Raw genomic sequence first — 279,248 nt, 5'->3', positions numbered from 1 at the left:
GACCACCACCCCGGTCTGCCATCCCAGAGGCACTGTCCCCGACCGCCACGCGATGTTGCACAGGCGTGTCAACCAAGACAGCCCCACAACATCCAGAGACTTGAGGTACTCAGGGCGGATCTCATCCACCCCCGGTGCCTTGCCACAGAGGAGTTTCTTGACCACCTCTGTGACTTCAGCCCGGGTGATGGACGAGTCCACCTCTGAGCCCTCATCCTCTGCTTCCTCAATGGAAGACGTGACGGCGGGATTGAGGAGATCCTCGAAGTACTCCGCCCGACGACATCCCCAGTTGAGGTCAACAGCTGCCCACCTCTACTGTAAACAGCGTTGGTAGGGCACTGTTTCCCTCTCCTGAGGCGCCGGACGGTTTGCCAGAATCTCTTCGAGGCTAGCCGATAGTCCTTCTCCATGGCCTCACCGAACTCCTCCCAGGCCCGAGTTTTTGCCTCCACAACCACCCGGGCTGCAGTCCGCTTGGCCTGTCGGTACCCGTCAGCCGCCTCAGGAGTCCCACAAGCCAACCAGGCCTGATAGGACTCCTTCTTCAGCTTGACGGCATCCCTTACTTCCGGTGTCCACCACCGGGTTCGGGGATTGCCGCCTCGACAAGAAGGTCGGGTACTCTACACTGCCATTAGGGCCGTAGGCACAAACAACAGTGAGAGACCTATCCCCGACCCATAGGCGCAGGGAATCAACCCTCTCGTTCACCGGAGTAAACTCCAACACATGGCGGCAGAGCTGGGGAGCTATAAGCAAACCCACACCAGCCCGCCGCCTCTCACCATGGGCAACTCCAGAGTGGTGAAGAGTCCATCCTCTCTCGAGGAGTGTGGTTCCAGAGCCCAAGCCGTGCGTAGAGGTGATCCCGACTACCTCTAGGGTTTGAGTACCCGAGTGACCCTAGGAGCTATGTTGTCTGGGGATATATGCCCCTGGTAGGGTCTCCCAAGGCAAACAGGTCCTAGGCGACGGGTCAGACTAAGAGCGGTTCAAAACACCCCTTAATGATGAATATTTTCTTGAGTTCCGTGACGTCGCCCGGTATGGCGCAGCCGGGGCCCCACCCTGGAGCCAGGCCCGGGGTTGGGGCTCGTACGTGAGCGCCTTTCCCCATGGGGCCCGGCTGGGCTCAGCCCGAACGAGCGACGTGGGGCCGCCTTCCTGTGGGCTCACCACCCACAGGAGGGACCATAAGGGGTCGGTGCAGAGAGGATCGGGCAGCAGTCGAAGGCGGGGGCCTAGACGACCCGATCCCTGGACACGGAAACTAGCTCTAGGGACGTGAAACGTCACCTCGCTGGCGGGGAAGGAGCCTGAGATCGTGAATGAGGTAGATTGATATCAGTTTATCTATATGAATTGGTCATATAGCTATCTTTATGGATGCATAGAGATAGATACATAACTTATTCCTAAAGTAGTGATAGATTTCCTTTTATCAGAATAAGTAATCTATCTATCTCTATGGATTCATATAGATAGACAGGTGACATATTTAGATTGAAATCTATGTATATCCATGAAGTGATCATCTAACTATTTCTGTGGATGCTTAGAGTTAATAATATTTTGTTTATTTATATATTTTCATGTGACAACACTGAAGAAATGACACTTTGCTTCAATGTAAAGTAGTGAGTGTAAAGCTTGTATAACAGTGTAAATTTGCTGTCCCCTCAAAATAACTCAACACATAGCCATTAACGTCTAAACCGCTGGCAACAAAAGCAGGTTTACCCACTTACAAAGCATGTAGAAGTCTGTAATTTTTATCATAGGTACTCTTCAACTGTGACTGAAAGAATCGAAAACAAAAATCCAGAAAATCACATTGTATGATTTTTAAGTTATTAATTTGCATTTTATTGCATGACAAAAGTATTTGATACATCAGAAAAGCAGTATATTTGGTACAGAAACCTTTGTATACAATTACAGAGATCATACGTTTCCTGTAGTGATTGACCATGTTTGCACACACTGCAGCAGGGATTTTGGCCCACTCCTCCATACAGATCTTCTCCAGATCCTTCAGGTTTCGGGGTTGTCGCTGGGCAATACGGACTTTCAGCTCCCTCCAAAGATTTTCTATTGGGTTCAGGTCTGGAGACTGGCGAGGCCACTCCAGGACCTTGAGATGCTTCTTTTACGAAGCCACTCTTAGTTGCCCTGGCTGTGTGTTTCAGGTCGTTGTCATGCTGGAAGACCCAGCCACAACCCATCTTCAATGCCCTTACTGAGGGAATCTCGCGATACATGGCCCCATCCATCCTCCCCTCAATAAGGTGCAGTCGTCCTGTCCCATTTGCCGAAAAGCATCCCCAAAGAATGATGTTTCCACCTCCATGCTTCACGGTTGGGATGGTGTTCTTGGGGTTACTCATCCTTCTTCTCCACGGTGAGTGGAGTTTAGACCAAAAAGCTCTATTTTTGTCTCATCAGACCACATGACCTTCTCCCATTCCTCCTCTGGATCATCCAGATGGTCATTGGCAAACTTCAGACGGGCCTGGACATGCGCTGGCTTGAGCAGGGGGACCTTGCGTGCGCTGCAGGATTTTAATCCATGATGGCGTAGTGTGTTACTAATGGTTTTCTTTAAGACTGTGGTCCCAGCGCTCTTCAGGTCATTGACCAGGTAGTTCTGGGCTGATCCCTCACCTTCCTCATGATCACTGATGCCCCACGAGGTGAGATCTTGCTTGGAGCCCCAGACCGAGGGAGATTGACCGTCATCTTGAACTTCTTCCATTTTCTAATAATTGCGCCAACAGTTGTTGCCTTCTCACCAAGCTGCTTGCCTATTGTCCTGTAGCCCATCCCAGCCTTGTGCAGGTCTACAGTTTTATCCCTGATGTCCTTACACAGCTGTCTGGTCTTGGCCATTGTGGAGAGGTTGGAGTCTGTTTGATTGAGTGTGTGGACAGGTGTCTGGCGATTCACATGATTTTGCCCACAAAGAAACTATGTTGGATACATTTGTTTAGTAAAGAAATTAAAAAGTAGTTTTGTCTTAATTGTTGAAACTACTTCATTAGTTTAAACAATCTAGGTCCACATTATACACAGAAAACAGAACATAGTAAAGGTTTCACAAACTTCCACTCACCTCTGTATGGACCTTATTCACCGCGCCTCCATCTTGAAATCCAAAACGAGGCTGGGGGGTACACTCTAACCGGAAGTTCATTGACAGAGCGCAGCAGCGGGCGTCTATCATCATGGCGATACCTTTGTGGACATCAAATCTTTCATGTCTTCCCAACATAACAGTGGACTATGTCGAAAAATGGGCCAATAAGGACTGCATGATTCCCCGGGCTGTTTTGCTTAAAGGATACAGCAACTGGATCGAGGGATATGTGCACGACGTGGAAGGTAATGCACGGACGATCACAGCTTTTTTTCTGAAATCAGCATTAGTTAACGTTACTGTTGAAGTTAGCTTGTTAGCTAGATAAAACAACAGGACGTGACAACATTACAAGCTGATGCAAAGCATTGTTAAGATATATTAACCACACCAGCCTGACTGTTATTTTGAGTGTTAACAATACATTATTTTGCCGACAGTCAAGACGAGCGAGACAGTCAGTGTGAGAGCGAAGTCATTTCGCTCAATTCGAAAAAACGAGGCACCTTACAACATTCAGGTATCATGACTGTGGATAAACTGCTCGGTTTGCGGAGTGGTGCCACTGTTAGAACAAATACGCTTGCTGTTTATCCACTGTTTATACGTAGTTGTGTGCTTAACATGGTCTAGATTAGCAATGGTTATTATCATAAACAGGCACAGATCACGTCTTGTTTATATTTTGCTGTAAGACGCTACCCACGGCAGGAAGTTAGCTGACCAGGCTAGTAAAAAGAGCAACTACTTGCTTAACGTTACCCCCGAATCAGCCCTTCGCTTGTTATAACTTAAAAAGGACCGGTTCGTGGCTAATTAAGTCATGTCTATTTAGCCAGAAAGTTTAGCTAGCTATCTCTATGACAGTTAACGTAAATATGGCTAACGTTAGCATCGTAAACTAATGTTAAAATCTTACCTTGAAATGGCGACCGGGATCTCTTCTTATATTATGAATCCATTCACGGCAAAATACAGGATCTTTTGGGAAACGATGGAATGTTTGACTTGTATAGGATTTCTTTCTCTTTGAAGATGTACATTTGGGAACACAACAATGCGGCGGCATTGTAGGTAAAGTTATGACAGATTGGCAGGCCAACGTTACTTCCGTACCCCGCAGCCTCGTTTTGGTTTAAAAGAAGTGACGTGGGTGAATAAGGCGAATAGACTAACAGATCCACTTTACTGAATTAGTCTGTATGGTAATCTGTATCACTGTATTCTATTGTACTGTACACTAAGTTAATACTGCAATGTGCTATACAGTGGTGTCCAAACTTGTGAGACAAATGTTGTTGGATCATACATACTTTTCAACATTATTTATTTTACTGTGTCCCTTGTTACAATGTAGATTGTTCGACTGTGACAAGCAACCCTAACATCAATCAATCACATTCATTTTATAGTTATTTTTCCATTCTCACACAGCATTTCATCAGATTATCCAGTGCGTGGTACAGCAAGCATTTAATTGTTTTTGCCTTTCACAATTACTTATAAATGCAAGGAGGGATTTTCCACTCTGACAAAGGCAACAAAAAAGCACATAAATACACGGAACCCTGCAATTGATAAGCGTGTTGCTCTCTCATACACTCTTGACACCTGGTGCACCTGTCTCAGTATATTAATATTTGGAGCAAACAAGCATGGTCTGTTACCCAAGTGTAGTTTTAATGATTGTGATGATAATGTTCTTATTAATAAGAAATATATCTGACAGTATTTACAATATTCATTCATATTAACACTGTAAATATTGAGAAGCTATTTTAAAACAACACATTTGTGATGTAAATTCAGATGATAATAATAATACATTTTATTATTAAATAAAAATGTTTTGTTGTAATATGGCTAGGGTTGGTTTGTCATCATGTAAAACTGGGTAACCTAACAGTTTGAAAACTGTTGCATTAAAGGACACATTAATCTTGAAATTATTTCACAGCCCCCCCACCCCATAAGGTAGGCTTGGCAAATATTTTTTATCCAGATACCTCAGAAAATGAAACAAAGCCAGACAGCTGTGTACACATCGGCGTCCTCTCCACAATGTCATAGTGATTGAGAAAGAATGGTCAGAGATTTCCTGTTAGACATTTATTTGTCAGTTCACCAACATGAAAGGCATTCTGGATAAAGCTATAGCCACAGTTTTCCTGTCCATCACTAATCCCAGGAGTTCACGGGAAAGTGTTTTAGACCCACTAACACTAATATCAGAAGAACACATAAGACAATTGAGGAGGAAAACTAGAACACAGGACATTTATGTCAGTCTTGTAATCAAACTTCAGTCCAGCCTGACCACACTATTATCTTCCATAAAGTAAAAAGCACCTCACCATGTTTTAGGCATACATGACAAATGTGACTAGCATATCTCTTCCCTTCTCACATGTCGAACCCAACTAGCAAATAGAGAGAATGTGCGACAGGCAGAATAATGGGGGAAATAAGGAGCCCTTTGAGGACAGTGAAAGTAAATACGGTGTATAAAGAACTAAGCATCAATGACAGCATGCAGTCTTTTGTAATAGTTGTCTATGAGGCCCTGAATTCTTGCAGGTGGTATAGCTGTCCATTCGTGTTGGCAAAACGCCTCCAGGTCATGCAAAGTCTTGGGTCATCTTACATGAACCGCACGTTTGTGATCTCCCCAAAGTGGCTCAATGATATTAAGGTCAGGAGACTGTGATGGCCACTCTAGAACCATCACCTTTTTCTGCTGTAGCCCCCCCCACCCAAAAACATCAGTGAGCCACTAACATGCTTCACAGTGGGGATGGTATTCTGTTCACTACAAGCCTTGTTGACACCTCTCCAAACATAGTGCTTATGATTGAGAACATAAAGCTTTATTTTGGTCTCGTCACTCCAAATTACAGTTTGCCAGAAGCTGTGAGGCGTGTCAAGGTGTTATTGTAACCAGGGTTTTTTGTGGCTTTGGCGCAGTAAAGGCTTCTTTCTGGCAACTCGACTGTGCAGCTCATTTTTGTTCAAGTATCGTCGTATTGTGCTCCTTGAAACAACCACATTGTCTTTTTCAAGAGCAGCCTGTATTTCTCCTGACCTGTGAGTTACCTGTGGGTTTTTCTTTGTATCCTGAACAATTACTCTGGCAGTTTTGGCTGAAATCTTTCTTGGTCTACCTGACCTTGGCTTGGTATCAAGAGATCCCCAAAATGTCCACTTTTTAAAAAGTGATTGAACAGTACTGACTGGCATTTGCAAGGCTTTGGATATCTTTTTATATCCCTTTTCATCTTTATAAAGTTCCATTACTGTGTTACACAGGTCTTTTGACATTTATTTTCTGCTCCCAATGGCTCAGTATCTAGTCTGCTCAGTGCATCCACGTGAGAACTAACAAACCCATTGACAATTTATACACCGACACTAATTGCAATTTAAAAAGACACAGGTGTGGGAAATTCACCTTAATTGCCATTTTCACCTGTGTGTGTCACCTTGTGTGTCTGTAACAAGGCCAAACTTTCAAGGGTATGTAAACTTTTGATCAGGGCCATTTGGGCTATTTCTGTTATCATTATGATTTATAAGGATCCAAACAACTATGTGATAATAAATTGCTTCTTATGATCACTATCCTTGTTTAATTTGTACGTATTGTTTAAGCTTTACATACCAAATATTGTCATTGATGTGATGTGATGGCAACAGCTTTCCACCAAAGACGCTGTGTCACATGTGACGTCCTGACAACACTATTGGATTATTGTCTGCATGGTTGTTTATCAAATCCACATCACACTGTTAGTCCTCTTGCTTCATATGCGACTTATGTTTGCTGGCTCTTTTTTTTATGGGGTGCAAAGTTCTCCTTATACGACTGGTGGAGAAAAGACATTTGCTGCTGATGCTGAAAGAAATTCAAGAGAAAACAGTTTAGAAAAGCTTAGGCTTACCCAATTTACTGTTGACATGACAAATTAATGCCTCACTTTTTTAATAGCTGGTCATAATCACACACACATACACACACCTGGGTGAATGACAGGTCAGTTCGGTAGCAAATTATAAAACTTAGTGACTTGCTCGCTTTCATGTAGACAGTGTAAACATAGCAATAGCTGGTCATAATCTCCCACATACACACACATACACACGCACACCAAGGAGATCTATCCATCTCCATGGATTCATAGTGATAGATAGATGACAAATTCTGAATGTCTACCTAGGAATTGGTAATAATGTATCTGTTTTTCATCTATCTATCTCTATAGATTCGTAAAGATAGATAGAAAGATGACATATTCCTATACAAATTGAATTGGATTTGCATCAAAATTGGATATATGAATCCATAGAAATAAATGACCAATTAATAGAGGAAGATAGAATTCTATCAGAATAATACCAATAGTAAACAATCTATCTTTATGAATTGATAATATATCTCTATGGATTCATAAAGATAGATTACTTCTTCAAATACAAATTATGTATCTCTATGAATTGGTCATCTCTATAGATGTACAGAGATAGATCAATTACTAATTCCCAATTCCTTGAGGTACAGAGGTTGCTATCCAAATAAGTAATCAATCAATTTTAATTAACTTGTCATCTTTCTATCCCTGTGAACTGGTCAAATTAATTCATAGAGAAATATAGATAGACATCTATGTAACTGTATGTTATAGTCATTTATGTATGTGTGTGAGTCCATAGAGATATGTTATCAATTTAAGTGAGAAAGATAGACTTTTATCAGAATCTCTATGAAGTAATCTCTATGAATTCATAAAGGTAGATCAATGACTTATACCAATATTTAAAAACAATAGTAGATGGTCTCTATGAATTGATCATTATCTATCTCTATAAATTCATAGAGCTAGATAGATGACCAAGTAATGATGAATGATTTTTATGAGAATAAGTCATATGTCAATTTATGGAATACATAGAGTTTGATTGATGACTAATTCCAATCGTAATCAATCAATCTCTGTGAATTGATCATCCATCCATTTCTCTACAAAAAAAATAAGTCTTCTATCCACCTCTATGAATTCATAGAGCTAGACAGATGGCCAATTCATAGGGAGATATACACTCACCTAAAGGATTATTAGGAACACCTGTTCAATTTCTCATTAATGCAATTATCTAATCAACCAATCACATGGCCGTTGCTTCAATGCATTTAGGGGTGTGGTCCTGGTCAAGACAATCTCCTGAACTCCAAACTGAATGTCAGAATGGGAAAGAAAGGTGATTTAAGCAATTTTGATCGTGGCATGGTTGTTGGTGCCAGACGGGCCGGTCTGAGTATTTCACAATCTGCTCAGTTACTGGGATTTTCACGCACAACCATTTTTAGGGTTTACAAAGAATGGTGTGGAAAGGGAAAAACATCCAGTATGCGGCAGTCCTGTGGGCGAAAAGGCTTTGTTGATGCTAGAGGTCAGAGAAGAATGGGCCGACTGATTGAAGCTGATAGAAGAGCAACTTTGACTCAAATAACCACTCGTTACAACCGAGGTATGCAGCCAAGCATTTGTGAAGCCACAACACGCACAAACCTTGAGGCGGATGGGCTACAACAGCAGAAGACCCCGCCGGGTACCACTCATCTCCACTACAAATAGGAAAAAGAGGCTACAATTTGCACGAGCTCACCAAAATTGGACAGTTGAAGACTGGAAGAATGTTGCCTGGTCTGATGAGTCTCGATTTCTGATGAGACATTCAGATGGTAGAGTCAGAATTTGGCGTAAACAGAATGAGAACATGGATCCATCATGCCTTGTTACCATTGTGCAGGCTGGTGGTGGTGGTGTAATGGTGTGGGAGATGTTTTCTTGGCACACTTTAGGCCCCTTAGTGCCAATTGGGCATCGTTTAAATGCCATGGCCTACCTGAGCATTGTTTCTGACCATATCTATCCCTTTATGACCACCATGTACCCATCCTCTGATGGCTACTTCCAGCAGGATAATGCACCATGTCACAAAGCTTGAATCATTTCAAATTGGTTTCTTGAACATGACAATGATTGTACTGAAATGGCCCCCACAGTCACAAGATCTCAACCCAATAGAGCATCTTTGGGATGTGGTGGAGGTGGTGGAGCTTCGTGCCCTGGATGTGCATCCCACAAATCTCCATCAACTGCAAGATGCTATCCGATCAATATGGGCCAGCATTTCTAAAGAATGCTTTCAGCACCTTGTTGAATCAATGCCACGTAGATTTAAGGCAGTTCTGAAGGCGAAAGGGGGTCAAACACAGTATTAGAATGGTGTTCCTAATAATCCTTTAGGTGAGTGTACATGTTAATGCTTTCAGATAGTAATGTGTATGTCCCCAACAGTGTAGCAATATCAAATGGTCTCATGTGAACAATTTATCTGGATTTATTATTAGGATTTCCTAATAGTTCCTGCATTTGACCAATACGTTTATCTGACAGTTCAACAAGACTTATTTTCCGAAAGCATTTAAGACATTTTCAAACATGATTTTCTTTTTTGTATAAACATTATGACTCTGGTTGAAGGATTAGATCTTGGTTTGCCACATGCATAGATTTTTAGTTTGCCACATGCATAAAACTCTCCATGTTGTATGAGAAGCCAGAGACATTCGTTAAATCAGTACATTTTGTATTGGTAAAGCATCCCAGATCAGCAGATGTAATGTTGCTTTTGCCCTGATTCATTTTAATTGTTAAGCCCCTGTTTATAGGAGTTTTGTTTGGCTCCACATTTCCTGGGAGGCTCCAGTCAAAGAAAATTCCTCCACTCCCAACAACCCATAAACACCAGCACCTGAAGTTGACTAAAAGTCATTAGACATTTGATTAGAACCAGGTACAATGGTCAGATTTCTTTGTTCTGGCAAGGCATCCAAATAGTTAGTTGGAAGTATAGGTGACGTCTAATTGCCCTAATAGTGGATATACGAATTTCTTGTATCATTTAATTTATGATTTCTTTGACCATCCTTGATAGGTGAGCAAGGGTGTTTGGCTTAAGTGTAGCTCAGTGAAACAAGAAGTCATGCATGTCCACTTAAGGCTTATTAAATTATATTACATTTAGTTCACACAAATTCCTAAGGGTGCATATAATCTTGACACGTTCTTGAGAAAAATATTTCTTCATTAAGAATAAGTTGTTTCTTTGACCAATTTTATCTCAATCAAATGTGAGATTTTCCTTTGGAGTTGATAAACAACTTTACGATTCTTACATTTTCCCCAGTGGAAAACTATAATTGTGGAGGTCACAATGTCATGTTATATTTTGGTCTGCTGCTCTGAGAGCAGCTGTGGGCTGCAGCAGGTCACTACAGTGGAATCTCTCTGGCAATACAACCACCTGTGGTTCACCCTTCAGGTTGAAAATGTGTGATGCCACTCTCTTGGAAGCCAGGTGCAGCTATTTCAGCTTGGATCCCTTCCCTTAATAAATAGCAAACGATCAAAGAAACAATCCAGCATGAATGGACCTTCTAAAGTACCACGCCTTGCTGTGGGCAAATCAAGCAGCTCGGGTATGAGAGCTCCAATAAAGATTGATGTCATTAGTTGTAGAAGTGCCACTCATTGGGGTGACCCCCTACCTAACAATAATAATTAGGTCACACATAAAAAAAAATCTAAAATCATAATATTATGTTTAGATATAACATTTTACTGTAAGGCCCATTTATAATATACATCCACAAAATAACACAAATCTGTAGGACAGTCCAAGCATAATTGTTTTAGGCAGCATGAAGGATTAAGAGATTACATATATTTGAATACTAAATTACTAAACGCAAGACATGTTGGGTATAATTCCTCCAGATATCTCCACCCTTAAATATTAGCAAATTTCATGCAAATGAATGACAAAGATTCACGGCAATACAATATGCCCATGCAGGCATGTATACAAAAATAAATACACAAATATCTTGCTAATTTCAATGTCCTTTTGTCCAAGGGTTCCTGAGCTTCATACTTAACATGTTTTCCATTTGACGGTTAACTGACTCTAACATTCAATTGTGTTGGAAAGACAGCTCTGGTGTCCGATTGAGATCAAATTTCAAGTATTTAAATTACAGGAAAGTATGCATTATTATATTATAAAACATCTATAATATATCTGCAGTAATATTGGAATGTGTTTCACACTATTTATTTACCATAAATTAATTTGGGTACACACAAATGCAAAATAGGTTTTTACTCGTCAAATGGAAAAACTGCACTCATTCTCCCCTGATGTCAATTTAATCACCTCTCCTCAAATAAACTGCAGCATTGGAAATACAAAATCCCTCATTGGCTGACATTCAGTTTACCAAATTTCTGTTCAAGAGAGAAAACACGCTCTGAAAATTAGCCCCTTTTTGTTTTTATAGCTTTTGTAAGTTTGTCAACCAAAAGTGAAAATGAGTATAGTGAGCGCACTATAAGAGGATTGTTGGTTCAAATGCAAACTGTAATTGCTGTAGTTCAGCAACTTCCACAAGGTAAATAATAGATACCTCCTTCAAGTTAGCATTGAGCATTGAGTGAGGTTTTAATAACAAGGCCTAATACAATAGTAAGATTCAAATAATAAGCATAATTTCTGGACACATTTTTTGAAAAAGGCAAAACAGAATAAATATTGTATATATCAATGTATACTTTTTTACTCCTTAAATCAGGTAGCAATAGAAATGGATTTAGTCAAACTTTATTAAATATGTTGATTAATATTTTGATCCCAATTTATGTTAACTAAGTGAACACCATAAAAACAAATGGCAAAGTTTGTTTAAATACGTATTTCAAAAATATGTAACAGAAGTTCTGTCCATCTTTACTCCCCCCATCAGGAGTTGGGAGGACACTCATACAGGAAAGTCAAGGGGCAGTTCTGCATGAGAGAGTTGTAGACATTGTCAAAGCGACCGATCTGCTCCTCTGTGAAGGTATTTCTCCAGTCACCAATTTTACCTGCAAACAAAACAAGACATTACAATGGTTAGCTTCTTTACACACCAATATATTAGAGCAGGGGAGGCCTTTGAAACCCTCTTTTTGACCGTGATTGACACATGAAACTCAGTATGGTGCGAGGTAAACTCCTGTTCATTAGAACCTCACCTTTCCTCATGAAGTGACCTTTGCTGTGGTCCATGATCTCATTTGGGATCAGAGTGTAGTTCACCATTGTGTTGTCTCTCATGCTGCTGAAGCTACAGTGCCTGACGGACCGGGTTAAATCTTTTTCCACCAGGGGACACTCCAGGAAAGAGCTGATCCTCTCCATACAGCCTTGCAAGTCCTGAGGGAAGTCAATGCTCCAACAAATATGGACACTGGACAGAGAGGGTTGTTTTTACAAAAGGCTAATTTGATCATCTACAAGTATTTGATACACTGCCGATATTGCAGGTTTTCCCACTTACAAAGTATGTAGAAGTCTGTCATTTTTATAATGGGTACTCCTCAACTGTGAATGACGGAATGTAAAACATATATCCAGAAAATCAAATTGTATGATAAGTGGGAGATTTTTAAGTGGGAGAAGGTCAATAAAATGCAAATCAATTATTTAAAAATCATACAATGTAATTTTCTGGATTTTTGTTTTAGATTCCGTCTCTCACAGTTGAAGTGTACCTATGACTAAAATTACAGACCTCTACATGCTTTGTAATTAGGAAAACCTGCTAAATCGGCAGTGTATCAAATACTTGTTCTCCCCACTGTGTGTCTATCTAAATTTGTGGTTAACTAAGAAACCAAACACTTAGTATGCTTGATAAAGTGAATATCTACAATGCAAGCAATATTTCTTTCAGTAATATTTTGTGTTTTTAGGGTTAACACTGCCTTGCTCTGAGACAAAATGAAAGATTTGTCACCTTATCAGCTCAAGGATTAAATCAAGGAAATATTAGCCCAGCCTGCCAGCCTCACTCTGATCACCCTGTGCATCTGTTCTGAAGAATCAGGCATAATTTCACTTAAAATACCATCTCACACAAGTGGAAATCTAATGTTTGAGTCACATTTTCATGTTTCTGATTTAGGTCTGAAGGCTATACTATTCCTGCTATTAACACTTTGTCTTAAAATCATGAGACTAACACAACTGTGGTGATACAGATGTTGTTTTATGATGTCCTTATAAGGAAATGTCTTCCATAATGTCAGGGGTAAAACAAACTGCTATGACGAAGGACCTCATGGACTTCAGCTTTACTATAAAGAAATGGAATGGTATAATTGTTGATGTTTTAATGACAACAATAAAAGCAATAACAGATCTTTACTCTTACCAGCCATATCTCTTCATAAGAGATATAGAAGAAATTGACTCTTGCTTGACTGGTCCAGCCTTTCACATGATCAAACCAAGACCCATAATTCACTGCAAAAATGTAAAGTATGAGATATGACTGTCAATAAGAGGAACTGTTAAAGATACCCATCATTGCAGTCAACTCACCTTTACCCTCCAGAAATTGATCCAGAAACTCATCAAATGAGTTGGGCTCTGGGAGAAAATTGGCCATTTTATGGAAGTAGTAATATGACACAGCTACATCTTTGGGGTTTCTTGTGACATAGATGACCTAAGAGATGGGGTTTGAGAAAGTCTCAGAGCTTTCATATAATTAATGTAATATATATATATATATATATATATATATATATATATATATATATATATATATATATATATATATATATATATATATATATATATATATATCACGACAGGTGTGAGAAAAATAGGTGCTGTTAAATATTAAAGAGGAAGTTCACCCATATTTACATGTTGTACATTTCCCCCTTTCTCTACTTATATTTGTTTTGTATTTTGTTGGATTAAATAGAAAATTGGTTGTTACTGGCAACTGACTACAATGCAATACATAGTTTGCACAACGTAATTCACAGAACATCTAAATCTCTTTCTGGATGTCTCTGCAAGGTCCAAGTTGTATCTTTTTGCTGTTGGTTAACAACATCATTCAACCCAAAATGTTTGTTTAGAGGTAAATATATAAAATGTATGCGCAGACATCCAGAACAATGTTGTGGTGTCATATGAATGGATTTCAAATGTTTCAGAGGGTTTATAATATGATTATTTTTGCAATACAACGTAACATAGAAAATATCTGGGTTTAGAAAAAATGTCTGGGTTTTGAAAAAATAATCTCTTATCCTTAACAATCTCATCATGTAGCCTAGGGTAGCCTACTGGCACTGTATTTGGGCACAGTTGTCATGAGACCAGGTTCCCAAGACAGCCCACATCCTACCTTAGCCTTGGAGTCCTGGAGGGCATTGGCCAGGAGGTGGTAGGGCAGGTGAGTGGTGATGACTCTGTGGCCTTGAGAAGCACCCAGCACCTCTGGACTGTAATACTGTTCCAGCCAGGGGGCTCGGGTCCAGTTGGGAACAGTTTTGGAAAGATGTGGGTCTCCACCGTTTTTCACAAAAGTGACAATCTCTTGCATCCACGTAGTCCCTGTATCCAATGATCGGAGTGGTTAAGATGGCGGGGAGAAGAGAAGAGCAAGAGAGCTGTGCACCTAATACTGTGTCAGGCGTGAGCCAGGCATTGTGAACACAATTATTCAATGACAAGTGAAATAGATAACAGAAGCATTCTCATCAAGAAACAGAAACAATGATGTTAATGCATTGGCAGTCTGCTTCTACTGCAAAGTGTGTGAAGATGAATAGGTATTTATCCCGTTGCTAATGTTGCTGCCTGTGTAACGTGTTGTGACATGGAGTAGAGGTGTGACAGAAATGTCTTTCCCTGTCCTGTTCTCACCTGATTTGGGGTAGGTGGCGATGACAGTGTCCGTGTCCTGGAATGGGAAGTGAATGGCGTAGTTCAGGGAGTCCTGGGTGTGCAAGTGTCCAGGGAATGAGATGTTGTGGAAGGTCTCCATCACATCCAGCCTGGCCATGTCTGTCTGTATGAGAAGAGAAGTGTGAGGACATTTGACTTGCTGCTCAGCTTAAGTAACTATCAGAAACAGGAACTATAAAAAGGACCCATGGGAATTAATTAAGTGGGTGTAGCTGTATAATCTTTTTAGAAGCAGCTAATATAATAACAATGCTTCATCTTTTAATAGAATTAGTAGCCATGTATTACTTGGATGTTTTCCTCATGCATAAATTATATAAATTATATTATCAATAATGCTTTGTTAGAATTGTATTCTGTGTATCAGAACCTTCTTAACTGCTATCTGAAATCCAGAGTAATAAACAAATGGACTGTTAGACTAGGCCATGATTGTTGCAAAGTGAAATTAACAGTAATGCCAGAATAGGGAGAAGACCATGGTCATTATGTAATCAGCCACATCCCAGAAATCTGCCAGTCACTAACACAGAATCAAAAAAGACCGGGCAACATATGATAAAGCTAATGGGAATACAAAACTGGGTTTTAAAAGTAAAAACTCTGATTGTGTGCAGACTTTCTAGTTTCTGTACTGTACAGGGAACACAAATCAAAGGGAATGGCGTTGATGAGACAATGAGATATTTTCATGACAGTTCTAAACTGTAGGAACACCTGTTTTTACAGTGACATTTGGAAAGAACCTTAGCTTCCCAGTAGGAGCCAAAAACACATCAAGGAACAGGTAAGTGGACATGAACCATGGCAAATCTGAACATGAAAAATTACTGAACAAACTGTCTTTCTGAAAGTAGAGTTTTACTGCAACTCTGTGACTGTATAAATGGGGTCCTTGAATAAATCAACTAATTAATCATTTATTCAGTCATTTTCAGCAGCATTCAACATGCACCCTAACTCTTGAATGTACTAAAATCGGATTTACCATTTATGATAACATTTCAGACATGAATGAACAAATGATTGTATTGGACTAGCAATTATTTTGTAAAAACTAACAGTTTTAGATCAGGGTGTTTTGAAGGAATAATCAGATCTACAAAAGAGATGTTGTCTAGATGCATTACATAATATCTGTCTGACTGGAGACAATGGCTGCCCCACAGAAACCAATTTTTTTTTAAATGTTGATCAATTTCCTTCCTGTATACTTCCATGTAGCATTTATTAGGCAATTGAGCTTGTCAATGTAACAGCAAAATAAGAACATTTTGTTGGGTGTCTTGCCAAAAATGAGATCAAGGTCTATAATTGTATAATTTCTTACTGTATTAGGCATATGGAAATAATATATGTATTACTTTGATATGCCGCAGTTAATCTTGTAAAAGTAAAACGAGAGCTTACATTAAAAACTTTAATACTGTTGCAAAATAGTTTGTATTTCAACGTAGAAACAAAAATTACATCACCTCTAAAATCATTTGATGGAATTGACTTTTAACGGATGCTAAATTGCTTAAGTAGTTCCCTTCCGGAGTAATTGCAAGGCGATACTCACAGAAAACTCTGAAATAGTTTTTTTTTTCCAAGACCTTAATCCATGGGATAAGTTTCACGTGTCCCTTTAAACGCCAGCTATGTGATGGGCCTTTTTAGTAATAGATTTGTCCAGTTGAGGGTTGTTTATGTATGTTGGGGGGAGTGGGGGGGTGGTGGGGTAATAGATTTGACCAGTTGATAGTTGTGTGCAGGGCCAGCCCAAGCCTTTTGGGGGCCCAAAACAAAATTTTATTTGGGGGCCCCCTCTTCCGTATTGGTCCGGGGCCACTAGCGGACTGGGGTCCCTTATAGGTCTGGAGCCCTAAGCGACCGCCTATGTTGCTTATGCCTAAGGCTGGCCCTGGTTGTGTGTGTATGTGGGAAAGGATTATGGATTTGCCTAGTTCAGCGATGTGTGTGTACGAGCATTGTGTGTGAACAACATAATACAGCCCCATTAATTTCAACTAATCAATTATCACTATAGCTTCAAGACCTAGTTGGCTGTTGACTAGGGTGACCAGACATCCCGTTTTTCCCGAGACAGTTCTGTATTTCAGTCCATTTTCAGGTGTTCCAACTTATTTTAGAAAAACAAGAAACCAGGCAAGCCTAGTTCAGCTGGCCCCCAATAGAAAATGTTGCCACCTTCAGATTCCAAACTGGGTCGCCTGCGTGCAAGGCTGTGTCGTTAACCACTACACCACTAAGCTGTACAGTAGTTCATCTTCAGTCTCGCTAGTGTTGTGGAAAATGTTTCCCCTTTTTCCCGCCAACATTTTCAAACAACACAGGAGTTGTGAATTCAATAGTAGACTTTATTAAGGTAATAAAGCCGTGCTGATCTGCGGAGCAACCAACCCATGTTGGTCTGGAGAACAACCGACTGACAAACTTCAGAAACACTTTTATACAGTATGGTTATACAATGATATTAGCTCCTCCCATTATGCAAATTTCTGGATGGATCCTTCTCTAGTCTTCCACCAACCCTCTGGGATCCACCCCCCAAACCACTGTTGGAAATATTGGTGGCATGATGGTGATGTGATTGCTCTCATTCTCCCAAGATTTTGCCAAGAGAGTCAAGGACAAGCTACAGGACCTTCTGTCCTCAATATGAGATAACAACAACCACTCAATGCACTGACCATGGGAACAATAGTTGAGCCAGAGCACAGTTCATCACTCTCTCTTAACAATTAAACTGTTTGGGAAAATAAACGAGCCCTGGTTAAATGTTTTATCAATTAACACTCTATTAATATACAAGTGATCACATGAGACGTTCTGTCTACTCTTCATCAGGTTAATGTGAAATAACATTTTATCAAAACATCCCTACACATCCCCCCTCTGGGACTTCTAAGTCCCACAATCTAGACCTGGAAACAATAGGTGAGGAGGAGAACTCAGTTCCTATAAGAGAGTTGAATTCAACCCATCCATCCATCTTCTTCCGCTTATCCGGGGCCGGGTCGCGGGGGCAGCAGTCTAAGCAGAGATGCCCAGACTTCCCTCTCCCCAGACACTTCCTCCAGCTCTTCCGGGGGGACACCGAGGCGTTTCCAGGCCAGCCGGGAGACATAGTCCCTCCAGCGTGTCCTAGGTCTTCCCTGGGGTCTCCTCCCGGTGGGACGGGACCGGAACACCTTCCCAGGAAGGCGTTCCGGAGGCATCCGAAACAGATGCCCAAGCCACCTCAGCTGACCCCTCTCGATGTGGAGGAGCAGCGGCTCTACTCTGAGCTCCTCCCGGGTGACCGAGCTTCTCACCCAATCTCTAAGGGATCGCCCGGCCACCCTGCGGAGAAAGCTCATTTCGGCCGCCTGTATCCGGGATCTTGTCCTTTCGGTCATGACCCAAAGCTCATGACCATAGGTGAGAGTAGGAACGTAGATTGACTGGTAAATCGAGAGCTTCGCCTTGCGCCTCAGCTCTTTCTTCACCACGACAGACAGATACATCGACTGCATTACTGCAGAAGCTGCACCGATCCGTCTGTCGATCTCCCGTTCCATCCTTCCCTCACTCGTGAACAAGACCCCTAGATACTTAAACTCCTCCACTTGAGGCAGGCACTCTACACCAACCTGAAGTGGGCAAGCCACCCTTTTCCGACTGAGGACCATGGCCTCGGATTTGGAGGTACTGATTTTCATCCCCACCGCTTCACACTCGGCTGCAAACCGTCCCAGTGCATGCTGAAGGTCCTGGTTAGAAGGGGCCAACACGACAACATCATCTGCAAAGAGCAGAGACGAAATTGTGTGGTCCCCAAACCTGACACCCTCCGGCCCCTGGCTGCGCCTAGAAATTCTGTCCATAAAAATTACGAACAGAACCGGTGACAAAGGGCAGCCCTGCCGGAGTCCAACATGCACTGGGAACAAGTCTGACTTACTGCCGGCAATGCGGACCAAGCTCCTGTTTCGGTTGTACAGGGACCTGACAGCCCTTAGCAAAGGACCCAGGACCCCATATTCCCGAAGCACCCTCCACAAGATGCCGCGAGGGACACAGTCGAATGCCTTCTCCAAATCCACAAAACACATGTGGATTGGTTGGGCAAACTCCCATGAACCCTCCAACACCCCGTAGAGGGTATAAAGCTGGTCCAGTGTTCCATGGCCCGGACGAAAATCACACTGTTCCTCCTGAATCCGAGGTTCTACTATCGGCCGTATTCTCCTCTCCAGAACCCTGGCATAGACTTTCCCGGGGAGGCTGAGAAGTGTGATCCCCCTTTGGTGAATTCAACCCAATTACCTAAAACAATCTCCTCTGTCAACCACCGCTCCAGAGGCTGGTAGACAAACCTCTCCCTCTCTGTTTGGCTGGGAGGAAGTAAAAGACTTCCAACCTGACCAATTCAGTTTGTGTAAGCATGTGCAGATTTCTTTCAGAGCCTTGCAAAATATGCTGTTTCAAACGATTACATATGAATGGAATTTAAACTGATTATACAAAGAGTATAAATTCCATAAAATAAATAATACATAATTTGACTACCAGCCACCTAGGAACTTGAAACCGTCTTTACAATGGAGAACAATCCTTCTCAGCACAGAAATCAGCCCCCCATTTGACACAAAGCACAATTATAGGGTCTTGGGTAATGATGATGTCACCATGAAACATTTGTTCATCTATCTTTCTAGGATATTAGGTTTCCTTCAATACCTAAACCTATACCCCCAAAAAGGGCAAGTGTAACAACTAACACAACAACAAAAGAGTTCTTGCACAGCACAAAGTTAAAACCTTGACTGGAGAGTTTACATCAACTTCCATCAACATCAACTGAATTTAAAGGTGTGTTAAAAAACAATTTTAAACCCCAATCTTATGTCTGTCTCTTAATGTCCTAAATTGGGAATTACCATTTTACCAGTGTTCCATAAACATAGCACTCACTTTTTTCTCTCCTTTTAGGGTGAAACTCAAATCACTGTTCTTGTAGACATATAGAACAAATAACACAAATAAGCAAGCATGGCGTTAGTTTGCAACATGTATATAACATGACGAACACATGACCTACAAATACACAAACAATACATGTAACACTGGCCAGTTGATTCTAATTTGACAGGACTTTGTCGTGTTTCATAATTTAGATTAGCAAGATTTTCCTACAATTTCGTGTAGACAGAATACTCCAGTTGGAATGGGAAAACAATTGCCATTTTAATATTGCAATATACACTTACCTAAAGGATTATTAGGAACACCATACTAATACTGTGTTTGACCCCCTTTCGCCTTCAGAACTGCCTTAATTATTCGTGGCATTGATTCAACAAGGTGCTGAAAGCATTCTTTAGAAATGTGGGCCCATATTGATAGGATAGCATCTTGCAGTTGATGGAGATTTGTGGGATGCACATCCAGGGCATGAAGCTCCCGTTCCACCACATCCCAAAGATGCTCTATTGGGTTGAGATCTTGTGACTGTGGGGGGCCATTTCAGTACAGTGAACTCATTGTCATGTTCAAGAAACCAATTTGAAATGATTCAAGCTTTGTGACATGGTGCATTATCCTGCTGGAAGTAGCCATCAGAGGATGGGTACATGGTGGTCATAAAGGGATAGACATGGTCAGAAACAATGCTCAGGTAGGCCATGGCATTTAAACAATGCCCAATTGGCACTAAGGGGCCTAAAGTGTGCCAAGAAAACATCCCCCACACCATTACACCACCACCACCAGCCTGCACAGTGGTAACAAGGCATGATGGATCCATGTTCTCATTCTGTTTACGCCAAATTCTGACTCTACCATCTGAATGTCTCAACAGAAATCGAGACTCATCAGACCAGGCAACATTCTTCCAGTCTTCAACTGTCCAATTTTAGAGAGCTCGTGCAAATTGTAGCCTCTTTTTCCTATTTGTAGTGGAGATGAGTGGTACCCGGTGGGGTCTTCTGCTGTTGTAGCCCATCCGCCTCAAGGTTGTGCGTGTTGTGGCTTCACAAATGCTTGGCTGCATACCTCTGTTGTAACGAGTGGTTATTTCAGTCAAAGTTGCTCTTCTATCAGCTTGAATCAGTCGGCCCATTCTCCTCTGACCTCTAGCATCAACAAAGCCTTTTCGCCCACAGGACTGCCGCATACTGGATGTTTTTCCCTTTTCACACCATTCTTTGTAAACCCTAGAAATGGTTGTGCGTGAAAATCCCAGTAACTGAGCAGATTGTGAAATACTCAGACCGGCCCGTCTGGCACCAACAACCATGCCACGCTCAAAATTGCTTAAATCACCTTTCTTTCCCATTCTGACATTCAGTTTGGAGTTCAGGAGATTGTCTTGACCAGGACCACACCCCTAAATGCATTGAAGCAACTGCCATGTGATTGGTTGATAAGATAATTGCATAAATGAGAAATTGAACAGGTGTTCCTAATAATCCTTTAGGTGAGTGTAGAACCAGATTTTGCTCTATTTTGATTTATTTTAGTATTGGGAATCTGCTTCCCAGAATCTCAATTGGTGTGTCAGTCATCTTTTGCACCTCTCTCCTAGAGTGTCTCTGTGTTCTGGATTGGAATGCCTAGCGTTACTCCCTACTTTCTGGGAAGGCAGCCAAAAGCCGTCTTATCTATTTGACTCCTCTCACTATCCTTTGCCTGAACTCAAACTTAACCAACAGACCACCTATACAATATTTTCAAACAATTTAATGAAACCACTTTGATGAAAACTATGTTTACACAAATAATTTCCAAAAACTTGACCAGATCCTTTGTCCACTGTTGAATACTTTCTCAAGGCACATCTCCCACAACATCTTGGTCTATCTGGCTATTTTCTTCATTTACCCTTCTGTCCACACGGCTCTTTTCTAACACTCAGGCAAATATCACCATTCAAATACCTGAAATTGATTTATGTCAATGTCAGTTAGAACCAAGTTCTTTCCCCTGTAATCTGTATCTGTCCCATGAGAGTCCCTTCGAAATCTGAACGATTAGATCATGTTCTGCATTGTAGTCTTGGATTTTGTTATTATTTCCCTATATAACAAAACACTTTCGTCTTTCCTTCCTCACTTTTGTTTGAAAGTGGTAATTGAAATCTCACCGTTTACCCTATTTGATCTTCTAATATACAGAGAACCTTAATTTCTCTGTCTCTGGTAGCCCTACAGGCTCTGTTTCCCTTCTCATTTACTCATATCTATACACGCTATGTACATCCCTTCCAAAGAGTCTCCTTTCACACACTTTCTTACACACATACAGGAATTCTCTTCCCTCACACACATTCTCTTTCGCACAAACATTCATTCTCACAGTCTACTTGTATCCACCTCCTTCCAAATCCACAGGACATTACCATACAGGTCTTCTTATTCTCTTTAACCCTTATAGAGCCAACCTCCTCCCGTCACCCTTTGCGGGAAGATGTTATCTTATAAGTCGTCACAAACTTCAGTAGGTCCAGCTCTCTTTGAAAAAGCATTACCATAGAGATCAACACACTTAACCCCATCCATGGGGCACAAACGTCAGGCACCTCACAGCCCTTTTATCACACACTCTTTTGGGCACCTTACAGACCTTTTATTTCACACACAGACATCACACCCCTTAGCTCACACGTTCAGACACCTCACAGCCTGATTCACTCACTTGGGGAATATTCCAACAACAACTGTCCACACTCACTCTGCTTTCATCGGCAGACCAACTTCTCTCTTCTTTATTTGACATCTATTCATACACTCACATATAGTCTGTTGACCCTGTCTCTTCCTGGTCTGCAGGTAGGCGTCATCAATACAGAACTGTCCAACAGCATCCAAACCCTCAGCAGCTCTCTCTATTACGCTGGGTTGGTATCCACGGCGCCCTGCAATCCCTGTCCTTTGTGGCCTTCCTTCTATCAAGGTGGATTGGGGGACTTCCTGCCGAAAGCAGACCCTTCTGGGCGACCAAACCTAAGGCGGTATTCGACAGGCCTCCTTAGTTGCAACTCCCTAACTTATTTACAAATTTGGACGGACGAATCAGACGCCAACTTACGTGACTGTTTCCTCACCACAGACTGGGAAATGTTCCGAGATGCCTATGGAGGCGATATCAACGAATACACAGAGTTGTGACTGTATTTATTAGCAAATGTATCAACGACATTGTACCACGTAAAACTACTAAACCATTTCCCAATCAAAAACCGTGGGTCAACAGTGGTATCCGTGCCATGCTTAAGGCACGGACTGCAGCATTCAACTCCGGCAGCATGGACAATAATAAAAAATCCCGGTATGACCTCAGGAAGGCAATAAAAACTGCAAAAGGTGTTAAGAATTTTACGTGTATCAGAGTTTCTGAAGAAGGACGAGGCTCTGGTCCAAATTGAAATTTAGCATAAAGATTTATTAATAAGAATTGATAAGTCAAAATACATGAAATACACTGCAGCGGTCAAATATTTGCTCAACCCTCGAGCTTCCACAAAATATTTGCGCCGAATAAAGATCGAACATTGGTTTTAATACTCCCGCCACAGGGGCGGGCACTTCACTCTCGTGAGTAAAACCCATCTTTGTTGGACGAATCTCTTGGTTTACGCCATCCAATGAGGAAGGACGTGCTCTCACTCTCGGTCATTGATCAACAGGTTATTTGCATACAGGTGTGAAATCTTAACCAGGTTACAGTAATTTACATTCTATTGTCCTAACCTAGACTAGAACATCAGGGGGCTGGAGACAGAAGGTCTCTTTGTGCTGTATAGGAGGCAGTTTCATTTGTATGTTAATTGTGGGGTTTTAATCCTGTCTCTCTATCTGAGCTAGGTGTAAAGTCTGAGTGACTGTGGCTGAGTGTAATGTAAACTTTTTATGGTTATTGTATTCAATCATATTTCCCTAACCTGGCTGCAGCATACAATTTCATAAAACAAAAACATAAGAATACATGGTTATTAAATCAGCATTATTTAAACTACATTTATCTCAACAATCCCCCCCGTATTTTCACACCATTTATGGTGTGAAAATAACTATAAATGTCACTGAGAATAAGATCATTACCTAAACAGAAATATGACAAATGTAAATATCAATTATTGTAGACCAGTTGTAAAAAATACTTCATGGTAGATTGCTGGAAAGGAATGTAAACAAGTTGTAAAGAATAGAGTACACCATTATTTATACAAGAGATTCAGTTTCTTCGCCGACCTCGTTATCTGACTCCTCATCTTGCATCCAAGGTGCTAATGGTTGAATCTTTTAACTTGTTCACCGCATGGCCAACTAAGTACTCAGTCTCTCTCTGGACTCCAATTAGATCATCCCAAATGTACTGCTCCTCCAAATGTCAGATAGTCAGTTGTGAACCATTTCTTTGTAGACCGGTGTAACAGGACATAAAAATCTGATGTAAATTCCAAGGTGTTGTCCTTCATAGCTCCAATGCAGCTGTTGTTGTCTTCATTCCAGCTGCTTTATCAGCCAGGCCAGGAGAATCTGTGTTCTCATTTGTGAATGTCAAGATGACCAGTTTTAGCCAAAGGCTCCATAGCTGCAGGCTTTGAACTCCGAAGCCCTCCTGTAGAGTGTGTTGTCGATCTGCAGGTTCCTCTCTCAGCTACTTGGACAGCAGATGAGATGTTACCTGGTATGGATCCAACCAGCGTAGCATGATGTTGTGGAATTGGTCTTTCCGCGCCCCTGTAAACGTTGTCCCGAACAGGCGCTTTCCTTCGCCCCCATCTGCTCGGTTGGATGCTGCCTTCTCCATCTCACGGCAGAATCGTCAGGACTAGGATTGGTCCAGCTCACAGGAACCCGGGACCTCTCTGTAGATGTGCAGCGCCTCAGTGTAGACTCTGCTTGCAGCTGTAGACCAGTCTGTGTGTATGTGAGTGTGTGTTTGTGTGTCCATCTTATCTCTGCCCACCTGCCTCTTGTCCTTTAAGCCAAGCTCAGTTTCTGTGGGCTCCAACCAGTCGAATTGTTTTCAAATGTCCAGTACCTGAAGTGTGAATCATCCTTGAGAAGATTAGTTGTAACTGCACAGTACACCATCACAAATAGGTCCAGTACATTAGCTTGTAACCCAGTTCCATCAAACACTCAAAACCGTATTCCCAATGTCTTTCTTCTTCCTTTAACTAAATAGATTAGACCAGTTGTAACCAGTAACAGTATTGTTTAAACATTAACATTTCTGGTGCTTCTGTTCTGCTAGTGTAGCAAAACAACAATTCCACTATTTTCTATAGTTGGTTTACCAACCAACAAATAACAACAGTACTTAATTTCTCATTTCCTGTCACTGTTTCAATTACTCATCAGCTAAGATAGTTTGTTTACATTGAAGTATCACTCTCAAAGAGTAGTTCATGGACAATTCTCAGTTCACCTATATAATTTACATCTGATTGTGTTGAATCAGAACTACAATCGAATTCACCATTGTTTCACTTAAAAAATAAAATAATGAAGAGGTATTGAATATGTAAATAAACCTGGAATTAGAATAGCCAATTTGATGTCCCCATTGAGTCTGTTTCTCTCCTTAATAGCTCAAACAAGACCTATTTCGAACAGCCCCCCCCCCCCCCCCCCATTTCACTGGTTTTGTGTCAGTGAGTTGGGCACACCATGGGGTCTGTACCTCTCTTTAAGCAGAATTACTTTCTCAGTATAAACATGTAATGAATAACCAAATGTGCTCCCTGCACCTTTTTACCCACTTATTCCCTAGTGGATGAGATTAAAAGGATTACTTTTAATCAAATATCAAATACCTGAACAATCCCATCAAATTAGTTATTTTTGCTAAACCATTTCAAAATGGTAAGATGTATTCTACTCAACCATGACAATGGTAGATTCTGTATAAAACAAACTCTTCAGAAAAACGAATTAGACAAACTGTGAACGGACGTTAAGGGATTTAGATTTTTTTTCAGCAACCAATTTTCTGCTATAAAACAAAAAACAAAATTCTTCATGTAACTCTCTAAATACCTATTTAAGTCCCTTTTCACTCTAAGTTCAACTCTTTTTCATTATAGACAATTATTTCATATCTTCCCCCCTTTGCTTTTACAATCCAAGTGAAAGCAACAATCATTCAGTAAAAATGTTCTAATCGAAAATATAACAAAAACAAATGAAAATGACAAAAACTTGTAAATCAGAAAATAAAACAAATATGCCACACGTTCGCTCGTGTGAAGGAACCCAGAAAACCTATAGGCCAAATTAGCATATACACATTTTGCATTTCCACAGGCAACAGCCAAACGAATTTGAGACTAAACAAACATCATGACTCAATTTACCTCCTAACGTCTAGGGCATTTTCTCAACTCCAGATGTATGTCTAAGTTTTTCAAATTAGTGGCGGACAGCCAAAATTGCTACTTTCATGTATATGTCATGCAAAGACATCAAATTTGTACTAGCAATTAACAATGTTGGATGACTTAAGGTCTCCACCCTTATTACAATTTGATTCGAAATCATAAATGTCAACATTAAAGCTACTGAGAGGAAAATGTATTTAGCTTCCACTTATTGTTTGATTATCCCAAAACGGAATATGCTTGTGTTGGTGAAATTACCATAGATGAGACCAGACTGAACACTTGAATGTAACCCTTAGTAATAGGCGATTTTGATTTAACCCCCCTTCCTGAAGCTCTGGGCTCCACACATTTATTATTGTCATTAAAAAGGCCAACTGTTTGTTTATGGTCCTCAGTCTATACTATCAATTTAGCCTACAATGTTCGTTAACTGATGATTTTGAGTTAGTGTCCAACCCATCTTGTATTTTTGCAGATTGTAAAAATGTGCTAATCATTATCTACACGACAATTAAACATTGGGGTGGAAATTAAGAAAACTCGTAATAATGGTAATGTAGACAGAAACCAGATGCATGACATCACTAAAATCAAGGTACAATAAGTAATCCAAAGGAAACTCAATGTAGGCCTTAAACCCCTCCACATCTATACCCCATTTGTGCATTTGTCAATTTACCATTTTAGAATTTACTCCATTAACGAGTATCAGGCATTGGTTTGAAAACACCAGTATTATCCCAGATATAATTGTTAATAAAAACAAAGTGAAACTATATTAATTAACCAAACTCAATTCAGCATTTAAAATACATTTACTTTTGATTGTGGGGAGTAAACTCGCTTTAGGTTTATTACCCTTTTAAGATTTATGACTATATTGGATTCAAATTCAGTCCTCTAGGGACACAGCGTGTCTCCTTAATGTTCAAGTTTATCACCATGTGGATAAACTTCATTCTACCACTTATTCAATATATGAGAGTGAAAATAATACGTTAACCATGAGACTATTTGACCAGATTAGAAAATCATTGTACCAAATTCTAATTCATCACTAGGTTTCAGACATACCAACTTGTGCTAGCGAATAGCTCAGCACGCAACAGTCAGGTACCACGTGGTAGGCCTTGTTTAAGGCAGACCTACTTTTCCTTGAGACCCCCCTTGGGGCCTTACGGTTTTATACATTATCATCAACGCCTATATAACATTCAAATGTTTCTTGAACTACATGTAATATTTAATTAAATAAGCTTGGCTATTACCGAGGAAGGTGATCAGGTTTCCTTGATAAGTTCCAGCTTCATGTTGAGGTAGATAAAGTTTAACTATATACAGGAGCATTCAACTTCTCCATCTCGCAGTCCAACTGCCTAAAATCCTGTACTAATCGCAACGCAATAGGCTAGCTGCAAGGGAATGGTTGTCAGGACATGGAACAAAACGACATCATAATTTGATGTCGTCATAATTTGCTAAAGCATATGAAAATTGTACTTTCCCAAAGCTTCCATCAGTCACCACTTTCTACATACCGTAGCCTACGCCTTCCAAACAACTTAATATTGTGCTTTCTGCAACTTTCATACGTTACCACGTCCATCTGCCTCCAAACAGCCTGCCAGGCCGGCGCATCCGTCACCGAAAACTCTGATAAAACTCAAAAGAACACTTGTTCACATGTCCAAACAACTAAACACTTACTTTGTCGCCAAAGACGTACCACAACGCATTCCCAACATCAAACACATCAAACATATTTAAACAATTTCATACTCCAAGTACATTCCAACACTAGTGTTGAAACTGGTTATGGCTGAAGTTACTATTTTTTCCTATATTCCTCGAAACTCTAGGAGCCTCAATTTGTTCCCTCTTTTGTGCCGGTGCCTATTGGTTGAAGGTGTGGTGGGGTGGGAACACCTGAAGTTGGATTCTCTGGGTCCCATCATTGCTCCTCCCTCTCCATCCTTCTGAGTGTGATGGTCCCCTACTGTACGATGATTCTCTTCCTCTTTGTGAGCCATAAGGCATGGGTGCTGGTGGACCCGCGGAAGGACAATCTCTGACCCAGTGTGTGAGCTCTCCACAGTTGTGGCAACCTCTGTGTCCTCTTGGTCTCCTCCTATTCCGTCCTCTCTTTGGAGGATTAAGTGGAAGCAGTGGTGGTCTTTGGTACTGCATGGGGTATTGGTGTGGTGTACCTGGTTCTGGTCCCATCAGCGATGTTGGCCCTGTGAGTGGAGGCGTGGCTCCCACTGGGGGATTCTTCAATGCTGCAGCGACAGCCTTTTGAACTGCATCGCTCAGCATTTGCTGTGCATTTTGAGTCACCACCATGACATCTGACAGCATCTCACTCAGTTTTTGGGTTGCCACAGTAATTTCATCAAATTCAAGGATCCCTCCTTTTACCTGCATGACCAGGTCCTGTACTTGCGGACAGAGGGAGTTAGGTGCCCTGTAAGGAGGGGGTGCCATGGGCTTTGAATGTAACTTGAGGATTCTTAATTCTTCGTTGGAGATGTCTGAGTCTGAATCTCTCTCTTTGCTAACCCCAATGAGTCTACCTGGTTTTGGTTCTGTGGTGGGCTCAATTCTTTTGAAAATCTTATTCTTCCAGTCTTCTGTTATTTTGTTTAGGAACAACTCTAGGGGCTGTTTGTCTACCCTTGTGCTAACCTAGACTGTGATCAGTAGGTGTTTTTGAAACTAAAGATAATAAAAATCTATGAGACCCGAAAGTTCTTAGAATAACAAATACAATTTGAAACAAAAATGTAAAATGAATCTATTGTGAGTTTTATTATGATTTCTCTTTTCTTATTAGAAGTTTGCTAAATAAAATGTAATAAATGAAACTAGGGAGTTCTAAAAAATTACAAATAAATTCTAAACAGAAGCAGAAGAAATTAACCTATTGTGGAAATCTAGAAAAGAAATTTAAAACAAAACGTAAAATTGATCTAACTTGGATATTTAAACATGAATCTATGTTGAGATAAAAATTTGCTTAAAGAAATGAATGAAACTAGAACATTTATGTAAATAAGGAAAGGAAGCTAAAGGCCATGTACTAATTCAAGGAGGATTCTAATTTTATGCAAATCTTAGTTTGGTGCCCGATTTCACCTCTTTCTGTTACTTTTCCAGGTCTGATGTTCTAATGTTCACACTAATGGGGATCAGGGGATTCTGTCTGTAAATCCCAAGGGAGATTTATTAAATGTTTGCTCCTTTAACTACTAGTTGTTTTAACATTAGAGTATTGCCTATTTGGATTGTAGAATTTATTTTAGTTTGTTTGGATTGAGTAAATTAAGACAATTACACCATATTTCCAGTGTTACTTTTTGTTCATAAGAGGAAACAACTTCCTCACACAGGTCTAGACGCAGTCTGCTGCTCCAGTCCAATCACGATACACAATTAGTTTACACACAGTTCCCCACCCCCTTTGCCACAGAGTAAAACTCAAAGATCTGTTTGTTTTCTTACACTTAATATCGAGCCAGGCTTCTACCATTTTCAGGCGGACACTTATACTTTGAATGTGTTACTTCAAACAGACCTTTCTGATAAGTTTTTTCAGTTTAAAAATCCTCCCCACATTCCCCAGTCACTACAGAATTGGTGCTAATGGACGCTTTCTACTGTTTAAAACCACACTGCTTGAGCTCGCTCGCTCCCAATTCAACAACCCAATCTTATGCAATTCGTTATTTACAGTTTATCACAAAACACACACTGCGCGAGTCGCTGCCACGGACTCAAATTATCAACACCATTCTATTTCAAAATATTTACAGTAGGCCTCTGTACATTTCCTAAGTGTATCTTCACACAATTCGACTATACCTATGTTCAAATTGATTCCTATTTCTGGCTATTAAGTACGAGCGAAAAAACTGAAAGCCCTTCCAATGGCGCATCTACGTCCGTCGTCACGCCAACGTCAGCGTTACCAAGTCCTTACTTCCACAGCTGCAACAAGTAGATTACCTACAACAATTTTTCAGCTCGCTTTCAAAAAAGTCTTAATGTTTTATCTTTGTGCCTAACAGAGACTATTACTCTGTTGCCGCCCCGCTGTCTTTTTTATTTAAAATTGGACAGAGTCTAAACTCGGCCGACTCACCGGACCTTTAACGTTTACTGAAATTTTTCCAGGCGTCCCAATGCCTCCTTTTCTAGATCAGGTTTCCAAATGTATACATGTTCAACAGAGTAGCCCACCCAAAATCAAGAATCCACACAGGTTTACCCTGGTCGCATCACATGAAATTAGGGTCTATGTATGTTGGACACGGCCTATCCTTCCACGGTCTCATACATCCAAAACCTAAGCATGTACCCCGGCCGTTCTCTCGGATTTCTAATGCGCGCTTACCAGGCTCCCTTCCTCTGGCTTTTTAACTCTTTCTGTCTTTTTAAGCTTTACCCAGACAATCACAAACAATCACACACAATTCACAGACATTGCTTTTGACTTATCATTTTCAACAAAGTTTTCAATTGGATATTACTTTTATCAATAACTTTTACAGATTTGAATAGACTTACGAGTTGATGGCCGTTGACTCTTACATCTAATATTTCTACATAATCCTACGCCAAATTCGATTAAACAGGAATGGCTTACCTTTTTTAGATGGGCCCATGCAAGAGTCAAGCAGCGGCATCAACCTTTCAGTCCTCTAGAATCTACTCGTTCCTCCGTCCTCCTATCAGAAATCACGTCGGGGTCACCAATTGTTAAGAGTTTTACGTGTATCAGAGTTTCTGAAGAAGGACGAGGCTCTGGTCCAAATTGAAATTTAGCATAAAGATTTATTAATAAGAATTGATAAGTCAAAATACATGAAATACACTGCAGCGGTCAAATATTTGCTCAACCCTCGAGCTTCCACAAAATATTCGCGCCGAATAAAGATCGAACATTGGTTTTAATACTCCCGCCACAGGGGCGGTCACTTCACTCTCGTGAGTAAAACCCATCCTTGTTGGACGAATCTCTTGGTTTTCGCCATCCAATGAGGAAGGACGTGCTCTCACTCTCGGTCATTGATCAACAGGTTATTTGCATACAGGTGTGAAATCTTAACCAGGTTACAGTAATTTACATTCTATTGTCCTAACCTAGACTAGAACATCAGGGGGCTGGAGACAGAAGGTCTCTTTGTGCTGTATAGGAGGCAGTTTCATTTGTATGTTAATTGTGGGGTTTTAATCCTGTCTCTCTATCTGAGCCAGGTGTAAAGTCTGAGTGACTGTGGCTGAGTGTAATGTAAACTTTTTATGGTTATTGTATTCAATCATATTTCCCTAACCTGGCTGCAGCATACAATTTAATAAAACAAAAACATAAGAATACATGGTTATTAAATCAGCATTATTTAAACTACATTTATCTCAACAAAGGCCAATACAGAGTCTACCAGGGCTCCAATACCAGGAACATGTGGAGTGGTCTGAGAACCATCACTGACTATAAAGCCAATACATGTAGTGTGGGGGAAGTGCTGGCTTCTCTCCCAGAGGAACTGAACTCTTTCAATCCTCGCTTTGAGAACATCATCCCTGGCATGGACACTCAAATGGACCAGGACGACTGCCTTTTACAAATGACCAGGTCAGACGTCTGTAAAGCCCTAAAAAGGATTAACACCTGCAAGGCTCCTGGACAAGACAACATCTCAGGCCTTGTTCTCAAGGTCTGTGCTGACCAACTAGCTGATGTCTTTACTGATAACTTCAACCTATTGCTACGTCAGTCAGTGGTCCCCACCTGCTTCAAAAAGTCCATCATTGTTCCTGTGCCTAAAAAGCAAGAAGTCCTCTGCATGAATGACTACCGCCCTGTAGCACTCACACCAATCATCATGAATGACTACCGCCCTGTAGCACTCACACCAATCATCATGAATGATTACCGCCCTGTAGCACTCACACCAATCATCATGAATGACTACCGCCCTGTAGCACTCACACCAATCATCATGAATGACTACCGCCCTGTAGCACTCACACCAATCATCATGAATGACTACCGCCCTGTAGCACTCACACCAATCATCATGAATGACTACCACCCTGTAGCACTCACACCAATCATCATGAATGACTACCACCCTGTAGCACTCACACCAATCATCATGAATGACTACCGCCCTGTAGCACTCACACCGATCATCATGAATGACTACCACCCTGTAGCACTCACACCAATCATCATGAATGACTACCGCCCTGTAGCACTCACACCAATCATCATGAATGACTACCGCCCTGTAGCACTCACACCAATCATCATGAAGTGCTTTGAGAGGCTAGTTAAAACTCACATTACAGACTCCATGCCTGCAACACTTGACCCACTGCAGTTTGCCTATAGACATAACAGATCTACAGAGGATGCCATTGCTCTGACCCTCCACTCCGCACTCTCTCATCTGGAGAAGAGGAACACATGTGAGAATGCTGTTCATTGACTACAGCTCAGCATTCAACACCATTGTGCCCCACAAACTAGCGGTGAAGCACAGGGATCTGGGTCTCAACTCCTTTATGTGCAGATGGATTCTGAACTTCCTGACAGGCAGACCCCAGGTGGTGCGTATCAGCAACACCACTTCCTCACCTCACTGACTCTCAGTACTGGCTCCCCCCATGGCTGTGTGCTGAGGCCGCTCCTGTACTCTCTCCACCTACGACTGCCTGGCAACCCACGTCTCCAACACCATTGTTAAGTTTGCTGACGACACCACCATCATAGGCCTGATCTCTGACAACGACGAGTCAGCCTATAGAGATGAGGTAAGGTCACTGACTTCGTGACCACGCCTCCATACACATCAATGGGATCTGCTGTAGACAGAGTTCACAACATTCGGTTCCTTGGTGTTAACATCAGTGATGACTTAACCTGGTCTCATCACTCTAACATCTCAGTTCTTCTTCCTATGCCGATTAAGGAGATTTGGCATGGATTCCAGGATACTCTCCAAATTCTATAGATGCACTATTGAGATTATCCTGACTGGCTGTGTCACCGCCTGGTATGGCAGCTGCACCACCCTCGACCGTAAAGCACTTCAGAGGGTGATTAAAACAGCAGAGGGCATCACAAGGTCTGACCTGCCATCCATGCAGGATCTCTACACAGAGAGGTGTAGGAGGAGGAGCAAACAAATCATTACAGATTCCAGCCACCCATGCCACAGACTGTTTACCAAGCTGCCGTCAGGAAAAAGATACAGGAGTATTCCGTCCAAAACTAACAGGGTACGGGACCGTTTCTTTCCTCAGGCCGTAAGGCTGCTCAATTCAGGAACCCCTCCTCCCTTCTGTCCATAGTCCCATGCACACCTGTCACTTTATATCATCTGCCAATCATATCATGCACACCTGTCACATTATATCATCTGCCAATCATATCATGCACACCTGTCACTTTATATCATCTGCCAATCATATCATGCACACCTGTCACTTTATATCATCTGCCAATCATATCATGCACACCTGTCACTTTATATCATCTGCCAATCATATCATGCACACCTGTCACTTTATATCATCTGCCAATCATATCATGCACACCTGTCACTTTTACATTGCACTACGGTTGTACAGTTGAATCGTAATTATTACTGATGCATGTTTTTTGTATAGTGTTATTAGTATTGATGCATGTATTTTTGTATAGTGTTATTATTTCAACTGCACTGTCGGGAGTAAGAAAACCAAGCATTTCATTGCCATAACTTATTGCAAATGACAAATAAACCTTTTGAACTTGAAATAAACAAATAAGTTCTTATGCCATGAAATGAAATAGCTTTGGCAGACTCGCTAGCTCAATTCTTATGACTATTCCAGGAAGTTAGAAGATACCAGTAAAGCATATTACTGGCTAATACGCTGTTAAAACAGCCAGTGGCAAACGACATACATAGTAAGAAACGTTAGTCAGTTTAACCCTAACCACAGCTCTATTATTCTAGACAGTTCATCTATCATTTTTACTCTTAATAACGTTTTTGCTTAAAGCCAGCGAATGATAGGAAACATTAACATTTTACAATTTAGTAAATGTCAGTTCTTACACAAACCTTTATGTATGGGTGACATTAAGGTCCTCACAAAGGTTAAAAGATTTTCTATTAATAGAGCAGTTTTTGGTGAGCTGGCTGTTGGGTACATATGTAATATAATATGCATTTATCAATATTAACTAGAGAATTGTGCTTACATGACTAATCTTTGATTAAATTATGAATAATGATTGTGAAAATTATCAGTCTTCAAGAACGCTTTATTATTTATAGCAATAATTTATTTATTTCCTGGCATGAGGCTGCTGCCAGGATAGCAAGGATACGTGATTCCGGTCGCCCAACAACACCTATTCAGCATCACAGGTGGTTGTCGTGCTGCTCGCGCAAGCACGGAGCTGAAGGCAGCAAACTGCACTTACATTTGTGCTCATAAGTTTGCATACCCTGGCAGAAATTGTGAAATTTTGGCATTGATTTAGAAAATATGACTGATCATGCAAAATACTGCCTTTAATTTAAGGATAGTGATCTTATGAAGCCATTTATTATCACAGTTTTTTGGCTCCTTTTTAAATCATAATGATAACAGAAATCACCCAAATGGCCCTGATCAAAAGATTACATTCCCCACCTGTGGCTTTTTATATTGCACTTAGTGTCTGTGTATAAATATTAAATGAGTTTGTTAGCTTTCATGTGGATGCACTGAGCAGGCCAGATACTGAGCCATGGGGAGCAGAAAATAACTGTCAAAAGACCTGCCTAACAAGTGAATGGAACTTTATTAAGATGGGAAAGGATATGTCAAAAGCCTTGCAAATCCCAGTCAGTACTCCTCAATCACTTATTAAGAAGTGGAACATTTGGAGATCTCTTGATACCAAGCCAAAGTCAGGTAGACCAAGAAATATTACAGCCAAAACTGCCAGAAAATTTGTTCGGGATACTAAGAAAAACCCACAAGTAACCTCAGGAGAAATACAGGCTGCTCTGGAAAAAGACGGTGTGGTTGTTTCAAGGAGCACAATATGACGATACTTGAACAAAAATGAGCTGCATGGTCGAGTTGCCTGAAAGAAGACTTTACTTTACTGCATCAATGCCACATAAAAGCCTGGTTACAATATGCCCGGCAACATCTTGACATGCCTCACAGCTTCTGGCACACTAATTTGGATTGACCACACCGAAATAGAGCTTTATGGTCACAACCAGGGCCTATAGTGAACAGAATACCATCCCCACTGTGAAGCATGGTGGTGGCTCACTGATGTTTTGGGGGTGTGTGAGCTCAATCAATCAATCAAATGTATTTATAAAGCAGTTGTCACAAAGTGCCTTTACAGAGACACCCGGCCTTAAACGCCAAGGAGCAAACAACAGTAGAGCTCAGGGAATGCACAGGGAATCTTGAGAACATTAATGGCAAGATTAATGCAATATGTTTTCAGAAAATACTGGCAGACAATTTGGATTCTTCTGCACGAAAGCTGCACATGAGAGGCTCTTGGACATTCCAGCACGTAAACACAATTTAAACAATAAAATGTGGTAAAGTGAAGGGGCCTAAATACTTTCTGTACTGTACATATTAACCAATATGCTAAACTTCATATGCTCAACTTTACAACCAAAGAAATGATGACAGGGGAACTGAGGAGGGGCAATGAACTCAATTTACTTTTGAGCCTGAATGACAAACCCTGTGAGGTCTGAGGAGGAGCCAGGGTGGAACACAGCAAACTGTGAAACCTGGAGAATCAGAAAGCAAAGACCAAGGCACTGCAAGCAGAGAAATTAAGCAAAAACTGTGGACTTAATGACAGATTAAGAGAGAAAAGCATATTGGCTGTGGTGAAAAAGTCTGTTGAAGGTTCAGTACAGGCTAGGTCAGGTTCTTTGTTTGAGTTTAGTGATAGTGAGAGATGCAGTCTAGAGGGATTTCATGCTGGATTGAGACTTTATTGGCACTGTCTTGTGCTTTCACACTCTCTGTGGCACAGGATGACCACATGACCAACGCACTAACGCTGATGTCGCAGACACCACTGATTGATGGGTAATTAATTACATTTTCTCCCTTTATGACTGTACCATGGGTGATTTTAATGTAATGTAAACCAAAAATCACATTTGTTGTATATTGTATGGGGTTAATGACTTAAACTACCAATCAAATGTACCGTGCATACTGCAGTGAACTTCCACATACACACCATTTTTTATCCAAGAAGCAGTTTTGAGACATTTCGTACTATGTATTCATAATGCATGGGTGCGTGTTAACAGCACTGACTGCCCTGTATGAATGTCATACTGTGATCTCTTTGACCTCTGCCCCACAGCCATAATGACCTGCCTTGGCAGATAAGGATGAAGTTCAACAACCAGCTGAATAAGGTGGATCTGTACACACTCCAAAATACACATACCAATATTCAGAAGATCAGGGAGGGACGACTGGCAGCACAGGTACACGTACACACACACACGCATAAAAGAACAAGGATATGCCAAAGGCATATTGGAGAATGCGGTACCTGGATCTACTTTAATAGATGATAAAAACAATGATAAACAAATATAATGTTTATTGTACCCGTGCAGTTTTGGGCAGCATACGTGCCATGTGAGACTCAGTACAAAGATGCCGTCAGACAGACTCTGGAGCAGATTGATGTCATCCACAGAATGTGCAAGAAATACCCTGAGGCCTTCATGTTTGCTACCAGCAAGAAAGGTTATACCGTCATTCACAAAGAAGGTTTAATAAAAGACTTAGACATCAAATCTGTTTACAAGGATGAGACCCCTACAGAAAATCTCACTGAAACACAATAGACATCAAATCTGTTTACAAGGATGAGACCCATACAGAAAACCTCACTGAAACACAATAGACATCAAATCTGTAATGTCTTCCGAACTCTATCATGTCATTTCACCACAGATATCATGGATGCATTTGACCAGAACAAAACTGCCAGTCTGATCGGGGTGGAAGGAGGACACTCTTTGGACAGCAGCCTGGGTACCCTGCGCACCATGTACCAGCTGGGAGTCCGGTACCTCACACTCACCCACAGCTGCAACACACCCTGGTGAGTAGGCTAGGCTCTGCGACGACAGGGAAAGACACTGGTGTGGGGACTGGGGGAGGAGCCAAGTATTCAGGGTTCGAAATGAGGAGGTGCTGGGGAGTCCGATAAGTCTATAGGGACCCCCCATAATATTTATTTTTTTAAGTTAGGGGGGTCCCAAAAAATGTATTTAAACCCTCATTAAAATCATCAATTATGACTGTGAAAATGATTGGTCTTCAAGGACGCTTTATAATCTGCATCGATTGTGTATTCATTCACTGGTCTGAGGCTGTGGTCGGAGTAGCTTGGCTGGATAAGTGAGTCCGGTTGCCCAGAAATTCCTATTGAGCATCACAGGTGGTTGTCTTGCTCCTCGCGCACGCACAGAGCTGAAGTCAGCAAACCGCAAATACAATTACCTTGACTGAAATCAACTACAGTAATTGAATGAAAATACTGTATATAAGAGAAGTGCTTGATGTTGATCTCTCTATAATTGCTTATAGTACAATATAAGCTGATCCTCTATCAAACATTGCATTTATTAGATACCCAACAATTTGTTTAGATGAGTAATTTTGCCATTGTTACTTGCTAGCTAGCTGGGCGACATTGAAGCCAAATTAGTTGCTACTAGCTGACCGAACTAGTTGTTCGTAGCTTGCTTTACCAACCTGTTGCCCAGTCAGTGATGACCAGTAATAACCAGGACGTACTGCAGGGTTGTGACTTGATTGACGTTAATATCGTTTGAGCATTAATGTGTATGTACATGAGACTCAGAACTTTAAAATAATTTTTCAGAACCTAGAATCGTGCATCATGGACATAGCAGGCTTATTCTGAAACAAGTAAAATAACAGCCACTGGCTGTTTTAACATTTATTAGCCAGTAATATTCATACTAGTATCTACTAACTTACTACTTGGAATAGTCATAAGAATTGAGCAATTGCTAGCGAGACGACGCACTGCCAAAGCAATTTCATTTCAAGGCATAACAACATTCTTTTTTTTTTTCATTTGTGAATGACATTGATATAATAACTATCAATATTTGGGACGATAACTGACATTTGCATCAAGTGAAAAGATGAGATAATCGTGGAAACCCCTCCTCTTTTACTGCCCACAGGGTTATGATCTATATTACCCAACAAAGCATGCACGGATGCGTACTTCAAAAATGCAGCAGAAATAGTTGCAATATAATCATAAACAGTTTTTAGTTTTACTATGATGTAGCTACGGAAGGTTGTAGCCAGCAAAGTTTTGAGCTATCCTGAACAAATCCTAATGTGTGATTTGTTTTTGACCATGGCAAGGCTTGAGCACCAGTCCCCTGCAGGGCAGTCCATAACTGTTTCTCAATGTAAAGGATCCTTCCTTAGTAGGACTAGTAGTGATTTATAAAATAATTGCCGATGACGGCAACCAAGCTAACAACTGTTAGCTAATTTGACAGGTCCGGTTCGGTTCAGTTAGCTAGCCTACCGTTAGCTCGTGAGGTATCTAGCTAATTATCAATAGCAATTTGTACTGGCATTTAAACGTTAAACTTTATTTTTATGTACTACCGTTTTAACAAAGGTACGGTAACGTTAAACACTAAACTAAAGATACTTACATTTAAAAGCATATTGCACCGTCACATTTTTTTTTTTTTTTTACGAGCTGGCAAAGCCGTGCGGATAGGATTGTGGGTAATATAGGAGCGCGAAGGATACACATATGCATCCTTTGCCGTCTATGGGAAATTCTCCGAACGAAGGACTCAGTCCTTGGTGGGATTCGACATTGGAACGGTCCTTTGACGAACGTCGATGACGTAGAATCCTCCAAATTCTGGCTTCGAAGGATCCTTCCTTGACATTGAGAAACATGTCTCCAACCACTATTTAACAAGGGATACTCACTCAGTGAGAGACATTCGCTCTTCTTGGCCGGCTCCGCTTATGCGGTCCGGCAAAAAGGCTACATTCTGCTATGGTAACATAGCTGATGAGGAAATTGTAGACATATTGGCTTAGTTAACAATAATTATTCTCAGATTTCATCATGAAAATTGAATTAATGTAATTTAGCTTAATGTTTTAACATTAATTAGTAGGGGTGTAACGATGCATCTACTACATCGATGTATCGATTTATATTCCTATGATCCAACTACATCGACCTGTGCTCAGCAAGTTGGTCTTCCGGACGACATATATCGATCTAATATAGTTTTAAAAAGTAATCAATCGATTGTATCGATACTAGGAAATAACCCATTGGATTTAAGCACGTCAGACTTTATATTAATGTTTTTTCTTAGCACTTTTAAACGTTACTTGATAGACGTTACTCGATTCAGTCTGCCTATCCGTGACGTCATCTCCCCGCGCCAGCAGCAGCGCAAAGACAACAAAATATAGCATGGCAGACATAGACATAATTATGTCTATGATGGCAGATGGCAGAGGAGAAGCCGACGAGCGAGAAATTATCAAGCCACCTTTGCGGTCCAGTGTGTGGAAAGTGTTGGTTGCACTACATTCTTGATATTAATACTGTATTTGTATTATTTCTATGTTGATAAACATCAGCAAAAGTAGGAGGTAAACCTACTGTTAATTCAACCTGAAGAAATGTTGGTTGCATTTTATTTTTGATATTAATATAGTAGTATTTTTATGTTGAAAAACAAAAGCAGAAGTAGCAGGTAAACCTACTGTTGAAATGTTGGTTGCACTTACTGTACTTATTGAAAATGTATTGAAAATGAGAGCAGAACATTTTAACTTCCTGTTAATTCAACCTAAAGTGTTGGTTGCACTTTATTCAAATAAAATGTGAATGCATTTGCTATTAATTGTTGTTTACTTGTTTGTTTATATCCATAATTAATTGATACCTGATTCCCTTACAAGAAACAACAGGAATCTAGGAAAATTCACCTGCACTGTCCAGTATCCAGGTTTTTATTTCAGTCACACTAGTTGAATTTTTGGCTAAAAAGTTACTGAATCGATTTCAAGTCACTGAATCGTTTCGGATCGTATTGTTCTAAATGAACCAATATCGGCCTTGAATCGTATCGACAACCACGAATCGTGATACGAATCAAATCGTTGTTAAAATGAATCGTTAAACCCCTATTAATTAGTTAATGAAACAATATTTTGCATCATAGAGTACAGTCAAAAAGACCAGCTCAGCCCAGTTTAGCACAAGCCAAGTACAAGCCAAGAACAGCCCATCTCAACTCAGCAAGGCGAAGTACATACTATCTTAGCTCAAACTGGTATTAATAAATAATAACTAATGTTTTTCTTTTTCTTACTGAGAACTAGCTGAGCCAAACGGAAAAAACAATTTGCCTGACCAACTAATAGGATGAGTGTGAAGATCTTAGGGACTTCCACCAAGAAGAGCGTCTCTTACTGAGTGTGTGACTGACTGATTTCGTATCTCCTCGCAGGTGAAGCGATGTACGCGTTATGAATTCTTCTGTATAGACAAATACCTTGCAGGTTAAAATATTAGTATCTATATTGTAGTTAGCCTGAAATAAAACAGTTTACGGTTATATTGCGACTGTTTCTGGCATGGAAACGTTCATCTTCAGTCTCACTAGCAATTGCTAAATTCTTATGATTATTCCTAGGAAGTTAGTAGATACTAGTAAGCCTATTACTGTCTAATAAGCTGTTAAAACGGCCAGTGGCAAAAGCCATACAGTTCATATACACTACCATGGAGGTAAACTTAATAAGAAACGTTAGTCGGTTTAACACAATCCTCAATGGAGTCTAGCGAATGTGGAAAAGTGTAATGCCGTGGTGTAGTGGTTAAAGACAGTGCCTCATGTGGAAGACCTAAGTTCCAATCTATTGAAAGCAAAGACATTTATTTATTATTTCTGGTAGATTCCACGACTCCCTCATCTTTTCACTTGATGAAAAAGTTACTTATCGTTATCGTTACTTATAGTTATTGTATAAATATCATTCACAAATGAAAGAAAAAGCATGTTTTTTTGCCATGAAAGGAATAAAATACATTCTTATGCCATGAAATCAAATAGCATTGGCAGACTTACTAGCAATTGCTCAATTCTTGTGACTATTCCAGTAAGTTAGTAGATACCGGTAAAGCTTATTACTGGCTACTCACAATAGCATGTGTTAACATTCAATTAAATTGAATGGCTAGAATTCCTTTGTTATATGTTGTTGGATTAAGGAATACTGGACAGATACAATCTGACTTGTTTTCAGCCGCTTGCTAGCAACATTTTAAAATTGGCGTTTTTCATATGTAACAGGTCAGTAGGGCTCTACAATTTTAAACAGTCTTCAGAATCTTTCATGATGAAATTTAAGGGAACCCCCCAAGAGTCATAGGTAATTTCAAACCTTGCACGTATTATCATCAAAAGTGAGGTGGTTGATAATATCTTCAAATTGAAGCACAGCTTTAGAAATAGCTTAATTATTCCGCTGCTCTATGTAGGGATAAAACCATAAATTCATAAATCATGTTTAACTTTATTCAATAAATGGTCCTCTCAACTCATAGAACTAAGATAGAATGGACAAATTCAACACTTTATTCTGTAGGTTCTATGGCAGGGAAACTAGGGGATTTCTGCTTCCATGTTTTCAGAGTTTTACATTCTTGAAGAGACGCTTAAACAGATGTGTTGGTTATCACACCCATGACCTTGATTAGACCCCAGGGTCTGACAAACTCCCCTCAGCTTCCAGTCACTCATCACGTCCCCATCTCCCGGAGAGTTCACTGCATATGCATGTTTTCTTCTCCTTCAGGGCAGATAATTGGCTGGTAGATACGGTTGATGAGCCATCGCAGCACAATGGACTGTCTGAGTTTGGCAAGGTTGGTCTATCACACTATTCAGCCTTTGGACTGTACGAGATTTTATTGTGTTACAACATTAAATTAAAAGGATTTTATTTTTGTTACTTATCAAAGACTATGTATTGACTAAGTCAAAAATGTCAAAATGAAAATGTCTTTGGCATCAAGTTGGGTGGGAACCTATGGTGGAACCACATCTCAATTGGATTGAGGTCCAAGCTTTGACTGGGTCACTCCAAGTCATTGAAAATATTGTTTTGAAGCCACTCCAGTGAGGCTTTAGCTGTATGTTTGGGGTCATTGTCCTGCTGGATGATTAATATTCACCCAAGGCCCATATCTCTTGCAGAATTCTGCAGGTTTTCTTCTAGGATTTCTCTGTACTTGGCTGCATCCATTTTGCCCTTCCTCTTGACAAGATTTCCATGGAGAAAGCTTAAAAATTTGTAGTATAGTGTGTCCATAAATCCTAAAATATATTACATTTATTTGCATGAAACTCTGACGCATTGACATGAAAAGGACTTTCCGTAGGCACTGTACTATCTCCAAACTCTATCATTAGCTTGGATTGGCTGATTTAATCACATAGCCTGTGTAACCCCAGTATGGTAATACAGTTGGACGATGATCATCTTGTACAGCCCTGGCAGCGACAATGCGTATGTTTTTTCACTTGACAGCAACTAATCTCAGAAATGAACCGCATTGGGATGTTGATTGACCTGGCCCATGTGTCAGAGAGAGTAATGAACCAGGTTCTGGACCTTTCTAAAGCCCCCATCATCTTCAGCCACTCCTCTGCCTATGCTGTGTGCCCACATAAGAGGAACGTGCCAGATGATGTCCTGAGGAAGGTGGTGAGTGAGGGGAGAGGGGATGAGGGGCTTGTAATTTCAGAAGGTGAGTTCCTCTGAGTAAGAAATCAAAATTGTGATATCCCTAAAAACAGGACAGTACAAAACAACAAGAGCCATAGAAACATTTTAACCACCAGTAAGGGCCCACAACTACAGAAAAACCTGTATAATGTTTCTGTTTCGCACCAGAAAATCTCAATTACAGAACATAAAAGCCCAACTCACTACACATATTTGGTTCTATTATTTCCAACAAATCATATTACAGATGTTATTTGTTGGGACATGTTGTAATTTGGGTGAACTATCCCTCTAGTGAACTTTGTGTTACCTGTATGTTGTTATCTACAACATAGTGCCATTCTGTTTTTCTGTTTGGTTTATATTAGATTATATTCACATTTCCTTACAGTGGGGCAAAAAAGTATTTAGTCAGCCTCCAATTGTGCAAGTTCTCCCACTTAAAACGATGAGAGAGGCTGTAATTTTCATCATAGGTACACTTCAACAATGAGAGACAAAATGAGAAAAAAAATCCAGAAAATCACATTGTAGGTTTTTTTAATGAATTTATTGGTAAATTCCTTGTTAAATAAGTATTTGGTCACCTACAAACAAGCAAGATTTCTGGCTCTCACAGACCTGTAACTTCTTCTTTAAGAGGCTCCTCTGTCCTCCACTCTTTACCTGTATTAATGGCACCTGTTTGAACTTGTTATCAGTATAAAAGACACCTGTCCACAACCTCAAACAGTCACACTCCAAACTCCACTATGGCCAAGACCGAATACCAGAAACAAAATTGTAGACCTGCACCAGGCTGGGAAGACTGAATCTGCAATAGGTAAGCAGCTTGGTGAGAAGAAATCAACTGTGGGAGCAATTATAAGAAAATGGAAGACATACAAGACCATTGATAATCTCCCTTGATCCGGGGCTCCACGCAAGATCTCACCCTGTGGGGTCAAAATGATCACAAGAACGGTGAGCAAAAATCCCAGAACCACACGGGGGGACCTAGTGAATGACCTGCAAAGAGCTGGGACCAAAGTAACAAAGGCTACCATCAGTAACACACTATGCCGCCAGGGACTCAAATCCTGTAGTGCCAGACGTGTCCCCCTGCTTAAGCCAGTACATGTCCAGGCCCGTATGAGATTTGCTAGAGAGCATTTGGAAGGTCCAGAAGAGGATTGGGAGAATGTCATATGGTCAGATGAAACCAAAATATAACTTTTTGTTAAAAACTCAACTCGTCGTGTTTGGAGGAGAAAGAATGCTGAGTTGCATCCATAGAACACCATACCTACTGTGAAGCATGGGGGTGGAAACATCATGCTTTGGGGCTGTTTTTTTGCAAAGGGACCAGGACGACTGATCCGTGTAAAAGAAAGAATGAATGGGGCCATGTATCATGAGATTTTGAGTGAAAACCTCCTTCCATCAGCAAGGGCATTGAAGATGAAATGTGGCTGGGTCTTTCAGCATAACAATGATCCCAAACACACCGCCCGGGCAACGAAGGAGTGGCTTCGTAAGAAGCATTTCAAGGTCCTGGAGTGGCCTAGCCAGTCACCAGATCTCACCCCCATAGAAAATCTTTGGAGGGAGTTGAAAGTCCTTGTTGCCCAGTGACAGCAGGGATGGAAATTAGCACCCGCCACCAGCCAAATGCGGGTGATTATGTGTTGTGGCGGGTAAACTCGCTTCACCTACCGGCCACCGTGGCGGGTAAATAAAAATAGCATACTGTTTCACCCGGACACTTTTACGGAAGAGGATTAGTGCCAAGCAATAATAAGAAAAATAAAACCATCTCGACATTAAAGTCACTATAATGCGAGATTAAACTCGTTACATTTTTAGAAAAAAGTCGAAATACAATCTTGAGAATAAACTCATTCAATATCAAGAATAAAGTTTAATAATCCGTTTTATGGTATCCTGGGAAACCATGAAACCTCGATGAATCGCGCGTAGGTGAAGCCAGCGATAACCTTGCATTTGTCCACTGGTTGTCAATTCATGTTGGACAAAAGCGAGACGCAAATTGTACAGATTTTTTCTTCTAAAAAGACCTAGCCGCTTGCAAATTCTCTTTTAAATTCGTATGCTAATTATAATTCTGTCATAATTAGCTAATAGTTTATAGTATTTCTTTGTTACTGAAAGAAAGTCTATAATATAGCTTGACTAATTGATCCAACTCTGCCATGTCCTCTATCAGTAGACTATGCAATGCACACTGATCGAATGCGTTATTCTCAAGATTGTATTTCGACTTTTTTCTCGAAATATAACCAGTTTTTTCTCCAAACACAACAACTTTATTCTCGATATTTAATGAGTTTATTCTCAAGATTGTATTTCGACTTTTTTTCTCGAAATGTAACGAGTTTAATCTCGCATTATAATGACTTTATTGTCAAGATGTTTTTTTTATTTTTTATTATTGCTTGGCACTAATCCTCTTCCGTACACTAATCGCAGGCGTTAAGAGGACCGCTGAGAAAACATCTCAGCCAGTGGACAAAGAGGCGAAAGTCAAAAAAGTTTTTTTAAAGAACGATGGAGAAAAGCAGACAATGGGGAGTCCCATGATTGGTTAGTTTACGACGAGACAAATCTGATAATGTACTGCTCTGTATGTCGTCAACACGCTTCACATTGTTGGTTAAAAACAAGAAAGTGGCTGGTAAAAACATTGAGTGGCTGGTAGATTTTGAAATCCACCAGCCACAGTGGCCGGTGGACAACATTTTTTATTTCCATCCCTGAGTGACAGCCCCAAAACATCACTGTTCTAGAGGAGATCTGCATGGAGGAATGGGCCAAAATACCAGCAGCAGTGTGTGAAAACCTTGTGAAGACGTACAGAAAACATTTGACCTCTGTCATTGCCAACAAAGGATATATAACAAAGTATTGAGATGAACTTTTGTTATTGACCAAATACTTATTTTCCACCATAATTTACCAATAAATTCATAAAAATCCTACAATGTGAAAAAATCTAATTTTGTCTCTCATAGTTGAAGTGTACCTATGATGAAAATTACAGGCCTCTCTCATCTTTTTAAGTGGGAGCACAATTGGTGGCTGACTAAATACTTTTTTGCCCCACTGTATATATCAGGGACTGTTTTTGTATGCTAATGCGACATCTACAACCCTAAGCACAACAGCCTCTGTATTTAACATGGGATTGGATTGTGTAATACTATAAATGAAATCTGTGCACAATCCTGCACAGTCTTATTTTCCTGGTTTTTGATAATGAATTATATTTTAATTGTTATATAGGAAATATTTTGGTGAAATATGTAGAAAGGGGCATCATTTTACATTTTCTAGTTTAAATTGACAGAGGCAATGGGAAAACAGAGGGAGAGTATTTGAGGAAAGAGCAGTGGGACGGGAAGCATGAGCTCAGACCACTAACACCCCGAGGCAACATTATTATTGACAGTTTGTGTTCCAATGTAGTTTATATACAGTGTGTATGTTCTGAGAAGGCAATTACATTTAGTAAATGTATTTAGTGTTTTGCAAAATTACACAGACTTCTGTGTCTTTAGAACAATGTTTTAAAAATCTGAAATTTGATTTAATACTTGCAATCTGAAAGAATGCCGTCACAGGGTAACTAGCTAGATAATGAATAGTGAGTTGCTGGTAATGAAAGTTATCAAACATTGACACAGGTCTGTTTCCTCTTTTCTCACCAGCGAGACAAAAATGGCATTGTCATGGTTAACTTTTACAATGAGCATGTCACATGCAGCCAAATAGCCAACCTGTCACAAGTGGCAGGTGAGTAAACGAAATGCCTTATGGTCATAATTCCATCATTTGATTTTACTCTCCAGTACCTTATCACACAAAAGGTTTTTACTAAAAAAAATCTTATCACACAGTGCTCTTTGTTTCTTATTAGAAATTACATTTCATTTTCTGTCTAGATCACTTTGACCACATCAAGCGGGTGGCTGGATACCATATCATTGGTTTTGGTGGTGATTATGATGGAGTAAACAGGTGTGTGAATCGTCTGAGGGGTTGTTCACCTACCTACAATAAAAACACTAGTGAACATGAGCAGAGTACATTATATTCAAACGTGTGTCTTTTAGCCATTGAAAAAAACCAAAAGTTTCAAAAGCAACAACAACAAAAAAAATGCACTACAAGCAAAGGGGGCAGTCTAGTCAAAATGAAGGGTGGTTGATAATAAAATTTTATTGGAGTTTTTGTTTTCAAATTGTAACAGTGGCAGTAGTGGAGGAACCAGGCACAGGCGAATACACTCGATGTAGTCGTGTTTAATAGAAAACAAACACTGAGCACACAAATCAAACTTAAGGAAAATAAAGTCGACAAAAAGACACAAATGTACTTCCATATGATCCTCTCCTGAGCCTGCTGGGGAGTTGCCACAGTTAAAGAAGTACATATTGGATATTAGGAGAAAGGATTGCTGAGTTTAATAGAATAGCATAATGATGGCTTTAGTTGAACACTGATGTGTTTTTAAACTCCTCTGTAATGGTGTTGTCTGTCAGGGTCCCTGAGGGTCTGGAGGACGTGTCTAAGTACCCGGCCCTGGTGGCAGAGCTGCTGAAGAGAGGATGGACAAGTGTAGAGGTGAAGGCTGCTCTGGGGGAAAACCTTCTCAGAGTGTTTGGAGAAGTTGAGAAAGTGAGTCCAACAGTAACAGTTCCCCAAAGACCTCTACAGAACCAACAAATAATATCACCATTTACAGAACTAAACTATACCCCTACAGTTTAGTATCATTTACAGAATACAGTGATTAAGAGTGAGAGAAATTGAAATTGATAAATTGAGAGATGGAAAGAGAGACAGAGATCAGGGACGTCTTCACTACACTACTTGGTCCTGTGCCTTCAATCACGTGTGACACTAAACTCCTCCCTTCCAGGTGCGAGACAGTATGACTGGAATCCCTCCAGATGACCTGCCCATTCCTTATGAAGAGGTGAAGAACGACTGCAGAACCGGCTATGGCTACCTGGTGGCAAACAGTGCTGCGTCAGGGTGGTCGTTCAGTTCCCTGATCACGGCACTAATATTTACTCTGAACTGCCTGTCTGTATAAGCCCTATCTGAAGCATGATGGGTATGATAGATTTCCATGTTGTATTTGGCAGAATGGCTGCCAAGGGCATAGTAACACAATCCTTAAAAATTAAGGGTAAATGTGTCCCTCAAATAATCAGGAACATTTGTAATCAGGAAAACATTTTGCACAAGATTTACATTTTTTACATTTAATAAAAACAATGTTACCATGTTTTGTCTTGCACTTTTGATGTTTCACAATACAGATTTTTTTGTTTCATTGCAATACCAAGTTAAAGTCAACTGTAAACAGACTGAGCCTAATTCTGAGTTTTGTAGTCTAAGATGTAGTTTTGAACAATGAGCATCCCCCAAATGATTTTAGAATGTTTCTGATGTGATTTTATTACACCTAGAAAACCACTATGCTTTATCTACCAATTGTTTATACAGAGCTAGATTCAAAAGAACATTTATGTAACATTACCCAGTGAGTACAAAGAACATGCTGTGTCCATAAACATCAAAGTATTGGATAGGCCTAACGACAACACTGTGTTTCATTAAACCAACCATCTGGCTCAAACACTGAGAATGCTGTGTAAACGTATATTGTGCGTAATGTTTAACAGGCATTGTCACTTTGTGTAATGTCACCAGTGTTTGGACTAACTCTTAGTACCTGTATTTGTATCAAAGTCTTAAATAACATACAATTCTCCCATTTGTTATACCAAATAGAGAGCCCACTCAGTTGAAAAATGTCACTGTTTGATTTTGTATGATCAACATATTGATATGAGAACAGCACCATCCAGTGGTAAGACAGCGGTAAGACATGAAGCATGGAGCAGAACACTTGTGATAGCTGCTCGGCTCTCAAAAAAACAGTAGTACTTCAGAGTTAGAGATGAAAATGCTACTTCATATATTGTTTTCTTTCTTTTAGGGGGAGGTGGGATTCATTTTGTTAGGTAAATCAGGTTTTAAATGAGGTGAAAAAGAGTCAATGTCCAGAAAACCGCTTCATTGAACAGTTCATAGTTAATGGTAGAGAGTTGGATGAAACGCTACACAAAATGAGGCAACGTGACATTTGAACGGCTATAAAGCCTCTCGAGTCATGACATTATCACATTTGAACATTCTAATATCTTTATCTTGGAACTTTGTTCAGGGTAAAAATCAATATGTGATAACATCTCATGTTCTTAAAGCCGGTCCAAGAAGTGGACAGGTTGGAACGACCTTTGGTTGCTTAGGTCATACCTTGGAGCTTTTAATGATCAGTGACGGAAAATTCATTGACTGCTCCTTTTCCCAAAATCAAACAATGGGCTACAGTCCATCCCAGTTTTACATAACTATCTTATATCTGGGAGTCCTTCCCCTGAGCCAGTGGTTAATCAAGTTAATATTAACAGCTTTCTTCTGCCTTTTTATTTGAGAAAACGTCAGTTAACCCTATGACCTGTACTCTGCAACCCAGAAACTGACCAGTGGTCAAGAAGATTCACATCTGGGAACTAGGAAATGTAAGACTTCCTAACACGCTAAACGAAGCATGTGATTAACAACCACCAATTGCAATTCTGACAATTCAGATATGTCAGTTTCCCAGTTCGAACAAGCATGTGAAACCAGCCAAATGGCATTAGTAGGCCACCTCCTCTGTACTCTCCACTGTTGATGTCCAGTACAGCTAACTTAACATTTATTTTGGGATCAACCCATGTAAACAATTTGCCTGATAACGCAACTGGACCCTTCTTGTTGCAGGCGCATTTTCGTCCACATTCCTTGTCACATCCCTGATTACCTCCTACTTTTTTCAGAATTAGGGGAGAAAAAAGACAGGACTGGAGTCTGGAGTTGAACAAATTCAATTGAGAAAAGACCTCTATCTCTGCAGTCTCAGACACATGACACCATTAATGAAAAGCACGAGTCACCAGTTAAGTGGACAGGCAACTGAAGCCATATTGGTTATTAAAACCAACACACCACACATCACAACTTAAAGAGAGGATGTTATTAGTCCCATCATAGAAACAGCTGTTTTCCGTCGGTACAAAAGAGACTGACGGTCGCTAACAAAGTCTTTCTGTGGATGCGGTGCAATAACACATGCATAGCCTAAAAAAAATTATTGGCACCCATGATAACATGGAAAAAAGCTTAATTGCTCATTTTATATTATACTATACTGATATACTGTAAAGGTTTAGTGAAAGAGAGGTCATAGTTTGTCTCAAAATAATTGGCACCAAGAAAGGTCTTTAATAATGCAATTGGAATCCTATATTTGGTCCCATGTTCATAAATGCAATGCTCTAGCTTTTATCTAGCTTGTGACTTTATACACCAATTGGATGCATTTGACATTTGCATTTCAGAATTCCCATAAATTAATTGTAAATAATATAAGCATAATTTTTGAGTAACTTTATTATAAATAAGATAATATTTGCAAACATTGCTAAAATAAAGTAGATAACCAATAATGCTCCATGATTCATAATTAATGAGGAATGACTACTTTCGAGCATGTCAAAACACCATAACAGCAAGAGAATATGGGAGCACGTATTTATAATTTCATAAAAAAAGATTGCATTTTAAACATAACGTCCTTTTCTAAGCAACACAATTAGTATAAAACAATATAACCTCCAAAAAAAATGTCCTCTTATTTTAGACAACGTTTCTTTATTAGTCTTAATCAAGGGGGCCAATAATTTAAGGTAACTGTATAGGCACTTGGCACAACAACTAAAACGTCAGTAAACCCTCATCGAACTCTGATGATCTCTACCACAATTACAGGAGACCCAGGGTTCAGAGACCGGCGTCCGTGTCCCAGTTCCTCAGTCTGGGTTGAGGGAACCAGCACAGATAGGCCGGAGATACTGCCAGTGGAAGTGATGACAGGCAAAGTCTCTCGGGGTTAGGAGGATGGCCAGAGGTACTAGGACAAGTCCCCATCCAGAGCCTCTTCCTTCAGGATGCTGAGGGCGCTCCCGTCAGAAGGCAACAACGGCAAGTGGGCGGGCACAGCGACCTTATAGGGGGAAGAGTCTTTGCTGAGCATCTTCCTGGTGGCTGAGGCCAGGCGTGAGTAGTTCTCAGGGTCATAGTCTGAGGCTCTGTGTCGAGTGCAGAGCAGTGGCAGGTCATCCCCACGAGACAGGAAGAGAGGGGGCCGTCGCTGGTTCTCGCCGTCCTTCAGGGAGTCTGGCAACGGCTTGCGCTTGCTCTCCGGCAGCAGCATGATGGACAGAACTGAGAGGACCGCAAAGGAGGCGAAGACGACATGGTGGAGGAAGTAACCACCGTTGTTCTGGAGCTCCATCAGAGACGAAGCAGCCATGCCCACACACCCAGCAGCCAGAACCAGACCCAGACAGCCACCACTGACACAGGGAAGAGAGACAGGGTCAGACAACCACCACTGACACAGGGAAGAGAGACAGGGTCAGACAACCACCACTGACACCGGGAAGAGAGACAGGGTCAGACAGCCACCACTGACACCGGGAAGAGAGACAGGGTCAGACAGCCACCACTGACACCGGGAAGAGAGACAGGGTCAGACAGCCACCACTGACACCGGGAAGAGAGACAGGGTCAGACAGCCACCACTGACACCGGGAAGAGAGACAGGGTCAGACAGCCACCACTGACACCGGGAAGAGAGACAGGGACAGACAGCCACCACTGACACCGGGAAGAGAGACAGGGACAGACAGCCACCACTGACACAGGGAAGAGAGACAGGGACAGACAGCCACCACTGACACAGGGAAGAGAGACAGGGACAGACAGCCACCACTGACACAGGGAAGAGAGACAGGGACAGACAGCCACCACTGACACAGGGAAGAGAGACAGGGACAGACAGCCACCACTGACACAGGGAAGAGAGACAGGGACAGACAGCCACCACTGACACAGGGAAGAGAGACAGGGACAGACAGCCACCACTGACACCGGGAAGAGAGACAGGGACAGACAGCCACCACTGACACAGGGAAGAGAGACAGGGACAGACAGCCACCACTGACACAGGGAAGAGAGACAGGGACAGACAGCCACCACTGACACAGGGAAGAGAGACAGGGACAGACAGCCACCACTGACACAGGGAAGAGAGACAGGGACAGACAGCCACCACTGACACAGGGAAGAGAGACAGGGACAGACAGCCACCACTGACACAGGGAAGAGAGACAGGGACAGACAGCCACCACTGACACAGGGAAGAGAGACAGGGACAGACAGCCACCACTGACACAGGGAAGAGAGACAGGGACAGACAGCCACCACTGACACAGGGAAGAGAGACAGGGACAGACAGCCACCACTGACACAGGGAAGAGAGACAGGGACAGACAGCCACCACTGACACAGGGAAGAGAGACAGGGACAGACAGCCACCACTGACACAGGGAAGAGAGACAGGGACAGACAGCCACCACTGACACAGGGAAGAGAGACAGGGACAGACAGCCACCACTGACACAGGGAAGAGAGACAGGGACAGACAGCCACCACTGACACAGGGAAGAGAGACAGGGACAGACAGCCACCACTGACACAGGGAAGAGAGACAGGGACAGACAGCCACCACTGACACAGGGAAGAGAGACAGGGACAGACAGCCACCACTGACACAGGGAAGAGAGACAGGGACAGACAGCCACCACTGACACAGGGAAGAGAGACAGGGACAGACAGCCACCACTGACACAGGGAAGAGAGACAGGGACAGACAGCCACCACTGACACAGGGAAGAGAGACAGGGACAGACAGCCACCACTGACACAGGGAAGAGAGACAGGGACAGACAGCCACCACTGACACAGGGAAGAGAGACAGGGACAGACAGCCACCACTGACACAGGGAAGAGAGACAGGGACAGACAGCCACCACTGACACAGGGAAGAGAGACAGGGACAGACAGCCACCACTGACACAGGGAAGAGAGACAGGGACAGACAGCCACCACTGACACAGGGAAGAGAGACAGGGACAGACAACCACCACTGACACAGGGAAGAGAGACAGAGACAGACAACCACCACTAACAACCTCCCATTAACAATCAATAGAAAGAATGAACGTCTAAGTTTGCATAAAATTATATATCGCGACGAGAAAAAGCCAGCAGTCAAATGAGGTCCGTACAGCTAATAAGATCATAATAAAGTAAGCACAAGGCAAATCACACAACAGTATTGCGAAAAAAAGAATTGCAATTTTACATTAAATTGTTATATTGGCACAGCACTACTGAAAAAGAGGGAGAAAGAGGGACCACTGACACAAGACGAGACAGGGACAGAAAACCACCACTGACACAGAGGGAGAGACAGGGACAGACAACCACCACTGACACAGAGGGAGAGACCAGTGGCCTACTACTTACCGGACTACAGTGGGCATGACCTCACTGGAGAAAAACACAGTGAGCATGGCCAGGGCCTGGGAGAAGAGGAGTCCCAGGACAGACAGCACCAACACCAGTCCTCCGTGCAGATCTAAAAACAGTTACACATCCCTCCAATGACTGACTGCCCCGGCCAAACTACATCTAAATTCACCTGAATATATCAAATGACCAACCTGAATAAGAAATGATATCATAAATGTAGGGGACTGTATTACAATTAGTTACTGTTCTCATCATTCCATGACTCATTTAAGAAGAGGGTCACTTATGATCTGGCCGGTATAGTGGTACAGTGACCTACACTGTATCCGTCAAGTATAGCAGTACAGTGACCTACACTGTATCCGTCCAGTAAAGCGGTACAGTGACCCACACTGTATATCTGTCCGGTAAAGCAGTACAGTGACCTACACTGTATCCGTCCAGTAAAGCGGTACAGTGACCCACACTGTATATCTGTCCGGTAAAGCAGTACAGTGACCTACACTGTATCTGTCCAGTATAGCAGTATAGTGACCTACACTGTATCTGTCCAGTAAAGCAGTACAGTGACCTACACTGGGTGAGAGCCAACAGCAGCAGGGAGGAAAGGCCGGTGATAATGGCAGACAGCAGCAGGATACCACGGCGACCAAAGCGGTTGACAGACAGGCAGATAAAGATGCACGCCAAGGCTCCAGTCAGCACGCGCAGGAAGTAGCTGAAGTAGAAGTTGCGGGAATATCGGTGAAGGTTCCTGGTGAAACAGTACTGAATCCCTGTTCCTATGAACCTGGCGCGGGACAGAAGTTAGAAGTTAGGTCCTAAATATGAAACACGCCCTCTACAAACACTACTAAAAGAGGCTGGGGTAAATAAATGGTAAGATTAGCATCGCATTGTTAGGTAAAGGTGTCATACATGAGGTCATTTGCTAGATTTCCCAAGTCAATGATTCCCTACTATTCTATAGCCTCTACAAACAGTATGTGGCACTGCTGTTTATCAACCAGGTAAGACTATTACCTCCTGAGTAAAACTCAGAATGAAAATACATACATTTGACAGGTTACAGTATAACTCACAAAGTAAAGCTAAGAATGAGGCAGTTCCTCCAGATCACACGGGTAGAACGCAACTCCAGGACCGAATGATAGTGAGGCTGTGTGTCATCTGGGTACGCCATGTCTATCTCTACAGAAAACAAAATGGATGCAAAAAGGGAAAGAGACAGAGGAGGAAGGGAGAGATAGATGGGGGGGGGGAGGTGGATGGAAAGAGAGAAGAGGCGAGGAAGGAGATATATGAGCCTACATTCACTGCCAAAGCCACCTGACCTAAACACTTAATTTGGTGCTAAAATAACCCACATTCCATGGGGCATCTCTCTCCTCAGAACCAACAATTAAATCAAATTAAATGCAACCATTCAGAGGGTCTAAAGGGGCCAGGATGCAGACTAACGTAATTCCGCTCAGTGATTAAGTACACTATGGTTGAATTAAAATTTTCAGCACCGAAATGTGTCTTGTGGCTTCCACAGGAGTTCTCATGTGCTGGGTGCTCACACTAATTTAAAATGAACTCCAAAGGGTCTCCAAGCAGCACTGAGGTCTAAGCTGCATCATTGATGCCAGGTGTTTGAATCATTATTGTGGCACACTGACTGGGCCTATGGGTTAGTCATAGGATGGCAGAATTTGGCTCAGCGCTGCACAGAGTGAAGGGCGGATGTCAGACAGGGATGCCTTTGACTCCCTGTGGGAGGTCAAGAGTCTGTGAGTTCAACTGGGGTTGTTGGCCGGTGAATGCGTTCTCCTCTAGACTGTGCACCAGCAAATACTTCCTGGTTGAGAGGGCTGTGAAATGAGGATCGGCTTGGTTTGAAATGCTTTGGAGGAAACAGGACTTGTTGTCGTTCAAGGCCATAATTGCAAATTGGACATCGCGAAACTGGGAAGTGAGAAAATTGAGATAAAATAATTGGTGAAAAAAATAAGAGGGCTACAGAAATATTAAGAAATACAATCCAGGATCTTAGGCATCTAAAATACATGAATTAGAGGGAATAAGAGAACCACAAACATGTCACAAAAGCCATGTCTACGTCAAAAAACTATAAAAAAAATATATATAGTTAATTAGCAGTGTTTGAGTAGAATGTGAAAATAAGTAAAGACAATTTAACCACTTTCTGAGGGTAATCACATTATATGCATAGTGTTTCTTTTCACTGCAGACAGTGATCAAAGTTATTTTTTGTAAATGAAGAAAAGATGGGTGGCCAGTTATGTTGGTTACATAATACATAGTGTTGCTGTGCTGAATGTACACAAGACAAACAAAAAAACTTGCTAATATTCAGAGAAACAGGATAACCTGGACCCTTAGATGTAGGCATTACACATAAAACCTTGATAGTTGTTCAATTTCTGTTTGTGGAGAGGGGGTGGCTGATGTTATTAACAATCAGGATAAACATCATGAAGAGCAAGGAAAGGAAGTCTCTCTGTGGAAAAGGGAACTCTAGGCCAAACTCCACCCTTCTCCAGAGGTAACGTGCTTATTGTGGGCAAGGAGCAAATGTTTTCATGATTTGCTTTACGCCCTAGCCAATGTACAATTGTATCTGAGAAATCCAGTAGAAATCTGTCAACTAAACACTGTTTCAAAATCACTGTTCCAGTTTATCCAGCATCTTCACCTATCTATGTCCAAATAATCATCAATGAGGAAAACTGGAAACCAGCAACTATTGCTTTCCGTAAATCCCTTTCTCTGTTGGGCTTGAATGGTTTTCCATGTTAAATCCCACCATGGAAAACAACCCACAACACACCCCAAGCTGCACTGACATTATTTATTGACTTAGACCTGCTAAATGTAAGATAGGAAAGTAAGGTATGTAAGTGTGTTGATACCTGAGAGCAGGTTCTCAGCAGGGTAGATGTCCTCACTGAGGCACACTCCATTCCTTATGGAGAAGCTCTGGAGACACCGCTTTGCCTGGTGGATCTGACCTGTGGCCAGGAGCCAGCGGGGAGACTCAGGGAACACTGACACACAGCTGGGGGGGCGAAATACACCACAAGGACATAAAACACACATTCCTTTCCACGTCGCGCTCTCTCCCACGCTCACTCGCCGTACTTTTGGTCCTTCCACAAGAATAGATTAAAAAAAAGTCCGAAATATAAAACATATCACTGTATGCAACAATGAATAAATACAGAAACCCTTAACACATACTGTATACTGTGCACACTAAATCGTTCTGATGACAGACTCACCACCAGTAGGAGAGCAGAGTGAGAAGTGGCAGAGTGGCCACCGCTTGCAGAACGGGCCAGTCACGACACAGCACCGCCAGCCCTGGCAACAGCAGCTCCGCAGCGACAGCGAAGAAGCCACTGACCATGGCAACCATGAGACGATGGGGAGGATCACACAGCTCCAGTCCTGGAAAACACACCGGGGGACAAGAAGACAAGGGTGGAGAGGAATGAGTGAAGGACTACATGAACGCCTCAACAGAAACCAGTAGCTTTTGACCAATCATAAAACTATTTGTGACCGTAGGTGGAACTGAATGAAGGCGAGCCTTAACTTAAACTCCAGCGCCCTAGTTCTCAACCTGCTATTTCAAAAAAAAACTCACAGAAAACAAGGGGGAAAATAACACATTTCCTTCCACTAAAATGTCCTGTCCTGCCATTGTTCCCACATTCCCCTTCAAATAAATATCTGGCAGGAGATCACATAAGCATTCCACCAGAATCAGCCCTAAACAAAGAATCAGCCCGATACACAAAGAATCAGCCTGATGAAAAAGTACAAGACTTCACCATTGACTTTAGAGGAATGTAAGACGCGCATGTGTGGGGGTGTAATAGGCCAACTGCAGATCATGGCTGTACCTAGCACCATAACAACCATTCACAGCTGTACCTAGCACCATAACAACCATTCACGGCTGTACCTAGCACCATAACAACCATTCACGGCTGTACCTAGCACCATAACAACCATTCACGGCTGTACCTAGCACCATAACAACCATTCACGGCTGTACCTAGCACCATTACAACCATTCACGGCTGTACCTAGCACCATTACAACCATTCACGGCTGTACCTAGCACCATTACAACCATTCACGGCTGTACCTAGCACCATTCCCACCACATACGAGTCATAAAGCAGAGCACTCAGCAAACTCAACCATACACAAACACAGGAAGTTCCACCAATCACGCACTGACGCATCTAGCACAGAAGAATCAGAGAATAACCAGCATTTCCTTAGAACCGGCTTGTTTAGAGGAGCACCCACGCTAGCAACAGACAGAGCTGTCCATAACATTCAATTCTAGCCTTCAAATCTGGTGACCATCATCATGGCACTAACAGAATCATGTCTAAAACAGAAATCTAAATATATAATGCACTGTTTTACAGATTGTCAATTGCGAAGACCTTTTCAATTAAATTGGAGTCCAGTTTATATATATCAATATAACCTAATTACGTATTTTTTTATTGCAACCCAATGTAAACACTATTTTTGCACAAAACAGTTGGCTCCTTGCAAAATGTAAAAGGAAACGTCTCTGTCCATATTCAAGCATAAAAGGCACCTTCAAGGTGCTATTTGCGAGAAGAGCAGTTCAAAAATGACAATAAACAAGCAAGACATTTTACCCAGAAGTGTTTAAGTTCTGTCCTGCTTGTTAACCGTTATGACATTTTTTCTTTCAGAGTGCTCAAGCAATAGAGAAAAACTGCAACCGTTGAACATTATTTGAAGTCATCTTAGATGGGTCACAGTGGCCGGGAGTTTCAGCATGCCATCCTTGGCACGTGCAAATTGTTTCAGTACTGCCTGGGACGGACGTGTAGACAACGGACAGGGTTGCTTTGTCTCATCTCACGCTGGCAACTTCATGTGGTTTGGGCGCTTGTGAGCTAATTCATGATTGTTGGCAGAGGAATGCAGCTTATGTCCAGGTTAAGCCAGCACAATGGCCTGCACAAATGAGCATCGGAAGACATGGCTAAACCTCCCCGCTATGTCGCCTTACCGCAATCAAGAACGGGGCATCATGAAATTGGGTGGGGAGATAAATTAGGGTAAAAAAAAATTACATCTGATTAATAATAATAATACTACAAATAATTCCCATTGCATATGGGCAAACATGTTTGGAACGTTTCATTAAAACCTAAGGGGTAATAAAGAGATATTCATTTGGAAAGGTCCTCAGACTCAGACCAGACCAGCTTTCGGAGAAAGAGGCGAGGGTGTAAAAGAGGGATTCAGTGAATGAGTAATTGACAGTTTGGCTAGTAGGTGGGAAATCCACGCCCTTTAAACCCTGACATGACACCAGTGCAACAATATGCCACCTGGGCGTCAGACAAGAGTTAGAATATATCACCATCCACCTATCCTTTAACTCCTCTACCAACACTGAGCCAGAACGAATGTTGGCAACAAAGAGGAACCCTAAACTGATTCATTCAGAGACAAGTAGTTAATGTGGGATTATGTGGCATAAGATTGGATTTACTAACCCCCATTGAATTAATACGGAGTTATGGAAGTTTGCTGCCAGTCAAAGCCACGTGTCCCTCAAACAGTGTGTCCACACAGAGTTAAGGAAATCATTTTGCGTGGTTGCTTTTGATACACAGGCTCCAATGGGCACAATCAGATTCAATAATCTATCCAGTCTTTTTAGCCATGCTTCCAAAAACCACCCATGGAGATGGATTTTTTTTATTAACCAGAATGATTTTAAATGGATTGCCAGCTACCAGCAGCAGTTTTAATGGTGAAATAATTATATACATGCATTTCTTATACAACAAAGCTAAGAGCGTTCATTCCAGTACTCAAAGTTATAATCTTACCGATAGGACACAGCGCCCGTTACCCACAGAACACCAAGGGCCTGAAGGCAGAGCTAAGCTAGAAATAAAACAAGAAATCCGACGAACCATGTCAATTAAAACTGTCTTCATACTTTTTCCATCTAAACAATAGTCATAGCCTTGGATGTCACCCAGAGCATGATCTCACCCATGCTGCCACAGTGGAAAATGAATTGGTTGATAACCAAGTAAAATACCTTTTGAAAATAGGGGACCTTTGAGTCTCCTAGGCAGACAAACCTTCCTTCATCTTCAGCCATGACAAAGACAAAAAGTAACCATGTGACAACCATTTAACCATGTAAGACAAAGGATATTTTACATTAAACATTTGGGATAAATACAGTTCCATTTAAATTACCTGTTTGGTACTTTAGTACAATTTTTGATATGGGAGCTCTAGCCCGTACAAATAAACTTGAAGGTAACTGTATGCAGTTTACTCTTGTATCCAACCCAGGGAATATATGGTCACATTGAACAGACAAAGTTATCCAGGAAGCGTATTCATTTAAATAATAACAAGCTAGATGGTAAAACATCACCAGTAACCTTAGAAAAACAGTGTGTGCAGTTGGTCTATGAAGTGACAGTAGGTGTAGTAAAGATTTCAATACAAAAGTATTTTAAATGTTAAACTACAGAAATTGCTTAATTAGCTGCATTATTGAGTGGCAAACAGAGCTGACTTAAGACAATGTAAACTACAAACATGATCAAATATTGGCAAAATATGACATATGGACTTGATCGCATCCTCAACAAATTTCGGGAATACAGATATACTGAGAGGTATAATGAATAGTTATCAGCCTAAAAAACGAGGCAAAGAGAGGCAGATGATCAGGGGCGACAATGGGCAGCACTGCCAAGAACATTTCAAGACCGGAAGTAGAGGAGTCATTCTTTGCTGTAGGATTGGCACAGAGCACCTTCATCATAGAAATGAACCTGTTGACCAAACCCATAGACTCAAGGACAGATGACAGACCAGGCCAAATGTCTTTACAGCATCTAATGAGAGTACTGCAGCAGAAGTAATAGTTGTAGCTGCATTCATACCACAGAGCAGCCATTTTACAAAAGCTAACCAACCCCTAAAAAGCCAGTCTGATTCCATTGAACAAGGCCACACCTTATGAGCCTGGATATTACCAGCAAGCACCTTTGCATAGATCTTAACAGTATTATTGTACCCGACTAATCACACGAGCCAAATGCGGTTGCCCCAACCACACTAACATAGTGAGCACCATTGTAGAATAAAGGACAGAAAGGCATTTGATTGGTTTGACATGTTGTAAGTCATCTCTCATACAAAACGGGTTCCCACACCTATTTGGCTGCTCCTACTAGGGATGTCGTGATATACCGGTACTGACGAGAACCGTGATATTTAAAAAGTGAAATACTGATATCCTGTTAATAATACACATATGATGATATCATATTCACCAGGCAAAACTCAATTTGTATTTAAAAAAAAAAGTTATTCATGTCACTTATAGATAAACAATGCATGTGCTTGAACGAGGAGACTGGACCTGTGCACTGGCGTTGAAATCAACTCGTCAGCCCCACTAGAACCCTGGGAGAGATCCGCAAAGACGTGCTGTTTTTGTAACCTATTAACATTGAAAAAAGGATGTTATATTTTTCCCAAAACTCCTCTCGGTTTTTCCATAGCTTATTCATGGACAAACGATGCACGGGCTAAACCTACAAGTATGGACCTATACACTAGCGTTTGAATTAACGCCTTTTCATAGCCTATTCACTAGAATCATTGTTTTGTATTTTTCCCAAAACACCTCTCTGTGTTAGGCCTTGTGTATGTTTTGTTTAGCAGTTCACCTGGTTGCCTTTTCACTGTCCATTAAGTGTAATTCTTCTTTTGTACGCTTACGGTTACAGACTCTCTCCACCTACATACACTGGTATTTTGAGTGTAATTCATTTGCCAAAAAAGAGGAAAAAAATACAACCTTTAAACAAAGTTGAAGATGAATTTGACTGATGGCATCTTTTTACTTCAAATTTTCTATAGATACCGCAATAATATCGTTACCGTGAATTCATTTGGTCACGATAATGGTGTAGTGAAAACCTGATATCGTGACAGCCCTAGTTCCTACCTCTGACTTTTCCAAGCTCCACGTTTAGGGCCGCCTGGTATCCAAGTGGCTAATTCAAGCGGTTCTACCCGGCATCCAAACAAACGTACATGTTCCACATGACCATTTAACAAATGATTACATTTAGGGGAAGGAATGTGGTTCCAGCACACAGACATAAACTGAGTGGACAGAGGAACAATAGGACGGAACAGGCCCATTAAGTTTGTCGTCGGGAGGTCTTAGTAGCATACGTCAGTGGTACTTACTGGCGAGGTAAGAGGAAAGGAAGACCCCCGCCAACATGGCGCCCTGAGACAGGCGCAGCAGCAGAAATACTACAGAACTGTTGGACAGACACACAGCTACACCCAACAGGCCCGACAGAGAGACGGACAGCAGAAAGCCCTGTCGACGACCCAACCTGAATCCAGACAGAACAGAATACAGTTAGAGGTATGTCTACAAATGTACACACGCACACTACCGTCAATAACAGACGCAAGGACGCAATTGAAGTTCACAAAATTGTAGTTTATGATACAGCAAGAAATCTGACTGAAACCTCATTAACACACATGAGAAATGCAGAGAGGGGATTTACCAGTCACACAATGTGCCCAGGAGGACATATCCCACAATCCACCCAGTCATGAAGCAGATGTGTTGCAGAGGAATCTTCCAGTAGTCCCTACACACCAGGTTCCACTGTGGAGCACAGACAGAGATGATGCCACATAGTCAGGAATGGAGTTGGAGAGCCAACGGTCAATGGAGCCACTGACTTACTGACAGAATGGGTGGGCTCTTCCTTCATCCAGGATTGTATTTTGAGGGTAGCCCACTCTGGGGATAGGACGGGTAAACTTTTTTTTTTTCCAGCAGTGCTCATAAACATATTTCAGACAATTTGAAACATTCAACAATGAAGCACTGCTAATTGACAACACAGTGGGAACAGGTCAGTGAACCTCACACAAAAACACTCAAAATCCTAAAATAAAGCCTTGTATGAATGAGGAAGTAATCAGCTGTGTGACAGATATCAACCCATTTGCTTGAATAAGAGTGACTGGAGATAGACTGATCCCTATACAGCCATGCACTATTTGACTTGCAACACTTTCCACTTTCACTTGACCCTGCTCTAATGAGATCGTATTGCCTTCTCTATCTCCTTATTTAATTTGCTGTCTCCCTGCACTCCATCATCTCCTGCTCTGTCCCTATTATACCAGCCATTTAATGCAGGCCAGGAAAACCAACATTTCTGCTCTAGGATGTCTAGGTCCCAGTGGGGGCACAAAATAAATGACCTTTGACATCATGGAAAATGAAGGTTAGGAGTAGTGGGAGAGGGGAGGTGGTGTTTCAGGGATTCGGGAAGAGCGGGGGCCTGGTTGCTTCCTGTAGCTAGAATAAGAGAAAAAGAGAGAAAATACTCAACATCTGCCTGCCTTGTGGAATTCCAGCAGTCTAGAATGCTCCCTCAGGCACACGCCATAGTCAGTGTTTACTTTAAGTCTGGGCATTTAAGTTGCTGCTCCTATTTTTGTTTGCCAATATACTTCTCCACTATTTGCAAGAGGGATAGGCCTGCAGTTTGTTACTGTAAGTGGCTTGTGATATTTATCCAGGTGTATTAAGTCAACATGTAGTTATCTTTTCTCATGAAGCAAAACGGTGTGTACAGCATGTAAAGAGCCATGTTGGTTTGAACTAACAGACTCATGTGATCTGAAATACCAACAACAGACTTTAGCAATGAGGTAATAGGCCATGCAGTGTCATCTATTGATGCCCCGCTCTTGACTTAGCAAGACCTACTAAAACAACGGAACAAAAAGTCTCAAACCCCCGAAATTTAGCAAACGTGTATGGAAAGTGCTGCTCCTATCAAGAGGTGCTGTTAAAGTGTTTACTTCAAATAATGTCAATGTACGCTTTTAGATACAAAAGTCAATTATGTCAATAATCTTTCCTCCACGAGACTCTTTGGAGGAAATTACATTAAAATCTAACAAATCATGGGTTTAGTTTTATAGTGAGGGATCACTAATTGTCGTTCCTTTCCTAATCTAATATCCCTTGAATTCCTTCCGTCGCATACTATGGGGTTTGTGTATTATTTTTTTCTTTTTAAAGATGGTCACCTGAAAAAGTATTTACTGTTAAGCAACCCACTAACATTGGTTATTGATTGGGTTGCGTAACGATAATTGAACAGAGACAACGCAGTATCTATTTACGGTAAACCTACTCTAAAAACACCAACATCCCAAACCTTAAATCACACTAATGCTTACTTCCCTTTTGATTAGTCACAACAAACAACTCAATAGCCAACGACTGATGGTTAAAATAATAAAAATACATCAACAACTAATCTAAACAACTATTTACCTCTGTAACGTAGTTGCTCTGAAGAGCCGCTGCTTGGGCGTATTCCCATCCTCTCGTGCACAGTACCTTCTCTTTTGGAACATTGTCTGTAAAGTTTGAAACGTTTCTGGGATACTTATACAGTTCACAGTGACTCAGTCCAGATCCATTCATCCACGGTATGGAGAAGTTGAGAAAACCCTGTCTGGAATAGTTACTGAAAAGAAAGGATGAAGGTAAAAGCTTCGGATCGGGTTTACAGTGGTACGTCTCGGGAATCAGGGTGTAAAAAACATCGCAAAAAAGATTCAGCATGACTGCAAAGTTCGGAAACCAGCTAAATATTGCAACAATTCGGTTATATCGTCCATACCCACCAATTTTGTTATAAATATTTGTTTCAAAATCCATTGTTACAGACTGTACTATGACAGATGTTTGGCACCAGCGAGACGCAGACATTCACACACGCGGTAGGTGATAGCGCAACAAACACTGTCAAATGGTCTTGTCACTCGATGTCACTTCCTAATCGACATTTCATTGGTGGGTTGCTACGAGACGTTCTCCAAGGTGGGCATCACCTGATAGTACTTCTAACATGTGCCTATTTCAGATCTTTACATTTATTAACTCCATTCAGACCCTCTTAATGAGGGGCGGCTTATGGATCAGTGTCATCAGCGTCTTGTGAGAAACGTTAAAGAAACGCTTCTGGGTCACGAAAATTAGGACATTTTCAAAATAAAAAAGCCAACGTATTACTTCAAAACTGACAAATTGAGTTTATTAATTGTTAAATAAAATGAAACTCTCAAAACATTGACAGCAGTTCAAATGTGATCATATTTAAGAGTAATTTAAATAAAAATGGGTATTAAAACACGTTCCAAGGGCAAAATTCAGACAATGCCAGTGACTACATATGGAATACATATCACCTCGTACCTCATAAACTATTGAATATTCCACAGCGAAAGCGATGTAGGAAATCTTCAGGAGAGTGTGTAGAGTAAGACAAACCTGTCTAATCATGGGGAATGGTGTGCTAAATCTAGCAACACAATATTTTCCACACCCTCTTTAGGCCCCTGCGCAAAACACAATAATAGACAGTACATGTACATATCCCTATACAGAAAAAAACTATTCTATACGCTGCAGTGAATGTATTGTAGGAAATGTTCAGGAGAGTGGATAGAGTAATTATATGCAAAAAAATCAAGGGGCACTGTGTATTTGCAATTGTTGCTCTAATGAGATCGTATTGCCTTCTCCATCTCCTTATTTAATTTGCAGTCTCCCTGCACTCCATCATCTCCTGCTCTGTCCCTATTATACCAGCCATTTAATGCAGGCCAGGAAAACCAACATTTCTGCTCTAGGATGTCTAGGTGTCTAGGATGTCTAGTGGGGGCACAAAATAAATGACCTTTGACATCATGGAAAATGAAGGTTAGGAGTAGTGGGAGAGGGGAGGTGGTGTTTCAGGGATTCAGGAAGAGTGGGAGCCTGGTTTCTTCCTGTTGCTAGAATGAGAGAAATGTTCAGGAGAGTGGATAGAGTAATTATACGCAAAGAAATCAAGGGGCACTGTGTATTTGCAATTTTGCTGGTATTCTACACCACCCATACCATTGGCCACAATGTAACTCAATGGATATGAATTACATATTGACTCATACAGAAAAAAACGTATTGTATTGTAGGAAATGCACTTTTTGTATAAGGCAATATGTATACATTGTGGCCAATGGTATGGGCGGAGTAAAATGCCAGCAACAATTGGAAATACACAGTGCCCCTTGATTTTTATGCATATCCTATCCACTCTCCTGAACATTTCCTACAATACATTTAAACAATATACACTAAGCAAAGTGGCTAAATAGATTCATTTAATATTATTAAAAGTCAAAATCCGAAAATCGAAATCTTGACGCTAATGGCTTATGATCAGGGCTCTGGAAGGCTACACCGGAAGTTTATTCATTTATATTGGAACGCAGCGGCTAGCGTTGCACATTGCGTTTCAGTTTGTATGCGGAATCCGCTTGGTAGACGTGGTTACAACGGGTGAAATGTACATTTCTGTTTCACACAAGCTTCGTCACGCAATTAAAAGTTTAGCTAACAGTAATTGCAGAATGAGCAATTGCCTGACGTTGGACAGAATAGTAAATTACATTGAATCGCGTAAAGGAGAAACATGTTTCTCGTCAACAAAGGCATAATCTCTTTGGTCTTACCATCCAAGGGTTCGAATTAGTTCCTCGCTATCAACAAAAAAGTTGGTTTAGGCCAATCATTCCCCCCCAAACGCCACAAAAAAGGTTTCAAGGATTATTTGTCAAATGCACCGAACAACACGGCGACATCCTGCACAATGAAATTATTGTGACATGGCACCCGTCACCTACGTAGTGAGAATTAAGAAAAAATATATATAAGCAGAAATATAGCCAAACAAAAAATAAAGCAATCATAACCCTGTACACTATAGCAACATTTTACAAAGAGTACTGTAAACTAGCAGCAATCTGGGTAGAAGTATTGAACATTATAGATATGGCAAGTATGGAAATAATATACATAACGTAAACTAGCAGGAATTTGGTAAAATTATAAAATATTACAGATGCATATGAGTGTAAAAAACTTGTGAATGGTGGCATTGCACTACAACTACATAGTGAGAATTAGGAAGAATAATATATATACAGCAGAATTATAGCAAAAGAAATAAACCAATAATATACATAACACTGATCACTAGCAGCTGTTTAAAAGAGTACAGTAAACTAGCAGCAATATTGGTAGTATTGTTGAATAATATAGATATGGCAAGTATGGCAACTATATACATAATGTAAACTAGCAGCAATTTTTTGAAAGACTAGGATGGGGAGTATGAACGGCATGGTAGAAGTATTGAATATAGATACATGAGTGTAATATGCTTACATGAATGCTACATGCAAAGGAATATTCTAATGGCCATTAAATGTACCTGAAAGGACATCAAAGCATCTGGAATGTTCGTGTGTGATCATTATGATCATGGATCAGAGCTGGTAGTTGAGGAGCCTGAGGGAAGATAACTGTTTTTGAGTCTGGAAGTGTGTGCCCCGATGCTCCGGTAGCGTCTACCAGACGGCAGCAGTGTGAACAGACCATAGCCTGGGTGGCTGTGATCTTTGATGATGTTCCGTGCTTTCCTCAGGCATCGTGTATGGTAGATGCCTTCCACGGAGAGAAGATGGCAGCCGATGACGCACTGCCATCTCCCTACTTTAAAGAGTAGTTGTCCAAAGCGAGGAATAAACCCCTGGATGGCGATTCGATGTAATTGAGTTTATATCAGTCAGTAGAACATTCAGCTAAACGATCGATAATATTTAGCTAAACACATATTAGTTGCGGGACTAACATGACACCCAGATGATGAATGCAATGAAGTTTCTGTTTTGTTGCTGTAGGTGTGTACACGAAGCACGTCATTAAATAAGCCTACAATGACGAGTAGTCATTACTACCTGGCCATTTTCCAAGTGTTAGTCCTCCTGCCCCTATAGCGGGTGATAGCCAGTGTTTCCACTAAAAATCTATTTCTCCTTAAACAGTTTTCCATTGGCTTCACTTGAACACTGGTGTCAGAGGCCCTAAATTGTTAGAAAGCACTACATTGACAACTGTTGATGTAAAAACGGTTTTATAAAATATGATTGATGGAATGGATCTACATGTGTTAAACATGTATACCAACCTTTATTCATTAACTTCCATTAGATACATGAAAATCAACTACCTATTTGGATAGTGTGCTGTGCATGATAATGCATAAGAACAAATAAAAAAGTCACAGGAAATATTTCAAAATTTTATTTACGAACATAATCTCTGAGGAACAACAGCAGTTCTCGCTCTCTGTACATGCAACTGTAGAAAATAACAATTTTGAATTTTTACTTATCAGTTTAGTCATTTTTCATTTTTAGTTTCTCGCTTTCATTTTTGCAGGAAAATCAACACAGCTAGAGGTGAAAGTACTGGATCTTTAACAGCACTGACAACAGCATCAACAAACCCTCCCCCCATAGCTGCTCCAACAATATGTACACAATTCAACTACATTGTACAAATAAAAAAAGTTACATCGTTACATCACCTGCAGCAAGTGGTTCTCGTTGCTGTTAGAACCCCACATTCTACGCAAGTTTAGACTAGTACAAAGAGGAGGGTGCAAAACGTCCTGGGATTTATTTACAGCTATGTACAATGTCTCTAACGCATTACAGGAGGGAAATTTACACAGCGGAGACCTTTCACTGAAACATACCACAGGTGTCAGAAAGATAATAAATAGGTTATTTCTCACCATTTAAAGAGTAGTTGTCCATGCTTTATTAGTCATTTTCCATTCTAAAGAAACAGCTACTGTCCGGTTCAATAAATGAGGAAACAAAAATAAAAGGCTTGAAATCATGATCCTATTATGTAAAATAGCAGTACGTATGCCGACTTATATTGTTAAAATAGTAGAGGTAACTTGTTGCCAACTGAGGAGATGTCACAGCGTAATGTTGAGCATAGCCACTGTGGGATGGGAGTAGGAGATGAGATGGGTGTTAGTTAAAATGTCCTCCTTAAAATGATTCTTTATTAATGTGTTTTAGGGAAAGGATTTTGACACGTAAAAGCGACACTGTTGTGTCTGGAGAAAAAGCGTGTGAAAAAGGCTAATTTGAATGGTTCAAACCATTGCTCGGTGCAGAATGTTTGCTGCAGCCTTAGAATGCCAGGTTTGGATTTAACAATAACTAGCCATCACAATTTCAAGCCTTTGTGGTTCAATAAATGATCAGAAATAGAAATAAAAAAGGCAGGCTCAAACCGTTAAGGTTAGAGACACATCCTAAACACACTTGATGCCTTGTAAACAATAGTGAGGGTGCCTGGGACAGTAATGGTGCTGTATACATTCTGCTTATAAGCAAAAGTGATTGACATGCCACTGGTGTTTTTATGCTTCATACAGAAAAAAGACCCAAGACAAAATCCAACATAACATACACTGATCTAAAACACACAAGGATTCGGTTTACACCCCTTCAACAGCTAAAAACAAACAATTAAAACATTTGAGGGCTTCAATCAAACTGTTGACATGTACATGACCCTGACTACTTGTGCTATGAAATGTCTGGGTATACTGCTTCAACTGACTCACGACCAGATCTCTCCCTTTCAAGCAACAACCACTCCACGTGACTAGACATCATTCACAGCTAGAATGAGAGTTTGTACATAATGTCAAATTATTACAATATTGCCGTTTAGGAGCAGATCAGAATGACATCCTGTGGGTTAGGTCAAAACTGTTTTTAAAATCAGGACCCACAAAAGAATAAGGACACTATGCAAGTCACTGCTGTTCAGTTCTTCAATTTGATAAAAAAAGCAAAGATCCTAATCATTTGAGAGTTTGTGTACTATGTTCTGTCAGTTTTTTGGTTCATTAAATTGAGGAGTTTAAAGTCTAATAACGTTCTTTACTCTTAGCATGGCAAATAACTGTGCACAGTAATGAGGAAAACCTACAGAATATGGGAAATCAAACAAAACACTAAAACCCCCAACAAATAATTACACCTACACTTGGTACACTTGAGAAGCTGAAGTCAAACAAAATGTGCATGTTTAATACCCCTGCCCAAAAAAATAAGCCTGACTCAAATGATGTAACCGCTTTTAGGGTGATTGGCAATCAAGGGATTGGTCACAAAATGGATTTCTCAAGAATGGGGGAAAGGGGGGGGGTAAATGTGATTTAAAAAGCAAATAAAAAATAATTAAGGGCATACTAGATAAATCAAGTTCTTACAAATCAATGAATAGCAATGTTACAGAGGGCTACGATTCTTACTTTGGCGCCACCCTTCGAGTTTCCAAAAAGCAGCACATCGTGCATCATAGAGAATTTGGAAGATATTACTCTCCTTAATTAAAGCAAGAACACGTTTTTAAAACCAGTACGGAATGTGGCCTGTCTTTACAAAATAAATGAAGATTTGAAACATTTATTTAATCTATTCATTGAAGTTGGTATACAGAAGAGATTCATGTTATCCTGTGTCCAGTAGAACCAGTGAGCTGTACATGATCCCTATGACAGTGACTTTCAAACTGGGAAGTAAAAGGAGTTCAAATAACAAGCTTGCTTTTATATCCCCTAATGTAGTTCTCAAACATCATGACTAACATTATTCATAAATACTCACAGATACAATCAATTACAATTAACGGGTGGAAGAAAAAACAAAAAAACAAAAAGGAAATCACACAATTATCCTAAATGAACGGGATGGTTTCCATGTTAGTGGCATTTCTTTCTTGATCAATCCAGATGTACCCTTGTTTGACTTGCCCAAAACGGAGTAAATTAAACTATTCACTGTAAAAAGGCATTTTCTTGGTTTTGATTTTTTTCAGATATAATTGTAATAAAGCAATGAATAATATATCTATTCTATTCCTTAAATAATTCAATAACCATTCTGCTACATCTGAGGACTATGGTTGTGGCCCTAAGTTGGGGCTCTGTTCAATACGGTGGGGTTTTCTACTACCTACAGTATGTATATTGTGGCGATTCCAACCCAGGTAAACTCATTTTGACCAAAGCTGGACAAAATCTATAGATGGGGACATTACAACGGTGCACTGGAGTCCTTAAATACTGACAACGTGTACACATTTTGGCCCATGGGTATGAGGGGGAAAGTGCTGCCCGAAAGTGAACTGTACATACAAAGATACTTTTTATTCATTTATTTTTTTTTACACTGAACAGAGTGATGTTACAGTACATAAGTTATTTACAACTGTGCAGTAATGTGTGGCAAAATAAATTATCTAGAAGGCAGCGAGAATACATTGGTTAACGAATATAAAAACTGTACATCATTTACGGAATACATTTTTTTTTCAGTTTTTTTTTTTCCCATTAAACTAATATTGGCTCTGTAGTGTTTCAAGTCACTTCTTTAGAAACAATGAAATGCCCAAGTAAAGAAATAGACAAAAAGAACAATATTCTCCTCGAAATAACCATCTGTTAAGTCTTGAATCTTTGAATCACAACATTCTTGTGTTATTCTTTTGTCCTGTGTTTTTCCTTTTGCAGTCAAATTTGCAGGCGAACAGTTGTGTGTATTCCACCTAGCTTGGCAGAGTGTCAGAGGCTGGTTCTTCCTTCAGCACCAGCCAGGGATGCTCCGGTTCATCCCCGCTGCTCTCTCAAGCCTCTGGCCCAGGTCCTTCGGTACTGACCCGCTGACACACTTGGCTGTACTCTGCTCCGGGGCAGACTGCTGGTTCTACCGGGTAGGTGGTGTTGACAGAAGGGACTGAGGCTCTCTGACTGACTGTGGCCTTATGGTCCCGACCAGAGAGACAGTGTCCACCCGGCCCTCCTGTCCTTTTAAACAGGGAGAGGCTGGAGGTCCCGCAGATGCCCCATAATGCACCACTACAACGCTTGTGGCCGCCTGTCTGGCTCTGCGCTGCTTTCTCCTCAAGGCTCACCTGGAGCTGTCTCTACTGTGGTAACTCATTCCCATAGATCAGGAGTGAACCAGAATGGTGGGAGGGCTCCTCTCCAGGGTTCCTTTGTTGTTTTATTTTACGGGGACCAAAAAATTCAGAAAAATATCTCTATATCTCCTCCCCTATTTTCTGTCCCAACATCAACCAAAGACAGGTGGTGTGGGAGTTTCAAAGCAAAGCCCCTTTGCTTTTCAGATTCTGAACAACAAAAGCATAAAAACTTGAGGGATGAAAGTGCAAGTTGTGTTTTTCCCCAGTAAAAAGATGCTTCCTCCTCTCATGGAAGGGAATCATTAGCAAGTTTTTTGTCTTTTACTTTTTCTATATAATATATAGGTTTTAGTCCTCAAACAAAGGAACATCCTCTTCAAACCGGCTAGCCCTTACCATACGTTCTGTTTGAAAGTGATGACATTTGACCTCTAACTCTTTGAATGAGTGCATGTTTCTGTCACGCGGGCAACAGCACAAAGTCATCATTGACATCAACCATTGGCACGTAGAAGGAGGGGACCTCGTTGACGCACAGAGATTTGTGTACAGCAGGATCCAGCTCCTGCACCTTCAGTTGCCACTCCATTCTCTGCACTGCATTCAGGGCCGCTGCCTCATGCTGCTGCCGCATTAACAGACATGTCTGATGGGAAAAGACAAGGTCAGTAAGAAAATAAATACATCTTTCAATAAGACACCAAACAAATGAGCCACACTTTAAATGTGTCACAGAAGTTGAAGTCATGTTGTCACCTTCATGCGGTCATATTTGTCATCCACATCCTGGATCCAGGAAATGAACTGCCGAGCATTGAAGCGATCTCTCACAGACTTGTTCTCATCACCCTGGTTTAAAGATGGTAATAGTTAAAGCATGCCGTAGATTTCAGTTAAGATTATATATAAAAAAATATAAGGAGAATTTGGAAGAGTTGACTAAACAAATCCCATGTCAAAGCTCCTGTTAGTAACTTTTTGCCCACCTTTTTTGCCACCCACAGACGCACCTGACTCTCGGTTGGCATGTTGTACACCTCAGAGTCCAATAACATCGTGCAGGCACTGAATGGAACAGCCTGATTGGCTATCGTCCTTGCCGCTCTGCAATGGACCCGCAGTACTTCTTGCTCACATGACACAATAAGCTTTTCCTAGAAGGAAAGATATATGAAGTCAATTCAATGAGATTGAGAGGGGTGACAGACTGAACTTTGAACTTTACTCCAGAATGTGAAATTTCACAGTACTCATTGAACAAAACAATGTGTTTTTTAACATCCACATAAAATATTTTCTTACTTACACATAAGAACCTTAGCATTTCTTAAGGCGAATACTAAATGCATTTCCATTACATAGTAGCTTGGAACATTCTTTAGAGGGCATTCAAAGTATCTCAGAAATGAGATTGATATGGACGGACTGTTAGATAGAAAGTAGATAGAGAGCCTCTGCACTTACCCGTTCAATGCTGTGCTGCAGTCTAAGCTTCCCTCTCACTGCTTCCTGCTGTCTGAACAGTTCCTTCAGGGGCTCCGACAATGATGGAGGTGGAGCAATCTGAAAAACCAGGGCGATGATGTTTGAAGTTATGAAACTAATCGCATCAGTTCAAAACACTTTCCATGTTATTGTAGTTTTAGGTGTCAACGTACAGGTCCTTAATGTTTATTGTACAGCAACAGCATCAATTAATCAACGGATGTGTAAACTTTAGGAGGGGAAGAACTCACCACTGGGATGTGCAGCTTGCTGAGAGGCTTTCCATCTAGCAGGTAGGAGCCTGTGTAGGTCACATACTCAGCATAGCATTGAGGGGCCTGTGGTGTTATGTAGCACAATATCTTCCTCTTCTCCTCAATCTTTTTCCTTATTTGCAAGTACTCGAAGTAGGGGTTGGAGCGGTCGCTGTGGTATGGTTCGATGTCGTCCAGCTTGATGGCGTTGACAATGACCGCCAGTGTCTGTTGGATCATCTCCCTGGTCTGCTGCATGGCCGTGTTGACTAGCTGAACCTGCACCTGTTGTTGCCCTGATTTGGGGAACTTCCTCTTGCGTGGATGCTGGGTCTGAGAGTCCTCTTCATCCACAGGCCGTCCTTTAGTTTTGCTGACCGCTACCGGCGGCGGAGGCAGGTGAGCTGGGGTGATGGCCGGTGAGGTGATCGTGGTGACATGCTCCTTTTCTTTCTCAAGAACAACAACAGGGACAAAGGTAGGGGCGTGGACCGTGGTGGTGGTTGTGGTTACGGCTACGCCTGTGGTGACCGGAGTAGGAGCAGGCGAGTGCATCGCACAGACAGGAGGTGTGGCGGTGGCTGTACTCTCCGCTACTATTCTACCACTTTGCTTCTTTATGGTGGTGGGAATGGCGGTGTTCTCCTGTTTCGCCAGCATCTGGGCCCTGTTTCTGGTCATTCTCTGTGGTATCTCCTCCACCTTCTTGGGAAGGTCAGTTGGCAATGTTGTCAGGGTGACTGTGAGCTTAGACGTTGTCTCAAGAGCCTCCGACACGTGGACTGTGCCAGATATTGTAACAGCAACTGGCAGAGGGACTGAAGGGAGTGGACTGCAAGTTGGCCCAGCAAAGGGATCCGATATCTGGACACTTTGTTCCGGTTTAACAGTTGTTAAGGAGTCCAGACATGGAGTGATTGCAACGGAAAAAGACTCTGTTAGTGACACCTGCCTGTGATGCTGAGTACTGCCTGTATCAGCTGAGAACATCATGTTTCCATCACTTTCATCAGTATCCTCATATGTGGCTCTGTTTTCAAAGACCTGTGGTTTTACAAAGTTAATTTCAGGGACATTCTGAGGTTCTGGCTCAAACTCCGGCTGGACAGTGTGTTTTGGTGAGGGCACAACCAAATCCTGCAAAGAATCATTGTGTGGCAGGACCACCGGAGGACATAGGGGCTTGGTCAGGATAGGCAGATCAACCTCCATAAGCTCTTCGTCCTCTATTGTTTCCATAGCAGGAGGTCTTAATTGTGGTGGATGCTTATGGCCATTTGGCTCTGTATCTCTGACATCTGGCACTGTCATTTCCTTGTCTGGAATGGAGGTCGGGAGGGAGAGTGAAGGGAGGTCGGGTATGGAGAAAGGGCCAAGATCCAGTTCGTCTACTGTAGCTGTGAAAGGGTCTGCCCAGGGCACCACTGGCTCATGGCTTACTGTTGGAGGCATATGGCTCTCAGCCGTAAAGCCATGGGAGTCCTGTCGGTTGTCTTGAACAGCACAAGGAGGCTCTGAGTCCATCTGGTGGTTATCCTCCAAGTTTGGCTTGCAGTCTGTGAAGAATGATTCTAATCTTGCGGAGGATGAGGTGGTTGTCAAGTAGTTTGTTTCCAATTCCATGGGTGTCATCTCAGGTCTTGCTGGAGAAATTGGAATGTCCTGCACAGCCTCTTTCTGCTCATCATAATCAGTGTCAGGTTCATATGGCCTGTAAGCGGCATATGGAGGGGTTACTGATGGATGGCCAGGTATGGCAGTAATGTGCTGCAAATCACTGTCTGAATGAGAGAAGGGGCTGGTTATCTTGGAGACAGCTGCCTCTATTTCCCCATAGGTCCTTTGAGGAGATTTCAATAGCATCTCTGAGTTCCAGCTTATGGTATGATCACTGGAGTTTTCCACCAGATTGGGGGGAGGATGTGGGGGAGTCAGCTGATGCACATCTGCAACACTCCTGTCTGGAGATTCAACCCAGCTCTTCCTCAAAGGCTCTTCGATCCTTGGAGAGAATGAGCAGACATCCCTTGTCGGCTCAGTCTCCTCAGCAACGTGAGTATCAAGATCTATTGGCTCCTCAACATCGCCGCCGTCGTCGTCATCGTCATCCTCCTCCTCCTCCTCTTCTTCTTCCTCCTCCTCCTCTTCCTCCTCTTCGTCGTCATCATCTTCCTCATCGTCATCGTCCTCCTCCTCCTCATCATCTTCCTCAACAACAGGAGGCAGATACTCACTGCCACTGACTGGGTCAGAGGGAACAAGACTTGGCTCACTTTGATGAGACTCAGAAAGGTCATCAATATCCAGGGGTGGAAGAGCTGCGGGTGCAGGGGTTGGAGGAGCAGCAATGTCCAGACACGGCTCCTGTGGGTCAGGTCTGTGGACGGGCGTTGAGGGCTTCATCAGGAAGTTATCGAACACACTCTCTGGAAGGTGTTCACTGGTCTCTGTGCCAGCCATAGCTGTGGTTGCGCCATCTGGTGCAGTATGGGCCGGTTCAAGCCTGGGAGACATCATTCTAATAGGTGAGAAGTAAGGAGGAGACAGGCAGTCAAGTCTCTCCACTGATCCAGCCTTGTCTTCTGGAGGCTGAGAGGCTGCCAAGTCAAACTCAGAAGCTTCTGGCAAACTTTGGTGTCGTACAGATTTGCCAGCTTCAGCTTTGAACTCATCTTCCAGGGGTCTTCGAACATCAGATGCAGATGATCGGCTGACAAGGGGCAGCTGGAGATTCTTAGCTGGAGTTAAACAAGTACCCTCTTGGAAGGTGTGTGATGAGTTGGAGTACCTGTCAAAGAAGGATGGTGAGCAGGCATTCATAGACATGGTCATGGCGGAAGAGTTCTGACAATCTAACCCATCAAACATTATATCAGGGTAATCCTCTGCACTGCAGGATGGAGTCCGTGGCGTCTGCATGACTTCTTCATAGCTGGGACAAGAGATGACAGATGTGGGGGTGGGAACACCTGTTGGCCTATTCTGATCCGGCCTTGGTGAGGCAGGGAGGTTCTCTTTCATCTGATGGCCTGCAAGCCAATCTTTAGAATTTGGAGTGTCAATGGGTTGTGACTTCCTTTCCGGAGACATAATTTGGGCTGGGAGACCAACATCTTTGAGCTTCTTCTCTTTCAATGCAGATTCTAAACTATTAGATTTTTTAGATGATAGGTCATTGCGATTTTTCTTCATATCTTCAGTGGACTTGGTTTTATCCCTAAGTTTAGGATCTCCAGATCTGTGTCTTAGTTTCTCCATCTGCTTCATCCTCTCCTTATGTTTCTTGTGACGTTCTTCAATCTCTTGGTCTTTTAAACCTAACATTTGACCAAAGCTAGTTAGTCTGAGATCTCCATCAACCAGAAGCTTTGCACGTGGACGATTGTCTTTTCGAATTGTGTCTTTAGTTTGAATTACTTTTTCATTTTCTTCTTTACCCTTGGACTTAACATGGTCTGTCCTATTGTCTTTGTCCAAAATGTCTCGGTTTCTTTCTTTTTTCATATCAAATTTGGGACTATCCTCTTTTGATCTGTCTTTCAAATTTGTCATTTGAGGACTCTCTTTCAATCCAGACTTGATATCTTCCTTGGAGTGTTTTAGTGTTCCAAAGCCATCTGTGTACTTGGGTTTTTCCTCTTTTACTTTATGTTTCTCTTTTTTCTTTTTGTCCTTAATCTTATCACTGATTACTGTACTCACTTTGTCTTTGTCAGCTTTTTTAGACATCTCCTTCTCAAATTCCAATGTCTTATCAAAATCATCTTCGTCACCCTTAGACCCGAATGGAAATGTGTAAGGGTCAGCTTCTAATGGCATGGGCTCCTTCTCGAAGGGCAGACTTTCTCTGCGTCCATAGGACTCTCTAATTTCCTCAGTCTTATCTCGTTTGTCCCCCTTCTCCTTCTTCACTTTCTCCTTCTCCTTGTCATGACTCTTTTTGGAAGATGATGAAGATGAATGCCGATGCCGCTCTTTCTCTCTAAACTTGTCTTGTGGGTTAGATATGGAGAGCGAGTCTCGTCTCTCCTCAGTAATGTCTGGCAGGCTGATGTTGGAGGAATCATAGCTGCTAAGCACAGGCTCATGACCCCGATCAGTGAAGCTGTCTGAGGATAACTCACTGTTCTTGTCATTGGAGTCATCCTTGTATTCATTCATGGCCTCTTCTTCCAGCTTCTCTAAGAGGGATTTTTCATTTTCCCCACTCCCTTTTGAAAGCTTTCTGTCCTTAACATGTTCTTTATCTTTATATTTAGCCTTGGCCTTTTCATCACTAGGTTCTCTCTTGTCCAACAGCTTCTGCTTGTTTTTCTTCTCTTGGTTTGAGTCCACAGACATTCGGTCTTTCCGTTCCTTGTGTTTCAGATCCACAGAATCCTTCTCTCTCTTATCTTTGTTGTGTTTCTCTAAGGAGCCCTTCCTCTCTTTCCCCATATCAAATGTGGTTTTGTCTTTCTTCTTGTGGTCTTTTTCTTTCTGTTTCTCTATTGTGTGTTTGGCTTCAGCAGGGTATTTCCTGGGTTTTTCTGTCAGAAAGTGATCAAGCTCATCCATGTCAGGTGTTGAGTCTTTCCGGTGAGAATCTGACAACCCAAGGGAATCACTTAACTTGGCCACACCCCCGTTATAGTTGTCTTCTTCATCCTCACTTTCATCTGTGAATATGTCTGCAATCTTGTACCATGTTTTCTCAGGTTTGACCTTGTCCGGTTTTCGCTCCTCTTTCTTTACCTCAAAGACATCTTTATCCCTGTCAGCATGTTTGTCCTGTGAAGCCTTTTCTTTCTTGTCCTTAGTTTGTTCTGAAGAAAGTTTCCTTTCTTTTTCTTTGCTGTGTGTGTCTTTATGTTTGTCTTTAGCCCCCTCCTTCTTGTCTTTAGTGCCTCTATCTGTGTCTTTTTCCTTCAAAGTTTTCTCAGCTGAGATCTTCTCAGTCTTCTCCTTATCCTGTTCTATGGACCGGTCTTTAGGCTTTTCCTTGTGTTTTTCAGTTTTGGTCTTCTCTCTCTTTTCCACAACATCTACCTTCCTATCTTTCTCTTTTCCAGAGTGGTTCCTCTCTCTAATTTCAGATGGTTTGCTGACAGTTTCAATTTCTTTGAAGAAGGCTTCACTCCCATAATCTTCTCTTATGGACTCCTGTTTGATTTTCAAGTCCTTTCTTTCTTTAGTGAACTCGTAGGAATCTTTCCTGTCTCTACCACTGTCTGTGGAGTCCTTCTCTTTCTTCTCTTTAAGATTATCTGCAGACTCCTTTCGCTTCTTCTCCTTTTCTACAGAGTGGCTGGAGTTCAATTTCTGTTTTTCAATCAAATCCTTTTTCTTGTCACAGATTTTCTCTGTAGTATCTTTTTCTTTCTTCTTGGAGGTAGGTTCTTTCTCTGATCGTTTGTCATTATAATCTAATTTCTTGTCTTTGACTTTGTTTTCCCTCCTCCGGTCTCTGCTCTCTATCTTTTCTGTCTCAACAATTAACTTTACAGTATTGTTTGCTTTATATTCTTTGTACTCCTTCACAGGAGGAGCATCCCAGCTGTCATCTCCATAGAGGTCAGAGTCAGAAGAAAGGTCCGAAGCCCATCGGTCATGGTGGTCATCTGAGGCACTAAGCTTTGTGTCTTCCAGGTTTAAAAAACGGTTATTAACATCATAGCCATCATAATCAGGCTCATCCTTCTGAACCTTTTCTTTCTTCGATTTTTCCTTATCCTCCCTGGTATTTTTCTCTTTATCAACCTTAATATGTTTTTCTTCTTTTTGCTCACTGCCCTTCCTATCTGGTTTAGACTTGTCCTTAGTCTTTTTCTTCTTCTCCTCTTTATGAGTCTTCTGTTGTTTCTCCTCCTTGGGCTTTTCCTTTTCCTTGAGGCTCCTTTCTTTTTCCATTTTCAAGGGCTTCTCCCTATCCTCCTTATTAGGTTTCTCTTTAGTGGACTCTTTTGTTTTCTTGGACTTCTCCTCCTTAGCCGTTCTTTGCACTTCTTTTGCAGAAGACCAGTCTCTGTCCTCAGATTTGGCCTTTGATAACCTGTCATCCTTTTTCGAATGCTCTTTTTCATGTTTCGACAGCTTGACCTTGCTTTCACTAAGGGACTCCGTGTCAACAATGAGTGACTTTTGCCTTGAATCATCAAAATCAAATGAGAAGCTTTTGACAAATTTCTCATTCATGTCTTGATTGAGCACTAAACTGGGAGCCTTTTCTTTCTCTTTCTCTTTGTTTTTGTGCTTGTGTTTTACTTTATGCTTTTTCAAAACCTTGCCATCTTTATCCGTTTTGGAGACCGTACTGTCTGTATTAGAGTTCTTGTGAAAGTCAGAGTTCTTTTTGTCTAGTGCATTGGTATGCACATTGTTTTTCTTCCTGTTATCCTGTACCTTCTTTTTCACTTGTTTTACCGACTCAACACTTGAATCAGCAGAAGAGTAGTCTGACTCACTAGAAAGCCTTGTTCTAACAGAGTCAGAAAGGGAACTAACATCTGACCATACAGGTGATGAAACGGTCTTCCAGCCGTCTGTCCTCCACTGTTTTGGATTATGCTCCAACAGTGAGGATGTAAGTTTCTGAGAACTCATGCTCCCATGAGACGAGGAGGAAGAGGATGCAGAGTGAGTACTGAATGCAGAGGATTCTTTTAAGCTCATGGTTGAGTCCTTTATACAGTTCGAGCTCTTCATAGAGCCTTTATCATCCTCGCTACCAATGTCCCCACAATCAGAGTCTGAAGTGCAGAATTTGTCATTGACTTTTCCAAATCTGACCTCCTTGCTGACATTATTTTTTGTCTCCTTCTTCCTCTTCTTCTTAACTTTAGTTTTCTCTTTCTGCTGCTTAGAGCTCAGAGTAGCAGATTCCCGGGTCTTGGTTGGTTGCGCCGGTTGCCGTGGTGTGGGCGTAGGTGTGAAACACAACGTTCTATCATCCTCATCTGAACTATTGCTGTCAGAGAGAATCCGACGAACAGTCTTCTTTGGTGTGAGCGAGTTGCTTTTGGAATAGGTTTTGACCACCTCCCCTTTCGGTGTTGGAATTAATCCACTAGCCTTAGTGGCACTGGGAGGATCCTTGCGGAACTCCTTCTTGAGCAAGTGCTTGTCGTCCACCGGAGGGACGCGCTCTTCCTCATCATCCTCGTCAAACTCATATTCGTCCTTGACGGGTGTGGTTGTTGTGGATAGGGGCTGATCAAGCCCCTTCTTCCCTTTCAGCTTCAAGCCCTTCTCAAACTCTGAGTCTGTGTTATTGCCATCAACAGAACTGGACGGGGCAAACGAGGGGGCATCTTCTTCCTCCGAGGATTCTGGGGGAAATAAAAGAGGACACAAAGTTAAATAACAGCATAAAGGTCTCAACCAGAAACTGACGGAAAAGCACACACAGTAAAACGTAACACACAGCAGGGTGGAGGTGTTTATAAATCCTACATCATTATTATAATACACACCTGATGAGCTCTCCTCACTAGAGGTATAAGTGCCTTTTCCTAGCAAAAGATTGAGCATCGTGGGGGAGTTTGCAACCTTCAACGCTGTTTCACCCCTTCTGTTGCTTTGTCGAGGGTCCCCTCCATACCGTAAAAGCAACTTGACCACCTAAAAAAAAACATCAAAATATTAGCACAGAAGAAGCAGACATTTGAACATTTTATTTTAACCCAGGTGTAGATCAAATATGTCAATTACTATCAAAACAAGCATTTTATGACAGCATAACAAGCAATTACATTCTCCAGGAGATCACTGGAAATTGAAAATACAATTTGAAAACTTTTATAATGTATTACCAGTCATTTCAAATGTATATTTTTGAGTATTTGATGCGTTTCTTTCCCTCAAAAGTATTCTAACTTATTTGAATGCATCAGCAAATAGTTGTGATTATAATAGCATTCATTTGAAATAAATGTTTGCTTACATGACGCTATGTTATTCGGTGCTTTTGACAAATAAAATACTTTGATGTCATCTTTCACTTTATTAACACTGGTATTTCATTAAAGCGAGGTCATGGAAGATAATCTTTTTAAATAAAATGTAAGATCGTATTGAACAAGGATCATTGAACAATACATGTCCAATGTTTAAAGGTTGCTCCACAGTTGCAGAGGACATTGGGAAATGCAGAAATTCAGCAGTAAATCAGCATTGGTATGTGTGACTGTCGGCTATTTCAGAACTTCAGAGGAACAATAATAGTTGCAAAATATGGGGTAATGAAGTTATCAATGTTCAACTTTGCAGGATTTGAAGGCTCACTGTATAGGAAATCCTGTGAAGGGCTTCTTCTGCTTAAAAGAATGTCAACTGTTCATTGGATTTCCTTTGGAACCCTTTCCATTGCACCTGGCAGAGCAAGTTGGGAGATGTTTAGCACAAGCACAGCTAGGTGACAGCCAGTGTCAATCTTTTCTTTATCCCTATTCAGAACTGAGCAAATCCTTTACATTTAAGATGTCTACCTTCTGACAGTGGTTGGTTGCAGTAGACTGACCCCTTTAAGGAGATCCTGTGAGGGAAATAACTTTGGAATTGGCTCTTTTCGGGTTATTTTCAGATAAGGTAAGATATAGTGAGCTGTAGCAAAGAAGATGAGGGTGTTTGAAACATTTGGTAAAAATATACTTAAAAGGCTTTCAAACAGTGTTCCAGAGAAATGACTAAATGCTCTTAACTTTCATGTTTGGTTATTACAAATGACTATTAAAACAGCAAAATATTTTTGTACTGGGCGGTGTATTTGATAAATACTCAAAAACAAAGCAACACGGATTTTCTAGCAGATCCTTAAATCCAAGTGTTTTTCACCCCAGGTCTGATGACGTCAGTGCTGACCACAGCCAATACCCGTCGACTGGAGCACAGACACTGATGATACCTTGAAGTGGCCGTTGTTGGATGCGTCGTGTAGAGGTGTGTCATCATCCAGGCCCTTGGTGTTGACCTCTGCACCGGCTGCCAGCAGCTGCTTGGCCACATCGTAGTAGCCTCGGTTACATGCCTCATGCAATGCAGTCCAGCCTGTCAAGCAGAAACATAAGACAACATTTTTGTTAAAAAGAAAATCACACTCATCAAATGTAAGTTGGAAAAATAATTTCAACACTTCATTCTGAATGTTTAAGATTGCGTTATTACATTATACATGTAATAAGGATGCAGTAAGGACATGTATAACACAGAAGTGTGATAATATCACAGCTGGAGGTGCTGGAGGATGAGGAAAAGCAGAATATGACCGTTGGACTGCAGTGGTGGTGACTCTCACCTGCAAAGTCTTTTACATTCACATCAGCTCCCTCACTGATGAGCTCCTTGATGCGGCGCGCTTCTCCACGGATGGCCGCGCGGTGCAGCCGGGTCTCGCCCCTCTCGTTTCTCTTGTTTACTTTGTCTTTGGTTTTAGATGCAGAGTTTGGCGTTCCCTTCTGACCCAGACTTGACTGTGACTGATGCTTTGGTGTTGTGTCTAAAAAAACAGGAGCACAGCTCATTTTTAATGTGTGTACACTGGCAGGATTTAATTCCATAGTAAAAACTTGACAAATGGGCACAGGGCTCTATGTTACTGGTCCATTATGTAACAGTGCATGGAACTGAAAAACAACAATCCGTTACCACTCCATTGCCTGTAGGTGGCAATCTTGGTCAAGGCTACAGTAGGAGAACTCAGTGACACCCAATTTCTTGAGCTCATTTTATCACATTCAGTGGATTATAAACCAAAGCCTTGCTTAATCACATTTACATTATTGAGTTTGCAGAGACTTTTCCAGAATGCTATTTGAAACTATGTTCTTCCCTTAAGGCACATACTCAGGTACAGCTGTTTTTCACATTAGTAACACACCAAATAACCCAGAACAACAACAGGACACATGACCCACATCAGAGGCACACCATAAAGACCAGTGATACCACTAAAATGGATAGACAGCCTACTAAAGCTTGGATTTCCTAAATATTTAACTCCATGTATTTGTCCAACAAAGCTAACAGCAGAGAGCAGATCTAAGATCTGAAATAAACAAAAACCCGGGATATTCTGTGTTTTGACATAGGACTAAGACAGCAGTATCACTCCCTTAGAGACCACAGCCCTGCGGGAAATTATTCTGTTCCCAAAACACAACCAATCTACAAACACCCAGAAGACAACAACGGTGGATTAAGACAACCAAGGTCTATTTCATTGCAGTAATAGGGATTGATGAGGGTTATCGTGTATAACTGAATCCTAAATCAGGTGGTGTGGTCTGGTCTTTAATGAAGCATGGCACAACAGTGCGGCTGGGACGATAGGCGCCCCGGAACCCCCTCCACCACAACACCCGCTGAACCCGCAGCAGACGTGGCATCCATGACAAACACGCACCTGGACTGTTGACTGACTCTTCAGCCGTCATCTGCATGAGGAGAGCCACCTGCTGCCGCTCGGAGAGGGGGTAACCGGCTCGGATCCCTGGCATGCCCACCCCAAATGCCAGGCCTGACTTCCTGGTGTTAGTGGGCTCCTTTTTAATGCGCTTCCGCTCCGGACCTTGCTTTTCTGTGAGGAGAGAGGAATGGACAATGTGAGGCCTATGGCTGAGCACAAACAAACAAAAACCCAAGCAGACAACTTTCCTTAAGCTATCATGGCTTTCACTTAAGCAGCCAATTTAGATGGGTCTCATTTCTGACCACATCAACAGGCGCTGATAACAACGTATCTATGGCAGCGGGTCAGATAAGTACATTTGGTCCGGCCCAACCCCACCCCAGGGTGAAACCCATATGCAGTCTAACCCCCATCCATCTTCTGAGGTGGCTGATAGCGGTGGGCCTACTGTGACATTACCCAGCTGCCCCAGAGGCAGGGAGGGGTCAACTGTTGGCGGTCTGAAATCTCTCTATGGGTGGGGGTTGACTTGGCAAAGTGACAGGGGTAACAAAATGGCCGGTGTTCATTTCACTGTGACGGAACACGGCCAAGGTCACCACACTGACGACTCGCTGCTGGACAAGTGCAGCTGCCACTTGAAGGCATGCCCGTCAATTATTTTCAGCGTCCGTGGGAGTTAACATCTCCCCGGCACAATGTCAGTCCTGATTTATATTTGAGACACATTCTGAGAATACTTTACATTTGCAACTGCTGGATGATTTCGGAGCTATGCTCCGTGTCAATGTGAGAACCTGACCGATGTATTACTGGTGACAAGGTTGTTCCAAACTTTATTAACAAAAAGCAATGGCCTTTAGTGGGCATGGAGGGGACACATCAACACCCATTGTCTAATCTAAGAGGAACATCTCCAAGCCTGCTCGCTGTAGCTTTCAACAGTTGATAGCTAAAGGCCACAAACATCATTAATAGGAGTAGGAAACATGGCAGCACATGCTTCCGGTCGCGAAACCCTTTCCAGGGATAATTTTCCAGTCAGAGCTGATGAGCTTTCACTAACATCTGTGAATACTTAGGCCTAATGTCCCCCAACCCTTGATACACTCACATTCTCAAAGGCATTTGCCATTCAGACACATTCCTTTTATTCAGACTTAAACAGCATGAACCACAGAAGCAGTCTAAACATGTTTTCAGGCACTGCATGGTGAGAGGACTGAGGAAAAAAAAACGCTAGAGTTGCTTTTCCAAACCTTTACAGCGGGCCCCAGTCAGTAATGAGCCTGCTTCAGTACTTGAAAAGGGCTGCTATCAAACTACATACAAGCCTCTAATTACAAAGACCTTTTCTACTAAAGCTGAATAGGCAGGGCTCCAGACCAACATTCTCCCCTGGTGGCACTGGTGCCACTAAGATTTTCAGTTGGTGGCACAAGCCCATGACTATGCTCACTTTGATTTTGTTTTGCAGAATAGAGCAATAAAAAATAAATAAATAAAAAGAACTAGAAATGTGTGCACACTGCACAGATATTTGATACAGTCACGACAGAATTGTCTTCAGCCTTGCCAAACTCTGGGGGGGCTCTATATAAAAAAGAAATGGTGCACGCTACCTCGGACGGTGACGTCTCAAGCCATCGATATCTGCAAGTTTACACGACAAAATAACCTAGCGTCTTAGATATATCTCCGAAAATTAAGCATAAACAAGCCCTAAAGGTGAATGTTAGTCACCATGTATTCATCTAAATGTGAATGTTATGTCACAAAAGACATAGGTTATACTAACCTATTACCCAATGAGCCCAATATCTCTAACCTATTATAATTAGTCCTATATCTCAAAGCCATTTCAAAAATCTGTTTGGTAATGAGCTCAACAGTGAAAGTCCAGGAAATAAAAAGCATATCTACATGACGCTAACAATTTATTTTTAACTGTGACAACAGGATGTTTTCTTACTCCACAAATGGATAATCTGTCCTACAAACAGAATGCTTGTTTTATTCAGGAACAGAAATGTCTGTGGGGAAAGGAAAGACAGCAGCTTTGCTGAACACACAGTTGCAGACCCACAACAAAGAAGTTAGGCCTAATGGGCCAGGCACACACTAAATACAGGAACACCTTGACCCTTCGAATCAGAACTTCACCCTCTAAAAGAATAGGCCCTTTTTATTGAGGTGCCAGGCAAAATGTGCAGATCACACCGACAACTATACAGAAAGGGGACTCCTACTGTCAAGACAAATGGTCTCAAAATGGGACTAGGTTTTCAGTCAGGTGCCCTGTTGTGAAAACAAAACTGTCAATGGTGACAATTTCCTAGTCTAGACTTTTGAATTGAGTAGGCTAAAAAACACAAGTGTGGGATCCATCTCATTTACACAAGGTGGGCTACTTTAAAGGTGATAATCGTACTTAAGCGACGTAGGCTACTTTAAATGTGTGTGACCCATCTAATTCAAATGGTCTATGCTACTTAAAATGCGTGACCCATCTATTTTGGGTCACTGGAAGACTGAAAAGTATCAGGAAACGGCAGTGTAAGAGTTGGTCGACGCCCTGCATGGGATTACATGGATGGAATCAACACGCAGGCATCTGACCAAAGCAGGTTAACCCATGGATTTACTTGTGCCATTACATAGTTCCAAAAAACATTAGAGACAAAGAAACACTGACAGATGAAGGCATATATAAACAAGGTTGAGCTCTTTATCAATGACACAGAAGACAATGACACAGAATGAGGTCCTTCTTTAGAGGGCCAAGTCAGAGTTGTTTAAAAACTGCTGTATGGCTAGTGGAAAAGAGCTCATCACTCTTGGCTTTCAACCCTTCAAAGGCCAGCTTAGATGGAGACTTGATGGCAAAGTTGGAAGCACACCAAGCTACTTCACTGTTCCCCAGAATGCTGACCTAAGCCGAGGCGGAGCATGACAACAGTTTTTTGTCTCAACAATAGGCCATATCACGCTTCCCCGGTGGGGACAGGCAGAACCGCTCTAACCAGAAGAACCAGGCACATCTAGTATGTTTCTGGTGGCCCCAAATTCAGTAGGTAAACAAAGACAAGCTAATCTTCCCATCAACCCACATGACAGTGAGTCGTTGAGGCTCTAAGAGTGACACCTCTGATATATACAGAGCTGTTATGGGGGTTAGATTCTCTATACAGTGGGAGAGTTGTGTTGTGTTCTGATATATCTAGACCTGAGAACTATTGCTTGCTTCATTACAATGCAGGACTGACCTACCATGTGTTAAATTAATGTGATGGGAAACAAACCAAAACATCCAAGCCAAAAGGTTTTGCATGACGTCATTTGACAATATAACAGTATGAATGTTTTGCTAATTGGCTGTACCTGCACCAAAAAACTAACATAAACCTTAGTAGCTTTCAATAAAGTTCATAGGGAGATGAGTTCTATGTCTAAGTAGCCTCAGGGATTCCTTCTCCCTATGCAGTAGTCATATGGTAATCTATAGTTAGTCAAATACTGTCTGAAATACCTCAGTTACTTCTGCATACATTTCAAAGCATGTATGTCAATTTACTGCGTAACAGATATGTTTCTGATTACTTTAAAAAAGCCAACTTGATTTTATAACTTCAGGAAAAAAAGGAACAGAAAGAAAGCAAAAATGATGTCCTTAAGAATCAAGTAAAGACTCACAATTTCCTTTTGGGTAACAGAAACCAAACTGTGCCTCAGTGTGGGCAATGACAAGTACACGTTTTACACCAGTGGAGTCTTGATGAGGTTACTAGGGGTTAAACTAAGGTTCCTATTGTATTTTTATGAGCACGCTGAACATAAAACGCAATGAACTAGACTAATTTAAAATGTATCATTTAAAGAATCAAAAAAAGGTATTTGTTTTGGGCTATAAAGAACCTGGGTCGGATGTTTGGACCATTAAAAGGCAACATTCACTGGCAATACATAATGATATCAATACATGACGTAGAGGCAGATACAGTAATGTAATAAAATTGGATTGCGAGGTCCATGGCAATTCCCAGCTCCTTAATATTACACAGAGCAGAGCTATTCAAATCTTACCCTACGAGGTCTGGAGGATGCTGGTTTATGTTCTACCTCATCCTTAATTGATGCCTCAGGTCTAAGTAAGTCTCTGATTAGACAGTTGCATGAAAAGTGGAACTGGCTTCAAGGTCCAGGGTTGAATACCCCTGACAGAGTCAACACCACATTGTCAATTAGTAAAAACCATTGCCTGCTATTGGGAGTCTGAAACTGATAGTGAAACATTAACGTGATTAACACCTCCACCTTACGATCCATGATTAACACCTCACATACGAGCCAGACACATTCAAGGTCCTGTATGAGGTTCAGCCTCAGGGAAATGTAGCCTGGGACAACGAGGCATATCCCTCTCCAGAAGGAGATGGGGAGAGAAGACAGCACTCCGTTCTTATGCAGCCCAGTCTGACACAACCAGCCAGCAAACAGGAAATGAAGGAAGAGACAGGAAGTGGCCACAGGATGTTGTGTCACTGCTTTGTCTTTTTGCTTGGCTACGATGACAGGAGCAGAAGAAAGTGGCAATCCAGAACTAGTCTTTAGTGGTGAGCGAGTGAGACAGAAAGACAAACACAGAGAGAGATCTAGTTATTAAAGGGCTCTCTAACATTGTGGTGGCCTACTAAAGAGCTGTCGCTTACTGCTTGACCTGCTTATCTTCATGTACAGAGTAGACTGGGCTTTCCTGATGTAGACTACAGCAAATACAAGGTCAAATACGGTCTGGAGAAACACAAAGGAACCTTTTCAAAAGGTTGGGACAGACAGTGTGAATGCTAGCCTACCTAATGAACTCAGCATAGGCAGGCGGTAGTGGTGAAGCCCCCGAAACAACTGAACTCTCAGCAAACGTGATATCAAGTCAAATCACAACAGTGAATCATTCGTGGATCACCCAGTGGATGAAATATTACAAAAACATTCCTCCCTCTAGGGATTTGAATAATAGTAGTTTGCAGGAGGCAGGGATGATCTGGGCTGTGGTGGAAAAGGCCTAAAGCAGCACAGACTCCCCCTCTCTCCTTCTCCCTGCTAAAAGCAGCACTAAGCCTGCTGATAGCACAGGCATCCTGTATTCCTGTCTTAGCATGGAAATGATAGTGTGTGAGCCAGCCTGCCTGTTCTAGCATAGCGTGGGCACCCGTAGATCTGTGCTCATCGTCTCTAATGTGCCACCCACTCCTTGTGGCTCGCTCCGAAACAACAGTCCGCAGAGCTACATCCAGATCAGCGTCCGCAGAGCTACATCCAGATCAGCGTCCGCAGAGCTACATCCAGATCAGCGTCCGCAGCGCTACATCCAGATCAGCGTCCGCAGCGCTACATCCAGATCAGCGTCCGCAGAGCTACATCCAGATCAGCGTCCGCAGAGCTACATCCAGATCAGCGTCCGCAGAGCTACATCCAGATCAGCGTCCGCAGAGCTACATCCAGATCAGCGTCCGCAGAGCTACATCCAGATCAGCGTCCGCAGAGCTACATCCAGATCAGCGTCCGCAGAGCTACATCCAGATCAGCGTCCGCAGAGCTACATCCAGATCAGCGTCCGCAGAGCTACATCCAGATCAGCGTCCGCAGAGCTACATCCAGATCAGCGTCCGCAGAGCTACATCCAGATCAGCGTCCGCAGAGCTACATCCAGATCAGCGTCCGCAGAGCTACATCCAGATCAGCGTCCGCAGAGCTACATCCAGATCAGCGTCCGCAGAGCTACATCCAGATCAGCGTCCGCAGAGCTACATCCAGATCAGCGTCCGCAGAGCTACATCCAGATCAGCGTCCGCAGAGCTACATCCAGATCAGCGTCCGCAGAGCTACATCCTGATCAGCGTCCGCAGAGCTACATCCAGATCAGCGTCCGCAGAGCTACATCCAGAATTGTTCTAATAGCTTTATCTCTATTTTTTTCACAAAAAAATGGAAGCAACTGTATTCATGCACACGTGTTTCCGCTGACCCTTTCTAGCAGGACACAACATGCTCTGTGCAGGCACTCTGTCCCTCTTGGCAGCTGTAGTAGCGCTGTCGGCCTCTATTCTGGTGCTTCAACGCCCACTGTGTGCAGCTTGAGCAACATGTTTTTTTTTAGATTCAACCATAAACACATTCCCAAGTGTTTCTTTAGATAACAGCAAAACAATAGTAGCCTACAGAAGTAGCTAGCTAGTTATGCTAACACTAGATGACCAAACGCTCCTCGTTTCAACTAAAATGTCCTACAGATTTCCATTATAACAGCTCAGTTCCATTCAGCTACAGTTTAGGTTGTAGTTCACAGGTAAAAAAACTACCTAATTCTAGTGGTAGCAGCTGTTGGAAAACATGGATATATTGGCAAAAGCAGTACATGAACTAGCCAAAGACCTGTGACCTAACACTACAGGAAAGGCTTCAATGCTTTTTGTATTCATGTTCCACAGTGAACAGTCATTTATTTAGACATTCAGTAACATAATATTGTTTAAATATTCAACGTCATGCCAACGGGGAGCAAACAGGGCTGTTGTATAATGTTATCAAGCCGAAAAATACAGAAACGTTATAGGCCTACTGCTTTATATCTATGGGCCAAACTCAATATACTGTACAGCACATTTTGTTTCCGTCCCTTTCAATCAAAGCACTGCCTTACGTAAAATAAATTCAGGGCCAAAAGTAAGCAAATTAAACACTTTGTGATTAACTACAGAAAATCCTGCAACTAATCCCGATTCATTATTTTTAATAGCCTAGTTTGAGAGCACTAATACATACCTATCACAGTTCTAACAGCAAAGGGTTTGGAGAGTTTTACGACACAGCCCACATGCAGAACACAGCAATTCCCTAGTTACAAAATGTTTGAACCATGTATTTCACAGGAAGATGCACTAAAGGACCTAGGCCTCATGTTATAGGAGTTTCCTGTGCCCTGTACTGTCAGCTTGCACCAAACATAGCCATGTGAAGGGCACTCCTTACCCATCTTATAAAGCTGAACACCATTTTCCAAAAAGCAAATATTATGCTACAAATCAACCGTCTCCTTTAGCTGCCCCAAGCTAGAGCTTCTAAACACTACATTTGACAAAGACTATGGTAATGTGTGTTACGGACGCCATGTGAAACCACAGTGAGTACAGTCCAACGCCCACATAGCACAGCCTGAGTCTGAACTCTATCAGCACACAAGCACGAGGAGCAGGAAGCACAGGGCTGTAATCTCCCAGCAGCCCCGTGGAAACAAAAGAGGGTTAAGTCCCTTTACAGAGCAACTAAGGAGCTATACCCCAAGACAGAGGCAGAGAGGGAAAACAGCTACAAAGTCATTAAAGAGGATTCTGTTTCATCAGCCTCTCCCTCTCTGTGTCGTTTTGTTCCACTCTGTGCTGACGACGACGAGGATGACCACAGGGTGGAGGAATGTGAAGCTCTCCTTCAGGAGGTCAGATCAAGACACTGTACTCACTGTACTGCTTACATAACTGGTCCAGCCCAGCCGGCACTTTCCTCCATATCCTCAGTGAGGTTCAATACTCCACTCCTTCAGGCAGTTACTTGCCATCCATCCAATCTGGGCTCCAGCCCCACTTCTGGCCTGTTTAGCAGGCAGCATGAAGGAAGCCACGGTCCATCCACACCAAGGCAGAACTTCTCCCCCAGCAGCCTGCTAACAGGTTCCAGGATCTCTACCATCAGTGTCCAAGCACAAAAAAAAGCACACAACCAGTGACTCAGCGATGACTGTGGACATGTTCGAATCCCGATGTGGCTACTAAAGCTGCAATGAAAACACTTTCTACATATCTTAACAAACGAGAACTCCAAGCTTGAAAGCAATGTTGCAAAAAAGCCAGCCGACATCACAAGAACAAAAACAACAACACCACCACCACGGCTCTGCATTTCTGAAAGAAAAAAAGACCTGAAGTTGGCGGCAGTATTTCAAACCTACCTGATAACCCTGCACACAGATGTGGCTTACATGTCGGCACGCTATTACAGACCGTCATCAACAAATCATCTCAACATCCTCAAAGCTCAAGCTAAACAAGCTGGAACAGTAGTACCCTTTACTCTCACTTATTAAAGAAAACACCAGTGATTGACGGCATGACCTCAGTCCATTTTAGGCCCACGTGTTGGACAAATCCTCACTTAATCTATCCAGGTTCTGTGTGGCCTTCTCTTCAACGATGGACGCCAGTTGAACCCTGTTAAATCACAGCTAACTGAAAGAAACAGCCTGCAGGAGCTCCTTATTCAGACCTTTCAGCACAAACACCTTCACCAATCAGGCAACAACACTTCCTGGCTGAGGAAGTGCTGTAACAGCCCGTCCCCTGCCAGTCACTTACCTGAGTCTGAATCTTTCTGGTCTCCATTGGCTCCAACCGTGAAGGGAAGCTTCCTCTTGGGCGCCTTCTCTTTCATCTCTTTGACACCATCGCTGCGGTCCAATTTCGGAGTCTTGTTTGACAATACTTTATCTTTATCCTGGAAAATATAAAAACAAAACATTAACAATATATTCCATAGCTATACCTGCAGAGAGAATCATACAATATTAACGGAGATACAGTATTTCAGTAATACAACAGAAAACAGAAAAGTCCAATATGGGAGGACACTGGTAAAATGTACTCTAGGAGTGCCAAGCATCAATCTTATGTTAAAACCCCCCTCAGCTGCATAAGGGACACCCTGACAGAGACCCAGTCCAACCCAGGACAGGACACATAGGGACACAAGCAGAGACAGACGGGCTGCAGCTGTATATCCCATAGCCTTCGCCTGCAGCTTCTGTCGGCCCAAAGACTTCCAGCGATTAGGGGCTTTGCAGAGCGTGACTTTTCCATGGAATTTCCTCTTGGCTCTGCGGCCGCAGAGAGGCGGCCAGTCCCAGATGGGGAGAGTGAGAGAAAGGATGGGGGAGAGTGAGAGAAAGGACGGGGGAGAGCTGCAACACTGCCGAGGTCTGTGGTTCATGGTAACTGGAACCCACCAGAGGCCCCCCCCTTGCCCCACCAGAGGCCCCCCCCAACCCGAGGCCCCCTGTGCCCCCCCCGTCCCCCAGACGTCACCCCCCGTCCCCCATCGGCCTGCTCCGGCACCATGGGCTCCCGCCGCCTGACATTCTGTCTACACAACACAGCATGGCACTGCCTCTCCCTGGGCCTGCCTGGTCCACAAGACCACTATTAAAGGGCCATGCATCAGAATCAGCTCATCACTGGGCCGATATGCCCGGGTTTCACACAGACACCCACTAACTTAGCTCTTGGGAGCAGGGAGAGCTGGCAAACAATTCATAAGGTAGGGTCAGAGTAAACAGTGCTTCAAAGACAAGAAAAATCGCATATTTGTCTCTTTTGTCTTTGGTAGATTGCTTATACAGTATATTAAAATACCATGCCTGTAAACTAACTCTGGATGGTTTTAGTTTGCAGTCGCAGTTAAAAAAAACTCAGTGAACCCAGATTTTAATGACTGTTACAATGAAGAAAAAAAAGCATTTGTGATTATAAAACCAGAAATAAATAAATAAAAGCTTATGTAATATGCTGGTTCTGTAACCACTAGATTTAAGAGGGCCAGAGCAGCTGAGTGGTTGGCTGGGTGCTGTCGCTGGTTAGGAAGGCTAATTAAAGAGCTTTTTGTGTAGGTGGCTGTTTAAATTCACATATCTGGGATGAAGGACGTGATCAGGCCATATAGAAGAAGTTCAAAGTAGCAGCAGAATTTCCTTTCTCAGGCTAGTTTCCACTGCTGTAGACTGCAAAGCCCCGCCCCCTGCCCTCCCACAGTACAGAGACTATGATGTCACCCTTACAGTACACAGTAGACACACAGCAACCACTTCCTGCCGCTCAGAGCTTGGCACTAACTCTGTACACCAGAGAGAGAGAATGCATACATGTAGGAGGAATTCCCAAACACAGTACACGCAGCAAGTGTACAGAAAGCTCTCTCACACACGCACACACAGGTTTTGCACAACAACACATACCAACCAAGCCAGACAGAGGCGTTAGCACAAGGCAGAGCTAGCATTGCTGTGACATATGGAGAACAGAGACCTGAATTAAAAGACAGCTGTGAGCCACAGCTTCAGAGATTGCTTCATGAGAGACCGTGTTTACTGGTCTCCTAGCAATGCTCTCCCTCCCTGCGCCTGCACTCTGCCTCTCCCTCTCTCCTCAACTCCCTCCCTCCCTCTGCCTCTCCCTCTCTCCTCAACTCCCTCCCTCCCTGCGCCTGCACTCTGCCTCTCCCTCTCCCCTCAACTCCCTCCCTCCCTCTGCCTCTCCCTCTCCTCTCAACTCCCTCCCTCCCTCTGCCTCTCCCTCTCCTCTCAACTCCCTCCCTCCCTCTGCCTGCACTCTGCCTCTCCCTCTCCCCTCAACTCCCTCCCTCCCTCCCTCCCCCTCTCTCCTCAACTCCCTCCCTCCCCCCCTCTGCCTGCACTCTGCCTCTCCCTCTCCTCTCAACTCCCTCCCTCCCTCTGCCTGCACTCTGCCTCTCCCTCTCCCCTCAACTCCCTCCCTCCCTCCCTCCCTCTGCCTCTCCCTCTCTCCTCAACTCCCTCCCTCCCTGTGCCTGCACTCTGCCTCTCCCTCTCCCCTCAACTCCCTCCCTGTGCCTGCACTCCTCCTTTCCCGCTCTCCTCAACTCCCTCCCTGTGCCTGCACTCCTCCTTTCCCGCTCTCCTCAACTCCCTCCGTGCCTGCACTCCTCCTTTCCCGCTCTCCTCAACTCCCTCCCTGTGCCTGCACTCCTCCTTTCCCTAACTCCCTCCCTCCCTGTGCCTGCACTCCTCCTTTCCCTCTCTCCTCAACTCCCTCCCTGTGCCTGCACTCCTCCTCTCCCTCTCTCCTTAACTCCCTCCCTCCCAGAGTCTGATGCAATCCTGTGCGGAAGGCTGTACACACCAAACACGCACCACTCTGCGGCGAGGCTGCTGACCCAGCGATGAGCATGACCTCATCATCCTATGTCTGAGCGGACTGTTGCCAGCATGGATAGACACACGTACACAAAAACACGCAGGGTGGCTTCGGATGCAGCTTAACGGTAAATCTCCCCCCACTACCTGACAAAAAACACGACTGGAACCTCTCCCTAGTCCCCAGTCAGAAAAACATGTGGAGCAACAACACCACCGGATATTGCATCAGTTATTGTTATCTTTGTTCACATAGATTAATCTACTGCTCTGTCAATCCACATGAGACAATTACATTATTTTCAGGGGTCTAATATAGAATCTAGGGACCTATCAAAAAGTTTATTCTGGAGACCCATGGCTAGTTTCTCCTTGACCTAAAGGGGTGCTTCATTTGCGAGGCCCCCAAGGCCATCACCAGGGCATTAAGGATGTAGTGACTAAGAATGTAAAATTCAGACATGGCCCACACCAATTCTCCTCTCATTTTCCTACCCTCTTCAGCTGGGTGTGTGTATATAATATAACTCAATAGAAAGCACCATCACCTGACTATAAAACAGAGCCTCAAAGTAACAATTAGTTCTACCAGTATAGAGCAATGTGGCTCTTACCAGCCAAAATAACTTTGACAAATAAAATAAATAGAAGAATAAAATGCATATTCCCAGGAAGAAGCAATTTCACATGTTGCAAAAATCCCTTCAACTTATGTGACTCTTAACTAAAATGTCAGCTGCCACTTCAAGGACAAATATGTTACCATGGTAACAGAGTCAAAGAGCTTGCCTCTGTTAGAGAATGTATCTGTCACTCGCTAGCTTGAATCCAACTAGTCTTTGCTAGCAGTTGCATTTTAAACACTAACAGTGAAATACCAGAAAGCTTTTAAACAAAACAATGTCAAAAACTGAGGATTGATACAGGATATTCTCTGCACAGGGCTTCTAAAAATGTATATTCAACCCCCACGAATTGTAGTCAATAGACATTATACACATGCTTTTGTTGACAAGAAACAGGCTTTTGCCAACCCTTAATGAGATTCGATGTTAGTGGAAGACAGATTAATTCTTTGGCCGATTAATCTGTGCCAAAAGGACATTTTAGAAACAATAGCTATCGGCAGAACTTGGCTCCGATATTGGCCGATCAGTTGCGACTTACATCACCGTGCGATGAGCCGGAGGCTCCATACATGAAGTCAAGTTAATGTCCCTGTGTATAGAACCTGAGATCTGTTATATTTAAATGAAAGTTAACTTAATACAGCATTATTTGTTTTTATGAGCATGATAAGGTTATTGGTTATAGACTGACATTATTAATGCATTAGACTGAAGATAACTGCTACTCTGCTGAAAGCATGTGCTCTGTGTTTTGAACCATGATTGTTAGAATTTGGCTAGAGGTAAGTGCCAGCCTAGCACAACTACAGCCCAGTGGCCATATCTGATCATTTGGGGGCCACTTTTGCTGAAAATGTGTGTTTGTGATGAACTCCTCACAGTAATCTAAACAAATGTTAAAGACCCCATAGAATGGCACACTTGATTTCATGAGACATGAGCGCTAGCACTCAGTGTGCTGGAGAGGGGCTACCATAAATGTGCAACAGACTTAAAATTTTAAATGTAGACAAAATCAGAGATATTTTACTCAGAAAGCAATTCCCCACCCCATGAAGACTTCAAAGTATTATTCTGGTGATAGGGTTAGAAAACGTGGGCTAAACCTTGCGGTCATGGGTTGAACGTTGGATCGCTGATTGTACAGCAAGGCTGGCAAGTGGCATTCAAGTGGTATCGGTTTTCAGTTTTCTTCCCACAAAAGTTCAAATATATAATGCAACACGGTCAACACCTTCCCTTTTCACGATACAAGACAGGGAGGAAAAGAAACCATTTAATTTTAACTTTACTTACCAATGTAGCGTTCATTCTTCCAAATACTCCAGCCATATAACTATCCATTCATGAAATTAAAACGCACACTTTAGGGTCCTCCTTACCCCGGGAATATGCAAGAACATTAATGGTTTGTAAGAATTGCATTACAATATAAGGGGACGCGCAACAGAAGTAATCCTTCCTGGCCATTGATAAATCAAAGAACAGCGTCGCTCATTGTAGAACATAATTCTTTCCAACAATGTAATCCACCAAATCACACTTCAGGATGTTCTTCAGGATGTATTCACAGCTCAGAGTTTATGTTAGCCGACATATGCTGTCTTTTTGCCGGTATCACATCATGTAGTTGTCCGGCAGCTGAAAATATCAATGGCCCAAATGTTCGATGGGAAATACAGCAAATAAATACATTAATAGCATATTAAATAGCCAAATATTGTGTGACCTATACAATCTGTTGCCAAGAAAACAGCGAACCTCCACTATTTCAGTAAGAATTAACTGAGTTTGTTCATGTGACTAAGCGTGGCATGAAATTCAAAAGCTGCACACTCCAGCAGCAAGGCCAGCATACATGTTTAATATGCAATGGGACAACATATGTATATCCATATATTTTAATGTGCATTATCTAATTAGGAAATTCAGTTTGTGTTTTTTTTGTCGATCAGCTGATCCGAAAAATAAGCAACTGAAATGTGTTTTCTATTAAATAATAATGTTGTGAAATTAGGCTACATTATGGTGCATTGCAAAACAATCCTAAACTAGGTTTAAACATACTGAAATTTAGAAGCCAATGAGTTTCAGTAAATCATCTGCGCCTCTAACTTCAGGCAGAGCTGTCAAACGCTCTTCTGCAACCACGGCTTAGACATCCTATGGAAACTGACATCATTTGCATGGTATTTGTTGAGACGTTTCTAACAATGGTTTCAAAATCCCTTATTCAGATTGGAAACATGATTTTGTAATCCAAATATTGTGCAAAAAGAAAGTTGTCTAAAATAATTGCAAACTGACTCAAATTATTGTAATGTAATAATTCTGACAGCCCTAGTTGTAGCCTATATGCACATTTCACCAGAATTGTCAGGAGATAATTCGGTTGACTAATTTATATAAAATATATTTGTTGGATCATAGCGTTTGAGTTCTACAGCTGTTTAGAGACCACTGCACCTTTTTCTTTCCTTTCCAAATAAGTAGAAAATGAATGTTTTCAGTGAAGAAAAGAAGGGTTAAAATTAAGGGACCACTGCAAATTGAATGCTTCTGTTCCTAACTCAAAACTTTCCTTGGTGTCTTAAATTAACAACCATATTAACAGTGAAGAGGCCAACATAAACTATGATATAGCTCCAACCCACAGTGTTATTTTGCATATTAGAATCAGTTTGATGTTCAGTTCCAGATTTGTTTATTTAGGTATTTACTTTTACTTAGATGTTCCATTCAACAGGTATCCTGTTTCTGATAAAGTCAAAGATAATTAAATTTCCAACAGTGTGGGGGTGGTATCAGCTGATTAAACGGCTATCTGCTTTTTTCTGCTCCAAATTATTGTTATTATATCAGCCTTTAAAAATCCACTATTGATTGACCTCTAGTCGATGTACAGTTGTGCTCAAAAGTTTGTATAACTTGGTAGAAATTGTGAAATTTGGCATTGATTTTGAAAATAGGACTGATCATATGAAGCCATTTAACATCACAGTTGTTCGGTTCCTTTTAAAATCATAATGTTAACAGAAATCACCCAAATGGGCTCTGATCAAAAGATTAAATACCCTTGAATGTTTGGTCTTTTTAATGACACACAGTTACACACAAAAACACTAATTGCAATTAGTGCTTGTGTATAAACAGTCAATTTGTTAGCTCTTACATGGATGCACTGAGCAGGCTGGATACTGAGCCATGGGGAGCAGAAAAGAACTGTCAAAAGACATGCATAACAAGGTAATGGAACTTTATAAAGATGGAAAAGGATATAAAAACATATCCGAAGCCCGGAAATGCCAGTCAGTACTGTTAAATCACTTATGAAGAAGTGGAACATTTGGGGATCTCTTGATACCAAGCCAAGGTCAGGTAGACCAAGAAAGATTTCAGCCAAAACTGCCAGAGTAATTGTTTGGGATACAAAGAAAAACCCACAGGTAAACTCAGGAGAAATACAGGAGAAATCATAGACAACTATTACAAAAGACTGCACACAGTCATTGATGCTAAAGGGGGCAATACACAGTATTAAGAACTAAGGGTATGCAGACTTTTGAACAGGGGTCAGTTCATTTTTTTACTTTTATTTTTCCTTGTTGCCATGTTTTGTTTTATGATTGCGCTATTCTGTTATGACCTGCAGTTGAATGTGAATCGCATAAGAAATAAAATACACGTTTCCCCTGCTCACTCATGTTTTCTTTAGAAAGGGGACATATGTTACCAATTCTCCAAGGATATGCAAACTTTTTAGCGCTGGTGTATTCAAGATTTGTCAGCCTTCCTAACGTTTCGCAGATAAAGGTTTGTTACAGAAAACCTGTAGTTGCGGTCGAAGCGAAGTAAAAGCCCTGTGTATTTGACCAACTGGCAGTCGGAAGAAGGCACAAACAACTTTAACTGAAAGGAAGAACATTAGCCATCTCACGTTCTTAATCAGACTCACTCAGAATACGATGTGTTTGAAGAACACAAATTGGTAAATATGTGGCAAGACCAATCACACACAAGGATCCTCTGACAAAAAAGAGAATTAAAGCTACCAAGCCTGAATCTCAGTACTTAGGGTCAAATAAGGATTTCTTTGACTTATCCATTTGGACAAGGGCAATCTACCTTCCGCTTGCCAGACTATTTTTGTTACATGTCCCGGACAAGTGTTAATGTCAAGCCCGAGGACCTATAAACTACAGAACCTAGGGACCTATTAAACAATCGAATCATAGGACCTATCCAACTACAGAATATAGTGACCCATACAACTGTAGAATCAAGGGACTTATATACTATTGGACCTATCCAACAACAGAATCTGGGGACCTATCCAACAACAGAATCTGGGGACCTATCCAACAACAGAATCTGGGGACCTATCCAACAACAGAATCTGGGGACCTATCCAACAACAGAATCTGGGGACCTATCCAACAACAGAATCTGGGGACCTATCCAACAATAAAATGTAGGGGCCTATACACCTACAAAATCTAGATCTCTATCAACACCGAATTTGGGTACCAACACCTATGAGGTAGTGCATCATGTTTGGTCTGTTTGACGGTCAGGGTAAATGTAGGTCTATATCCCGGCCTCACCTGCCTGCCCAGCACCTTAACATTGCATGATGCATGATCTAAATTCACAGAGCAAGAAGACTGACTACTTCAACGGACATGAATGAAGAGCATTATGGGAGGGGTAGGTGATGCATTCAACACAGTACATACACCAATGAGCCATAACATTATGACCACCTGCCGAATATTGTGTAGGTCCTCCTTTTGCCGCCAAAAGAGCCCGGACTTCACTAGACCTCTGAAGGTGTGCTGTGGTATCTGGCACCAAGACATTAGCAGCAGATCCTTCAAGTCCTGCATGTTGGGAGGTGGGACCTCCATGGATCAGACCTGTTTGTCCAGCACATCCCACAGATGCTCGATTGGATTGAGATCTGGAGAATTTGGAGGCCAAGTCAACACCCTGTACTCGTTGTGCTCCTCAAACCATTCCTGAACCATTTATGCTTTTGCGGCAGGGTGCATTATCCTGCTGAAAGACATCAATGCCATCAGCGAAGTCCCGCTGCCATGAGAGGGTGCAAATGGGCTGCAACAATGCTTAGGTAGATGGTGTCAAAGTAACATCCACATGAATGGCAGGACCCAAGGTTTCCCAGCAGAACATTGCACAAAGTATCACACTGCCTCTGCCAGCTTGCCGGATCGTCACTTGTCCTTCCTTGGACCACTATTGATAAGTACTGAACACTGCAGACCGGAAACAACCCTCAAGGGCTGTAGTTTTGGAGATGCTCTGACCCAGTCATCTACCCATCCCAATTTGGCCCTTGTCAAAGTCGCTGAAATCCTTATGCATTTTTCCTGCTTCTAAGATAGAAACTTTGAGGGCAGAATGTTCATTTGCTGCCTAATATATCCAACCCACTGATCGGTGTATATCTGTTTCAGAGAGCTTACAGGTGGGGAAAAAATACATTTCAAATTAAAAGGTTTTGTATGATCCATTTAACTATATTTTAAGGGTTTTGTCAAAACCCTGTTTCTATCATCATATACTTTTCCATCTATAGCCAACCTCAATGTCAGCCATGAGAAATAATCTTGACAAAGCAACAATTGGCTCCTAGCCAACCCCTATCGAGCTTCTTAATATGTTTAGAATGACTGTTAGTGTTTAATAAGGGCATGACCTACAGATGCAAAATTCAGAAGCTGTAGCGGACAAGGGGCGTGTATCTATGTGTCTTCATCCAAGTGTCTGTTGGGTTAGTCAGTGTAGCGTGTGTGTGCGCATGTTCCTTACCTTCTTCCCACTCTGCTTCTCCACCATGTCAGTGTTAAGAGGGAAGTCTTCCAGTTGGGGGGTTTTAGAACCCCCACCCTTGGGCATCGTTCAGCTATCGCCACGCCAAACCTCATTCACGCTTCTATTGCATCGTCATCAACCGTCTGCCAAGAGAGAAAGATGGGGGATGGGAGTTAGCACCTGGACAATCAACTTCACATAAATTCAAGCTCGGCCCCACAACTGTCCCATTAGAAGTTTACCAAGTAACCCATTTTCAACAATTCCATGTCCACTGCAGTTTCAATGGGGGATAATCCCTGAGCTCTAGGCCCGCTCTGCCTTGAAAGAGGAGGGCATCAAACATACCCTGCCAATTCCAAAGAGTGACAGAGACAGTGATCAACGCTGTGGAGTTAGGGTTAGCACATGCAGCTGATCAAACACATTCCTGACTGGTACATCTTGATGCGTTGAGATCAGTAACATGAATCCACCCAGTGTATAACAACTTTGGGAAAACTATTTTGGCCTGTATTGCACAATGCAAGCAGCATGCACAGGTCTTTGCTGTGTAACCAGTGGAGAGAAACGTTGGGACTCCCGGCCAAACCTGAGCTACCCCTTGAGAAATATGGCAGCCCGGGGCGCCAGCGTGAGGCCCGGCCCGGGGCGCCAGCGTGAGGCCCGGCCCGGGGCGCCAGCGTGAGGCCCGGCCCGGGGCGCCAGCGTGAGGCCCGGCTCGGGGCGCCAGCGTGAGGCCCGGCCCGGGGCGCCAGCGTGAGGCCCGGCCCGGGGCACTAGGAGGTAGCAGTATGCTAGTCTGTGAGGCCTTGTTGATCCCAAATGTTCTAGCATGAAACCCAGCACAGGAAGGGTGTAGCAGCTAGCCAAGACTTGAAGACTCTGCGGTGTATTTAGTGAGCTTAGTGTGGCCTCTTCCACCCAGCCCCCTCTCCTGCTCACTGTGCATGCAGCCATGATACTAGATTAGGCCTATTCTCTTTCGTATTTACTGCCCTCTCCCTTCATGTGGAGAGGTAGCTTCAGAGCGACCATGAATAAATGATATTGAAAGAGTTTCTAAATTTTTTCTCTTCCATAATGCATTTTTCTGTACAGCGTGTGCAGAAAGCTGGAGCCTCTCTCTCTTTCCCTATCCTTCTCCAGTACCCGGGAAGGCTGCCTGGCACTCCGCTCTGCCCTGGCGCCACAGCCCTCCCTCAGCAGCTCTCTTATTCAAAGACGGATATTTATATCCCAGCGTCAGCGACACACACCGTCAGAGAGGAATACTGCTCCCCTCTCTTCCTGGCATATGGAAAGTGAGACACAGCAAACCGCTGCTCTGCCACCCCTCACCCGGGCCCCCCAACACCTCCCACACTCCAACCTCACAGCACCGTGGCAGAGGTCAGCCTCTCACAGAGATAAACTTTCTACCACATATACGTACCTCAGACTATGTCAACGCAAACTGTAGAACAATAAGCACCAGACTATTTTGAGATACTCTACAACTCCAAACCCCTGGTATAAACCTTCTGACTATAACCAGCCTTTGAGATCAGTGAAATTAAATTGTTTCATGTTATATTAAGATTTTTTTCCTCAAATAATTTGACCAAGCACACATTTCCTTCTTCTGTAGGCTGACATACATTGGTGACTTTGTGCAATGAAGGGTTAGAACAAGCCTTCATAATTCTTTCACATGATCTACAGTGTATCCAATAACTGACTTGGTAGAACATTGAATTTATTGAAGCTCTCCACACTTTTTCTTTTATATCTATTACAAAATATAGTTACCTAGAGAAGCACCGACAATTTTCTTTGAGGCAGATAACAATACAGATAGTTCATCTGGATTTGCAGATCACAGGCTGATAATCTCTTGTAATTATTTCTTGAGTATGTCATTTGCTTATTGTTTTGTGACAAAATAGGCTTATATGCTTAAATATTTTTTTATATTGTTGAAACAGTGTGGATCGATATGGCATTACCTTCAAGTATTATAATAGGATGGTGTGCATGTATGCAGTTATTGGTGAGAATAATGCAATATAAAGAACTAAGAAAACATACATTGGTTAAGAACTTGTTCCAAAGGCCAAAGAATTTATAAAAAACTTAATATATTGACAAACGGCTATTGACAAATAGGGAGAGTTTTGTATTTTGGAATTTATTAAGTGAATTGAAATGTTCAAACAAAGCCTATATTTATTACTGTATATGTTATTGGCAAATTACTCCATAAATATGATTTGGTTTTCAATAAAGCCTGTTATTATAAGAACATGTTCTAATTGATCTTATGAGAGTCTGAGCTAACATTAGAAAATTATTTCATAGAACCAACAGCATTTTAATTAGTCTGACACTGTAGGCTGTGAGTGTCTGGCAAAATTCCCAAATGTCATGTAAATTAAAATGCTGCCAGTCAAATTGTCTGGCGCCACGTTTTTGTAAAGAAACCCTGATTCTAACTACCACAAATATGTTGAACCAAATAGTGAATAATCCATTTGGCACGGTGCTGTGCTAGTCCTGCACGGTGCTGTGCTAGTCCTGCACAGTGCTGCATGGCTGTTCAAATACAACAAGTCATTATGTTTGACATTGTGTGTTGTTCCCATCAAAGATAACCATAGTTTATAGGTATGTTCCCATGGCCCACCCTTTATTATTAGCTTTGTTAGATCTATGCATCCATAGTAAACAAAAACTGTTGTGCACTCATTCTGCAGCTGAAATTAGAACTCATGAGGAAAATAATGATGGTAAACATCCCTATTAAGCCCACGTACCATATAAGCCCACTTGCCACTTAAAAAAAAGTATCTTGCTGTGTGATGTTTCTTCCAATGAGGCTGATTGTTACATACAGTGGGGAGTACAAGTATTTGATACACTGCCGATTTTCCTAATTACAAAGCATGTAGAGGTCTGTCATTTTTATCATAGGTACACTTCAACTGTGAGAGACGGAATCTAAAACAACAATCCAGAAAATCACATTGTATGATTTTTAAATAATTAATTTGCATTTTATTGCATGACATGAGTATATGATCACCTACCAACCAGTAAGAATTCCGGCTCTCACAGACCTGTTAGTTTTTCTTTAAGAAGCCCTCCTGTTCTCCACTCATTACCTGTATTAACCGCACCTGTTTAAACTCGTTACCTGTATAAAAGACACCTGTCCACACACTCAAACAAACAGACTCCAACCTCTCCACAATGGCCAAGACCAGAGAGCTGTGTAAAGACATCAGGGATAAAATTGTATACCTCCACAAGGCTGGGATGGGCTACAGGACAATAGACAAGCAGCTTGGTGAGAAGGCAACAACTGTTGGCGCAATAATTCGAAAATTGAAGAAGTTCAAGATGACGGTCAATCTCCCTCTGCCTGGGGCTCCATGCAAGATCACCTTGTGGGGCATCAATGATCATGAGAAAGGTGAGGGATCAGCCCAGAACTACACGGTAGGACCTGGTCAATGACCTGAAGAGAGCTGGGACCACAGTCTCAAAGAAAACCATTAGTAACACACTACGCCGTCATGTATTAAAATCCTGCAGCGCATGCAAGCTCCCCCTGCTCAAGCCAGCGCATGTCCATGCCCATCTGAAGTTTGCCAATGACCATCTGGATGATCCAGAGGAGGAATGGGAGAAGGTCATGTGGTCTGATGAGACAAAAATAGAGCTTTTTGGTCTAAACTCCACTCACCGTGTTTGGAGGAAGAAGAAGGATGATTAACCCCAAGAACACCATCCCAACTGTGAAGCATGGAGGTGGAAACATCATTCTTTGGGGATGCTTTTCTGCATAGGGGACAGGACGACTGCACCGTATTGAGGGGAGGATGGATGGGGCCATGTATCGCGAGATCTTGGCCAACAACCTCCTTCCCTCAGTAAGAGCATTGAAGATGGGTCGTGGCTGGGTCTTCCAGCATGACAACGACCTGAAACACACAGCCAGGGCAACTAAGGAGTGGCTCCGTAAGAAGCATCTCAAGGTCCTGGAGTGGCCTAGCCAGTCTCCAGACCTGAACCCAATAGAAAATCTTTGGAGGGAGCTGACAGTCTGTAGTGCCCAGCGACAGCCCTGAAACCTGAAGGCTCTGGAGAAGGTCTGTATGGAGGAGTGGGCCAATATCCCTGCTGCAGTGTGTGCAAACCTGGACAAGAACTACAGGAAACGTATGATCTCTGTAACTGCAAACAAAGGTTTCTGTACTAAATATTTAATTCTGCTTTTCTGATGTATCAGATACTTATGTCATGCAATAAAATGCAAATTAATTACTTAAAAATCATACAATGTGATTTTCTTGATTTTTGTTTTAGATTCCGTCACTCACAGTTGAAGAGTACCTATGATAGAAATTACAGACTTCCACATGGTTTCTAAGTGGGAAAACCTGCAAAATCAGCAGTGTATTAAGTACGTGTTCTCCCCAATGTAAATGACATTATTCCTAAGCTGATCAGATCTGTCAATATTGAATTCTAAAAGCAGGTGTGACATGTGCCTGCTGACTCCAGAAGAACTTACAAAAGAAATGTTGGTGATTTCGGTACCCGAAAACACCTTAAATTCTGATAACAATTTCGGTACCCTCAGAAGATACATTCTTGCATATTCCTACTCCTATCTTCTGAGGGTACCGAAATTGTTATCAGAATTTAAGGTGTTTAGTGTTTTGAATATGACATATGTTACAATATTATTTTAATTATAAATATTGTTTCTTTTGAAACCAAAATGAGTTTTACCATCCTAGCAAAAATCTTAATCTTTACTGTACATTGTGTAATTAGTTGAGAAGAAAATACTGTAACAACGGTCAATGGAAACCAAAAGTTTTAACCGATTGAGGGTGGGATTCAAACTCACCCCAAAAAATGAAGTAAACAATTGAAATCACAGGCTGTTCCAACTTGCGTGAATTACATCACGGCAACTCAATGTGACTCAGTAGTGTGTACGGACCCCACATGCCGTTATGCACTCCTGACAAAGTCTGGGCATGCTCCTGATCGGAGGATGCACTGTGTCCTGGGGGATCTCCACCCAGACCTGGTTTAGGGCATCACTAAGCTCCTGGACAGTCTGTGGTGCTACTTGGTGGTGTCAGATGCACCAAATCCCAGAGGTTCTCAATTAGATTCAGGTCTGGGGAACATGAGGGCCAGTCAATGGCATCAATGCCTTCATAATCTAGGAACTGCCAGGCCATATGAACCCGGTGCATTGTCCGGCACCAGGAGGAACCCAGGGCCCATTGCACCATCATAAGGTCTGACAATGGGTCTGAGGATTTCATCCCAGTACCTAACAGCAGTCAGGGTACCATTGGTTAGCACATGGAGGTCAGGGTGACTCTCCAAGGGTATGACTCCCCAGACCATCACTGACCCACCGCCAAACCACATGCTGGATAATGTTGCAGGCAGCAACGGTCACCACGGCGTCTCCAGACTCTTTCACGTCTGTCATTTTCTCACAGTGAACCTGCTCATTCTGGTGTTCTCTGGCAAATGCCAATCGAGCTGGAGGATGTCGGGCCCTCATGGAGTCTGTTTCTAACAGTTCGGTCAGAAACATGTACACCAGTAGTTCACTAGAGGTCATTTTGTAGGTCTCTGGCTGTGCTCCTCCTGTCCCTCCTCACACAAAGGAGCAGATACCGATCCTGCTGCTGGGTTGTTGCCCTTCTACGGCCTTCATATGGTCTGTTGTGTCCACTTGAGCAGCTAAGGCACACTACTATGTCCTCCCTAATACAATAGCAACCAAAAAACAAGCAATAAATCTATTCTTTACAAATCTATCTATATCTCTATAGCCCAAACAAACATGAATCTGTTTTGCAACTGTGTTCGTTGAACCACAGAATTGAAATCATCTCCAATCCCCTATTATAGGCATATCAAACAGCAATTTTTAAAAACGTCTTGTACCGAGTAATCATTTGACAAAGTCATGAATGTTTATAATGATTATTAGTATTATTAGAGACATTTATATTTCCAGTTGTTGGTTAGGGGTGTAAATAAAAAATTTGACCACATATGATTGGCCACCTTACTATTTAGTTTGTTTAATTACATTATAATTTATTTTTTATTGTATTACAAATTTCAGATCTTAGTCTTCTCTGAAGTATGTACTAGAAAGTTGTCGCTAGCTTCCTTGCCTTCTGGCAAAGAAAAAAGACTGATCACTTTGATATCACATGATGTCTGGTCTGTCGTGCAAGTCAAATTTCACGAATTGCAAAATATCACGAATTGCCACAATTTCCATACATTACATTTTAAAGAGCAACATTTTTTTTTTTTACCTCCATACATTTCTATAAGAAATTGCGGTGGGCTAGCTGTAACAATATATTGATTAGCAAAACATACCGTTGCTTTCCAGTGCATTTAAATTTAGAACTTCTCAGAGTACTTCTCAGAGTAAAACTAGAAATGTCCGATAATGCAGATAGTAGGGAGACGTTAGCTACTATTTACAGAAGAGAGCTAGCATCAGAGGAGCGAGTTACGTTCAAAGCAACAAACTCAACTGACCATTCTGCCAAATGAACACAATTCTATAAAATGTCTATACAATTTGTAAGAACTTTAGATGCGATGGAAGAAATCACAGAAAATATATTGCTGACAGACTGATTTATTTAGGGGGGGCTAATTAATATTTTAATTAGCCCCCCCTATGAAAATAGCTATGGAGAGCTAAGAGAACAGATTTGAACATAGTTTGTTTTATTATATATATTTATCTCATTTGGAAAACCCAAGGGCTTAAAGAGTACATTAGGTACCCATTAAGCCCATGCCAGACAATAAACATGTAACATAAATGAATTATACATGTATAAATGAATTATTGACACTTCAAATGAGAGATAAGACTTTCATGTTAACTAAAATGTTTGCATTTAAATTGGGGTAGTCAATATATTACATGGCCTAATAGGGAAGTTGATGGGCCTAATAGGGAAGTTTACCCAAATCAAAGGAACCATCATTCTGCAAATATAAGGGCAGTTCTTAGGCACCACAGACTGCCTGGATCCTGCCCTACTGGCAATATACCACAAACCCTGAAGGTGCCTTACTGCTTTTATGAACCGTTAGTCAACAAAATTAGAAGTGCTGAAAAATACAAACGTAAAGTGTTATACTCATGGTATATGGTTTCATGCACCCCTTTCAGCCAAACAGTATTTCAGAGGATGAGACAAAATTAATATTACTCTGGATGATCTATTATCTATATCTATATATCAACACAAGGGCCTGCTATTGTAGGTTACAGAACTATCCATTTGATGTGCTTCTTGACGTCATTGTGTTATTAAGTTGTCTTCAAGGATTCTGGGGTGGTTTTGGCACAAGGGCTAAATAACTGTATTAGGTTATTGAGCTGTCAGTTTCTCTATAGGAGGGTTTGGCAGAGATATTTAAATGTGTTCTCTGTTCTTGCCTTTTATCTATTAGTGAGGAGAACACAGAGGGAAGCAGGACCCTGAGAGAAAACAATTTCATCCATTCCAAAAAACAGAGGCCCCAATTTCTCTGCCTTCCAACCCAATCAAAAGCGGCCCAGTATCTGCAATCATGGTGTGTGTGTGTGTGTGTGTATCAGAGAAACCAGCAGCTTAAATGCATCCCATATGAGTGGAAATCTGCACTTTCAGTTACAGCAGAAAGCATATGAAGTCTTATTCTAATGCAGGCTCCTGCAACTTCCATTCCGAAAACAACTCACCCTGGCCACTACAAAAGGGGCAGTTACATATTTTTTTTTTTTAAATGAAACATTGGAATATTCATTTGTCAGTGAAACGTGGCACAGTTTTGTCACGTGTCAGGATTACCTACGTGAGTAAGGAAATGAGCTCACCGACTGCTTCACTCGTGCTTTGTTTTGTCTGCAAGGTTAGGTAAACAGAACACAACGTCATCACACCACTGTTTACAGTGGAACAGCTAGATGATCTGCTACCATGGAACATTACCTACAACTCTTAAGTGTGCTAAGTGGACTAGTGGCATTTTCAGGCAAATTGACATACGGTCCTTTTCCTTCCATATCTATCCAAAATCTATCCATTAACAATCCATTTTCAACAGCAACATGGCTACCATGTTTACGATCATCATAAATTCTCGCATGTTTTTGTGATAGCCCTACCAGGGCACATCACCTGACACCAGTTACTGGTCAAGGTGCAAAGGGCTCTAGCCATTAGGTAAAGCAAAAAAACAAAACAAAAAAGGAGGCGTGCTAGTTAGATGATCATTCTCATCTGTGATTGGTGCTTGGAGAGGGTGGGCGGGTTCAGACACAGGTTAGAGCGGTTCCTCTCGGGATGAAGCCTACAATCCCCAGCAGAACCAGGGTCTTGTAGGTTCATCGCAGAGGCCTGGTAGAAGACTGAAGAATGTGGTATTTTATGGGCTCCCAACGGGGAGCTTGTTTTCACAAGACTGAACACTTCAGCTTAGCTGGAAGGTAGAGCCTTCACCTCAGTCTCAGACCTCTACTCTGTACTGTGGCAGGAGGTCCCAGTTATAGAAAATGTGCATCTTCTTTGAAGTCTAAAATCCTGCGGTGAAAACATTCTACGATAATGACATAACATTACGGCGAACAGGTGATTATGCTGCCGCACAGAAACAAAGCACTGTTTCATTGAGACACCACTGTGTGTGGTTCCCAAGTATCTCCAGGAGGTTCCAGAGGGTGAACAGGTGCTGCAGTTAAGGTCTACCTGTGCACTGAATAGGCCAGGAATCACGAGCCGGACAGTCCCTAATCACATGCAGCCGCCTCCGGAAGCCTTGTTCCTGAAGGTGAAGTATTGGGGAGACAAAACTACAGTAATTCCATTGGGACAATAAAACAAACAAGCTCTTAAAATTATAGCAAGCCTTAGTAAACAGACCCAGTCCTCTGGGAGCTGATGTACAGCGTGGTGAGTTTAGTTTTTCCATTGCGTGGGCCAAACCTCTCCATATGCTTAACTGTACCACATGACCAGCTAACACACATGTATATACACACACATAAAAACATATCTACTACCCAGCCATGCGCTGCAGGGAATGTTGATGAACCCTTAACGCCAACTCTCCAGTGACTGGAAGATCAACCAGTCAACATTGTGTGTGGCATGCCCAGACCTGCAGGGCTGTGGACCATCCAAGAGGGTAGAGACCAGGGCAGAGACCCTGAGGAGCGCATTGCCAGACTGGATAACGGCTCAGTAACGAGCACAAATACACAAAAACACATGACTGAATTTTGGTGTGTAAAAACAGAAAGGTTGAAATGTATACACTGCTGCATGTAGTTTGTTTGCACGTGTGTACATTTGGACGTGCATTTGCGTCTCTTGAAGAACGGAAATACCCAGCAGGGTCAAGCAAGGATATGCAACAGAAAATTAACTGATATTGGTACATTACCACAATTGGTTCAAGTTATTACATTATTCAGAATAAACATTGTCATTCACTGGATAATGCACTAACCACTGGCTACCTTAAGTAATTACTTCAAGATTTGATTACATTTTCTGGGCAAGCTAGTTCATGTACACGTTTAATAGGTGAAACATTAATAAGGAAATACATCTACCAGTGCTACTGTATTCACAGTCCTTACATAAACACTGGGCTTTGACCATGTTTGGATGACATCGATCTGTCTGGTCTGTACTACCACGTGACAGTGTGAAACAACTGGATGCACAAAGGAAAATAATCGGTGGTATCAGAAGAATGGGAAACGCTGGTAGGAATAAGAAATGTGTTGGGTGAGTGAGAAGAGGGAGGGGGTGCAGGGGCTACTGTCAGCTCAAAGACACATCCCCTCTGCGTCACATCACTACTCCCCCCCTCTCCATCGAGCCACTCCCTCTGCGGTCAGACAGAGGCCAACACTTCAGCTCACTGCGGGATGTTGTAGGGGCACGCGCACCCAGCGAGGGAGGGAGAGCGCTGATGGGGGGGGGGGGGGGGGTCTGTGACAGTACACGGGCAGGCCCCGCCCTCCACGCCACTCATAACTCAGGCCTGTCGGTGTGTCCAAACCACAGACCGCGCTTCCCGCTACAGCAGCCGATGCCTTTGGAACGGAGCGTAAAGCGGCTGGGCCCGGAGCCTCCTGCCTGCTAATGCGGCACACACGGAGACTGTGCACTCGTCCATTAACGTGTCAGAGATCCACTGTGTTCTTCTGGCACGCTTCTCCGCTAACATGCAAAACAACCGCACAGACCATGGCATTCAATTCCCGGTTTTGACCGTACCGTTCTGGTCAGGGTGGGATCTCCAGCAGATACCGACTCGGCGGTGGTCTCGATCATGGTGGTGGTCTCGATCAGAGGAGTGGGAGTGGTGCCTAATGAGCGGAGAGCAGGAACACCGAGGTCTGGCTGTGTGTACCCTACCGGTGGCCGTTCGCAGCCTATTTACATTTCATATAAGAGACGGGCGCAGCGGCCAGCCTGGTTCAGTGGGTAAACAGAGCCTGCCTGGCCCACTCTAGTATCCAGGCAACTGGGACCCAGATTGGCGCTGCAGCCCCCAACCAGAGCACATTCATTTGATTATAGGCCTTTGTGGGAACGGGAAAAGCAGAGGGCATGGATTAGGGCTGTGAGCGGGCCGAGCTCTCATCTCACCTGGCGGGACAAGACAGGAGCTCTATTCAGCCCAGACCGGGTCACCGGTCAATCCAACAGTCTGGGCTCAGAGCAGCACTGGGACATGGGGAGGAAACGAATCACGTCATCAGGTATTCTGAGCACGACAGCTCCCCCCTAAAACTCCCTCTGTAAGGTGGAGAGAGACAGAGCACACGGTCCAGAGCAGCTCAGAGGTGCTACTGAAATGCATCTTTGGTAAATCACGCCGTCTCTCTCCGCCAGTGACCTTGGAGAATTGAGGCGGGGCCATATATTCTGCCATGCGTCTAGGAAAGCGAGAGAGGCCGGGGGAAAAATGGCTCCTCTTTTCATTCGCCAGCCCCGGTATCATAAAGCTTCATCTGTTCACCTCGGACTCAGTCATCACGGCACCGCCGCCCCAAGGCCCTCCGCACACCCCAACCTCCCCTCTCCTATATCCAAAGCTCAGCATCTGATCCAACCATCTCCTGGCCAAACAGAAATGAGAGAATTCACAGGCAGAGCGCCTGACACTGCCATAACAATAATAATACACACTAGGCCTGTTGCCTAGCAACACTGGGACGAGGCACATGTACCCAACGAGCTGACAGAACGTGTGTGTGTGTGAGAGAGAGCGAGAAGGGGGAGGGATGGAGTGGAAGCCAACATAGCTCCAGTAATAACGCTAATGTGTGCCCCTGAATACTAAGCCTAGTCAGCCACAAGGATCCATTTCTGCCCTTAACTTCACCTTCTGGAAGAGAATGGCTATTTTGCCTACAGTCTAATGAGAGGTGAGGATATTCTTCATTAAATATCTAACCAGACAACCCAGGCAGCCACAACAAACCAGTCCAGGGTTCTTTTGGTGCTCTAGTTCTCCAGGCTTGAGATGCTCGTCGTGTAGTCATGTAGCCTCAAGTCCTGGCTGGCCCCTGAAAAAACTAGTGTCAACGCGGACGGAGAGCCATTTGACAGAGGAACAACTGGGCAGTTTCCACTAGGAAACCATGCTAGCCAGCTAACAGACTCCCTACAACCAAGCAACGTCATCTCATATTTGTTTTGAATCAGTCGAAGGAGAGAGACGGCCATTTGAGTTGCTTGTACCTAGCTGCATCCCTAACGACAGTGGTTCTCAAACTATTTGGGTTTATGTTATAGAACATTAATCAGGGAAAACCTGACAATCAGGGACCATCTTGAGAAAAAAGTCTTAGTATCCTTGAAAAGCGCTGTATCAAAATAATGCATTCATATTATTATAAGACAATCTCCATATCAATCCACCTCCAAAATGTTAACCAAATAGCTGCACCACAAACTCTGCTCACCTTCCTGCATCTCGATGTACTATACTGATACTGTAAATGTGTACAACTGTAAACCCATGTATGATATATATCTACCAGTCACATCCAATTATCTTACACAGCACCCACTGTGGAATGCTATGTCAACTTTGACTAGATGTTGTGTATTTAGTGTAAATCTGGGAGGAAGTACAAATGCACTTTGAGAATAAAGTTTGTTTGTTTTACACATGATTGGACAGTGACGTAGCCTGAATAACAGAAGAAATTAAAACCCAGCGGTTATTTGGAGGCTACAACATTTTGGGTCAGTTTTAACTGAGGATGTTGTAGTGGCAGAAACAGGGCAGAACACACATTTCATCTGGACAAAAACAAGTTGAGTTTTAACCACCCACATAGCTACATTTATGATTTAATCTTTGGGCTGCCATTTCATAGCCTGGGTTGGTAAAAATAACAAATTAGACAACTTATCATGCAAGTACTGTACCACACAATTTGATAGCTAGCACATGATTGAAATTAGCCAGAGTTCCACTTCTGGGCAGGCACTCCGACCATTTGACAGTGGACAAGTTGGTTCTGCAGTGCCGGCCTGTCTGCCTCCTTAAGCCAATGTTTACAATGAAGATGAAAAAAGAAGCCAACGTACCGAACGTTGCGTGTCTTGTATGGGGTTGATAGGCCGCCTAAACAGACCGCCTGTTTGGAAAACACTTCTGTTTACAATATCCTAGGTTACGGTTACCAGGTGAAACAGTCACGTTTGTTGTACAACATGTGGTCCTGTAATCCCTGCAGGGTTTGGGTACAGGAACCGTGGAGGAAGGTGGAGCAGCTAGGTTAGAAATCCATATAAATACAGAGAAGCATCAGGATCTAGTCTCAACCACCAAAAAGCAGAGAAAAGATGGATCTCCAGCCAGTTGAGGAAGGGAGGCTTACAGTGCATGGTTGAATTAACCAAGTCTTGGGCCCTGGGAAGGAACATTTAAATTCCAACCTCTTAGCAACTGAGATCATTTATTTTCATTTATATGACTTGTTTATTTTCTTAAGATCTGGCCATGGCCATCTGGCAGTTTTTCGAAAGATTTTACACCAGTACGAGAAGGACGGCATTAGGGGTAATGCGTACACCCCACATTATGTTATGAAGCGTTATGGCCTTAATAAAATGGAGGCAACTTGTTCAACAGAAGTAGGGATCGGTACCCCCGATTTCCCCTGATTAATGACTCCTTATCGAGAATTACGGTGGAGAGGCACTTCAGGTAATTAAGAGCTCAACCAGGAAGGAAGGGGGTCCCCGATTGGCATGAGAGGAACTGGGGTGGCTGAGGAAGGATCGAGGAGACAGACGGATTAAAGCGGCCACAATAAGAAGACCCAGGATGCTGTTCTGACGGTTTCTAAGCGAGCCACGGTCCATGCTCCTCTGCCGTCACGGAAGATGGCGAGGATGCAGGTTTAGACAGGGCTTCAGCTGAAGGCAGCAAATCCAGCCCAATCCTACCTCGACGTGGTGGAGTAGGATCGAGGGTGCAGTCAATTACTCCACCCCTCCCTCCTTATGGAAAGTTAAGGCCCCGGCCTCACCAGCAGTGGGATAGGCCCCGAACGGTTAGTGGATGTCCACCTGCTGGCGAACACCGAGCCATTTAAAGAAGGCTGTCTCAGAATGCATATGTCCCAAGTGACCAGCAGAGCGTGTAACAGCCGTCTAATCACAGGTGCATTTCCATTGGGCCTGTCAGCAGCTGGGATGGCGCGACTAACGCTACACCGGTCAGGGAGACAATGCCACGCTAAACAACAAAGTCTAGCTCACTCCTGTGGCGGCATAGCTCTAATGTGTGTTATATCTTCATTTCCTTGGGCCCGGTTTAGTCTCATTACAGTTCGGCAACAGGGGAGCATCAGACCAACGCACTAAATGTGCTTCTCAACGACAGAAATACATCAGACATTAACCTCCATCGAATCAGAATAAATCCCAACCGTGATAAACAAGGTTAGGCCATCTCTCCTCCTGTCCCTGTGAGTGCACACGGCAGCGGGGGTAATCTAAATTGTTCCTCCAAGCTCGACGGCCAATCCAGTAGAATAGATAGACTGAAGGTGTTGGGATTACCCTGATCAGCTTCTCATAAACCCTCTTTCACACATACACACGTACGCACTTTGGCTCCTGCACACTGTAACACGCCTCTGCATTTTACTCATCTCCTACACACAGTGTCCAGTAGCCAAAATGCGTGTTTGTGTGTAACACGCAACCACCCCGCGGTCAACTCCAGCCCTGGACACAGACTGCAGATCAGGGGTCTGGGCCCTGGACACAGACTGCAGATCAGGGGGCCGGGCCCTGGACACAGACTGCAGATCAGGGGGCCGGGCCCTGGACACAGACTGCAGATCAGGGGGCCGGGCCCTGGACACAGACTGCAGATCAGGGGGCCGGGCCCTGGACACAGACTGCAGATCAGGGGGCCGGGCCCTGGACACAGACTGCAGATCAGGGGGCCGGGCCCTGGACACAGACTGCAGATCAGGGGGCCGGGCCCTGGACACAGACTGCAGATCAGGGGGCCGGGCCCTGGACACAGACTGCAGATCAGCAGTCTAACCGGTGTTGTCACCTGGCAGACCGGGAACCGCCACAGCATCCTGACCTCCACGCAGCCGAGGACCAGACACTAAAACCCACCCTCATTCAGAGCCTAGGCCACATTAATAACACACAAGCCGTCCGTGCTCTGACCACATGGATCAGGGGCACAGTAACCATCCGCTTCCACATCAGCGGCGGGGCCCCTCCAGGAAACGGCGAGAGTGGCGCTCACACACAGGCCGATAACAATTGGAGTAAGAGCGGTGGCTGCTGCCAAGCTGAATCACATCAGGGCGGGTCTACTGCCGGGGGCGGGGGGGCGGGGGACAGCCCAACGACCCCCTCACAACGGCCCTCCTTTCAATTCAACACCCCTGAACTGAAACGCAGACACGCTGCCGGGGGGCCGACGTGTTCACACGTTTCCTATGATATCACCCTCTGAGATGAAATGCTCGCTATCAGGACACTGGGGCGCTACGGGCAACATTTGAAAGGACACACGCCTCTGAACCCATGAACATTCAGCTCAGGTGTCTCCCGTTTAAAGAGCTGAATCAAATGAAAGGACAGAGGAGCCGGGAATATCTAGCACGATGGCTCTTCACAAACAGCGTTCAGCGTGAATGTTACTGCCTACCATTTAGTGTGGGTATGTGCGCGTGACTGCGGGTGAAGTGTGTGTGTGTGTGTGTTCATAAGAGAGTTAAATGTGAGACGCTGGGGCTGCATTAATTAAGGATTATGGGAAGAGGTAAAAATAAGCATGGCACGGAGCGGGATAATGAACAAAGTGCCAGGAAGGAACAGAGGGAGATGGGATGTGACCTTTACCAACATGAAAATGAAAACAACATCAAAACATGCAGCTATCGATATCTTGAGACGCTGCCTTCCGAGGTAGGGTGCGCAACAATTAATATAGAGCCCCCCCGGAGTTCTGCAAGTGTGAAGACAACTCTTTCAGAACACCATCTTGTTTCGGTTCACACATATTGCTTGGTTTTCCTGCGATTGACAGACAATTCAGCTTGGTTGATCTCGAACATGAGGGTGGAAACTCAAATGCTATTACGATTATGCAAACAGAACTAAGTTTACCTAGCGTTAGTTTCTCCATCGTGCAATGTTTACAAGCCGTAAGTGATGGGGGTGGCAGGTTTGCCACAGAACCCATGGCTGGAGACGTTCCTCAGAGCGCTCACACAGGCAGTTGTCCCAAACACCCGATGAAACCCTCAACGGACCAATGCGGCAGTCAGAGGACTGTCCTTAGAGCACCCATTCAACATGGAACCTCAGGGTGAACAACACACGAATAAGATCACACACAATCCACACATCTCTGGTTCCATGAAAAGCCTGAGGAGACCTTGCTCTGTGAAAAGTTGAAGGGGACAGTTGGATCTGTAAAAAGTCCAACCGGGTGTTGCTCTGTGAAAAGCTGAAGGAGAGAGTAGCTCTGTATGAAGTCAAAGGGGAGAGTTACTCAGTGGGAAGCTGAAGGGGAACCAAACAGAATGTTAATTTGTCTTGCTGCAGCAGTAGCAGTGGCAGGAGAGGCTGCTCCTTCAGATCCCAAATGAATTATATATCAATGGGCAAGATGAAAGGCCTCTTATAGCACAGCAGTCAGTGATGGGGCGGGGCCTGGAGGGATCCAAACTGCCAGCTAGGAGGTGGCTGCCTAAAGACGGTACCGCCAGGGATCAACTGTGTGTGTGTGTGTGTGTGTGTCGGGACGGAGGGAACCAGTCGGCTGGAAATCACTGGAAGCTTGGCCAAGGTGAACGTCACACTCTAACAAGCTCAGAAGTTATTTCCCGATGCCCACGCCCCCCCCCCCCCGAGGCACACTGTATAACTTTGGAACATGTTCTCCACCTAGCACGCTCCCTCCCACTGGCAATTAGAGCCACAGATGACCTGGGGCAGGCTCTTTACTTCTGAACACATTCACCTCCAACGTAGAGTCACTCCCTGCTCCTTCCCTATCCTGTCTGGAATGTTTTCCTCTTGTACATCCATTCTTACTGCTACAATTTGGAATCAACATTGGCACCCACCAAGCCTTCATGTCCCTCCCGGCCGACAGAGTGACAGTGTCCTCAGCCGGCCAGCCCTGAACCACACAATGGAACAATCAATAGCCTCATTAGACAAAGTAGACCAGAACCAATTAGTGGTTGGGCCAAGTGCCGTCTAAGAACCCTTCCAATCAATCAATGACACTGGTCAACATACTTTGTTTCCAATGGTTAGGCGATGTGCACGACAGGTCAGAAAGGATGAGAGGGGATGAGCGTAAAGGCAATGGCGTCCATCTGTCCTCCATCACCATCTTGCAGAACCCATAGAGAGCCTGCAGTACTATCCAGGACACGACTATCCAGGTCAAGAGCATACCGCCATACTCAGAGCCAAATCACATCAGGGGAGGGGGAAACGTCGCCAAGCCCCCCCGCCCCACCCACCAACCAACACGCCCATCAAACACGCCCTCACACAGGCCATCCTTTCAATTACACACCCCGGAACTGATACAAACACACTGTCGGAGGCCGACACCTTTTCCAAAGCAATTGGCTCAGAGAATCAGGAGGCTGCAGAAGAGTTGGCCCGACCAGCCACAACCACTGTTCAACTGAGCAGAGACCATCAATCACCCACTAAGTCACACTGGCACACCTGCCTGCACACCTCTTCTCGATACAGAGGTATATATTATGATGCTGCCACTGACCACTGGCTGCTAGCGCTGTTATTGTTTGGTTACCATCACTTCTGTAGCATTGTTTGGCAAGAATCTCTGAAACTGTTGTCAAATAAAGTTCCCCAAATGAATCATGCTTCCCAAAACATTATGGTGTCAATAACAGTACAAGATCTAACAATGCTATTCCAAACATTGGTCGCAGGCTTGAGCCGTGTTCCCTCGTCATTTTAACAGTCCCCTTTGAGGTTCCTCTCTGAACCACTGTGACAGCAGACTACAGTGTGAGCCAGACACTCTCCCAGGCCAGGCCGCATCGAGCGCTAACGGAGGGCTGTCACTCGCGTCGAGGGGAGGGGGCAAGCTGGTGTGTTGCCCGTCCACGAGTGGCTACCCGTGTTATCTGTGTGAGTGGAGTAGACATGTTCACCACCGACAGGCGGGGGAGGGGGGTCACAGACAGAAGGTGTGTCCTGTTTCAATAATAAATATGTTGATGCCTTAGCTTCTCTGGCACGACAGAGGGAGGAGGGGAGGACGGGACAGAACGAGAGCGAGAACTGAAGTGTACAGAATGTGTTTAGTGAAATGCCGTACCACTACACTGCTTCGGCAATATCCACAAATTGTATTTCATGCCAATAAAGAAATATGAATTTGAGAAGGAAAGGGGAAGGAATAGGCCTAGTAGCAATAAGCTCACAACATGATTTCATAAGGCTGATTGAAAGACAGATAAAGAGCAGCGTTCCTCCCCCCTCACGGACCAGACCATGCAGCAGCAGCCACTCTGAATTCCGAGCACAGAGCCTCACGCTGCACTGCATTCTGGGAAGCCCTCTCTATTAGCCAAGCTAGGTCGACGTACACACACAGGCCTTGTTCAGGAGAGCAGATGGAATTGGGAGGAGGCGGGGTGGAGGAAGAAAGGAAGTCCCGCTCCCTCACAGTCAAGATGACCTCTTACTTTTAGAACAGCCGCTAGGCTCGGAGAGACAGCTAGCTAGCAGAGAGCCGTGCAAGCGCAACACAACGCCGGAGTGGAGGCACACAGGCACAACGCCCATTCTATGCCTGGCCATGGACATGATGGGAGGGCAGCCTGGCCGTGTCAGTCCCTGGGGCAGCACTGAACCAGACTAGCACCATTTGCCCTGGTGCTCCCTCCCTCAAAGTGATTGCAGGGCAGAACAGAGTATGAGTCCCTTTACACTCCAACAACTGCCGGGAAAACAATTCAAACAACATTAAGAAAATATGTAAAGACTATTTTCGATAGAGAAACACTTGGGGCTTCATGAGGTAAAACTTTGGACAGACCACTGACTAGGAAAGCTGTTCATCTGGTAACTAACTTCCCCTGAATTCTGTTCATGGACCTGGAAGGACATACGTCAACGCTCCAACTCCAATACACCATACAGGAAGTAACTGGCGAAAATGTGCCCCACATAAGATCGAAAGGTGAAGTGCAATCATTTACATTTCCACAATAAGTCCCGTTGGTTTACATAATTATTTTTCCGCAGTGTAAAAATGCTCTACGTCATAAACCCCTCTGGCACAGCATTCCTAGTGAAGATCAGTAAACACGGACAGTAATGACTGCAGTTAGAGGGCTCCAGCCTGGGCTCCAAGGGCTTTTTAAGAGGCCCTGAGCAGCCTTACTGATTTTAATATATGTCTTTAATGCAAGTGTTTACATAAAGCAAACCCGTTCACCACTTTAACCCAGGCTCCTTGCATCATTTGCGACTCCAGCAGAATTTACTGAGTGGAGTAACACTCTCAGGGCACCCATCCATACCCAGTGACAGTCTGTCTGGCTGTGGTATTATAGAAATGAGGGGGAAGACTGGCTTAATGGTAGTAATATACCAATGAGAAAACCATCAGTTTCATCAGAGCAATTTGCATGAAGTAAGAAGTTTACATCTGCACTGAATGGTTCTCTATGGGGGTGGTTGGCTGGGCTAAAATGGCCCCAGCCTGCTCAAGCCACCGGAACATGGCTGTGGGGGAGGTCCCAGCCAAATACTGGGTCTTTGGGACGCTCTCGCCCCAGCTACGGGCCAAGTACTGTGTAAAACAAAAGATCTGAGTCACAAGACAGCCCCGGCGGTGCCGGTCAGCTGAACACGACACTCCATCCACAACGTGACCACATGTGGGGCCAGTGTCAACAATGACTAACGAATCCTGACCAATGTTTGCACTTTGACAAGCAGACACGAAATCAAAAGTCCCCTCGCGTTCAGGGCCGGGTAGTGCCCTTCCCATCCGAGGCTTGGTTGGCAGCATTTGGAAAAGCACTTGTACACTAAAGCGCCCATAGCAGGGCCGTATATAAATCTTGGTCCAGGCCCCAAGCAGGACAAAGAGACCTGGCTGTTGAGCGTCGGCCTTCTTCAGGCATAAGCAGGCAGGGAGCAGCACTGTTTGGCCCCTATTGGGTTTCAGCCTCTGAGTGAACGGACTGGCCTCTGTCACAATAGACACTCTGTACTGGAGCCTCATTGTGGGAGTGGGGAGGCCGTGACCCGTCGGGGGAGGGGCGGGGGGTGTAAAAGTGGGACGAAATGGGCAGGTTTGACTGAAACCGTTGTGGCTCACTAGTCAAACTATGTCTCCCCTCCGTAACGTTACAGAACACAAAGTAATGACCTGTCCAGCAGAAACTAAAGTGGCACTCGAGTGACATGACGTGAAAGCGCAGAGTCAATCGTTCGCATTGTCTGTGGGGAGTACACAGCATGCAAGCCCACTGGTTAAACAGACCACCAGAGTAAAGCACGGCCGAGCTTTTAAACCACCCCAACCTCAACTCTGAAGCCAAAACAGCAGACTGACTTATCACAAGTTGGGTCTACGGAAGGGAAAGACGTGAGACCACACACTGGTATGGCCCAGCGAGGCGTTGAGTGAGAGGATAGATCTGTATGGGTTCCAGCCCTGCTCTCCGCTGAGTGGAAACCCCAGTCCTTTACAGAGATGCAGGCCTGAGGGGATCCTTCTTGCCTTTCTCACCAGCATCAACACTCCATCTGCGCTGAAGCAGCGAGACACCTCCACACACCAGACGCACGCAATTAAGACAGTCAAAGCTACAACTTCACCCTCTGGAAATTGACGGCAGTCACAATGCAGGGACCATGGCTAAACGACAGAGAAATGTCCGTCAACAGACAGGAGGGACGTCCCTCGCCGGTTCAGCCTGTTTCTCTAAGAACTGGTAACTATCTCTGAACCGCCCAGTCCGGCTTCACGTTATGTCAGACAGCCTCCCATGGCAGGCCTCGGCACGGTGCTCTCCCTTTCCCCCGCCACGCTCCCTCGCTCTCCCAGCCTGGAATTTCCTGTTGACGGCCCACTGCAAATGCTCCACTCGCTCCCCTGGAAAAATCAGACAAGCTGTAAAACATTTTCTCTCCACTGGCAGGAAGGCAATCAGCGAAGGGAGGATACGGGAGACTGGGGGGAAAAAGAAGAGACGAGAGAAAAAGCGCCGTAGAGCGTTCGGGCGCCCCGTCGCACCAGCCGTGAGCCCTAATTACCCGGGCAGGGGCGGGGCCCGGTAAGGCTGTAATGACACACCACTGCTCAGAGATACCGACACCTCCAGGGAGCACAATGGAGATGATGCCCCCCCCACCGGCCTGGGCAGCCTGCAGCATGTGACCGGGCAGGCTGACATGTGGAGTATAGAGTGAGCTGTTGATATAATATGCCTCAATCAGATAAGCCGGGCCACGGAGACAGAGGAAGGGAACAGCAGGTATGCCGGCCCGGGGTAGGGCGGCCTTGCGTGCAACAGACTGGAGGCCTTATGGGGGGTAGGACTGAGTGCCGTTTCGGCCGGGTAGAATGAAGGGCCCCTGGTCTTACCAGTTTAACAGCAGGGGAGTGGGGTCCTCGCCTGCCTGGGCGTCCGGATGACAAGGGGCACATTGAGACTGGGGAGAAGGGAGAGATGACACAAGCGTAAGAAGCTGCACACTGCATTCGTTGACCCTGCCCTCCAGAATGCTACCATGTCCCCCCACCCCCAGACCCACGCTGTCGCTTTAGCCCCCGCAGCGCCGTGACCCGGTACGCCGTTGATCCCAAATGGGCAAGGCCGACAATGAACGATCGTCTGACCCGGCTAGGTGATGTCACAGGGGGAGGTTTCCGTGAGGGGGGGGGACGGACTGCGGAGGATGGCGTAGCGTCTCCCGTCCCTCGGCGCGCACCCCTGTGGAGAAGTGACTCATGGGAGTTGCTCCTTCAATTCGGAGGGGGGCTTCCCACGGACGAGAAGGGAGATGTACAGAGGGCCGGACTAAAGGATGGGCTGCTGTAAGTAGGCCAGGCCCATGGAGCCCTTCATCAGGCTCCTAAATGCATGTGACAGGCATCTGCCCTTGGCCTCTGCATGCACACACATCACCCCCAAAACCACACAACTGTGAGGACCCCCCCTCCCCCTTGGTGGTGTAAAACACACGATTGCATAACAGCATGTGGGGAGCTGGTGGCCCCTGTGCAGGATTGGGGGTGGGGGGGGGGGGGGTCCGCTGAGCAGAAGGCAACATTCATATGCAGATATCGGGCCATGAGTTGAAAAAAGGAGAAGAATTGCCTTCCCACACTGGAACCAATTCCTTCCTGCACAGGGAATAGGAAGAGAAAAACAGAAATCGGAAAAAAAAGAATAATATGAAAACAAAGAGATTACACACCTTCTTTCCAGCAGCCAGTGTTACCTTCCAGAGGGCTGACTTTATAAGCCATACGAGACAAAAAGCAGGAAGGACTTAATATGGATTTGAAACCCATCTGCAGTCAGGCCTCAGCAGCCAACAGGTAGAAAAGATTTGGGGATGTAGCACGGAGGGTCAAGTCCTGCTCCACATAATGGCCCTATTTTGTCAGCAACATGGCAACTTAAAGAGCAGAGAACCACCCCTGTGGGCTAACAACTTGGTTGGTATGGTCAGCACTAAGACAAATACCTCTCTGCTATATTTCCAACAAATGGCTTTTGTCTTTTTCTGGTTGAAGTCACGGTGCATCCCCAGGCGGGTCAGTCAGAACGGGCCTAGACACATGCACCCTGGAACGCCATGTCATACAGTTGTGGACATAGAGTGAATATTAGTCCCATTACACTTTCAATAGGTTAAGAATAACAACATTGACTTGAAAAGCAGGACCAAATTTATTTTGCAAACCTAATTTAGAAAGGCGACAGTCAACATTGGCGAAATGAAGATTCCACAGCATTTCATTTGAATGCACAGACTTGGATAAGATAACTGCCATAAAATACTCCCTGCCATCAATGAGCTTGTTATCTTTCTATGGTAAAATAAACCCACAGAAAAATCTTATTCTTAAGTGTTTGAGGGCTGCGCTTCAACTGCTGTTTTCTACATTTGCTACAGGATTTCCATGTGATTTCCATCTGTGGTCTTTACCAGCCACAAAACAGCCCAGCGTTTAATCCTGACTCCGTCTGGGCAGCTTTTTAATGTGTTTGGTGTTGTTGTCCTGCATCCATACCATCAATCTTCAACACATTCACAGGATTTGGAAATCGGGTTAAACATCGCACATCAAAAAAACGTCTGCCGATCCGGATGTCCAGTCCCAGCGGAACAAAGGCAAGCCCACAGCATTATCACACCTACCCATAACTCAATGTAGACAGGGTGCTTCTGGACCAAAGAAGCAAGCCAGACAGCTTTTCTCAATCTCCCTCTTAAACAAGGCAAAATCCTGGTGGACAGGTTGTGTTGACCAACAAAAATTTATTAGAGCACTTTGGCAACGATGATCAGTGCCTGTGAGTTGCCTTGAGTACTTACCATGAAATGCTAATCTGGGGTTTTATACTCCAATGTTCAACCCAACGCCGAATAGAGGATGTATTTTTTGGATGGCGTGGGATTATTGCAAAACAAAGACCCAAAAGCTCACAGAAATGGTTACAATGAGATGCTAGAACGTTCATCAGCAGCCCGTGAATATTCCAGATCTGAAGCAGAACCCTATTCTAAGAGCAGAACACAGCAGTTGGTTGAGGGTAGCCCTCACACACTGAAGAATTAGAGCGGTTTGCTACTGGTAAGTAAGCTAATTTGACAGCAGAAAGTTGCAGCAAGCTCAGTGATGGATACAAGAAGCGTTTGTCCACAGCAGTTACATTTCCCAAGGGCTGTGAAACAGAGTAATCGCACTGGGGTGCCTTTCATTTTGTCCATGCAGGGTCAAGTTTCTAAATGAAATGTATTTAAAAATATAATTGGTACTGCAACGCAGATAATCTAACAAGAAATAATCAATTCATGATTTTCGCTGTGAAGTGCAAATGTGTCTTCATATTTGGCCACAAAAGTGCCAGGTTAACTGCCAATAGTCAACCAATTTCACTATAATTTTCTCACATCAAACATGGGGGATTTAAGTGTTAAATGTTCCTGCAAGTAAATAAGAATGAAATGTGTCTAAGAGGGCTGTGAAAAACCATTAGCGCAAACTAGTCTCATTAGAAAAGGAGGGGAATACAAACTGGGAGGTTTCCTGTGTTGTGAGAGCTAGGCTACTACCTAGGCACGTTTCTCCCTCAAGAATGAAACAGCTGAGCTGCCTTCAATAACAAAACTAAAGCCGGAGCTGCAGAACCACTCAGCTTAGATCTCGCCAAACATGGATTCACTGTACCGTACCCTACTGCACAACCACTGACCAGGTATAGGCAGCCCAAATACCGCCAGGACTGCTAGGACAAACACAAACTCTGTGTCCAAAAATAGGCCAGACACTCCCTCACTTCACCAGAGTGCGCGAGTAAACAAAGCCAGCCACCACAGTTTCACACTCTGATTCTTGGAGATCTAGCCGGCATTAAATTGGCAGTGAGTTTAAGCACATCACTGTCGTTATACTAAAAAACAATCTATTCTGCTGCCGAGCGAATTCAAGCCATCAACCATGTTACACCCAGTGCAGCAGATTCCTACATCTCCTAAACAGGAAATGTGCTTTCTGGCTGGCTGCTAAAGGATTCCAGCCATTAGATTTGAGTGGAGGCTGAGGGCTGTATAGAGGAGGCCTGTGTCTGAACATGACAAGTCCTCCCTGCTTCCCCTTCCTTGGTCTAGATCTAGCGCGCGCACACAGGACAGGTGAACCTGAAACCAGCTGCACTCTGGGATTAATTCAACATGGAACCGCTCCTGGACAAACTGGGTCAAACAAAACAAAAAAACAGTGCCTGCATCACTGCATGGTTTGCAAAAACGAGAGCACTAAATTATGACGAATAACTCACAATTCCCAGATATTGCTTCATGTCAACACAAATCATAAAAACAACAGAAAATCCAAGACATTGTAACATAAAAGCAGAGAAAAGGGTATTAAAATTATTAAATTGTGCCCAACCCTGACAAACCAGATTTTTTCCTCCTCTCACTTTCTATTGCCTCCTGAATTTGAGAATCAGTGGAGTGTAAAAGATCTGTGGGCATGTGAACCGTAGAAAAATGAGTCATGGTGACCTACATAAGCAGTGTGTGGAAGAGTGTGTTGTGCTTCCGCATATCAAAGTATTTACTTGGCTCCATTCTGCATGCACCTTCTCTTAGGGAGGGGTGAAGGAGAAAAACAGACAGAGAGAGGCAGCAACAGAAAGAGAAAGACAGAGAGATAAATAGAAATACAGAGATAGAGAGAGTGAGTGAGTGGGAGAGGGGTTCTAAAGAAAGAGACATAACAGGAGGTTGAGATAGTGGGAGCAATAGCACTGCAACAATAACAAGGTTTAAAGGACGGAGATGACATTTGGGGCAGAAGGTATGGAGTGATTCTCTGTTCTTTCTCTCATAAAACAGAGGCCAGAATGTTGTTGAGAGGAAGATGGAGAGGTCATCGTAGTTAGTCATACTTCTTGGGGCGACCGGAAGGCATCACTGCCTAAATCCATTTCCCTATCCCGCACCCAGACACAACACGATCTGTTCAAAAGGCGGAGAGATACAGGAGCCAAAACACATCCCACAATGCACCTGTGGCATGTCAACATTCACAGAAACACTCCAGGTAGGTCTGCCACTCAGTTCAGTTCAACTGCAAGTGCAAGAAAAAACAACATGAACCTCACACACAGATTTTTTTTCCCCTCTCCTCACAGAAACTGCAAAAGGTAACTGAAAGGCTTCCCTGGAAACATTCCCCATTTTCCACTGACTTAAAAGAGGGGGAAAAACCCAGCATTAAATAAAAGTAGATTCTCCTGGTCACTGCATGGGCTCCATAGTCTCTGATCTATAGGTCCTCGACTGGGATCAACCTCTGCCGGTATAGGCCTGTCCACCAGCCTCTTGTGCAGATGAGGGCAACAGCATTCCAGTTTTAATCAATAGGCTCTGCAGAAGTATTTAGTTGTCTTTGAAGGACGGCTCTGGGTCTGGTTTCCTAATCACCTCCCCATCCCCCGGTCTTTCCAATACAATGGAGCTGTTTTCACACACTGCATGAGGCCCACACTGGGTAACACAGCCTCTTAAAGAAACCTGCCGGGCATATTTGACCTCAAAATCCTTGTCCACATCACATTCTGATGTCGGGCCGTGAAAACAGCTTCCAAACGTCTTCTGAACATCAAAAGCTAGTTATTCTTACAGTGACTTATTTGGGAGAGCCCCTGTTATTATTTTTATAACTATGACGCATCGACATGAATGGTGCGGCCAGCTAAATGTAGAATATAAACAAAACTGAAGAGATTGACGGAACATACAACTCAAGAGTTTAGGACGATTGTGGGGTTTGTAGCAAAGTAAATGCCAGTCAGAGAGGACAAGCACAGATTGAGTAGCGTCTCTAAGCAGAGAGTTTCCCAACAACAAGTGAACCGGGGTTACACAATTCACCTCCGACAGCCAAGAAATGCGGTTCAACTAAACAGACTGGCCTCTGATTTCTTTTAACAGTTAGCGTTACAACATATCACAATCCTGTTCCTGAAAGGGAAATGACAAAGGAAATTTGGTACTTGCTAGTCCCATGTTTCAAAAGATCCCATATATTTTTACAAGTACACACAAAACATGTCTCAACATGTTGAGCACAGTTCTTTTATTACTACATTTCGTATTATTGCGTATTTACCCTCTGCCGAGACAATCAATCCACCCAACCAAATCTTTGAAAATGTTGCATGTTGCATTAAAAGTATATATATATTTTTTTGTTATAGTTCATGCAAATTCACATCCCATAGACTCAAAGCAATGCCACTTCAGTTATGTCATCTTCCCAACATGTTTGTTTGAGGTTCGATAACACTTTATTACAGAAAAGGGCCCACAAGCCACTTGTTGTGGACAAGCTGAGGAAGTCTCCATTAACTATCAGGTGAAAAGGCAGTTAAGAACCCTAGCTGCACCCTCATACACAATCTAGCAAATCAGTAAGAAAACTAGGTAGGGCATTGCATCAACAGTCAATCCAGTAGGGTCTAGAAACCAGTGAGTGTCAGTTGGCCAATAGCACAACTGTCACATTGTACATGACCAAAGTTGCTCATTTTACAACATTGGCCCAGCGTCTTTACACACCCTCAACCGAGCTCGCATGCCACAATGATTCCCCCCGCCCACTTGGCTTCCCTTCATTGAAACCAATAGGGCATCTCCGCCATGGCATGCACGTGACAACCCGCCGTTGGCCTGTTCAGGAAAAGAGGAAGGGAAAAAAGAGATCTGCCCTTGGCTCAAACACAAACAGAAAAGTCTGAGACCGGGAAAAGCATTCAACCCAATGAGTGACCTGCACACAGCAAACATTGGCAATATTTTCTACCAGTGGAGGTCTGCTTTACAGCGGGGGAAAAAAATAGTACAGCCATTAGCCAATCCCAACAACGGTTGAGATGTTACCGTCTGACATTTGAGAAGCAAACATTCTTAGCAGCCCTGCATTGGACATTGTATAGTCCTTCAAAGGTGTCATATAGGACAATATCTATACAAAGACAGGAATCGACAACAACACAGAGTGAGATCATGTGAAGCTGGACAAACAAAAGCTTTAATAATAAATGAAACACTGGGCGTTACGACGGTAAAGGGTCAGCGAATAGAACCCAATGGTGAAGGAGGAACTGCTACAGGCAGACACGCTAGCTGGGGAGGGTGACTCTATACAGGCAGACACGCTAGCTGGGGAGGGTGACTCTATACAGGCAGACACGCTAGCTGGGGAGGGTGACTCTATACAGGCAGACACGCTAGCTGGGGAGGGTGACTCTATACAGGCAGACACGCTAGCTGGGGAGGGTGACTCTATACAGGCAGACACGCTAGCTGGGGAGGGTGACTCTATACTGGCAGACACGCTAGCTGGGGAGGGTGACTCTATACTGGCAGACACGCTAGCTGGGGAGGGTGACTCTATACTGGCAGACACGCTAGCTGGGGAGGGTGACTCTATACTGGCAGACACGCTAGCTGGGGAGGGTGACTCTATACTGGCAGACACGCTAGCTGGGGAGGGTGACTCTATACAGGCAGACACGCTAGCTGGGGAGGGTGACTCTATACAGGCAGACACGCTAGCTGGGGAGGGTGACTCTATACAGGCAGACACGCTAGCTGGGGAGGGTGGCTCTATACAGGCAGACACGCTAGCTGGGGAGGGTGGCTCTATACAGGCAGACACGCTAGCTGGGGAGGGTGACTCTATACAGACCGACACGCTAGCTGGGGAGGGTGACTCTATACAGACCGACACGCTAGCTGGGGAGGGTGACTCTATACAGACCGACACGCTAGCTGGGGAGGGTGACTCTATTCAGGGCCGGCAGACTCCTGATTGTTCAGCATTTCCCGACAGAGGTGATTAAAAGAAGTGGAAGTGGTTTAATGGCGCAACAAAAACAGGGCATTGATCAACAAGGATGGGAGGTCTAAATAAACCCAGCAGGAGGTGCTCTGATCCACACTCCAATATCGACAGGCCTACCAACTGGGCACTTAGAAGACATGTATTGTTAATCCCTAGCACCCGAACCCTGGCCATGCTTAGTGTTGTGTGGGACAGTGCCCGGCCACTCAACTCGTCCTGAGTGAGGGTCCTTTGAAGTGAGGCAGAAGGGTCAGGCAGAGGGGTGGCTCCATGGAGGGCCGGGGTGTACCATGGTGGGTCAGCTGTGCTCCGAGTGGCTGGGACCTGCTGCGTTACCGCGGAAGCCGGTGGGCCTAATTGTTGTAACATGAGGGATCACGAGGCTTTGGCCAGAAAGCAAAGCCAGCACCAAAACGCCAACTCCACTGACAAATGACCACAGACGTGCACACGCCACCACTCGACAGCAGACCTGTGGGATGGAGCCTGTACTAATCCCTGTGAAGCCAAATACAACCAGCCCTGGTCAGCCGAGGAAGAGGAGCCGCAACATGATCAGTGTAGGAAGACACTAACGGTTCAGACCCCGTCATAAACAGGGATCCGCCATCTTGGGTGGATGTCGAGGTTACCCCGTTGAGCACCTTTTGGGTGTTAAATCGGAGCTAAGGCAGCTCATGTCCTCATCCCTGTCGGAACGGGGCGAGTTTAGGAGCCCATGGAGGCCCAGGCCTGAGACCCAGGATGTCTGCTTTTAATCACAGCCCTCTTTTAAACAAACAACCTCTGACATACTCTCCTCTGAGACACTCTCCTCTCCGCCCTATCCCCTGGATAACCTTTGTGCCAACCAGGCCACTAAACTAACATTTTCATTGGTATCACTGGGGGTCCACATTTAAAAAGGTCAGAGGGACCATTTTAAATTATGGAGCAGCATAAAATGTTTAAAATTGAAATACAGGATGCAAGATACTTCGGGAGCACATGTTGTGCCTTAGGAAGTAACACGATACAAAGATATAAAAGGGTAAAATGTAATGAAACAAGTCACTTAAATGACAGTTTTTTGTGGAATATTAGACTTCCACATTGTGTAAAAGTAGTTTTTTCCTATCAAGACGCATTACAATGAAAACGGTACGGTCTCTTTAAAAAATGCCAGGTTATGTGGTTACGACAGGCCAGAGATTCGTCATTCATTCACTGCTGTGATTATTGATTTCCTGAAGAAGCTATCCCTTTTCCTTTCTTTCTGGGCACCCACCTATTAGGATTAGGGAAAGTAACCTACCACATTGTTAGGTACTACCCAAAGCAGTGAGATGACTCAACAGTTTCAAATGGTAAACATCAAGTAGTTTTAGAACATTCATTAACGAGGTCACAGCAATCCACTACAGAAAGATAACAGTCACAGCGCTAATATGGGTCAGATCTTTGGACCTGGTTGGGCCGGAAATAAGACAATAAGCTGTAGTAATTGTGCAATCATGACGCTAATGAATCTGCACAAGATTGTCTCTCTACAACACTACAGAATCATGTAACGGCCATGGCTCATTGTCCCTACTACTATTATCTAGCAGGCGTGGAGGCAGAAGGACGGTATTACATGGTGGTACTGTACTGACTAGCCCTAGAACAAGGTAAGCCATCATAATAAGAGCTTGTCTGGACAGTATGGACAAGGTAAGCTTTCATTATAAGAGCTTGTATGGACAGTATGGACAAGGTAAGCTTTCATAATAAGAGCTTGTATGGACTACGGCTCTTTGAATCCTAATTCAGAGGTTGTCTATCGTCTGCCCTCCATTTTACTATGGGCCAAAACCTCAGGCATCAAAACGAGCTGAAAGCAGGGGATAGAGGAGAAGAGGTGTGAAGGAGACAGAGGAAAGGAAGGGGAAAGAGAGGAGTCGTGGAGGAGACAGAAGAGAGGCTGACACAAGGGGCCCTGACAGCTTACACCCAGGCCAAGTGCACGCTGGGAGGAGCATGTTGACTGGATGGCAGCAGGAAGCTGCATTGAGGTGTGACCCCTGGAGGACGGGAAGGGGAGGGGGGCACTAAAAGGAGCATGTGAATTATTGATGACTGAGACAGCAGGCCCGGCCACAGCGCTAATGCACAGAGAGCCTCTTCATGAAGCAGCCTGGATACTATTACCCATTACATCACCCAGGCCCATCCCCGCCTGCTGCCAGACTCCCCCATGCCCAGCACACCTTCCCTGGAATGGATTATTCATCAGGCTCCAGGATCTCACAGACAAACAACCGCATACACAGAGATCAAACAAACCCCCGACCGGTCAGTAAGTAGGAACGAGAAGGGCCCTTATATCCAGCGAGTGTGAGGTACGTACTGACGGTTCTGAGAGGGGTTCAGTAACAGAAACCTCAGTTGGGTTGACACGAGGGCGGCCACGTTGTTTCCAAACCACCTCACTGACTGCGGCCTGTGCAGGGCAGCAGGCATTCAGGCCAAACCATTCCACACCAGGATTAGGTAGCAGGAGGACTAAACCATTTCCTCCCCACCCCATTCCACAAGTGACTCCTGTAAGCACGGTGAGGCCTGCAGGAAACGCTGGGAACAAAACGGGGGAAGGTAAGAGGAGGCCTGGAGGAGAACAGGACTGGAGGAACGAAGAGACAAGAGGAGAACGGGGGAGAGGTGAGGAGACCGGTTACACTGAGGTTTTAAGACCGGCGGACAACGGTGGCCATGTTACAGTGCTGGATTTCCTTGTGCATTTATTGAGGCAGGGTGAGAGTCTAGGCTTCAACAGTATATCGGTCATCTGTTTCTGAGGACGCCGAGACAGCAGAAGCGTCCTCCCTAGGCAGCACCCGGGAGAACGTCAAATCAGAGCTAACTAAACAATCGGTCCCTAAGGTTGTCCGTAATGTGGACACATGTTACGCTCCTCCATACAGAACTGAACTTAACCACAGCAGAGACCTTCAAGTTGTTTCGGTGTGTTTACCCAGCGGACCTCCCACCCTCCTTACGCACACAAACTACAAACAGATCCAGCGCTCGCTTGGCCCCATCAAAGAGAGAAGGCAAAACCTGCTGGACTCCTGCTCTGTGGCTCTCCCACAGCTAAGAGTAGGTGACATGGTCTCGGGTTGGAGAAGGCCAGGGAGACAACAGGAAATGCAGAGGAGGAGTTGGGGACTGCCTACAGCCGCACAGCCGAGAAAGAGAAACAGTGACTGGAAGACAGAGGCGGCATAAGACATATCTTCACTGGTTCAAACCGCAAGGCCACACATTCTATGAGCTTCTCAACACAGGAATACAGTTTCTTAGTATGAAAAGCAAACCAGTCAACATACTTGGTTGGTGTGTGTGCGTGCGGCCGGCCAGCAACAGACTGTTTTGGTTAGAGTAGTGTGCCTCTCTGCTACCACTGCCTCCAGATTTTCATTGTTGCCTGTGGAGCCTGCACCGCCAGCCCTGGGTCGCCCCTCCCCCTACACCCCCCTCCCCCGCCTGCCTAGTGCCTGTCGGCTTCCCTCCCCTCCCCCTCACTGCGGCAGCGCAGATGGTAGCTCTGTGACCTCTCTGTTCCTGCCTCCTTGTTTTGATCCTGCAGTCCTGATTGTTCAGGCTAATCCCACACTACCCCGGTCCTTGGCTGAGCGCCAGCACTGTTATTAAGCACACAAAGACTTTCATTCCAGCTACCGTCATCGCTGCCTCTCTTGCTCTCTGGTTGTGCGTGCTGCTGCTGACACCCTGGCCGGCCTCGACATCCACGGCTCTGCCTGGACGTGTCCCTGACCTGGGTCCACGCGCCTCTCGCTCCAACTCCTCCTAGAACGGAGACCTGCTTCTATACCCCCTTCCGTCTTTCCTCACTCCTCCAAGAACGGAGGCCCGCCTCTCCTCTACTAGCACTGAGAACCTTGCGCACCTCACAGTTGAATGCTGCTGTTTATTTACTAGCATGGGCGATGTGTTTACATTGCTACAACAAGTGAAAAATCTAAACCAACAACACAAGACAAAATCTCACTGCACTGAGACCTGCCTTTCATACACCCTACCTCGGCATGTCATGCTTTTACCTCCCTGCTCTTAATTACACAGCCAAGTAAGAAAGGTCATTTTATATATAGGTTTTAGCCTGGATGAGAGGAACATTCATTACGTGAAGTCAAAGGGCCGAGGCTTGTAACAGCCTCCTCAACCAGGCTAGAAAATGAAAGAAATCCAAACCTGAGCATGTAAGAGCAGCATGTTGCCAAGCAACCGACAAGCCACACTGCAGATGTCCATGTGAGGGGCAGGGACGGCGTTGTCAACCCCTTAGCTGTACACACCCAAGTACACTGACAATATCGGGGTTGTTTTCCTGCACTTCAAAGTGCAACAGGAAAAGGGATCCCTGCAAAACCAGGTGACATGAAGCACAATGCAGCTGGCCAACTGGGGTGACGTATTCACCTCAGATAGAGACACTGAATAACCAACACAACGTTCACTCTGAAGAGCCTTCCACAGCCCCTCTCTTAATAGAGCCTTTTAATTCAGCTCACACCATGAGACAAAACAAGAGCGGAGCAGCCCATCGACATTCGGGACACATCTGTCTAAAGCACCAGAGTGTCCACCCAGGAGTCTGAACCAGGCAGGCCCTGACAGGTGTTGGGTCATGGCCGTACAGCCGCAGCTTTGTTTGAGCCCAACAGCAGTGGTGTTAGACGGTTTCTAGGTGAGCCCAGTCGGGTAAAGGGGTCTTAAGCGTGAGGTGCTCAGCAGCAGGAAGTGATCAGACAGACAGCAGGAAATGAGATGCAGAGACAGACGCATCGTAAAGAGGAGGATTTACACGTTTACAATCGCACCATATTTTCAATGACAATAGGCCCAGTGCAGACTACACAACTGTCCCCCAACAGCTGCCACTTACTGGGACAAACTTTGTAGACCTAAATCCCACCCCATTCTAAGCAACTAGGTTTGACGATACCAGCAGCTCAAAATTGACTGTCCTTTCAAAATCCTCTGGTATGTACAATATTGTGTTCGTTAGCTTGGTAAATAAATAAACATGACACTGGATGACCAAAACAGAGATGTTTGAAACCAACTTTAAGGCTGCTTTCCTGAAGAGGCGAAATGTGGTCTGTGTTTTGTTTCCTGGCAACTAACTAGTATAGCGGTACAAGTGTTGTCCCGGCCCTTAAAACAACGTTCTTCACCAATGAACAGGGACACAAATGAGTCATGGCAGTCACATTAACATTCTGAACAGCAGGGATAAGGTCCAAGATGGAATCTCTTAGAGAGATAGCCAGCCTACTGTACTTTACAATCCATCAGGTGTAATCAATATGAAGAGGGCTCTTTGTGCTGCCGCATTGTAATAAAGGCCCAGGCATTGCTATGAAGGCAGCTATGCTGATACAAACCTGGGCCCCACAGCCACTCACTCATATCAGTGACACTAACAAAGCCCTGCGAGTCACATCATAGGAGTGGATTGGAGGGTTCGGCCATATCTGCACTTTCAACATCATCATGCCCATCCCAGAATGCACGCGGGCTTGGTTTATAGTCCACACTACAGTGTCGAAGGATCGCGACATGGGTCATAGAAACTGAGCAGAAATAACCCCAAACCACGAATGCTGACATAATGGGGGTGGAGTTCCCCATGGCTATGTGTACCGTAGCTATCGGGGACTGCCCTGGTCGGAGTGAGCAGAAGACCGGTCAAGGGAGTGGAACAGGAGTAGAGATTGGACTATGTCAAAAATGACACTAACGCCCCGCCTGCTTAGTAATTCAGACACTTAGAAGACTAGCCAGTTAATCCAAATGAATCATGAGCTCCAGGATGCACCCAACGAATGTGACCAGGCTCAGCTGTTCATGGAAACTATGCTAGCTCCATAGTAAAAAAAAACAAAAAAAACACAACATGACAGATGATACGGAAAACTACTGGCGCCACCCTCCCTACTTTGACATGTTGACAGCAGGTATTTCCCTAAAAAGAACTTACAAACAGTGAAATGCTTCCAAAAAATTCTAAATATCCCTGGATAAAGCGAAGCGTAGACTAGGGAACAGTCCAGTCCTGTTTTCACCAGGGCACAGGGAGGACTAATGTTACAAAAGATGTTCCCTGGTCAGTGTAAAAACAGGCCTGTTGCTGAGGAGCTGGGCATCAGACAGCAGGGTTTGGACCCTAATGAGAGAGCCAAGACTCCGGGGCTGTGGTCGCTATAACTAATGGAAATGAAAAGAGCTGTATGTCATAGACCTATAAGAAGAAAATGTGATGAGGTCATGTTAGCCTAGTAATGTATGAAAGTTCATCATGAGTTCACAACCACCAATACCCTCATGACAATAGAGGAGGTGGTTCAGCACGGCTTGGCTAGTGTGTGTGTGTGGAGGTAGAAGATCAAGCCAGGCCATGAGGGCGAGGGAACCATCACAGGGGCTGCTGGGTAACCCGCTGCTCTCAATCGAGTGACTCTGGGGCACTAAAGCCCAGTCAGGGGAGGGGGCGGAGCCGGCCAACACCTGCTCCAGCAACAGCTGCCTTCTACACGTGACACTCCCAGGCCCAGAGGGCCACTCCTCACCAACCAGTCAGCCTGCCAGTGTTGTGTCCCTACTGGCCCTAACAGGCATACGGGACCGAGTGTAGCTGCCCTACAGGGCGCCAGCCTGGGATTTCACTTCGGAACGCCCACACAGAGGGGCCTCAACAAAGACAGAGAGGAGATGTGACCCCAGACAGAGAGACACTGTGCCCCTCTAGCCAAACCGTGTGAGAGCGAGGGCACCTGCGCCGACCGGCCACGTCCTTGACCTTGAGGGTGCGGCGGGAGTTTCACTGGTTGCGTCACTCTTTGAGCAAACAAGAACAGAGCTGGCGGCACTGCTGGGCTTCATACAGACGTGTGGATGACATCGTACACAACACAGCCCTCACCCACGACTCCCCTGAATAGCTCCATCGCACTTCCTGTGATCAAAGGGAGCATGACAAGGCAGCTCCATGTTCAGTTCGGCAGAACAGAGTTATGAAGGCGTATACCGTGAGGTAATATAGTTGAAGAAAAGCCCACTAATTATTTTAACGAAAGCGAACAGCCCTCCAAACCAGGTTGTGAGCAGACTAGCCAGGTTGCATTTATTCATCGGACACACAGGCCCGGTTGTCTGCCTGTCCGTCCATCACTGGGAGCTGACCGTTAAACTGAGCAGCGCTCCGCCTCTCCTCTGGCCCATGACATCACTCCTCCAAAGCTGCTCTATATTTAGCCGCTCACCCCCTGCTGTCTCACTACTCCCCGTCAATGCCCAGGCCTGGCTCCCTCCCTCCACTCCCTCTCGCAGGGCTCATCCCTTCCTGTCTGCCAGGGGAGGAGGGGCGGCCTGTAAAAGAGGGGAAAGGGAGAGAGTCTGTGGCTGAGAGTGGAGATAAAAAGCTAGAGGGGGACAGGAATGGGCTGTAAAATCAGAGCGCCTATAAAGAGTGCGGCCACGTTCCCTCTCTGTGAAACCCGCTCAAATGTTCCCTCATTAGGTTTCATCAGAGTGCCTCACTGTCCCTGTCCACCCATCCGCAGGACTTCAAACGAGGCCTGCAGAGCACGGCTCGGCTCACGGCTCTGCTCACGGCTCTGCTCCGCTGCAAGACACGCCTCTGATCTGCAAACGCCAGCCTGGCTGCATAGAGGAGTGGGGCTGCTGGCATAGTGGCTGACAGCACAGGTGTGTTTCAGAAGCAGCCAGGTCACCAGGAGCGACGGCCATCTATTTACAGAGGCTTTGCCGTGAACAGGACATTAAGTTGTGAGATCACAACAACGTATGTTTTTAATGTTACCCCGTCAAACGCTGCTTTGTTGAACGCTGTGTTGTTCCATTAGCAATTGTCTATATTGACAGACTTAAATTCCAACGTCGTATTTCGCTTGTAAAGGGAAAGTATCGTTATTATTGATAATAAATCAATGAATAAAATGCCTTGACTGCGGACCGAAAACCTCTGAACGGGAGGCAGTGCAGGAAATCCGTCATAGTCCATCACTGCGCCACTTCGTGGAAACCACAGTCGAGGTGCTTTGGGCTCTGAGCGGGAGGTAAAACAGACCCCCAAAGTATCTGCCGGAGAGGTGAGTGGTGAGGCTGGCTGAAACATCCCTCTGTGCGCCGTCACCCAGAGGCCTGGGAGGGAGGCAGTTCGGCACGTGTCGGAGATGAAAGGCTTTGGCACCGGGAAACGGCGGCATCGCCCCCTGGACCTCAGCACCCTACAGGCTTACCGCCGCAGGGCTCTGAGGAGCAGCCGGAGAGAACAAGCCAAGACAAACAAGGCCTAGGGACCGACCACCAAGTTACGGTCCAGGAGAAAAGGAAGAGAAGCTGGACATTTCCTCCCCAAACACACAATGTAATCACTCTCAAAGCTGGAAGCTTATTTTAGCCGTGCTCCCACAGAGATGAGAAATAAAACCGACATGGTAAAAGGCTCCCACAAACCAGTGTTTACTGTAAAGAAATTAAAATGGCTATCTCAAAGTACCCCTCAGGCCGAACTGAGAATTTCGCCATCTGAAGAGCATCAGTTTGAGTGGTGCATCTGAATTCCTGGCCCAGCTCACCACCTCATTCACGACCAGACCACAGCTAACGGTAAAATCAGCCATGACTCAAAGAGGTTTACCCCGGAGTGAATGGTTCCTCACATCCACCTCGAACACACTCATGGTCAAGCCCAGCAAAAAGCCAAACAGCTATGGTCAGAGCCGAGGCCTGGAAAACCCCCAACTCCTCCACTAAGGTCTTTAAAAAAGGCAGTCCAAACACAATGCTGTGCCTTGTATTCCCCCCCTCTGGCTCCTCGGCTTACGCCGCCATTAAAACCACGGAGCTCAGACAAACGAGGCCTTGAACGAGCCACTGGAGAGCTAACTCCTCAAGCCCAGCGTCGGGGAAGGACAGCGGTATGGCCTCGCAGGACTTGAACAGAGGAAGGAACATGTTCAGAGGAACACGTTAGCCACGCTGACCCAATCTGCCGTTTCACAGCCGGGGCAGAGCATTCTGCACAGCCACTCTCCTTCTGTGCAATCCCATTTACATGCCCTGTGAGTACGCCAGACGAGGAGAACCTCCAAGAACAGCAGCCCCCTTGCACCTCCTCAAAACACAATCACACACACCGCATGTACGCGGTCCCAGCGCTCTAATTTATTAGTCATCGGGATTGGGGACTCTGGGCTCAGGAACAGGTGGTCTTGCATGCAATTCGGAGCTTAGATTATCAGGCCGAGGATAGAGGGAGAAGATGGGGTTGGGGGAGGAGCCGGTTCTTTAGCTGTTGTGTGTCTGGGTCTCTGCGGGGCAGGTGAACAACAGATCTGCCTCATCTCATTCCCCGTCACGTACGGCACTCACTCCATTACCTCGTGGCAACGCCGCACGGCGCCCACCAGGCAGTTTCCACGGCAACACCCCACAGGGTTAACCCATTGAGGGAACATCGGAAGCGGGGAGGTGGGGAGGCGGAGAGCCGTACGAGCTACTTGCTTGTAGACGCAGAGGTTCTGCAGAGAAACGGAGCGAGCCTGTCCCCTCACGGGCTTGGTAGCCAGATTTTTACAAACAGATACAGGGGATTGGAAGGCAACATGAACCTCCAGCAACAGGGGGCTGTTGGACACAGTGACTGACTGCAAAAAGGAACACAGCAGCCATGATACAGTTCTGTACAATGGCCTGTGCCACCTCCAACCCTGGGAAGATGCTGCTCTTACACAAGAAACATAAGATTAACTTGATGAACCCAACTGGATTACTGGGATTAATCGAACATCAGACCAAGCCTGAACGCAGTACCAACACTATTCTAGTACACATCACCTACACCTATCCCGAACAAAAACAGCATCATGACAGAGACTAAGCCCACACAGTCCCAACCGCACATCACCCCCAGGTATAACCAACAACAACAGACTCATGATTACCCAGTCTGGCCCTGAAGACCTGCTGTACAGCTTGGTACTGACTACAGTCAACAACAATCTAATCAAAATACCAATATAATAATTAGAATAATGATTATTCAATTGACATTAGCGATGACGCCTCAGCCATCAGCACTGATTCTGCAATGGAGAAGATTACTTTTTGACTATTCACGATCAAAACTAAATGGCGGGAATGAACGGGAATGTCTAATCTATTTCAGACAACACAAGCAGAACACCATGAACATGTCAAAGTGACCTCAAAACCTTTACAAAGACATCAGTACAAATTGCAGGGTGACTCGAACCTTCTAGCATGGGGGACGGCTTGCCCTGCAGCAGAGCCCAGGACCCGTAAGCACTCACCACGGGCTCCCCAGGGGCCCATTGCACTGGAAACTGGACCTCAGTGAGGCTTTTCCTGGGCCGGGCCGAGCTCCGAGCACTAAGTCCTGATCCAATGAGTCAGCCACTGTTATGGTGATGATGGTATTGATCAGCTCACTGCATTCCTATTACACTCACCCAGCTAATCGTCTGGGTGCACACAGACAGACACACGATACCAGACATTATCCCAGGAGAACAGACCCATTTGTTTTAATTATGAATCCACTCATAAACATCCGTCCGTCCAGACACTCCAACTCGTCGTTATTATCCTTTGAGAATATGTTATGATGGTATCAAACGTTCCATTGAAGTGCCACTAAACTCAACAGCAAACCTTAGCGTTCACATGATGTTAGTTAAGTATCATCTTAATCACCCACCAAGACACAAACGCAGATGATACGAGCTTGACTGCCTCTGCTGACAGTTCAACCAAGGGCTCTCCTCATACGTGACCCAAGTATCCTTGACTCTGTTTTTTTTGAGAAGCCAAAGAAAGATAGTGCTGCAGGCTCTACAAAAAAAACCAAAAAACACATGTACGGCATGACGCAGTAGGAGATCATTTCATTTAAACATTTGATGAGCAATTAAATGGTAAGCAAAACAAGGTACGTGCTGATCGTGCCCAGAAAATCCCAGACAGCAACAAAAGGGGGGAATATTTGAAGCAACTTATCAAAACAGAAAGGCACGCTTGCAATAATCCTTGTGGTGATTACCGTCCGATATGAGACAGAATTGTAAAATTGGGTTAACGGCCCCTTTAAATATGCCACATATCACTGACCATTGTACAAACGGTATCAATGAGAAGCCCTGTTCCACCAGAACCTCCATCCTCCCAAGCCCTGGCAGTAGAGCTCCAGCCGAGAAAGCGGATTACACAGCACAATGCGCATTATATGCTGAACGTGAATATTGACACCATGTGTGTCTTCTGTTCTGCGAGGGGAAACATAGCTTATGTCTTTTAATCAACTGCTGCTTTTTGCTTGATGAGCAGCGACAGTGCTGCGGTAGTAGGAGACCCAGAACAATCAGGACAGAGAGTACATTAGCCTGGCTGTTTACCTTCATTTATATGGCTCACAGAACCAAAGACGGATTAATATCAAGAACAAAATAAGTGCAAAAGGAAAATCACTGGGCCGGGGACAAAGAGGACAGTGGCACTTTGACAGGATGGGGACGGGAACTGATGGTGGGAGGAGTATGCCTACATACACTAGGAACTTACAGGCAAAACCACCCAGGTGAAATGCTAGAGAGCATGTCCAGGCAGTGAAACAGGAAAACCCCTTCCCCTCAGCCCTTCCAGACCCAGGATTGCCAGTTTGGAACATTAGAGGCCTAATGGCCATTATGGGATGGGATGGATAAGCTCAAAGCCACTGGGTAAGCAGAAAACCCCAGAGGGCTGGAAATCCAAGGAAAGGACACGCAGAACGTTGCCACCGTCCTGTGAACGCAGGCATCCACCACGCTATCTGTCCTTCCTGACCAGAGCGCTGCCACATTAGGCATTCCATCTGGTGGGTGGGGGAGGGATGAGCGGGTGGGCGGAGTCACTCCTAACAACTGCAGTTGGCACAGAGGAACAACGAGGGCTTAGGACGGCATAACACATATGGCCTACATCAGATGTCTTAAGTGCTGTTTCAGCATTAAATATGCAAAGACAAGTAGGTGAAATCATGTGACCTTCGCCCTAAATTATGAGGAAGGCAAAGTAGCCGAAGGAGTGATAGACTGACGATAAATGTAGCCAAGACGCCAGGGTTAGTATTAGACGTCACAAGGCGGATGTCCACTGGAAATGCCACGACACGGGGCTCTCCGTCACGAGCGACTGACCCACTGACACCGCGGCCTGCATAAAGCCAACACAGGCGAGGGCCATTCCTCAAAACAGGCCTGTCAAGAGCAGTCACGGTCAGCTCCAGTTCATTCTGATCTCAAAGCAGCACAGATGACGTTCCTCCGCGTGAGTGGGGGTTCACGGGTGCAAGGCCTCGGCCATTCAGTCCCTCTTCCTTGAACCGTCCATCTGGCCGCAGGATGGAGAAATGCCCCACATTCAGATCCGGTTCCCCCAACACCAGCCCCCATTTCCTCCCTACTGTCGCCTCGCCTCTCCTGTCCAGCAGAATCCCGAGCTCAGACCACATATCCGGCAGAGATGAGTAACCCGACTATAAATCTGGCTGATGCAATCTAATGGAACATTGTATTAGGGCGGGCTCAGTGCTCTGCTCGGTAAATAATGGAGTTCTTGCAGCCAGGAGAGATAATGCACCCACCCAGGGGAGAGAGAGCCTCGCTAACACCATTACAGTGTCCAACAGGCCAAATATCCTGGCTGGCTGGAGGCTGGCTGGGTCGCGACACGTCTGCCCGGCTCGCCCACCTCGGATACAGCTGCTCAGGCTTGGCCCGGAGCTGGGGTGAAGGGCTGACACGTGGAGCCCATGTAGTGCAGACCCTTCACGAAAACGGGTCCAGTCGTGTGAATTTTAGGCCTACTCCCGGAGAGAGTGACAAAGGACGGGGGAAATAATTTGATGAGAACGAAGATCACACTTATGCTCTTATCTTTCAAACAATCTTCACACTGCAGCACTGGGTGATTATGCTGACGTACAGCAATTACACAGGAAATACAGATATACTGGGCTTTCCTTCCCCAGACGGAAAGGAAGAGCACAAGAAAAAAAAAAACACATGGAATGAAAATTATAATTGCATGTATTCTTTTGGTCCAGAATATCAGCTATTCTTATGCTTTGAGTCACTGCCGGGAACTTCCACAACACACAAGGCCAATGAGAAGCAGTAGGACCCAGGGCTCTTAGAGCATTCATGGACCTGAGATCGGCAGAGAGCGGATTGTGAAAGAGAAGCAGAGACCAATGATGAATGAAGGAATATGGCTGGGATCACATGAATTTGTCTGGTTTAGTCCGAGGGCCACGTCTAGGGTAAACGAGTTCAACAGGACTTCAGTTCTTGGCAATCCCACTTCTTAAAAATGTCTGCAACGCGCAAGACCTAGCAGTCCTCATTAGCGTCACTTTATTTTGAGGTTTTGCTTATCCACAATAAAGTAGTATCAAAATAACAAAAACAACTAGAGTCTAAAGCCCCCAATTAATCAGGGGGAATACATGGCAAAGCAATACCAAATCCAGTCCATCTCTTTACAGCGTCTGTCAAAACAACACACAGACAAACATCCTCTCACCCTTCATTGCCTCTTTCAGATGGCAAGTCAAAATTCCAGCCTGTGCAGAGTCCAAACCCACGAGGCGATGACGAGGGCAGTGAACCCTGTCCCAGACAGACACTGAAGGACCCCGCCAGCCACTGAAGCGTGGAAGCAGAAAAGTCAACCGCACCGTAAGCGAAACCCTTCAACCCGGGGCCACTGCATTGCCTTTAGCCCCCTGGGACTTGGAGGGTGGACGCTGGGGAGAGAGAGTGGTTGGTTTAGGTCTTCCGGCGGTGGACTCCATAGTCCGACAGAGCCATAATCCATCAAACCAGGCATAGTCAAAAGCTCCATCCCAACAGCCGTCCCCAGACCAATCCGGCGCAGAGCCAGAGATGCTTTCTGTTCCTAAAACAACAACAGTGCTGAGGAAAACATAAAGCCTGCCCGGCTGTCAGGGCCAGGTCATCAAGTCTTAGCCAGAGGTCACCAGAAAGGACACTTTTGTACAGAGATGCTTGGGGACTAAAATGAGAAAGAAGAACAGAACAATGAAGAGAGACCCAACCCGGCTCCTCGTCGGTGTAACCATGTGAATGCTTAGGGGTGGGGGTCAGGTCAAATAACGAAACCTCCCCCATGTAACGGCGCTCTCTCCCGCCAAACCAAAAGGACAAATCAAGTCTAAAAGCTCAGAGGGTGCCTGTTGAATTCAGGCTGTTTTTATCAGGCGAAGAGGCAGTGGGGCCCAGGGGTGTCAGGGGGGCTTTGTCATGAACCATGAAGACATGGAATGGTCAGATGACCCAATGATTGATCTAACTGTTTGGTTGAAACAGTGTTCACTAATGATGGCTGCAGCATTCTTCCAGAACCACCAAACCCAGCCAGAACAGACAGTGGTATAGGTTGTATGGCAGTGAAACTGACACGGAAAGTTTCTAAAAACTGAACAAAATCCATGACACAACCTTGAATTTCCTAAAATGCAAACGCACACCAAAATGTCTTTCAGGTAGTGGAACGCAACCAATGGACTAACCCACAGGTGCTTCAGTGAAAAAAGATCTAAGGTGAATATGCATGAGAGGAGACCTGCTTCGCACCTTGGAGCCTCCAGGGGCCTCCCATGCAGGGTGCAGGTCATCATAGAGCCTGCCTCCTCTCATCAATTACCCCTGAGTTTGTATCGACCCTCCCAGAGAGGCTTCTATTTAAAGTACCTGGGCCAGGAGTGAGGGAGAGGGAGCCATCCATAAAGTTGGCTTGGCAAGAATTGATTAGCAGTTAACAAGAGACCTGGGATCCCAGGCCTTAGATCTGCATTGGAAGATAGCAGGTGAGCGTGCCATGGGCTTGAGGCCTAGCGTTTGTATGGCAGATATTCTCAGCGGCAGGGTAGTCGGAGCATTACCAAGCCCATGTTTACTGCCCAGCCCGTTGAGACAGACGTAGACTTAGCACTCACGGATGCAGGTCATGTGACCGAGCTGGCGGGCAGCCAGGGTTTATCACAGGGGTGTGGTATGTCTACATCTCCAGAAACCTGGAGCACAGCTACACCAGACCCTTTCTCAGCAGGGGGAGGGAGGAAGGAGGAGAGATGAGAGTGAGAAGTGTTTTCCACCATGGCCACGGCCATATGTCACCCTGACCGGCTCTCATCAGACGCGGATGGTCCGCCATGCTGGATACGGCAAGGTTCGGATGATTGCTGAGGTGGAGAGAGAGAGCATGCTAGAAGCGCCTTTTCATCCTTCAGTCCATGAGAGCCGTGGGAAGGGTTAAGTCCGAGGAGGCCCATCTGTTGCCTCGTCTGTCCTACTGGCCCCGGCTTGGCTCCATCAGAAAGCATGGAGACAATCAGCCTCTCTCGCCGTTCAACAATAACAACAACAACTCGGACTAGAACATCGATCTGCTTCTCTACTGTTCTCAGAGGAGTTGGGAGGGTCATTTGGCTCAAGGCGACTAAGTAATCATGACACGGCAACAGCTTTTGACTACATAAGAGCTATATGGAAAGGACAGAAGGTAAAATACCCTCAATTTAAAAAACATGTACATAACATAATAAAGCCCATGAAAGTTGGAATCTGTAATTGTAATTAAAAGAGAAATGTATAAAACACACATTCACAGAGCTATGAAAGAAAGGCCAGACAAAGATGTCAAAATTATAGTAGATACTAGGTTTCAGACTATTCAACATATATTTACATTATTTACAAAGGTTGGAGTAAAACAACATGTTCTAATGGGTATCAGCAGGACAAACCCAAGGGGCATTTATTAGTTATATTCCTCAAGAACAAACAAGTTCTCATGTAAAAGTCAAAAAATGCCTGTAGGAAGTAAGGATCACAGCTTTAAGAAATAACCACCCTTCAGCTTATATGGACTTCAAGTAGGGGCATAGTAGAAGGGGGAAAAACATCCATCCTCACATACAACAGCAATTACAATTCCAGGCATTAATTCTCCCCAGCATACAAGCCTGGGCCGATTCTGAGCTGCTTCCAGCCGGCCAGCTGGAGTGAATGAAAGCCAGGAGCTGGGAGGGGGCACACATGCAGGGCCCACATGAAATGTCTGCTGCCCGTGGCTGTGAGTCGGCTGATAGATGAACACCTGGATCCGGAGAGGGACAAGAGACGCAGGGTCTACTTAACTGTTTGTAGCTCTGAATAGACCGGGTTTGGGACCCAGCGCAACACAACGGCTGAACAAAGACAAAACTGCCTGCTCATGCCCAGAATTATTGGATGTAGTGAGCCAACTGACATCTAACAGTAGATATAATCTATAGCTAACCTACAAAACAAAAGAAGGCGGCAACATAATGTTAGTAGGTAGTAACAGCACAACACAATGTGCCTCAGGCGTGCACATCCAGCTAGCTAATTGACAGTTAACACCAAACTGTAATAACATGCTCTATTCAAATCCAGAACAAACACCATCAAACCAACTAATGTCAGCAAGCAGCTAGCTAGCAGAAGTAAAATGGTCAAGCCAGAACATTCCGAAAGTGCTTCCCGAAAGCTGTGCTTCCCGAAAGCTGCACTTCACTAGAAACATTGCAGACAAAACTAGCTATAAGCTAGATAAGCTGAGTTACTCTACATCTGCTGACGTGTACATTTTGCTGAGCTTGGTTATGCTTGTTCATTAAGCTTGACATTGTAGACATGCTGCCCAAAAATGTTAAGCATCTTATTCCAAATCAGTTTGTAGTACATTAATCTCATTCCTAGTCTACCGCACAAACCGCATATGAACCTGGAACACCAACCAGTCGAAATTGGCCTTCGGGGAGGGACCTTATCTTCCAATTGGAGTGCTAAGTATTTATCATCTTTTGAATGTAGAGAATGAAAACACTGAGGTGTGGAGTCAAATGGAGCTGCATTTCTGATGATTTGTCATGTAAACAAACTCTTCTATTACATCCAGTATAGCCTAAGCCAGACACTTACATACTACCAGCCAATAGCCTACCAAAGCTTCTTTGAAAATAAATACGTTTGAATGAACTGCCTTATAATACGGCAAGTCAGCAGTAACAAGGAAGGCCCAGCTATGCCGAATTCACGCACAGCTGTCCAAAGTGTCTGACAACACAAGAATCGACACTTAGATTGGGTAATGTGTTGTGGGAGATTATTGGTCGGTAGAGCAAGCCAATTAAATCAATGCCTATTGCCTGAAGAATTTTTCACAGATTCATTGGCAAATGAAAGCAAGATTGGTCAAAGTGTTCCACCAGACCTTCCGCAGGTTGGGGAACAACATAAGCATATCAGCGTGCTTCTCCACAATGCTACTTTTGAACAGCTGTGCAAAGCAGCAGCTGACAAGAATCAGGCATTAAGATTGTTATGGGTTTTCATGAAAGCAGCTGCCTCCTACTGGTTGTTGCCTGCAGACTCCTGTATCAGTTGCTCTTAGCAAAGTAGTCTACAGGCGGCACGGCAACAACTGGCAGGAAGCAGCTGGCTTCATGAAAACCCATGACAATGTTAGCTAACAGCTACTAACTTAGCAACCATGGCTAGATTTGATAACTTTCTGTGGGTTGTGCTCATTATTTGCATCCCTTGTAATGAATAAAAAATGGCAATGACTGGCTGTTGGTTGTTAAACTCAAATCACAGTAGCTAGTTATACAATTATTTAAATAGGATTAACATTTTTGTATAAATATATTTCGGCAAAACTACACATTTCCATCTGAAATAGTCTCCCACCTCAGTCGACAGAGCGTCCTATTTCAAGAAACACTGCACCAACAACAGAGACAATCCTTATGGTAGCTGGTGCTAATGTAGCTGGCCTCGGAGAGGAATTAGGCGAAGGAACCAGACGTCTGAAACAAAATGCTCCAGAGAGACAGACTGGGTGTGCATGGAGACAGACAGACTGACTGCCTGACCCAGGAGCTGGCCGAGTGGCTAATGTTGAGTCAGATACTAGCACTGTAGCTAGTACTGTGTTATCATAAGATGCACTTAGCTTTACCACCGCGTGACAAGAAAAAGGCTCAGTATAAACAGATTTGGCACAACCTAAACAAACATCACCCACAGCAAAAAATAAAAAAGCCCATTGGTCAGCTACTGAGCACTTAAAAATACCATTCAGACAACTGTAAGACATCCCACTCTCACCCTTTATATCCACAACATGATAAACTCACTGATTGGCAAGGGCTCCAATCAGCTGATTTCAGAGTGGGTGGGTGGGTGGGGGCATAATTCCACATTGCCAACTAAGCCAAGTGGCCAAATAACAGGGTGTGCTAGACTCAAGAAGGGGTAACTAGTTTGAGGGAGATGTATCCACCCTTAAGTCAGCCCGTCGCCGAGCAACCCAGGACTGGTTGATCCAACCCTAAACAGCCGCTACACAACCGGCAGCGGTACAGGCCCAATAACCGGCCCAGATCTAAATCAATTTCTTGTTTTCACACTGCATTATCACAGCAAGCAGAGGTGGCCACTTCTGCCAAGCAGGAGGGGGGAACAAGGTCACACCCTCCCAGGAGTGGTATTGGCTTACTACCAGGCCAGGGCTACTTGAAACCAAGATCCCAGGGCTCTGGCTGCTGGAAATGCTGGGAGCAGGATTAGGTTGCCACTGCCTGCCAGTGGACTGGGACGGGCTGCACAGGACCAAGCACATTTCACCAGGCTCTCCTGATAGGTGGGTTGGGTGGGGAACAGGGCATTCACATTACTGGAAGGGGGGGGGAGAGAACACTTCAGTGCAGTGTTTCCTGAAATCAGATTCCATCTGACATAAACAAATCAGAAAACAAAGCCATTATAGCTGCCATTACGGTATGAAACCAGACACTAGGGAACAAGCTACTCCACTCATTCAACCTTTAATAAGCAGCTCCCCAAAATAGGATCGTCTACTAGTGTAGCACTCAGATAGACAAGATTAGGCAGTCCGTGTGTGAGCGAACGCTAAATGCAAGCTCAATACATTCCATTCACCGCCACAAGGGTATAGCTTACCCAGCCAGGCTCAGTGAGGCTCTCAGCAGCCTAACACAGGTCCAATATTAGCGACTCTGCCTAGTGTTGTTGGACAGGCCCACACTCGGGCCCCAGTCGCTGTGTCTATCTGTCTGTGTGGCTGGGACTCAGCTCCCGCTCTCCCACTCAACGCTACATTAGCCTGCTAATCTTCAGCCCCACGCAAACAGCCCTGTCATCATGATCCAGGCAGAAAGAGAGAAGAGAGCGCGAGAGAGAGGGAGGGAGGAGTGAGGCCTGGCATCAGCCAGGGGAAAAACCACAGCGTCACTCTGGGAAGGAGGGGATGGGGAGGACAGGGAAGAAGAGGAGGATTGCAATGGCTTGCAAGGCCTCTCCTATTTCTCCCCCTGCATCACTCTACTGATCTCCTCAGAACCTCATCTCAAGGTACAATAAACGCAACTGAAATGGCAGGAAAAGTACGGATAATCAAGCAAATTGTTAAGCGCATGTATTACAGTTTTTATGGATCTCATTCAATCCATAGATTATGCTCGCCAGCTTTCTCTAATAGTAATTTCCCTTGTGAGAACTCAATTCACATAGACACTGACAGCAAAGTTGGAAACATCTAAAGAGCATAGTGTTGTGGATTGAATAGCATGGCAGCTGCCCCAAGGTGGTGCAGACCAGTTTGGTGACACTGACAAATGAAGTAGTGATAAGTAAGGGAGAACTACTATAGCCACCCTATCTGCACATCAGTAGTCTCATCAAACCGGCCATTCCTGTGCATATAACCAAACCAAATGACAGGGAATCAGCGTGCAGTATTCACCATCAGGCTGCTGAGCTGACACTAATATACCAGTCAGATAACTGTATGAATCCCTCATATTTCACTCTGCAGATGAAACACATTACATTGCAAAGAATCCAATTACAGCTTGCAGATTGAGCTGAAAGGGTGTGTGAGAGGGACTGTGTGAGAAACAATGCTCCATGTCTCCATGGGCCTCAGTGTTGTTTAATCACTCAGCCTGGCCAGAGTTCTGAAGCAGCCAGGAGACGCTGTGGGAGGGCCCCTTTAACTCCCATTAGAACCAACACACTAATTTGTTCCACTGGGTTTCTGTGGTTCAGGCCACCGTTTGATCCTTCGAAGAGACCAAGGGAGGAAGAGGAACTGGAGAGGCCCAGAGAGGGAGACACTGGGGGCCTAGAGGGCACAAAGAGGACTGTTCAGCCGATATTGTACTGGAGACAGAGGCAGAGGGACCGCAAGCAGGCCATGACCAGTCCCTCCGGAGCATTGTAACCTGATTGAAGACAGCCACGTGAGGCCATTATATTCAAGCACAACGCAACCCCGCTGTCACCTATTAGAAGGAGGCACTCTGGGAGACGCTAGTGTTATCCCGTTGTTCCCAACTTGGAGCCAAGGCTCAGCTCTAAAATTAGACTTAAGACCTAAACACAGACCCGGTGAACAGAAAACTCACTGGTGGGAACTTGGCTTTGGAGACGGAGAGGTAAAACATTTAAAAAGACATTTCATCCCATCTACTAAACAGCCAGCCAACTCCTCAGCATCCAGACACTGGAGAAATCTGCCCTTTTAACAGTAAAGAACAGACTTGCACGAGCTATCCATCACAGCCAGCCAGTCAATCAATCCCCTCGCCTCTGCAGTAGTGTTGCTTTGGTATGGTGTGTCTGTGTGTGTTGGACTGGATGGACAAACATTGTCTGTCTGTCATCAGCTCTGAGCCAAACTTCTAAGCAGAGCATGAGAATCAGCCCTGACCTCCTAACAGCACATTCTTTTCAGGCCAGCAGCAAAACATCATTTCATAAAAAAAGAAAGAACTTGCACCACCAAAAAACGTTGTTTCTTTTCACATTTTAAAGATTTGAAAATCCTCTCTTCACATAAAGGACTCAAAGAACCATAATTTCCTCACAGAGGACAATATCTCAATATATCATAATTGCACAGTTTGTGAGCAGCAGCAGAACCATAGTGGTTGTTCTTTATAGCCTGGTCTATTGCATTTGGAACATCATATCGTAATACAGAATCTTAAAAAAAAGTGTGAGAATTTAATACTTATCGTATTGTCACTTTAGTATGGTGATAATATCATATGGGGAGGTTCCTGGCTTCACCCAACAATAGATTCAAGTCCTTCACCTCTCCATTCCACTGCCCCTCCCGCCACCCATTTTGCAGGTGGGTGCCCTGGAGAGAGCTAGCAAATTTTTTCCCCCTTTTTCTTACACCTACATGCACATTTCCAGAGCAGGGGTCACCGTTAGACCCAAACTGCCATGAAAAAACGATTTGGGTTGCCCGGTCCATGCCAATTGCCACAGCAGATGTCTCCGCTGTACAGCTGAAAAGTCAATATAACAGTACCAGGATTGTCTACCTCCAAGTCCTCACAACCTGCGCACTGAGCAGAGACAAATTGCAAAAGGTTTCCACCACGATTAAAAGGCAGCATCTCAGCATGTTTTGTCAAAAGTGCACTTTGTTGTGCAGACAGAGACAGCAAATGTCTAAACTCCATACAGAATTGTGTCCTGTGAGTGGACAGACCCACAGCTGGTTGCTACCAACATCCCTTTCTCGACAGTGGGATGTGACTGAGCCAGTTGCCCCTTCATTCCACAGGGTGGGTTGAACTTCATCCAATCAGCAGTTGTGCTGATTAATGGAACAATGACATCATGTTCTAGGACTGTATTTTAAAGGCTGGTTCCTCCTCTGTGGAACAGACATGGAACAGAATCAGAAAAGAAGAAAAAAACTCAGCAAAGGCACAATATTGCTTCCTACCGATCTAGATCTTCCCATTATGCAGCAAGCCTCCTAATGTCCCACTGTTAACCCTCTGCTTAAATAAGCTATAAAACCACAAGGCATGGGACTATATTACAGAACAATACAACCCCAACAACACAAATGTGCACTGTAAGTGGTTAATGGCACACTAAAACAGGTAACCCCAAACAGAATTACCAATGGACAGGACCAACTATTAGGACAGACAAAGATAAACATCCAACCCTTTTGAACATTCATCAGCACACGCACACGAACAAGCACGTGTACCCCAATTGAAGAAAAACTAGCACAGCAACCTTCCCGCTTTTTCCACCAGTCTGCCTCAAGTTCACATTCCACAGCTGAAGATATGAGCGAAATGCCATTTTGCAGGGTAATGATGCAGATTCTCTACTCCCTGGCCAGCCACAGAGCCATGCCTGTTTGGAGCACACAGACTCTTTCAATAGAGCATTAGCATGTGGTCTGCCAGGAGGGGAGGTAGGCGGGGGGAAAGGAGGGGGGTCTTGGGGAACAAAGCCCCTATAGTTGTCTCAAGCAAGACTATAAGACTTATGTAATATGACTGGCAGGGCCCACGTCCCCGTTCAGAGTGCTGCAGACTAATCCCATTGAGGAACAGGCCCTACTTTGGGGAGGGAGAGAAAAACATGCTGGTAATGAGCATAGGCAAAACGGTGACGGGAGAGCAATCACAGGAGACAGACCCTTTCATCTACACTACTGCCCAACACAGCACAACTCCCAGCTAGCAGATAACACGAAGAATAATATCAGTACTGCCAAGGGCTGAGTGCAGGCTACAGAGAGAGAGGGAAAGAAAAAGATGGAGAGCTGAAGGGAGAGAGCAAGAGACAGAGGGTGTGGCTAAAAGAAACATTTGAGAGAGAGACAGAGAGAGAGAGACATGGACACATGGAGGATAATATATATATATCTTACAGGATTGTTGCAGTGTTTCGTGAAAATAATTTGCAAAAAACACAGTGCCCCCTTGCACATACAAATGTTTACTCTATTGTTGGCGGCTTGCATATTTCACATCGCCATTGTGGTAGACAGGACTTTTGAGAAGTGGGAGAGGTTTACCGCGGTCTATTCAGTGACCTAAACCAGTGTTGCAGCTAAGATTCATTGTGCACTGGTGAGAATTTATGATGTTTGACAATATCACAATTACAATATCACAAAATGGATGCTGCTAACCAGCAGACCACATAAGGATAAATATATTCCACCAGAGCTATATAGCTACTGTTGCAAAGTTAGTAACTGCTAGCTAACACTTATGAAGCCAGCTGCTTCACACAGCTAATGAAAATGAACATTACGACTGATGGTTTTCCAAAAACAGTGTTAATATCAACAACGTTGAGCTTGGTGAAAAAAGCTAGGCAATAGGTTAGTCAACAGATGTAGCTTAGCAGCTAGCTAGGACAGCTTAGCAGCTAGCTAGGACAGCTTAGCAGCTAGCTAGGACAGCTTAGCAGCTAGCTAGGACAGCTTAGCAGCTAGCTAGGGCAACATAGCTGCTAGTGTTAGCATTAACATCAGCCCGGTTGACTGCAATGCCCATAAATTAAGTAATTAATGTATTATAAATTAGCATTCAAATATCCAAACATTTATAGTTGACTTAAATTCCATAGCTTGCTTGCTATTAAAAAGCAAATTATATATATATTGCTATTAATAATGATATTGTCACATAAATCCACAGGAGAATGGGTCAGCCGATACTGACAGCTTTATATACCGTTTGGTGTATTTTTCCAATTATTCAACTACAGCAGCAAGCCTGCTTTGCAAGCATTACAAACATTAAAAGTGAGTGAGTATGGACCGCAACAACTTGATCAACGTCACAGCATTTATAGTTGTTGTTAGCTGTGTTGGCTAACAACAAGAGTCGATTATCAGTTTTTAGCTAATAGGTACGTAGTACGTCTAGGCTTGAACAGAACATGTATTATTTCACAATTTGGTGTAAACCTGGCTAGCTTTGACTGTTAATCTCAGTTCTGCCCGTGTCCAGTGTTAGCGGAGTTGAGATACCCCATCCGAGAATGTTAACAATCATGACAGATGTGCACCATCCCAGTGAAACTCTAATTAGCTGGACCATGCGAGTGTCCTTCGTCAACACTTCAAAGGGTATAAGAGAGTAGAGCGCAACAAATCCTGCCTTCGCATTCATTCTATGTATATATTAGCAGGAGGCTGAACAAAATCCTTACAGTGTCCTTAGCCGAAACGCAGAATGATAATCGGCTTGCTTGCCGCCATGGATACCCACCAAATAAAGGAGGGGGAAAAGGGGCTCCATACATTACACAACAACAAATTGGTAGCGTTCAGGCTTGGTATGAAAGGTATTCTAACATAGAAAAACAGACAGAAATACAGCTGAGGGAAAGAGAAACAGAGAGCGAGAAAAACTGAGATAGAAACAAAGAGATACACAGGCACCTACGTCTGTTTCTGCTAACTGTCTGCAAAGTGGAGGATTTAGAGTGGTTAAAAATAAAATCTGATTCTGATTTACTGTACTGGTGCCCGGAAACCATGTGATTGGCATCACATGAGTAGGGGTGGGGAGGAGAAAAACACACAGACAGAGCAGCATAATGAGCTTTGTGATCAGTTCCCTTGGTTTCCAGTTCCACTGACAGTAAGCAGATATGGTGTGATTTCAAAGGTAAACGTCACCAGCTCCCGTTGCTACAGAGCCTCTGGCTGAAGACAAAGCTGCAGAAGGAGTAGGAGAACGAAGGGAGAAAAGCAAAGGGGACACGTATTGTAGACCCCCGATGCTTACAAAATCTCTGTCGCTATGCTTGGATAGCGTGCTGTGGGGAAAAGCCAGTTGTCTCTTGAGATGCATGGGCTGCCACTGCTTACTGATGAAGAAGCAACCATGGGAGGGAAGGGGAGGAGCTCTTCATTAGAGACATCGAGCTTTATGGGAGCTGTGACCCACTTTCCAAACCCAGTCGCCACTCGCCGCACGGCGATGCATACACACTAACCAACCACAGACACACACAGTACACTCACACAAACGGCTACAGCAGCTAAAACACAGAACCCCTTTAACAAAGGGACAGGAAGGCAGGACCTGCGTACGCACTAAGCCCTGCTCTTAAAGCATGCATTCCAGTTTAGAGTGCAGGGCTTTAAAGCTGCCTGTTGGTACTAGCACTGCTCCTGTCAAGCCTGCATCCCCCCCCCTCTCACAGAAAATAAGACTGCCTCAGCACATGAAGTGAAATTCTAGAAATGAGGTTATAGCCAAAAACACAGACAGCTATGTAGTTTCCAAACTAAACCCACTCTACAACGCCATATGAGTGTCCTCTGAGATTGGCTTGTATACAATCCCAGTCAAAAACAGCCACAACAACAGAGTCCAAGAAGACGGCTTAAAAAACAAACCCCGTTGGGTAAACAAAATAAGGATAAATGATAGCACATGTTTAATCTATCAGTCAGTCATGACAAATCCAGAACCAAGAAACAGAGACGGCTCCAGACGCCAAAGTGAAGAGTATGTTGCAATACATACCGATTCCATGGCTGTCTGCGGATGGGTGAGGTTAAAATCCTGCCAAAACGGCCTGCTGTAGAAATGTCCAAAGAATCCTGCAAAACCAGAAGGAAACAAGAGAATTCATTACCAAGATGCTAGCTGGCAATTTAACATTCATAGGGAGTCATATTTCCTGCTTAGGTTGTGCCCCTGTTGCCCAACGCAGTATGAACGCCGGGAGAGGCCTGTCTGAGCGCAACCTTTCAAGGGTCAAAGCTGCACATCACACCAGTCGCACCTACCCCATCGAGAGCCACTCACAGCTAGTCCCTCCTACCCCCACCCCAGCTCTGTTCCCACTCCCAGGGCAGGTGCTTATCAGGATTTGAGAGAAAGTCAGAGGGGTTTTTCATAGGCTTTCCATTGAACCACATTGGTTACATTCCTCGCTTACGTTTGTCCCATCGCAGTAGTTCAAATAACATTGAGCGATCAGCTGCAAATGGCTAAAATTCTTTGTCTCAAGAGGGATACATACTGTAAATACTAATGATGTAGTGTAAAGGTAGTGACAGCGTGAACAGTTTTTATAATTGTGATTTATGGATTGTGATTTTAGTGTGATAACACATAGCGAAAGGACCAGCTAGTTCTAACCATACTAAACTATCATGGGTCAAGTGCTTGTGCTTCTGCTTCCAGGTTACTGCGATTACCTAGGGGGAAAAGTGTCTGACTTCCTATGTAAATTTGAACACACTAAAATAAGTTTACAAATAACGCATATTAAATTATGATTTCTCTCGTGGCTGCTTTGTGAGCTAGCATCGGCCAACTTTAGCAATGATCCTAGGTAGTAAGCTAGCAAGTAACATTTGTTAGTGGAATAACTAATATTGCTAAAAATGCACACACTGCTGCATCTCACAGCCAGAAAATAGCTATATCTACAGGATATTACAGAATTATTTACAGCTAGTTGTTGGCTCATTACCACATTGCTTTTGAAAATAAATTCCAGAACATTGTTTCCATCAGTAAAGAAAATTTAGAGTAATGGCCACATATACATACCAAAAACGCATTATAAGCTTGAAAAGGTTGTAACTGCACAGCATTTATTATTATAGTAGATCAAAGGTAGGGTTTCCTACTCACTGAAGATACTTGACATGACTGAGCATATGCACATCTAAACAAGAAACCAGGGAAGCCTATTTCAGCTGGACTGCAAAAGAAAGTATTGCCCTCTTGAGATTTGAACCCGGGTCACCCACGTGAAAGGCTGTGCCACTACCCACTACACCACAGACCTCAATGTTCAACCGCTGTTAGTATAGCCTCGTGTCTATGAACAAATCCTCTTTTGCCACTGGCCATTTTGAAAGCTAATTGCCCATTAATGAAAGATATTGATACAGTTAAACTGCCTACCGTTTCTTACGAAATGTACCTCCACCACAAATAGCGTCTATGAACTGTTAGCTTTTGCCACTGGCCGAACAGCTTATTAGCCAGTAATAGGATTTACCAGTATCTACTAACTAACTGGAATAGTCATAGGAATTGAGCAATTGCTAGCGAGTCGGCCAAAGCTATTTCATTTCATGGCATAAGAATGTAGTGTTTTCTTTCATGCCATAACATACTTTTTTCTATCATATGTGAATGACAATGATATCAAGAAGGGTGATAACTAACTTTTTCATCAAGCGAAACGACGAGAGAATAATGGAAATAAAATTATGAAATGTCATTGTTCACAATAGATTTTAATTTGAACCTTCCACATGAGGCACCGTCTTTAACCATAACGCCACGGCATTATGCATTTCACCAGTCGCTAAACAATATTGAGCATTGTGTTAAACTGACTAACGTTTCTTAAGTTTACATATTAACTGCAAAAAAATTACAAATTAAATGATATGTCAAATTATCAGAATATTGATTTATACTACAGTTTTACATGTAATGTGAGCACCATGAACTATGATTGGTCAAAACAGACAAGCCATCGAATATCATTGGCCAAAACGACGACCCCAGTATTCTATCACACAGAGGGGGGAGAAGGAGCAGTATAGACATTTTAATGCGAGAACAAGGAAAATTTGAAGCGGGAAGGGTGATAAAGGCGACAAGCAAATGTTTCAATGTGATACTATGAATTTAAATGGTGAAATTGAGAGTGGACTGGCCCAACGTTAAGACTTAATGGCCCCAGGCCAATGGGCCATCATTAATGTTGAACCCTGATTACCATTACCCTGCCAAAAACTGAGGTACCTAAAGGGGCATGGTCATTACACACCAGGACCAGCTCTTTTGTACTAAACTGGGTGAGACAACAGTCCGCATCACATCACTTCAGCCTATCCGTTAACCCTGTGTTTGCTAACCTATACCTCCAGTCTCAAACCAATGCATAACTGAAGCAACTCACAATGCTTGAGGACAGATGTTCAGGGGGAAAGACCATTACAAAACACTCAGATGTGAATTTATTGTCTACAACATACATACTAGACAGGGCAAGAAGAGTTCATATCTAACGAACAGTAGATGGGATCGCAAGGAGCACAAATTCATTTTGCAAAAAACTTTAAAAAAGTTGATTTTATAGTATAAACATATAATAAACAAAAATACTGGTTATGGTTGTTCACAATGATGAATAGGTATCAAAGCTATTAAGTGAACAATCACTTTAAAAGATTAGAAATATATTTTGGGGGGAGTAAGTAGGACAAGCAAACTACTACTCACAACACTGCGGTTTGTAGTGTCCAGTCACAGAGAAGATAAGTCACCTAACCATAACTTAGTTAGGTAACATGTTAGCGTAGATAAGTTGCCATCTTTGAGTTAGGTACAAGTTTACCATACAAAGCCGTGTTTTATCCTAGATTATCAACAGCTACAGAGTCAGTGTATGCATTGTATCTGCCTGTTTTCACATGTAAAGCTAAGTACAAATCGAAGATGGACAAAAGGACTATTTCTGCTGTTACTAGAACTGTACCACATTCCCTAATCTTTTTGTACATTTCCCTCCAGTGGGAAATTAAAATTAAACATAACATAACTACCAGAATAATTACATGGCTAGCTAACGCGTTAACAAGTAGCTTACTAGGCATACAAGTAGTTGGCTCAGCTACAATTTTTACTTAACAGCACTTTCAAAAATGTTGCACTGCATATTTTTATGATTATTATTACTATACTGTATATGTGCATTGTGGTAGCATGTTAGATAGACTGTGGCTAGTACTCACGTTACAAAGACAATACATGGTACTAAGAAATGATAGGTATTAAGCTAACTAATGCTATGCTTTGATCAGCTATTGTTTTTGTTTAATAAACTTGTGTCCCTAATTAAGAGCAACAATCTTGACTTTTCCTTGCAAATTAGCTTAATTTCTTCTCATCCCTTAAATAAACATTTGCATCGGTTTACAAACACATTAAGTTATGTTGTTGGCATTGTAACAAGCAAAAACCAACTGAGGTTTGGTTCATACTGCTAAGGCTCATTGTTAATGTAGTTACTGGTGCGCTTTCAAAAACCAAACTGACAGTAAAACATGATTTTCTCAACACAAAAGTTGAAACATTAAGTTATTTTGCTACTACATGGATATACAAATAATAATTTAGCTTAAAAGGTAATATCTCAATGGCTCAAGACAATGTATCATTATTTTCCAGAATTGGTCATTGCCATGCCATATAAAGTTTATTTAATACTTTTGTGACCTGTCTGCCAACTGATGCTTCTATCCCAACCAAGTCCCAATTCTCACATGACAATTAAATGGAAAATAGTTTGTCTGAACACAGTGTCCATTTGATTAATACAAATCCATCCGACAGAAAGTAAGAGATGTCAAGCTAGCGCCAAGTAAATAGAATGTCTTGCTAGCAAGCTACCTAACCAAATAGCACCTGTTGATTGATAAAGCCTCTACTTTCCAGGAGATTTCCTTGCTTACAGACAACTGCATAATTAGCTGTTTAATAGTGAAAATGTAGGACAAAAAAAAAGTCTCACTCAAGGCATTACACCTCTTTCCATCCAGGCAACGTTTCTTTAGCCGATTAACCGAATTTGTTTGTTTCATCCAGAAATATCAGCTAGACACATTATCACTTATATATAATAACCACTGCCAACTGAACAGTATAAAAATTTTAAAACACTCCTATTTCATTAGTCTTCGTCGAAAATAGTAGTTTAAACTAAAAATCTTAATCCCAAATGGCTGGAGGCAGCGAACAATGGACCACTCCTTGATTTACAACCTGACATCAATTCAACTACCAAGCAATATTAGTAAATTACATTAAACGTACAATGAACTATCCTTCTGTTCTGCCAACAATGCCTTAATCTAAAGTCACGGTATGTCAAGTGAAAATAACAATTACAAATCCTCAGAAAAACCTGGATTTGTAGCATAACATTAGACTCTGACATCAAATAACTGCCTGTCTCATCTCCTAAGAAGTTAAAATGCCCTCAGTTCCACTGCAATTTTACCTAATCATTTGGGTCAGTAATGTGACTAATAAATATTAAGGGTTTTTAATCACTTGTTATTCATGAATTCTTTTCAATAACTGTTTCTACCTCTAATTACCAGGAACTGCTCAAGGGTTTTGTGGATCCCCTCATCACCATGACCTCAAGGAGGAATTCAGCAAGTGGGGGGACGTCACAACGACCCACTTGTTTATCAACTTAAATGCTGCAGTTTCTAAGAAGACATTTGGATACACGCTCAGCAAAAATATATATATACACACACACACACACACACGGACAGGAATGGCACAATATACCCACAATGTATTGCTGCTGTGAAGGATTAGCAATAAACATTAATTTCTTAACTTCTCAGCAGATACTAACCAGACATGCAGACCTCTGTATGACCATTTTCCACACACACCTTTGCTAATCAAAGCCAATCCAGTTTCAATAGTAAACATTCATCCATTACATTAAATATCTATTCTTAAATTATATGCCTACCTTCATCTTTCAAAAAGTATAGGGAAAAATAAGAGGAATAAGGAAAGAAAGAGGAAGTCAATCCAGACAGAACTATCAATACATCACCCAGTGTACATCTTAGTGCTGCTTGAGCATTCAAAGACAGCTAACACACACACACACACACACACTAAGTTAGCAAAACAAGCCTTTATAACCAGGCCTAAAACATCCATTGTTAGATGATCTGATGTAAGAATAGAGATACAATATGTATATTCTTTTTAAGAACACATAAAAATAAGTTTTACCGGTTCTATTATTTTCATGACATTCCTCAACCTTAACCACTGGTCTCACTGTTTCTCAAACATCCCCACATGGTTATGTACAGTTAAATGTAGAGTTACAAGTGCGGTCTTTGACAAGGGTTTGGAGCATCAGTTTTGATATCTCACTGTGAGGTTCTAGCAATTCCGAGCCCTAGGAGACACCAATAATATAGAATTATGTTCCCATTATAAGGTAAACGTGTTGCTGGAATAGACTTTTTGGCATTAGCAGCATCAGATGCTGTTATTCTCAGACTCAAACCCACAGTCCATTCAGACGATTCTGTACAGAATCCCTCAGCCTCCCCTGGGAGTCTGTTTGCTACACCCCTGTTCCTTCACCACATTCATCCACTCCGAGCCATTACTTTAAACATACATTGACCCCTTTAGCAGTCACATTTAGTTCTAGATACTGTTTATCGTACTCGATGTCTCTAACCACTATGGACGTAAACCTTAAGCAAGACCGCGTCACAATACTCTACAGACGCACTGGGCAGTGTTTCAGTTGCTGCGATACGGCACGAAACAATTCAACACAACACTGTACGATAGGCTACACAAAAACTGCCCCTTGATACTCCTCCACACGTTACAACAAATACTTTTTAGGGAGACAGAACTAGGGGACACTCAGGAAAAGAGCAAATTCCAACAACTTTAAAAAGCGCAGCCGTACTACCATTACTAACTGTTAGGTAGGATTCACAGACAGGTGACGAGGAAACAATTCACGACATGAACGCCTACTACACATTGTTATATTTAAAAATGGACCTGCGATGTGCACCGGACATCTTCAATGGCAATAAAGTAACTGATATGCCAATGAAACAATAAGTGCAAGTATTTCGCTCCTGACAGCTCCCATTCAAGTCAAGCACTGACTATGGATGGTACTGAGGCACAAAAGAAAAATGCATAAACGGGATCAAAATGCCCTACTAATTACATTACTGTTTGCGAGATTCCATGGAGCTACGTATGACTACAGGGTTGAGTTCCACCGTTATTCTTAAAAAACACTGTGCGTTCCAACCCTTCCCATGTGTTCTGTTTGAGTCCCATCCTCATTTCACAAACATGAAACCGCAATACAAATTATTTTATTATTTTTGCATGGATACATGTACAATAAATATGCCTTGGTACACCCCCTACAAACCACATTCCCTGTTGTTCCTAACATCTGGATTGGAGGACTGACTGAAGATTATATCAGGCAAACATAATTTTGAGTTGTATACACATGCTGAAGTCTTGGCTTGCACAGTTTCAACTCTGACTACACTGTTATAGGGTGTGTAGAGGGATTAAATAATTTGTTTGAAAACATGAAAGGAGAGCAAATGTAATTGAACATGTGTTTTAGTTTTATTCATCTTGGGGATTTTCAATGAGGTTCTTAGTGTGAAATAAAAAAAAATATTTGAATTAAAAAATATCTATAAATGTTGTCATTAAATTAACAATAAACTGACCCATTGGAAAATGCAAATGACATCAGCATGACACTTCTGTTTTGGCTTTTGATTAGTCACTCATGTTGACCCTATTAGCTTAAATTGCTATGCTTGGTAACTATGTGAGCACAACAAATCTTACACACTTGGCTTGAAACTTTGAGCCTGCAGGCAACAGTAAGCCAACATAGCACAACCCGAAACCTGGAAAAAACAATCAATTCGAAATTCAGTATATAACCCAATAAACTGTGGAAAATTTAATTCATAATTTCCAAAGCAGTGGTACAAACCTCTTTGGTTGATAGGTGATAGCTTTGCTTTACTGAAAAATGAAATAGTAGTTCTTTGCCGTGTGGCCATTGACTTTACAGTAAAGTCTTGTAATAGCTGGTGACCACCACAGTAGGGATGCAACGGGAGAGTGGGCCCACGGCTCGGGACCGCGGTTTGTTGGTAATGGTCAACGATATGGTTTCTGTATGAATGACGTCATCACGTTAGCAGTGTTTCCACTCGTGTAGCCGACAGGAGGCAAAGAAATGCATGCAGAATGTACTTTGTTTACGGTCTTCTTACCCGTGTCATTGTATTGAATCAAGTAAATATTTTTCAATTGCAGTCGACGAGATGCTGACTAAATAGATCCAGAAAATGGTTGACTAAAATGGTTGACTAATGAGATTAAATTATCTTTGTGACAAATGTCTTATATGACTACCATAATTGGATAGGAGGATTTTGGAAAGGGAGCTTTTAAATCAAATTTATTTATAAAGCCCTTTTTACAACAGCAGTTGTCACAAAGTGCTTTACAGAGACACCCGGCCTTAAACCCCAAGGAGCAAACAACAGTAGTGTTGAATTTCAGTGGCTAGGAAATATTTTTTTTGTTTTGGGCATTAGCAGAATTGGTTGCCTTTCTTGTCCCAAACGCCATTATTGCTGGAAAAGAAATGTCATGCCCAGGTAATTCCAGAATCACCTCAGATTTCTCTCTAATCTGGGGGCAACAAATTGGAAGGGTTCATTAAGGCTATTCCCTCGGTACAAATTACTGGTAGAAAAAAAAGGGCAGACATTTGAAGGCACTTACAATATCACGTACTGTAGACTCAAACAAGACAGAATGCAATGTTTCAACTGGCGAACACAGCATTTGCAACCACAAGTTGAAGAAATACTACAAACATCAAAACATCAAAGTGCATCATCCCAAATTCCCAATCGATACGCACAGGTGGTGTGGTGACTGGGGAAGTGGGTAAAGCCTAACATGTCAACTACAATATCTTAATGTTTTTGAATCTTCTGTTCCCCTTGTTCTTACATTTCCAACTGATATTTGAATATATGTCAATTAAACTACTCAAACAATAACTCACGTGCAGTACGCATTTCAACTGGCTAATTACATTTTGGAAATTTCACATGTATCCATACTATGCACTAGGGCTGCACAATATATCGTTTAAGCATCGACATTGCGATGCACATCCGCAATAGTCACGTTACAGAACGTGCGATTTAGTAAGGTAAACATATATCAGTCTACAATATTTTTTTTCAAATGGAAAACTAGCATTATATCTGTCATAATGACATATAATGACATAATGTAATTTACTCAGATTTATGGATTATTGAATACACAGTTAATTATAATAATAATTCATCACAAATTATATGGAAATATTTCAGCTACAGACAGCAAGTATTTTTCTCAAGTTGTCAAGTATTTTTCTCAAGTTGTCATCCCAGAGATGTCAAACCAGAGAAATGCAAGACAAGTTGAACAGAGCTGTCACAAGTGGAATATTATACAGCAACAACAGACTTGTGGTCCAGTCAGACAACGAAGCCCTACATAAGTCTGACCGTACACTTTGTAAACAGCGACTTTTCAGGTGGAAGTCCTCAATAATAAACTGCATTTTCCTAGAGGATAAAACAAGTGAGAACATCGCAACAGGGATGAGAGAAGCTTTAACTGATTGGGGCCTAGATGAGAGTCGTCTAGTCTGTATAATAACAGACAATGCCACGAACATGGTGAAGGCTGCACCTGAACAAGTGGACCAGATTGCAGTGCTTTGGCCACAAACTGCATCTTGCAGTTGGTAAGTTATGCCCAATTGCACATTCTATTTTACTACTGTTGCTATAGTATAACTGTTACATATTATTACCTAGCAACCTGTTCTGAAATATAAAAATGTTCATGAGTTTCATACATTTTAATTGTAGAGGATGCGAAAGAATTAAGTATACACACTGTCAGGTGGATAGCCAAAGCTCATTCTGAAGACATCCTCTGTTTTTTCATATCGCAGAAAAACTAAATATCGCAATGTCAGTTATTTCCAATATCGTGCAACCCTAGTCTCAATCACTCTGTATTGTGTGCACTTGGACATTTATTACCACTTACTCTCTCTCGGATGCTGAGAACTACAATCAAAGATCACTTCCCCTCCGTGTGACAATGGTCAACAAACCATGCTGGCCGAAGAGAACCAGTCATAGGAACACCACAACATTAGGACAGCGTTTAACTTCAAAATTAATTTAACAGTTAAAAAATATAATTCTTATGTTTCCATTTCTCTATGAGCAAATTGGGCAGAACCTACCAAAAGGAATCACCTAGTCCAGGGGAGGGCAAACTTTGACTCGGGGGCCTCATCAAGGGTGGGCATAAGTTGGCCTAACCCTGGGCTAGCTTAACTCCCATTTCTACCGTGCATGAACCCAGACTATATACTAGCTGTGTAGTCTGTTTTATAAATGTTCAATGAAGATTAAAACTATTCACAGGAGGGGGGGACAAATTATATCATCACAAACTCAGAATAAATGTTATTAAGATTAACATTTTATTGCTGATGACTGGAACATGAAATAAAATATATTATTGGTTTACCAATAATAACTGATAATACAGGCAGAGCCAACATCCTAAACACATTTAATGCTAGTAGTGGTCAATAGTAACAGATATATAAAGTGAGGGAAAAAAATATTTTATCCCCTGCTGATTTTGTACATTTGCCCACTGACAAAGGAATGATCAGTCTATAATTTTAATGGTAGGTTTATTTGAACAGTGAGAGACAGAATAACAAAAGAAAAATCCAGAAAAACAAGTCAAAAATGTTATGAATTGATTTGCATTTTAACGAGTGAAATAAGTATTTGACCCCTCTCAATCAGAAGGATTTCTGGCTCCCAGGTGTATTCTATACAGGTAACGAGCTGAGATTAGGAGCACACTCTTAAAGGGAATTCTCCTAATCTCAGTTTGTTACCTGTATAAAAGACACCTGGGAGCCAGAAGCAATCAATCAGATTCCAAACTCTCCACCATGGCCAAGACCAAAGAGCTGTCCAAGGATGTCAGGGACAAGATTGTAGGCCTACACAAGGCTGGAATAAGCTACAAGACCAGGTGACAACAGTTGGTGCGATTATTCGCAAATGGAAGAAATAAAGGAACTGTCAATCTCCCTCGGTTTGGGGCTCCATGCAAGATCTCACCTCGTGGAGTTGCAGTGATCATGAGAACGGTGAGGAATCAGCCCAGAACTACACGGGAGGATCTTGTCAATGATCTCAGGGCAGCTGGGACCATAGTCAAGAAAACAATCGGTAACACACTACGCTGTGAAGGACTGAAATCCTGCAGCGCCCGCAATGTCCCCCCGCTCAAGAAAGCACATGTACAGGCCCGTCTGAAGTTTGCCAATGAACATCTGAATGATTCAAAGGAGAACTGGGTGAAAGTGTTGTGGTCAGATGAGACCAAAATCATCAACTCAACATGTTTGGAGGAGGAGGAATGCTGCCATCACCACCGTCAAACATGGAGGCCAGGACTGACAAAATCAGCAGGGGATCAAATAATTTCCCCCCTCACTGTTGCATATCATGTGGGGCTGAGAACTAGCTCCCTAAATGCAGCTATCAAAATAACATTAAAATCTAACTAGTGAAGAGATCTGCACAAGCTTAGCCATTTTGCTCCGAACTTCTTCAGGCTCATAGCTAATGTAGCAATCGCTGTGCTAACAGATAATCAGCTAACAAAATATCTGTATTCCACCCAGTTGCTAACTGATATACAATGCAGACAAAACCACAAAACATTTAATAGCAATCATTACTTATATGCAGGTTTAATTAGAACCATGCATCAACATCATCCACCTAAGATAGATAATCATAGTAGTCATTTGTGAGGAAAGCATGCTTTATAAGTACTAAAAAGATCAGTCAATCACAAACATTGATTGAGAACCATTTCACACAGACTTAATGCATGACAGATGGCACCAGAGGCCAGGCCGAGTGCTAGGGGTGCCAGGGGAAGACAGGCCAGATTAAGGCCAGGCCACACTGGGATGGATGGGAGGGGGATGGGAGGGGAGAACAGGGGAAGGTAGGGATGACTGGATGGATGGTTTGATGGACAGCGTGTCTGGGAGGATCAGATTCCTGTGGGTTCTCCCAGCAGGAATCTAGGGATTGTACTAATCCAGAATGGAGAGCAGAGAACTCTCTCGTAATGGGGCTTGAATAGAGGCCTATAATCTTACTGAGAAAATCTCCTGACCACACACACACACACACACACACACACACACACACACTTCAAGCCAGGCAATGCTAAAACACACGAGACAGCATCACTCATGTCAACGACAGATCCGTCGCAGGCAGACCGACCCAGGGTGAGCGCTTGGTGGATATCTTAGGTTATCACACAAGGGTTAAATTCGACATGACTCTTTGGTCAAGTGTCGTATTTAGAATCATTAAGGAGCTTTAAATCCTGCCGGAACAGAAAACCAAAGGATCACATACAACTCCCAGTGTGCTTACGATGCATGTTTCCTTTCACTAACTGATAAAGCCCTTACAGCTGGCAAACCCAGCGCACATAACTCAAGGATTTGCCTGTGGAGGCTCTGTCCCTCTAGATCTGGTAAGATGCTTTCCTACTCTCATAGGGAGTACACAGTGCTGACCTTAAAAGGGAAACTTTGAGCCAGAGGAGCCAGGCTCCAGTGCCTTGCCGGCGCTCAGACAGAGCTGGTTATTTTCCTCTTGAGAAAGGATGCGTCCACCATCATTCATGTTACAGGCAGGGATTAGTGAAGACGGGGCGCGCCACAGGGCAGGGGCCAGGCTCCGCTGACCACATGCCAACATAGAAGAGACGGTTTAAGGTATCAGACAGTGCAAGGTAGCCCACTTCCCAAACGACATGACTCAGCGGGGGGAAAAAAACGCACAGCTCTGAACTCCCAACGAGGTGGCCAGCTCGTGCTTTCAGACCAGGCACAAGCCTCGACGAGGAGAAACTCAGGTCAGCAGGGAATGCAGAGTATTTCTTGCGACAGTGTATGCAGCTTCCTGTAAGTATGTTTACCGTGGCCATGGAGAGGCAGAAGTTGACACATGCCATTGTGCAAATGTTCAGAGTTCCGCTTGCCATTGGTAGCCGGGCAGGATGTGACATTTGTTATATTTAGCAACGTCTCTTGTGAACACGGCACAGACAGTCTACCGGTTTACCAGGCACACAAAGGAGGCATCTGAAGCTGAACCACAGCATGGCCGACCACAGAGAGCCAGCGGAGGCAACAGCCAGTCAGTCCAGTGAGCCCAGGCATGGTACATTCATGACTGGGGAAGTAGTAACAAGTTAAATCAGTCTACAACGTCACGGTCCAGAGGCACAGACTGATGGGAATACGGACAACACCATATATTTGGCCTTTCACATTTAAACCCAGAAATACTTGTTACTTAACACTTAAATGAGGGTTTTAGGGCATGCGAGGAGAACTGTGCTATTTCTGGTTCATTTTAAGAGCCTCTTGGCAGGGCAAGTGAGTAGTGAGTGAGGTCTGTCTGTAGAGGGAGGAACTCTCAAGTCCTGTTTCTGTATTTCGGTTATAATTTGGTTTTGTACTGCAGCTCTGGGACCCTCCAGGGTCCCTCACCAAAGAGGGTGTGTGAGTGTTTGGCCAACGGCAGCCCTCCGGGCACGACGTCTCCACCTTCCACACCAGAGCTGAGATTCCCCATCACAACACCAGCAGCCCCCGCAGGAGGAAACTACCAGACCTAACAATGGAGCTCAGAAGAAAGACCATGCTCATTCTCCAGAGTGACTCCTTTAAGTTAATTCCACGTGTTAATTGACCTGTTTAGCAGGATTCTCCGGCGAGTGCGACCATTCCCTAAAACCAGCCGTGTTTACATGACTTGTGTTGTGGGGGGATTTCAGCACGCTCATTTGTAACGGCTGCATTTACCCTGGCTAATTAGTTTTGACTCAGCACGATGACAGATTGAGAAGGCAGGCGACATGAGCAAAACATTTTTTTTATGCTGATCGTGGCACAAAAATCACTCACAAAAGCTTTGCAAAACTCCCGAGATACTAATCAGCGTGGCTTTCAGGTGAGCCAAACAGAAAGAACAGGCTTAGAGAACAGTCAGCACGCAGGGACATATGGGCTGACAACAAACGGCAGGAAGCAGGCCTGTGAGCACAGGGCTCCCGTTTTAAGTAGAGGCCTAGACACATGGCTAACATCCCGGTCATGTTCCCACACGGGTGGGCATGATATCGCCACGTTGTAGAGCTGGAACATGACAACACCAAAGGAGCTGACATAAACCTGCAAAGGTCAGAGGTGACAGGTCAAGCCTCACCCCATCCTGAAAGAAAACAGCTCAGCAGAAATGAGGCGGTCTGTTGCGTGTTAGGATATTCAAAGTGAACATGCTAACACCACATTTTAGTGTTAAAACAAATCTTTCAACATCAACAGCAGCAAAGCCAAACACTGTACTTTGCTCACGAGGACTGGTGTGCACATGTGTGCATGGGAAGCCAAGTTAAACTTCTGACAAGCCTTCAAAGCCCTGCTATCTGTTTGAGAACGTGGCCAGTGCTGATTTGAACTAGGGTCCCAGTAGACTCAAAAGCAGGGCTTTGAAGCCCAGTGCCAAGGGTTAGGAAGGGTGTGATGGCCAACCCCAGGGCCTCCACTACAGACAATGGCAGCCAGAGGTACTCTGCAGGAACCAGATAGCATCTGTCTGGAAACAAGACTGGGAGGGAACAAAGCAGCCACAGTGAAAACTCAAACCCTCCATCTCACATAGTCTAAATGACAGGCCCAAAAATGGCTCCAATTGACTTGACAAACTTTGTACAAAGACATTTAAATTTTGGGGGGAAATTGCCCAAAACATTGTTAAAACTATAATTTTCATATCATTCACAGTCATTCCTTGCATCCTTTTAATTGAGAGTGTGGTTTATATTTTTCCAGTCTCTCACCCCTCAGCTGTACCTAAATAAAGGGCGGGGCAAAATGCTTTGTTACGGTCTCTTTGGACTGCCGTTCTAATGTGCATATCTCCCCCAACATCAGAGTCCCCACACCGTGTTGCAGCGGTGCAATGTTGTAAACATCGGCTGTGTCAGCAGTCGTCCCCGTATCACAGAGACAAAACAATGCCCCGGCCCATGAGTGAACGCAAATCTGAAGCCCACAGCTCAGCGTAAAGACCGGAACACAGAGTGCCGAGATGCTGACAGCGAGTGAGGGGGAGAGCGGGAGGCCCGGCCCATTCCAGCTCTAGTGATACGGCTGGGAAGAGAGCCGCTCTACAAACACTGTGGTGGTGGCCGTGTGATGTTTCAGCACTGGCTGCCAGTGTGTGTCTGAGGCCGGGCCCGTGGCTTTGTCAACCTGCAGGCCTATGTGGGGCACCAGGCATTGTGGGATTAAGGAGGAGACTGGTGCTCTAATGCTCGCCTGAGGGCACAACCAGCCTTTATCCTGTAACCCCCCCACCACCTTCCGATCCCCAGGGCATCAGATTACAGGAAGCACCACAATTTCCACAATCTGGCCAGCTCCATTTATCTGGGAAATAGGGACGATGAGGCAGACCTCGTTCCCTGCCCCCTTCCCTGTCCCTGGGACACAGAACACCTATCCAGTCCGGTCCAGCTACCCTATCAGAGAACACATCTGACTGATCCGACAGGACTCTGGGACAGGGACACTAGCTGTGACCTTTATGTCTGAATACAGAACATGCATCGCAGAGCAGGCAGAGACCCAGAGGGACAGGAAGAGTCTGCCTGGCTCACCTATAGAGCAGCATGTACACAGACCAGCATTTCAAAAGAAAAAAAGTTCAGAATGCAGGGTAGCAAACTGCTGTTATACAGCACTTTGCAAACCTTTCTGCATGGTAGTGGAGACTTCTTTCAAATGTGTCCAAAAACACAAGTAACACTAAATAGAACACAAGGACAACCCAGACCTAGTCTACTCTTTACCGAACTGTGTTTTAAACCAAGGGTTACATTTGTTTGGTATGGGAAGAATATTACTTTGTGTCAGTGGTGTTAATGCAGGAGAACTGCAAACCCAAACCTAACTGAAAGAATAATGAAACAAAATGGCAAATCAGGTTGAAATTATTTAGCCTAGTTATCTTCAACCTGTCAACAATTTTGTGGACAAAACCCCCCAAAACAGTGCCTGGAAGTTCAAAGCAATTCAAAACATAATAAATAAGAAGTATGGCATTAGTGTGTGAGAATGTAAATTGTGTGTGGGCAACTTGCTATTCTAACTGTCATCATTTTTCATCAGGGTCTCATGAGCGTGAACGGCCATCAAATGACTCACACGGTACAGTGTCTCAGCTTCTGTTTTTCATGACTGCAGAGTGGAACTAGTTGACTGAAAATCAAATCTCTTGAGTTCATTTGCAGGGCACAAGCTCTGGGCTGAGAAACTACATATAGGGCCAGTTTCACTGACACATTAATCCTAATCTAAGACTTGTAAAGAAAATCTTTATCTTAGAAACGAGCCCATGAGGTCCAAAGACACACAACATGTGTCAACTGGGCTGAATAACAACAAATAGCACAGACCAAAAAACAAAAGTGTCAAAATGACTGGAACATGTAGCCTCAACTAGCATTGCTAAAAATAAATAAAGTGACATGGTCACATTGCCAAAAGTCTAACCTCAATCTACAATCTTTGAAGGGACATAACCAATTGCTGTTTAGAGTGGAAATGTAAAAAGATGCACATTTAACTTACCACCTCATCTGATGTGGCTCTGTCCCACTCATAAAGAAGCACAATAACAGCTCTGAACAAAAACAGCTAAATTTGACAGACAGTCCAGCGGCAGAGGGGCATCTTTCAAGTGTCAGGTACCAGCAGGCGCAGCACAATGACTAGAATATCGTACAAATTAGACTCAGGCCTTCCATCTGTTCTCCACCTTGGAGAAGAACCTGACTCAGAGGGAGGGAGAAGTATGTGCTGCGTGCGAGAATTGCAAACCACTCTTCAAAAACATCGACATTATTGATCAGGCCGCTTTCTTTGGGGACCCAACTGAACCCTAATTTCTAGCAACGGTAGAGAGACCGGCAGAGAGACCGGCAGAGAGGTGGACTGAGAACCGAGTGAAGAAGGCCACAATACAGGTCTTTCACACTGGTGGGAGACGACACGCACCAACACACCTTGTTGCACTCAGGTGCACATCCAGGCACGTTTTTTGGATGAAGTCTACGGCTTCCCCCACAGAACACAAAAAAGTGATTATGACGACAGATCTTGACTACGGAATATCTGAGCAAATGGAAAGGATGATTTGTGTAAACTGTACAACTGCAGATGAATGACCACTACACTGTGGCCAAAGTTCTGGCCCAATGCTAAAGTCATCCCAAAGAGGATTTCAAATATATTTGTGATATATTGATCAAAAACACACAAGAACAAAAATGATGTCTGGGCAATACAATCATTTACCCCCCCCCCAAAAAAGTACCTTACAGCATTTTGACCTGGTAACTATAAAGGACTTCGGTGTAGAACTGGGGAGTACCTAGATGTTGATATGTTCGTAGAATTTCCTCTATCCCGGCTACTGGAATGCTAACAGCATTTGCAGAAGTACTAATGAATCTCCATAACCTCCATTACCTAATAATGCAACAAAAAAAATGCATAGAAAAGCAATCCAGCTGGGGGATGTTATATAAGTACAGTTAGCAGCTAGCAACAACTAATTTTGCTCAGGTTTAGCCATTTATAGCAAATGTGAACAAGAGACTTTGTGCAAATGAACGTAGAACAAAGGGTAGTGTAGCCTGCTGAATTTGGACTTCGCAACAATAAAAGACTTGAGGAGAATGATGTGGTGTAGCACTGTCAGGTCTCTGTAGAAGCAAGCAGTTCTATGGCTTTTTTTCTTTTAAAAACACACAATAGTTATTAGTAAAGTATGAGAAAAGAAATATATACATAAGCGGTTTCTGAAGTGTTTCTTATTTTATCCGATCATGCGCAGCAACAACAGGACTAGGCACTAGCCTACAGATAAGTGGAGCGATGAAGGACCTATTTTTAGTACTAACAGAGTCTCTTAAGTGAGACTTACTCCTGCCTACTTACAATGAAAAACTTCCTAGCATGCAACCAAAATGTTAGTTGGCATTTAAAAAGCAAATGCAAGCAGACCTGTCATATTCCTAAACAGTAATTAGTAATTAGATTAATGCATAAAAATACACACAGTACCAGTTAAAGAAGCAATTAACCTAGCTGCAACTATCAAGCTAATCTGTGATGTCTGCTATTGATGCTGTCCTAGTTGAAACCAAGCCAACGACCAGGTTAGTCCTCCTGATTCTGTTTCAGGTCATGCTCAGATCAAAATCGCTTCATGACCAGGTTAGCCCTGTTTACCACCAGCCAACAACTACAGGCCGTATACAAATGATAAGTCTTAACATTACCGACCAATAGCTGAATGACCTAAGTGATAGATGTCCAATCATTAACTAATAGATAAGGGGAAATAATTGATATGGGGTAATACAGTATCTGTATTACCATTCTTGTCATAAAATCCTAGACATTGATGAGACATTTAAACCAACAGTGTACTATGGTTATTGAAATTGCACAAAATAATTGTATATAAACATTAACAAATCAAAATTTCATGAAGTGTACATCAATTGCATGAAAAAATAAATAAAAAAAATTATAAAAATATATATATATATATAAATAAATATAAATAAATATTTTTTCAAGCCATATATTAGTTTTGTTGCCATATTGCCAAGCCTGAGGCAGTTCGAACTACTGTACATATTGATGCTGACATTTGGATAAACGGTTATATCTTCACGAGAAGAGCACTACACAGCACTGACCGGTAGGCAACGTGCAAATACATTCACCAAAAAAAAACACAAAGGGACATCTAAAGAGTCAATCATTTGAAAATCAACCCCACAAACAACAGCACAGTGAATGTCCCAGATCCACAATGTCATATCAAAACGAAGAACTAAAATCAACATTTGGGGGTGGGGTGGGGGTCATCTTCAGTTTGGGACTGAAGAAACTACACTCTGGGAAGATTCTGGGACTATGATTAAAAAAAAGTAGGTCTCAGGTATATAGTCACTGATATCTAACAGGAATCCAAGTCAATAAAATCCCTGAAACAAGCAAGGGATCACATGACAATGCCAATACCCACAAAAAGGGTTGCATTTCAGCCCAGGTCAATCGACAGACTGCTTCTGACATGGTCAGGTACATCTGTCCAACACTATAGCCAAGATAAACTGACAGTAAGAGACCAGGAAGACAGAATGCAGTTGGGGAGAAAACCAATACTACGACAAGAGGTGAGTGACACAACCCAATGGCGAGGAAGCAAAAGATCCTGGTAGATAATAAAAAGAATGACATTAAGGGGCTTCAGCAAATGAAGGAAGAAAGAGAGGAGAGTGGGGGTGAGTCGAGAATCGGCACCAGTCCTGACAGTTACTAGCGCTTGTTTGTTCAGCACAGCCGCGCTGGGCTCACATGCTCTCTCTCCAAACACCCAACGTTCTGCTGTTGTCAAGGTAACCGTTTCTCCCCCGGACTGTGAAACACACATTCCAAGAAATTCTAACACTCACTAGCCCTGATCTGAAACGTGTTTTTACGCACACATAAAATGTGTTGCACAGCTTTTGTAATGGAAGGGCGATGAATGAGGGCGTTTTTCTGAATATGAGCCGGTCGATAGGAAATCAAGACCCATCCGTCGTCTCCTGGTGATCCCGTTATCCTCTGAAACAGGGACAATAATACTGCCATTTCATAATGGCCCCTATTTAAACCGTAAAGACTTTGTAAATGTCAGGCTGGCAGGCAGCAGACATGCACAGGCACACGTCTCAAACCCTACCACGATCGACGACTTGTTTGTGACGAAGAGACAGGATGGGAGGGGCCCATCCCCCCCAGCAGGCTGTCCACACACACACACACACACACACACACACACACACACACACACACACACACACACACACAATGAAAGAGATCAGACAATGGCTTGAAAAATCTAAAACACAGAATGGTTTTACCTATTCACCTACTCAATGCAGTACTAAGTCCAAGCATATCTCATTCATTCTACAGCCCAACGCGGCCATCACCATGGTGACATATGTACAGTGATCTTCCATCTCCTTCTCTCTGCAGAGGCAATTCAGAAGCTGAATGCCAGGTTGTTAAATCGCCTGTACAGGTTTAGCAATGACATTTAACACCAATTATTTTCACATTTTACTATATTGTTTATTGGAGAGCAGCTGCAGACAGAAAGACAAACTAACAAACCGAAGGGGACATTTCTCCTATGGAATAGTATTCAACAGGATGAGTGAATAGCACATTACAATTAAGGGATTTATTCTAATGTCTTTACAGAAAACACTGAGGAATAAAGTGGGCACTAGATTATGATTATTATTATAACATTATTCATCATCTGACATTGAGATGCCAAGAGGTATAAAAGGTCTGGAAAGAGGGATTAGAGTGAAGGAGAAGACAACCGACAGACAGAGAGGCTGACCGACCAAGAAAGTCTTTAAAATGTGCGTAGTTCTCCACCAATCTCAAGCCCCCCTCCTGTTGGAGCTGTGATGGCTGCTGCACTGAAACAGTGAAGTAAACAACATCTGAGTCACAGCAGCAGCAGAGGCAGGGAAAGAGCAGCCCCGTGTCTCTGTCAAGCCGCTCACTGCATAAGCAGCCACATGCACTTAAGATTCTGAGACAAGCGGGGCTGCAGGAGCATTGGCTGGTGCATCGACACGGTCTCCAAATGCAGAGAGGGAGACGGCAGCGGAAAGAGGGGCGAGTTGAAGTGGAATAGAGGGAATGGATGAGGACACTGACCAGAAAAGGATGAGCCCTGATGTTTAAGAGTGACATTTCCATGTGAGAGGAAGGTGATGCAAAAGAAAGCATGAAAAGCGGCACATAACCACAGCCTGACAACACTTCCACGTAGCAGCGCCATAAGACATGCACAACGAGGAAGTATCTACGGCAACAGTCAATCACGGCCCTCACCCATAGAGGAACCGAGTATGACAATTTCCCTGGATAAACGCCAAACTAAAACATGACATATTCCTTGAAGTTGAAAATCGGATGTGCTGCTGGGGGAGCCTACCTAACCATTCCCAGGGCCATTTTGTTTGTCGTTTTCTGTTTCCATGGTAGCGGCGGGCAGACGGGCTTCAATGACGGCAGAGTGAATGTGAAGACGGGAGGGGGGTAGAGACACATGACACATCATCCCCAGATTCCCCACACAGCCACCCTAAATCAATTGGGCATTAGGCCGCCCACAGCCAGACACCCACTCACTCTCTCAACCAGATAAATCCAACTCATCTAAATCGGCCACAGCACCAGCTGACTTCCAGGGCATGGACTTATGACTCGTGCGCAGCAGAAACCAATGGTTGTTATGGTGCTTTAACTACCGTCAAGAATCCTCTGCTCCCTCATCAAGGCAGTATGGGTAGTAGTAATGTGCTCTGAGGCGAGGGGGGGGTTCCATTCCCATAGCTTTGACAGGCACGCTGTCTCTGGCCAGGCGCTCACCGGAACGGGAGCTGACCACCGTGGTGATTGGCTAACTGCGTGTGTCAGATACGGGGGAGAGGAGAAGGGGAGGAGGAGGCGGCATTTCAGAGGATCCCTATCCTCTTTTGGAGCTATTTGTCACTTCCAATCCCCTGCCATCAGCCAGGAGCTGAACTACTCTCCCCCAACCCCCACCCAATTCTCCCCTCTAACAGCCACGGTCACTGTGATTTCTCATTTTCTCCTAATCGGAAACCTGTCTGCCCAGGAAAAGTGGTGCATGAATTAAGGCTGGGCTGAAATGACTGCCGAGGCAACAGAGGGCTGGGTGAAACGAGTGTGTGGCAGTGCGTGTGTTTGTCCGGGCGCGCATGTGACCGTCTGCACGCATGCGTGTCAATGCTGTGACGAGTCTATTAACTATTCCATTTAGAAGCACCACCTTGAAGACGAAGCACTGAAAAGAAACATCACAGATGAAAGCTAAAGACAACCACACAGCTGGGGTGTGTTCCGGTACGCAGGCTGGTTCACTCCGACTAACCACAACTGGAGGTGTTACCGGGCATGCCATCAACTGCACGAGACTCAAAGACGCAGAAGCTGCTAACAAGGCAGCGGTGGTCAGTCTCACTTCCCCACTTGAGCCTGATGGGGCCAGGGGCCTGGTAGCAACACAGATGCATCAACTTCCTGTTTACACAGGCAGGCATGCAGCGATGCACACACACAGACACTACAGGCTGCCTGACATGCGGTCGTTACAGAAAAGCACAAACCTAAGCCCCCACAACAACAGTCCTACTACCGTCCTGGGCTTACACCGTATCATTGGGTTTCAACTTGTTCACACACACAAACGTGTATGTCAAAAGGGCATTCAATCAAATGACAAAGATTCATTTAGATTATTTTCTATGTCAAAAATCCCACGGCATCTAGCAAGCTAACTACTCTGGCCTAGGTAATCCAAGTGCATGCATACATAATCACAATCACCACAACCTATTCTAAACCTGCCGCTGCCAGGAAACACACAAACACAACAGAGTGTCTCAGACAGAAACGGCTAACACACACACAGACGTTCGGGGTAAGAACATGCGTTTGCTGGGTTGCTCCCTGCACATTGTGTGCCGTCAGAGGTAAAGAAGCGCAGGCTGCAGAGGCTTTGATCACAGATGAAGAGGGGTCTCTTCACCTCCTGCCCAACATTTGAGGAACAGCATACCTGGCATTCTCCCACTGAAGGAGAACGGAACTTTTACAACAGTCTTCTTTCGCTCATTAGAGAGCATTTAGTTGGTGCAGAGACGCTTTAGGATACAAGAGACTTGGCCAACCAAGCCTGGCAAAAGACTAAATGAAAAACAGTTGAGAGAAAGAAAAAAAATAGTTTGTACCGCATAGCCCGCATACCAAAACCCGGACGCAAGTGAAACGAGGAAAGCGGTTAGTTCCAACGCCCTTCACTTCTGTTGAACAGAACTTCCTGAGGAACTTGAGCTATGCAGAGTTTCTGTCCAACCATATGAAAGAGCATAACAGCACCTTTAGTAGAGACCTGCTAGTTAGACAATCCTGATCAGAACCGCAGCGTATCTGGGTGCCAGCATGCTGTTGGTATATCTAGCGTGACTTGCCCTGACATGATCACACATGGATGTGCTGGGCTCAGGACAGCAGATGAGCATGACAGACAGTCAAGAAAAAGGGACAGAAGGGCTCCATTCGACCCTGTGAAATGTCTCTGCTTGTGGATGGTTGGCTATCTTAATGTGCTTTCAAGTGTTTCAAAAATAACCGTTACACCCAATTGAATAATTCATTATGTAAAACATTCATAATAGAACAGCAATATCTCCAAATAGATTCCAAAATTGGCCCAGCAACTGGAATGGTTCTCTAAAAAAGCACCAAAAGCTGCCACTTAAATTGAAAACCAGCTATTTCAGACCATAGGATTATGGAAGATTTTCTAATCGCCTGCGGTACATTCCACTGTATGGAATTTCAAACCAAACGGCCATGCTCGGATTTCTAAATGAAATATTACATGGGTGCTGTAATTGTAGGTGACGGGGGGGGGACGACTCCTGAATAAATAGAGTAATCAAATGTTCTGACCTAGATAATCAAGATGAGACATGTTTCTATTATTATCACATTGAGTTTGATGTTCATATGACAAATAATGCCAGTAGACATACATTTTTCAAAATAGGCAAGCAGCTTGGTGAGAAGGCAACAACTGTTGGCGCAATTACTAGAAAATGCAAGATCTCACCTCGTGGGGCATCAATGATCATGAGGTAGGTGAAAGATCAGCCCAGAACTACACGGCAGGACCTGGTCAATGACCTGAAGAGAGCTGCGACCACAGTCTCAAAGAAAACCATTAGTAACAAACTACGCTGTCATGGATTAAAATCCTGCAGCGCACGCAGGGTACCCCTGCTAAAGCCAGTGCATGTCCAGGCCCATCTGAAGTTTGACCAATGACCATCTGGATGATCCAGAGGAGGAATCTGTGGTCTGATGAGACAGAAATAGAGCTTTTTGGTCTAAACTCCATTCGCTGTGTTTGGAGGAAGAAGAAGGATGAGTATAACCCCAAGAAAACCCTCCCAACCGTGAAGCATGGAGGTGGAAACATCATTCTTTGGGGATGCTTTTCTGCAAAGGGGACAGGACGACTGCACCGTATTGAGGGGAGGATGGATGGGGCCATGTATCGCGAGATCTTGGCCAACAACCTCCTTCCCTCAGTAAGAGCATTGAAGATGGGTCGTGGCTGGGTCTTCCAGCATGACAATGACCCGAAAAACAAAGCCAGGGCAACTAAGGAGTGGCTCCGTAAGAAGCATCTCAAGGTCCTGGAGTGGCCTAGCCAGTCTCCAGACCTGAGCCCAATAGAAAATCGTTGGAGGGAGCTGAAAGTCTATTGCCCAGCGACAGCCCTGAAACCTGAAGGATCTGGAGAAGGTCTGTATGGAGAAGTGGGCCAAAATCCCTGCTGCAGTGTGTGCAAACCTGGTCAAGAACTACAGGAAACGTAATTGCAAACAAAGGTTTCTGTACCAAATATTAAGTTCTGCTTTTCTGATATATGAAATACTGACATCATGCAATAAAATGCAAATGATTTCCTTAAAAATCATACAATGTGATTTTCTGGATTTTTGTTTTAGATTCCATCACTCACAGTTGAAGAGTACCTATGATAGAAATTACAGATTTCTACATGCTTTGTAAGTGGGAAAACCTGCAAAATCTGCAGAATATCAAATACTTGTTCTCCCCACTGTATTGGGACACTGTAGCTTGCAGTGTATAGTATATGGAAACATCACAATGGATGGGTTTTAGTAATGCCCACGACCGTTTCAGCTTTTTACAGGTAGTGTAGGGCATGTAGTAAGCTAGCTTTATTGTGCTAATGTTAGATTATGAATTAAATGGCCATTGAGCTAATGCAAAATGGCTAGCTAAAAATTAGACCAAATGGAAGTATGGGATTAGGGAGAGTGAATTAAATTGTTTCTTTGTCATCTGGCTAGCAACTTATCGAGTAGTGATCATCCAGATACAGCAATGGCATTGATCAACAATAGCGCCGCTAGCTTGCTCTCATTATTGGCTGGTGACCGGCAACACACCGAAGGGCATGCCAAAGAAGACAGACACTATAGTCTAGTGATGCAACCTTGGAGTATTTGAACAAGGCCAACACTAGGCTATCTGGGCAATCTGAAAACAAAAACAAACCCCTGGCAAACTGTTCCGACTTAATACAGACAAGCACCACACTGTCCCACCAGTTGGTTTACAGCTAAAGTGAAGGTGTGTTGCACAAGCACACCATTCCTGTTACGTTTAAGAGGTATGAAACACGTCAGGACAAACAGGACCGTTAATTAGCACTGCAGCCAGCACTGTTGACTACAGACTCAAACACTCCTAACAGGTTTGAATGGCAGTTGGCTTTGCTAAAACAGGAATCAGAGTGTATGTGGGTGCAAACTGAAGCATGCTTTGTGATGGGAAGAAACTATCCAAGGCCATCTGAATACCCAGTTAAGGCGCACAAAAGGCCAGTTGGACCAACCTCAACCTGTCCAAACAGCACAGAGCTCAGAGGAAAACACCCAACCGACCCAGGCCCCCACCAGAGAGCGTTGCCGTTCTCAAAGCAGCTAAAAGCTATCCTGGAAAGCTAGCTATATGAACCTAGTAATATGACACAGTGGCCTAATTTGTCTGGAACACAGTTGTCTATCAAACCTTAATGAGTTACAGAAAGTTCCCGTGTGTAGGCTTTGTTTAACATCCAAGATCACAGTGTGACCCCCATTACAACTGGCAAAGAGAAGGACTGCATGCAATGCATAACAGCAACCAGAGTATATGCTAGTGGAAAAAAGCCAGAAAATATGGTTGAAACAATATGAGGACAGAATCATAACAAATGTGCTGCTCACATACATTGGCAACACGCTAAACTTAAAATGCAAACCAACCTCAGTAGCATGTTATTCTAGTGAGACTGACCAATGCCACAAATCAAAGCTTGATAAAAAAGAAAAAAAGAAAAAAAGAGCTGAGTAGCTAAAATGTGTGGTGTTCAAAGGAGGGTGCTTAAAGCCTTTGTGCGATGTATATGTGATGTATATGGCCCCACAAAGTATCACAGCCCTGTGGTGGACCTCCTCTCTTTGGTCTTTGGTTAGGTATGCTTTTCAGTCACGCACTGCCCCGCATCCCCCCCCCCTTCCTGTCGCCGCATTTCAATGTAAATGAGCCGATTGAATGGCTGCAGCTGCCCCATCAAAAGGACATCAGAGCTGAAGGCCTTGGTGATTGAGATTCAGCCGGGTCACGCTCCACCCCCCCAGCTCATCACAAGGACAGGGGAGAGGCCAAGCCAAAACAACCCAAAGGAAATTCAACCTGCTAGTGTCCCAGTTCTGAGGCACAACCCTTCCAGCATTGGTAGCATTAACGCAGAATTCTTCAGAGAACCTTTTTCTGTTTTATTTTTTTTAACACATTTCTAAAGTGTAACTTCTGTAAGTACCTTATCGCAAGATTAAATCAGTGGCCTCACCTATCCATGGGGGGAAAAAAGTTAAAATTTGCCAGTTATTTGGTAAGACCATTTCTTAAATAAATGTTGATTTTTCATGACGATTCCTAACCGTTGATCTCACCGTTAGTCAGTCACCCTGACAACCTTCCCACATGACTACACGCCCAAGAAACATGCAGGAGTGATCACAACTGACCCCTTCTACCCCGGTCACAATTACACGTGCAATAAAAGGTGACTGTTTGTTACTAATTAACATACAAATTGCGGTAAAAACCATTTCAACTACAGAGCTTTGAAAATGCAGATTTGAACTCTGTAGCTGGGATCCGGACAGCAGTTTTCCGATCCCATGCATGCCCTTTGTAGCCTGTGATAGCCGCATTTCAAACACTGGATGAAACCCTGCTTACTAAGAACTTGAACAACCGAGAGAAAGGGCCACAAAAAAAAGACAGAATGAAACATTCAAAAGTGAGGAGGAGCCATTGAAGCAAGGCAGGCAGGGTCTCTCTCTCTCTCTCTCTATTCAGACAGAACCAAGCTGGGCCGCACAGAGGACACGTCAAAGCCGTCCTCTTCCAGTGGCTGACAGACAGAGGCTGAGGAGCTGGGCGCCCAGGCCAGCCAGCTACCTCAGGACATTCCCAGTGCCACGTATGGCCAATACATCACCCAGTGCTCAGCACATCCAATCAAAACACCAACTGTTGTCTACAGCTTTACATCCCCCTCCCTCCGATCCCTCCCAGCTCACAGCTGCCCACATTAGCAGAGCTGCAGCCTCCCCCACACTCTCTGTCAGCCCCGTAACTGCTCTCTCTCCCCCTCTGAGATAGCTACACAAACAACTGATGTTAGTCGTCTCAGGGCTTCTTGTACACAAAGCGCCGGACTTTATGGAGGAAATAGGCTATGCAATAGTACAACGTCATCCATCTGTAAACCAGGAAGCAGAAGACTATCATTGAGCCTCTCTCTTTCGTGAAAAAGGGTTGAAAAAAATTTGTATTAGTATCTGAAAAATATAAAATTGCGCACACTCACTTAAAAGCAAAACCAACATGTTCCACTTCAAGTGTGTCCTTATCAAAAGATCAAAAGCAAAACTGTTAAAAGTGAGGTTTTGAAAATGCAGCACACCAGGAGAGGGGAGAACCTTTTCCTTTGAAGTATAGCAGCGTAAGTGGGAAAAACATCATCAGAAGTGCTGCAGTGGAAGAAGTCGTTGCAACCTGTGCCCAGGAGAGAAGGATTCAGACAGAAGGACCTTCAAAAACCCCAAACGAGGCTCCCTGTCTCTGGGGCAGAGCAGAGAGAATGGGGCACAGCCATTTTGTTCTTTTTCATTTGTGGGTAGGGAGGGGAACAGATTTCAAAAGGGGTTTAAATGGCATTTGACTGTCCAGAGAGATTGTGCTAGCTGAGACAAGGCTATAAAAGATTTACACTGAAAGGAAAAAAAGGGAACACAAGCGAAGCAGGAGTAGATGTCCTTGTTTACAGACCGACCTACACTCACCAATGGGGGAGGGGAGCGCTTGTCAGGAAGAAACCAGAATGTGTGAGGGGTTTAAGTGGTATTCTGTCTGTCCCATACACAGGATGGAGACGTCTTTTTGATTGCAATGAGAAAAAGTAGGTTACCTCAACAACATGCACGCTATTGCTGCCTGTCAGTCGCTGTCCTATTACAATATGCACAGAATGTTGCATCAACAAAATGCAAAAGGCTAATGCCGGCCCCATTCTGTGCACATGGAAGCTACTGGAACACTACTGTCCACTTTAGAAAACTGACAATAGCCTGACACTGTCCTACAGCACTGATGGAGCCAGCTACATGAACGGGTTTCTCATCAGCTCATAACATAACAAAACTTTCCTTCCCACACTCAAACATGTGGCCTGGAACCACAGCAAACAAAAAACGAGAAAGCATTGTGATTCAAGACCCCAGGATTCGAACAGCATAGGTCAACCTCGTGACTCACATTCCCGTGTAAACACAGGCATGGGTAGAAACACGGTTACCTTCGGGTGCAAACAGTTTCAGCCCTGCATGCCACAACAAACGCGGCGACAATGGAGCTACTGCACACTGACCTCAGAGCCAACACGCGGAGGGAGGATGCGGCGGGGCTAACCACAGACGGTCGCCACTGATGTCCTGCTGTTGCCTTTCCGGCACAGAGCGGCAACACAGACACAGGCGACGGTTGCGTGGCGGAGGACCAACAGTACAGTGAATGTGACGTGCAGACGCCTTGCCACTCCAGGCACTCCTCAACAAGACATAATGTGCCAAACAGAGCATGGCAGGCCAATCCAGACTGCAAGACAGGGAGTGTGAAGGACATGCGTTGTTCCCCACTGTGCCTTAAATGTCTGCCCTTCATTACCTGGCAGGGCTGAGGGCGTCACCTTACACACCATTCAGACAGGGGAGGGACCAGGTCAAACCACAGCGTTTCCACAACCCCAAATAGGCTTAAGGAGGGGACAACAGGATCCAGTCTCTGAACATGTGTCATCCGGTGTGCAACTCTCTCTGAGGCAGCTAAAGAGAAGGCACACCGGATGACATAGAATGGCAGCCTGGAACAGGAAATGGTTCTGAGAAGTCCCAGCTCCAAACACAGCCCCTGACCTCACTGACCCAAGCAGGACTCAATTTCCTCTCTCAAGCGAACATACTGCAATAGGACACTGCGGTCAAAAGCTCAATCTAAGCCATAAAGACCATCAAAAACTCACTCTAAATCCCAAAATAATAAGAGGGTATAGCAAAGAGAAACATGGATTATTTTATGGTGTACCAGGCTAAATACTCAGGCTATCTTACTTAATGAAGTCAGTTTATTCCATTTCTCCAGCATAGAGCGCAGAAGACTACTTACTAGGTCAGTCAAACAGTAAAACGGGATCATTTTATTTTAATATCGCAATTGAAAGAACATTTTAGATTTTCTTGAACTTGGCCTGTATTTTTTTTCAATTTAAAATGCAGAGAATTGAATTGTAGTTAGAATACCGCAATTTCTCATTTATTAACCACGGCTTATAGAAAAATTTTGAAAACATTTTCAACCACCGCGTTTAATACATGGGTGCAGCTAATACCCAGGTTTACATTTTTAAAGCCATTACCAGCTGCAAACTTTTTCACAGACAATTGCTTGACGACGTAGAGGTGTCAGAAACTCATGTAGCAAATATTATACACTTGGCATTACAGGGTTTTAAAAACATATCATATTCCTCAACAAATTAATTTTGGTAGCGCACTATGACAGATGTTTAATGTTAATGTACAATGTGTGTATGAGTCAATTCTCCGGACAAATGTGGTTTATATATAAGTTTGATTAATACTGGGATTTGTACACACACAAAGCTATAAAATGTATGGTGCGGTATATACACGGTTCGGATTATAAACCGGGAATTACGATATGAAAATATCAGAAACCCTACCCCAATGTCACAGCCCAACTCCCCTATCGTTCTTTATTTGAAAATCTGTGCACACACACTTAAAACTTCAGGCATACAAAATTAGTATTCTCCCCATTTCTAATGGACAGGTCTACTACAGGGGGGAAATGAACTTGGTCGCCAACATTTTATGAATGAGAGCTCATTCAAGTATGTCAAAAGCGACAGTGCTTTTTTGTTTGTTTGAGTACCTTTACTAATTAGTTACATTCTTTTCTCTATTCGCATTTAGCCTAGGCGCCTAGTGTACAAGATAAAGTACTACACTAGATTTTGTCAACATTACTGAGAAAACAAGGAATAATAAACAACTCTAAGGGCAGGGGGGACAGAAAAAATCTGTTATAGTCACAGACCTAAAAGAAAATCTGTTAGATTACTTCGTAATTTGACAGAACAATATGAGCTCACAAGCTGCAAATTATCTAGCTACTTCTGTACAAATGGCGTCACCCAACGCAGATAAGCCAATGCCAGACATTTACTCTGTAAGAAGCGCAAATTAGAGTTAGATGAAAACCAATGAATTTGAAAAAAACTAACATGAAACTTTGGTACTAACAAGAGCTATGGTTTCAGATACAATATGTAGGCCTACTCAGGGACTCACCATCCAGCATTCTGAACACTGCAGTCCTCGAGTAAGAACAGGGAACTAGCATTAATGTAGCCATAGCCAATGCTAGGCAAGAGTGACAGCTAAGGCATATTCATTGTAGACAATACCACTGAGAACATACAACAGCAAAGCATTAACGTCATTGTTTCTGTATGTATATAAATATTGCCGAAGTCAAATACAATTCTATACAAGCACAATTTCAATTGCCAACTTTGTCAGTCAAGTTTTTCTATGGTCAGTGATATTACGACTGTGGACTCAGCACATCTTCACAAATGAACTAAATATATTGACCTCCATATGATGTACAGTACGTCTTCAATTTGGGCACCAGACGTGTCCATTTAGGGGTATACAAGCAATTACTTTCTCTTATGTAAAGAAACGCCTTGGGAAATGTTTGTTACAACTATTTCTGGTGAATATTCCCTCAAAACTGTAAATGTTAAATGGTCAACTGATTCAAAAAAACAACGTCCCTTCTTGAAACCAGACTAAGGGAAGACATTTTGTAGTTATAGGCCTACATAAAACCACGCAGTTAAAGCATCTTCAGCAAAAACTGCAAACATTATTAAATAACAGAGCATTTCTGTTTATTTTGAGAATGTGCGTGAGACTTCCTAAATATGGTGTTTTAGGAGGAGCAAATATCCGTAACTGCAACATCAAATATTGCTACTAAATGGAAAGTGTTGTTTTGTAATGAACATTAGGAAAACGCACGCCCAATCAGAGCATTCAGTCACTCTTTAAACACCACAATAAAGACAGACGGCGCAAGGTACATAACAGCAGCTGCCACTGAGTCACACGATCTGAGCCCACACTTGCTGTGTTACGCTTACTAAAGTGCCGCTTAAAATGGGTCCAGGCAATCAACAGCACCAAAACAGAAGTGCGATTTAAAAACTTTGAGACAAGTAATATTTACAGAAAGAGGGAAGTAGTTGTAATTTTCTATTAAATAAGAAACTACGAAATTGGGAGTACCAACCACATATTGACCATGGTGGTGGTAGGGGATTACATGCATTGCTGCGTCTGCAGTGAATTTCAATGTGAACGCCCCAACAGGCTGAAGAGTATCTCTGTAAGAAAATACAGCCAGCAGCTCCACTGCAGTGCTTACCACAGCACGGATACTGCACCAAAACCTTACCCACATTCTCTACATAATCCTGGTTGTTTGTTACAAGCACTGCCCATCTTATTTTCATACTCTCTGGCAAAAAAATAGAAACCTCTACTATTGTGATTTGGTTGACTTAATATATTCATACTATTCCACAGCCACTGGAATGATAGAACCTGTCAACCAATGATGGATAAACATAAAGAAAACTACACAAATGTATTACGTTGATATAAACCATAATAATGCCTTCTGTCAATAAATTGTTAATTAAATCCAATGTTTGAACCTAATTTCAATCCTGTATCCATGAGTCGATTATGAACACAAACAAATGGCCAAATCGAGGTAAAAAAAAAAAACTTTAGATGGCACGTAGCTATTTCTCACCACTGCATTACACATCAATAGCACCAAATAATTCACTCCTGCCTCTCTCTGTATCTTTTCCATCCAAGAAATAAGCAGATGACTTCTGTGAAATAACGTCATCACAGTAAATGATACATTACCACCATTATTGAGTCTATGCTGTAATTCCTTTCACCAAAATCGAATTGTCGCCTGGTGGTGTGAAGGCTATTGCATGTGTGGCATTAATGGCATTGTAACTTAAATATATGTGGGAGTGTGCTTCCAGTTTGTTTTGCAAATAAATATCTGGTTATAACCTTAACTTGGTTTGAAGGCAAACATATTACTCGAAAGTTAACTTTACCTAACGCAGGTTACCAAACCATGTAACCAAGAGTCAGTGGGGCATTTTACTAGCTAAACGAGTACGCAGTTAAAGAATGCTTGGGGGGGGGGGGGGGGTAGCCTCTCATAACACAGTTTGACTCGAGCATGAAGCCATGTTATCGAGCTAACGTTAGCTAAACAGCTTTGGCTAAAGGTATAGTTCAGCTAGCATATCCAACGTTAGCTGGTTGCCAAGTAATGTTATTGCGTCTTACCTGGTTTCAGTTCAGCAAAATCTGAGTTACATCGACAAGTTTATCCCTGATATTCCTGTCCGATGCTTGTTTTTCCCATTTGAGGCCCTCCGGCTCAGCAGTCTGCCGTCAGTAGACATCCGAGAAATACTGCAAACATCTGAGTTGGTAATCAGACCACTGGATGCTAACGTTAGCGAGCTAGGCTAGCTCGTCTCCTAGGCTAGTGCTAGCTATCTAACGTTAGCTAATTCCTGTACCCAAACAAGCGACAGAGAAAGCTTAAAATGTTTTCGAACACGTCTCTGCAGACCTAATAGCTATTTTCTCACCATGGCTTGAAATGAAGCGTTATTTACCCACTAAACAAAACTGGAGCCTTGAGAGGTAAACTTAAAGTCGCTAAAAACGATATTTTGTTTCGGCTTAATCTTCTTTAACAACCCCTTGCAAACCGTTTCCAGGCGGCCTTTGACTTCAATGTGGGACTGAAGTAAAGAGAAAGAGGCAAAAATGAAACACTGATTGTGATTGGCTCTACAATGTGGGAGGGCACTAATAGTGCGCCGAAGAAACTGGCGCCATTATGGATCAAGTCAATGTGCTGAAGTCTGCACTGACAAAATAATATGAAGGCGCGAACATGGTTGACCGAGTACTTCAGTTTCCATGATTGGGAACCCATCTCCATTATACAGTTGGGAGAGCAAGCAAAGGAAATGGAGTACGGAGGCTGGGTGCACTTGATTTGCGTCGCCTAGTACGATTGCGTATATTATGTTCTGTCGTATTAGTAGTAGAATTGTTGTTTTTATTCGATTGTACAAACATATAATTGAAGACTCAAATCCCATGATAGGTGTACATATGATGTCAGTAGAACCCAATTACAAATACAAGTGAATAGCACCCGGGCCTTAACTTAATGTCCACATTGCTGTTACAACGTCTCGGTTTATCTGAGTGCAATAGACACACATCCTTTTCCTACATTCGATGAGTACATTATAAATATCATGACATATTTTTTGATGTTGAACATTTCAGTAAGTCAGAACGGTATTGGTTATAGGGTAACGCATATCAATTGCACCCAAGGCAGAGCAGACCGTGTGATCAACATGACATGCACGGAGATGTAAGAAGAACTTTCATTGGTTAAGTTGTAAAGAAAAAATTTTGAATCTGGATTCTCATTGGCTTATTTAATCATTGTTTTTGCCTCTCAATGAAGAGTTTGTGTTTTGGTCAACTAAATTATAAATTGGACACATCGTATTACATGATTTTATGAATTGTATTAGGTCAATAAAACGTATGTTGTTATATTTTACAGTCACAATGTAATGCGCACACACACAAAAAAAACATTATTTTGCTGATAAATGTTATTTTCAAAATAAGAACACAGCGTTTCTCGATGCCATAGCTACCTCTGGTGGCTACCTTAGTAACTACAAAATAGGACTAGCCATATACATGACGCATTTTCATTTAGCACGAACGAAATGCAGATACAGGCAAATCCAATTATGTACCAGCCCACAATGTCAATAGCAAGCTGTTTTTTGTATTTCTTGCACAAATAGCAAATATCTTATTCCTATAAATCATCATAAAATTGTTTGCTGTGAAAGTTCTGCGCAGAGAGAGCGTTCGTGAAGCAACACTGTGACGCCATTGGACAAGGGTTAAAGGCCATTCAGTACTGATTTCCATTATTAACAGTTATTATATATAACACCCAGTTAAATATTTTTAGTAAATGAATGGTGTTTTCTGTCTCAATGTTAACATTTAACTAAATAGAAGAGGAATATGCGATGGTGCTCTTTGATAGAATCGAAGCTCTTGGGGTTAAAGTTCGGGGTTCAGCAAAGATATTCTAACTGCGTCAGGATACGTTACGGTGTAGTCGCTTCTCGTGGTTATTTTCGTCAGTAAATTAAAAGGAATTGGACCCTTTTAATTTACTGACTTTGCAGGAATGATAGCAGTCATTATTTATTAAACCAGAATAATGGGCATATTTACATTTTTGAGCGTATCAGGTTATCTGTGGACGAAGCAGTAAAAACCGAGGACGGTTCAGTGTAGAAGTGTTATGTCTTTATGGGAGTTTACCGTCTTTACATTACTTAACACGTTAACAACAGCTAGCTATCAATAGCCCGGGTTTGATTAAACACAGAGTTAATCACTGCGGTGGCCTATTGTCATTTAATTGCTGAGGGTTGCTAGCTGACTGGCTAGTAATGGAAAACTTTATAGTTTTATTAGCTAGCCACCTCTAACGATAGTTGTCTATACCTGTGCCTACGTTAGCTAACGTTCGCTAGTTAGTCTAGCTGTCAGGAACATGGCTCTGGCAGCTCTGCGATGTTCCAGTTATTATAGAAATTATAAGTCTATCATCTTAACCGTGTCAGGGCGCCATAACTTTACATTTGTCAACAAGCGTCCAAACAACGAAGGTACCAAACGGCATCTATCGACATGTATGAACTGTATACAGGTATCAGGTTCACTTCGTTTATTTTCGACTCAACCACATCATTATTGTTATGATCTCAACCCTGGACTTATTCAGGTTAGTTGCATTTCTGTGTACATCGGTAATTCATGCCATTGCTCTTTATGTAGAGTTAGTTTAGAGGTATTCAACTCTTGCCCTAAGGTTCGAAGCATGTTTGATTTCTGTTAAATACCTGACTTACACCCACTTGGAGTCCCCGGTCAATAAATCAGACCCCGATTGTTGGACAATGGTCAACAAAATGCAGTGGAACTGGCAGTAATGTCTAGAGTTTAATTGGATGTGGTTAGTCTAAAAGTGTTGTTACTACTTACTTTTCCAGCACCTTTTGCATATACCCATGAGTTCCAGATTGACAGCAACGCATAAGCAACTGATCAAGAACAACTTGTTTAAAAACCCAATTGGCCTGTGGAATATTTTAGGTAAGGAGCCATCCCAACCCATGTTATTTTAAGATTTTTCAGTGTCTGATTACACTGACTAGTAACCTTTCATTGCAGCGTCCACTGATTATTTTAGTACATCTCAGTCTAAACAAGATAAAAACAGTGATGGACCTAAGGGCAAAACTCCAGAGGAAAATGAAGGTAAATGAAACAAAGATGAACACATCTGGATTCAAGCATCAGTACTTAATGCCAGCTAACTTGTACCACAATTAAACAGGTGAGTTGTTACCTACTACCCCCCCCTTCCCCTTTTAGAGGATAAGAAGCGTCGTGAGCAGGAGGATCAGCTGTACAGGGACCGTCTGCGCACTCTCGTCATTATCGCCGTCATTATGAGTGTGCTCAACTCCATCAGTACCAGCGGGGGAAACATCTCCTGGAATGACTTTGTCAATGAGATGCTGGCCAAGGGCGAGGTGTCTCGAGTACAGGTGGTCCACGAAAGTGACATAGTGGAGATCTACCTCCACCCTGGAGCAGTCATCTTTGGGAGACCGGTATGTTCCCCGTCCCTGTGATAGTCTGGACACTGATGAAGGCCTCCGTAGACCAGAAGGGTAGACCGCAAAGTAGGATCAAGGAGCCAGACACCTAACTTTAATTCGGTTGAAATAACTGTTTAGTCGATCAAACATTGAAGTTATGTTTTTTAATTAGCCATGAAATCAATTATTCATTCTGGTTAATTATAAATGTTAGTTTGCTGTGGTGTACTCCTCGACGGGTCTGTATTGGAAACTAGCCTAATTTGTTTATTATATATTTTTTTTGAATGTAATGATATAGTCAATAGACCTAGGCATGCATCTGTTTTCGGAATGCTGAAAAGGTTGTTGTATTTCAGGCACTGTGAAAGAAGCTATCCAGGAAAAAATCGGGGGAAAAATCATAGCTGACCCACAGCCTTTTCACCAGACAATCAAGTTGATTAAATTTGGTCATCCCTAACATGTTACGCCCCTAACTGTGCTGTGCTTTTCATCTTTTTCTGAGCACAGATATCTAGATGAGGTTCAGTAATGAATGCCTCTGAACGTCTTCCTATGTCTGCCTGTACAGAGGCTGGCTTTAATGTACCGTATGCAGGTGGCCAACATTGACAAATTTGAGGAAAAGCTGAGGGCTGCAGAGGAGGAGCTGAACATTGACGCCAAGGACCGCATACCGGTCTCCTACAAGCGCTCTAGCTTCTTTGGAAAGTAAGTACCGGACTTCATCCAACAGATCCACCTGTGATGCGATCACGCAACAATGACTAGAGTCCATGCCGTGGCATTGGAATTGGTCCTATGCGTACTACTCTGTGATTCCATGGCATTGGTAGTCTTGCTTCTCTCACTCCTTCACAGTGCACTGTATGCCCTTGGAATGGCTGCCGTTTTGGTGGCAATCCTCTGGTATTTTTTCCGCCTGGCTGGCATGGGAGGACGGGACGGAGGCTTTGGGGCTTTTGTAAGTAGGGTCTGTTTATCCCTTGCTGTTGATCCATCACCCCCCACCTTCCCCTTAAATTCTTACATGTTGTGCTCCACAGAACCAGCTGAAAATGGCCAAGTTCACAATAGTGGATGGCAAGTCGGGGAAGGGTGTGAGTTTCAAAGATGTGGCAGGCATGCATGAGGCCAAGATGGAGGTGAAGGAGTTTGTTGACTATTTGAAGGTAAGGGGACAAATGTCAGCACGATTAGTTGTGAGGATGTTTGCCAATGTTTTTTTTACTGACCAGTATTTTACTGACCCCCTGACATATCTTGGCAGTGCCCAGACAGGTACCTCAACCTTGGGGCTAAAGTCCCAAAAGGTTCCCTGCTGCTGGGTCCCCCTGGTTGCGGAAAGACTCTGCTGGCCAAGGCTGTGGCGACAGAGGCCCAGGTTCCCTTCCTGGCCATGGCTGGCTCTGAGTTTGTGGAAGTCATTGGGGGTAAGAGTTCAACTGCTCCCGATCACATAATTTCAGTAATCAGTTGTATCTCTAAGTCGGCCGAAGCAGAATGCCAGGTGGAGAACACGAGTCAAAGCAGTCGTAGAGGATGTTATGTCTGTGTGTGCAGGCCTCGGTGCTGCCAGGGTCAGGAGTCTGTTCAAAGAGGCCCGTGCCCGAGCCCCCTGCATCGTCTACATAGATGAGATCGATGCTGTGGGAAAGAAACGCTCGAATAACATGTCTGGCTTCTCCAACACCGAGGAGGAGCAGACACTCAACCAGTTACTGGTGGAGATGGATGGTGAGGTGGAGGTCTTGGTCTTAAAATGAGGTGGAGGTCTTTGATTTTAAAATAACATGCGTATCAAATGCCTTATTTGTTTTTTCAATATAATTGTTATTTGCCTTTGTGTACTGTTGACTGTCAATCTGCCAATAGGGATGGGCACTACTGACCATGTAATTGTCCTGGCCTCCACAAACCGGGCGGACATCTTGGACAATGCTCTCATGAGACCCGGCCGACTGGACCGGCACATATTCATAGACCTTCCCACTCTGCAGGTAAAGTACCGTGTCCAGAAAAGGCTAGTCCAGAAGGCGTCCTGTTGATTTAATTGAGCCCCACCTTTTTTTTTGTTGTTCCAGGAGAGGAAAGAGATCTTTGAGCAGCACCTGAAGATCCTGAAGCTCACCCACCCAGCCAGCAGCTACTCCCTGCGTCTGGCAGAACTCACCCCAGGCTTCAGTGGTATGCGCCGGGCTGAACGGACTTGCACCGTCCCTTGTGCACCCACATACAGACTCAACCTTGTTCACGTGTTCTCATATGCTAACTCTCAAAAGAATCTCCCATTTTCCGGAAGCCCCTGAGGTGCTGACGCGACTGTGCTCGACTCACAGGCGCAGACATTGCCAACATCTGTAATGAGGCGGCGCTGCACGCTGCCAGAGAGGGGTACAAGTCCATCGACACCTTCAACTTCGAGTACGCCGTTGAGAGAGTTATCGCAGGTACGAGGCCGTGACCACGTCTGGGACCATCCGCTGTCGTGGCGCGCGCCCTCTGGCGCTGTTGTGGTACAGAGAGAGGGGTTCGGTGCGTATTAAATGTCTACCTTCTGTTTTGTGGGTACAGGGAGTGTGAAGAAGAGTAAGATCCTGTCCAAAGAGGAGCAGAGGATCGTGGCGTTCCATGAGTCAGGCCACGCCCTGGTGGGATGGCTGTTGGAGCATACAGAGGCTCTGATGAAGGCAAGACTGCCCCCCTCTGTAACTGTCTGGACATTAGCGCTCAGTGCAAAAATTATGGATGAATCAACAGGACCAATGGCCGTATATAGTACTGTACTGATATACTGACTGGTTGGATTTAATTGTTTTCTTCTAGGTGTCCATTGCCCCCAGGACCAACGCTGCCCTGGGCTTTGCCCAGATCCTGCCCAGAGACCAGTACCTGTTCTCCAAAGAACAGCTGTTTGAGAGGATGTGTATGGCTTTAGGAGGAAGGGCGTCCGAGGCCATCACCTTCAACAAGGTCACTACAGGTGGGGCTTCGGACCATTAATCACAGCACACATAAACCCACCCTTCACCGTTCAGTCTGAGACGTGTCCGTCCCCGGCGCCAGGTGCCCAGGACGACCTGCGGAAGGTGACTCGCGTGGCCTACTCCATGGTGAAGCAGTTTGGCATGTCCTCCAGCATCGGTCAGGTGTCCTTCCCGGAGGGCGAGGAACAGGGCGCGGTGGGACGCCGGCCCTTCAGCCAGGGCCTCCAGCAGCAGATGGACCATGTGAGCCGGCGCCGGCGCCACTGTCTAGTGGACTCTCCTGTTGTATCATTTCTTGGCTGTCAAGCCGTTCACTGCAGATAATGAATTAGGGCTTGTGATTTGGTTCTTGCAGGAAGCGAAGCTGTTGATAGCGCGTGCCTATAGACAAACAGAGAAATTGCTCCTGGATAACAGAGACAAGCTGATAATGGTAATTGTTTTATTTTACGTTGGCCCGGCCTACATGTGACCTGTACTCCTACACTGGAATGCGTTGTTGGACATTGCGACTTTCACACGTGTCTTTCTGCGTGTGCTTTCAGTTGGCCAACGCTCTGCTGGAGCGGGAGGTGGTGAACTATGAGGACATCGAGGCCCTGCTGGGACCCCCTCCCCACGGGCCCAAAAAGATGATCGCCCCTCAGAGCTGGATCGAGGCAGAGAAAGACAAGCAGGACACGGGGGAGGAAGATGAGCCACGCCCGCCTCCTCGTAGAAAGAACCCTGACGAAGATCTGAACATGCAGCATGTATGACCCGGTTGACAGCACTCTGTTGGAATCAGCACACACACACACATGCAGTCCTCCCCTGCAGGAAGACCAGGGACCTGTTTATCCTGTTAATTCACTAAGGAGTCACTTGATGCTGTATCTATCTATTACTATTAGGACAATGGTTGAAAGTGGTGTCGTCTGAGAACCATAAACACTGGGGTGTTTTAGGAGCTGCGGTTGTCATTCAGGTCCTTAGCGGAAACGTTTGCTTGGCTTTTTTAGTGTGGAGAGCGTTTGAACTGTTGTCTATGAGTAAGTTCCACTTCTAATGACACTTCTGGTCTTGGACACCATTGGGACACAGAAATAAACATTGGATTTGGCAATTGCATACAGTAGCGTAAGTTGTGTATCAAGGAAGATGGTCAGTTGCTACACTGAATATGCAGCTCAATATATTATCCTAAATTAATTTGCGATGTTATGTATTGCTCCAACATTTATGATACTTTGGGGTGTTTAAATAAAGCTATATTTGAACTTGAAGAAGAGTCCACTTCACTGAAACTTTTTAATATATTTATTATGTAAAGGTCAATAAAATGACAATTGTAAATAATTTATACATGTCAATCAAAAAAAAGTCCCATTCAACCCATTGGTTCACACAAAAAGGGGATTGAGCATTTATCATGCCTGTTTTAGAAGTATTGACAAAAAAGAACAAAACAAAGGGAGGACAAAAGGAAAGTATGAAACGTGTGCGTGTATGTGAGGACCACAGAATAGATCTTCATTAAGGAGTATCAGAGGGGGTGGGGAGGTAAACAAAATGTAAAGATTAATGCAAAAACATATGTACAAAATACTTGTAAAAAAAAAAGTTAAATACATGAACAGATATCAGGAAATCAATGTTTTCAATTGTAGTGGTCACATACGTTGTCTAAATACCAGACGGGTCCAGTCCCACAGACATTCATGCTTAGCCCTTTTTGTTCTCACAGTTCCCACAACATGATTAACCTTCATCTACATTCCTCTCACATCTTTGTCCACATCACAAACCAAAAGCTATCAAGAGATATCCTGAGACAACACACCTAAGGCAAGGCCATTGTCATCTTTCTAACAGTGGCTCACTGACCAGAAAACTAAAGCGCCATCACATTAGTATTCCCTGCCATGTTTCCTTCCATCTCCATTCTGCAGACACCACTCAGAACAAGGTGAGCCATTCAAATGCTGCAGAATTCTGTGTGGTTGCCTCATCAAGCCAATGAACTGTCAGGAGAATATCAGATTACCTAGGATGGGCCCCGAAATGACAGCCATGACCTTTACAGTCACAAAGACAGGACGGGTGGAGGAAGAACAATTGCTTGTGTCAAAGAACTTAAAGAATGGAACTAATGTGCTGCAGGAGACAATAGGAAACATGAGAAGGAAGACAAAGCACGGCTCTAAGCTTCTGACAATCACCCTAACGCCCAGCTCATTCTAGACCTAGAGGATGATATCAGGTTCAACCTCTACACAGAATGTAGAGGATATATGGCTGAGAATAGGGAAGTAGGCACAGTTTAGTATGATAGATGGCACTTGAGGATAAAGCTACAGTGTACTGGTCACCGAGCGAGCGGTTTGGGTCCCTAGCGTGGGTCGTACATGTTGGCCAGTTTCTTGAAGCGCGGACCCCAGTCGTTGAGGTAATCGTAGTCCTGGTCCCCATCTGAGCTGGCCGAGGCGATGGAGCTCAGGCTGCCTGCCAGAGAGCCATCCCCCTCGTAGTCATAGATCAGAGCAGTGTCATAGGGAGGCACATTGGGGTCATGGTCTGCTACCTCCAGGCCCTGTGGAGATGGACAAATGGACAAGAAATGTTTTTTCCACTGGGGATTTGGACTGTATAACTTCCAGTTTCAACTGGCAACAACAACAGGCCCTAGGGCCCTGATAGAATCCTCTCTCACATCGTTGATGAAGTCTTCAATGTCTGTGGGGTCCGCTGGGGGTTTCCGTGGGTAGGAAGGGGAGGGCAGGTTGTCTGGGTAGTCTCTCCTGAGTGGTTGGTTTCCCCTGGGGATGCCAGTGACGGGAGGATAGAAAGACGCTGGGAGTGGTCCCACATCCGCTGGGTTCCTTAGTAGGTCAATGTTAAAAGCATTCTAGAGGGAGTAAAAGATGAGAAATATTGAAGTGCTATTCCAGTCCCCTTTGATGTCTTTTAACACCTGATTTACTTAACATGGTCCGAGGAAATCATAACATAGCACATGTTGGGGGATGGGTGTTGACTCTTTTGTTCTCTATAGATGAAGAGGTTGTAGGAACCCGAACACTATAAATGTCAGTTGTGCTGTGTTAGTTTTTAGTCTAGTAAATACTGTGCTACCTTGGGAAAGATTGTGAATCTCCTTATTGCCCAAAATTAGCTAACATAAAAAAATTTTATATCACTATGTTGTGGGAAGAAAATCTTCCATCTATATAGTATATTTTCACCATCATCATCAATAATCCACTGCATTATTAGCTCTTTACAACTCATCTACGACTACCAGTTTCTTTCTTTAAAGGTGTATTTTCCAGCTTTTAATGCTATATTGCAGAAAATGCTCAGAGATTTCTTTCTTAAACAGTAGCAGGTGGTACTCACACCCATCATCAGCACCTGCGGCCATGCAAATACCCCAAATACCCAGCTTACACCAATGGGAGGTAGCATTTAGCAGTCACTTCCCCTCAGTTTGAAATACTTAACTAAATAAACAAACCGTGAGCAATTTTACCAATTTTCACTTCCAGTTTTTTGACACTGTGTCAGTGATAACGTCCTTCTGTTCTGTATCGTCTACATTCCATTAAGTTTTTGACAGCATCTATTGTTCCCAATACAATGGAGAAGGCCAACGACAGCATCACTTCCTGTCAAACCAACTCCTTAAATACCCTACTCTTTCAAGTTTGCAGTGGTGTGAACAAAGGAAAAACTATATACAGCTCCGGAAAAAGATTAAAAGACCACTGCACCTTTTTCTATCCTTTCCAAAAAAGTTGAAAAGGAAAGTTTTGAGTGAGGAACAGAAGCGTTCAATTTGCAGTGGTCTCTTCATTTTAACCCTTCTGTTCCTCACTCAAAACCTTCATTTTTGACTTTTTTTAGAAAAGAAAGAAAAAGTTGCAGTGGTCTCTTAATTTCTTCCGGAGCTGTATATATATATATATATATATATATATATATTATTTAGCCATTAAAGCATACTTTTTTTAATCCCAGACTGTAGGACTATGTGGTGTTTACTGACCTCATCCTCCTCTCCACCACCCTGCTCATCGTAGTTCAGGACGTTGTCACGGATATCATCATCTGACTCCCCCACAAGAAGCCCCTGTCCTTTCTTCATGTGGTGGCGCCTGCAGTTACCCACAGCTACGGCCAGAAGCAGCAACACTGCAAATACCAAGAGACCGATCTCACTGCAGACACACATTAGGGAAAGGGAGTGTGTGTCTGTGTGTGTGTGTGTGTGTGTGTGCGTGTGCGCGCGTGCATGCGCGCGTCCACATAGGCAAGGTTCAGGTGAAGTGTTCTCCAGGTATAACTCACTGAGCAGGAGGGCGATGCTGGCCATCACCACCAGCAAGGCGATGAAGCTGACACCAACTTGGTTGCTGGTTACGGCGGCAGATTCGCTCTTACAATCGCTGTCCTTTCCGCACGAACACACGCTCACATTGACCTGGGCGGACGCTGTGAGACTCGGAGAGCCAGAGTCAGTCACTAACACGGTGACCACGTATTCCCCCGTCTCCAGCTCGACCAGTGGATGCAGCATGGCGTGTGTCTCTGGGGAGAGGAAGTCCAATGGAAAGGATGGAGTTATTCCACTCCTTCATATGCCAGCCTGTTGTGTCATGGTACTTACAGTATGGATCAAGCAGAAACTTGGATTATACAGTATTTACACTGTAATCATTTAGTGGACATTCTGCCCCAGAGCAAAGTACAGCAGTGCATTCATCCAAAGATAGCCTACAACTAAAGGCCTGGTAATGGCAAGAATGTGTATACAATGAATTAGTTATCAGCTATATCAGTGCTACAAGGAAGAAAAACTATTTAAAACGTCTTCTTCGTCCTCTGGTTTTGTGGTGCTTACCGTTAACCTGCATGATGGTCCAGTTGGCAGACACCTCGATGGGCAGGTCAAAGGTGAACGGTTCGGCGTGGGGGGCTAGGTCCTCGTCCACGGCAGTCAGAACCAGACCAGGGGTCCCCCGGCCTGCCTCACTGCACACCGTCCCCATCAGGGGGAACAGCTGAGGGGGGAAGTCATTGGTCTCCCTCAACGAGATCACCAGAGACGCCGTCGTCGAGATTCCCCCAGAGTCTCAGAGAAAAACACACAGTTGTTTACTAGGTCAGTTCCTGTTGGGCCGGACGTCTCCAGGTGTGTAACGCGGTAACTCAGGTAACTCACCGGTGTCTGTGACTCTGATGACTGCGGTGTAAATGTTGTTCTTGACGTGAGGAGAGCGGACACTGAACGATCTCCTGGCCTTGATTTCTCCGGTCTCTGCATCGATGATTAGCCATCCCTCGGGATCTCTAGGTATGTCATACCTGATGGAAATGACAGGAGAACGTTTTATTTCTTTATGGCTACGGAATATAAGCAGGGTTATTTTCCATACGTAATAAATAAGGATGGCAGTTCTGTGGAAGACTAATCTTACCTTAGCTTTGCATTATCAGGGTCATAGGCAATGTTACTGGCCAGCAGGGTGCCAGGGGCCACTGATTCTGGAACCACAATCTCTATGGGGTCTTTATTGAAGCGCGGCGCCTCGTTCTCATTCGCTACGTTCACCACTACTGTGGCGATGCTCATGGGGTCGTTGGGGGCCTTAATGCTGAGGGGGTTCACATTCTCCACCGTCAGGGTCAGAGTATGCTCAGTTTGGGACTCAAAATCCAGAGCCTGCAAAAAAAACTCAGACAGATTAAAAACTGCAGCGCGGAATAACCACCAGACTAACGCTGTCTTGTGGATTAACAACATTTCTGACATGCAGTTAAATGCATTCACATCAGTCACGTCTTTCGAAGATACCAGCTATAGCCAGTGACATGTCACAGGTGTTCAACTGAATGAAGGGCTTTGGCTGGTCAGCATGCAACTCAGTAAGTGTCCACTAGATGGTGTTACAGTGTCATGTCCCGAGGCCTGCTTCCCTTGGACCACCGCGGTGGTCACAGCCTCTAAACATAGCCTCTCTCTGAACTGGATTAACTGATTGTCATTTTTGTCATTCTGATACAGATTTTTGTCATTCTGATACAACCCTCCCACCCTCCCCTCTTGCCAGACGGAAGATATCTTACCTTGATCACTGACAGAATACCCTGGTTGGTCCCAGGGTCAGTGTGGATGTCAAAATTCCCAGAGGAGTCGCCTTTGGTGATAGTGTATTTGGCCTGCCAGTTTCCTGTCCCCGGTTCATCTTTGTCTGTGGCGTTGACCCAACCAATCACAAAGCCTACTTTGTTCTCCACAGCTGACATAATATACTGTTGTCAGGAAACAAACACAAAAATAATGTGTTGGACTAATGGTTTGACATAAACACATGAACATACACTCAATAGTGTGTTAGGTACACCCAATGAACCCACTCTGTCTGAATACTGGCATGGATTCAACGAGGTGTTGGAAACCTTCCACAGGGATGCTGGTCCATGCTACAGTTGGTTCCACCTTATCCCATTGACTGTGCAGGCTACTCAAGTGAACTGACATCATTTTATGAGCAACAATATTCAGACACACTGTGGTATTCAAACGTTGCTCAGCTGGTACATGAGATGTAACCATGCCACATGTCACACATCGTAACACCCCCGGGAGTCTGAAACAGGCTAGAACCAGGCAGGGCTCCTACGCTGACTAAAGTGGAACGGATATGGACAGAGATGTCGTTCTGAGACGCCGTTCTGCACACCACTGATTATTATAACTGTGTCTGTTCGTGGCCCGTCTGTTATCTTCTTGCCATTCTCCTTCAACCTCTCTCATCGACATGCTGTTTTCAACCTGAGGACATCCGATGGCCGGATGTTTTTTTGTTTGTTCCACTAAAACCTGTAAAACCTTGACAAACTTGTGTGGAAAGCCCAGGAGGGGGGCATTGTCGGATACTCCGTGACCATTATGTCTCACACGACTGGCTACTGTGTGTACATGTATTTCTGTGATTTGAGTCGGACTGCTCAGTACACATTGTCTTTATTAGTAGATATAAGTGAATTGATAGAGGGGAGCTTACAGAGCTCGTGAGAGATGGAACAGTTGACCTTTTGCAGACATTGAAACTCACCTGGTCAGGGGAGAATCTAGGTCGATTGTTGTTGATGTCGTTTACATTTATGATTGCATGAGCTTCACTCGTCAAACCCATTCCTGACATGTCAGCAACCAGGACTTTCAATCTAAAACCTTTAACCACCTGTAAAGATCAACCAGACCAAAAGAAGTTCACAGTCATGTTTTGTCAAATACAGAACCCTTTCAGTGCCTGAAAGTTTTCACGGCCCCTTCACTTTCTACACATTTATTTGTGTTATAAACTTAATTTATGATTTGTTGAATTTTGGACAAGTCTGTGAATGTCCTTGAATGGCCCAGCCAAAGCTGGAGTTGAACCCCACTGATTAGTGGGGACCCCTGAAGATCGCACATGTTTTCCATACTGCTTGAAGGGATCTATAAGGCAGAATGGGGATAACCTAAATCCAGGTGTTCAAAACTGGTAGAGGCATACCTAAGACTCCAAGCTGCCAAAGGTTGACTGAATCCTTATTTACATGAGATGTTTCTGTTTTATGTTTAAATAAATTGGCACAACATCTACAAATGTTGTTTTCACTCCATCATAGGTATCGCACCTATATTGAGGCCAATGTGATCAATTATAAATTAATTATATAACACAACAAAATGTGCAGAAAGTGAAGAGGCCTGAATTCTTTCCAACAGCCCTGTGTATTATTTCACAAAATTAGTCTTTCCTTTCAAACATCTTTCAAAACATTGTGAATCTGTTGAACTAGAAAAGGGGTATGGCCTGAGTGGGTCAAAGTGAAAGTAAAAGGAGGCCCCCCTACCTCCCAGTCTATGCCCACATCTCGAGTGTAAATGGCTCCTGTCTCGTTGTTGATGCCAAACATAGTCTTGTTGATGCGAAGAGGCGGGATACTCTCCTGGCCAATGATGGAGTAGCTCAGCATAGCGTTGTCTGTGGTTGGGTCGTCAGCATCAGTCGCAGTCACAGACATCACAGAAGTGCCTGTCAAAACAGTGGCAATCATTCCCTCAGCTCACTAGCTAATTATATGCAGTCATTTAATGTATCAACTGTGTGTAGATCAGCCTTGATCCATGTGCTTTACCGGGTACAGAGAATTCAGCAACAGCCCCGGCAAACTCCTTTTGGGAGAACTTTGGTCTGTTGTCATTTTGATCCAGCACTAGAATCTCAATGGTGGAAGGATTCTCTAGTCTCTCACCACTGGGCGACAGGGCGAAGGCTTTGAGCTGTGGAGAACAGGGCATACTAGACATTGTATTTCCTCTTCTTACATGACTCTCAGCTTACTGACTGGGATGGATTTAGATTCATATGCAGCTGCTCCTTCAGCCTACAAAGCGGCCCTCTAGGGTTACAAATGTGGACGTTCCTCCTAACTGAACTCTGACAGTGTAGGTCATAAACTATCACTGGTAGATATTTGTTAGGAAAACATTCAATGACATGCCATTATGTTCTGTGACATTTCTTGTTACACAAACTAAAGGGAGACATTCAGCTAACCTGCTGTGACAGGGTTTGATTTGCATATGTGAAAGGCAACAGGGCCAATGTCTCTGCTGTGAGTTGTACCGTGAAGCTGCGGTATTTCTCTCTGTCCAGGGGCATCATACTCCGGATCCAGCCAGTCTTGTCGTCGATCTCGAAAAGATTCTTTGGGTCCTGGTCTACGCCTGGTCCCTCCAGCTTGTAGATCACCTCCCCTGTGAAAACCTTGTCTGATTTGATCTGTGTGTGTGTGGAGGGGGGGGGACACACGGTAGGAGAGCTGGGTGAGAATCCCTCTGAACAGAACAGTGGTACCAGATGTAAACTTGGTCCCTGATGGGAACAGAGAGGGTGAGAGACGGGCCGGTCAGTGGACCTGCTGGTCAGACAGGCCCATCTGGGCCTCTTACGGTCCGTTTAAAGGGCTGTCAGTGTGGGAAATAACCACGTTCACCTCAGACTGAGCACAGTGGGTGTCTAGATCTTACATTTTGTAGTAGTGACAGTGTTATCCTAACATTTACATTGTAGTCACTTAGCCAACACTTGTATCAGTCAAAGTACGCAACACTTCCTGAATGTCACTTTAGATACCGGAGGCGCTGAATACCTGAACCAGATTTTCGGGGACCTGCTTGCTGTTCTCAGACACCCTGATTGGAGGGATGATCCAGTCCCTCTTCACCCGGCTCAGACCCCCACTGCTCTTTCGTCGCCATGGGTACAGGACGGTCTGGTTCAGGTCATCCTGGTCCACTTGGCCGCTGCTCCAAACCTGGAAGGAACCAAATGGGATTCATTAAAAAGCAGTTGGTCTGACGGGGTTGGAACAGCCATCCCCTGCGTCCCTACTGGGGAATTCACTGGGATGGGTCCCTGGCTGGGTGAGAGGGGTGGGTCACTGGCTGGGAGAGAGGGGTGGGTCCCTGGCTGGGTAAGAGGGGTTGGAGCCTGGCTGGGTGAGAGGGGTGGGTCCCTGGCTGGGTAAGAGGGGTTGGTGCCTGGCTGGGTGAGAGGGGTGGGTCCCTGGGTTGGTGAGAGGGATGGAAAAGCCTGGGTACAGGTTTCAAATACTAATATACATGTCTCTGTTTCTCGCTTTGATCTATAAACAACTGGCTCCAGGAAACCACGTACACCAGTGTTGATTCTCTTTGTTTATCACGAATGCTCTGCCTTTACCACACACACGCACGCACACACACACACACACACACACGGACATACACACACACACAACCAGCAGCTGTTGCCTGTGGATTTGGTTCCAGTGATTTCCCACCCTCCATATGAGTCCCACTGACAAACAGCCCTTTATGTCCGACTCGGCACCTGACCAGGGTTCTGGGGTCACCTTACAAGTCGGTTATGGGGACAGAATTCCTATCTCTCCCTTTCTCATGCACACACACATACACACACACACACGCACTCACACACACATTCCTTAGGTCAGACACCGCCTGCCACCACTCTTCAGTTGCAAAGCTCAGCCTTTGGTCTGAACAAGATGCTGATATTGGCAGATAAGTCTTGAAGGTGTTATGCTTGCTTGCTAAAAAGCCACAGAAAATATAACATATTTTGTTCATTCTGTAGTAACTCTTAATGACAGTGTAATTGTTGCTAATGCTGTACTGAACAGAATAGGGAACATTCTGAATTTCTCCCTCTCCATAAATATGACACATACTATGTATCATTAGATTTTATATATATATATATATATATATATATATATATATATATATATATATATATATATATATATATTGTGAATAGGAACTTGGTGGTCCTTCCCTGTCTCTTAATAAGGGATGGGACTCTGGCACTTTGGCATGATGCTGTCCAGTCTCAGGAGAATGCCAACCATGATAGGCATGTGGTGGCTGAGTTGTGCAGACTAATCTTAGAGTTGTCCATATTTCTGACCCCGGCTCTGGACCAAAGCCCCGGTGTAGCCTTCCTGTGCTCACACAGAGATGTTTACACTCACATACCAGGCTAGACAGCAAAGCCTTCTCACATACCAGGCTAGATAGCAAAGCCTTCTCACCTTTCACCACTGCTCCGATCACAGCCCAGAGACCAAGTCACAGACCAATGGCCCTGTTCAATCCAAATCTATAACAGGATGACACGGAGTAAATGAACTGTGAATTTCTGATTCATTCTAATTAACATAGTTATGTGTCGAATCGTGTTGTTTTTTGTCATTGTTTTGAGTAACGACAACAACTCAGGAAGAATAAGTAATGTAAACTAGAGAGACACGTAGCTGTTGAGGTCCGCTATCCTGGTCCACAAAAGTTCACCCTCACGTTGTGTTTCAGGAAATCAGGAAGCTACACATCTAAGTCTAATCAAGTGATTTGGAAGAAAGCCTGCTACAAGTCAAACAGTACTACCCTAAATCCAATAAAAACATTGAGTCATTCTCCTGTGGGCTGACACTCATCTGGCTCCAGCGTGTGTGTGGCAAACAAATGCAGTGGGGGTTTCTAATGTCTTAATGTCTTTACCAGTTCAACAGTGACTGGGCTACACCTCGGAGTCACCTTACCAATTAGGACCAGTGACTACTGACAGCTAACGTGAAAGACAACACACCCTGGCCCTTTCTTCTTACTGACATGAACTGTTTTAGGGACCCGTATCCAGATACTTTTACACCTTGACCTCTCACCCCGTGGCCAGAGAAGCAGGACAGTTGCACAGTGCCTAATGGCGGGTCAACTCACCCTCAACCTAGTAAGGGAGTAAACATTTCCTAGTCAAAATGTTTTTTTTCAATATTGACATTTGTATTAATTAATTTATGATCTCTTTCTATGTTTTGGTTGCTACAGGTGCAAACCTCTCATTAGTTAATAAACCATGTAAATATAAATGAAAAAGGAGGTTTCTGCTGGAATGTGTGTTGTTTTGTTTCTGTTTGCTGACATTTTGGGATAAGAGGGATATGTGTTTATTGGTTTCTAAATGTAGTGGTTTTGTAGCCTTTTAAGTGATGATTAGGTGTCCTGTGTATCTGCCGTGAAGACACCTGTCCAGTATATCAGGAATGAATGTGCATTCTAGACTCTAATCAGCAACAGGTATTCAACAGTAATGTGGCATCGTTTATTAGAAACCAATACAAAAAGCATGAAAATGTATGTCCTGGATAGCCATTAACCCAACTGAACAAAGATATTGATTTGATTTTTTTAAATTTGTGGCCTGATTAGTGATGCAGGCGATGGGAGGAGACACAGTGGCAAATATTCAGAGGTTAAAGTCTCTGAACAATCTTCCCAACTGACATACAGATAGAAGTTGTCCTGAATCACAAAACGTTTGATTCTGATGAAGCATTTACAATGAAAAATATCAGAGCAACTACAGCATTAGGAGACCTGACGTGATAATCTGCTGCTGTGATGAAATGCCACACAGACTGTTCAGTCGTGATAATCTGCTGCTGTGATGAAATACCCCACAGACTGTTCAGTTGTGATAATCTGCTGCTGTGATGAAATGCCACACAGACTGTTCAGTCGTGATAATCTGCTGCTGTGATGAAATACCACACAGACTGATCAGTTGTAATAATCTGCTGCTGTGATGAAACACGACACAGAGTGTTCTGTCATTATAATCTGCTGCTGTGATGAAATACCCCACAGACTGTTCAGTTGTGATAATCTGCTGCTGTGATGAAATGCCACACAGACTGTTCAGTCGTGATAATCTGCTGCTGTGATGAAATACCACACAGACTGATCAGTTGTAATAATCTGCTGCTGTGATGAAATACTACACAGATTGTTCAGTCGTTATAATCTGCTGCTGTGATGAAGCACGACAGACTGTTCAGTTGTAATAATCTGCTGCTCTGATGAAACACGACACAGAGTGTTCTGTCATTATAATCTGCTGCTGTGATGAAATACCCCACAGACTGTTCAGTTGTGATAATCTGCTGCTGTGATGAAATACCACACAGACTGTTCAGTTGTGATAATCTGCTGCTGTGATGAAATACCACACAGACTGTTCAGTCGCTGAAGCTTTGGAGCCAGCCGGTCACACTTTTATGGGTACTGGGGTGCCAGCAACAACCCAATGCAACACATTCTGTTGTCTCTAAAAAAAGGCTTTGATTGTGTGCCAAACTTCCCAACAGCATTTAGAGCCTGCATTTAGTGAATGAAACTAAGCCAGTAAGACACACACATATGTCCCCATGGAGAAGATAACCTCTCACTGAAAGCTTGGGAGAGAGGATATTATAATAATAAAATGATTTAAATTCATGCTGTTGAATCAACAATGCTCAATCGCGTGCACGCACTAACACACACACACACACACACTCATTGAGACACCCATTTCAGTTCTCACACTCATTTATAAACTTAAAGATTGACAGCTTGGCCGTGATTTCAGATTTGTATGGTAAATTGGGCTTTTCGTAATCTTCCCCCCATCTTTCTTGACAAGCCCTATAACCCCACTCACCAGCAGTACCAGAGAAAAACATTCCAACCAAGCCATTCACTGGGGCAGCTGCTTCAAACAATTGGTGGGACATGATGGGGGAGCATGATATGCAATCCCCAGAGGGAGAGTTTTATATCTACAGAGTAATAACATGCCTAACGACACAAACCGTGAAAGTGGTAACTCTGTTTGAAAGTGTATCTTTGTTGAGCTGCTGTGTGATAAAACACCTCTAAATTGTTTGAGTCACTCCTTCATTTACCACAGTAAGTATAGTCACTGCAAGAGACAGATAGATATTGAGACAGATATAGAAGGTTTTAAAAAAATATATAGTATGCTCTTGCAAGAGTTCCAAGTCTGTCTACTTTGTTAGGGGTACAAGTGTTGAGTAAATCATAGACATATTCCTCTAAATAAAACAGACTGCCATCTGCTAGCTGAGTGGAGGTATGCCAGACAGTGTCACAGCATGGGAGGTAGGACAGAATGCAGGCAGCATGTCTCCCTGTCCCTCTAGCCATCAGGTGGATGGTTGGACAGGTGTCCCTGGTCTGTTCATGGCTCCTCTCCGTCACTGTTCCAAAGACTCATTCAGTCGCCTGTATTGATCAGCCAACTCATCCCCTCCTTAGCCCCGCCCATTGAACGCTTCAACCTCCTATTTTTGGGACTGCTAGCCTGTATTTCCTGAGAACAGATGTCTGAACTTCATGACTGTTGACCTAATGGGGATGGTGGGAGCTACTTAGGACTCCACTCCCATAGTTTGTGAGTGAAAACAGCGCTCACAAACTATAATTTTATTGAAGACTTAGGGAGGCTAGACCAGGATGCAAGCTACTTCCTCTTCCTCATCCACCCCTACCACCATTACAACTATCACTACCACATTACAACTACCACATTACAACTAATACTATCACTACCCAATTACAACTACCACATTACAACTACAACTATCACTACCCCATTATAACTAGCACATTACAACTACTACTATCACTACCACATTACAACTACCACATTACAACTAATACTATCACTACCACATTATAACTACCACATTACAACTACCACATTACAACTAATACTATCACTACCACATTATAACTACTACTATCACTACCACATTACAACTACCACATTACAACTAATACTATCACTACCCAATTACAACTACCACATTAAAACTAATACTATCACTACCCAATTACAACTACCACATTACAACTACTACTATCACTACCACATTACAACTACCACATTACAACTAATACTATCACTACCACATTATAACTAGCACATTACAACTTCTACTATCACTACCACATTACAACTACCACATTACAACTAATACTATCACTACCAAATTACAACTACCACATTACAACTACTACTATCACTACCACATTATAACTACTACTATCATGTCACATTATAACTAGCACATTACAACTTCTACTATCACTACCACATTACAACTACCACATTACAACTAATACTATCACTACCACATTACAACTACCACATTACAACTAATACTATCACTACCACATTACTACAACCACCACTACTACAACAAATATCACCCCCACAACTTTCACCACCACTACCATCATCACCACCACTATCTCAACCACAACAATTACCACCAGTATGACTATAACCAACACCACCAATATGACTATAACCACCACCACTATGACTATAACCACCACCAGTATGACTATAAACACCACCACTATGACTATAACCACCACCACCAGTATGACTACAACCATCACCAGTATGACTATAACCACCACCACCAGTATGACTGTAACCACCACCACTATGACTATAACCACCACCACCACTATGACTACAACCATCACCAGTATGACTATAACCACCATTATGACTATAAACACGACCACCAGTATGACTATAACCACCATCACCACTATGACTATAACCACCACCAGTATGACTATAATCACCACCACCACTATGACTATAACCACCACCACCAGTATGACTATAACCACCAGTATGACTATAACCACCACCACCACTATGACTATAACCACCACTATGACTATAACCACCACTATGACTATACCCACCACCACCACCAGTATGACAATAACCACCACCACCAGTATGACTATAACCACCAGTATGACTATAACCACCACCACCACTATGACTATAACCACCAGTATGACTATAACCACCACCACCACTATGACTATAACCACCACTATGACTATAACCACCACTATGACTATACCCACCACCACCACCACTATGACTATAACCACCACCACCAGTATGACTATAACCACCACCACCACTATGACTATAACCACCACTATGACTATAAGCACCACTATGACTATAACCACCACTATGACTATACCCACCACCACCACCAGTATGACAATAACCACCACCACCATTGTGACTATAACCACCACTATGAATATAACCACCATTATGACTATAACCACTACTATGACTATAACCACCACCACCACTATGACTATAACCACCAGTATGAATATAACCACCACTATGACTATAACCACCAGTATGACTATAACAGCCATTATGACTATAACCACCACTATGAATATAACCACCATTATGACTATAACCACCACCACCATTATGACTATAACCACCACCACCACCACTATGAATATAACCACCACCACTATGAATATAACCACCATTATGACTGTTACCACCACTATGACTATAACCACCACTATGAATATAACTACCATTATGACTATAACCACCACTATGACTATAACCACCGCCACCACCATGAATATAACCACCAGTATGACTATAACCACCATTATGACTATAACCACCAGTATAACTATAACCACCATTATGACTATAACCACCACCACCACTATGAATATAACCACCACTATGAATATAACCACCACCACTATGAATATAACCACCATTATGACTGTTACCACCACTATGACTATAACCACCACTATGAATATAACTACCATTATGACTATAACCACCACTATGACTATAACCACCACCACCACCATGAATATAACCACCAGTATGACTATAACCACCATTATGACTATAACCACCAGTATAACTATAACCACCATCATGACTATAACCACCACCACCACTATGAATATAACCACCATTATGACTATAACCACCACCACCATTATGAATATAACCACCACCACCATTATGAATATAACCACCATTATGACTATAACCACCACCACCACTATGACTATAACCACAACCACCACTATGACTATAACCACCACCACCACTATGACTATAACCACAACCACCACTATGACTATAACCACCACCACTATGACTATAACCACAACCACCACTCTGACTATAACCACCACCACTATGACTATAACCACAACCACCACTATGACTATAACCACAACCACCACTATGACTATAACCACAACCACCACTATGACTATAACCACCACCACCACTATGACTATAACCACAACCACCACTATGACTATAACCACAACCACCACTATGACTATAACCACAACCACCACTATGACTATAACCACCACCACTATGACTATAACCACAACCACCACTCTGACTATAACCACCACCACTATGACTATAACCACAACCACCACTATGACTATAACCACAACCACCACTATGACTATAACCACCACTACTATGACTATAACCACAACCACCACTATGACTATAACCACCACCACTATGACTATAACCACAACCACCACTATGACTATAACCACCACCACCACCACAACCCGTCTTCATTCCAGGGTCAGCCTTCTATCAGAGTTATGACAACAGCTCAAGGAAAGACCATTACTGTGCCCATTCACACTGCTGTGTCTATGGCTTTTGTTCTGTTCATCTTGTCTGGCACTACTTTTCCCCTCTCATACAATAGAAAATACTCTTTGTGTCACAGAGAAAATGACCACCATGTCCAAACATCATTTGATGTAAAATACATGGTGCTATGAATGAGATGAGATTACAAGGGTCCCATTTCAAAAATTGCCGCTTTTTTGTTCCTTCCCAGGTAAGGTCTTGCCACAGCTTTTGTGAACGAAAATGAAAAATGAACACAGACTTAATGGGGTTTTCTAACAATATGATGGGTCATTAATTGGTCTTTGAGTCAGCTGGTGAAAATGGAGGCAACATTCCAAATTCATCCTTCTTTCATCTTCGACTCCTCTCTCCCCACCTCACGTCGGAGGAAGAGATCCCAGGCCCCCCCGATTTGACACTTCACTCAGAAGTGTTTAGAGACAGAGGACTGTGGATGCGATGATTCTGAAGATGAATAAGGAAAGAGCCATCTCTGATGAAAATGCCCTGGCAGAGTGGCTTCAATGTTGAGTCTGTCCCTACAGTGGTGGGAGGCCCTTCCTGAAACCCAACACCGAGGAAAACAGAACGCCTCCATACAGACTGAACAGGCTTGTGATTCAGACACTGAGCAGCTGTACTGAGTGATTGATTCCAATAAGCATGAACTCAGCACCGGCTGCTGCTTTACGGACGGATTTGTCCCTGATTTCATGGTTTAGGGAGTGTCCAACTCCTCTTTCCGCTGTGGGGATTACAGAGCGGGACAAATGGCATCAAGTACGCATCTGCAAACAGCTGTTGGCCGACATGGCTGTCTCTATGAACAGAACCCACTCATTGTAGGCTCACAGCGTATAACATCTCTCTTTCTTTCCCAGACATATTCTCAGAAACAACCCATCTTCCAATAGGGGTACCGTGGATATAGAAGCTGTCTATGAAACCTCACCACTTTCCACTCACCAGGTCGTAACAACTCCGGCCTTTCAACATGGAACTTAAGCTCGCATAGCTTACACAGAGCTAAAATAGTTTTCTGATCTATGTAGCCAGCGTAAAAAGGATCTTGAGGCATGAAGGATCATGTTCTGTGGTTTCAGGTCCCGTCGGGCCACTCACCAATACAGTACTGAAAGTCAGCGAAGAATGGAAATTCTCTTTTGTACGCATTTGTGCTTAAAGTGAATAGCATTCAGTTGACTTATATTGCGATGGAAGCGAAGCTTGATGCGTCATGACATACCTGTCCCTCTAAATCACTGTAAGACACATGGCCATTGGCCGGGGGGCAAAGTGTGACTAACTGGCATCCTCCGCGGCTGTTCCCATGATTTATTACAACCCTCTTCTACAGCTGATGCCATTTACCGTATGTGAATCTCACACTGGATACAGTGATTAAGACAATTTTGTTCAAATAGTTGCACATCCCTATTTGACGATCGTGGCATTCAATTTGAAATCTCTTGCCATCCAAGCGTTTAAAAATGAATTTAGCCACGTACATCTGCAATATCCATAATTGTTGTAGGTCACTGAACAATAGATGTAAACAGAGGGTCAGATATCTCAGTCTCCAACCTGGGTTCTATTACTTGTATAAACAGCCTTAGCGACAGTGAGTTTTTAAGTTATCCATTTTGTGTCTTATAATGGTGTTGGTGACAAGCCTACTAACAATGGAGCCCACATTTCCATCTGATGTACAAAACTGTTGTGAAATGTTTAGATTAGACAATAGCCATGTTTACATCTTCACTCGATATTTATCATCTTTATTGATAATTAGTTCCTGTTATGTTATACAGACTGACTCATTACTATTCAAACAAACCATATATTTACAAAATGACCAGTTAAATAGTCTCCCCAAAACCTGTGACTGTTAACTCCTGCACATAGGAAATGCAGGGCAAACACACTTTGGAACTCCTTCCACTTGAATCCCATCCAAATAGCTTTAAATGACACAAATATCCAAATAAAACAGACAACAGAAAATATCATTTTTAAATTGAGACTGAAACTAAGATGGCTCCACTCCAGTCCAGTTAAACGAACAGTATTCTTTAAGGATGTGTAGGCCGTGAAGCCTAGAGAGAGAGAGAGGGAGAGAGAGCGCATCGCTCCTACCTGACAAAGGCCAGCCACCAGCACACACAGCACTGCCAACCTCCTCGCTGCCATCTCCTGTGCCAGCGTGTTATCTTCTCAATGGACCTCAACACGTACTGTACAACAATGGTCACAATGGCCCTCGATTTAAACCCGTTTCAGGAGAACCTAATGGTTCTTGGCAGTAGTGGGCAACGAAACCAAATGTCTCAAATCTGAACCCCTGCACCTCTCTCCGTCTCTCCGTCCCTCTCTCTCTCTGGCCACTGACTGCGGGGCTGCTTGAGTGACAGCACATGTGTGCTGGGGTCCATGGGAGGGCTGAAGACTGAAACTCTAACCCTCTTGCTCTCTGAATCTCCAGTTGGGACACACCCCAGCTATGGGCAGGGAAGTATGGAGGGGGTTCACTCTTTAAAAAAAAGAGTGAAAAAGCAAGAGGGTTAGAAAGGAAGAAAGAACAACAAAAAAGGGACAGAGAAGGGAGAGAAAGGAAAGGAATATTGGAGAAGGACATAAACATTTTAAGAATGAATTTTGAAAGGAGAAAGAGAGAGAGGAGTAAAGAAGGAGAGAGAGGAGTAAAGAAGGAGAGAGAGGAATAAAGGAGTGTGGATGAAAGAGGAAAAGCAGCTGGTGGCTGTGCTGTATGAAGAGCCTGTTGTAGGTCAGTCCTCAACAGCAGTTTTCAGTCTGTCATTGCTCAGGCCTGACTGCCTGCCTTTCCCTGGGCCACGCAGCCCACGAAGAGCCTCTATTACTTGTCCCCATCCAACACTGCATTTACCCTCAACACCACCAACAAAGCAGAACACCTACCCAAAAAATATGCCCTCTGACAGAACTCCCTACATTCTGTTACTGAAGCTCCTTCCATTCCAAACAAATCCTCCGCTTCGCTACCTGTCACATAAAGATCTTCAGCTGGAGGTAATTGAATGTCCTAAGAGGGCATACGGAAGCTTTACTGTCCATGCAGTTCTGTTATCTGTTATGTCATACCCTCAGAAATACAGACTAACTCACTTTCATCTCCAGCTGTCGGAATGCCGTGTCAGAGCAGTGAGTGAAAAACTAGATCTACTGCACTCTGTGGATTATTTAATGACACTTCTATGACAGTGATGAATGTTTCAATGCCCTAAATCTCCACCAGGTCAAAAAGAATCTTTGAACAGAGCTTTACTCAGACTGCTGCAGCTGTAATGAGTCTTTGACGAGCAGAGAGGAGGCAGATTGTGTTGTTATGTTTTTGGGGATGTGGTGCTAGATCCCTCCCCATGTCAAGCCTGTTGTTTTATCCTCAGAGAGGGCTCACTGCTGATTGATACGAGCCAGAGTTTAGATGGAAGACTTAAGGGAGATGGGGGGGGGACTGAAAGGGAGACTGGGAGGGAGTAAGGAGGTAGACTGAGGAGGGAGTAGGAGGAGTCTGGCGGAGACTGGATGGAGACTGGGGGGAGACTGGAGGCAAACTGAGGGCGGAGACTGAGGGGAGAGACTGAGAGCCGAATCAGAGGAAGAACAACACCATTCTCCATGCTACTCCCAACACTCATCACCTCTGTCATCTCTAGGGTCAGAGGTCACAATGGCTAGTTAGCTGGTTAACACCATTGCACCATGTTGTCCACCCAGCACCATTCCTGGATGCAAGGTCCAGTCACAGTGTGAATGAAAGCTTGTTTTAATTAATCTGCAATGTGAATCATTACGGAAGAAGTAAGGAGATTTGAAGGAAAAGTGGATCTACTATATATGTGAATGTGTGTTGAAGTTGAAGTATACAGTGGATATCAAACATATACATACCTTTGCTGAAAATGCAGCTTTAAAGGTTGAAATCCATATTATGTATAAAGGTAATTTGCTGTCACCTGAAATTAGTCAAAGTGATTCCAACTGGTCCAAATCAAAATCAGAAAGAGGGATATAAAATATTTCTCAAGACATGACATACACTCACCTAAAGGATTATTAGGAACACCATACTAATACTGTGTTTGACCCCCTTTCACCTTCAGAACTGCCTTAATTCTACGTGGCATTGATTCAACAAGGTGCTGAAAGCATTCTTTAGAAATGTTGGCCCATATTGATAGGATAGCAATCTTGCAGTTGATGGAGATTAGTGGGATGCACATCCAGGGCATGAAGCTCCCGTTCCACCACATCCCAAAGATGCTCTATTGGGTTGAGATCTGGTGACTGTGGGGGCCATTTCAGTACAGTGAACTCATTGTCATGTTCAAGAAACTAATTTGAAATGATTCGAGCTTTGTGACATGGTGCATTATTCTGCTGGAAGTAGCCATCAGAGGATGGGTACATGGTGGTCATAAAGGGATGGACATGGTCAGAAACAATGCTCAGGTAGGCCGTGGCATTTAAACGATGCCCAATTGGCACTAAGGGGCATAAAGTGTGCCAAGAAAACATCCCCCACACCATTACACCACCACCACCAGCCTGCACAGTGGTAACAAGGCATGATGGATCCATGTTCTCATTCTGTTTACGCCAAATTCTGACTCTACCATCTGAATGTCTCAACAGAAATCGAGACTCATCAGACCAGGCAACATTCTTCCAGTCTTCAATTGTCCAATTTTGGTGAGCTTGTGCAAATTGTAGCCTCTTTTTCCTATTTGTAGTGGAGATGAGTGGTACCGGTGGGGTCTTCTGCTGTTGGAGCCCATCCTCCTCAAGGTTGTGCGTGTTGTGGCTTCACAAATGCTTTGCTGCATACCTTGGTTGTAACGAGTGGTTATTTCAGTCAAAGTTGCTCTTCTATCAGCTTCAATCAGTCGGCCCATTCTCCTCTGACCTCCAGCATCAACAAGGCATTTTCGCCCACAGGACTGCCGCATACTGGATGTTTTTCCCTTTTCACACCATTCTTTGTAAACCCTAGAAATGGTTGTGCGTGAAAATCCCAGTAACTGAGCAGATTGTGAAATACTCAGACCGGCCCGTCTGGCACCAACAACCATGCCACGCTCAAAATCTTAAATCACCTTTCTTTCCCATTCTGACATTCAGTTTGGAGTTCAGGAGATTGTCTTGACCAGGACCACACCCCTAAATGCATTGAAGCAACTGCCATGTGATTGGTTGATTAGATAATTGCATTAATGAGAAATTGAACAGGTGTTCCTAATAATCCTTTAGGTGAGTGTATATCATGGAACACTGTAAAGACCATCATTAAAAGTTGGGGGCAAGATGGCACCATCAGGACATTTATTTTAAAAAATATGTCCCTTCACTATTAATGACAGGGCAAGAACAAAGCTCATTAGAGTGATTACCAAGAGGCCAATTGCAACCTTAAACAAGCTTCACGATTATTGTTAGGAACTGGAAACTCCCTGAATATTACAACCTCTGCGCTTATTCTCCATGGATAAAAACATGTATTTCAAAATTAATGTTTGGTGCAATGCCAACAGGGCTCTTCACCCAAGGTACACAGTACCTACTGTCAAGCATGGTGGCGGCAGCATCATCGCATGGGGCTGCTTCTCTTCAGTAGGGACAGGGGCTCTGGTGAGGATAGAGGAGGCAATGAATGATTCCAAATATCAAGTTTTGACACAAACCCTGTTACCCACAACCAGAAAGCTGATGTTAAATATTTTTTTTACTTTTAACACAACAGCAACCTGAAGCACATAGTTGAATCCACCAAAGAATTGCTTTGCAAAAAGAAAAATCGATTAACTGAAATTGCTGAGTCAGTCCCAGGCCCTCAATCCTATAGAAAATATGTGGACCAAAAGAAGGCTGTGCACAGGAGATCTCCTCACATCTTGACTGAACTTGAACCCTTCTGCAAAGAAGCATGGTATAAAACAACACATTCCAGGTGTAATTCAAACAAAAGGTGCTTCCAGTAAATATTACTGAAGGTATGCAGGTGTATGAAACCAAGGTGTTATTCAAGGGAATTCAATTTGTCAAATTTAATATACAGCCTTTAAATAAACAAAAGCTAAATATTTAATGAAGTGGTGTTGACTTTTGCTATCCACTGTATATCAGTATAATTAGAATGACCGTAGGTGTTTGTGTGTGCTGACTAACCCAGTGTGATGAATGGATGTCTGTCCATGAGGGTTTCTGTGTCAGTAGAGGTGCCTGGGCTGACTGAATGTTCGGCACCTGTCTGTCTCTGTCACGTTACGGGAGCAGCTGGCAGGAGCCGTCCCTTTCCCCGTTCCTCTGTTCCTCCGCCCCACATACCCTTAATACCCTTCAGCTCACCCCAACAGGAGCTCCAGACTCCCTGTGTCTTGGCCAGACTAGAGGGGTGGAGAGAGGGCTTGGCATCCATGTCTACTGCCAACTGCTGGCCACCCAGGGTCCCATTTCTTTGTTATTGTTCAAAGTATCCCTTGTTATACAAGACAAGCTGTTATTGTCACAGGTACGCTACACTGATCATTAATAACAAAATGAATTGTAATAATTAAAATAAAAAGAGAAGTCTTCAAACACTGGAGAAGTACAGAATGCAGCCAACAAACTCTACTGAGTGTGCCTCTCCTCTCCCCTTAATCACTCGCTTCTATCTCCTCAGGCACACTCTTCTCTCCACTGGGTCACTCTCCTCTCCCTAGGTCACTCTCCCCTGGGTCACTCCTCTCTACCAGGTCACTCTCCTCTTCCGAGTTAGTCTCCTCTCTACTGGGTCACTCTCCTCTCCCCTGAGTTACTCTCCTCTCCCCTGAGTTACTCTCCTCTCCCCTGAGTTACTCTCGTCTCCCCTGAGTTACTCTCCTCTCCCCTGAGTTACTCTCCTCTCCCCTGAGTTACTCTCGTCTCTCCTGAGTTACACTCCTCTCCCCTATGTTACTCTCCACTCCCCTGAGTTATTATCCTCTTCTTTGAGTTACTCTCCTGTCTTTTAAATGAGAATTGTTATTTGTATTATAAATAATACAATCTTTTCTAGGGAGTGATACATTTTTTGTTAGGACTAATCAAGATGACATTTCAGTGAACGTTTGAAACCTTTTAACATTACCAAAAGAAGTGCAACAACAGGATGATCAAATGTACACGGCATCTCTACTCTACATGCAGTGTCCCATGGTGGTGATAATAGTGAGAGCCGCCAGCCTGAGGTGGTCCGGGGCTCATTCTCCAGTGTCGATGTCATTAAAGACACTGCAGGGGTGACAGGTGGTTGGGACCATTCTGAAGCAGTAATAAGAACTGTAACAAGCATAGCAAGCTGGCTCTCCATCAGACCCAGAGATGATGAGACAGATAGTGTATCATTAGGAAACACTCCGGGTGTTCTCATTATATCAGGGACACCTCAGGCGCTGGAAATAAAAAGGCATTGTGAATGGATACCACACTTACAGGTTTTCTGTCCTGATGGATTTTTATTCCAGAAGACATGCCTTGTCACCACAGAAATGATGCAATGCTGTTCTGAAGGGTTAAAGGGTTATCAATAATGAAGAGAAACCTGGCTGACCTCCAGAGCACAAGATGCTTCATTGACAAAGACGAGTGCAGACGTAACAGATGCCAAAGCAGCTGAAAGCACAAGTCGCCAGGGAGAACTTGTCGAGGTCTCTCATTTCTTCCAAAACCTCACTTCCTCGTCAATCTCTGTTTATACCTTTGCTTCGCATCATTGTAATGTAGCTTATAGTTATAGAGTTACGACAGACCAGTTAGCCATATTTTACCAAACTTCCAGGTGATGAATGTAACCCTTAACAAGTGATATAGAGTAACTTGTTAGGGACAGGAATGTTCAAAGGACCCTTGTGTCTCAACACTGTTAACATTATAGTGTTTCACAAGCTCACACACTAAAATCTGATATGGGAACAATTAACACAAAACCATTTTGAAAAGTTCTACAACGAAGTCCGTTTACCCCAGCCCGTAAACAATGTTCACCTGTCGCAAATATTGCATTCATTTCTGTATATTTAAGGTTTTGGGCGTATATCACCTTTGTAAATTGACTATTAGAAAACACTGCTATTCAATAAAACTCAAATCATTGCAATTCTAACACTTCCAACAAGTTGTCAATGTATAAAAACTACCAAGACTAATTATTCAGCAATCAACCAGGATGTTGGCATAATGAATGGGGCCACAGGTAAGATCACCTGTGTTTAAGACCAATGGACGACAACATCAGAGAGAGGGAGAATGTGAGGAGCTGGTCGAGGGAGACGAGGACCTCTGGTGACGTGTGACACTACATGACCATGTTTTTGTCTATGGTGCGACAATGAGGGAAAGCTGGGCGGAGACCTCAGCCCAACCTGAGCCCTTTCACCGTTGCATCATCTGCCTCCCCTTGTGTTTTCCATGCATGCATTAGCACAGTAAGGAGAGTACAGTACAACTGGATGAACTTGAAATGTGTATTCATAGTACAGTTTTTTCCTGTACTCTCAGCCCAGCTCCCTCATTGCCATTCCGTGTGGAAGAACATGGTCAAGTACAGTGTTACGAATGTCATTTGAGATCATTGTTCGTCTTCCTCTCCTTCAATCACCTTCTCTCATTCTTCCTTTTCCTCTCTCTCTGATGTTGTGGTGCATTGGTCCAAACACAGGTCAGCTTAACTTTGGCCCTTTTTATTCATGTCAACCACCGCGTTGCTGGTTGGGTAATTATAATTGTTAGTGTTTAAACCTAGACAAATGTTAGTAAGGAGTGTTGAATTGTGATGATTTGAGTATAATTGGATGGAAGTGTTTTCTACATGACAGCAAGGGGACAACTAGAGTGAAATTCAGCCATGAACAATAATTAAAGACAATGGGATTTGTCAGTATATAGAGGCAGTCAGAAAATACAGCCCTTTAATATTGGTGAAAACACCCCAGCAGAGGGCAGTAAAAGACTGTCTAACAAATGCATGCTGAGCCGCAGATGCTACTTCACAGGTCCTAAAGAACAAATCAAAAGACTCCTTTATCATTAAAACATACATTTCAGATTCCATTGCTGTTCTTTGATTATCTTGATCTTTTTATTACCTACTCCTTCTTGGAAGCTAGGAACGATGGATGGTGTTTATCAGTAGCGATCTTCATCCCCTGCTAGTAACTTGTACCACCTCAATAAGATAAAAGACCCGGTTTATGTGATAGACCCATTAAGGATGAATTACAAAGCCATCCCATCATTTGAACTTAATAATCCTATTTGACCAAACGCAGATACAATACAGATATGACTATTGGCATCATCCAAAACAAAAAATTGTTAGCATTTTGCCCTTTTCCTAATGTTGTTGAGGTTGAGTACATTGTAACATGTGTCTTTGTTAAGAGATTTGTTTTAGCATCATGGCACCGAATTAGCTTAGATGAGGTGCTTCAAACTTGGTTGGATACCCCTTTAGAAATGTAAAAAACTGTCTGCATTGCACATAAATTATCATTATCAACATCAACATGAATACAACTACTCATTATTATTGTTTCATAATTCTATTATTTAGAACAATATGATAATAAAGACCCAAAAATAAGCAAGTAACAAAGAATATCATATGCCACAGATCTTCACGTTTAAATATATATCGATCATAAGTAGAGCTCGAAGTTTTTAGAGATTAATACTTAAATGAATCTGAAATGAGGCAAAGCTCTCTGAAGTGCCAAATCCAATGTGGGTGTGGTACAGAAAAAAGGTTTCTAGCAGTGAAAATGGATCAAAGCCTGTTTCTTTTTTGATGCATCTCTAGCGTTTTCTTCATTCGATCTATTTCTCTGTCTTTCCTTCTCTCTCACCCCGTATGACATGCGTAGAAAGACGGGGTGCTTTAGGGCTGACTGATGCCTACCCCCAACCCCCAGACAAACCACAACACAATGAGAGTACAGACAGATCACAGAGGGGTGCTTCTATGCTACCGATGGTTAAAGCCTTAATGCCACCTGTCCAACCAGACCAGTCCGTCGATCCCCCTTTCAGTCTCTATGAACAGAAGAACAGCTTAGCAGAGGATGGAGAGGACAGGATGGTTGTTCCATTGTTAAACGATTCACTGGCTATCAAATAAGATCCGTCAGGATCAGGAGGGTCAAACAGCTATGGGAATTAAATACATAAAACTGAACTATTAACAGTGACGTCGGATGAAGCTGTGGGTTCGGTAGAGGGAGCTCTGAATTATTGAGACTCGGTGATGGGTCGAGATAGACAGGGGAGGTAAAGCCAGCTCTAGATTCACTGGCCGGCATTCTTTTTTTGCCAATTAGAGCTAACACATATGACACACTTGACTCCCCTGGTTGAACCGTGGACAGAGATAATGGGTCTGCTCCTGCAGCTCAATCGATGACACCAAGTCCCTGGGTGGACGTCTGCCTCGCTACATAACCAACACACACACACACACACACACACACACACACACACTGTAACTCAGCATCTACCGCCTGTCAGGGAGGCAAATGTCAGCTATCTCTCATACACACACACACACACACACATGGACACACGTGCGCACACACACAGTGTCCCAAACACACGTAGCAGCACACACACGCCACATGCCACACACAACACACACAAACAATCGATTGTATGAAAGACAGACAGCCAGGTAAACAGTCACAAATATATATTCACAGGTAAACACACCAGAAAGGACCGGATCCATTTCGAATGAAGCTCCATTCTACAGCCAGAATACCCCCATCGAGCCGCAGAGGGGGTTCCAGGACTGTCTGAGGCCAACCATGTCATGGGGATAACACACACAATAATTCATATGTAATATATAGTACATCTAGTCTAAGCCCCCTGCTATAATGCAGAAGCTCCTGACTGACTGCGATCAGATACCGCTGAGCTGTTATTACCCAGGAAGTCAATATTTCAACGTATCATGGTAATGGAGTACTATAGAGGAAACATGCTATGCATACTCATAAAGAGGCATTTTTACACCTGATAACTATGTAGACAACGGAGATAAGTGATCCTTTGGGCAGTTTCTCCACAGTAACTCGAGGAAAGGGTTGATTTGGGGCTTGGGATGTGTGTGTGTGGGTGTGTGTGTCTTTGGGTGTTCATGGCAGGGTTGGGGTCAAATTTATGTTCAGTTCTTGAATGTAAATAGAGTCTGATGCAGAAACTATCAAGTTAAAATGGTATCCCCCTGGAAGTGTTTATTTCGACATATACAATAACCATAACACTGCAAAAAATATCTTATCAAGTATATTTATTTATATTTTGTTTTCAGGTCAAAAATCTAACCATCCCTAAAATAAGGTACACTGTTCTTAACAAGCTTAAGCTGTATAAGATAATACCGCTTGATTTTAGAAAATATGCCTTGAATATCAATTAGTTTGTCTTGTTCCATTGACAGATTATTTCACTTATTTCAAGCAAATATCTCCTCAAATATAGTGTTCTTATTTTTTTAATATTTTTTTTCCAGTGTACCATTACGGTTTAACCGCCCAACCCACCAATGAGCTCACTCAAGTTGCAAATTAACTTTAATCATTAATATTTCCCTTTCATGTTTTTTAAAACAGAAAAAAAACTGAAATACATTAGATAAAACACTGAAGATCTAACACTAAAGTGTGGAAGGGAACTAACATTTAATGACAAAGACAAATAAGGTTTGACATCTCTAAAAATCTAATATTTGAAATGGTATGTGTCTTTTTGATTCTATCTGGCATATTCTTAAGATAAAAGATAGTCAAGCGAATTAGTCTTTTATGTTATCAGTGGGTTTTAATTGCCTTCCATTCCATCAAATGTAGCTTTCTATGGTTGTAGTGGTGGCAGTGATGGTGGTAGTACATTTTGTGGTGGTAGTGGTGATGGTAGTGTTAGTGTTGGTGGTTGACATTGTTAGTATATGTGGTGGTTTTAGTAACAATGGTTATGGTGGTGGTAGTGGTGTTGGTGGTGGGGATAGTAGGGGTTGTAGTAGTATTGGTAATAATGGTGGTGGTGATAGTGGTGGTGGTAATAATGGTGGTGGTGATTGTGATGTTAGTGATTGTGATGGTAGTGGTGAGAGTGGTGATTGTGATGGTAGTGGTGATGTTGGTGGTGATGTTAGTGATTGTGTTGGTAGTGGTGAGAGTGGTGATTGTGATGGTAGTGGTGATGTTGGTGGTGATGTTAGTGATTGTGTTGGTAGTGGTGATAGTGATGGTAGTGGTGATGGTGATGATGGCAATTGTGATGGTCATGGTGATGTTGATGATAGTGATGGCAGTGGTGATGCTGTTTGTTATTGTGATGATAGTGGTGATGATGGTGATTGGGATGGTTGTGGTGATGATGATGTGATTGTGATGGTTGTGGTAATGTTGGTGAAAGCAATGGGTGGGGGGATGATGGTGATTTCGATGGCTGTGGTGATATTGGTGATAGTGATGGTAGTGATGATGATGGTGTTTGTAATGGTTGTGGTGACATTGGTGATAGTGATGGTAGTGGTGATGATGGTGTTTGTGATGGTTGTGGTGACGTTGGTGATAGTGATGGTAGTGGTGTTGTTGGTGATAGTGATGGTAGTGGTGATGTTGGTGATAGTGATGGTAGTGATGATGATGGTGGTTGTGACGGTAGTGGTGATGATGGTGGTGAATTTAACGATAGCGGTGGCGAATGGTGAAAATCCCGATGGACCCTAACTCCGGTGAGTGTGCGTGTTTTGTTGCTTGCGTACGCATGATAAAACAGGGAGACAGAGGACAGTTTGGGGGTCAGCGCAGACACCCCTCTCTGGCTGCGGGGCAAGTGGAGGGGGCAGCAAGCGGCTTTTTGGGGTTGACAGTTGCCAGCGAGCGTGAGCCTAATCTCCTCCATCAGCTGTCAGAGTGCGGGATGTCAGGGCCAGGGAGGCTCCACTCTGCCTCTCCCTGCTCTCTCACTCCACCGGCAATGTCATGTTGTCAGCCCACATATGTTCATCTGCACTCGGGCAGACGTGGGGAGACACAGGGACACGGGCAGCTTCCGTCTTTTTCCTGTCGCTCTGAACTCATCTCCTCTACGCTTCGACGCGGCTGCTCGCTCTTGCCTTTAACCCCTACTACTCTCCCTCTCTCATGCCTGCCTGCCTTCCCCTCCCTCTCACCCTCTCCCCCTCTTCATCTGTCTCAACACTTGAGCTCATGCTAGAATAGCTCCTTTCTCCCCATTCAATTTACAATTCAAGGGTTAAACAAAAACAAACCAGCACAAAAAATAAAGTATTTCAACATAACCTTGACGCCAGCTATTCTGAGGTTATTCCCAGGTTTTCTGAGGTTATTCCCAGGTTTTCTGAGGTTATTCCCAGGTTTTCTGAGGCTATTCCCAGGTTTTCGATGTCTGAGCAGACATGAATAAACAGTAGGTCAACTCTGTGTCCTTAATAAAGCCAAGGCCTATATGCCAATGACAGCGGAAGGGCATGTGTCTGGCCTAGTGACCCGCCCCTCTGTAACTCCCACGGGGGGAAAAGGCATGGACTGTCAATCATACAGAACACATGCCAAGTCAGAGTTGTGTGCCGCCCCCCCCCCCCCCCCCCCCTCGGAGGACACCGCACACAAGGCATTGGTGACTCATTACCCACCAGCTCAGGACACACACATGCCCTGGTCCTGTGTGTAACCTGTAGGTGCCCAGCGAGGCGTGGGTTGAAATGAATAACGCCATGCTACATGTGTTGGAACGAAGCGGCGTGGTGTGTTGCCGGGGACCCTGCCGTGGCATTCCTCTGCAAGGGCCTGAGTCACCTTGCAGTTTAGGCAGTTTACATTCACGCAGGGTTTTAGACAGCGTCAGCCAATAAGGTCAACTGTCACACCGCCCAGCCTAGACAGCTCAGTGACATTTTGTAGCAGAGATGGTTTTCTTCCAAAACAGAGGAAGAAGAGGTTTTTGTTTCCGGACTTCGCACCGCCGCGTCAACCTATCCCACATTCATGTGGCAACACGGCCGACAGAGGGTTAACCCGTGTTCTGCTAAGCTTTATAATACAGCTAAAATGCATCTGTGGACGCACGCCCCCGGCTATGAGAGCCCTTGCCCTGGGCCTGAAAACACAGCCTGCTCCCTCCTGCAGACCCACTGCTCCCAGAGATAGCGGTCTCTTTGGTAGGGAGGCTGTCTGAATGCTTTATGTGTGCTATAACAGAGAGTAATCATTGTCAAAGAGCCAAAGATTTGTCAACATGGTGATACCCAAGGCAATTCCAGTATATATGGATATTGGACCATTCTGCGCCTATTTGTGGTTTTCTCTCTCAGCAAAGATGGCACTCCTGTTGATGTCTCCCCCCTCTCTTAAATTGCCCCCGCTGCGGTTTATCCCCCTCCATGCTCTTTGAAGACAATAAAAGAAAAGTGATGTGTCTTGTTCAGCCACTAAATAGATGTCTCGTTTTCCCCCCTGAGGTGGCTGCACATCACTGGCTGCACCATTTATCACTTCCACGCCCTCAAACTTCCAGGAATAAAGATGATAAATACCTTGCCCACTTCTGCCAGTACAGAGGTAAAGGACCGGGATAAAGGGAGAAAAGGAGATAAATTGAGATGGAGAGAGAGCGCGGGAGAAAGACAAGAGACCCTGAAAGTGGAACCAAAATGTCCTTAAAGCACACCTGCCTCCCTAGCGTTCAGCCGCCTTCTCCCTCCTGCGTTTGATTAAATAGCATTTTCTCCTTCCTTATCTATTACTGTTCCTGCATGAGCGAGCTATCTGCAGCCTGACTGACAGACGCCTGGCTGCTTGCTCTGATAAGATTCCACTTTGGTTTAGATAAATAGGAACTTAACTGAACTGAAACAATTTAAACAGTCTAAATGCAGAGAGATTAAAACTGGCCAAACAGTGGCTGAGCACATGGCAGCGTCATGCTGAGGGAGGTTGAATTATTGCCTGAAAGAAACACACACACCGGACACAAACACAAGACACAAACACAAGACACACACTTGTCCGTGTACACAGACACACACACACACACACTCTAAATGAACCAGCGCCGGAAAAGCCCAGCGCTTTGTTGTTGTTGGATCCACTGCCCTTTGAACAGAGCTCACACCCATCCGTCCGCACGTCTGTCCCGTGTCCACCACCCCCACGCCCGAACGCGCAAAGGGAGAGTGGCAGGCAGGACGGACCATGGGACGAGTTTCCGCTTGGACACCCCGCCTCATCCAGCGCTGCCCAGAGGCCTTCCCCGAAAGGCCAGCGGAGAGAGCGACCTACCCTGACTCTAACACTCTGTGGCAGGGGGGACCGAGAGACAGCTGTTCCCTGCCACTGGCATGGCGCTGTGGAGAAGATTCCAGCTTGTGAGTGTGTGTGTTGCTTGGCCTCGTGCTTGAATGGCAGTGTGTTGGAGGGGGGAGGGTGGTAGTAAAAGAAGGAGAAATAAATCAAGTCAAAGCAATTTGTGCCCCGTCCTACTGCAGTGTCATTAGGAGTCCTGTCACGCAGACCCACTGATGGAGCGCGCTGCTTACGCAGGTCGACAGTGGGCCAAAGAGGAATTTTAATTTTCCCTCCAACTCGCTGCCATTCCCCTGCATTAAAGATGTGCGGGCCTTGATGGATGGGGTTGTGGAGACAGTGCGATGTAGAGATATGCATCTGTATATCAAAGATCGGGCTATTGCTATATTTAACGCTTACAAAAAAAAAACAGACACACACACACACATACCCTCCCTTACCGATTGAGGAACGCACAAACACAGAAAGCCCCAGAACCGTAACACAATAGATTGAGATTGTGTGTGTCTATGTGTATGTGTGAGTGGTAATGACCATGGCCATTGCAGCGCAATGCTGCATATTTCTCCCCCAGCTGCCACTTTAATGAGCAGATAAAATGGGCGCCGCTGAATAATTAATACCCAGACCCATTAACGAGGCATTAGAATGCATTTTACCTCATATTGATTTTCTCTTCAAAAGAAAAAAATATATAATAAAAAAAAATGTTTACTCCATCCGTGGTAGCCTACACTTTGGGTCTGGCTGCCCGGACTAGAGAGGACAGGGAGTTGAAATATGGCTGGTTCTGTTTAAATGTCAGCTCTGTAATTACACGTTGAGATCAGCGTGGCGATCTCATGGCCCGCTCCTCTGATTTATGTTCGGGACTAAATGACAACCCCACCGGCTTGGCACGGACACTGAGCTCAACCTTAGCGGAGGAGTAGGCATGACATTATACATTAAGGCACAGCCCATGAGTCATTACCACAGACAGTCAAACAGCCAACTCGCAGTAAGGCCTTTAACACTGTAAAATCCCAACGATATTCTCTGGAAGATGTTACCACTTACCCACAAGCCCCGGGTCCTCTATGTAACCCTTACCGCAGCCCCGTTCAGGCACTTGCCTAAAGACACTTTCCTGTCCCTTAGTGACTGTGTCTAGGGTAAAGAACAGGACTGAGGTCCCTTCGTCACGGTGCCAGAGCATCGGCCATCAGTCAGATCCTACACACAGATACGGAAAATCAATCCATATCTGGATAGATGAGAACGAGACTCCAGATCAATGTACAGATATCGATAGACGCGCACGTGCGTTCAGGGAAGTGCCACCGACACCCCTGTGTGCTCTCACTCCCTCCTTCAAATGCGGACTGAGAATCTAGATGAACTGCTGAATAGAGGAGGAATGCGTGCGAGAGACAGGTCAAAGACGGAGCGATAGATACAGAGTCGAGGATCAGCGCGAACGGGTCAATGATGAATACCCGCCTCCAATTTCTGCAGTCAGCGTTTGGGGCACCTGCTGACTCTGAGATTCGCCAGCCGATTTGGACTGTATCTGTTCATCAGCTAACAACCGTCAACCCAGTGGGCCTCAGATACACCGCGACCAGCTAAGAGATACGGCCACACAGCAGCTTAACCGCCAGATAGAGAAGCTAAATGAATGTTTCTTTCACACACTAAAGGGATCCCAGAGCACAGACGCCTGCTCCGCAGGCCAGTTGGTAAGAGACGCCCATTTGTGAGGAATTCTTAGGGGAAAAGATGAGCGTCTCCGACCAACTCACCTTCCTCGGGAATGGGGACAGGGTCTGGTTCTGGGAGTGACGGGGCGGCCAGGTGTTTTATAGTATTTGTGGCTGTGATCATCCATCAAAGCGATCGATCACGCTCCCAGCAGCTTTTATTAATGATCTTGTCAGCCGCCCAGCTCCTGGGTGCCCGCGCTTGTCCAGAATGATAGATCATTAGCTGGTCTGCCTGCTATTTATTCTCCCATGACCTTGTCTCTCCACATTGTTGAGTGGGCCAAGTTATGAGTGCTGGAACATGATAATTCAATATCGATCCATTTTTGGTACAGAAAAAGTTTGCTGCCCGTATCCTCTGTCTATTACATGATAAAATCTGCAAACAAATTCAGTACTGGGACACAGAGAAGTGTACATACACTAGCAAACACACTCAAACACACTCAAGTTCTCTTATAAAGAGAAGCATTAATGTCTGGAACAGGTAACAAGTACCAACTGGAAGAATGGAAAACAATATAAAACAATTAGAGCATGTAGTTTTCGCTATATATATATTTTTAACTCCCTCTATCTCTAGAATTCACAGAACATTTCCAGAAATGCTGAAGTGTTAAGAGACATTATTCTTAAAATAAAGAATCCTCCTCCTCCACATTCCAATCCGCACGAGTCCCAGGGCCGGTCGGAACTTTGTTTCAGTGGTGAAATAGAGCACATCACTCACTGTCCCTTTAAGAGGGAGCCCAAGTCAGGAGGAGTTTAATGGAAACCAAGCCCTGGGCAGAGCCACAGAGGTAGAACAGAACGCGCTTCAGAATAAACATTAGCATGTAAACAGCAGCACTGCACTGACTGACTGAGCTTGCTTCCACAGTACAGAGCAGACACTGAGGAGGGGGTGACGGGGGAGGTGAGGGGTGTGTGCCCCCTCGCCATGCCCCCTGGCTGGAGAGCGACTGGGGGACAATGTCAGGCCTGTCACCCACCCATCCCTCACGCCGCCGCATTTTATGAGCTCTGTCATATTAATCAATTAGCCACCGGCCTGGTAGCAGGGCGCTGCAATGTTCTTTTGAACACCGCCTTTTGTGGTTGTCAGAAGCACGTACGTGTGCACGTTTGACTGGTTTGCGGGCTGTTTTTTTCTCTTCTTTTACTTCGCCCTCCCTGTACATACCATTTATGGACTGTGTTTTTAATAAATTCCATTCCCTCACTTATTCTTTGTTGTTTTCTGTATCTCACAATGACTTCAAACAGTCCAACCTGTTTACTCTGCAGTAGGAGTGTTCAAAGAGGCGAACCTCTTTCTCTCTGAATCATTTATGACGGATCCCTTTCATGTGCCAAGTAACTGAGAAGACTCAATAAAAAGGGAGAAGTTGGAAAAAAGAAACGTGGAGGAAAAAACACCTTGAGCTCAACAACTGAGTAGAACTACAAAACCTCAGACACAGCGTTCAATTAGCCAGTTATCAATATAAGGCAGCAGGGTTTTCTCTTTGAAAGCCCACACCCTTTCAAATAATATACCGCTCATTTGAATTCAGCGCTAGATTGTAATGGCATTTGGCTTGCTCGAATCTCCTCCCTCTCTTCTGCCTGTGTGTTGGGGAGGTTCTGTCTGTCGGCCTCTGTGTAGCTAGCCACAGCAGTGTTCAAGGCAGACAGGCGGGCGTTGAGGAGACGAAGCGAGCCCAGCGAGACGTAGCAGCAACGGCGGGCAGCTCTTGCCCTTCTCTCTGGCTCCTCTCCCTGGTGGCCCCTCCTGGCTCTGGGGCCCAATAAGCAACCATCTGCAGACAACCTCCACCGGCACGCTCCAGTGGACCCACAGTTAGTGGGGTGGAGGGTGTGTGTGCTTGTATCCGTGTTTTTGGGAGGACGGGAGAAGAGCGGAGGAAGTAGTCCAAGGGCACATGTACCCCCCCCCCCCCGAGTCACCTGACTGTTGAGCCCATCCTGAGTGACTGCCCTCCCGGCTGGGCCCAGAAACCGTGTGGGCGCTGGGAGCACAGAGCCTGCCCGCTAGTGTTCCAGAGGTTCTCCCAGCACATCCATCCTGCCCTGCCAGCACACAGATCGATAGCCCTGCTCTCTTAATCAGGCCTCTGGTGACTGTGGGTAGGAGAGGAGAAAGAGGAGGGGTGGGGGGGGGGCACCTTTCCTTCCACTCTTTAACCATCTTTCTTGTTTTTCTTGCTGTCTCGCTGCTTCGGTCTGTTTACTGGCAACTTGTTTCAATTCTACTTCTGGTCCTCCTTACCTCTGTCCGTCTGCAGCTCCTCTTTCCCTGCATGCTGTACGGTAGCGTCTGTGTTGGCAGGCTGCCAGGTCTCCAGGAGCCAGGCTCCCAGGCCGACGCTGCCAGGCTCCAGCCCTGCCCGCCTGCTGCTTGGCACACACGCTGTAATTGTGCTGATTTATTGATATGGAGCTGCGCCACACCGTAACTAACACAATTTATACATTAGAATTCCCAAAGACGCAGACACAGAGAGGAAGGAATGTTGGGGCTCTGCTACTGTAGCTGTGGTAAAGAGGACAATGGAATGCAGAGAGGGATAGAAAAGGATGCCGTGTTTGGAACACTTTCAGAAAATCTGACTAAACCAAGTGGATATTCATTTAATTCCTCATAATTTATTCAATATGGTTACTCAAGTCCAATTTGGAAATCTCTGGCAGTTTTTGATGCATAATATTTAGTCATTTTCTGGTTTAGAAGTGACTGCTAAATGCTACATCCCATTTGTTTAAGGTGGTAGCATAGCTAGAATGCAGAAATATGTGGTAGTAAGTCGCTTTTTGTATTTAGCGGTGGGCCAGTATGAAAATATATGCAGTCACAACTAGTGTAAGTGTCTATGGATAAGAGCATCTGCTAAATTGCTAAAATCCTAACATTGATCCATCGTCTGTTGTCTTCATCACAATAATGGAAATGTGTGGCTGTTTTAAAATCCTCATTAGTCTCATGGTGACATCCCTGAGCAGTTTCCTTCCTGCCATGAAGTTCAGAAGGACGACTGTATCTTTGATGCGTCTGAGTAGTTTAATTACATTATCCACTGTATTATTTTTAACTTGACCGAGCTCAAAGAGACACTAAATGCCTGATGTGTTGTTGTAGCCATCTGCCAATCCTTGCCCTTTTAATAATAATCTAAGCTTGAAATTCACAAACTTGACAAAGGGATCTTACAGATGTTGGGGTTGTCAATTTAAAATACATTTAACTCCCTAAGACTCCACACATAGTGGGGTCATGTCATTGATATGTGCGGTCAATGTTGAATCCTGAAGTAATATAGACTTGCCTAAATAACTGGAGTGAATACTCACGCAATAACTGTAGTTATATATTTTCTATTAATTAAAATGAAGAATTATGTTTTCACGTTCACATCACAGTATTTTGTGTAGACCATTTAGAAAAAATGCTTTCAATCACACAAATTTTTTTTATAAATCCAAGAGAGAATTAAAATTTCAGAAATCTTAAGGAAACATGGTTCCTACTTTTTGTGAATTCTTCATGATGTTAAATACACTTTTAATTACTGTTAGAGCTATACGCAGGTTCTTTAACATTTGTATACACCTTATAAATTGTATTAGTTGTTCAATTTCATAGTGGAGTAGTAATTTACTTTTCAACCACAAACAAAGGGAATATACAGTGGGGAGAACAAGTATTTGATACACTTCCAATTTTGCTGGTTTTCCTACTTACAAAGCATGTAGAGGTCTGTAATTTTTTATCATAGGTACACTTCAACTGTGAGAGACGGAATCTAAAACAAAAATCCAGAAAATCACATTGTATGAATTTTAAATAATTAATTTGCATTTTATTGCATGACATAAGTATTTGGTCACCTACCAACCAGTAAGAATTGTAGCTCTCACAGACCTGTTAGTTTTTCTTTAAGAAGCCCTCCTGTTCTCCACTCATTACCTGTATTAACTGCACCTGTTTGAACTCGTTACCTGTATAAAAGACACCTATCCACACACACAATCAAACAGACTCCAACCTCTCCACAATGGCCATGACCTGAGAGCTGTGTAAGGACATCAGGGATAAAATTGTGGACCTGCACAAGGCTGGGATGGGCTACACGACAATAGGCAAAAAGCTTGGTGAGAAGGCAACAACTGTTGGCGCAATTATTAGAAAATGGAAGAAGTTCAAGATGACGGTCAATCTCCCTCGGTCTGGGGCTCCATGCAAGATCTCACCTTGTGGGGCATCATTGATCATATGGAAGGTGATGGGTCAGCCCAGAACTACACGGCAGGATCTGGTCAATGACCTGAAGAGAGCTGGGATCACAGTCTCAAAGAAAACCATCAGTAACACACTACGCCGTCATGGATTCAAATCCTGCAGCGTACGCAACGTCCCCCTGCTCAAGCCAGCGCATGTCCAGGCCCGTCTGAAGTTTGCCAATGATGATCTGGAGGATCCAGAGGAGGAATGGGAGAAGGTCATGTGGTCTGATGAGACAAAAATAGAGCTTTTTGGTCTAAACTCCACTTGCTGTGTTTGGAGGAAGAAGAAGGATGAGTACAACCCCAAGAACACCATCCCAACCATGAAGCATGGAGGTGGAAACATCATTCTTTGGGGACGCTTTTCTACAAAGGGGACAGGACGACTGCACCATATTGAGGGGCGGATGGATGGGGTCATGTATCGTGAGATCTTGGCCAACAACCTCCTTCCCTCAGTAAGAGCATTGAAGATGGGTCGTGGCTGGGCCTTCCAGCATGACAATGATCCGAAACACACAGCCAGGGCAACTAAGGAGTGGCTCCGTAAGAAGCATCTCAAGGTCCTGGAGTGGCCTAGCCAGTCTCCTGACCTGAACCCAATAAAAAATCTTTGGAGGGAGCTGAAAGTCCGTATTGTCCAGCGACAGCCTCGAAACCTGAAAGATCTGGAGAAAGTCTGTATGGAGGAGTGGGCCAAAATCCCTGCTGCAGTGTGTGCAAACCTGGTCAAGAACTACAGGAAACGGATGATCTCTGTAATTGCAAACACAGGTTTCTGTACCAAATATTAAGTTCTGCTTTTCTGATGTATCAAATACTTATGTCATGCAATAAAATGCTAATTAATTACTTAAAAATCATAATGTGATTTTCTGGATTTTTGTTTTAGATTTCGTCACTCACAGTTGAAGAGTACCTATGATAAAAATTATGAAAATCTGCAAAATCGGCAGTGTATCAAATACTTGTTCTCCCCACTGTACTGCGGCGAATGGCAAAACCCACAAAGAAAAGATTGCTTGTTAACCTTCCTGCATCAGTCCACGGGTATAAACCTGTATAAACCATTTACCACAACTAAGGAAATAATGAAGTTGCAGTGAGAAAGATGGTTTCAGAGGCAAAAAAGAATCATAGGGGCACAGTTAATAAACTTTGTTTCATCTTGCGGTCACCTAAGTCTCCAAATGTACAACCAGACACCATCTCCATAGAGTATAGGAGCAGGGGGACAGGGAGGATATGTCCCCTCAATGTTAGAACCACGTAAATTGCTCCCCCCCAATAATAACAAAACCAGAAAAGGAACCAGGCAAGCCTAATTCAGCCGGCCCATAATTAAATGTGATATACCTGGTTACCACCAGAATCTAATGTAGATTCTGAAGGTTATTGCCAGCAACGTTTTTATCTATACAGAACAAATCCTAATGCATAATTTGCTTTAACTGTGACGAGATTCGAACGCGGGACCTATTGGTTGCAGGTCCGCGTCTCTAACCACAACACTATTTAACAAGGGGAGGCCAGCCAGCCGGCCAGCCAGAGACATCCACTCTTCTTGACCGGCTCCATTTATTATATACAGTAGGTGAGATTAGACTGTATAACTTCTAAAATGTATGTGTCAGTAAGAGCATGTATATGCAATTAATATCTTTTCTATAAAAAATATCCCATCCTCATGCCTAAATGCTGTTAACACATTCTGATCTAGCTCTGATTTCTATAAAGTACTTTTGCACAAACTCTCACACTATCTTGGCATGCACTGTACAAGCAGTTACCACCAAACAAGATTCTTGTATTGGCCAAACGTAGCGGTCCTTCCCACTGACTTGGGCATTGAGTGACTGACATATCTAATTGTCCTTTCCTTGGCAGCATCTGCTATTTCTCTCTTTTCCATCACCTCAACTTGTCTCTTTCTCTCGCTCCTCCAACACATCACGCTCTCTTTTATTTTCTGTCTCTTCACCTTGTGTTGTGTTAGCACAAAACAGAGCTTTGTTTGGCTGCATCTTTCAATTTCCGTGGTGACAGTCCAGAAAAGAAACACAGTGTTAATCACTGAATTGATGAAAAGAAAAGGATTTCACAAAATATAATTCTACCCTTGTAATTCACTGGAATAGAGTCTACAGTCAAGATTGTATGGATTGAAGCTCAATGCAAATGCAGCCATCACCAATGTCAAATATAGATAGGTTTGTGTAGCTTGGATATTATGTTCCTGTGACCACTCTAATATTAAGAAATGAACCGCCAAGTATGTTTTCAGTGAAGCTATTGGGTTAAATGCATTAGCAAGCCAGACAGCTTAGACGATAATTATATTTTTTGCCAAACTTTGGATATCTAGAGATAAATTATATTTCATTGGTAACACAAAAGTTATTGTTAAACTGTCTCTAGCTGCCTATCATGCTTGTCCTCTTTATCAACAGCATTCGACTAACTTTAAACAACTACACCCGCACTGCAACAACTCTTCGTCACCCCGAACACAGCCAGACAAACATATTTTAATAAACCAAGATCCCTGACTGGCTTCACTTCACAACACACAAGTAGTGTCATTCAAGCAGGTAGTGATCATGATTTTCACATGCTTGTGGGTTGTAGCATGAGAGTTGGGGACATGATTTCAACAGCATGTAGGTCCCTTTGCCTATACAAATATGATAGACAACCAATTATACAAATATGATAGACAATCTATTAAAGCTAATTTAAAATCTTAGCTTAAAGCATGGCTAGTTAATCATATAGCTACCCTATGTGTAGCTGTAGCCTAAGCACAAACATTGTCGCCAATCACGGACACTGACATCGGATACTGTAAGAAACACTAGTCAAATATTTTTTATGCTGTGAATATATAGACTGTAGGTCTCCCCTGATGAATGTTTATAGATAAATATGCGCTAACTATGCATTTGATCCCTTCTTAACTAAATGAGCATCATGTAATGGAAACATGAATGTATTTGCTCGTAATGTTGCAATATTTTCTATAAAGATGGCCAACCATCCACCAGGAGAGCTACTTAGCATGCAGGCCTCCACCCGAGCCCCAATCTAAACGTCAGCAACAGGACAAGACCTTGAGATGTGTAGGTGGGATTCAGGGCTCCATCAAATGCCTGCCCACTATGCAGCCCTACAGATGGAGGGGTTTTACACAGTGCAGTCATTCCACTTGGTAGGGGTGAAGTGGGAAGGCCGTGACACCACGGTCTAATGGACTCGACTGGAAAAGACAGCTCCTGTACCCATTTCATCACGTCAAGCACTAAGTGTACGAAATGTCCCCGTTCTGCTGAAGGGGCCGCTCACGTCCAATGTACCTGAATGAACGCTGTAGTCCCTTCTATATACCTACGGTAGCCGTGGGAGGAGAGGGGCGAGGAGATGGAGAAGTGGAGAGAAACAAGGGAGAGGAGGACTGTGGAGGAGAAAGATGAGGAGGACTGTGGAGGAGAAAGACGAGGAGGATGGTGGAGGAGAAAGACGAGGAGGATGGTGGAGGAGTTTCCAGCTGTGGCACACTTCTCTATGTGGTCTCTTCCCCTCCCCCCTTTATGCTCTCATCACACCTGTTTACCCACAGCTGCAAACACACACACACCTACAAACATACACACACACACACCTACAAACATACACACACACACACACACACACCCACACACACACACACACACACACACACACACACACACACACACACACACACACACACACACACACTTACACACCTACAAACACACACACACAAACGTCACGCCTTACACATAATGGCTGAATATTAATCAAGGCTTTAGGCTGCAATCAATAAACCAAACACGAAAAAACTGCATTTCCATACATCATCCATTTTATTACATTAAAATAAACATAATTGCCAATTCAAGGGCATCCATCTGGATTGTAATTATAAACAATTTAAAAGTGCTCTGTGTTCCCCTCTCCTCTTCTGCAGACAACATCAAGGATCTCTCATTGTTCTTATCCTTACACTGTTTCTTAATGTACTGGTGTGTTTGCATAATTATTCATGTCATGATCCCCAGTCATGCTAATGATCGTGGCGCTCAGTCGTTAAGAAGGCACCACCGCGTTATCCTATTAAATCAGTTCTTTATCATACCAGCCAAACTAAATATATCTCTGGAGTGGTTTAATCATCTGGAAGACTCGGCTCCACTGGGCTTAGTGCCTCCAGGCCAGCCCGTGAAAAATCCAACAGTATTTATACCACTAACGGCTGAGAGGGGTCAATGAAATAGTCATAGGATCCTCAATGAGGTCTCTTCATTGTTCCCCGGACCACTGAGTGGTCAGTCCACGCTCACTAAGAGGGGCCTTTGCTCCTGTCGGAGGGAGGTGACAAGGAGGTGGTGGCCTAAAGGAGAGATGCAGGCATGTCCACTCGGGATTGTTCCGTAACACATTGACTCTGATATTTTAATGAGATTGTGCATTAATGTACGTTTAATTCTAAAAACACCTTTTATAGTAAGTAAATCACACTTGGAAATTCACCACATGTAGCCTTCAATAATATTTCTAGTCCTCTAGGTAGATTTAACATTCTTAACCAAATAATTTAGCCAAATGTTCACAGTCATTGTAAAGCTCAGGATACATTTTATCTTTGTCAAAATCCCTTTGAAAGATTGAATTCATGTGGATTAGTGACGCATTTCCACCTGTCCGTAACTCAAGGTCAATCCAGTCCCGCGAAGTGACGTTGTTCACCAGGCACCGCTTGTTAGCTCTGGAAGAAGTGCCTGAGTAGCTGCTTCTTGTTGACCTTCCCCATCTGGTTCCGGGGCATCTCCTCCACTAGAACCAGGCCAGAGGGGATGGTGTAGGGAGCCATATGCTCTCTGAAACAACACAGGACCGTTCATCTTTACCAAGTTATCAGCAAAGACACACGGGACGAAGACGCATAATACCCCTGCAAACACACATGTACTGGCATGCACCTACAAGCATCACCGGACAGTCCAACCAGGCAGAGCCTCTGGGGGGCGGGGGGGGGGGGGGGGGGGGGGGGGGGGGTCAGTTGGGGTGGTAAGTGAACGTCCTTCATAAGCAATAAAGCGCCTCAGTGCTCCCCTCTGTAAAGTTCCCCAGCCTGCTTCAAGACATTTCCTACTTAGTTCATACAAAACAATATAATCAGTGTGAAATAAAAACAAATAATACCGGCAAAAACAGAAGGCTGGCGCTAATGAAATGTTTTCCATTTTTGAGTGCGCCATTGTGATATTGGGTCTTGAAGCCTGAAGCTGTTTTATTATCTTGTGGTTGTGTTGTGGAGAGAGATAGGAATAATAAATCACGTTGTAGCGTAGCGTTCTTCTGTCCCTGGCAGCAGATGGCTCTCTCTCTCTCTCTCTCTGTGTACATGTGACTGCATGACTGTGTCAGACAACGTATGTGAGTGTGTGTCTCTCTCTCTCTAATGGGGCTTGTTCAAGTCTATGCACTGTACACACCCAACTCTCTGAGGCTCTGTCTGTCGTGTGCGTGTGTAAGCGCGCCCTAGCTACTGAGAAGCACAGTGCCTGACACAGATACAGGCTGACAGCTGAAGCCGGGGCACTGAGGAGTGAGCATCCATCCACTTGTTTATATCCTTGTCCGTCTCTCCTTCACCCTGTCTGGGCCCAGGGCTGGCCCATCCTCAGGCAGAACCCATGGGTGAGGGGGTGGCTCAGTACTGCTAGTCCACCAGTCAGGGGCAGCAGGGCACACGCACACCATCGCGCACACACCATCGCGCACACACCATCGCGCACACACCATCGCGCACACACCATCGCGCACACACCATCGCGCACACACCATCGCGCACACACCATCGCGCACACACCATCGCGCACACACCATCGCGCACACACCATCGCGCACACACCATCGCGCACACACACGCACACACACGCACACACACGCACACACACGCACACGTCAGCCCACAGTACGCACATGCAAGCCCACAGCGCACACACACCAGCCCACAGCAAACACCAGCCCAGAGCCCACAGCACAGACACACACACCAGCCCACAGCGCGCGCGCGCGCACACACACACACACACACACACACACACACACACACACACACACACACACACGAGGAGTTGGGGAGAGGGGGTGGTCATGGAGGTAGAGGTGAGAATTATAACATTTTGAGAGACCCAACAAGAGGGAAATTCAAGGAAGGAGAGAGGAGGGCAGAGTGAGGGAGTGAGACAGGAATAAACACATACTGAGTGAAAGGAAGAGAGAGAGGAGACAGACATGCCCTGAGCCTCTTCACGAAGAGGGACGGGGTGCAAAACAAACCACAGTGACATTTACAAGAAAAGCAAAAAGCCAAGACAGAAACGGCAGCAGCTTTCCTGCCAGACGGAGACTCCATCACAATCCCTCACGTCCTCCCCCTTCCTCTCGGTCTCCTCAGCTCCCTTCATTAGTCCACATCTGCCCTTGGCCCCTTCAGTTAAATGACTGTGGTCACCCTCTCTCCAGCAGTTAGGTTGCTATTGATTTTCAAGGGGCTTCAGCAGCAGTTACTATAAACAAGTGGGGATGAGTCCTTGGGGAGCGAAGTCATGCACTAACCCAATACATGTGGTGGACACTGTTCTACATCCAGGAACACAGGTCCGGTGATCTCCGTGATCCTAAAGGGTAAAGCCACCGGACCCTAAACACAAAATGGCTGCTGGAACGAGGTAACATGGCAAAGCAGAGCTGCTTAAATATATCTGTTCGATTTTGGTATGGCACCTTCGTGTTATGAGTTATGTTGATTTTGTCTTCAAATATGAACTGTAAACATCCTCTGCATTTAGGTTATTTTACCTGGCCCATGTCTTCAGCTCTGACAGGGTCATGCTCCGCCCCCTCCTCAGCTGCACCACTGCAGTCACTTTCTGTCCCCAGGTGGCATCCGGAGCACCAATCACAGCCACATCTAAGAGGGTCAAGGGTCACCACACATGGGCATTATAATAACACCCTGAAATAAGACACATTGAAAGACATTCCAACCTGAGAATAAATGTTGTTTGAATCCAAACAGTTCAAATCTAGGCCAAGCACTACTGTATTGTCCTATATCTTTGCTCCATTTAGAGGGTGTACCAGTCACAAGTTTGGACACACTCATTCAAGGGTATTTCTTTATTTTTAGTATTTTCCAATTTCTGTTTTAGACAGAGAGATAGATAGATACAAAGATAATAGAAAGACATAAAACTATGAAATAGCACATATGTAATCATTTAGAACTTAAACATTTTGTTAAATAAATTAAAATAGATTTCACAATTTTAGGTACTTCAAAGTAGCCACCCTTTGCCTTTATGACAGCTTTGCACACTCCTGGCATTCTCTCAACCAGCATCATGAAGTAGACACCTGAAATGCCTTTTCAACAGTCTTGAAGGAGTACCCACATATGCTGAGCACTTGTTGGCTACTTTTCTTTCACTCTGCGGACCAGCTCATACGAAACCATCTCAACTGGGTTAAAGTGGGGTGATTGTGGAGGCCAGGTCATCTGATGCAACACTCCATCACTCTTGGTCAAATAGCCCTCACACAGCTTGGAGGTGTGTTTTGGGTGCTTGATGGTGGGAACCACACATGCGACGATCATCAGTTATACACTCTGTTTCTCACAAAGACATGGCGGTTGTTATCAAAAACTTGACTCATCAGACCAAAGGACAAAAGTGTCAATTTCCTTATATTTCTTGGCCCAAGCAAGTATCTTCTTTTCATTGGTGTCCTTCAGTAATTTATTTTCAGCTGTTTACCATAAAGACCCGATACACGCTGTCTCCTCTGAACAGTTGATGTTGATATGTGTCTGTTACTTGAACTCTGTGAAGTATTTATTTGGGCTGGAATCACTTGTGCAGTTAAATGCCGATTTCTGAGGCTGGTAACTCTAATGAACTTATCCCCCTCACATAGATAACTCTGGGCCTTCTTTTTCTCGATTGACTGACCTTAATGGCTTAAAGTAATGATGGGCTGCCATTTCTCTTTGCTTCTTTGAGCTGTGCTTGCCTTATATGGACTACCACCCTACAGATGTAATGATGGTATTCTGTAAACCAATCCTACCTCAACACAACCAATGGCTCAGAGGCTTTAAGGACAGAAACTCCACAAATCCAAGTTTTAACGAGACACATCCGTTCATTAAAATGCATTTCAGGTGATTACCTAATGAAAGTTGTTCAGATAAGTGAGTGATGAGAGTGAGAATTTACTAAATTAAATGTATTTCTGATCTGTTTAACATTGTTTTGGTGACTACTTTATTCCATTAGTGTAATTTCATAAATTGTATGTCTTCACTATTATTCTACAATGTGGAAAATAGTAAAACTTAAGAAATAACCTTGAATGTGTAGGTGTGTCCAAACTTCTGCACCTATGATGTCAGGGTGGGCTAGCAAGGGTTAACCCATACTGTCCTATATCCCAGACCCATACAGAGGGTGTACATAGCTATGATGTCAGGATGGGCTAGCAGGGGTTAACCCATACTGTCCTATATCCCAGACCCATACAGAGGGTGTACATACCTATGATGTCAGGGTGGGCAAGCAGGGGTTAACCCATACTGTCCTATATCCCAGACCCATACAGAGGGTGTACATACCTATGATGTCAGGGTGGGCTAGCAGGGGTTAACCCATACTGTCCTATATCCCAGACCCATACAGAGGGTGTACATACCTATGATGTCAGGGTGGGCTAGCAGGGGTTAACCCATACTGTCCTACATCCCAGAACCATACAGAGGGTGTACATACCTATGATGTCAGGATGGGATAGTAGGTGGCGCTCCACCTCCAGAGCGCTGATCTTGTAGCCACCACTCTTTATGATGTCCACAGAGGTGCGGCCCATGATCCAGTACACTCCATCCTTGTAGACAGCTGTGTCCCCTACGGGACACCGTACAAACACACAGAGACCTGGGTCAGCTACGAGAAACACGGCAAGACAAGTCACGGCTAAACAACACCTGCTTGTCCTTGTCTATCAGAGGTACTATATCTTCCATGCGAATATACTACAGAGTTCAACACCGCTCCCTCCGGCCTGTCATACCTGCCAGATTGTAATACAGATTGCCTGTGTGTGTGTGTGTGTGGGTAGAGAAGGTGGAGAGGCTGGTTGGTATAATGAAGCAGACCTGCTCAGAGTGGGGGAGAGACCGCCCTACACAGTAAACACAGCAAGCCCGGTCCAGAGCGGAGCATAGCCACTGAGACTGGGAGCTCCACCAATCAGCATGCAATATCCCGGACACTGCAGGCACGTGGGAGAACACACCCAAGGTGGCAGATGCATTCCCCCCACCTACCTAATAATATGGAGTATTAACCTGCCCTGCCTCTATCTCCCGGGCTGGCGGGGGGTTGTGGGGGGGGGGGGCTGCTCAGCTGGAGTTCCTCTTAATTACCTCCTCAGCCACACCACTGATCAGAAGCACAGCACCATCAACACCAAGACTCTGGTGCGCCGGGCTGTCTCAGTGGCAACACATGAGCCTGAACTAGTAGAATAACGAGGTAAAGAAAAACAGAAAACAAGCACGCCGCACACACCCACGCACACGCACGCACACAGACAGACGCACACAGAACTGTTCTTGTACGCTAGGTTCAGTTTGCCCCCAGTGGAACTTGGCTAGACTAAGCTAATGTCCTTAAAAAAAGATTTTTGTTTAAAATAAAATGACACTCCTGCAACAACATAGCCCACAACAATTCAACAAAATAGTTTGACTTCATCTAACATATATCAAGGGATCTTACATTTAAAGGGATAGGTCACCCAAATAACAAAATATTAAGTTTGCAGGCATTATTTTCAAATGCTAGCATTTTAGCATTTGTGGCACATATCCTATCCAAGTCCAGAGACCTAAGGTATAAAAGCATTTTTTGCACATCATATCAAATTGTACCTGTAATTGATTGTATGCCTCAACAAAAGCCCTTATACAGCTCTGGAAAAAAATTAAAAGACCACTGCACCTTTTTCTTTCCTTTCCAAAAAAGTTGAAAAGGAAAGTTTTGAGTGAGGAACTGAAGCATTCAATTTGCAGTGGTCTCTAAATTTTAACCCTTCTGTTCCTCACTCAGAACCTCCCTTTTCAACTCAGTTGGTACATGATGGGTACCGTTACTTGAACGGGCCTTCGTTGTGCTTTGCAATACATTTAGATGACTGGGGTATAATGCACAAAAAATGCTAATACAGGCCTTCTTACTGCTTACACGGTAAGGACACCAATGTAACATTTTATGATTTGGATGAAGGAGGACTTGATCACTATTTCTGGATGACAAACATTGAATCAAATAATAAAGAGATTATAATAATAAGTTCCAACTCCTACTTGGAGCAGTACTGTTGACCAATCACAGATGAGGGCTGCCGACTTTAGTTAAGACAAACTAGCGTTTCTGAAGGAAAAAGGTTTTACGGTACATGAACAGCTGGATAAACATGCACTCTAAAACTCCCACCTGAGACGGAGCTGACATCCACCTGACACCTCATCACAAAATAACACCTCTCTCGGTGAGAACATCCCTCCTATCAGTCCGACAGGCTCAAGGCTGGGGGGGGGGGCACGGCAGAACACTGAGTGACCGATTGAACTCATACACCTTATGGTGGGACCACAGGGGGGTAGGGGCGTTAGTGTTTGTGGGAGGTCGGTGGGGACCAAAAATAATAAAACAAGGAAAGGTTGACCTTGTGGGGCAATGTCACCAGTGCCCATGAAGAAAAAGACTATGTTCAGGGTTAGGGAAACTAGGACACTAACAGGTGGGATAGTAAAAGGTGTGTGTGTGTAAGGCAGGCAGGCAGGCAGCAGTTGGGCTGGATCAGCCAAGTGTGGGGGCTGGTTATTGAGAGTGAGTGCTCAACTGAGGCTGGAGGTGGGTGGTTATAAGGAGGGGAACTGGGTCATTGTGAGAGAGGGAACCAGGGAGAGGGAGGGTGAAGAGGAGATGGGAGCCCTGCTGGATCAGCGGAGGCAGGGATTGGTAAAGGACCGGGGCGATGGGGTGTACAGGCGGATGTATTGGGAGTGTACTTGGGGTTGGCGTGGGCGTGCGGGTATGTACCGTGGTGTACGTATCAGGCTGGCAGAGGGTGACGGAGGGCAAGCGCAGTAGGTGATGCATCTACAAGGTCACCCCCCCCCCCCCCCCCCCCCACATCACCATCAGTAGAAATCCACAGATCAACAGCGTCACCTTCTGGTCTCCAACCACAGAGTCTTCACCACGATCATCATTACATGAACAGCAACCTCGCCGTCCTATATGCTGTAGATAAAGACTTCAGCCAGCCACACAGCACACATCCAAACCAGTCCAGTCCCCGTCTCTCCTCCTCTCCTCTGATCACTCAGCCACTCCATCATCTCCACCTCCCAAAACACATTCACCCGTCCTCTCGCCTCCACGTCCCTCCATCCATCCTGCCTCTTTCAGTATGGTGTCGTCTCCGTCCCCTCCCTCCTTTCAACGCCGTCTCTCCCTCTCCTCTCCTCTCCTCCACCATCGAGCCCAGAGCCAGACGTCAATAGAGGGGCCCATCTGTTCCCATACATCACGCACTTCATTTCAGTTTATTAGCCGGGATAAATCATAAATATTTCATTATACATCACGGGCGGCTGTCGCGGGGACGGCGCAATTTATCACCGCTGCCCTCTCTCCCGGCTCCGCGCCGGAGCAATAAGCTTTCCAGTCTATTAAACAAGATTGATACAGTGTGTAAATTTAGATATTGGGAATTTCTTCACAGACCACTGCTCTACGCTGATAGGCAGGGCAACGGAGCGGGGGGGGGGGGTTTGGCAGGGGAACTGGATGGGTGTTAACACCAGTAATAGTGTATTTACAGTTTTCCCTTTACTTGCCTTCGGTTTTAGGGGAGAAAAACCCAAAAGCCAGGAATAATTTAGTCACAGGCGTGTAGCCCCGTTCTCATGTAAATACAAAGGAGAATGAGAACATGTTTTACATGACTACAGATAAGCGGCTGGCGGAGGGGGAATATATATGCATAGCTTTTCACTTCACCCCCCTTAACCGCTCCGTGATGGCTGAGGGGAGAGCGGTGTAGTCTGACACGCCAGGCAGATGCATTGCCAGCGCCCAGCGCAGTCCAACGCTCTTCAGCTGACTTTGAGATGGTGGCGATGGCTGGGGCGACCCCTGCGTCTTTGAAGAGCTGGAAAATGCAAGAGACTTCAGTCTGTTTGTAGCGAGGGCCTGCGGGGATCCTGATTGGAGAACACACTGACAGAAGTGGAGAGGGGGAGGCGTTGGGAAGTGTGTTACCAGGGCGCTGAGAAGAACACTCCGTGATCCGGCGTCTCTGTGTCTGTACGGTTGAAGCGGTGGCGGCCAAGGAGAGGGAGAGATATGGACGAGTGGCTTTCTTCATTAAAACGATAAGAAGCCTAATTGCGCTGGGCTTTCATCCCCGTCTTAGGCATTAAAGAAAACGATGGAGGGCAGAGAAGAAAATAAAAGAGCTGTGAAGTGAGGAAAGAATAAAGCAGGATGTACGACAGAGATGGGGTGCAGAGAAAGTTCCGGACTCCGTCCGGCTTGAGGACACAGTGGATCTGCTACTGGGGCTGAGTGTGCAGTGACATGTCGTCCCTGTTCCCTCGGACACCCGCCCCCTCCCCCGGCCCCAAAGACATTCTCAAGTCTCTCTGTACTCTAAGGCGGTCAAGTGGCAGCCAGCCCCACATCAGGGACACGGAGACACTGTGGCCCTGGGCTGCCTCACTGCAAAGGTTCCGCTATGCGAGGTATTGGTGTGAGTGGAGGGAGGGGGGGGGGGGGTCGAGGGGGGGGTTCCGCAAAGGGCAGAGTGAGACAGATCACGAAAGACCAGGATCTACGTCACTCACACTACTGTTAGCTCCAGGCGCCGCTGCTCCAGAGGGCGGAAACATGCCCGGCCAAGTTTAAGGACACCGCGGATATATCCGCCGTCAAGCACGCCACCTCAGACAAGACGCCGCCATCTGACTCGGTATCGTGGCAACGGAGATAGGCTGGCATCCGTGTTATTCTCTGTGACAACATAAAATATCACAGTAAGAGCAGAGAGTCTAATCTGAGCTGGAGACGTGGGGGGTCTGCAACTCTGTTCATCAGCCACCTCTCTTTAAGAACAATAGTCAACACAAAGAGCAGACATGAATATTAATGCCAACATTAAACGCAGGCGGCTAAATGGAACAGTTAATGAGGATGAATAACAGACAACCGCTGACAAAAATCACCAGCTCTGATGTTATTTATCATCCTTAACTTTTGTCACAGCTCCTTTTTGCGTAATTAATATTGTACAAGAAAGCGGTTTCTCACTTGGATGAGTGATCTAATTTGTTTAATACAATGCAATTAAAGGGAGAGAATTGCTTTATGGTAATGTCGCTGATTATGTAGCCGCCGGTTGCCTCTCGTCTTGGTGAGATAGCGAGCAAACTTGACGATTGATAACCTCTCCAGGAGATCTGGCGTGTACTTAAACTACTTGACTACAGCACTGAGCCGGTACAAAGACCTGGCAGAGATCAAGACGGCATCCCAGGACGGTGACGCTAGTAGGCCTCACCGTTAACCAGAAGAACCCCCGGCCCTGTCAATCAATGTCTAGAATGACTTGCACTACAGCAGGTTCCATTCATTTCAGCCTTTAATTACACAGAGTGAAACATGGAAACGCCCTGCGCCGTGTTTCATGAGCCCAAAAGTGAGCATTTTTCTCATTTGCAAATAAAATCCATCCGCCTAACAGGTGTGGCATATCAAGAAGCTGATTGAACACCATGTACCTTGTGCTGAGGACAATAAAAGGCTACTCTGAAATATTCAGTTTTGTCACAAAGTACAATGCCGCCTACTGCCTGCAGGAATGCCAACCAGAACTGTTGCTAGATAATTGAATAGTGATTTCTCTACCATAAGCCTCTCCGAATTTGTATTAGAGAGTTTGGCTTTATATCCAACCTGCCTCAAAAATGCAGAACACATGTAACCATCATTTCTGCAGAAACTGACAGAAAAGGGAAGCTCATCTGACCCTCACCAGATGCTCAAGTCAAACCTACAGATTAGGTCCCAACAAATTTACTTCAGTATAATGATTTCCTTTCATGAATTGCCATTACAGTACCTATTGTTCAACGTGCAGACACAAGTCCAGAAGGATGTGAATTGGAATACCAGTAGGACAGGATGGAGAGCCGCAGGCTGCATACGTGAACACCTTGATGGGAATGTGTCATTGGATGGGATGTGTGGCTTAACGGTAGAGGAAATGGAACAGGTGGAGCCTGGGAGGTAGAGTCGTGACAGGAATGCCACATTGGATGGGCACAGCTCTGTGACCGGAGGTGAAATGTGACACTGGGGAGGGATAGAGAGAGAAGGAGCGGAGGGGAGACACGTGACAGAGGAGAACCCAGCTGGGAGCAATGGAGCAATGCTCAAATCACTTGTGATGGCTGGCTGGGTGTCTTTCAGTCTGTCTGTGCATGCTCGTCCGTCTGTTCCCTGCAGAACAGAAGCACCCCAAGCAACAACCAACAAAAAGAAGAACCACACAACCAAAGAAGGGGTAAACACCACCCCCATCCCAGAACACATCGTGCTTAACCGGCTCTAGGCGTGTCTATGGTAACGTCACGGTAATGAGAAGAGTTCTGCCACGGGTTCTCCTCCCTGACCTGAGCTAGAAGAGGATAGGGCTCAAGCGCTGCAGACGAGGAGCTCAGGTGACTCCCCTCACCCTGGTTAACACCCCCCCCCCTCCAGTGGCCTGCACATCCAGCAGCCAGGCTGCCCAGTTATTTACGAGCACAGCCAAGCTAATGTGCAGTCCCCGAACAGTGCTTACCCGAGCACGGGCAACTTTTAGGATGCCTCCATTATTCATAAGTACGTGCGCGCAGCATTTGGAAAACCGCTAATGCTTTCCCTCCCAGCCGTCTTTATTTATTTATATATTTATTTATTGTTTTTCACTGCATAATCCATTCAGGGTGAAAAAGTGAACTGTCCTTCTAGAGCGCCGGAGACCAGCTGAACCCCTCTCTCTCTCTCCTTCTCTCTCTCTCTGTTCGCTTCTACCTCTCTACCTCTCTCCAGCATTCTGCGTGCAGCAACGCCGTTAATAAAACTAATGGTCTTGTTTACATGGGCCAGTTTCAAGGGCTGGACTGGCGCTACGGTGAAACGTTATTAGTAATAGCCTAACCACACAGGCAGGCCGCCTGCACGAACACCATCCGCACAACACACCCCACCGCAACAGTCAATACTTTATGGAGCGTATCCAAGAAAATCATCCCTCCACAACAGTGGCTATGAGTTTGTGACCACGTCGGACAGTGGCATCATCCCTCCCCATGTCAGCGCGTCTGTGTTCGTGTGTCGGCGCGCTTGAAATGGTCAAGTGATGTTACCCTACTGAAAGTGTGCACAGCCCATTCTCATGGAGGGAAGACTGATGTTATGGGGTGTATGGGGGTTGTATTGGTAAGACTGATGTTATGGGGTGTATGGGGGTTGTATTGGTAAGACTGATGTTATGGGGTGTATGGGGGTTGTATTGGTAAGACTGATGTTATGGGGTGTATGGGGGTTGTATTGGTAAGACTGATGTTATGGGGTGTATGGGGGTTGTATTGGTAAGAGGGATGTTATGGGGTGTATGGGGGTTGTATTGGTAAGACTGATGTTATGGGGTGTATGGGGGGTTGTATTGGTAAGACTGATGTTATGGGGTGTATGGGGGTTGTATTGGTAAGAGGGATGTTATGGGGTGTACAGGGGTTGTATTGGTAAGACTGATGTTATGGGGTGTATGGGGGTTGTATTGGTAAGAGGGATGTTATGGGGTGTATGGGGGTTGTATTGGTAAGAGGGATGTTATGGGGTGTATGGGGGTTGTATTGGTAAGAGGGATGTTATGGGGTGTATGGGGGTTGTATTGGTAAGAGGGATGTTAAGGGGTGTATGGGGGTTGTATTGGTAAGACTGATGTTATGGGGTGTATGGGGGTTGTATTGGTAAGACTGATGTTATGGGGTGTATGGGGGTTGTATTGGTAAGACTGATGTTAAGGGGTGTATGGGGGTTGTATTGGTAAGACTGATGTTAAGGGGTGTATGGGGGTTGTATTGGTAAGACTGATGTTAAGGGGTGTATGGGGGTTGTATTGGTAAGACTGATGTTATGGGGTGTATGGGGGTTGTATTGGTAAGACTGATGTTATGGGGTGTATGGGGGTTGTATTGGTAAGACTGATGTTATGGGGTGTATGGGGGTTGTATTGGTAAGACTGATGTTATGGGGTGTATGGGGGTTGTATTGGTAAGAGGGATGTTATGGGGTGTATGGGGGTTGTATTGGTAAGACTGATGTTATGGGGTGTATGGGGGTTGTATTGGTAAGACTGATGTTATGGGGTGTATGGGGGTTGTATTGGTAAGACTGATGTTATGGGGTGTATGGGGGTTGTATTGGTAAGAGGGATGTTATGGGGTGTATGGTGGTTGTATTGGTAAGAGGGATGTTATGGGGTGTATGGGGGTTGTATTGGTAAGAGGGATGTTATGGGGTGTATGGGGGTTGTATTGGTAAGAGGGATGTTATGGGGTGTATGGGGGGTGTATTGGTAAGAGGGATGTTATGGGGTGTATGGGGGTTGTATTGGTAAGACTGATATTATGGGGTGTATGGGGGTTGTATTGGTAAGATTGATTATTAGATGGTCCAGCCCACTGGAACAACCAGGAGGTATACTTGGAGTCCCCCGTTCAGTTAAGGAGACTGACACCCGCTCTGCCTCTCGCCTCGCTAGGTCATCCAGCCAACACCGATAGCTGAACGGGAGGATGTTGAAAAGCAGGAGGAGATTGGACAAAAGGCGGGCGAGTGAGGCAGTTGACAAAAAGAGAAGTGAGGAAAATCAATGGGAACAAGTGTGGTGTGGAGATGGGCGCAAAGTGAGCACTCAGGAGAGGGTGACAGCTTACCCAATAGAGGTGCCAATCACGCCACAACCCAGACACACATACACAATTAAAGACAGAGGCAGCCAAACAGGGACCATATTGATCCTCCCCATTCTCCGTTCTCCCTCCTTCTCTTCAGCCCCATCATCACTTTCCTCTGTCTCTCTTTTTCACATATTTCACACACACACACACACACAAACACACACACAAACACACAAACTCAAATTGAAGAAAAGGAGGATCGGGTTAAGAGGCGAGATGCTGGGACAACAGTTAGTTCAGGTGAGAGGAAGAGAGGGAGGGAAGGAGGTGTTAGCTGGAGAAGTGTTAGGAGGAGGGCAGGAAGAGGAGCAGGTGTGAGAGTGAAAAGGCTGCAGATGTGAGAGGTGCATCGGGTGGCAGAGGAGAGTGTCCGGCCACGACGCCATGCCTTCACACCTGCAGAGCGCGGCTTCTGGCGCCGTGACAACGGGAGAACCGCTAAACGCAGAACACCAGTGGACAGACTGACACAGCATTAAGGCTGGACGTTTACCCAGGTGCCCTGTGCCCATGTTCAACCTGACGGACCGGAAGTGTTTGTGACGGGCCGCCGTCAGACAGGAGACTCCTAACAGCGTGGTGGGGGGGGGGGGGGCTGCAGTGTATCTGCCTATGGGGCTGTTAGAGGCAGGGTCACTATGGCAGGCAGGATGCTTGAGGGGTGTGTGTGTGTGAGCAGACGGGCGGGTGGGCAGACAGAGCGCTTGGCAAAAGCAATTGCTGGCTTGGGGACTGGCTGGCTGGCTGGTCTGTCTGCTGGGAGCTGATTGCGCTGGCTGTCATTACCCAGCCAGTGGGTCTAATGGAGTGTGACAGCAGCGTGCTGTGCACTGGAACTCTGTCCTTCCTTAAAGCCAATTAAACCTACTACACCCAGCCAGCTAACTCCCCCTCTACCCCTCCACATCCCCATCTCTCCCTCATCCTCACCCCATCCTTCTCTCATTCACCCTGTCTTTCCCTCACTCCATTTCTCTCTCTCTCTCTCTCTCTCTCTCTCTCTCCACCACTCTCTTTACATAGACGCTGTTGTAATTCCCCCCCCCAATTAGGAGGTATGCTGTGCACCTCTCTCTGTTTATCCCAATTCTAGAGCATGGCTCCTTGGGGGAACGTGCTGGGCCAGAGAGGGCCTAGTCTGCCTCTGCACCACTGACAGCTCTGCTCCCCAACATAACCCACAGAGGAGTCACAACCACTTAGAGAGGAGAAATGCCTCCCAGCACCAAAAACACACATTCTCCATTTATCACGAGCCGCTCACCAGAGGGGAGCGAGACGCTGTCTCCCCTAAACGTTTAAATACGGTTCCTGGAGAAGGAGAGGGCGTCTCGGCCATTCATCTGGGGTGTTTGTGGAAGACAGAAGACGTTGACGAGGAAGAGGGTGAACGTTAACCCTGGATGTGACAGATCCGCCAAATACTGACCGGTCAACGATATATCGGTCTTCTCACGGTATCGTAACACCAGCTGGTTTGTTAGGTGATGGTCACCTTGTGGTCGCAGGTAATAGACCATGAAATGTGCGTGGTCCTGACAGAGACGGGTTAAGCACCTGTTTTGAACCACCCTTCTTCGGTGAATGCCTCTCTGGTGGCGTCAGGTTTGTTCCAGTACTCGGCGAAGACCTGGTCTCCTCGCACCAACAGTTCTCCCTCTTTCCCCTCCAGCCCTGGACACACCTGAAGACAGACAGACACGCACAGTGGGATGAGTCAGTCCGACAGGGCTGTGGATAATTTACCCAGAACATGAATGTGCTCATCATGGGGGTCCTCTGCCAATCGTTGGGAGAAACAGTCTCGAAGCACTGATTACCTGGGTTTCTCTACTGTTGCCCTCGGCGATGGTGGTGTGGATGGCATTCGTCATGGCAATGCGAACCTCTACGCCTACAAGAGGGACACCAACTGCACCTGCACAGATGCAAGCTCAAACACTTAATACCTCTCACAACTAATAGCAGCGGTTCTGACCTAAACCATGTTCAAACCCCAAATATTTCCATCAACAAGAAAACAAAAAACGGTGATTTAGTGGCTATACTTGTCCTATGTACACACTCCATGGGAAACAGAGTGATTAGCCCTAACGAGGGCCTCCGGATAAGAATACCGTTGTATATCCCAGACTTCTCTCTCTTTTGTCCCTCTCTGTATTTGTGTCTGTCTTCTGTGTCTCTCTCTCACCTGTCTCTTCGTCTCAACTGAATAGGTGTGTTATATTAACATGAATGGGATGGTTGCCACAATTGCTAAACAATGATGTTTAGGAAGCAATAAGAATAGAGTATCAACAAAAAAGTTAAGTAACAAGGAAAGACATACCAAACAAAGAAAACAAAATAGTCAACAAATCAGAAATGAAACGTACAGGCCAGAATTAGCTACCACACCCCACTTAAAATGACATTCATTACACTTACTGTATACAATGATGAGTGGATGTTTGGAAGAACCTTTACCATATTTTGTATTGTATACATCTATTTTGCATTGTGTACTACTGAGCTTTTTCGTTTCTTTATTTACATTTATACATTCATACTAATCAAGGCCGTAATTACAATATTGGGGGGACACATCCCCGGCAATATTCAAATTTGCTCAAAATGTCCCCCCTAATATATTGATATCTAAATAATATTTATATTATAAATAAACAAAAATGCGCTATGCTACGACAGGCTACACCGCCGTCTAAAAATAATCATTAGCAAATGTAAACATAATCATAACTAAACTTAACAAACAGCTGTAATTATTACTATCGGTTCTAGTTGTACGGTTTAGGGCAGTTCTGCTTGTGGGTTGTCCAAGCGCTGTTGCCGGTAGGTACAATCAATGTCAAGCATTGTACGCTCCCTCTATTTCATTAGGATACTTTCAAATGTTTAAAAAGAGGTGGAAAACTAGAATGTAATAAAAGTGTTACGTAGGCTATCTTCCTGTCAATTGAGTTTTAGCATTAACACATCATTTTTGCCTGAACTGTAATTGTGGAAATAAATAATACTGTAGCGACCTTGGTAGGGCCGCTACTCGCCCCTCCAAATGGGACATCCCTGTTTGGAGCAGTGGGTGCCCGCCTGGGGAGCCGAAGGTCGCGGGTTCGAGACACTGCCCTGCCAGACGCTACATTGGTGTCAGAAGTGGGATTGGCCCAGATGGCCATCGGAGAGGCGTGTCTCTGTGTAGTATACTGGATAGCTGTATTTGCTTATGAGTGTTTGTTTGATTGAAGTGCAAGCAATTTTATTAGTCAGCTTTCATTTACAGTGAGTGTCATCATGAGCAAGAGGAAGGGTGGCAGTGACATTCTTCAGTTTTTTGGGCAGCCTCAGAAAAGAAAAGTAAGCTGAAGGTGAGAAAGTGAGTACCTAGTAAGGAGTACCAGAGTAAGGTGATAGACTAAGTAAACAACAGCACAAGAGGTGAGTCAATGTTTGATATAATAATCATTGCCATTCATATCAGAGATGGTTAGTGATCCATCATGGTAAGAAACACCACTTGTTTTCATGTTCACTCTGGTGCGTTCAGAGTAAAGAGAGGGAGAGAGAGAGAGCATGAAGATGCCAACAGGGCAGGGAGAGCAGGTGACATGGTGAGTGAGAAAAGGAGCAAATATTGAGGACCACCCTGATATCGCCATGTTGGTGTTGTTCCAACAACATCATAATTAATGTTGGCTCAACTGAGGTTAGGTTTAGACACAGGTACCAATGAGGTGAGGTTTACGCACAGGTGCCACTGACGTTAGGTTTAGTCACAGGTATCTCTGAGGTTTGGTTTAGGTCAAAGGGTGGGGGGCAGGGGAATATTCTGTCTTTGGACTGGGGTAACCAACTAACTACAGGTCAGTTGCAATGATGGTCCTGGCGCAACATTAATTATGATGTTGTAGGAACAACAACACGGCAGCATCAGATTGTGTGAATATTTATGGTTAAGAGTTATAAATATTCTAAAAAATGTTGAATGTTTTTCTCGGGGGGATCCCCCAGCCTTTAACATACAGTTTCTTTCTGGGCAAAAGCATGTGAACCTCTAGATCAGCTCAACAAACAATTAAAAAGTTGTGAAATGCTTAGTATTGTGAAAAACATTTGCACATTTGCTCTCGATTTCAATAATTCCCAATTTCATCAAAAAAGTGTTGAAAGTGAAAAACGTAGTTGTAGTACTGTTCATAGGTGTGTTGATTTTTATCACAACTACAGAATGAAGAATGAAGAAGCTAACATGAATGAGAAATTAAGCTAACATGAACAGGTAGTCAACATTCTGTTGTTTGGTGTCAACATTCTGTCCTAGATTTGGAGCCACTAACATCAGTCTGCTTTCATTTTGATGTGCAGCTGACAGAGCAGTAAAGTTACAGTCATGTCAAAAAATTAGGACACCCTATGAAAACATATTTAGACATATGGATATTTATTATCAATTTAAACAATACTGAGAGATTCAAGTAATATAACTAAACAGGTAAAACTGAAGGAAATGCTTTTTAAAACATTCTGTAAAATGTAATAGAATAAACATTTCTGGTAAGGAATAAATTAGGACACCTCCACATTTTGTCCCACTTAAAATGGCTGAAATCACACACAGGTGTATCACGTCAGGTGCACATGATTATAACACTGTTACTCAGCATTTTGAAGGAGACTTGCCCTATTTAAACCTCAGACATTCAGTTTGGTGTGCTTCTGACTGTTCATGTGAGAGTGAACACCATGGTGAGATCGAAAGACCTGTCTGAGGCCTTCAGAAAGAAGATTGTTGCAGCTTATGAGTCTGGTAAGGAATTTAAAAAGATCTCAAGAGTTTTAAATCAGCCATTCCACTGTCCGGAAAATAGTGTACAAGTGGAGGACATTCAAAACAACTGTCAACATGCCCAGGTCTGGCCGTCCAAGCAAGCTCACCCCGAGAGTAGACCGCAAGATGCTAAAATAAGTCTCTAAAACCCCTAAAATGTAATCACGGGACCTACAGCAGGCTCTGGCAACCGTTGATGTGAAAGGGCATGCCTCTACAATCAGAAAGAGTCTGCACAAGTTTAATCTTCATGGGAGGTGTGCAAGGAGGAAACCTTTACGCTCCAAGAGAAACACTAAGGCCAGACTGAAGTTTGCCAGAGAGAACGTAGACAAAGAACAGGACTTCTGGAATAATGTTCTTTGGACAGATGAGTCTAAAATTTTATTATTTGGACACCAGAACAGAGGACATGTTTGGTGCACACTAAATACAGTGTTCCAGGAAAATAAATTCATACCAACTTTGAAGCATGGAGGTGGAAGTGTCATGGTTTGGGGATGCTTTGCTGCAGCAGGACCTGGCCAGCTCACTATCATAGAATCCATCATTAATTCTACAGTGTATCAGAGGGTGCTTCAGCAACAAGTGAGACCATCTGTAAGAAAATTAAAGCTAAAGCGGAACTGGACCCTGCAACATGACAATGACCCTAAACATACCAGTAAATCCACCAAGGACTGACTGAAAACTAAGAAATGGAGAGTCCTGGAATGGCCCAGTCAAAGCCCAGATCTTAATCCCATTGAGATGCTGTGGGGTGACTTGAAACGGGCTGTACATGCAAGAAACCCCTCAAACATCACACAGGTTAAAGCATTCTACATTGATGAGTGGGGAAACTTTCCTCAGACCGATGTCAGAGACTGGTAGAGAGGTAACACTAGGTATTAGGGGGTAACACTAGGTATTAGGGGGTAACACTAGGTATTAGGGGGTAAATCTAGGTATTAGGGGGTAGGGTGTCCTACCTTTTTCCTCAGTTAGAATATGCATTTATGTTGATGTTTTTAGTTTAATGAGTAAAACAATGTTATTTTTTGCTGTTTACCTGCAATTAGATCACTTTCTTTTCCAAAGATGAATAAAACAAGATGAGACATCGATGTGTGAACATTTCTTAATGAATAACTGAATATTTAATGGGGTGTCTGAATTTCTTCACATGACTGTACATTCCTGCAGACTTACATACACTCACCTAAAGGATTATTAGGAACACCATACTAATACTGTGTTTGACCCCCTTTCACCTTCAGAACTGCCTTAATTCTACGTGCCATTGATTCAACAAGGTGCTGAAAGCATTCTTTAGAAATGTTGGCCCATATTGATAGGATAGCATTTTGCAGTTGATGGAGATTTGTGGGATGCACATCCAGGGCACGAAGCTCCCATTCTACCACATCCCAAAGATGCTCTATTGGGTTGAGATCTGGTGACTGTGGGGGCCATTTCAGTACAGTGAACTCATTGTCATGTTCAAGAAACCAATTTGAAATGATTTGAGCTTTGTGACATGGTGCATTATCCTGCTGGAAGTAGCAGAGGATGGGTACATGGTGGTCATAAAGGGATGGACATGGTCAGAAACAATGCTCAGGTAGGCCATGGCATTTAAACGATGCCCAATTGGCACTAAGTGTGCCAAGAAAACATCCCCCACACCATTACACCACCACCACCAGCCTGCACAGTGGTAACAAGGCATGATGGATCCATGTTCTCATTCTGTTTACGCCAAATTCTGACTCCACCATCTGAATGTCTCAACAGAAATCGAGACTCATCAGACCAGGCAACATTCTTCCAGTCTTCAACTGTCCAATTTTGGTGAGCTTGTGCAAATTGTAGCCTCTTTTTCCTATTTGTAGTGGAGATGAGTGGTACCCGGTGGGGTCTTCTGCTGTTGTAGCCCATTCGCCTCAAGGTTGTGCGTGTTGTGGCTTCACAAATGCTTTGCTGCATACCTTGGTTGTAACGAGTGGTTATTTCAGTCAAAGTTGCTCTTCTATCAGCTTGAATCAGTCGACCCATTCTCCTCTGACCTCTAGCATCAACAAGGCAAGGCCCACAGGACTGCCGCATACTGGTTGTTTTTCCCTTTTCACACCGTTCTTTGTAAATCCTAGAAATGGTTGTGCGTGAAAATCCCAGTAACTGAGCAGGTTGTGAAATACTCAGACCGGCCCGTCTAGCACCAACAACCATGCCACGCTCAAAATTGCTGACATTCAGTTTGGAGTTCAGGAGATTGTCTTGACCAGGACCACACCCCTAAATGCATTGAAGCAACTGTCATGTGATTGGTTGATTAGATTATTGCATTAATGAGAAATTGAACAGGTGTTCCTAATAATCCTTTAGGTGAGTGTATATGCCTCACTGTGTTTGTGAGTTTAGCTAACTAGTACAATATGTTGGTAACTAAGCAAATCATGTTAGCTTTTGTGATATTGTCTAACTTAATATTGGTGCACAAAACTTTTGTTTTAAAATGTCACAAATGAGACATTCTTATTAAATAATGTAAAAAAACAAACCATAAACAGAGGTACTGTTTCAGGGATTGGTTTTTCCAGCCTGTGCTAAGCAAGGGACAGCACTGTCCTCTCACTTGAGATCTTAAATAAAGGAAGACTGTGTGTATACATATCTGTCACCTTTCAAAATAAAGTTTTCCACAAAAAGCAATGCACTGCGTGCCTGTATATAGCGGTAACCTTTCTAAATAAAAGTTGTCTTAACAGGTTGCAACCCACCTTTTGAGAAACGCTGATCCCGACCAACAGCATCAAGGCCCTGAAACATCAAGGCCCCTTAAATTGAATCACGTCTACAAAGTAAGGCTCATTTGAAATGTTTTGCCCCCAGTCTATTTTCTTTGCAGAGAGAGCAATGCTGAGATGTGACAGATTCACAGAAATAAGGACATCACTACCTATCAATTCAGAACTCTTTATAATCCTAAATTAATGTTGAACATTTTGAAAATTCAACTGTCACACACAAATAGTTTCATTATCGTATTTTGAGCTTCTAATAAAATAAATACATACTTTTAAGCAATTTACCCTACTTAATCAGTTGTAACAGTGAGAGACAAACACATGCTTGTTAACCAGGATAAATAAAATTCCTAAAAACAAATGTGATGCTAAACAATTTCATGAGCAAATCTATTCAACATACACTTTATTTGTGGGCAAAAGTGAACCTTAAAAAAGCCCCGGATGCCCGGGGGGGGTCTGATCTGTACACCTTGGACCGGCGCTTACAAAACCTTTTTCACTCCCCCTTCAGCAATGGTCCCCTCTTGTGTCAGTCCGTTAGTGAACTACCTCTGATTAAGACACAAAGGAATCTAGGTTCCATTTGGGACACTGACTCTCTTTAAGCCCGTCCTGGTGGGTGAAATGCTAAAGTAACGGCTGAACAAAAGGGCTGGACAACTTGGAGGATTTCTATTAACAGAAGAGTACAAATCAAGAGTTCACTTGAATGGGTAAGTGCGGCCAAACATTTGACTCGTACTGTACGCGAGTGTAACGATTCCCCCAACTGGGTAGCGATCGTCCGGTGGCAGGGACGCAAACTCTTCACGGCCGAAAAGATTGCAGACTCAACAACCTACCGGGGTCAAGGCTGACACACACCACTCACACAGACAACACACCTGTCTACCAAAGACCCACACACACACACACACGTTGGTGTTTCTATCCTTGTGGGGACCTGAGATATAACCCTGACCTAGCAATCCATGTTGCCTGTTCCTTTGCCCTAAACCTCACTTAAACCTCAATAACCCTACTTTTATGCCTAAACTTAACCTAGCCCTAACACCTAAACCCAAACTTAACCGGTAATGCATAAACCAAAAAGTCTCACAAATTCTAACTCTATGCCCAACAAGGTTTTCCCCTTAACTTGACTCTAAAGCCAGATATCCTAGTAAAGACTGGCTCAAAAACTTTGTGGTGACATTTTTCTTGCTGGTTTCACTACTTTGTGGGGAAATGTACACACCTCTCAACATTCTCCCAAAACTTAAGGCACTGAATGGAATTTAGGAATCTGAAAAATAAGAGTTTTGTCTCAAATATATTTGTACATTGATTAGACATGCTGCATGAATCCCATATTTTTGACAAAACTCTTGACCATACAAATCTACTGTACCATATTTCACTGGTTAATTATTGCTAGCATTTACAGTCTCTCTGGGTAACTGTGTTTGCATAAGAATGGCTTGTGATGACAATATTCTGGATCACAGTGTGTTAGGTTGAGTCCAAAATGTGAACTCAATCTCTCAGTGTTTCTCTCTGTCTCTCTCAGCCTGTCTGTTACTGTGACACTGTGGGCCATGTCATTTCACAGGCCGCTGCTCTCCCAATAAAGAACAGGGCAGACAGGCTATGATTACAAAATAACTCCCTGCTACATCCTGGTCTAATGCCCTTTAGCCCTGATTGGCACTGCCAATCAAATACACTCCATTTCCACTTTATCAACAGAGCCAAAAACACAGAGAAAAACTGTGGTTGTTTTAAATTCACACTAGTTTAGGTTCTCTCTCCAAAACCACTTTTGGATCTTGGTCCCTGTCTGTCTTGTCGTTTTACTCCCAGGGGTGAATCCCAGTGCGCTGGGTAATAGTCAGTGTGTCCTCACTCCTTCCAACCACACACAGCAGAAAGCTGCCAACGATGGGATGATAAAAAAGAGCTTTCTCCCCTCAATCACAAAGTCACCAAAATCCATTTATACTTGAGCCTGAGCAATCGCTCCCTCTCTGCCTCCCCCCATCTCCCCCTCGGTATCCCTCTCTGCCTCCCCCAATCTCCCCCTCGGTATCCCTCTCTGTCTCCCCACCGTCTACCCCCTGCCTCCCCCTCCATTTCTCTCCATATGGGAGGGAGGCCAGACAGATTTCTGAGCCATGTAACATTCAAGTCACCGTTACTTCAGTGTGAATTGAGATTGACTGCCACTTCAAAGGCTACGGGCAGAATGGAAAGACTGGAGTGGAATCACAAACAGGAGACAATAAGTGTGAAGAGTACAATGGGTTCAGATACGTGCAGCGCTGCCTTTTGTCTCAAGGGCTAAACGAGTGACTAGAAACTAAATGCAAGGTAGAAATGGTAGAGAGCAGTGTGTTCCAGCCACACCTCCACCCAGGGTCCAGGGACTGACAGTGCAGGGAACAGCCTTGTAAAGGGCAGCGGGCCCCAGAGACATCTGGAAATGGCTAATGAAATTCTACAGTGCCAAGAGCAGCCCTCTGCTGAAACAGCACAGACATTTAAATTCCCACAACAGCAACAATAACAACAACAACATTCTGGTGGTATTAGGAATAAGATAACAACATCTTATTATGCCACCGTCCTCATTACTGCCCTTGTCGTCATGCCTATTAAAACAGAGCCGAATTAACAGAGTTCCACTGTAAGTAGGTGCATGGTGTGTGTGTCGTGTATGTGTAGTGGAATGTAGTTGGCCCTGAGACGACAGGCCTGTCAGAAACACAATGGCTCCACTGACTGCTCACAGGCCCATTAACAAGGCACCATCAGTGGGCCCATCTCAACCCCTAATTACGACTACAGCAGCCAGCCAGCCAGCCAGCCCTTCCAAATGAGACCGGCCAGGCAGAGAGAGGGAGGCAATGCGGTGAGGGAGAGGAGCAGCTCCAAGCCTGCCTTCCTCATGCATAATTCAGCAGCCTTCCTACACGCTGTGCTCTTTCTGGGGCCGCCCTGGGGAGCTGACAGCCCTGCGCCCCCTGCAGTCCTGCTGGAGAGCTGCTCCTCAGCCTCCCATCGCCTCTGCCGAACACACGGGGGGGGGGGGGGGGGGAGGCTGAGGTGCTCAAAGTAATTTTGCAGAAAGGGGACATGTGTCTCATGCCAGCACAGAGGAGGGAGGGGGAGAACAAAAGAGGAAGAAAGGCAGGAGGAAAGAAAAAACCCAAATGAGAGAGAGAGAGAGAGAGAGAGCACACAGGCTTTGGGGTTTAATGCTCACAGCCAATGCAAATATGACCACTGACCATCATTGTCGTAGGACTGTACTGCATATGTACACTCACTGGAAACATTACCATAATGGCAACCTACTGAAGACATTAAAACAAATGAATGAGTTTTACAGATGCATTGTGATTACAACTTGAGTTGTCGTGCTAACAGTTGACAGTTGTTTTGAAGGGGTTGTTTGCAGCGCACGGGGGGTGGGGGGGGGGGGGGTTGTTCTGAGAGCTATGTGGATGATATTGATTTGTTTGAACCTACTTAAAAAGGAGACGGCAGCACACGCTCTCCCACAAGTGTCTCAGAGCCTGCTGCTGGAAAAGACGTCGATACGACCACAACGTCTCAGAGCTGGTCTTAATAATCACCTCCCAGGATTAAAACAAACCTGCTTCTTTATTTCAAACACACGCTAACAACAACAGAGACCGCATTAGCCGAGCTACTGACAGTTAAATTAGCCTGGCTTGTCACAACGCAGCTTTGAAGATCTTCCACTCACAAGGCTCGGAGGGAAGAGGATTGAAAAGAGTGAAGACAGTAACAAAGTCACCTGGGGAGCCAAACAGACACAAAATCACAGGCTTTTGATTCTAAGAACAGAGGTCATTTAACCTGACACATCAACACTGTGTTCCTTAGACAGCCGGAGACAGTTCTATGTCAGACAGAAGAAAGACAATGAAGCCTAATGACATGTTGCAATTAAAAAGACATTCTGTCGAACAGTTATCTGGCAAAAGCAATTGTGTGCGTGCACGCGCGCATACCTGCGATGCGTGGTCCCTTAAGCGGATTGGACAGGGCCATGCCTATCTCCGTCATGCCGTAGCGCTCCAACAGGGTGTGTCCAGTGATCTCCTCCCATCGTTGCAGGGTTGGCTGGGGCAGGGCTGCTGAGCCAGACACCATCAGCCTGGGGACAGAGAGGGGAGTCTGGGGTTACGGTAAAGAAAGGCCAAGGCTTTGAGTGAGGCCTTTGGGTCTGGAAAGCACAGATAAAGCAATGCTTTTCCTATGCTGTTTGAAGAATTAGGTTCGGTGACGTAAGTGCTAGGCTTTATAACTCTATTCCATCAGTCACGTTCCACTCCAGAACAGAAGCCCTGCTATATGAGGAGAAACAGACTGTCATATCTCACTATAAAGCCTTGTTTCTTTAAAATCCATCCCTATGATCTCTGATCCATATCTCTCCACACTTGCTCTCCATTCTCTGATGGACTTACAAAAAACACTGTTCCAACATCCTAAGAATCCGATGGCTCTGATGTATCAGACTTTTTAACAAAGCAAGTTCATAATTAGCAGAACGACAAATAGACATTCAACGGATATCAACATTCAGTTATGTGTCTTATCCATTCTTATAGCATGGCCATTAGTACAATTTCAGAAGGAGGTCCTGGCTACCTGATTCTCTCCTTGCAGACAGCCCGGACAAAGTCCTGGACGTGTGGCTGGGTGAAGTGCTGCTCGTAGTGCTGGATCAGTTTAGAATAGATGGTAGGAACAGCCATGAAGACATTTACCCTAGGTGCCTGGGAGCTGAGCAGGAACTCCCAAACCTAGGAGAGGTAGAGGAGGGAGTGAGGGGAGAAAGTATCAGAAACAGCCTTTTGTTTTACGTAGATGGATGAGCCACTCCATATTAATGCAAACATAATCATTAAATCCAGATCAGAAGATGTACAGAAGATGGATTGGGTGGCCCAGTGTGGTGTACATTATTTACAGTGAATGGGGAGTGAGGTGAGGGCCGGACTAAAGATGAAATCTGTCAACCCTGTCCAGTTTGTTACAAACATTTTGTCAGGATCTGCAAAGGTCAGTCCAATAGCCTCTTACAGAGGAATTCCAGAGGAATGAAACTGAGGTCAGTCAGAAAGTTGGTCTGGCTTTTGCACGTCGCCTTTTAAAAACACCCTTTTCCTGGGAGTTTTTGACAAATGTGTTTCATGAGCATTTGTGAAGGAGTCCAGTAGCAATCGTCTTCCCTAGTCACAAATGGAGACTGACACACACACACACACACACACACACACAGTTTGTATGGCTATCCTCATGGGTACCAGAAAATAGAAATTGCATGCTCCCTTGCCCTAAACTTAAACCTAAACCTAACCCTAACCTCAATAAAGTAACATTTATGCCTAAACTTTACCTAGATGTAATGCCTAACCTTAACCCTAAACTTAACCAACAACACCTGGACCGGAGTATAGTCAGACCTAAAACACACACACACACACTTTGTCAAGGACAAAGCTACTTACAAAAACACAGACAGAGAGACATTACAAGTCCCTCACAACCCCACCGACACCGCCGCCCCCCATCCCCACCGCCATCCCCACCCTCCACCACCACCACCGCCCTCCACCGGCATGCCTGGCTGCACCCCAGCCCACAGTGAGAGAAGAGCGTGAATTAATTGAAGGTGAACAACAGATTCTCCTTGGCTCTGTCCCCCCCTGGGAGGCACGGCACGTCTCCCCCTCTTAGAGCCTCCCTCCCTCACACTCCCTCTCCCGCTCTCTCCCACTCAGTCAGTCACTCTCTCCATTTCATAATTTCCTGCTCCACTGCCCCGGCTCTTATCAGTCCTCCTCTGTCTCTCCCTCTCCACACCGTTTCTCTCATCTGACACCAATTTCTCAACTTCCCCTCCTCTCTCCTCTTAAATCACCCCCTTTTACCTCCTCCTCCACTTACCTGCCTCCTTATTTTATCAACCCGGCTCGGGTTCTGCCATTCTCTTCGTCAGACTGGAAATATTGCAACATGGAAATATGGGAAGTGTTGAGTAAACAAGTGTGGACTATGCGACAGAGACACACCTACACACACACTCTGAGAATGTACTGTATCTATATGCTCATCCACACACCCACACACATGCCAGTATACACCCACTCAAACACACAAACACAAAACTCACTCAAACAGACGCACACACACGCCTGTATACACCCACTCAAACACACACACACACACACACGCCAGTATACACCCACTCAAACACAAAACCCACTCAAACAGACGCACACACACGCCTGTATACACCCACTCAAACACGCACACACACATGCCAGTATACACACACTCAAACACACACACGCCAGTATGCACACACTCAAACACACACACGCAAGTATACACACACTCAAACACACACACACACACACACAGACCAGATAGTGGTGTTCAGAGGGGAATATTATTTACTGCGTCTGTTCTGGGCATTCTGGGCCGTGTCTATCAAGCGCAGTGGAGCGCTTCCCCCAGCAGCCACTCAGGAGGGGGGAAAAAGCAATTTATGTCCGTCAAAGAGCTACCCTCCACCTGGGGGAGTTGTTGGAGACCCTCGGCTGCAGCCTGCATCCCAAACAGCCCTGCAGTCCTGCAGCTCCGGCATGGCCCTTAAACCAGCAGCACCCAGACTACTCTCTACCAGCCTGTAGCCTCCACCAACATGAACACTGACATCACCATGACAACTACCACTGACATCACCATGACTACTACCACTGACATCACCATGACTACTACCACTGACATCACCATTAATACTACCACTAATATCACCAATACACATTCCACTAACATCTCCATTACTTCCAACACTAACATCACCACTACAACTAACTTCACAATTACTACTACCACTTACAATACACAATGAATAACACCACTCACATCACCACCACTGTCCCCAACATCCCCCATTACTACTACCACCACTAACATCATCAGAACCACTACCACAAAATCCACTCCACTACTACTAGCCTATTACTATTATTTGAACTACTACTACCACAACTAATCCTCTAGAATCACCACCATCAGTAATACTATTATTATTATTACAACTACTACAACCACAACTAATCCTCTACAATCACCACCATCACTACTACTACTACTATTATTATTATTATTATTACTACAACTACAACAACTATTCTTCTAGAATCACCACCATCACTAATACTATTATTATTATTACAATTACTACTACCACAGCTAATCCTCTACAATCACCACCATCACTACTACTACTATTATTATAATAATTATTATTATAACTACAACTACAACTAACCCTCTAGAATCACCACCATCACTACTACTACTATTATTATAATAATTATTATTATAACTACAACTACAACTAATCCTCTACAATCACCACCATCACTACTACTACTATTATTATAATAATAATTATTATAACTACAACTACAACTAACCCTCTAGAATCACCACCATTACTAATACTATTATTATTATTATTACAACTATTACTACCACAACTAATCCTCTAGAATCACCACCATCACTACTACTATTATTATTAGAACTACCACAACTAATCCTCTAGAATCACCACCATCACAACTACTATTATTATTATTAGAACGGCCACAACTAATCCTCTAGAATCACCACCATCACAACTACTATTATTATTATTAGAACGGCCACAACTAATCCTCTACAATCACCACCATCACAACTACTATTATTATTATTAGAACGGCCACAACTAATCCTCTAGAATCACCACCATCACTACTACTATTATTATTAGAACTACCACAACTAATCCTCTACAATCACCACCATCACTATTATTATTAGAACTACTACAATTACTACTACCAACACGACTAACACTCTACCATCACCACAACAGCGACACACACACTGCTCTGTCTCCTTGTCTGTATTGGTTCTTCAAGAAAAAGTCTGGCCATTAGAGGTAGAAATACATGTATTTTTAAAAAGATCATACCACTAGTCTCAGTACAATGTCCAACCAGTCTATCAGCCAGTCAGAACCCATGTACAGCCTACAGCTATGTTAATACATAAAAGAGTATATTGATTTGTTTCTCATTATGACTTGAAGAAAATGAAGGAGAAATGTACAAGGCATCCTCAGGGGTAAGAGTGAAGCCTCGACTGTCTGTTTGGTACACAAGGTCAGGTAAGGTACAAAGAAAAGTGAAACGCTCTGATAGTACAGTAAACTTCCTCTTTATTGGATGTCCTCTACAGCCCTTACCTGTCAATCACACCTGTGACTCCCATTAAGTTCTCCTGGACCTTAAAATCCCTCTGACACCACCTCCCTCTCGGCTCCCCCACCCCTCCAAAACAAGCACCATCATCCTTCAATGTCAGCTCATCGATTGATCTCGCTCTAAAGCTGGGGCCGTGAGTTGGCGTGGTCAGATATAAAGCCACACAGGGCAATTCATCACCGAGCCCTGAACGCTTAGAGTGACAGTCTGGGGGTGGAGGGGGACATTCAACCTGGAGCTTTGCCTGGCTGGCTCGCTGCCTCCACGTCTGACCCCCAGCGGCCCGGCGGGGGGAGACAGAGGGGGCATCACGGAACTGTCAGTGTCGGCTCAACTCCTGTCTCTGTTATTGACGCCCCCGGCCCAGCGCTGGCAGCACAGCAACAGGGCCGCAATTAGCTCCAAAGGCTGACAACTAACCGATAAGGTTGAACAGCAGCCCCCTTTTACTGCCCCCCTCAGTGGGGCTCCAGTGTTCAGGTCTGTGGATCCCCGCAAACAGAGGAACCACCAACTGACAGGTAGGTTGTCAGGTGGGCAGGGAGACAGGCGGACATACGCCGCAATTTTTCATTTCGATTTTGTTTCATGTCTGTAATGTCTGGGTCAAGGCCAGAGGTTCCCCTCTTTTATTATCTAGGGTGCCCCCAACCTGAAAGTAGACTATGGGCTAAGAGAACCTGTTATCTGTGATTACATTCTTTAAACAGTCATTACAAACCTCTTCAAACTTTTCGCTTCAGCTAAAAATCAATGGAAGTAATCAGGCCATGTGAACATGTGAGGAAAAAAAGAAAAAATAAATAATCTGAAATCAAGTATTTGGTTTGATGTTACTTAAAGGTAATTTGGCCATTAAAAATAAAACTTGCTTGCACACCTTGATTACTTCCATTGATTTTTAGCCTGCAGTGGCTACATTTCCCTTTAAATACACCACAATCTTGATTTTGTTTAATTTAAGGGACTAAGGAAACTTGTTATGAAACTTATTTCCCCTCAGCTCACTTAATAATAATAGTAACCGATTTCTTCAAACGTTATTACACTACCAAAAATGTGGTATGTTAATTTTTATGAAATGAATGAAATCTCTTTTGTAGAAAGTAATTAAATAGATATATTGATAGCAACAGTCACACATAGTATAGAATGACTTTCCAATGACTTGGCATTTTACAGATTTGTAGAGTCATTGATGTCACATAAAGAAAAATATAGGTGTTAGGAACCCATGTCCAGATGTTAGCATCTTAATTAACAATATTTTTCCTGTAATATAACATTTTTTGTCAGACCCATAGTGCCAGCTAATGAGGAACCACATAAAGAAAATACAGACAGACAGTGACTAAAGATTCCTGCAGAGAACGCTCGTTCATTAAAATTTGACGGGTTTGTCTAGAGAAAACCAACAGTCGAGACACATGCTCCTGGCTGATGTACATGTGGAAAATTTTTTATCAAGTTGACATTTCACCTTTTAAATGGAAGCTTTATAGAATGTTAACTTGGATTTAACGTGGTTGAGTGGGGAATGCTAAATGGGTCACACACTTCTATCTGCTAAATGTCATGGCAAGACTTCAGTTTGGCCATTCCTACCAGGGGCAATTATTTATACATTGTTTTATTTTAGTTTAAAAGGGAAACGGTTGAAACATTCTTGAAATCCAAATGGGAAGTAATCTAAAAAGCATGATAAAGTACTAATGGCACTGTTAGTATACTGAGTCGCTCCCTGAAAGTCCCTTTTGTCTGTTTGAGTAGTAGAAGGGTTGCATCAATATTGCATTTTAAAAGCATTTTGTGCCCTTTTATAGAGACAAAATATGAAATTCATTACATATATATTCTTACATATATAATTTGCTAAAGTGCTAACATTCCATATTTTGGGCAGCAGGGTATAGACCTCTGGGTGGCCTTTAGTGTTACATTTTAGGGTCAACCATGTTTTGAAATGGTGAAAATGTTCCTATTTAAAAAGAAAAGATTAAGATTGAACAGGGTAAACGGAGGTGAACTGGGCTACTCAATCCATTTAGTTGAGACATTTTGTGGTGTTTTATGGTGGAAAAGGAGCAGCACAAGACTTCAACCCTGTTCCCCATAGATAGACAGGAAGAAAATGTTTCAACATTTCCAAGGTCTCTTGGGCCTTGCCCTCCCTCCAATGCCCTTCGGGGGAAGAGTCACTGGCTTGTTGTTGACTCTCTGTTGCGCACTTGTGCAGTTGGGCTGTACGCTGCTAGCAATACTCGGCCCTCATTCAGGGGGGTTGCGGTTGGTGGGTGTCCCTTTGGTTGATGCCTGGCAATGTGGGTGGATTAATTTCCTGCCTGTTGGGCCCTGTCCGGGGCCTCCCCCGGGTAGGGCCACAGTGTCACCGGACCCCCCCGTCTCAGTTTCCAAGGTGTTACGCTGCTATATTATTGTGCTGGGGGACATGAGGGATGTACTACTAACTTTTCTCAATTTCCTCCAATTTTAAATTTTAGAAGGAGATGAGGTCCTGGTCCACACCTGCGGATTACCTGGTTTGGGGGGACCATTGCTGTTCCTGTCCAAGAGAAATTTATTTATTATTCCAATTGGACTCTTAATATCTCACCCGGCACAGCCAGAAGAGGACTGGTCACCCCTCTGAGCCTGGGTCCTCTCTAGGTTTCTTCCTAAAATTCGACCTTCTTAGGGAGTTTTTCCTAGCCACTGAAATTCAACACTACTGTTGTTTGCTCCTTGGGGTTTAAGGCTGGGTGTCTCTGTAAAGCACTTTGTGACAACTGCTGTTGTAAAAAGCGCTTTATAAATAAATTTTGATTGATTGATTGGGCCTTGCATTTAATTGCCCTTTCCTGATTTACACAACAAACATGTGACAAAGGGATTGATTGGACACAAAATCATCAACCCACTAGGCACTTAATAAGCATTTACTAGTCATTCTTAAAACACATTTTCACATGACTGTATGAGAAATAAGTACACCGCCTGGAAAGTTAATAAAGATAAACTAAAACCCAAAAATAACATATCACACATAAGAAATGTAGATTTTAAATCATATATGCAATTAAAATAAACACAAATGCGATTTCCTTAAATGGAAAAGTTAGCAGGCCACTACCTAAGCATCACATAAAACAGTTAAAATTAAATCATGTGTACCGATTCCAATTATTAGAAAATCATTAGAGAGTAACTTGGGTGGGCCCAGCTTTCCATAAGGATTAGAGACCTGGTCTGGTTTGGTAATCATATGGTTGTGTGGTAACACATCATATGGTTGTGTGGTAACACATCGTATCAAAACCAAATACCTATTCGGCTACTGTGCTGCCTCAGGTCCTGGCCAACTTGAGCCAAGCATCAATTCCATATTGTACCAGAGCATTATTGAGGGGAATGTGAGGCCATCTGTCAAAAAGCTGAACAGAATACAGATATTGTAACAGGACAATGTCCATAAACCCACAAACAAACCACCACAGAATGGCTCAAAAAGCAGAAATGGAAGGTTAGGGAATGGCCGTGTCAAAGCCCAGACCTCAATTCTACTGAAATGCTGTGGGGAGAATTGATGCAGGCCGTGTATGTATGAAACACCTAAAAACATGACAGAGTTGATACACGTACAGTCAAGAAGAGTGGGCCAGAGTTCCTAACAGTCAACATAAAAAAAGATAAACGGGTACAAGAAACAGCAACTGAAGGGAGGTGTGTACTTGTTTTTTCTGCTTTATAAAAATGCATTCCTGTTGATTTTTGATCCACGGGATACTTGCTTTTTCTCATGACTGTATACATAAACAAGTTACACTTTCCTGGAACGAGCACACTGCAGTGGTAGTTTACCTTCTGGGGCTGGAAGTCAGGCAGCATGACAGTGGTGGCGCCCACCCAGAGAGGGCAGAGCAACGTGTTGACGACACCATGGACGTGGTGCAGAGGCAAAGTGTGAAGGAGGACGTCATCCCGGGACCAGCCCCACTCTGACACCAGACTCTGAACCTGGGAGGGGGGAATACAGACCACCGGAAAGGCTCTCAGCTATTTGATCAAAGCGTTTTCCATCCAGTTCTTTTGACATTTTACTTCGATACAATGATAGGTAGCTCACTAAAAAGCTTCCATGCGTGCATTGTCGGCGGAAGGTTTATTTCTGACACAACATATCAAACACACTCGTTATTAACCACAGTGAAAGGAGCGAATAAAACCCTGTCTTTAGTGAGAAGAGCAAGACAGCTGGAAAGAGCCGAGGGACTGGAGAGCGTACCCCTGCCATCAGCCTTCCTTCCCTGTTCCCTCACTGAGCTACCTCCCTGGGCTTGTCATTTATAAACCAAGCTCCTCCTTAATGAAGGGTGATCTAATTTTCCACTCTATTGGACATGCAGGTCAATTTTGGGAGAAATTTTACTCGAAAATCCTCTACAGCCTGAAGAGCCCCTTGTAATGAAATAATTTGTGTGATTATTCAAAGAGCTCATGTGGAACAAAAGCAAAACGACACTGTGTCTATCGTATGTGAAGTCAGATGAAGAGAGGGTCAAACCTTGTACTGTCACTGGGCTACAGAAACCTGTTTAAAAAAACAACTAACTCCCAACAGAGGATCCAATCCATTCTGGTTACTGATTGTCTAAATCTGCTTTATCATTTCTCAATTAAAATGTTCATAGTTTCTGTTTTTTCCAGTGTCTTCATTCATTTGCTCACAAAAGATCCACATTAGAAATTTAAAAACATCAACAATTAAACCAAAATGCTTCAGTAAGTTGCTTTGGATAGGAGCGTCAACTAAATGACAATAATAAAAAGAACATTCTAAAATCACAACATCTCTGATGACAGGCCACTGAGGACTCCAGCTCCTTTCTAGGATTCTTCATAGGTTCCAACCCTACTAGGGTTTTTTTCCTAGCCACTGTGCATCCTTCTCTTGTCATTGTTTGCTCTTTGGGGTTTTAGGCTGTGTGTATGTATAAGCACTTTGTGACAACTGCTGATGTAAAAAGTGCTATATAAAATAAATGTGACTGATTGTTTGGGCAGAGTCTGGAGGTAATCCCCACTGTAGTGATGAATTGTTGGGATAGAATACTAGGCAAGTATAGACAACATTGTAGTTAACATTTAACAGGACAGTTTTTCTGGGAAAGCCTTAATCTACCAGAACAATGCTGCTGTCATTAGCATAACTGCTAACGGATATAAGCACACTACACACAAAGCTTCTTCAGAAAGCAACACAAATCACTGATGCCCCTACTTCTGAATACATTAAGACAATTACTTGCTAAGTTCACTTTTTTTTTTTTTTATATATAGCTGAATTTTGTTTTTAATGGAACATTAGAGATTTTTTATTGTAATATCAGAACATTTTCAAAACATATCTGGCTAGTAGTGGACTGATAGTGTTTCACAACATGTATTCATTATTTTATAAATGTATAAGTAATAGAAGTGACTGAAGATTCACTTTCATAAGCTAGTCCTATCATAATGGAATAATACACTGATTTGATATCGACCATGCCTTTGGGCAACACATTATTGTGCTGAACAGCCAAGTGGAAAGACACAGAGTAAAACTAGTATTCTTATGCTTATTTAACATACATGCATAAAGTAACATCTGTATAACCCATTTACCATGGCCCGGATGCTGCTGTGAGTGTGGAGAACCCCTTTGGGGCTGCCTGTGGTTCCGCTGGTGTAGATGATCATGGCAGGCCGCTGGGCCCAGTCTGTGATGCTGGGCTCAGGCTGGGTCTCTGGGCCTTCCAGCAGGGAGCTGAGGTTGGAAGTGGGGGGTATCTGCAGGCAGGGCAGCCCAAGTTTGTGGGCCAGTGGCTCTAGGGTCTCTGCATATGGCTGCCCAGCCACCACCAGGGAGCTCTGAGAGTCAGACAGGATGTACTCCAGCTCTGACAAAGGGTGCTTCCTGTAGAGAGGCACGGCCGTGCCGCCACACATCCAGGACGCCCACTGGGCTACTGTGTATGAGGCGTCATTGGCACACAAGAAGGAGACGCGCTTCCCCTGCAGGTCCCCGGAGGGACATCCCAGACTTTCCTTGATACGGCAGGCTAGGCCCCTACTGCTGCCATACAGGTCCTTGAAGCTGTGGCGTCCACTGTCGTCCACTATGGCCAGCTTGTCCCCGAATGCTCGGGCCCTGGAGAACACTGGGTCAAAGTCCCCTTTTGCAGCCTGTCTGACTCTGGTTGAGGAGTAAGATCTCCTCAAGTGTAACCAGTGTGTCCAACCAGCAGGACAGGCAGAGCGCCACAGATGGACTGAGTGACGCGCTGACACCGACAACATTGTGGGAGATTATGCTGTCACCAACGGTATCCTCTTATAACACACATCCTCATGATGTCTGGACGTACAATGGTAACACTAGAAAACCTGTTCATTTTCAGAACATTTTTAAATTAACATGGGGTAAGTGACATTTTTATTAGTTACAGTCAACAATGTGCTGTAGTGACAGGCTTTGGTGTTAACTGTTATTTATAACCTCTGTGAATGTGCCCACTAGCCTGCAGGTAAATATCTAATTATGCCAAACATTTTACTCGAAAAGGACAAAACCTTCCTGACCCAATAACATGAAGTGGCACTGCATATAGCCCAATCAGTGTCTAGCGTGAATAGACAAGTCACTCTGGTAGCAAGGTTATAGAGACAAATATTTACATAGGCTGTGAAGCAATCCAGCAGTAACTTCTGTCAATGTATCTGAAAAGCACTAAAAATCACCTGAGTTGATCTTTGGACTTCATGGTACATTTTGCAAGTTAATACTTATGTTACTTTGTTAACTTACATTATAGTTTGCTGTTGCAATTAACACAATGTACGAAACTTAGTTGGCAAGCTACATCAACATATCTAACTTACTCTGAGCCAACATGAGTAATAAGATAGAAAGCTGGCTATCATGAGCATACTACTCAACGAAAGTATGACATTGAATTAGCTTAAATATGCTTCTGTATCTGAACAGTAAAGGACAGGATTGCCAGAAAGTGACGAAACGTCATAAAAATCATCAAGGACTGAAGCTTGTACCTAACGTCTTTTAGCTAGGTCAGTTAGCTTATGCTGAATGTGAAGCTGTTTTTGCGACAACACTTGTTTTTCTTAATTGTTTTTTACATACGTTTCACCATGATAGTTATCTTGTTTAAACTATACCCTCATTGAAAAAGACAAAAATGATTTTAAAGCTCCCGCTATTACGCTAAAGTAAATATACACCTTACCATAACACCGGTGACTTTTGTGAGGGTACGTCGTGATAAAATTCCGGGCAGAAACAAGAGCTAGCGTATAGTTTCCAGGATGTGAAAAAAGGAACAACGCAAGTCATCAAAAAAGATACAAAAAAATTGTACAAACACGTTCTGTGTATACTGCAAGGTTTGACCACTTAAAACAAGAGTCTGTGTTTTCTTATGTTAGGCAACAGTTTCTGGAAAAATGTATGGAGATTCCAGAAAAATGCATGAGATGCTCATTAATCTATTTACACAACCTAAGAGTAAAATACCTTCTAGTTAGAATGATATGAATATGTCATTAGGTAGGATTCATGCAATTTGCTCATTCAAGTAGTTTCTACAGGTTTTGGATCAACAATGATTTTAAGGAATTGAGTAGCGTAGTAGTAGGCTTTACTGAAATGTCAGAAGAACCTGACAGTGGTCAGCAATAATCCAATAGTTAATGTCAAATATGTCAAAGCTCAATGTGTGGAGTTTACTACATTTTGCAAACCTCCGCCTCCTGTTGCCTCAACCTCATTGCATCTGTTGTTCAAAATCCTATTAAGATTTGTCTTTTGAAAATGTGACAATTCAAACTGAGACATTGGCAGAGAGAGAATGAGAGAGGGAGGGTGGGAGAGAAAGAGAGAAGAGAAATTGGAATATGAACTGCACTGGGTTGTTTTGGCATTAGATCACTCTATGCCAGTTCTTCAGCGTGCCAACTAGCTTGGCATCATCTCACAGAGCTGGGCACATTCAGCCACCAGCTGGCAGTCGCGGGCCTCAGATAAGAATTGTTCAGACATGGCACTCATTCAAAAAGTTTTCACTTCCCTGAACCCCTACATTGCAAACGAGGATGGCATGTTCCTACGAAACTGAAGGCTTTGTCTCAGAAAAACTCCCCTCCAGTTTCAGAAGTAGTATCGTCAAAGGAAGAGCCATTCCATTCGGAGAGAAAACGGCAGTCGAGAAGATGCCACCAGCAGCTATATAATCTCCATAGAGCATCCCTTTATCCGAATATTGGCTCAGTAATTATTCATACAGATGGTAACCCTATACTGATGCAACCTAAACTGCCGAACGTGGATACATATTTTTTGATTTCTACGTTTCTACCTTTGTCACAAACACCATGTTTGTTTGGATTAAAACGGCTTATTTGCGGCTGTCGAGGTCAGCCATGTTGCTGACACATGGCATACGGCAGATCTGGAATTCCAGCCACTCAGGGCTACATATGGATCTGCTGAGGAGAGAGATACACTCTGGGATGGACACAATGGGGGGTATGGGGACCTGGCGAACAAACGCTTGGCATTCGCTTCTTCTCCCAGGATGCCAGCCAGTGCCCGCCGCCTTGACGGAGCTCCAGAGAGCAGGCAGGCAACTTGGCCGGCAGCGGGCGCCAACTCCCCTTTTGGTTGGCACAGGACTGGCGTAGAAGACGTCAGACAGGAGTGAGCAAGTGAGAATAAGAGAGGACCCCCCTCATATCCGAGAGACGGAGAGGAGGGAGTGGGGAGGAGAAACCGTTGGGAGTGCCAGAACATGTGTCAGGTTGGCACCATGTGAGAATGTCTTGGCAAGCGCCTCTACTCTCCCCCTCTTGCCCCTCTTGGAACACATGGTATGTCGGCAGCAGCATCTGGCCGCGTTGACTCTCAGCAGCTGCGCTTTGTCTTCGCCAGTTGGGACGCTTGGCACTGCCACTTCATCAACTACCTGTGGATCCTCTCGGGCGTGGAGGGGACGATGAATTATTCTGAGCTGCAGCTGCAAACTTGACTTTTATCCAGGAGATGTAGCACTGTAAACATGACTGTCTCACACCACCCACACACCAACCGGCATTGCTGGTTCCGCTTGGGTTGAACCCCAGGCATACCCTCTTTGGGTAATGATTTATTCTTGGCGAAAGATCGAGAAGCTTCCTTTTGTTATTGGGAAAAGTTGTGGATTCTTGCAAAAGCCAGCTGAGGATTTTACTGTACAATGCAAACACAAATACATCCCAACTTTGCTATGGGAGGGTTTGGAATGAATGGATGACCTTTCCTCTATCTTTTGAGTCTTTTCTAAATGAGAGGCACTGGAGGCACTGAGGTCGCTTGGCGTTTAAAAATATTGTTCAACTCTAAAAGGAGATACGACAGAAGAACAATACACACTCTCTGTGGTAAACGAAGTGTTTCACTTCATGAAATCAAATTCGTATCAAATATCTTATCAAATTCTTTGCTATGGCTGGAAAGCTGTGTTCCATACACTCTTTGGGAATTGTATGGGACCTCACTGATGCCTAATGCTCCCCATCTGTGCAAAAACATGTTTGGTTTATGCTGAACCGTTAATTAAAATGTCTCCTACGAAAGCCCCACATGCTACCTTTCTGGGGCAATTCCCTGAGCTTACTAGTGGACCCTTTTCCAAACGTCAGCAGTTCCATCTCCTATGGTGATTACAGAGTTCCCACACCAGTTGTAAGGGATATACATGGTTTGTTCTCAGGATAACTGTCATGTTTTTTAAAAGTAACATGAAGAGCAACCTCTCAACTCCAAAATTCAGTGCAGCATAACTTTATTTTCAGGATTTCTGCATTAACCATTGATGTGAGATTTGCATTATAACTTAACAATTCAGACATCCACATCACTTTGGAGCCTGCGGTTCGCCCCAAGCAAGCTACATGACCTCATTTGGATTTCAAGTACTGTTTTTTGTACAGTGAGAATAGTTTGTAGGCAAGCAGATCATTTCTGTCAAGATCCAAAGGCCGTTGTTTTTCCGTGTTTATCTGATAGTGACCCACTGGGAGTTTGGCTCCATCTGTGTTGCTCTGACCCAGTTTAGCCCTTGGCCAGGTCCAACTGTTCAGTGTCCCAAACATATGCGCTGTGGCGGGGGGATAAGCGATCATCACCGCGCGGGACTGTGAAACACACACTGCAGATATGACACTGGACCCGTCTATCCACTGCCCGTCTTCCCACAGCATATGTCATCAGTGCTGGCCCCCAGGAATCACACTCAGTCTGGAGGTGGATTTGGGAGAAGAAAACTCCTTTCCGAGGTTATTCATTTGTGGCCGCTAAATGTGGATTATCACATGACAGGAGTGTGGCGGGGGTGGGTTGGGTGCCGGGGCGGGGTGCTGTCTGCCTTTGTACGGTACGTGGACGTAGGGTTCAGTGTTTTGTCTGCGATGTTTCGCCGATCTGTCGGCTACAGAACGAATGCATTGTTGTTGGTCCGGACACTGATCATCTGACCTCCGATGACACCTCGCGTCTCTCGCCCTCCAGCACCAAGCTGGCCGACAAACAGACGGGCATGGCGTTGGCAGACTGGCCACACGGCTCACTGGGCAGGGGCAGGGGCACCGGAGGCTTTACCAATGCCCTTTGTTGGCAGACGGGCCTGTACACAGTATCACTGCACAGGGCGGAGGACCACTAGGGACCTTGGTGTGACAGGCACATATGGGGCACCAGGCTGGTGATGAGCTGCTTATGTGAGCTGCTGATGGCCTTGGAGAGCGGTGCCGTCTGCATGAGGGATTTACTGGCTCTATAGCTTACTATCTACTTACTGGATGAGCTTTGACTCAATCAAAGTGGCCCGACCCAGTCAAGGCCAGGCTGGGATGATAGTCTGAGAGCTGCTTCTTCTCCCCACGACCCGAAGTGGCAGTGCAGTCATAGGGTTTCCGGGCCTGTAGTCTCAACACCGTTACATTTCCAGGAACATTTCGCCACAGGCTAGAATTAAGTTCTAGACGTTTTTGAGAGAAGAGGCAAATCAAAAGCACAACTTAGACTTGAGCCAATGTCGTAAGTACAACAAAGAATTGACATGTTTTGGCAAAGGAGTGTGTTAAATTTGATGACATGCAGATGCATTTCTGCACATACCCATACTCTAGACCCAAGTACATGTCTTTGTGCAAGAGATAAGCTTGCTAAGGTCGCCATGACATTTGAGTGTTGTCAGATAATTCTTTTTGGAGGAGCAGTTTCTAGGCATCTTTAAACTAAACTGTCTGTTACACACAGTGACAGTCCAGCATCAGGTAGAAACGTTCTGATGAGTAGGAAGTGGGCTATAACTAGTAAATCTGCCTCCAGGTACCCACAGTCTAAACTCAAAGACTTATGCCACTGGCTTTATTAGAGGCTTCAGAGAGCACTGGACTGGGTGAAGGTTTCCCACTAATGACTTATTGATCCTATTCTTTCCCTTTCAACTTCCATCCAAGGATCTAACAATTGAGCAGGACAGACAATCAGGATTTTTCCCGAATTGCACTCCCTGCCTAACTCTTACTTCAGAGATGAGACATCACTGCAGGCCACTACAGTGAAACTGGTCTCCGCTTTGTTTTCGTTTTGTTTAGTTGGAAACGTTAAAGTATTTAGTTCGTCTGAACGTGCTGTTATATCACATCCAGATGTTGGCTTTGATTCTTTAATCGAATCCACATACATCCTCTTACATGATATGTTCCTAATTTAATTTGGTTAGAATGGCCAAATTCCTTCCTACATTCACGAGGAGTGATTGTGTTTATTATTTCTGTTAAAGCGTCTCGTGTGTTTGCAATACACAGTGTCTGTACGGTCTATGTGGCCATAAGAGAAATAAATCACCTGAAACATACATCCTCCTCTTTTAACGTTTAGGACTTATTTATTTCCCCTATCCAGTTTCTCAGCACAAAGCCTGGCATCCATCTGTCTTCCGCTCTTCTCTCATTACAGTCCCCCCTCACCCCCTCTATCTGAGACTGGCACACTGCTTGGGTGGTGTGTTCACAGAGAGACAGTGCCATATGCTGTCTGGCCTCGCAGGGAGGTTGTCAGTGTACCAGCTCTGCTGCAGTGTTGGTGCTGGTGTAGGACAGAGGAAGAGTCTCTCATCACACAGTTTTGTTTTGCTCTGAAGGCTCATGCCTGCTCATAGCAGGTAATGAAGGATTGTCCCTTTTATTGTCAGCTTTTAACCCAAGTGTCTTTTCATTAGCTTGAAGTATAGACTATCTAGATTTTCTTGCAAATAATTTCACATACTCGGTCGTGTGCAGCCAAATCGCATAAAGCATGTTATACATGTTACATTCTATACAGTTTTACACATATGGTATGTTACTATATTCTCTACAGTTTTACACATACGTTTTTCATACACAGTACATAACTACATTCTACACTGTTTTACACATAGAGTATATTATTATATTCTATACAGTTTTACACATATAGTATATCATGACATTCTGTACAGTTTTACACATACAGTATATTACTATATTCTGTGCAGTTTTGCACAGTATACAGTATATTATGAAATTCTATACCTTTACATACACTGCATTTATAGAACCTCTCTGTAGTCCCACGTGGTTCTCCATCATTATCCTGTAGTTCTGTCCTGACCTTCTCTCTGCGGCTGAGGGCAGACTCCTCTGAATGAAGGTGCATGTGCACTGCCAGCTGTTATTGTGTCATTCTGTCAGCTTCCTGCCCCTGACAGACTTCTCGTGTTCTCCAACAAGAGGGCCTCCGAAAGCCCTCCATACTAGTGAACACTTCATGCCTGTCATAAATAACCAGAGAGCTGTTGGGATTGATTCTTAAAAATGGTCGACCTTGTAGCGATTGGACTGTCAATGCCTTCCCACAGCTTCAGATAAGAATTCATAAAAAATTCATCACAGGCAGTGATGTGAAATGTGAAAAGCTTTTGTTCAGAGACGCCACATCTCATGTCTTAAAGAGGCTCTGAACTTTGTTTTTCCTCAGCGTGTAGGCCTACTTTAACTGAGGTTGGTTTGGGGGGGGGGGGGGTGGGGGGGGTGTAGGTAGAGGATGTGAGCGTGTGCATTGAGGGGGGATATCGTGTTCAGAATTCATCTTGTCAGTGTATTCATTACCACTTTGCATTTCAAGCAGAGGGGGTTCGGTGCTCCACTAAATCGCAAGAAGGATTGTTAGACACGCGTGTTATTAATTTTTTTCAGGTCCCGTGGCGTCTGTATGAATCTTAATGCTGCTGACGGGGTTGCAGTGCTATCGACTTTCTTTAAAATATGAAGAAGCTTGCTGGAAGCGCCCAGGGTCATTAGCTGAAGAGTGGGCGCAAATCCCTCTCTGAGGCAGTCTGGCTTCACCGTGTTAAATGTGCTCTTAAAATATTCATAATCATACTTGTACGCACACACACAAAGACACACACACACACGCACACACACTCACACACAATTCACTGGGGAGATAGGGGGTGGTGAAAATCAATATTAAAATGTATTCCTGTTTTCGCGTCTGGTTAATTAGCTGTGGTTCTTAAGCCATGAAGTTTGTGAACAGATTAAGAGTATCTATCTCAGTCACAAGATAATATGTATTCCATCAGAGCCCACACTGTTGAATTAGATGGCAGGAGTCTGATGAAAACAGATGATAAGATAGTAAATTGTTTGAATTATACAGTTGCTTTTTTATTTTCAAATATTTAAATCTCTTTAATTAATGAATAGGTAAAAACAGTTTTCCACAGAATTATGGTTACACAGACACATTAATGTGGCTACTAATTCACTGTTGTTTGTTTTTGTCTATTTGTGTAACTTGTAATGTACTGTAAATCTGCATGAAATAATCACAGATTGGGTGTTAAATAGAAAGCTGAGCACACATGGCTTACATTATTGTATGTGAAAAGCATACATTATGATTTTTCCCTAGGATATGACATTGTAAATGTATCAAGGATGTCA

The 279,248-nt window shown here is 44.0% G+C and overlaps 7 protein-coding genes across 20 annotated transcripts; 2 read left to right on the top strand and 5 right to left on the bottom strand.

Annotated features, from left to right (window-relative positions):
• Positions 1 to 10,809: 10,809 nt before the first annotated feature.
• On the bottom strand, positions 10,810 to 15,141 carry sult5a1 (sulfotransferase family 5A, member 1). The gene is made up of 6 exons (XM_010904842.3): positions 14,969 to 15,141; positions 14,448 to 14,656; positions 13,625 to 13,751; positions 13,455 to 13,546; positions 12,274 to 12,454; positions 10,810 to 12,123 (listed from the first exon to the last, which is right to left on the bottom strand). Exons 1-6 carry the CDS (start codon positions 15,105 to 15,107, stop codon positions 11,999 to 12,001), a joined length of 873 nt encoding a protein of 290 aa, XP_010903144.1. The 5' UTR covers positions 15,108 to 15,141; the 3' UTR covers positions 10,810 to 11,998.
• Positions 15,142 to 36,389: 21,248 nt separating this feature from the next.
• Positions 36,390 to 51,116, top strand: dpep1 (dipeptidase 1). Its single transcript, XM_013138257.4, has 10 exons — positions 36,390 to 36,512; positions 36,799 to 36,925; positions 37,061 to 37,217; positions 37,404 to 37,554; positions 42,351 to 42,420; positions 43,086 to 43,262; positions 46,991 to 47,075; positions 47,225 to 47,300; positions 47,825 to 47,960; positions 48,205 to 51,116. Exons 1-10 carry the CDS (start codon positions 36,466 to 36,468, stop codon positions 48,379 to 48,381), a joined length of 1,203 nt encoding a protein of 400 aa, XP_012993711.2. The 5' UTR covers positions 36,390 to 36,465; the 3' UTR covers positions 48,382 to 51,116.
• Positions 50,870 to 64,710, bottom strand: slc22a31 (solute carrier family 22 member 31). Of its 5 annotated transcripts, XM_020040470.3 has the most exons (11): positions 64,228 to 64,316; positions 63,141 to 63,237; positions 62,614 to 62,670; positions 62,429 to 62,532; positions 62,094 to 62,248; positions 57,068 to 57,236; positions 56,699 to 56,844; positions 54,863 to 54,971; positions 54,356 to 54,570; positions 53,775 to 53,886; positions 50,892 to 51,757 (listed from the first exon to the last, which is right to left on the bottom strand). In XM_020040470.3, exons 4-11 carry the CDS (start codon positions 62,476 to 62,478, stop codon positions 51,313 to 51,315), a joined length of 1,401 nt encoding a protein of 466 aa, XP_019896029.1. In that variant the 5' UTR covers positions 62,479 to 62,532; positions 62,614 to 62,670; positions 63,141 to 63,237; positions 64,228 to 64,316; the 3' UTR covers positions 50,892 to 51,312. The 5 variants fall into 5 exon arrangements, with proteins under 5 accessions (XP_012993682.1, XP_012993677.1, XP_019896026.1 ...); XM_013138228.4 differs by lacking the exons at positions 62,614 to 62,670; positions 63,141 to 63,237 and adding an exon at positions 64,584 to 64,710 and having other exon boundaries at positions 50,870 to 51,757; positions 64,228 to 64,423; XM_020040467.3 differs by lacking the exon at positions 62,614 to 62,670 and having other exon boundaries at positions 50,888 to 51,757.
• A 5,979-nt stretch (positions 64,711 to 70,689) lies between these two features.
• ankrd11 (ankyrin repeat domain 11) lies at positions 70,690 to 187,689 on the bottom strand. Of its 7 annotated transcripts, XM_010881554.4 has the most exons (14): positions 187,241 to 187,689; positions 155,144 to 155,220; positions 122,611 to 122,678; positions 101,383 to 101,528; positions 92,334 to 92,472; positions 83,923 to 84,096; positions 82,816 to 83,016; positions 82,426 to 82,568; positions 80,996 to 81,143; positions 73,542 to 80,851; positions 73,270 to 73,368; positions 72,792 to 72,959; positions 72,562 to 72,654; positions 70,690 to 72,451 (listed from the first exon to the last, which is right to left on the bottom strand). In XM_010881554.4, the coding sequence occupies exons 4-14, from the start codon at positions 101,467 to 101,469 to the stop codon at positions 72,266 to 72,268; spliced, it is 8,748 nt and encodes a 2,915-aa protein (XP_010879856.1). In that variant the 5' UTR covers positions 101,470 to 101,528; positions 122,611 to 122,678; positions 155,144 to 155,220; positions 187,241 to 187,689; the 3' UTR covers positions 70,690 to 72,265. The 7 variants fall into 7 exon arrangements, with proteins under 7 accessions (XP_010879856.1, XP_010879847.1, XP_010879864.1 ...); XM_010881545.4 differs by lacking the exon at positions 122,611 to 122,678; XM_010881562.4 differs by lacking the exon at positions 122,611 to 122,678 and having other exon boundaries at positions 72,816 to 72,959.
• A 1,409-nt stretch (positions 187,690 to 189,098) lies between these two features.
• Positions 189,099 to 194,944, top strand: spg7 (SPG7 matrix AAA peptidase subunit, paraplegin). Of its 2 annotated transcripts, none has more exons than XM_010881525.5 (17): positions 189,099 to 189,809; positions 190,078 to 190,180; positions 190,259 to 190,345; positions 190,463 to 190,704; positions 191,267 to 191,406; positions 191,557 to 191,659; positions 191,742 to 191,867; positions 191,966 to 192,128; positions 192,259 to 192,432; positions 192,571 to 192,695; positions 192,780 to 192,882; positions 193,035 to 193,145; positions 193,270 to 193,385; positions 193,522 to 193,678; positions 193,762 to 193,925; positions 194,038 to 194,115; positions 194,228 to 194,944. In XM_010881525.5, exons 1-17 carry the CDS (start codon positions 189,579 to 189,581, stop codon positions 194,438 to 194,440), a joined length of 2,436 nt encoding a protein of 811 aa, XP_010879827.2. In that variant the 5' UTR covers positions 189,099 to 189,578; the 3' UTR covers positions 194,441 to 194,944. The 2 variants fall into 2 exon arrangements, with proteins under 2 accessions (XP_010879827.2, XP_010879835.1); XM_010881533.4 differs by having other exon boundaries at positions 189,100 to 189,809; positions 190,425 to 190,704.
• A 19-nt stretch (positions 194,945 to 194,963) lies between these two features.
• Positions 194,964 to 213,047, bottom strand: cdh15 (cadherin 15, type 1, M-cadherin (myotubule)). Its single transcript, XM_010881511.4, has 14 exons — positions 212,765 to 213,047; positions 202,872 to 203,036; positions 202,346 to 202,501; positions 201,855 to 201,999; positions 201,570 to 201,751; positions 200,783 to 200,911; positions 199,791 to 199,976; positions 199,142 to 199,386; positions 198,886 to 199,028; positions 198,565 to 198,795; positions 198,012 to 198,251; positions 197,710 to 197,855; positions 196,375 to 196,569; positions 194,964 to 196,254 (listed from the first exon to the last, which is right to left on the bottom strand). Exons 1-14 carry the CDS (start codon positions 212,816 to 212,818, stop codon positions 196,054 to 196,056), a joined length of 2,418 nt encoding a protein of 805 aa, XP_010879813.2. The 5' UTR covers positions 212,819 to 213,047; the 3' UTR covers positions 194,964 to 196,053.
• A 22,860-nt stretch (positions 213,048 to 235,907) lies between these two features.
• acsf3 (acyl-CoA synthetase family member 3) lies at positions 235,908 to 272,537 on the bottom strand. Of its 3 annotated transcripts, none has more exons than XM_010881491.4 (10): positions 272,462 to 272,537; positions 270,840 to 271,601; positions 269,034 to 269,189; positions 261,496 to 261,650; positions 260,853 to 260,998; positions 251,037 to 251,134; positions 250,774 to 250,900; positions 240,905 to 241,039; positions 238,935 to 239,046; positions 235,908 to 236,944 (listed from the first exon to the last, which is right to left on the bottom strand). In XM_010881491.4, the coding sequence occupies exons 2-10, from the start codon at positions 271,512 to 271,514 to the stop codon at positions 236,827 to 236,829; spliced, it is 1,722 nt and encodes a 573-aa protein (XP_010879793.2). In that variant the 5' UTR covers positions 271,515 to 271,601; positions 272,462 to 272,537; the 3' UTR covers positions 235,908 to 236,826. The 3 variants fall into 3 exon arrangements, with proteins under 3 accessions (XP_010879793.2, XP_010879800.2, XP_019908494.2); XM_010881498.4 differs by lacking the exon at positions 272,462 to 272,537 and adding an exon at positions 271,893 to 272,451; XM_020052935.3 differs by lacking the exons at positions 235,908 to 236,944; positions 272,462 to 272,537 and adding an exon at positions 238,170 to 238,776 and having other exon boundaries at positions 270,840 to 272,453.
• Positions 272,538 to 279,248: the final 6,711 nt, after the last annotated feature.

This window comes from Esox lucius, chromosome 2, assembly GCF_011004845.1.
Source record: "Esox lucius isolate fEsoLuc1 chromosome 2, fEsoLuc1.pri, whole genome shotgun sequence".
In the NCBI taxonomy this organism is placed as follows: domain Eukaryota; kingdom Metazoa; phylum Chordata; class Actinopteri; order Esociformes; family Esocidae; genus Esox; species Esox lucius.
This window is presented reverse-complemented; position numbering and strand designations above follow the sequence as displayed.

What these genes read in the sequence shown, in the direction of transcription:
- sult5a1 (XM_010904842.3), bottom strand. Translation starts at nt 15,107, where the DNA reads ATGGCCAGGCTGGATGTGATGGAGACCTTCCACAACATCTCATTCCCT. An exon ending in TCCAGGACTCCAAGGCTAAG is followed by an intron (nt 13,752 to 14,447) that starts GTAGGATGTGGG and finishes CCCATCTCTTAG; the next exon opens with GTCATCTATGTCACAAGAAA. An exon ending in CTTATGAAGAGATATGGCTG is followed by an intron (nt 12,455 to 13,454) that starts GTAAGAGTAAAG and finishes GACTTCCCTCAG; the next exon opens with GACTTGCAAGGCTGTATGGA.
- dpep1 (XM_013138257.4), top strand. Translation starts at nt 36,466, where the DNA reads ATGACCAACGCACTAACGCTGATGTCGCAGACACCACTGATTGATGG. An exon ending in CAGACACCACTGATTGATGG is followed by an intron (nt 36,513 to 36,798) that starts GTAATTAATTAC and finishes TCTGCCCCACAG; the next exon opens with CCATAATGACCTGCCTTGGC. An exon ending in TACCGTCATTCACAAAGAAG is followed by an intron (nt 37,218 to 37,403) that starts GTTTAATAAAAG and finishes ATTTCACCACAG; the next exon opens with ATATCATGGATGCATTTGAC.
- slc22a31 (XM_013138223.4), bottom strand. Translation starts at nt 64,668, where the DNA reads ATGTCTGCGTCTCGCTGGTGCCAAACATCTGTCATAGTACAGTCTGTA. An exon ending in CCTTTCCTCTTACCTCGCCA is followed by an intron (nt 57,237 to 62,093) that starts GTAAGTACCACT and finishes TGTGTTTTCCAG; the next exon opens with GACTGGAGCTGTGTGATCCT. An exon ending in GTCATGCCCACTGTAGTCCG is followed by an intron (nt 51,758 to 53,774) that starts GTAAGTAGTAGG and finishes TCCCTGTGTCAG; the next exon opens with TGGTGGCTGTCTGGGTCTGG.
- ankrd11 (XM_010881554.4), bottom strand. Translation starts at nt 101,469, where the DNA reads ATGCCCAAGGGTGGGGGTTCTAAAACCCCCCAACTGGAAGACTTCCCT. An exon ending in CCAGAAAGATTCAGACTCAG is followed by an intron (nt 84,097 to 92,333) that starts GTAAGTGACTGG and finishes CTCTCCTCACAG; the next exon opens with AAAAGCAAGGTCCGGAGCGG. An exon ending in GAATGTAAAAGACTTTGCAG is followed by an intron (nt 82,569 to 82,815) that starts GTGAGAGTCACC and finishes TCTGCTTGACAG; the next exon opens with GCTGGACTGCATTGCATGAG.
- spg7 (XM_010881525.5), top strand. Translation starts at nt 189,579, where the DNA reads ATGGCTCTGGCAGCTCTGCGATGTTCCAGTTATTATAGAAATTATAAG. An exon ending in CAGTCATCTTTGGGAGACCG is followed by an intron (nt 190,705 to 191,266) that starts GTATGTTCCCCG and finishes CTGCCTGTACAG; the next exon opens with AGGCTGGCTTTAATGTACCG. An exon ending in ATACAGAGGCTCTGATGAAG is followed by an intron (nt 193,386 to 193,521) that starts GCAAGACTGCCC and finishes GTTTTCTTCTAG; the next exon opens with GTGTCCATTGCCCCCAGGAC.
- cdh15 (XM_010881511.4), bottom strand. Translation starts at nt 212,818, where the DNA reads ATGGCAGCGAGGAGGTTGGCAGTGCTGTGTGTGCTGGTGGCTGGCCTT. An exon ending in CTAGATTCTCCCCTGACCAG is followed by an intron (nt 199,977 to 200,782) that starts GTGAGTTTCAAT and finishes TCCTGACAACAG; the next exon opens with TATATTATGTCAGCTGTGGA. An exon ending in CCTGATAATGCAAAGCTAAG is followed by an intron (nt 199,029 to 199,141) that starts GTAAGATTAGTC and finishes CATTTCCATCAG; the next exon opens with GTATGACATACCTAGAGATC.
- acsf3 (XM_010881491.4), bottom strand. Translation starts at nt 271,514, where the DNA reads ATGTTGTCGGTGTCAGCGCGTCACTCAGTCCATCTGTGGCGCTCTGCC. An exon ending in GTCTGCAAGGAGAGAATCAG is followed by an intron (nt 260,999 to 261,495) that starts GTAGCCAGGACC and finishes CTCTGTCCCCAG; the next exon opens with GCTGATGGTGTCTGGCTCAG. An exon ending in GAGCTGAAGACATGGGCCAG is followed by an intron (nt 236,945 to 238,934) that starts GTAAAATAACCT and finishes GTGTTGTTTCAG; the next exon opens with AGAGCATATGGCTCCCTACA.